Genomic DNA, 282,733 nt, shown 5'->3' on the forward strand with positions numbered 1-282,733 from the left:
CTAGGAGCTGTGGGAAACTCTAGGTAACGAAAATAGCCCTGGAGCCTTGCCCCTTCCCATGCTAGAGGATGCTTGGCAAAACCTTCCTTTGATCGTGGCAGGCCTCTTTTCTGGTCCTTCTCTCCCCACCCCACCCCAACCTGGCCCTTCAGTCCTGGGGCCTGCTGGCCACCACCCTTCCTGATTATAGTTAAGTCTATGCTGGAAATTTTAGCCCTTAGGCACACTTCAGCACTGGGGAAGGGAAGGGGAGTGGAGGGGAAGGGCAGTGGACCATATAACTATTAATGTCTGACCAGGGACTGAGCACACGGCTCCTGACTCCAGCCCAGGGATCTCAAAGGAGACAGATGAGTGATGGGTTAGAGACTCATTCTTTAAGACAGCTGCAGGCTACAGATACGCATAACAAAGGGTCTGGATGATAGCAACAATGGGGAGGAGAGACTGGATATTCTTAGTTTTCTTTTCAAAATCTGTGCTTTCTGACTTTTGTGTAATTGGCAGGTACTGGTTTTGTGATTAGAAACAGTAAAAACAGAGGAGAAACTTCGTAGGAAAAAAAGCCGAAAAGCAAATCTTATCCACGGTAAAATCCTCGCGTTTTAATAAAATATGCAGAGAAGAAAGACAGAAAAGAAATATGTTAAAACGTTAATAGTAGCGGGCTCTGAGGGCGGGGGGCCTTTCTGTATTCCTTTACTTTTTTTTTGTATGTGCACAGCCAGATTTGAATGTGTTACGTGAACCTATTCACCCACTAGCCCCCCTAATCGGTCTCCCCGCTTCCGTGGCACGGCACTGTGCTGGAAGAAACCCCCATTCTCTGTGCCTGGTGAATTCCTACTCATCCATCAGTACCTAAGGGTCACCCCCACTTCTCAGGGAGGACTTCTGGGGTGGGTACTGTGGTGTGTCACCCAGAAGTCCTCTTCAGGGTCGGTGCCCTCATTCTCCCAGCTGCTGGGAGGGCTGGAGGCTGACTCTCAAAGAGGGGTCTCTCCATGAGCTCTGTGGGTGCAGCCTTCATCCACTGCCTAGTGCATTGGAGGAGAGGAGGGATGCGTGAGGAAGACCCAGACCCCTTGTCTTCATTCAGAGAGCCCCTGAAGTGTCGTCTCTACCCCCAGAGCTCTCTGGGATCCTCTGAGACTTTGTTGTGGCTGCAACATGGTTTTCTCCCTCTGTCCAGTCCTGCTGCCTTCACTCTCCCATGGGTGCTGATCCTGAGAGTGTCCCGTCCGAGAAGCTTCTCTAGCCAGAGATACCTTCCTTGACCTCCCAGGCTAGGGCAGCCCCCTTCATCACATGCTCTCCTAGAGCGCATGTCTCCTTTGTAAGTTTTATATCCATTGTGCTATCAGGCTACTGTCTGTTTCCTCCGCTGACGGGAAGAGTCACGCGCATTCCTCCACATGGGCGCATGGTTAGAAACATTTGTTGAATGAATAACCTTATTAAGCATCTAATCTAAACACTTAGGAGGCCATCAACTTTACTCAGGTCTGCAGAATGTCTGTCCCATTGATTCATTCATTCGATAAATATTTACGAAGAGAAACTAGGTCTCTGTCTCTCAGCACCCAAATAATTCCAGATGGTTCAAAGATGTTTACATGTAAGAAAATAAAACCTATGAAATTCTAGAAAAAAGGCAGGTTGTAGAAAATAGCTTCAGAACATTGAGGGCTTCCAAAGCACGACACACAAAATCTGAGAAAAAAAGTTACCACACACCATCACATAAAATTCTAAACCTGTATAAAGCAAAAATAAAGAAAAACAAAACAAAAAAATCAATACAGATTATTTGTAACACCTACATATGACAGGAGGCTGTTTCTTTGAGTACACCAAGAAGGCTTACAAATCAAAAAGAAAAAAGAACCCACAGAAAAATGGGCAAAGAACAGGAAAAACTATGAGAAACTTTTTTTATATCCTAAGAAATGCACATTAACAGTAATACAATATAATCTTTCTATCAGAATTGAAGAAGTTAAAATGAACACTAATACCCAGTCTTGGCAAGAATGTGGAATTCCTATTTATTAACAAAAATTGCTGTGAGGTCTTTGGAGAGCAGTTTGGTAGTATCTATTGAATTAACAGCATTCACCTCTTTTGACCTCACAATCCTACCTCCAGGAATTTAATTGTCCAAGGGCATGAGTTTGCACAGAATGTACAGATTAGAGCCATTCCATGTTGTAAATGTAAAAAAGATAGGACGGGAGGCTTCATCAATGGGGAATGGTTAATTGTGATCAATCCATTCAATGAAGTCCGAACATCTGTTTTGAAGAATGAAGCACCTACCTACTGACATGGGAAGAGTCCACGATGTATTAAGAAGAAAAAGCAAGTTTCAGGGGCACCTGAGTGACTCAGTGAGTTAGGTGTCTGACTCTTGATTTTGGCACAGGTCATGATCTCGTAATCTCAGGGTCATAAGATGGAGCACTGCATCAGGCTCCCTGCTCAGCGGGGAGTCTGCTTGAGGATTCCCCCCACGCTTAAAATAAATAAATAAATAAATAGATCTTTTTTTTTTTTTTTTTTAAATAAGAAGAAAAAGCAAGTTTTAAAGCAGGCATTTCCCAGTTTTGGTGGCAGGGGAGAATTTGGGGGCATGTGTGTGTGAGAGAGAGGGCACTAATGCGTGCACAGAAAACACATCTGGAAGGACGTAGCCCAGAAGTGTATTGATGCAGGATGGACTCCAGACAGCTTTTACTTTCTGTGTCATGTGTCGCCCTTGTATTTGAGATATTGGTAATGAGTCTACATCACTTTTGAAGTCCTGGAGAAGACATAGTATGTGCAGTGAGACACATCTGGGGGAATATGCTGGTCCAAAGGAGGATGGTGGGATGAGATGAGGCCACAGAGGAAGGCGGTGGCGGGTGGCCCAGAGCCCCAGTGACCTGCCGAAGAGTACGGGGTTCCCTTTGGTATGGAAGATTCCCTGCAGTCTCCGTGGACTCCCATCCTCCACCCACCTCTGACTGGGAGTCTCTGAGGCTCAGTCCTGCTTTCCAGTCTCTTCCTCTCTCCCCTTGATTTCATCCATGCTCCTGGCTATGAAAGCTATGGTCACAGGAGCCCTTCCCACATCTTCTCTCTTGTTTGATCCCTTCTGACCCCAGGCTTAGCTGTAAGTGCCTCCTAGACACCAACATCTAACAGGCGTCTCAAACTCATCAAAACCTGACTTCTGACTTGTAGACAGCCTCACTCTCCTGCTCCCCCTTCAACCTTCAGCTCAGTAAACGATGCCCCATCCACTCAGTAAGTATCCTTGAGTCCCCTCTTTCCTTCCCAGGAGCCCTCACCCCCTTCTAATCCCTCAGCAAGGTCAGCTTGCTTCATCTCCAAAGTCAACCTCAGATTGTCGCTTTCTCTCCATGACTCCTGCTGCCCCTTGTCCAAAATTCAGGAATGAGTGAAGAACAGACAAACATATTCAAAGCTTTCCATAGGGAGTCAGCCCACATGTTTGGCAGAGCCCCAGGGGTGGCCGGAGATGGCAATGCTTTACAGGGGGAAAAGGGAGGCATCAGGGTGTGCCCCGACGGGAGGCTCTTGGCGGGGAAGCCGGAGGGAGCTGATAGATGCAGGGCATCCCGCCTGATTGGTTAGGGATGCCTATTTGGTTTTTGCTGGTCGGTCCTAAATGGGGACCAACAGGGGTGAAAATTAGGGAAGCTGGCAGGTTGGTTTTTTTTTTTTTTTTTAAGATTTAATTTATTTATTTTTGCAAGAGAGATAGAGAGTGTAAGTACAAGCAGGGGAAGGGGCAGAGGGAGAAGCAGACTCCCTTCTGAGCAAGTAGCCCGATGTGGGGCTTGAGCCTGGGACTCTGGCATCATGACCTGAGCCGAAGGCAGATGCTTAACCGACGGAGCCACCCAGGCGGCCATACTGACCGTTACTGATGGAGTCCTGGCTGTTTGGGCCTGATGGCTGCAGGGGCTGTGGCTCGGCTTCCTGGGCTGGTGGCTGCAGGTTGTGGGGCAGCGTTCTGTTCTCATGGTGGCCTGGCCAGGGTCCGTTAGAATATCCAGTCTCTCAAAGTGACCATTTCCTTTCTCACCGTAAGCTTCCCACTGCTCCCTGCCTTCTGTTCTCGTCCTGAGAACTCTGCTTTCCTGTTTCAAGAACCCTGGCCTCTGTGGGGAGCAAGTTATGGGAGAGCTTCTCATACTTGCCCACAGCCCTCTTGCAATCCTGCCCCCCTCACTCGAGGAAAATCCAGTCTCCTGCAACCCCCTAGCTTCTGGACTCAGAGAAATCCCCGGGTACCCAGCCGGTTCCTGTTCCGGGGGCTTTGCGTGAGCTGCCCTCTGCCCCACGGTCTGCACATGGTGGCCCCCGTGACTTGCACTGCTCAGATAAAACATCACCTACTATATGACACTGTTTGAATTTACTCCCATGTAAATCTACCAAATCATCGTGCATTCTTTTGTCCAAAGCCCTTCTCACTAGCTGTCTGAAGGTGTCCTGGTTGCTCTGTTGCATACTGGCTAATTGCCTGTCTTCCCCCACAGGAACGTTATCTCCATGAGGGAAGGGGCCACATCTGTTCCTTTCTGGACAGCAGCCCATGCTGAGAGTGGAGGCTGCTAAATCCTTAAGATAGACCTGGTGAGGGAATGAATGAATTGAACGAACGAATGGAGAAAAGGCAGACAGTCCTGGAGATGTAGTCCGTGTTCTCTCATTCTACTCCGAGGGACACACAGGGCATCAGGCTATGGCTTTGGCTGCATCTCTCCTAAGAATGCAGAAATCTCGAGGGGGAAGTCAACTCCAGGGCTAGGAGGGGGCCCTATTTTGCAAGAGAGGACTTAAAGTCAAGGAAGATTGGAGACTGTCTCAACGAGGTTGCGCTGGCGCCTGGCACCCGGGGCTGGCTGAGGCCCATCACAGATGTGGGAGCTTTGTGTGGACAGGTTTAGCTCCCAAAGGGGAGGCCTAGACACCCTCAGGGACAGGGCCTGGGTGAAGACTGTGATTAAGAAGGATGAGTGTTCGGCATCAGGGAAATACAAATCAAAACCACCATGAGATATCACCTCACACCAGTCAGAATGGCTAAAATTAACAAGTCAGGAAATGACAGATGCTGGCGAGGATGCGGAGAAAGGGGAACCCTCCTACACTGTTGGTGGGAATGCAAGCTGGTGCAACCACTCTGGAAAACAGCATGGAGGTTCCTCAAAATGTTGAAAATAGAACTACCCTATGACCCTGCAATTGCACTGCTGGGTATTTACCCTAAAGATACAAACGTAGTGATCCGAAGGGGCACGTGCACCCGAATGTTTATAGCAGCAATGTCTACAATAGCCAAACTATGGAAAGAACCTAGATGTCCATCTACAGACGAATGGATAAAGAAGATGTGGTATATATACACAATGGAATACTATGCAGCCATCAAAAGAAATGAAATCTTGCCATTTGCGACGACGTGGATGGAACTAGAGGGTATCATGCTTAGCGAAATAAGTCAATCGGAGAAAGACAACTATCATATGATCTCCCTGATATCAGGGAGAGGAGATGCGGCATGGGGGGTTGAGTGGGTAGGAGAAGAGTAAATGAAACAAGATGGGATTGGGAGGGAGACAAACCATAAGTGACTCTTAATCTCAGAAAACAAACTGAGGGTTGATGGGGGAAGGGGTTGGGAGAGGGGGTGGGGTTATGGATATTGGGGAGGGTATGTGCTATGGTGAGTGCTGTGAAGTGTGTAAACCTGGCGATTCGCAGACCTGTACCCCTGGGGATAAAAATATATGTTTATAAAGCTGTAAAAAAAAAAAAAAAAAGAAGAAGAAGAAAAAAAGAAAAAAGAAAGGATGAATACCCAAGTTTTGTAGCAACATGGACGGGACTGGAAGAGATTATGCTGAGTGAAATATGTCAAGCAGAGAGAGTCAATTATCATATGGTTTCACTTATTTGTGTTGCATAACAAATAGCATGGAGGACAAGGGGAGATGGAGAGGAGAAGGGAGTTGAGGGAAATTGGAAGGGGAGGTGAACCATGAGAGACTATGGACTCTGAAAAACGATCTGAGAATTTTGAAGGGGTGGGGGGTGGGAGGTTGGGGGCACCAGGTGGTGGGTATTGTAGAGGGCACGGATTGCATGGAGCACTGGGTGTGGTGCAAAAATAATGAATATTGTTATGCTGAAAAAATAAAAAAATTAAAAAAAAAAAAAAAGAAGGATGAGTGTTTCAAGTCCTTATAAGTGTGCTATTAACCAGAAACGTGACCTCGTTTTATGCCCCTGAACCTGAGAGTCACCTTGGATCCCCAGGCCACAGGGAATGGACGAAGGTCTGATGCATTTCAGCCTGCATAGAATGGGGGTGATTGGCAGGTATGTAAATAATTGTAGGAACTAGTATCTTTCAGCAGCCCCCTTCCCTTCAGGCACTTATCCACCCACCCAGCTCTCTATAGTCCCATCAGGGGAATAAGAATATCAGTCCAAGACAACAGACTCTTCTCCAGTGATGGTATTTCAGGGACACAGTTGTGTTTATGGGGAGCTGGAGGTGGCAGGAGGGAACCTTTCCAAGTCTGTCTTCTGCCTAGGACTAGGTTAGTGCCGCCTTAATTTCTTGTAAAACAAGTCTTCCCAGCAGATGAGATCCAGCTTGGGAAACATCTTTATACATTAAATAGGTTCATTTGGTTCAGTGACGAGCCACAGACTTTTTGGAGCACTCTTGCAACGAGCAAAGATCCCTTCCCTCAGATTACTCATGGTCCAGGGCAGGAGGCAGGAGAGGACACAAAGTGTTTTGAGGTGGGGTGTCCTGTGATGCTGGGACCCAGCACGGTATGTTGGAAGTTTGGAAGAGGGAGCCTGGCCAGCTGGGAGGGGAGGGAGGCCTTCTAGGAAGAGGCAGAACCTAGGTCTGGAGTCTTGTGTTGTGAGTTTGCTTGTAATATCAAGCAAAGTAAAACATGAGTAAAAGATGAGTGGGTGATCGCTAGGTGAAGAGTAATTCGAATCATTTGGCTTGCGATCTGGTAGGTCCAGGGGCCTAGGCTACATTTTGGTTATCCTGTGAATGTGGGGCCAACCCCCCTAACAATCAATTTCTCTGGGTTTAAACCCAAGCAGTACCAACCACTTCCCGAAGATGTGGAATTCAAGCAAAGTAATCTAGGTGAAAAGACTCTGATGAATTTCAAAAACAATGGGACTGGAGCACCTGGGTGGCTCAGTGGGTTAAGCCTCTGCCTTTGGCTCAGGTCATGATCTCAGGGTCCTGGGATGGAGCCCCACACATCGTGCTCTCTGCTTAGCAGGAAGCCTGCTTCCCCCTCTCTCTCTGCCTGCCTCTCTGCCTACTTGTCATCTCTGTCTGTCAAATAAATAAATAAAATCTTAGGAGAAAAAAAAAACAGTGGGACAATAAAAAAGGCAACACACTATCATCATTAGTTACATTACAGCTGTTACATTACAGGTGTAGAAGCATCTCTGGGCAGCCAGACCCTAGGAAATGTTGAACCTGGTGTCGGATATGTGCTGGATTACCTGGGGGCAGGCAACACAGCAAGGGCACTGGAAAATGAAGAGCTCGGCTTCCATAAATTTGTCTAGAATTTTGCAATTAGAAAATCTAGGGAGAAAAAAAAAGTCATTTGCACTTTAGCATACATGCAGATTTTGTGTTTTGTGGTCTTATTTTGATTTTTTTTTTATTTTTGTGGTCTTATTTTTTATTCCTATTCATGGGAAGGGGGACACCATAACCTTTCAGTTCTTTGACCCTGGTGGGGATATTACATTATGTTTCATTTCTAGCCATTTCCTGCCACCTTTCAAACAATGTGCCAGAAACAGGTGCCAGCCCTCACCTCCCCGATTCCCGTTCGTCGCTCCCTTTTGCAGGCTGTGATAAGTGGGAGGCTTCTGAAATTGGAAAATTGTATCAGAGCTGTGGAAATGATTGGAACTAATACAGTATGCTTCCACTGCCAGGCTCAGGGGCTGAGGACTTTTCAAGCGCTGTTCACTTAATCCTTGTGACAGCCCTAGCCAGGCAGTTATACAGGAGAACCTAGAGGCTCAGAGAGGTAAAGTGACTTGGTTAAGTTTATGAATGAAGGTTAACATGGAATTTTTAAAAAGATTTAATTTATTGAGAGAAAGAGAGAGAGCAGAATGAGAGAGAGAGAGAACACAGGGGTGGGGAGGGCCAGAGGGAGAGGGAGAAGCCAGCTCTCCTGCTGAGCAGGGAACCTGACGACATGAGACTCGATCCCAGGACCCTGGGATCATGACCTGAGTTGAAGGCAGATGCTTGACCAACTGAGCCATGCAGGCACCCTACGGATGGAATTTAAATCCAGGTCTGGCCTCATTCCACAGTGCTGGCCCTTGACCTGGGCCTTGACCATTAACCAGATGGGGCCAAGAGATGATATCTTTCTGAGTCTTTACTTTATGGAGCTATGTGACACTAACACAGAGCCCCATCTACTTCCTAATCTGTATTGCCAGATTCTCTGCTCAGGTTATTTCCACATATACGTATAATAGATGTGAGTATAAACTGAACAGGAAAGGGAATTGCTTTCAAAGGATCCAATAGGATATTTAAGTGCCTCTCAGGAAATTCAGCCTTGCAAAAGCAAAACAGCATTCTTAAATGATCGGCTTTATCTTGTTGTGTGACATTGGCAAAGTTCCTGATCATTCAGGCAACAACTGTTATTTTAGCACCTGCTCTGTACTTTGCACTGGTGTCAAGTACTAGGGGTGTGGGAATGGGCGCCACTGCCAGCTAACAAGTCCCTACATAAAGAAGGAAACAAATCTATAAGCCAAGCAGGTTGGCAAATAGCTACGAGGCCGAGGAAGGAAACAAACAGGGCAGCATGACCCAGCTCCAAGGGCGGGAGTGGCTGCTCTGGGGAGTGTGGCCACGGGGAACCTCTGCGGAGAGGTGGCATGTGAGCTGAGAGCTGAAGGGTAAGAAGCCGCCATGCACCTGCTCAACCGGAGAAGGGGCATGAAGGTGACAGTCCTCACAGGTCCTGGATGGAGCTCCAGAGCAAGCTGATGAAGAGGAGGCAGGGCTGGCAAGGAAGACCAAGCACCAGCTCTCAGAGAGGCAGGGAGGAAAGCAGAGGTCTGAGGGGCACAGAAGCCAAGAGAACTGTCTCAGGATGGTGATGTGACCACCGCTCGAGCGGCTGTCTCTCATCTGGGATCATGGCCACCACTGGCAACCATGAAACGAGGAACTTCGGTGGAAAGGTTGGCAGGCTGTATTATGAGACCAAACTAGACCAGTAGGTTGGAGAAAGCATGAGAAGTAAAGAAATTGAGTGTAGACAGCTCTTCTAAGAAGTTCTGCTACGAAAGTTAGCAGAGAAACGGCAGAAGCTGGAAGGGCATTTGGGGTAAAAGCAAGGGGTGCTGGCTGGTCTCCCATCCAAGATCTGCTCTCTGCCCATCCGTGTCCTGCTCTGGGCTCTGGGAGGGGGCCCCTTTTGTACTATATCACCTAGATAGTCCTGCTAGAATGTTCCCAAGAGGGTTCAGCCAAGAGGAGGCAAAGGCAGAAGAGCTGAAAAGTCTGGAAGGAAGGTGTTCCTCTCTTTTCCCTTACTGTCTGGGGGCCTTGTCTCCAGCAGGATCCCTGTCTCCTGTGGTTGCAAGTCCTTCCTAGCTGTCCCTCCCGCATGGTGTAGAGAGCACTATTTCTTCCCCCGGCCTTTCTATGCTAGGTGTTGCCAGCCCTATCCAGCATCCTTGTTTGGTCCATTCCCATTGTAAGTGGCCCCTTCTTTGAGGTTAATTGAACTATCTGAGTGAAATTTTGCTTCTTACCAGGACTCTAACTACAGCAGAGTTCTGCTTGCCTCTCATCCTTCCTTCCTCCCTCCCTCCCTCTCTCCTTCCTTCCTTCTCTTTCTTTCTTCTTCTCTTCTCTTTTCCTTCTTTCAAAGATTTTTTAAAATTTATTTTATTTATTTGATAGAGATCACAAGGAGGCAGAGAGGCAGGCAGAGAGAGAGAGAGGAGGAGGAAACAGGCTTCCTCGGGGCTCCATCCCAGGACCCTGGGATCACGACCTGAGGCAGAGGCTTTAACCCACTGAGCCGCCCAGAGGCCCATCTGTCTGTCTGTCTTCCTTCCTTCCCTCCGTCTCTCTTTCTCCCTCCCTTCCTTCCTTCCTTCCTCCCTCCCTCTCTTTCTCTCCTTCCTCCCTTCCCTTCCACCCACCCACTCCCTCCCTCCCTCCCTTCCTTCCTCTTTTTTTCTTTCATTCTTTCTTTCCTGAAGGGGGATAACAGAACATGTTTGTTTGCAAATGAGAATAACAGGACAGAAATGGAGAAAATGATGATGCAGGGAAAAGCAGGATACTTGCTGGAGTGGAAGGCTCGAGCCTGCTGGAGGGGATGGATCCCAGGGCACCTCTTCTGTGGTCACAGGAGAATGGGTGGGGAGCACACACAAGCACAGGGCAGGAGGGCTGTAGATTTGGTCTGATGGCCTCTAGTTTCTCACTGAAGGATGAGCCAAGAACACTAACTGACGAGTACAAGGTAATTGGTAGAAGAAAGCATGAAATATCCATCTCCTGGGTGGCTCAGTGGGTTAAGCATCTGCCTTCGACTCAGGTCATGATCTCAGGGTATGGGATTGAGCCCCGCATTGGGCTCCTTGCTCAGCAGGGAGCCTGCTTCTCCCTCTGCCTGCCCCTCCCCCGATTGTGCTCTTTCTCTCTCTCTGACAAATAAATAAATAAATAAAATCTTTAAGAAAAAAAAAAAAAGATACAGCCATCTCTGAGAATGGGAAAATGAACTTTCTAGGAAAGGTTGGTAAGCTTGCCAGGCCTGAGAAGTGCCAATTTGAGGTTTGTGGTCACGAATTTAAAGAGCAGCCCGTCAGCAGAGCTGTGTTTTTCTCCAACATCGTTCTGCTGCTCTGGCACAGGCCTGGAGGCCTGTGGAGGGCTGGGTTTTATGAGGGCTGGGACTTCGCTAGCCAGGTTCCTCTGGAGGGAAGAGGGGGCAGAGTTCACTAATGGGGGCTTGCCGGGGACTGACCGTCATGATAGAGCAAGGACTCTCTATGGGTTAAGGAAGGCAGGAAGGCCAAGTGCAGGGGATAGTGGATGACGGTGACAATGGGAGCCGGTGGGAAGGTGGATGAAGCATGGCGGTGGGGAGAAGCTGGAGACCGGTGATGTAGCTGGAGCCTGTGGAAGACTGGTACGAGAAACCCCAGGATTTGGAGCAAGCTCGGTGGCTCCAAAGGGCAAGGATTGGAAAGTGGAGGGGCTCCTGTGTGGCTTATGCTCCTGGGGTCCTGGGATTGAACCCTGGGTAGGGTTCCAGGCTCAATAGGGAGCCTGCTTCTCCCTCCCTCTCTCCCTCTGCTCCTGCTTGTGCTCATTCTCTCTCTCAAATAAATAAATAAAACCTTTAAAGAAAATAAAATGCAATCCATCATTTGTTTATTCAATCACGTGTAAGCACTGTGGCATGGCGGGCCTATCTCTCTCCTTTATCTCTCTGCGCCACCCTGAAGGGAGAGATTTTTTTTTTTTTTTTTTAATTTAAATTCAGTTACTTAACATATAGTGTATTACTAGTTTCAGAGGTAGAGTTCAGTGATTTGTGGGTTGTCTAAAACACCCAGTACTTGCTGCATCCTGTGCTGGAGGGAGAGATTATTAGACTCATTTTTACAGATGAGGGAGCACAAGCTCAGGGAGGTTGCTCAGGGAGCACAACTTCTTTCAAGGTCATTGAGAATCTGTCTGAGTCCAAAAAGGCTCATTATCCAGTCCAGGGAAACGGGCAGGGGAAGAACCAAAAATACATGGTGTGTGCAAAGTTCTATGGGCATTTGGAAGTTAGAAAGATCTATTCTGTTGTGGGAGAGGGGGTAGGGGGCATGTGAGCTCCCTCTCCAGGATCAGTGGAAATGCACATGGGGAGGTGGAGAGGAAGGACTGCAGGCAGAAGCGAGAGCTGAGCAAGGTCACAGTGACATGACATTCCCTCATGTGACCCGCAATTGTTGAGTAAAGGCAGTCAGGAGCAACCGCGAAGCAGGGCTTCTAAGCTTATCTACAGCCCTCAAGTTCACGGATACCCTTAAGGGGGCCCCACAAACCCGAGGACGTTGTTTCACAATTGTGAGTGTGCATGTATTTCTTTTCCTAGAGAGACACTTTTTATTGTCATCAGATTCTTAAAATTGGGACATTGATGCAAAAAAAGCTTTGAGGGGCCCATGCACTTGGACAGGGCAGTGGGCCCTGGGAATGAAGGACCTTGTGGGCCTTGTTTCAGGAATTCATACTTCACCTTGAGGTCAACGGGGCTCCCGTGGGGTTTTATAGATGGGGAGCAAGATGGCACGGGCCTTAGAAAGCACAGCACAGGTGACTGTGAGCTTTCCTTTCAAAAGAGAGTCTATTTATAAACTATAAAGTGATGTATCACTTACTGTTCTGCACCCAGAGGCTAGCACAAGGCGTAGCACATTGCATATTGGCTCAGTGAACCTTTGGTGAATGCATGAAAGAATGAATGAATGAGCGCTGAGAACAGATAACAGAGTCCATCTCTCCAGGGTTACTCCGTGCATTTCCTGGATAGTTTGATTGAGGGTAAAAATCCATGAAAACAAAGCTTCTCCTGTACTACTTCTACTTCTCCTGTACTTTTTCTTTTTTTTTTTATATTTAAACTTTTATTTTTTCAGTGTTCTAAGATTTATTATTTATGCATCACACCCAGTGCTCCATGCAATACGTGCCCTCCTTAATACCCACCACCAGGCTCACCCAACCCCTAGGTTCTAAGAGAAATCTGACACCTACCTGTCAGTCCTGAGACCACTGGGCTTGGAGGTGGGAATGGGGCGAGTGGGTGTGGCCACCCCCGAAGGCAGGGTAAGGCTCCTCTGACAGTGTTCCCCCCAGTGTCTTGGGGGGGGGGTCAGTGGCCAAGATGGCCCAAACCGTTTCTTTCCTCCTTCCACATCCAACCCTTGGGCTTGTCGGGCATCCCGTCTATTTCTTCCATATCCTCCTCGCACTCCTAGGCTTCATTCTGCTCCTGGGACCTCACCTGGACCACTGCAACAGTCTCAAAACCAGTGCCGGGGCTGTGGACCCCTGCCTCTCTCACATCCACCCTTCATGGGGTCGGAGAGATGTTTTAAAACCCTTAAAATTGCTAGGAATGTGGCTTTCTTTACACATACTTAGAGAGCTATGCTTCTAAAACTTGAACATACACTCACTCAAGTCAAAGGGGGTCTTGCTAAAATCCAGGATGTGATTCAGCTGCTCTGGGATGAGGCTGGAGACCTTGCATTTCTAACAAGTTCCCAGGCAATGCAGGAATCTTGGACCACATTAGGAGTAACAAAGAGAAGAATCCAAACTTCCTGCCCAAGTCCTACTTTATCGGCCTCTTCCCAGCAGTCCCTCTCCCCCATCCTCTCCATCCCCTGGTCTTCTCTGATTGTGCTGTAGTCACACTGGCCTTCATTCTGTTCCCAGAGTGTGCCAAGTTGTTCCTGCCTCAGGCCATTTGCATATGATGTTCCCATTGCCTAGAATGCCCCCTTCCCGGAGCTCCGCATGGCTTGCTCCTTCTCCTTATTTAGATCTTAGCTCCCCCCACTTCACACCACTTATCCTTCTTCGAATTTATTCTGGTAATATATTTTTTGACTTGTGAACTTCCAGTCTCCACTCTCAGGTTTGTTGCACAGGAATAAGGACTTGGTTTCCTTTGCTTGGCCTATCCCAGAGCCTGGAACATGGCAGGTGCCCCTCTCATGCCTGCTGGGTCTAAGCGTGAACTTGCCCACATGACTGCCATGGTGTTAGGACACACACAGGGTTTTGCAAGCTTCAAAGACCTAGTGTGCAGGTAAAGTAGGTGCCTGAGGCAGAGGGGAGGGGGAAAGGAAGGCGAGAACTCTCTGTACTTAGGATGCCACAGAAAAAATCTCAAGAGCCTGGAGATGAAGTTGAACCTAAGAATCCCCGCAAAATGAATGAATTCATTGAACCAGGAGAGTCTCACTCGGGAGGATGGGAAAGGAAAGTAACTAACATTAGTTAAGTGAGTTAACTAAGGTGCTTGGAACCATGCTGCCCATAGTAATCATTTAACCAATAAATAAAAATAAATATGTCAGACCCTTATTGGTGACCATGGCTTTGCAGAATTCTCTCTGTTCACCCTCACAACACGTGACCTCCATCTTGCAAATGAGGAGAAAGACTCTGAGATTAGAGAGGGCTTGCCCAGGGTCAGAGAGCCATTTGGAGCCAGGACTGAGAACCGCACTCCCTGAAACAGCTCCAGGGAAGGTGGTGAAGGCCACATTCCCCGTCCCTCTCCCTGCTTTCTGCTGTGTTCCAGAACCTGTTACCATCTGCCACCCTGGGCATTCATTACACTTCTTTCTTTCTTGTCTGTCTTCTCTGGCCAGAATACAAATTCCCAGAGCATAAGGATTTTTGTTTTGTTCGCTACGGTTTCCCTGAGCCTAGAAGAGGGCCAGCCACATAAGTAAACACTTGAGGAGTACTTACTGAATGTTAAAGGGATGAATGGAAGGATTATTTTTACAGCCGTGCTTTCTGCATCTCTAAGAGGCTATTCTGTAAGCGTGTGGCTGGGGGGATCCCGAAACCCGCTTGAGAAGGGCCTCCATGCCTCCAAGATGGAGGGAGTAGGAAGCCAGTGGCTGACTGACTGGTTTCAGCAGAACAGAAGGAAGGCCGTGTCCACAGAAGGGGGCCCAGGAGCTTGGAGCCTGGTGGGATAGCAACCAGAGAGCTGGGGCTTGTCCAGTCTCCAGCCCCAACACCACTGCCTGGCAGACAGTTACTCTCCTCAGGATATGGCTTCCTACCTGAAGTGGCCCTGGCGGAGAATGTGCCAACCAGGCCCCAGTGGCCATTATAGCATAAATAGGCACTTACCAGGAAACTGTTTGTGAATTGAGTTAGAGCGAGCCTGTCACTCAAGCCCGGCCTCTCTCACTGCTGAACAAACAGATTCTTCATCAGCTGGGACACATTATGGACGGTCCCTGGAGATAGTTCTTTGGGCCCACTGACCTTCCTCCGCACCAACGCTTCTCAAAGTTCAGGCTCCCAGACCTGTGGAGGCAGCAGCAGCAGCAGCACCTGAGGACTTGCTGGAAGTGCAAATTCTTGGGGTGCCTGGCGGCTCAATCGATTAAGCATCTGCCTTTGGCTCAGGTCATGATTCCAGGGTCCTGGGATCAAGTCTGGCATCAGGTTCTCTGCTCAGCGGGCAGTCTGCTTCTCTCTCTCCCTCTGCCTGTTACTCCCCCTGCTTGTGCTCCCTTGTTCTCTCTCTCTGGCAAATAAATAAATAAATAAAATCTTGAAAAAACAAAACAAAATACGCACATTCTCCAGCTCCATCCTCACAGCACTGAATGAGAAACCATAAGGGTGGGGTCCATCACTGCCTGTTACCAAGCCTTCCAGGAGATTCTGATTCACACTCAGGTAGAGAACAACAGGGACACAGTTCCCTTTCAGGGAAGTTATGACTCTTCTGCAACAACCGTGGACAGGGCTAAGGTGACAGTCAGGGTGGGGGGCTTCATAGATACAGAACAGGGAATCCTGTTTTAAATTAAGTGAGGAGTGGAAAGGGTCAAGAGTTAGGAAGGAAGCCTCTTGTGTTTCAGAAAATTCTCAGCGGACGGGTGAGTTTGCAAAAGCACATTTTAAAGTTATCATAGTTTTGTATTTTAGTTTTGAAATTTCAAATGACATTAAAGGAAGGTTTAATATAAAATGCCCCCTGGTCCTATGTGTAGAGTTCAAGCAGGAATACAATGCTGTGCCCCTACCTCCTGTTCAATTCTCATTCTTCAAAAAAGAGGGGGAGACAGACAAGACAGGCACAGAGAGAAAGTGCCCAGGCCAGGGATGGCCTGAAAGATAGGAGAAACTCAGTATAGGATCTGCCTGAAGAATTCGTGAAATGGGTTGCACAACTTCATGGAGCTCCTGCTGTGGGCCAGGCGCTGTATTTGGCTCTGGGAAGAGGATACGAAGATAAATTAGCCAGCCACTTCTGCAGCCAAGTCACTTACAAGAGAAAATTTAGAGATATTCCTTCTGGATAGCAGATGTTGGAAGTATGGAATTGTGTGCTTTTGATCAGAGTCTTGGCTTTTCAGTTTAGCCAAGGGCACATGTGAACCTGGCAGGAGGTCGGGGGTGGGGGTTGGAGGGAGAGTGGGGAGATGGGTTGCAGCTTGAATGCTGAGTTAGAAGGCATAGACAGGCCGGTGCACTTAGGCCAGTAGCGGTACTGTGCCTGTGTCCACAGACCAGGTCTGGGACTGTGTTTTTAAAGAGTTTTTAAGTTCAGTTTAGGAGATCTTAGGTTCACTTGTAGCAAATACCATCATTTATCCAGTGATATATGTGTCAGTAATCAGTTCAGGTCCATACATTAACTCATTCTTTATAGGAACCCTATGAAGTAGGTACTAGAATCAACCCATTTTTACTGATGGGGAAAGTCAGACACTCAAAGGTGAGCTCACTTTGCCCAAGTCACACAGCTAGGTAGAGTGTGAATTTGAGCCCAGGGTGTCTGCTCTAGAGCGCACCAAGCCCATGACAAATCAATGTGCCATCCCAGGCTTCTGGACTCGCCTGCTGAGTTGGGGTGGAGGAGGGATGGGATACTTATTTTGGTGGGAAAATAGGCTCCTGAAGAAAGCCCTTGCTGTCCTTCTCCAGGTCTGAGCATTCTGGTTGGTGTAGACAATTGAGAGTCCAATGCTCTGTGAACCAGCCGGAGGACGAGTACTTTAGGCCCCTTCCCACTAGATGGCGGCCCCTAAGCCCACATAGAAATCCTGGAACCTCCACTGTCCCCATCTTCCAAGGGTTCAGCTGCGGCTGCAGAATTGCAGGAAGCTGACCCTCCTGCCGCTGCCCCGCCCCATCCGGGGGTCGTGGGAAGCCCCCAGGCTGGAGGCGGGAGTGCGGTGGGGAGAGGCGGGGAGGGCGGGGAGACTAGGCTTCCCTCGGCTCTGGGAGCCCGGGGGAGGAGCTGGCTGCTGCAGCCACTCCCGGGGCGCAGAGGCGGGGCGGTCTCGCACAGCCAGAGCCCGCAGCGGAGGGGGAAAGTCTGGACCACAGGGTGCGGGGCTCAGGGCTCGGGAAGCGGATCCCGGCCCCGAGGGCGCGGGCCGGGCGGCAGGTGCGCGGCGCGGACTACAAGTCCCAGCATGCCCAGCTCCCCTGACCCGGCCCCCGCGGCCACTTAAAAGCTTCGGGAACCGCAGCCGTCGGGTCGCCGCGGCTTTCGCTTTGCCGCCGCGGCTCGGGCGGCGTGAGCAGCGGGTTCTGCGGCGGGTCGTCCCAGCGTCCGGGCTCCGGCTGCGCCGAGGGGCGCTCCTGGTCCAGCCCTCCCCGCTCGCGGATTCCCTCCCGAGGCGCCCGCGCTCCCCCGGGCTCTCCGCCTCGGCCACCCCGCGGCCCCGATGCCGAGGCATGGATAGAGCAGCGCTGCGCGCGGCGGCGATGGGGGAGAAGAAGGAGGGCCGCGGCGGGGGGGACGCGGCGGCGGCGGACGGGGGCCCCGGGGCCGCAGCCAGCCGGGCGCTGCAGCAGTGCGGGCAGCTCCAGAAGCTCATCGACATCTCCATCGGCAGCCTGCGCGGGCTGCGTACCAAGTGCGCGGTGTCCAACGACCTCACCCAGCAGGAGATCCGGACTCTGGAGGTAAGGGGGCCGCGCGCCCGGGAAGCGGCCCCCAGCACCTCCCTCGCTGCCCATGTGCACTCGTTCCCAGATGCATCCTGGAGCTCGGGTCGCCCCTTTGAGGCTTCCTCTCCTTCCTCCACTCGCTGATGAGGCGGCTTGGGGACCCAGGACCGCTCCTCACCTTGGGCGGGATTTGGAGGGGGAGGGGCGGAGTGGGAACTGGGGTGGAGGCTGGAGGCGCCCGTGGGCGGGGTGGGCTGCCCGCGGGCATCCCGTGCTTCCCCATCTCTGCCCCCACCCCATTTCCATTTTGCGGGGCTGCAGGACTCATTCTCCCACTGAGTCACACCCTGGACTTTTCTCTCTGTGACTGTGACGAGCAGCCGTGGGCCGGGGTGACGAGGCGTGGGGGGTCCCCCTAAAGTGTGACCACACACCCGCCATTTCTCTCTCTCTCTCTTTCTCTCTCTCTGTGTGTGTGTGTGTGTGTGTGTGTCTTCCCCTCACGCCCCAGACTCCGGCTTGCTCCTTCCTTTCCTTTCCTCCCAGGATTTTTGTCTGCCGCTTTTCAGAAACGTGTTTGCTGAAACTGCATTTTTACCGTTCAGGCATTTGGTGCTTTCCTTTCGCACAGCCACAGCATTTCACTGCTCGAAATATAATTACCCAGCGACTCCCCCACTCCTCCTCACACACTGGATTTTGCTTTAGGGAGGACTGTGCTGGGGCACGACGCCTTTGGTGGGAAGATGACACTATTTAAGGGGTTTAGGAGGAGCCGGTCTCCAGTGTAAAGAAGAAATCAGATCTGCAGGCCCTCCTCCCTCAAATTATAGCCGGGAAGTGCAGTATTTAAAGGGTTTGGAAGAACCAGTCAGAAGGGTGGTTGGGTTCTCAGAAGGGGTGGGGTGGGGGAGACTCACCCTCCCCCATACACAATAGAGGGAAACTAGTGCATTCCCAACTAGCTTTTGTCCAGAGACTGGAAAGGCTGTGAAATGCCAGGCACCACTTAATTGCTACCCCATCTTCTTTCCACCTTGCACTGGCACATCTGGCCTTCTGCAGATCTGGGGATGTTTTGTTTTATTAGAACCTTAGTTTCTCAACCCCCCCCCCCCAATTGCTGATTGCCTTCGCCAGCTGTCAGAGGGCCAGCCCGTGATTTGAGCACACCAGAAACTGGAATCCCTGTTTGATCCAAAATGACTTCTCTCCTGCAGTTCTGTTTTCTTAAGAACTACAAAACCAGGAACATTGGAAGCATCTATCTAATCAGTGCTGGCTAGTCTCCTTTCTGTTCTAGTTGCTATAGCAGTGATGACCAGGGCTTTGCTTAAAAAACAAACCAACCAACAACACCCCCCACCCCCCCAGCTGTCCCTTCTTGCATGCATGCTGCTGTTTCCCAAGTGGCGAATGAAACTGGTTTCTTGAACACAGCCGAATGTGTTTGCCCAGCAAAGTTCAGTTTTTAAACTGACACAATAGGGGGCCTGTGTGGCTTCGATGTGGGAGGAGGGATCGTTGTCCGGCAGCATGTGTCTGGTTGGACTGCTGTGTTACTGAGTAGAGAGAAAGTTCTCTGTGTGGGCCTCTCTCAGATTGTCCCCATGTCACTCAGAGAAGCTCCTGGTTCACAGAGTGGATACAGGAGAACCAGTTCCTGTTCATTCTCTGGAAACAGCGCCTTGCCCTCTGGGTACCCTGACTTCCAGAGTCATTTGTTTTGGCAAAGGTATGGCATCAGGACACCCCAAAGCATCCCACTCTTTAGGTCTCTGGGCTATGTTTATTCAGTGGTTTCCCTCCCGAGGGTTTATTGGAGGATGGGCTCTGGTAGCCAGAAACCCATCCAAAGTCCCAAAGAGGAATACCCAGGTCCCTGTTCTTTCCATTGTGATGTGGGTTTGAGTCCATCCCATTCCCTCAAAAGGGAGGATCTGCTTTGTTTTTTGGGATGGGAATTTAGATCTCAAAAACTTTTTCCCTGGGGCTGCCTCCAGCTAGTTCACCCTGGAGGCCTTAGCCTCCTAACCTGAACAGGGAGGCTGGAGTGGATCTTTTCAGGCTCTTGTGGCTCTAAATTTGGTGGTTTCATGAAGGGGCCTCAGTTGGGTTGAATCAAACGTTTGTTAACATGTCCCCATTTAAAAATAGTTCTAATAGATCTACCAAAGTGATAAAATAGGGGGAGAAGTGTATTAGTCATAGAGTTCTGCTGATAGGGACAGTGTGGTGGACAGCTTTGGATTCAGGTTTGGGGACTCACTGTGTGACCTTGGGCAAGTCCCATGACTTCTGAACCTCAAGCTTTCCCATCTGTAAAATGGGGATGAGACGGCAGAAACCTGCAGTGTTGCGAGCCTGTAAGTCCGTGTCTTACTACCAAAAGATTCTGCCTATCAGCTTTCCCTGGGGAGAGTCCAGTGGCATTCATAACCCACGCCACCTTCAGGGGAAGGTACTTCGACAGAGCTGGCTCTTGTTTCCTGGAGATGGCTGACCCAGGCCAGGAGACAATCCCACCAGTGTGTGGTGAGGTAGACAGGGCAGTGGCAATGTCTGCTCTGGCTTTCTTTTCTGTTCTGTGGGCTCCTCTCTCATCATATGCCAGGCCAGGGCCCCCAGAGACCATGCTTGCAACGTTGGATTCCTGGCTTTTAAAGAAAGGGGCTGACCAGAGGGCTTGGCTTTTCCGACTTTTCCCAGAATGGAGAAATGAACCCCAACCCACTCTGGCCTTCGTTGAGGAAGCATTCCCTGGCAGAAACAGCATGTGGGAGGCCGCTGGAAGTCTTGGACTTGGGCGCACCTGCTGGTGTCCGAGATTCGGCGTAGTGGTATTGTTTGGGATTCAAAAGAGTGAAAGGAGCTGGGGCTTAATGTTTGCCTCCTATCTGCCAGCCGGTGCTGCTGGGTCCTTCTCAGCCTCCTGGTATTTCCTAGAAATCCACCAACCTTCACCACACAGTTGTTTCTCTCTAGGTCGGGAGGAAGGGGAGACAAAATCTGCACTCAGAGTCAGAACCTGTAAACAGTGCCATGAGACCGCTTCATCGTAGCAGAAGTTGGGGCCCTGTCTCCATCAGACCCTCCCAGGGGGTCTGAAAACTCCATGGAAGAGGGATAGAATGTTCTCATTCCCAGATGTACTCACAGAGGAACGCCTGGCTGGCCTCACATCTGGGCCTGGAACCCCCTGCCAGTTCATTCCCTCATGTATTCATCCTTTGTGGGCTAAGTCTCTGCTGGGCTCTGTGGAGATAACAGTGCCTCATGAAGATTCACATTTAGGGGCATGATAACTTTTCCCTTTTCTGCCTCCCTGCTAGCACTTTCCAGAAGAGGCTATGGCATACCAAGTCTCCCTACCTTATGCTCTTTTAGAGAGAAACCCCTCCAATGCAAGTGACTTGGAGAAAGGAGTTCCTGAAGGATCTTGCCCATGGGCCTGCTGGGAAGGCACCAGTGGGGAGGAATGGTGGGTATAGTCTGCATTGGGGCCCCTTCCCTGAGGAATTGCCCAGGAGCCAGGAGGCCCCCCGGGGAAGACCCTGCTGCTTGCCTTTCAGAAGGTCAGGGGGGCTTGCCTTTCACCCAGCTTGATTATGGGTGACCCAGGTCAGAAGCCTGCTGTGTGGAGTACCCGAGCTCTCCCCATGGTCCCCCCACCCCACCCCGAACTTCTGGAAAGGAGAGGGGATGCCGTTCGTCCTCACAGATCAGGCCCTTGGGCCTTGCGTAAACTTGACACACCTTTAGTTATTACTGGTTTGCCTGGGGAGCTAGGGGCAGCCACCCTGGGAAGGATTCAGTGGTAGGGAGGTTGCTCTCCTGGTCTTTGGGGGACACTTGGAATCCAGTGGGGAGCCAGGCAGGTGAACCATAGTGCCTCCAAGTAACATGGCTTGCTGACTGCTTAGGAATTGGGAATATGACCAAATGGTTGGCCAGGCTAGCCTTCTGTTGTCATGGGACGTATTCGCAGAGTCCTGGTGTCCCAGGTCACGTCCTCTGCGGAAATTCGAGCAAAATCAGGTTTCCCTTTCCCCTAACAGCTGTTGCTCTGGAGTGGACCATTTCTCTCCTGCTCCATTGCCAGAGTAGCAGCCTCCTGCTAGAGGGATGCAGAGATGGGGTGCTGTCCCCTTTGGTGTCTCCTTTCGTCTTGGTAGCTTTTCCCCTGGTGGAACTCATCCCCCGCGTTCGCAGCAGTGGCCTGGAGAGGGTGCTACTGTTTGCCAAGGCTGGGGAGGGCTGGGTGGTGCTGGAGGAAGGCCTTACCACGTCTGTAGCCTAAGTTCAAGTTCGGGAGGCCAGGAGTGAGCGCCAGGAGGCCGCTGGTTTGGCCGCTGGTTTGCTGCCTGGGGACAATAATGGGAAGGCCTCCTTCCCCTCTGGGCCGGCCCCACATTCTGGGGAGCTGCATTCCCCACCACAAAGATTCTAGCCCTGCCTGCTGGCTGTCGTCTGAAGAGGGACTGCAGAGGGCCTGGTCCTTGGTGGCAGTGCCTGCAGTCATGGGGAGATGTAGCAACACCTGCGACCATGTCTCTCTAAGCTGTGCTTTTTAGAAAGTCTGTGTCTTTTCAGAAGAGATGGATCAGAATCTTCCCTCATATTCAGGGGAAAAAAAGCCGTGCAGGTACCTTTGGGGATATGGAAATGGGCCTGCCTGCTCAGTGAGGGTGGACATGGAACAGAAACAGTCTTGATCACCTGTTCTGGGTCGAGCACTCTGCCAGGCCCTCCGCATATTTTGCCGTAGAAGGGTTTCGTCTCATTTGCAAATGAAGACATCAGGGGCTCAGAGGCCTGAGTGAGTAGATGGACCAGACCTGGACCAGACCTGGGTTGCCTTGTCTTCAGAACCTACATTCTGAACCTTGCAACTGCCTCTAGCGGCCACGCTGGCCATTCTGTTCAGAATCGTGGCTGCTGAGCCCCAGGAAGTGGCCAGTAACACGGGCAGTCCAGGGGCGTTTGCTGGGTTGCTCCGTTCCCAGTGACTGGGTCTACTGGTGGCCGCTGCAGGCTGTGCAACCTCTGAGCTGGGCTTGGGGCTGCTTCCCTCTAGTTCAAAGACAGGTCTGTGATGCAATGAGCCCTGTGCTGCTGGTGTCGCTGAGAAACGAGAAGCTGCCTGGAGATCAGCTTGCTCATAATTTTTTTAATGGACACCTGCCTTATACTTTCTGAGTAATCCCTCGGATGCACGGCATATTCTTTAGCTTTCTACTTTTTACAGAAATATTTTAGAAATACACATAATGGTCTGTGTTCGGTGTAAAAAAAAAAATACGGATGAATAAAAGAAAAATAAAAACACCCAGAATGCCACCTCTCAGATCTGGTTAATTTTTTTTTTTTTTTAAGATTTTATTTATTCGACAGAGAGAGAGATCACAAGTAGACAAAGCAGCAGGCAGAGAGAGAGGGGGAAGCAGGCTCCCTGCTGAGCAGAGAGCCCGATGCGGGGCTTGATCCCAGGACCCTGAGATCATGACCTGAGCCGAAGGCAGAGGCTTAACCCACTGAGCCACCCAGGCGCCCCAAATCTGTTTAATTCTTTTTTAAAAGATTTTATTTATTTACTTGACAGAGATCACAAGTAGGCAGAGAGGTAGGCAGAGAGAGGGAGAAGCAGGCTCCCCACAGAGCAGAGAGCCCCTTGTGGGACTTGATCCCAGGACCCTGGGACCATGACCTGAGCCGAAGGCAGAGGCTTTAACCCACTGAGCCACCCAGGTGCCCCGATCTGGTTAATTCTTATTAACATTTTGCTGTATATTCTTCCAGTGTTTCTGTCCTCATTTACATACAGACATACACGTATATATTTATGGAGTATACCATGTGCATTGCTTTATTTGTTTTTGTTTTTAAGATTTTATTTATTTATATGACAGAGAGAGACACAGCAAGAGAGGGAACACAAGCAGCGGGGAGTAGGTGAAGGAGAAGCAGTCCTCCTGCCTAGCAGGGAGCCTGACTCTGGGTTCAATCCTAGGACTCTGGGATCATGACCTGAGCCGAGGGCAGACGCTTAACCAGCTGAGCCATCCAGGTGTCCCATGTGCATTGCTTTATAATGCAGTATCTTATCTCTGCATCAGTACATGCAGATACATATCATCTCTTTCGTGGCTGCATGGTGTGGTTATACCATCAATTCATCCAACCAGTCCTCCTGGTGTTGGCCATTCAGGCTGTTTTGAAGTCTTGGTAGTGTAAATTGTGCTGCAGAGAGTCTCTTCCCAGAAGTGGAATTTGCTGCTCAAAGTACAACACATGCAATCCTGATCCTATTCTTTAAAATCTTTAGGGCAGGGGCGCCTGGGTGGCTCAGTGGGTTAAGCCGCTGCCTTCGGCTCAGGTCACGATCCCAGGTCCTGGGTTCGAGCCCCGCATCGGGCTTTCTGCTCAGCAGGGAGCCTGCTTCCTCCTCTCTCTCTGCCTGCCTCTCTGCCTACTTGTGATTTCTCTCTGTCAAATAAATAAATAAAATCTTAAAAAAAAAATAAAAAATAAAATCTTTAGGGCATAGGGGACGCCTGGGTGGCCCTGTTGGTTAAGCATCTGCCTTCGGCTCAGGTCATGATCCCCAGGGTCCTGTGATCGAGGCATGCATGGAGCTCCCTGCCCAGCAGAGAGTCTGTGTCTCCCTCTGCTCTTGCCCCCTGCTTGTGCATACATGCATTCTCTCCCTCTCTCTCTCTCTCATGCTCTCCCTCCCTCAAATAAAAATAAATAAAATAAAATCTCTGGGGCACAATATTTCGCCCCTTCCCCCAGCATGAATACCAGGATTTATAAAATATCGGCCTTTATGCATTTACCTCTTTTCTCCTTGCATCAGCATCCACTGTGAGGGCAAGGACTGTAACCGGGAGACAGGAAGGACTCGGTCCCTGACACTGAGGTACTGGGTTCTGTGGCAGGAATTATGGCTTCTAGTTTTGCAGCTGCCGTGGGTGAGGCTCTGGGGTACTTGTCATGGACTGTGGATTCTAGTTTTGTGGTTGCCTGCAGCAAAGTTGGGAGGGGACTCGGGCTGGCCAGTTAGAAGAGGGAATGTTCTTTGACCCAAGACAGCAAGAGTGGGTGCTGGGTGTCAAGTCTTTCTGTGTCCAGGGACTGGGTGCTTCCGTGCGGTGAGGTCTTTATCCCCGGGAGCTCACGAAAGGCACCTCATTGAACTGGAGCTTCATTCTCCTCACCGACCACAGATATTGATCAGCTAGCTCTTTGGGGTGTCTTGGCAAGAGGGTTTCAAAGGATCTTGGGCTTTCTGTCTAGTCTGGCCCCTGTCGTCATGCAGGCGAGGCAGGTGACTGAAGGCCTGATGGGGGGGAAGTGACTCTGCAGGAATCCCTGTGAGAGAATTAACCTTGTTAAAGGGTGGAGGAGGGAGTGAGCACTGGGATGGGATTCAGACCACAGGGGCCATCTAGACAGAGGGCAGCAGCTGCTGTCTCATCCTTCTAGGCTGCCGGGGTCCTCCGCCTCCAGGAGTTTCCTGCAAAACCAAGTAATTGGGTTTGTCTTCCCAGCCCCGATCTCAATATCTTGGGGACCCTGGGCAGTGGAGAGATCCTTGGGGAGCAGCTTTGGGTATCCTGTGGGTGCCCTCTTTTGAAAACCAGTCTAGCCAATGGGCTGGCCCCTGTCTCTACTTTCAAGGGCTTCTCATCCTTCCATTGAAAGGTCCCCTGGGACTTGGGTGCATGAACTTTTACTCCTGTAGGGCCTGTACCGTATTAAATGGGTGCAGATGTTACATTATCTGCCATGATACATTGTTGTTGGTTTTAATGTCAAGGTAACATTGTAAGTTACTTGCTAACACTTCTGGAAGATACAACCTTTTGATCCAATGCCTTTGTGTCCATCTTGGCCTTCTGCCCTATCCCAGACCCCAGGTAGAGCTACAGAGAGGTACACTGGGAACAGATGCTGGGATCAGAAACGCTATGTCATTTGTTCCTCGGCATGACTGTTTCTCATCTGCATTGAAAAAGACTCAATTCGAGCTGCGGCTGCTTATAAAACCTATATAATTATACTTCTCTCATTCTCTGCCATTCTGGCCTTGGTGGGCAGCCGTGTGTTTTAACTGGGCAGATTGCCTTTCAAAATAATGGAGCTAAAGTATCCTGTTTGCTTCCCATTTTTCTCCCCCCTTTCATTTTTCCACCCACAGAATAATTGCAAGAATGAATTAAGACTTGTGTTTAAAATTAAAAAGAAAAAAAAAAGAAAAGAAAAAAGATTGGGAAAGAAAGCACACTGCCATCCATGGAAAGACCAGCTATTGTTAGGAAGAGAACTTTTTGCACAGAATGCACTACAGACTCCACTCTGTAACATTGGTGAGGATTCTGCTTTCCTGGTGGGATGAACTGCATATAGAGTGGCAGGGCTTTCTTCAGCATGACACCTGGAGGTTTTGAGTCCCTGGTTAGCCAGTTAGTTTGGGTTTGGTTTGGGCATGGATGAACAGGACCAGCTTATTCATGGGGCATTCAGAATTTTTGTTGGCTGGGGAAAAAAGTTACAGGCATGTTTAAAAAGTTACTTGAATGTTCTCCGTCATTGGGCATTATCTTGAGAGCCCCCCCCCCCCACCCATTCGGGGCCCCTGAAAGGGCTTAGTGCAGTTTTTCCCATACTGTATCTGTGAAAGAGGCCTTCTTGTGGTTGAGAATGCGCCACATCAGCCCCCTCCCTCCTGGAGATTCCTGAAGATGATTTGTATTTTAAAGGCTCTGAGAAGTTCTGCAGCAAGTATTCCCAAACTTATTATTTATCCAGGGCTCTTTATTCCACTGAACGTCGTTGGGGAAATACTTCCTTAAGCCATGAACAGGGAAAGAGGCAAGAAAGTGTTGGCTTAGCTTTATGTTTTTATGTTGCTGGGGTCCCCTTTGAGATTCCAGTTTATATCAGGTGAGTTAAGGAGAGGTTGGTGACTCCCTAGACATACCAAGCTGTGTGGGGTTGCCTTTGTCAAGGGAGGTGCTTTCCAAAGGGAGACAGAGTGTGTTGTGGGCACCATACTAGCACTTAAAGACCTATTTCTCTTAATCCTCTCAACTAGGTGAGGAAAGCAGGTCCAGAGAGATCTGGGTGTCTGGAGTCCTTGCTCCTGTTCTTGCCCCCACATGCCAGTTAGCCTGGTGTCAAGGGCACTGCTCACTCAGGGTCTACCAGGAACCTCATGACCTTGCTGGTGGGCAGAAAACTATCCAAGAGAAATGCAGATAACTGTGGGTGTGTTTGAGCCTGGGGCTGCTGAGGGCAGGGGAAGGGCTGGGCTGCAGACAAGGAATGCTTTTTAAAACAAAAAAGGAAATGCTGGCTCAGAATGGAAAGGAAAGGAAGCAGCTTCCTGTTTCTTGTGCTGGCTTTTTGAAAGGAGGAGCTCTTTCTAGCCCCTTGGCTGATGGAGGCTTGGGTCCACTGGGGCCCACTCTGGGGCAGCTGGCCATGCTGCTCTCATGCAACTGCCTGAGGTCAGGAACTAGAGGGCTAGTTTCACCCTTGTTCCTTTTCTCCAGATTACTGATCACATGGATGCATGGTTTCTGAAATGACTATCCGTGTTACAGAATGGGGATATCACAACAGCTGACTTTTATTTCGAGCTTACTCCATGCCTGGCCCCACTCTTAGGAGTTTGAGGTGCCATTTACGCCCCCCAGCAACCTTGTGAGGAAGAGCATATTGTTATCCCCATTTTGCAGAGGAAGAAACTGAGGTGCAGTGAGGTTAAGTGTTTTGCCTGGAGGCACACAGCTAAGGAGCGACTAAGCTGTGACTTAAAGCCTGACAGTCTTACTGACCTGCTTATCCTGTCTGCCTTGCATTTGCAAACTCCTTTCTCCTCCCCCTGAAAAATCTGTTGGGATAGAATAAATTTTTAAGACTTTGGTGGCCTTTGTCTGGGATCCAGAGGGCAGCCCCAAAGCCTGGGCTGGGTCCTGGTGAATTTTAGATAAAATGCCTGGGTTTGAGTTCACGTGTTTTGAAAACTCTATTATGGAAATGTTCAACATGTACAAAAGTAGAGAGAATGATAGGATGAACCCCCACATAGCAATCCCCCCTTTTTCGGTAATAACCAGCTCTAGCCAGTCTTGGGTCATCTGTGGTGTTTGCCCTCTGAGTAAGCCTGGTTTTGGGGAGTGGTGGTGCTGGGTGGTTAGCCTTAAGGAAGCAGAGTGACCTGGTGAAGTCTTCTAGCCCAGCCCTCTGCCTCTGAGCAGAGCAGTACGTATCCCAGCAGGCGGGCGGAGTCTATATAAATTTTTTCCTATGACATGACCATCTCCATTTCCTCCGGAAGCTTTCCCTGGCTTCTGGCAGCCCACACGGTGCTGGGAGGCCATGCCACCAGCTAAGCCAAATCTCCTGCCTGCACTTGACACCTGTTCGCAGATAGTGATGTCCAGAACTGGTATATTGGCTTCCTTAGTCCTACCGCCCTGCTGTGGGCCACCAGAGCCCACAGTCTCACTGGGGCAGTCCCCATTTCCAGTCCACCCATCTTCCTGGCTCTTCTCCTCTTCTGTCTTTTCTCTTGCTTTATTCACATACCATGAGATGTGTATATTTCAGCCCACATTTATTGAGCACCACTGAGTGCAGGCCGGGGAAGGGGAGTGGGTGAGGATGGGCAGACCCCGTTTCCAGGAGCTCCCAGCTTGCTTGTCCTTTGGGCTCCATGTCTCATGGTTCTGCTCAGTCCTTCCTGACGTCTGGTCTTCCTGACTACCCTCTGACTTCTTTCCTCTGTGTTTCCTTGCCCCCAACAAAGGTAGTTTCCTTTGACATTTTGTTTTCTTTGCCTCTTGCTATATACTCACAAGCCTTTCTCAGGTGCCCTGACACTTTTTGCTAGCTGCTTCTGATCTGGATTGGCCTCCCAAACACAATCATGATCAGAAAAAGAATGGTCTTGAGCACTAAGGAGGATATTGAGTGGTACAGTGAGGACCTCAGGGTAGGCATGGGCTCTGGCGGCAGAAAGTCACATACGTGTCAGGACTCTACTCCTTGCTTCCTCTATGATTGGGGCAAAGTTCTTTAGCTTTCTGAACCTCCGTTTCCTTGTTAGTTAAAGGGAAATAGGAATAGCTTTCTTTCGGACTTGTGTGAAGTGTTGCTGGGATATGTATGGAAGGTGTGTTGGACAGTGCCTGGTACTTAGAAGGGATTCAGTACTTTCCTTTTAATTTATTTGACAGAGGGAGTGAGGGGCAGAGGGAGAGGGAGAAGCAGACTCCCCACAGAGCAGGGATCCTGATGTGGGACTCGAGCCCAGGACCTCTGGATCATGACCTGAGCCAAAGGCAGACACTTAACTGACTGAGCCACCCAGGCGCCCCTGGACTCAATACTTTTTTAAACTCCTCTCAGCACTGTTCTAATACACTTTTCCATGATTCTCTCTCCTCCTTTCTGTCGTTTTAATTGCTGCATGATATTCCATCCAGCGGACATGCCGTAATTTGCCAAAGCATTTCCCCTATTATTGGACATTTCGGTTGTTTCCAGATTTCTGCTATTATAAACAATGTGACTGTAATCATCTTTGTACAGGCGTCTCTTTATTTTTGTTCTAGTTCTGAATTCATTTCCTTGGGATAATTCCCAGGAATGGAATTATTGGGTCAAAGAGCATGGATCTTTTTCATGATGGGAGTTGCTGAACTCTTCTCCATTTTATGCTTTTTGAATGATAGCTCTCTTAAAAATCGTGCTCCTGGGTAAATATATTGTTTTTTTTTTCTTTTTCTTTTTTTCAATCTTCTTGGCTTCTGTTCTTCTCCCTCACTTTTTCCTTATTTTTATTGTTTGGCCTTGTTAAATCATCCCCCCCCCTTTCTGTCTTTTATTTAAAACAAAACAAAACAAAACAAAACAACCCAGGTATAATTGACAAGTAAAATTGTAAGGTATTTAAGTTGTGGAACTCTTTCCCCATCCTGAATTTGCTGTTTATTGCTCTCTTCTGCTGATTCATTCAGTGACTGTTGAGCATCTCCTATGTGCCAGGCACTGTTTTAGGCCCTAAAAAGAAGCAGCGAGAAGACGGAGCGGTTTCCTTCAGGGCAAAGAAAAAGATCAAAGCCAGCAGACAGGGAAGGGGGTCTGGAAGAAAGCAACCTGGAAGTGGGTGAGAGTGATAGGGGTGAGAGAAGGTTACTGCTTTAACTTGGGTGGCCAGAAAAGGCCACCTTCCCAGAGGTGACGTTTTGAGCCGAGTCTTGGCAGATGAGAAAGCAGCAGCCTTGTGAAAACCTGGGTGAAGTATTCCATGGGGAGGGACCAACTTGTGCAAGAGCCCTGAGGCAGAAATGAGCCTGGTGTTTTCAAAGATGGGAAAGGGGGCCAGTGTGCCTAGAGAGGTCCATGGGATGTGGTGGCCCATGAGGACCCTGATTGGCTATGAGTGATGCGTCATGCAGTCAGGGATGTAAGCGAGAGTTTGGGACCATTTCCCTAGAGTTGGGCCATGGTAAAGAAGTCCTGTACTAACTGAGCGGGTGGGTGTCGCCCCCCAGTTATGTGCCAGGGCTGGTTCTGGGATATCAGAGTAAGTAAGAAAGTCGGCTTCGCAGATGAGTTTGTAGATGAGTAAACCGCTAGAAGGTGCTGGTGAGGGTGTGAATGAAAGCCGGTTGGGCTGCACAGTGACTCATCTGTACATCCTGAGGTGTGCAGGGACTTGGGAAGTGTTTCTTGATTTGAACCAAGCTGTGCTCTGTGCCATCAGCCTTCGCCGTGCTCACTGAAACTCCGTGATCTCCTGTAAGGCCTGGCAGCCACAGCCTGCCAAGTTGGGGAGGGGGTTGGGCCTCTTGCAGGGGAGGGGCCCTGAGAACTGAGGTTGCCAACTCAGTTGTGGAAGAAGTGGGGCTGCTGATACCAGGTATGAATATCTAGGTGCCACTTATGGGAAACGAGGCTGAGAAATAGACATGGGAAACCCCCTTCTTGCTGAACGGCTCTGCTCGGCCCAGTCCTGCCCAGACCAGGGACTCTGACTTGTGAGCCTTTTTGGGAATATAGACTAGAGGACACTGCTTTTTAAGGTTTTCTTCCTTTAGGGTAGAGCAAAGAGATCCGGGTGGAGGGGGCAGTGAGGTCTGAGCAGATGGTCGGAGACACTCAGCCACAGGGCAGCCCAAGGCTTTGACCCCGTGGCAGTTCTAGGACCTGGGCCTGTGGAAGCTGTTGGCTGCCATTTTGTTTTAGATGACTCGGAAGCTGTAGGGTGTTCTGATAGCATTGAGTTGGGGGTCAGCGTTAACCAGCCCCTTGGGTTTCTAGTCTATAAGTTTATTGTCAAATGGGAAGGGAAGGCCAGATCTTAGGAATATGGTATCTTGGGCTCCCTGTGGCCTCCTCCCTCCATGATAGCTAACCAGAGGTAGACTTGCCTGACTTTAACAAATCAGGCTTTTTACAGACGTTCTCTTGGTTAACTCTGCAGTAATGATAACTTTACTAGCCCACTTTGTGGACGAGGAAATAAGGCCCAAAGTCACACAGTACTTGGTGGAGCTGGGGTTGAAATCTAGAATTGTCTGAGTTCACATTCCTTTTCATTTCTCTGCACCCCTCAGAAATCTGCTTGGCTTTGGGTAGTGTCTGAGCAGAGAGGACAGAAGGCTTTGGTAACGCTAGGTGTTTTGGAAGAACTAATGCTAGGTGGAAAAAGGTTTGAAAAATCTCTCCTTTCCCACACCTGTTTGAAAAGAAGAGGAGATGACCCAGGTGTTGGGAGTCCAGATTAGCAGGTGACCATTTGCCACAGAAAGAAGGCCCAGTGGGAGGTGGATGGCTCCTGGTGGGAGGGATGGAGAGGGAAGCATCCTTGTGTGGGGGAGGGTGGGGAGAGAGCTGGTTCAGAGCTAAGGCTCTTATCTGACTCCATCTCAAAAGAACTTGACTTTTGTTTCAAAGCATTCGTGTTAGAAAGGCGACATAGTGGTTTCACTTGGGACTGGAGCAGGCACAGTTGTATCTCATGCTGGTGGTGAATTTTAGGAGAAAGAAGGTAAGTACCTAGGGAGATTCCCTTTGGCGGCCCTGACGCAACCTGGCCCAGGGGACAGAACAGCGAGGAAGAATCCATCAGCGAATGGAAACTTGTCTCTTCAGGGGACAGGAAACTTTTTGTGTGTGGTTGGTCTGGTGGTTTACAAAGAGAGGTGAGCAGTAGCTACAAAGCCCTGGGCCAGTCTTGCAACGGCATCTTTGACAATTTTGAGAGGTTTAGGAAGTAGTTAAAAAAAAAAAAAAGTAAAAAGAAACCAAAGACCAAAGATGTTGTCTCGTCCCCATACCTGTGAGCGGCCAGCCACGTGGGCTGCGATTTGCCACGTGACTAGTGGAACCGCGTTCGTTCGTATCCTTCCCCACCTTTGGTCCCTAAACCAGAGGGGGCTTCTGACCATTCTGAGAAAGAGACTTAGGTGGCCTCAGATGACAGACCTTGTCTTGGGCATCTTACAGCTTAAACTAAACTTCCTCTCAGGCCCTGTTTGGGTTTAAGCAGTTTCCTGGTCTGGAAGGATCTGTTTTCTTAGCACCCTGCTCGTCAAAAGCCCCACTCCCACTTGTCACAGCTAACTGGCCTCCATCACCCTGTGGCTGCCAGACTAGGCTGGGCTTGTGTTCTGAAAGTCACACTTGCTGTTCTCCTGAGGAAGTGGAGTGGGAGTGGGCTCCTGGGGTCCACTGTCTGGGCTGGGCACTCCTGCCTCCTCTTCCCCGTTTTGATAATGGGGTGGATTCTCTCTCTCTCCTTTTTTTTTTTTTTTTAAAGTAAATTCTGCCCCTGACATGGTGTTCGAGCTCATGACCCCAAGATCAAGACTCTCATGCTCTACTGACTGAGCCAGCCAGGTGCCCCCAGAGGGGGATTCTTCGTCTTGTTCTGGAAAGCTCTGCTGGCCCATATGGCGCTGCTCCTGTATTTAGATAAAAAGCCAAGAGTGTGAGCAGCTTCTTGTAGGTCCAAGTCCAGATTCTGGGCACTCGATGGCCCGGGTTCAAGCCCCACTCCCTGCCTGGCTAGCTGTGCATCTTTGGGCAAGTTGCGTAACCTGTTGGAGCAAGGGTTTCCTCATCTGTAAAATGGGGATTGTAATAGGATTGTTCCTCCTAGTAAGTGAGATGAGTGGTAGAAGGTAGGATGCCAGAGGCAGAGTAAGAATCTTTTTATATTTGTTTTTTCAACAAGCATTTAATTAGTGGGTGGTTCCCCCACTGTGGCACTGTTCTAAACTTGGAATAACAGTTAACAAAATGGACCAAACATCAGCTTTGTAGAACTCTGGTTTTGGTGTTGGAAGATGGTAAGGTAGTAAGTAAAATAGATTGGTAAATTGTGATTGTGCTGTGGAAACAGGGCAGGGAAGAACGCCAGAGGCAAGGGGTGGTATAATTTTTTTTTCCTTTTTGAGATTTTATCTACTTAGAGTGAGCATGGAGGGGAGGAGCTGAGGGAGAGGGATAAGCCAACTCCGTGCAGAGTCGATCAAGCCAGCCAGAGTCCGATCAAGCCTGACTCAGGGCTTGATCCCACGACCCCAAGATCATGACCTGAGCTGAAATCATGAGTCTGACGCTTAACCAGCGGGACCATCCAGGTGCCCCAGGGGATGGTATAATTTCAGCAACAGGTCAGGATGGCTTTGTAGAGAAGGTAATATTTGAATAAAGACCTCAGAAGGGTAGAGAGAGATACTACAGCTGGGAAAGAGCTTTGGAAGCTGAGTGCCAGAGCAGAGGCCCAGGAGAGTGAGCTGGGCGACTCTCAGTGAGGTGCTGCGCTCGGTGGGAGCCCAGGGCCCCGGCAGCAAGGAGGAAGGAGGGATAACGGAAGGCCGTGAGGGGTGCCAGAACCACAGATGGCCCTTTAGCGGCCTTGCGTCTGTCCTGTAAATCCTCTAGGGATTTTGAAACTAGCTCTCATTTTTTACTACAAAATGGAATTTGGGTATAGTATATGCACTAAGCCTGTTCCCCAGAGCTCAGTTGCTGACCTTCTGGAAGGGTACTGGGAAGCGGGTCCAGTTTCTGACCATGAGGGTGGTCAAGTGGCGGCCGCCTGTGTTCATCCCACGAGCCTCCACAGAGCCCCCAGGAGAGTGGATCGTGCTGCTTTTCGGTAATACCAGGACAATAGACATCCCTCCAAGGGAGTTTATTCTAAGGCAGTTACTCTGTGGAAAAGAAATGCAACATTTATGAGGTTATGTGCATTATGTGTAACACACACACACACACAAAAACCCCAGCAAAACCGATGTGTTGCGCCAAGGCGATAGTTAGACATACCCCAGTAGAGCACGCGATGGGTTATTACATGTGCAGCTGTTCTTAGGAAGACGGGGTGGCGGCACGACTGTATTTATGATAACACATTAAGTGGAAATATACAGAATGCAGAATTGCATGTGCGCAGCATTTGTAGTTATATAAATACATAAAAATATATCTGCCCATGGAAGAATCTAGAAGAGAAATGCATTGTGTGTGGGGGGAACTGCTCTTGGAAGAATTCCTTTATTATCGTTGCTATTTTTGTTCACTCATTTATTAGGGTAGTGAATGTTCTGGGTCCTGCCGCCCTTGAGGAGTGAGCTTGGGCTCAGACACGGTGGCGGACCTGACCTGAGCCCCCTGGTCCCAGTTGGCTCATACACCTTCCCTTCTCAGTGCCCCAGGATGCGAGGCTAGCAATGTGAGCAAAGCAGAGCAGAGCTCAAACCTGCGGGAATAAAATGAGTCTTGGTCCTCAAGGATTTCCCCAGGCTGTTCAAGCCTTTGTTGAGCCGGTCCTGGATTCAGCTGAGAAGCAGAGAAGTTTCCAGAGCCGCCACCCATCCTGTGGGAGCAGAGCCTGCCTGGCACCGAGAAGGCTTCCTGGGTTTTGGCTGCCCGGCCTGAGCCATGCTGGGGGTCCCCAAGGCAGTGCCCCTGTTCTTGTGACTGTGAGGCCGTCTGTGTGAGGGGCTGTTCCAGAAAGGAGAACTGCTGCTGTGGGCTCTGTCTCTAGGAGCCAGACACTTACGCGGTGGACCTTGCCTGTGAGACATGGTGCTGGGAAGCTGGTGCTTGGCTCAGAGAGACTCTTGTATTTGGAAAGGTTGGACAACCACTTAATAGTGCTTACTGCCCACAGTCTGAGTAAAGTGCTCTGTGTTTGGATGGTGGATGGAGGTGATGAGGATGATGTTTATGACAAAAGCAAACACTGATTGAATGCTCTCGATTCTGGGTTCTTGCCTGGGACCCAGAATGCCACACCCCACCAGTCTTTCCAGCCGCCCTGGGAGCCTGGTGAGTTCTCACCACCATTGCATGGGAGGGAACAGAGAGGCCCAGAGAGGTGGGTCAGCCTCCTGATGCCACACGGATGGGGAAAAAGGGGAGAACTGCGTTAGGATCTGGCTGACCAGCAGAGCCCACACCTTTGCATTTTCTGTGTCACTGCACACTTTGGCTCCACAGAGACAGGTGTCACCAGTGGACCCCACTCTGCTTCCCGCTTCCAGTCTCTGTCCGTGCCTCCCAGAATGCCATTGCCTTTCCCCTTGGCAGCCCCTCCACTCGGCACACCGCATGCTTCCAGGACAGCCTTCTGTAAGAAGTGTGATTAGAGCCCTTCTGCGATACAGGAAGGATTTCCTTTGTCTTAAAGACAAAGACTGTGTGTGACCTCTTCATCCAGGAGTTTGAGGGCCTAGTACAGCACTTGGCACATCGTTTAAGTGCTGAGTAATTAAATGAGGATGTATTATAATCCGTGCTAGATTAACTTTCACCACATTCCCAAAGAAATAATGTGCCTCAAAATCATCATCATCATCATCATCATCATCATCATCATCATCATCATGTGCATCAACGCAGAATGCCCTCCAGTGCAGAAGTTGGGAAAACGGCCTCTGGAATCAGACCCAGACAGCCTGGGTTTGAATCGTGCCTGTGCCGCTGCCTGCTTCTAATCTTGGTGAAGCTGTTATTTCTTTGGGTGTCAGTTTCCCCATCTGTACAACGGGGGCAATCATGGTACGGTTTGGGCTGCTGTGAGGCTCAAATGCGTAAATGTGGGAAGCATGTAGAGCAGAGCTTTGCCACAGTAAGCACTTGATGAACACGAATTATCGTTCTTTGCCCTTCCTGTTATTATTGTCCCACACAAGGTTAAGGAGAGCTGGACTTCTGGGGAGACTCCCCACATCCCAGGTATGGATTCTTACCCCACCTGTGGCTGCAGAGAGAATGCCTCAGACCTCCCCCGCCGTGGTTTTCCGCCCCAGTCCCAGGGCTCTGCTGGTGGAGTGGGTGTGAAGCTTATTCACCGCACGTGGGGGTGAGGGGTGGGGAAGTCTGGGCCCGAGCCAGGACTTAGTCCTAGCTGTGTCACCCTGAGCCTGGTTAGGCCCGCTCGGCTTCAGGGATCCCCGTTCCTAACCTGGGAGGTGAGGACAGTCATTGCTACTTTAGGGTCATCATTGGGATGTTGAGAATAGGATCTGTGCCATAAGACTCGGGGCGTTGCAGGCATTCAGCCTGTGTCCTTCTCTCACCCTGGAGGGCCACCCTCAAACCTGTGTGAGTCCCCCGAGGCCTGTACCAATGAGGAGACCATGCGTGCGTCCCCCAGACTCTGTGCCAGCAAATGAAGAGAGAATGGACAGGCATGTGGGTTGTAGGTACAGCACTGAATCTGAGCCCACCTTTCCCCCTCACCCTGCTACCTTGTCTCTGCTCTTCTTTTTGTTCCTTATGAGGCAGGTGCAGCAAGGTAAGGAAGGTGTCCCCCCAGTGAGGTGACAGATGGGGCACTGGGAGCCTCCCTGGCCCTCTCCCTGCTCTCCCTGCTCAGACCCCAGGCCCCTCCTTCCCCATCAAGCACCATTGGCTGCTTGGGGGTGGCAGACACTTTGATCGTGGTCCAGGGAAGCAGGCTTCCCTTCAGAGGTGGTCCCCCCCGCCCCGCCCCCCTGGCCAGCAGAGGCTGTTTCTCCTGCTGGGTTTCCTGGGTGGGGGATGGTGGGTTCTGGCCGTAAAGAGGAAGGGCTCCAGAGGGCCGTGAGCTGCAGGCCGGCACAGGAGAGAGTGCAAACGTGGATGCAGACTATTGTTGAAAGGAGCCTTGTTCCCCAGGCACCCAGGTCGGTTGAGAGCCCTACTCATTTGGGGTGTGAGGATCACCGACTCCTAGTGGGGCTGATGGTTGGGGCGACTGCTGGCCTGGTTAGGGGCTACCGGTGCTGCCATGGGCATTGGGGCCCAAGGCCTTTCTCTCCAGGACAGCTGCCCCTGCCAGCGAGGGTGGTGGGCGTCGTGGAGAGGAATCCAGAGAATTCTTTGGTGTGTGTGTGCGCATGCGTGCCTGTGTGTGGGTAAGTCTGAATGTAAAGAGGATCTCAGGGGCACCTGGGTGGCCCAGTCGTTAAGTGTCTGCCTTTGTCTGAGGTCATGATCCCTGGGTCCTAGGATCAAGTCCCACATCAGGCTCTCTGCTTGCCAGGAGGCCTGCTTCTCCTTCTCCCACCCTCCACGTTCGTGTTCCCTCTCACCATGTCTCCCTCTGTGAAATAATTAAATAAAATCTTCAAAAAAGAAAAGAAAAAAAAAAAAAGAAGGATCTTGGTGAAGCTGAGAGAGAGAGCTAATGTGGAAGAGTTCCTTTAAAAATGTAAGCCAGCAAAAAAAAAAAAAAAAATGTAAGCCAGCTCACGTCAGCCTGCGGCTGAGATCTGTTCAGTGACTCCCAGTCCACTTGGCGTAAAAGCCAAAGTTAAGGAGAGGGTTTCTCCTCCTTTCCATTCTGCCCCAACCCCACTGGCCTCCTTCCTGTTTCTTGAATACATCAGGCATCCCACCTTGGAGCCTTAGCCCCTCTTGGAATTTTCTTTCCCCAGGTACCCACAAGGCCTGCTGCCCCTCCTGAATGAGTGAGGTCTTCTCTGACTTTGTCTGGATGAAAGCCCACCCTCCCTGTTGTCTCACCCCCTTGGGCTTCGGACCCCCGCCCCCCAAGCGTTCTGCCACCCATACGCACCTGTGGTGTTACTTGTGTGTACTGTCTCTTTCCTCACTAGAATGAGAGCTCTAGAAGGGGAGGGATTTATATCTGTTTTAGTCATTCATTGATCCTTGGTACCTCAACAGAGCGGACTCTTCAGTAAAATTCAAATGAATAGAAGAAAGAAGAAAGTCAGTGGTCAAATGGCCAATGCCTGGTGCGGTTTGGCTGTCGGAACCCCATGGGACCCACTGAGTAATCTTCTGGTTTTGGAAAATTGGAGTCATTATGACCCCAGTCAAACCTCCAGTGGGTCTGGGTGAGAACCTTCTCTTAGATGTGTGTGTGTATGTATGTGTGTGCGTGTTGCTCTTCTGTGTCTCCCGGGATGGTTCTGGGCGTGTCCCAGGCTTTGGAGACTAAGGCTGTGACTCTATGCTACAGATATAAGGAGCCCCTTTACTTAGGTTCTCAGCATGTAAGTTCAATATAGTTCTGTGTGTGTAGGCACTGGGAATTTGGGTTGACCAATGAGGATTTAAAAAGAAATTGGCCCCAAAGATGTTAATTGCAGTGTTATTTATACTGACAAAGATTGCAAGTAACCTAAATATCCAGTATCCTAAACATACAACCTTGGGATGTTACATAGCTTACACCGTACTGCATATAGATCTGTTGGCCTTTAAAAATGCCAGAAACTGGGGTGCCTAGGTGGCTCAGTCATGGGCGTCTGCCTTGGCTCGAGTCATGATCCCGGGATCCTGGGATCGAGCCTGGCTTCGGGCTCCCACTCCCCCTGCTTGTGTTCCCTCTTTCACTATGTCTCTCTGTCAAATAAATCTTAAAAGAAAAAAATGCCAGAAACTTGCCCAAAACGTTACTACTTATTAAAGTGTTCTTAATATAATGTTAATAGAAAAAAGTGGGTTACTAAATGGGATGACATCAGTTAATTATTAAAAATGAAATACATGGAGGAAAAAGAGAAGGTCATGCATAATGCTTGTTAGTAGTGGGTGGCTTGTCCCTAAGTTGAGAATAATAGTTAACTTACTTTCTTCTTGGTGCTTTTCTTTCCCAATTTTTCTTCCATAAATATGCATTTCTCATGAATTAGGAAAAAAGGTCATGTTATAAATGTAAAAATATTTTGGCTGGGTTTTCATGTATTTTAAAACGTGACAAGCATTTCTCGTGTTTTATTTTTATGCCTATTGTAATTTTTTTTTTAATTTTTTTTAAAGATTTTTTTTTTTATTTGACGGAGTGCAATCACAAGTAGGCAGAGAGGCGGGGGGGGGGGGGGGGGGAAGGGAAGCAACCTCCCTGCTGAGCAGAGAGCCCAATGCAGGGCTTGATTCGAGGACCCCGAGACCATGACCTGAGCTGAAGGCAGAGGTTTAACCCACTGAGCCACCCAGGCACCCCTGCCTATTGTAATGTTTTAACCATATGATTACCCAGACCTTGTCCCCACCTTACTGTGAATATCTGCTCGCTCATATGATGTGGCTTGAGTCTACAGATCAAAAAATAGATTTTTTTTTTTCTATTTTCTGAACTAGGAGCTTGAGAATGAGGAGGGATAAAATGGAAAATTCACAGAGCAACCCGTTACGGGTTCTTTGAAGTGAAATTATGTGTTCTTAAAAATTATCTAAGCCCAGGAAAGAGAACGTTAGATCCTATCAGCTCACTTACGAGTGACATAGAAATAACAGGCAAGTGCTTTTCCTCTGTGACTCTCTGTGCCGTTTCATTCTGAGATTATTCGACTGAGCTTCTAGATGAAACTGTTGTTGAGAACCATTTAAAAGCCTGAGGCACTTTGGAAAGGCTGTGGTGTGCTGCCCAAACCCCTTTCAGAGTTTACACCCCCATTCCAGCTGCTAGGAGTGATGGCTGCTGACAGCTGACAGCTGCGTCCCTCCTGGGATTGGCCCTCAGCTAAAGGAAGGTTCCTCTCTTTCAATGGGGGTACCGAGGCTGACCCCTTGCCTCCGTTTGGGACACCTCAAGGGGCTGTCCCAGCTCGGAGTTCCATGTGAGTTCTAGCCCAGCTGCCCCTCTGCCCAGGCCTGCTTACCTCACTGGTGTGGACTGCTTCTTCAGGCCAACCTCCACATCAGAGTCTGCTTCTAGGGAAACCCTCCCTCAGACCCTGATTTTCCAGGGAGGAGGTTGTGGAGAAGAAAGTGGGACCGCCTTCCCAAGTCTGGCTCTCCTGACTGACATGAGAAAGAAGGGAGCTTGGCTGTCAGAGTTGCAGTCTGGTATCTCCTTGTCCTCTTACTCCATTCAGAAAGAGTGGCTTTGATTCCCTTTTTTTTTTTTTTAAGATTTTATTTTAGAGATGGAGAGAGAGAGAGACAGGCAGAGAGCCAGCACAAGAAGGAGGAGGAGCAGAGGGAGAGGGACAAGCAGACTCCACGCTGAGCACAGAGCCCAGTGCAGGGCCTGAGTCGTGGGACAGAGCCGCCCAGGTGCCCCTAAGTGGCTCTGATTCTTGGGGTCCTCAGTAAAACCCAAAGGCTGCAGATGCTGGCCTGCCTGCCTTCCTCCAGCTGTGTCTGCCCCCATCTCCCCACGACTTGCGCTGGCTATGGCTGCTCCCAGAGACTGGCCCTGACCGTTGGGGACAGGCTACCTGCCACAAGGGTTTGTGGGGCTGGACCTGAAAGGTCTTTCACCTGTGCCCAGGCAGATCTATATTCTCTTGAGGCCAGAAACTTCGGTGGCCCTTTGCTTGCTGCTGTCTGAGCTCCAGGTTTTACCGCAACTCTAACAAACTCTCGAAATAGTACCAAACCGGGTGACCTTTTGTTGATAAGTGGTTGGACAAACGGGGGGCGGTCGTAGCTCCTTAGCGTTTGCTTGGGAGTCACTCCTCATGCCTGTAGGACAGACAGAGCTGCATTTCTCTAGTGTCACACCTTGCCTGCCTGTCCAGTGAGTCTAGTGGAGCCAAGCTCTTCCCTGGCGGCTCCTCCCCATCCTTTGAATGTCAGCGAGTAGCCACATGGAACTGTGATCTCCCCTGGGCCTCGCTGCTGTGTCAGGCCTTCAAGCTTCCTCTCCCTGGAATGCCTGGAATTCCCCCTTGTCTCACTGGATGGCCTCTCATCTGTTTCCTTTCTCTTTCCTGGCCTATCTCCCCAGCGGGGAATGTGCTGGGCCCTGGGCCCTGAGCATCTTGGTTGTTTTTTTTTTTTTTTACTTCCCTTGTCTTTGTTCCTTTGTGGCCCCCTGCCCTGTAAATGCTGGAAACTTCTCTCCTGCCCTTTCCTCAATGTATTGGCATGGCACATTTCCTAGCTGCTCCTCTGACCTCCACACTTGCTCTTGCAAACCTATCAGGAAAGACATTTTGAGCATGTGTTCCCAGCGTGGGTATTTTCACCTATAAATTATGCACACCTACTGTTGTGCCTGCTGTATCATGTACATAAAATAATACCTACGTCCCTACAAATAGGCTTTTGAGAGGAGGAGATAAGGGAAGTTCTCTTTTCCTTTTGCCGGGGCGGGGGGTGGGGTGCCCTCTGAACTAGAATTCCTGAATTGAGAACTAGCTGGGGGAGTGTCAGGGATCCTATTTCCCTTTGCCCTCACAGTGCCTGGTACAGATCAGGTGGACTTAGCTTCTTGGAGGGAAGTTCGTGTTCGGGTATGAGAAACATTTGCCAGGAAGCAGATGGCTCAGGGAGGTGTGGGTGTTCTGATGGTCTGGGTCAGTCTCAGTGTGGGGGGGCCCGTGGGGAGCCACCCTCCCCAGGAGGTTTATATCCTGTTCACAACTTTCAGAGGGTGGTAATAATGCCACTAACACTTTCATTTATTTGGCAAACATTTACTCAGTACCTAATGTATGCCAGACGGCTGTAGCATGAATTAGTGGTGTAGAGAAAGATATCACCTTGACCAGGAGGTTCCCAGTTCCTGTCCAGCAAAATGGGGAGGCACCCGAAGGGTACATGGGGTAGCTGTGAGTGTGAGGGCGTTGGAGGTCAAAGGTGACTTCTCTGAGGAGGTGGTTCTTGACTGAGCCTTGAACCTTCCTAGTCAGAAGGGCACTGAGAATATTCCAGGCCCAGGCAGAGGGTGAGTATCAAGGGAGCTGTGTGGTGGATGGCTGTGGTAGGGCACCAGGAACATACCTCACATCTGTAAAAAAAAAAAAAAAAAAAAAAGTCTCTCATTCTCAAGATCTTTGGAGGAGTTTATGTGACCGAGGCCCCATACCAGCACTCCCCTCCCTGTAGGACTTAAGGATTTATCCCCACTCTTACAGATGTGGAGACATCCCAGAGAGGTTCAGGAGGGCGAGTGGCTGGGCCTCCATCAGAACCCCTCCCTCTGCCCACCTCCCTAGCCCTGCGGCCTCGTCCCTGTCTGCCAGAGGGACTGGCTTGGCTTTCACAGGAAGGGAAGTGAGAAAGGGTCCGCTGCTCCCTTGGGCCATTGCAGAGATGGCTCTCTATCAGGGGGGTGAGGGTGCCAGGTCCCCTGGGACACAAGGCCTTTCCACCCAGGCTGTCATCCTGGCTTGGCGTCAGCCTGGAGGTCACCAGGGCCCTTGGTCTGGAGCCGCAGCGGAGAGGACAAGATCCTGGGTGAATCCTGGGCTCTTGATTTGAGAATCCTTTGGAAATGCTCCGCCCTTCAGGGTGTGGGAAGGAGTGGGAAGTCACAGGCCTGATTGGCCCCTTGTGGGCAGAGTAGATTTAGAGGAAGTCTAGACCCTTGCTAGAGGGCAAGTTCCTGTGGATGGGGCTGTGTCTTGCTCAATGGGCCAGAACACTCTCTTTGCCACTTGCTAGCCCTGTAACTTTGGACAGGTTGCCCCCAAAGCCTTGACTTCCTCCTCTATAAAATGGGATACCAGCCGACTTTCTCTGTAGGACGGCCGAGAGGCTTCAAGGTGCCTCGTGGGTTAAATTCAGCCATCTGGTAAACGTTCTCCGCGTTCTCCACGTACTAGCTGTCGTCTTTACCTTCCATGCTCCCAGTGTGCCCGGCTCACGCTGGGATGCTGTGTGTTGAAAAGAGTACACGAACTCGGGTTCGTTAGCATCTATTAAATAAGGAAGTATTAAAATCTGGATTGAGTTGTTTCTGGCTTCCAAGAAATGAAACTGGCGCAGTTTAAGAAAGCGTCCAGTTTTCTTAGACTCCCTGTGGCTCTGAGGTTTTATGATGCTCCTGCACAGCCCTTGAGGATTTTCTTGCACGTAAACACACCGACGAGGGTGGTGGTTTCCAACCCGAGTCTGGTTTGGCTCCTGGTGCCTAGCCGCTGGCCTGGGTCTGGGATCTAAGGCTGTCGAGCAGATAGGTGTGGAGCCTGGCCGCTGGCATGGAGACACTAGGGTAAGTGCTTTCTTCCCCCAGATGTGGTTATGACTGCAGAGCGGCCAGAATGTGGAACTCGTCCCGTGGGTTTGCTGGGTGGTGGTTAGCCGGGAGGATGCCTACCGAGGACGCAGGAGTGGCCGGCCACACAGCGGACGGTGCCTGGAGGGTCAGAATGGGAGCCCTGGAACCCCCCTGCCTGTCTTATCTGTCCTTCTGTGAGGTACGCTCCTGGTTCCCACAGGCTGGAGGCAGCAGCCCAGGGGATGTGGGGGCAGGGAGGCTCCAGACATGGGGGCTCCAGCCTTGACTATGTGTTTGACTCCCACCACGGGGACTTAAGGAGACCCCCACTCCATTCTCCCTTTCCCAGCTGTGTGACCAGGGTGGGGGAAGGGCTGCAGGAGGGTTTGACCAGGCCGGGCAGGTGGTCCTTGGCTTTGAGCAGCCCGGGCTCCCCTGGTTGAGAGAGTTAAAGGTGGAGAACGCTGGCCTGCACCTGGAGGCTTGGCTTCTCTTCCTGTCTGCTACTCACTTGCTGTGTGACCACAGATGGGCCACTCAGATCCTCTGGGCTGCAGCTTCTTCAGCTGCAAAATGGGGAAACTGGCCCCCTGGGTACTTTCCCGATCTATGATGCCAAAACACCCTGGAGGATTGCCAGGGACTGTTCTTTTTTTTCTTTTTTCTTTTTTTTTTAAGATCGGCAGTTCGTGCATGTGGTAAAAGATACTGAAAGTTATAAAAGGATATAGGGTCAAAGCAAACCTCCCTCATACTGCACCCCCCTGCCCCCCCACCCCGGTTTCCTTTATCGGAGGCATTTACTTTGAAGTTTTAGAGATTTTCTGTGCATATGCACCCATCCTTAAAATTTTTATTTGTGGAATATCATGTACTCAAAAGCATGTATAAAATGTATGTGCAGTTTGATAAATTGAACACCTGTGCACTTACAAGCCAGGTTGAGAAGTAAGAGGATTCCTAGCACCTTAGGCAGGAAATTATCCCCTTCACTTCGTTCCTCATGCTCTTTATTTGCGAGGCCGTTTGTGCTCTTCTGTACTTCTTCTGCTCCCGTTCGACCTGGGAGATCCGCTTACATCAGGACATGTGGAGCTAGTGGTCTTGTTCTTCTTAATAGCCGCGTAACATTTCCTCTCTACGGATGTGCCATTACTATTATTATTTATACGTATATGTTAACAATCCCATCTTGCTGCATAATCAGGGTGTTTCCACTCCTTTGTCATTGCCAACAATTCTGCAGTCATTTTTCTGGCTTCCAGGAACCGCCATTAGTTAAAATATGCTGTAAGAGGCCTTATTGCATCAGCCTCCCTGACCTGCCAGTCATTTCTAGAACAAACATGGAATCACTCTAGCAGGAAGCCCTGCATGGCTCTGGGGTCCTCGTGCATGGATGTCCTGGGCCACTCACCTGGAACCAGCGCTGCCTGTCCTATGCCTTTTCCCCCAGCGCCCCTCAGGGCCAGGTCTTGGGGAGTGGAATCTCCAGTTGGGTGTGTGCTGCAGTTGCTGGGGAGAAGCATGGATGGGAACACAGCTGCAGGCTTCCCTCCAGGCAGAAAAGTTCCTTTTCTTTTGATTATGCAATGTTCCAGCGAGGGGCCTGGGTCTGCTCTTCTGCTTTTCTTCATCGTTCTGCAGACAGGAATGAGGCAGGGGGGCTGGATCGGGTGCTTCAGCCCAGGCCAGTGTGTTTTTGAACTGCTCCTCCTCATGTTTCCTTTCCTGCTTTATCTGCCCCTTCCTCATGTCCTCTTTTCCTTTTTGTCCTTCCTTTTGTCTTTCTTCATCCCCATACTGACCCGCTTTGAAGTCAAATCCACAGGAAGCTGGCTGATTCTTGCATTCCTGTGTGCAAAAGTTCTGGCTGTTCTCTCCTTTCTCTCCTGGTTCTTAATGTGGACAGTCCTGGGGCACCTGGGTGACTCAGTCGGTTGAGCGTCCGACTCTTGATCTCTGCTCAGGGCATGATCTCAGGGTCATGAGATGGAGCCCGGCGTCAGGCTCTGTGCTGGGCGTGGAACCTGCTTAAGGTTCTCTCTCTCTCTCCCTCTTCTCACCCCTCCCTCTCTTTAAAAAAAAGAAGAGAGAGAGAGAGAGAGATGAATTAGAACAGCCCTTGGCATAGAAATTGTGGGGTGATGTACGCTGAGGACCGAGGCCAGTGAATGGGCGGCATCTGGGTCTTGGTGGTTCTTCTTGCTTCTTCTTTCTCCTTTTGAGCGGATCTTCTGCCGCTGGTCTCTTTACTTCCTCCTTCAGGGTCTGTGGCTGTGACATTGGGAGGACAGACCTGCCCAGGAGGTCACAAGGAGGCAACAATGGAGATGACCACGTCCGGATCTGGAAGGGCAAGGGGCTGGGAAGTGGTGGAGTTCTCAAGGGGAAGGGGAGGCACAGGCACCTTTTCAAAGTGACCTTGGTCCTTGGGCTCACCAGTCTGGGCAGAAAGGTGATGACCTAGAAGCTTGTCAGGGTTATTTTGGAGTGGCCAGCATTTTTGGATTTGGGAGTCTGCCTGAACCTGTGTGCTCAGAAGGCCAGAACGCGCTCAGCGAGTGTGTGGGCTCCTAAATCGGGCCACCTGGATCTATCCAGGTTTTACCCTTTGTCAGCGCACTGGAGGGACCTTATAAAAACTACTGCATCTCAGTTTCCGGCTCCGTGAAATGGGGCTGTTGAAGCACGAAATGAGGTCATCCTTATAGTGTTAAGCACGTAGTTTATGCTATAATGCTATATAAATGTTAGCAGTTACTACTGTCTTTTAGGTGGTTTCCGAACATTTCAGGCAGAGCAGTCCTTTTTTCTTTTTTAAAGATTTTATTTATTTATTTGACAGAGAGAAATCACAAGTAAGCAGAGAGGCAGGCAGAGAGAGAGGAGGAAGCAGGCTCCCTGCTGAGCAGAAAGCCCGATGTGGGGCTCGAACCCAGGACCTGGGATCATGACCTGAGCCGAAGGCAGTGGCTTAACCCACTGAGCCACCCAGGCGCCCCCAGAGCAGTCCTTTTTTTTCCCCTGCTAGTGAATCATGTGGAAGTGCTCTAGAATGCACTTCGCAACTCTTAGGCGAAATCGAGTTGTGCCAGTTGGTACCACCTTTGTGCCGGGTACTTGGACAGTTCTTATTAAAACTGAAACTGTATATTGTTAGGGTTCAGCAAGCCACTGCCTGGGAATCTGACATGTGACACAAACCATGCCCTCATACACACGGGCATATGTTCATTGTAGCTTTGTCCCTAGAAGCAAAAGGTTAGAGACCCCTAAGTGTCCAGCAGGAAGAGAAAGATTGGGTCACTTATGAAGTACTCTGTGACTGTGAAACAGACAAGAGAGATCTATGGACTGTCTTGGAATTATTTTCATGATCTGTTAAGTGTAAAAAAAAATCAGAGGCAGAATGATATATATATGGTTCATTCGTGTTTTTCTAAAAGCTTATGTGTGTGTGTGTCCGTACCTCTGCATACAGATGGGCACAGACCCAGAGAGCACTCCATCTCTCACCAGTGCCTCCCACACTGCTCTCAGGGCTCAACTTTTGGGGGATGGAGGGGAAGTGGGGATTTCTTACACGAAGGAGTTCTTCCCTGCCCACGAAAGATGAGTCCTTTGGGTCATTTTGCTTTCTAATTGGCGTTTTCCTGCAAATTAAGAAGAAAGAGGCCATCCTAGAGCTAAGGATGGATTTGCCCAGGGTTGCACAGGTCTTTTTGCAGGAAAGCTGGGCTCTGGGTGCAGGCTCTGATGCTCTTTAAGCTAGCCTGCGAGAACAGAGGTTCCCAGCTCCTGCCTCGTTTGGCCCCTGGGCAGGCTGGCTCTGTGGGCTGTGTTCCTGATACGCTTTGCTCACCATCTGTTGAGTAAGCAGGTGTGAGGCTGTTAGCCATGCCTCCCTCTCAGTAGGCCTCCCCGAGGTGATGGGATCACCCTTTAATTATTTACAGGGGTCAGCTACCTGATGGCAGGCAGACTGTACCGACAGGCAGATGAGTTGCCCGTTGGGAGAGGTGGGAGCAGGAGGGTGCAAGCCACAGCTAGGAGCAGATGACCTCACAACAGAAATTCTTGAAGCATCTAGGAAGGTAGTTTTACATACTGATGATCTCGAGGCTGTGGGTTAGGGGTGAACCAAGCTCAAGACAGCCAGCCTAGTGCACATGGACCTGGTTTGCTTTCCTGGCAGTCTGGGGAGAGAGGGGTCTCCTTGGGCCCCCTTTGCATGGCTTTGAGATCTGTTCAGAGGTACACCTGCTTCTTCCCAGTGCTGACCCCTCTTCTCTGGGAGCTGCAGGGGCCTCCAAGGGCAAGATCCTTCTCCAGAGTCCATAGACCTGTGGCCAAATACCAGCACACCCTCTGGACCATCCTGTGACCTTGGACAGGCCACTTCTCCCATCTTGGGCTGAATTTCTAACACTCATAAATCAAGGGATTGAAGAGGCAAGCTGCACGGTGTCTCAACTCTGGAACATTCTGTGAGTAATACACTCACACGACATGCTGTTGCAGGGTGAGGGTAGGAGCTAGACAGAGGCCCAGAGGTTGAGGCACTGTACTTCAGTGCTTGCCCCCTTCAAGCACTGGACCCCGATCCTGACCTGCCACATGGTCATGGAGACTCGAGGGGGTGGGCTGTGTTTCCAGACTGAGCTCCCCACCTGTGAAATGGAACTAACACGACTGGCCTTGCAGGATGATGAAGATTTGTGAATATATGATTCAATTCCTGGCCCATGCTGGGTGCTCATCAAATCAACTTGGTAGCTGGCATTCCCAGCCCTGCTTTTTGTCTTAGCTGGAAAACGTACACCTTGTAGGGAGGGAACCTTGTAGGGAGGGAAGTGGGATTACCTTGCTTTGGAGATTTTGCTTCATAGAAAGCATTGACTGGGGGGCCTCACTGACCTTTCCCAAAGCAACGTGTGTTCCTTCATCATCATTCTGATTAAGCTTGGCATTTGCTAAACGTTTACTGTGTGGTGCGTGTGACAGCTCTGATCTCCTTTCCTCCTCAGGAAACCCTATGAAGGAATAGCGATATCATCCCTGTTTTATAAAGCAGGAACGAGGCTCTGGGGAATTAAGCGCTGTGCCCAAGATCACACAGCCAGTAATGGTTGGCGAGGGCAGGACTGGAGCAGTCTTTCTTTAGAGTCCTCGTCCGTGACTATCAATGTGCGCTTTTCAGAACCGGGGGGTGGGGTGCATTTGGGGACCCAAGAAAAGTGGTAAGACACCTGAGTCAGACAGGAAGTCATGCACTTGAATTTCTTAGTGTGGTAGATTTTCTAAGAGACATTAACAGTCAGCTTTGTTCTGTGCCTAGGGTTTGTTAGACCCTGCAAGGTGGTGGAGCCTCGTGGTACTTTTGATTCAGATGATTCAGTTTTCTGTCTTGTTTATTGCAAATGACCTTGAATTACCTAAGACCCAGGGAAATGTGTTCTTCATTTTGCCCCTTTAACAATGCTGATCTCCCCCCTCCAGCTCAGATTTAAATAACCCTTCTGGGTTGTCACACGCTGAAAAAGCAGCATCATAAAAAATCCCAACCCCAGACTCACTGTAATTACGGGGTAGAGTGGAGAGGGAGGGCCGCTGAATGGGGAATAATGCGATCTGCCGAGCATTCTAAGTTGTGCTGGTTATATTTGGTGGCAGGGTCGAAGGCTTGTGCCTGCTGCTGAAAAGATCACAAAGCAAAACAGCCCCTGCTTCCGCCAGGAGGTTTGGCTGTTTACTGCCTTTAGTTTGGGGTCCCCGAGGTTCCCATTATATGGTGTGAGTGGCTGGCTGGATGCTCGCCGCCTCTACCTCCGCCTGGCCGGAGAGAGACAGAGCAGAGGCCTGGAGATGCTCACTGGTCGCTGTGAACTAGAAACCGGGCTCCTCTTCCACTTCCCCTGTTGGACAGCTGAGGAAAGAAGTAAAACAAGCTTCCAGCAACAAGTAGAGGTTGTTGTTTTTTTTTAAGGCTCTTTAAACAAAGACTGGAAATCCAAGAGTGAAATTGCCGTGGGGTTTTGGGCAGGGAACGTACAGGATTCTTCCCGGAGAGGTGGGTATGTGCCGGGGTGTGTTGTGGAGGTTCATTGAGCACGTGGGTCTGTCGGAAGTGAGGAAGGGAAGGCGGGAAGGCGTTCGTCCGCAGGTGGCCGTAATTCGGAAGCCCCACCTCTGAGTGAGAATGCAGCCATCCCAGGTGTGGAAAGCAAGTGAAAAGGTTGGATTTCACCTGCCTGGGGTCCTGGGCCTGGTCAGGGCCTTAATCAGACGCCAGCCTGCCGTGACTCCACAGGGTTGATGTTTCCGTGGAGACCAGTCGAGGGACTGATATTTTGGATTCCAGAGACGTGAAGGAACAGGTCTTTTAATTTACATTGAAAAGCAATAAAGAGTAGGAAGGAGACTTCTGGCATTTGCATTTTTTAAAAACAAACGACGTAAAATGGCTCTTAAGGAGCTGTTTCCCCGATGGAGATCCATCTCGGTGGGCAGCCCCCTCCGTGTAGATGTCCTGGTAAAGGGAGCTCCTCCGAGAGCGCTCTTGGGCGCGTCCCTTCCGAGTCCTCCAGGAAGCCGATTTTGGACCCTGGCCTCTGACTCAGTGTGGCCTGCTGGGTGGCTCCCTGAGCCTGGGAGGCGGCCCTGGCAGTGTCCCTTGGCCCAGCCCAGGAGCAGGTGCCCCAGGTGATCCTGCTCTGACTCTGAGTCTGCGGCCGGAGAGACACAGGGAAGGGGCTCCCGGGCAGCACAGGTTCAAGGTGGGTGCAGTCCGTAAGGGCGGTTGGGGGGTGGTGTGGAACACGAGTGAAGGGAGGGCGGGCTTCCTCTGGCTGGAGGCCTCAGGTGTGCGGAGCAGCTGTGAGGTCTGCCCAAAGCGGGAGGCCCGGGTTGTTTTCTGGCTGTCTCCTGTATCCGTTGGGTGGAGAAAGCAGTTGGAAAAGCTGAGCCTGGTTTTGGAGAAGCTGGTCTTCGCAGGGAAGGAGCTTATAGGTTTTCAAGAAGGAGTGCCTTTGGGGCAGAGGAGATCAGGGGTGTTTCAGGAGCAGCTCCCCCTTCCTTACGTCCCCCTCTCACCCCGCGCTCCCCACCACTCCACCCCCACCCCGCTCAGGTCTCTATTCCTGATCTCTCACTCCCTTGGCCCGGTCTGGTGTCTTGGCAGAAAAGCAGTTTATCTGTGCATTTGCCCTGGTGTGGCTGTGTGTTAATTCAAGAGGAGACCACAGCGGCCCCCTCAACACAGACGAGGTGGGGTGCAGCCGACAGCCTGGACCCTGGGTTCCAGGACATGGGTCCTCGCGTCTGCCTGGATGATGACTTCGACCTATTTCCTGCGTCTCCCTGGGACATGGCCCCCTTCCTCCGGCCACAGGGGTGGAGGTGGGTAATGAGACAGACTCAGTGATCATTTCTTTCTTTCTTTCTTTTTTTTTTCTTTAAAGATTTTATTTATTTATTTGACAGAGATCACAAGTAGGCAGAGAGGCAGGCAGAGAGAGAAAGGAGGAAGCAGGCTGCCTGCTGAGCAGAGAGCCTGATGCGGGGCTTGATCCCAGGACCCTGGGATCATGACCTGAGCCGAAGGCAGAGGCTTTAACCCACTGAGTCACCCAGGCGCCCCTCGGTGATCATTTCTAATGCCCCCTCCAGCCCTGACATTCTCTGAACGGTGACCGGTAAGACTGTGTCTACCAGGTGAGACATGACTACCAAGTGTGGGTGTTTTAATCAGTGCAATTTCAGAATACTGGAGCCAGTTTTCACCAAGGGTTCCTTGGTTCATCAGTCCTGCAGTACCTCGGATGGAACCTGAGTCGATGGCAGGTCTGTAGTGGGTTCAGTTTTCTTGGAGCTATCTGTCTCCGATCAGGCACAGACATTCTCTTCAAAGCTTAAAATCATGGTTTGGGGTTTTTTTGGGTTATGTTTTGTGAGATTCTATTTTCCCGTTATGGTTATAAACTTTGCTGCCCAGTGTTGCCCCTGGGAGCTTGGAGGAAACAGTTTGGAAAATGCATCATTTTGGGGATGGGATGCCATTGCCTGGAAGCCTAATTTAATGGCTGGGTCCTGTGTGAACAGATAGTAAATGTTTCTGGAACCTTCTAGGCCCTGCCGCTGCCCCATGAGGACCCCCAGGCTTTGGCTTGTTGGGACCTCTCAGACCAGTGGTCATTCTTGGCAGTTTGAATCCACTTTGGCCAAGCTCCCAGGATAGGCCTGTCTCTCCTTCAGTAACTGCGGCCTTATTCTGGTAAGAGATTGAGGCCCTCGGGTGGTGGTTAATGTTTGCCGGAGGGACTGTCTTATCTCCAACCACCCAAATGTGACCAGAAAGAGACAGCCATGACGCATCTTTTGTTTGTCTCTAATTATGTTTAATAAGATAGGGGGGAGGAGGGCGTACACAAAAGAAGAGCTAGTATAACGAAACCCCAGTTTCCCTTAGAAACTTTAAAACCCATGAGTTGAGTAGAAAAACCCAAATAATTTGCTGCACTCTTTTCTGCTTTTGTCCAGCCTTGCAGCTGATTCTAAGTTTTTGAAATTTGTCCCAGCCAGACTTCCTGGTCCCCTCTCCTCACACCCCTGGGCCCAAGGGAGGCCCTGGCACTGCAAGGGCCTATCCACCAGGGCCTGTCCTGCTGGGCCTGTGCTGGGGCTGAGGTGGACCCAGCCTGAAAACAGGAATGCAGATTGGGACTTCCTGGGTGCCATGGTAACCAGCAAGCGAGGCCTGGGGACCTCAGGTTAATGATTAAGTCCTTCATGCCTTTTGCCATGAGGTCACGGCCCTCGGTATTCCCAGCCCCCAGCCAAATGTAGGGGCGTTTTCCTCTTAGTCTTTCCAGCTGAGGGTGGATGAAAAATGTGTTGGAGGAGCTAGCGGTGTAGAGGTGGGGGAAGCAGCTCTCTGGGGGGGGGGGTGCTGGTGAATCTGCCAGAAGGCACAGCCCTGCCCTGTCCTCTTGGGATGAGGATGCTTGAGCACCCCAGACCTACCCTGTAAGTTCTGCTTCTGTCCTGATAGTTGTAAAAGCCCATATTTGTTTTCATTGTTATGTAAACAGGAAGTGTCAGATCCTCGTTGTTCTGGTATTTTCTCTGGGGCCAGCAGTAAGAGGTTTTTCCTCCCTCTGGTGCGGGAGAAGGGGATGCTGGGAGAGGGGGACGAGGAGCTGCTCACCGTGGTGGTCTGGTGGGCTCATGGTACTCTCAGTTGCCCCTTCATTTCGACGTGGGGGACAGCGGCCATACCTCTGAGTTCGCCGTGGGCCTTCTTCACAATCCTTCTCCACCCCTACCCATCTGCATGAAAGTGAGGGAATGGCGAGCCCCTGGGCAGACTCTGAAGCTAGGGTCAGTTGAGTAGTCTGTGGGGGGGGGGGGTTGGGCCATGGGCTGCTGTGGCCTTGGGTGGGATTTGACCTCTTTGCAACATGGGGCGAGCAATCCTGGTATCTTTCACTTCTCTGTATTGCCATCCTTTCTGGAAGACTCAGCTAGGGACAAAAGGCAGGGTGGGCACCCCAGACGAATTTAAGGGTCTGCCCAGATGTGGCATTAGTTACCTTAAGTCCCATGAGAAGCCCTTCGGTGGCTTTGAGGAGAGGGTCTGAAGCCATCTCCCTTTTGAAGAAGCAAGGAACACGACCAGGAAGAAATGAGCCTCAGGGTCCCCGAGTTCTGCTGAGAACAGGGTCCGCCAGGTTTAATAACATTGTTTTGTTTTAGTTATTCTTGTTTTTCTGGAAATCTCTGTGTGGCACGGATGAGTGTCCCCTTTGTAGCGGTTATGTTAATTTTTTTAGAAGTGAGTAGATTTAAGAAACAACAATAAATCCTAGCAGCGGTGGCATCTTCCCACGAGAAAACCGCTGTTAGCGAAACTGCTCGGCTGTGGGAGGCTCAGCAGGTGCCCGAGAGGGAAAGACTTCCTTCTGGGAAGCGTCCACCCGCTCGTGCCGGCATGCACCACACTTTCTTTCTGGGATGGGCAGGCAGGTTTGAACAGGTGTTGTCACAAAGCTGGGGAGAGTGTGTACATGTGGGTACACGTACGTGTGGGTACATGTATGTACAGGTGTCCTAGGAACGTGTGCGTGCATGTGTGTTTGCATGCAAGCGTTTGCATGTTTTTTTCTCCGCAGCTGTGGTACTTGGCCCTTACAGGTGCCTCTTGACCGACTCTACTTACGCCCAGCCTTGTGGGACAATCCTGTTCGGGTGATTTTAATCTGAGGAACCAGCCTAGGAAAGGACAAAGCCCCACTGTCCATATCCCTTTTTTTTTTTTTTTTTTAAACTGTCTGAGGTCCTGTTTTCCAGGGCTCCCAAACTTGAGTCATTCCCAGAATTGCCTGGGGACCTTTGATGGGGACAGAGGCCTGGGACCTGCCCTGCTTGGCCCTGCCCCGCCGGGCCTCTGTGTGCCCCAGGGTGATCTCCATCCACACCAGCGAGCGGGTCCTGGGCTAGGTTGCGGGTCCCCTCTCTGGCTGACCATTAGAATCAGCTGTGGAGGATTTTGAGGCCTGAAGCCCATCCAGAATCTGTGGTGTGGGGCCTGGCACAGGGACTTAAAATCCGCTGTTGGGTCCTGGGGAAGCTGTGAACACTGGGAGTGTTCACAACGGAGCAGAGGGACCCATAAGGCGTTTAAAAAAAAAATTAGTGTGGCTGCAGAAGAAATGTCTGGTCCGAGTTCATTCAGTTTCTGGAGGACTTCTGGGAGCAGCCTGGGGGAGAGGGATAGTGGTACCAAGGTCAGGAGGGTTAAGTTTCCAGGAATGCTAAGGGGAGGGAGGTGGGACCCAGGCCTCTCAGCAAAGTATTTGGCAAAGCACCTGTGAAGCCTTCTTTCAGGAACCCCCGGAGTGAAGACTGGTCTGGCTCAGGTAGGCGCTTAGTAATACATCTGAAAATCCTTGGGCCAAGATTCAGAAGTAGGGACTGGATGGGATACTGCTGTGTGGCTTTGGGGTAAATTCATCAGCCCCCCAAAGCAGAGGAGCCCTCTGAAACGTGATGTTGAAGGCATCTGGCGAGGCTTTCTGCTTGTAAGGGGGGCAAAGGGGATTTGAGGGTTTGACAGAAGTCCACACAGCCTGGGGAGCCCTGAAGGGGAGAGGGGAGCTCAGAGGGGCTGAAGTCCTTTGCTCTGTGTGTGCCGCCTCAACCCTCTGACCCCGCCAGGCCTGGCACCAGCCCCTTCATGAGTGTCCCCTCTGCATCCTGGACACAGCCTTACCAGGAGATCATGCTTGGGTGAGACTCCAGGATGCAGAATTTATTTATTTTATTTTTTAATTTATATATTTGACAGAGAAAGACTGAGAGGGAACACAAGCAGGGGGAGTGGGAGAGGGAGAAGCAGGCTTCCCGCTGAGCAGGGAGCACAATGTGGGGCTCGATCCCAGGACCCTGGGATCATGACCTGAGCTGATGGCAGATGCCTAACAACTGAGCCACCCAGGGATGCAGAATTTAGGGATCCCACGCCCCTGGGATGCAGAATTTAGACCAAAGGCTGTGCAAGTCTGTAATAATAACTGTTGGGACTTAGTAACCCCTTCCTGTTCTATGCTGCTCTCCTACATTATCTCCTTCAGTCCTCATGGCAGCCCCACAAGGCAGCATTCAGTTTGTTCTAGTTGTTTTGGCAGCAGGACATTGGCCAAGGCTATAAATTAAGTCGTCATCATCATTGGGATTTATCATAATTATCATCGCAGCGATCACCGAGCCCATCCTGCGTGCCAGCCACCACTGAACACGTGCATGCATTGCCGTCAGTCCTCATAATGACCTTACGGAGATCTGGGATGATTCTCCTTATTTGGAGGTGGAGGCACTGAGGATTGGCTGGGCTGCTGTAGCCTGGGCCTGCAGATCTCTCTCTCTCTCTTTTTTTAAGTTTTTATTTTAATTTCCGTTAGTTAACATACAGTGTCATACTAGTTTCAGGCATACAGTATAGTGATTTGATGCTTTCATACATCACCCCGTGCTCATCACAACAGGTGTGCTCCTTAATCCCCATTACCTGTCCCCATTGCCTATTTTCCCCATTCCCCCACTCTCCTCTAGTAACTGTTTCTTGGTTTGCCCCCCCTCTTTTTTCCCCCCTTTGCTCATTTGTTTCTTTAATTTCACAAATGAATGAAATCGTATGGCGTGTGTCTTTGACTGACTTATTTCACATGGCATTCTACTCTAGCTCCAGCCATGTCAGTGCAAATGGCAAGATTTCATCCTTTTTAATGGCCGAGTAATATTCCAGTGTCTATATCTACCATGCATTCTTTATCCGTTCATCAGTCGGTGGACACTTGGTCTTCTTCCCTATCTTGACTGTTGTAGATAATGCTGCTATAAACATAGGGGAGCATGTGTCCCTTCAAATTCGTGTTCTTGTATTTGTTGGGTAAATACCCAGTAGTGCAGTTGCTAGGTCATAGGGTAGCTCTATTTTTAACTTTTTGAGGAACCTCCATGCTGTTTTCCAGAGTGGCTGCAGCAGCTTGCATTCCCACCAACAGTGCCCCAGGACTCTCTTCTCTCCACATCCTCGTCAACACCTGTTGTTTCTTGCGTTGGAGCTATTCTGACAGGTGTATGTGATTATGGATGCAAATTTCATGCAGATTCCTAAAGGGTATCCGTGGGGTTGGAGTAGTCCAGGGGTCCGGGTTGTGGGCTGGATTCCCACCGCCATGCCTGCCTCCTGGCCTGGCTGGCACCTTAGTGCAGGGTGCAGACCCCACCATGGTAGGTGAGGGCCCTGAAGATGAGCAAGGCTCAGGAGCTTGTCAAAGCTGACAGCAAGTAAATGGCAGAGTTGGAATTCCAAGCCTGGTCTGCTGATTTGGGGCTGTTGCTCCTAACCAGCTCCAACGTGGGAGAACCGTGGGCCCATCAGAGCCTTCTAGTGTGGCCTGGACTGTCCCAGGCCTTGGAAGAGGTCCTGTGAGACAAGGTGGCAGTCGTTGAAAGGCCTCTTTGCTGATTTTGAGAGCCTGTGACCCAAGTAAGGCATCAGTGGAAACTTAATGTCTTAGGCTCTGACATTTTGCCTCCACGTTCCTTCACTTTTCCTTTTGCTGATTTAAAGTCAGCTGCACCCTCTGCTCCCCCTCCCCTGCCCTCCAGCCCTGGGGAAAAGGGCTGCTTGACTCATGGGGGCTGGGGTATAGTTGCTAGGAGGGGCTGGCTGGCCCCCAGCCTTGGGAGGAGGACCATCTCACAGATGATCATAGTAGCTGGCAGCGTGACAATGTCACAGGTCAGGGCTTTCTTCTGGGCAGACGCTCGTTTATCATCCATTGCTTGCCCTCACTGGAGCGCCTGCACATTCTACCCGACTGTCCATCGGCATGATGATGACAGAGATGTCTGGCTCTAGGCCTTGGGGGCTGGAGAGCCAATGGCAAGAATGCCCTGCCACCCAGCCTTGAACTTGGAGGCGGGGGCAGCGGTGACCTTGGGCTGAGGGAGGGGCTGTGCTGCTGTCTCAGGGAGAGATCTGTGCCTGGCCCTTTCCGTGTCTTCTCTGGGCCTGCACTGCCAGCACAGCTCTGGTGGGAACCTTAACAATGACTCCATATTACATGGAGGCGGCGTCACCCTCCCGGGGTGCCAGGCCGTGCTGATTGCTTCACAAGCATTCACTGGTTTCGTCCTCACACCGACCCTTTGAGGTGGGTATCGATGGTTATTCCTGTACCGCACATGAGAGAAACTGTCTCTTGAGGTAGTTCTGAGTAGGATATCTGGAGGGAGGAGGATGCTGTTACTTTGTTTAGGAGAAATTATGCTTTCTTCTAAATCTAAAGCAGAGGTCCTCACCTGGGGTCCATCTCATCCTCCGGGGACGTTCGTTGGTTGCCACAGTTCGGGTTTGCCATTGTCCTTTTGTGGGGAGAGGCCAGGAATGCCGCTGAGCACCGGCAGTGCACGGGCCAGCCCCGTAAACCCAGAAGGGTCCAAACCAAGTGTCAGCAGTGGGAGGTTGGGAAACGATCTCGAGAGAGTGAGAAACAGCGGTATTTAGCCTTTCACCCAGTTTGATATCATTAACTTCTTTTTTTAGAAGTAACCAATGGATTTGTGAGAGAGAAGGAGAGAGCACAAGCAGGGGGAGCAGCAGGCAGGGGGAGGGGGAGAAGCAGGCTCCCGCTGAGCAGGGAGCCCAATGCAGGGCTCTATCCCAGGACCCTAGGATCATGACCTGAGCCAAAGGCAGCTGCTCAGCAGACTGAGCCACTCCAGGCGTCCCTGACAGCATTAATTTCTGCTTGAACCCTGCTTGCGGTCATTGCTATAGTTCACCATCTACTTCTGGTTCTCCCACTGACCACAAGGTAGGATTGCACCTGCTGCCTTCACAGAGCTAGGTGGAGATGTGACTTGTGTTGGCCAGTAACACGTGAGCAGGAAATAACCTGACGTTGCAAAGTGGAAACTTTTAAGAGCTCAGGTACAATTTACCGCATAGTTTCCTCCTTACTGTGGCAACTGTCAGAGCTCCTGGATGGTGGAGGCACCAGCAGCCTGTGTCCTGGAGTAGGGAGGACCACGGCAGAGCTCTGGGTCAGCTCTTGTACCCATACAGTGTGAATGAGGGCCAACCTTTGTCATTTACACCGCTGAGATTTCGGGGTCTCTCCAATGCTGACTGGTGTATTCTCGATAGAACAAGAAGAAGCTAGGATTTGGATTAGACTGGTGGCGTGTGTTTTCTGTCTATCTGGATACTGTGGACAAAGGTTCAAGTACCCAGTATTGGAAGATTGCACAGTCCGAAAATGTGTGCAGCCTGTGGGAGGGTTAAGGATGCTGGTGAGTTGCTTCGCAGAAGAAATGGGAGCTTAGAAGATCTGTCAGGCTCATCCAGACCTCTCTCAGATCTAAAGAAGTCAGGTGTCATTTGCCAACCATCTGTGAGTCCCTGGCTGGGATGTTCCCCCAACCTAGGGAAGGATCTCTCTGTTCCTGGCCTGAGAATGACCCAAGGGCAAAGTCCATCTTTACCTGCCTAGGGCTTCTTGCAGCGTCTGGAAGGGTATTGTTTGTCTAGTGAGCTGGGTGGGGGGACAGGGTAGAATGTGCCAGATGGTGTGCAGCTGGAGGGCCTGGAGGGCCTGGAGGGCTCTGGGGGAGGAGGTGTTCTGAGGCCCCGAAGGGCCTGCTTTCAGGGGTGGGGCATGGGCTGGGTGTTTCTCACTTTCTCTGGGGTTCAGAAATGCACAAAGCACCTCAACCCCAGGGTCTCCATGAAATAGGGATACTGCAGGGTGGGGTGTCCTGCAGCAGCGGGCCCTGGAGAGAGCCTCTGGCCCCCTGGTGTTGCCCAAGCTGGTGCTGCCTTACCTGAATGGCACCTGTGGCCTTGGAGAGGGTGTCAATGCATGGGAACTGCTCCAGAGGCTCACTGGGGGTGCTTCTCTCACTCGGAGGCTTGGGCAATGATCATGTCGTGTCAGGAGCAGGCTTTTCCTGGCGCAGAGCCAGCGCCCTTCCCAGCCTCGCAGAACAAAGTCAGCTTGACTCATGCTCCCAGGTGCCTCAGTGTTTCCACCAAGAGAAGGGGCCTAATCAGGAGAGCCTTGCCACATCTGCCTTCCACTGGAGTAGTTCTGTAAAGCTAGGGACGGATGCCCGCACAAGTCAGAAAGGGAGGAACGATGTATGGGCTCTCTTGCCGCTCTGTTCATGGCTTCAGAGGAACTCTTACCAAACGGGCAGGGTGGGAGCCTTGGAACGGCTTTGACTGTGCTACCGAACGGGCACCTGCTGGCTGGGGACAGGTCTGAACTGGGAATACTGGTCAGTGGGTCTGTCTGGGGCTGTTTAAATCCTCAGAGTGCGTGGGGTGCTTCCTGTAAGTCTGCTCCTTTCCCCTTGAGCTGCCTTCACTAATGAAGGAGGGATTGGTTCTTCATTCCAGAAGGTGCCAGTGGTGTCCACCTCTGCTGGGTGATTCATTCAGATTCAGACCACAGGGGTTTGGTATTGTTATGACAGGTAACATGGCATAGAGGCCAGGAGCCGTGCTGTAAAGCCAGACAGCCTGGGCATGAATCCCAGCCTTGCCATGCCCTAGCTGTGTGATCTTGAGTGAGTGACTAATCTGCCCGTGACTCAGTTGCCTGATCAGCAGAATGGGAGTGATCCCAGTACCTGCCTCCGTAGCGATACAGTGTGGTTCGAATGAGCCGGTGTGTTTGGTGTGGGCAGAGGGCTTTCAGCCGTGCCAGTAGACCATAAACATGGCAGCTGTTCATATTTTTTTATTGCTTTTTTCCTCGTTTTGGGCCAGGTCATGGCGTGACCAACAGGTTGCCGTCAGCCGGGCTTTTCCCCAGTTCTCGCTGTAACCGTAGTGTCCTCGCTGTCCCTGGAAGCACCAAGCAAAACATAGTTCAGGTCTTAGCCCCGAAGCTGCAGGGGGTGTGGGACTCCAGACCTTGGGGACAGCTTTTTGTATGCTTGGTTTTCTTGGTATTTCTCTCATTTTTTTTCTCTTCCCGGAAGATAGCCACCTTTAAAAAATGATGCATTGCTTAAACAGTCTGATGATGTTAAAAAAAATTGTCTGCCCCGTACCTAACTTAAGCTTCGATTATCTCCATGCCTCCTCTCTGTCCTCATCTGCAAGCAGATATGCATCCAGTAAGGAAGGAGCAGACACATGTTCGGATGCTATCCCCCTTTCCCCGCCACCCCAAATATATCACACTGGAAGTTGGTAGAGGAGTAGTAAATTTGAAGTCTGGGGTCTGGTGGGTTTTGGCTCAGGTTGGCCCTGACCCTTGCTGGCCGGGCCATCTTGGGGAAGTTCATTGGTCTCAGGGGAGCCTTGCTCTCTCCCTTATGAAGCATGGGAAGAAGACTATCATGACTTCTGACTTTATAATAATAAAAAAAGTAGTATAAGTAAATGTTCTAGCATAGTGTGGTTGTTGAACAAAGCATACTCTTTTTTTTTTTTTTTTTTTTTTTTTTTTTTTTTAAGTAGGCTCCATTACCAGTGTGGAGCCCAGCCTGGGATTTAAACTCACATTCCTGCGATCAAGACCTGAGCTGAGATCAGGAGTTGGACACTTAATTGTTAAAGCCACCCAGGTGCCCTCAAAGTATACTCTTTACTAGAAAAGCTGTGCATGTTTACTGTAGAGCTTTTACTGGCTGCCTGATACTTGGTTGTACGCATCTAGCCAGATTTTTCCAACCCGTGTGTGGGGTTGGACATTATTTCTCTTTTGATTGTATTTTTCTGGAAGCAGCTGCTAGCTCCCGAAGTCGAACTTTACCCTTTACATTGGTAACTTGGTGTTCTTCAGGGTTTTGCTTAGCTGAGAGGCTGCCCAGAGCCTTGCTGTGGGGGGTAGGCTTTTATCTCTTGGTGGGGGTAAGGAGGGCAAGAGGGAGGGAAAGGTAAGGGGTTCCCCGAAGCTGGATTTTTCTCTGATGTGGTCTGGGTGTAGGTTCAGCTCCCTGGGGGATGGTGGTGCTGCAGGCTTTGGGTTCTGCAGGTGTCATGGAAACCCCCCAGCTGGGCCCAAGCCTGAGGAGGAAGGAGGGGAAAACTTTGTCACGGCTCACAAACAGGTATTTCCTGTCAGCCTGAGCTGTCAGAGAAATCAGCCCCCTTGGTAATTCAGAAAGGGGAGCCCCACCCATGCCGCTCCCCACCCGCCAGGGTCAGAAACTCCCAGGATTCAGTGAACGGGGGACAGCTGCACTGCCCAATGAGACTTTATGTAATAGTGGAAATGTTCATTCTGCTCTTTTCCTGAATGGCTGCCATTCACCACACGTGGCTCTTGAGCCCCTAAAATGTGGCTGTCCATCCTGGGTAGAAATGCATGCAGATTTAGAAGACACTGGGAACCAAAGAATGTAAAAGATCTCCTTCCTTTTTAATATTTTGTATGTCTTTTGATTACACTTTGAAGTGACTTGGGGGGATATGATTGGTGAAACAGATATCATTGCAATTGATATCTTCTGTTTCTTCTTATAACGTGGCCACTAGAAAATAATAAAGATCTCTGGGCGCTAACATTATACTTTTGCTGGGCAGCTCTGTCCTAAGAGTGTAGGCTGCAGCTGCTGTCCGCCCCACGAGGGGCTGACTTGGCTGGGAGGGGAGAAGTGAAACCCACCTGGGCATCCCCCCAATCATTGGATAAATATTGGGTGAAGAGGCCAGAGCCCTTTATTAGGTATGTGTTGGGAAGGCCTTGGGCTCCACGCCCTTGTCCAGGGACCAGGGTCAGGGCGGGGGGGTTTAGTTTACAGGTAGTTGTGTGGGGGGGTGTCACTGTATAATCCTAGCTTCGGAGCTTGAGGTACAGCACCCCGCCCCCCTCCCCACCCCCACCCCAAGTGTCCAGGGCACTGGCTGGTTCCTATCTGCACCCAGATCCACCTGGGCCACTTCCTCACTGCTTGCTCCCCCCTGACCTGAGATAACACCGTGGTTTTCTTTTTTTCCATGGAAGGACTTCCATGCGTTCCTTCTGAGGGCAGTGAGTCCTGGCAGAGCCAAGCCGGGAACTGACCCGGGAGCTGCCGACCATGACTAGACAATGGAGGTGACAGGGGTTGTCCTCTACCTGTGCTCACCTGGGTCTCAGTGACCTCATTCAACTTTGCCTCCCTGAGCCTCCATTTTCTCATCCGTAGAAGGGGAATGTTGTCATGAGAAAACACACCCTGAAGAGAGGTAAGGGTTGAGAACCTGTAGGAGTGCTTGATGAAGCGTATGGTACCACTATGAGGGGTCATTCGTATCGTTCGATGGCTGTTTTGCAGACACAAAGGAATTAGAACACCAAAGCTAGAGGGGTGCCCAGGTGGCTCAAGTTGGTTAAGCATCTGCCTTTGGCTCAGGTCACGATCCCAGGGTCCTGGGATTGAGTCTTGCGTCGGGCTCCCTGCTCAGAGGGGAGCCTGCTTCTCCCTCTCCCTCTGCCTACTGCTCCCCCTGCTTGTGCTCACTCACTTTCTCTGACAAATAAATTAATAAAATCTTAAAAAAAAAAAAAAAAAAAAAAAAAGAACACCAGAGCTGGAGAATTCGGAGCCCTAACACTGAAGAGCTGAGTGGACTGAGATTGGGGTAACCCAGGTAAAAACGTGCCCCCCAAGCCTTGGTGGCCTGGTCTGCGAAGTAGCTTGCTCAGAAGGGTTTAAAGGAGACTGTGTATGCCTGGCTTGTGCTTAGCAGTGCTTAGTCGCCTCTCTTTTCCCGAACATTGGGTCTGGGCTATGGTCTGAGCTGAAGGCTGTCAGGGGACTGCTTGTCTAGCTCCTTTTTAAAGTGTACAAATACCACTTCCTGGCTTGGTTCTCAGCAGTGGAGGAGTTTTCATCCTTTGAGCATCCATCAGCCTCCCAGGCCTGCTTTGGGGCCCTGGCATTATCTCTGTACTGGCTGCTGCTCCTCTCCAGAAACCCCGTGGCATCTTAGCAGATCCTGGAGTGCCTTCCTGTCCCCCGTCCTAACAGCTCTCCTGGCAGTGGGTTGGACGGCCATCATCCCATTGTAGAAGACAGGTTCTCAGAAGGTAGGGTGAGCATACCTGTGCACACAGTCCTTGGAAGAACAATCTGGAAATTCCCAAAGAAACCCTTGCTATCAGATTCTTTGGTGTTCACGTTCTTGGGGAAGAAGTTAGGAGGGTGGGATAGAGATTTTACAGGATGCGTGGCTCTTGCAGAATGGTTGTCTGGGAAGAGGTGGATGAAAAGTGTGTTGTGGGGGCAGCTGGCGGGCTGGACACTTGCCATTGCTAAATCATCAGCCACCTGTAGGGAGCTGACTGTTGGGTGTAGACACCATCATGATGGCTTAGAGCCAGGAAGTGTCTCTGCTTTTACTTCCCTCCCGGTCTGGGGATTCCAAGCTGGTGAAGTGAGCCCCTGGGAGTAATTTTGCTCGCCTGGGGGTGAGAGCGTGTGCGTGTGTGCGGGCTGCCTTTAGTCTGCAGGGAAGAGGTTTTTTAACACCCATGAATGGGTGGGGGCATTGGTGGGCACTTGGGGACTGGAGCTCAGAATGGAAGGACAACAGCCTGCCGTCCCAATCTGTCAGGTTCTACTCATGTGGGATCTGTGGACGGTTGGGCGGTTTCCTGCAGGACCCTGGTGGAGTGCTGGTCTGGGAAGAATTGGCTGTGGCTTGGTTGAGGCATCTCTATAGAAAGATTGTGTGCTTTAAGGGCAGCTTTGGTCAACCACGAAAGCTTAGGAAAGGGGACGGGTCCCAAGTGAGCTTTGGCAGTAGTCGAGCAAGGTTGCCCAGGGGACAGGGCACCCCAGCCATTAACCCGTGCCTTCCATCACTGTGGCTAGCTGCAAGCTTCCAGGTTTTTTTTGTGTGTGCGTGCGTGTGTTTTTCCCCCTTCAGTGCCCCCAAATGTGGCAGTTTTCAAGCTAGGTGTCAGGTAAGGACAGGCTCACCAAGAAGACATCCGCTTAAGTGTAAACCCACTCACCAGGGGGAATATACAGAGTCATACAGCCTTTGTAGGAGAGCAGAACCTGAGACATCAATTTTTCGGCATAAAACAATAAAGTGGTTCTGTGCAGCCTCTTGTCGTCTTGTGTGTGTTTGGTTAGCTTGGGCCCATCCTCAGGGCTGGGAGCGAGCTAGACTCCAGACCCACTGTCTCCCCACTGAAGTCCTGGCCATGGACAGGGCCCCTAGCTTTTGCTCAGATGGCTCAGCAAAACATCCACCTCTTTTCGGCGTCCTTTCTAGTACTTTCTGAGCTTCTCCTATTTCAGGTCTTCATCACTAATCTGTGGAGTAAATGTGTATGTCCCAAACTATTTCCTTCCTCCCAGGAGCTTAGAGTTGCTCTGGTTGTGGGAGATAGAGACAAATGTACTAGAAGCACCTAAGGAAGAATGTAATGCGTTACCTCAGCCAGTTTCTGGCTGAAGACAAATGTGAACACAAATGTGTTGTGGGGGCAGCTGGCGGGCTGGACACTTGCCATTGCTAAATCACCAGCCACCTGTAGGGAGCTGACTGAAGAGAAGGGTGGGGGGCACCCTGGCTGGGGTGGGGGAGGTAATAAGGTAGCAGGAGATTCAAGTTCAGTTCAGATGTGTTGAGTACCCACAGTGGGCTGGGTTTGTTATCCGGACATCATTCTTCGTTTTTTATTTGTAACTGTTTCTATTATAAAATAGAGTCAAAGAAGTCCCCAGAACGTAACAGTGCAGCTCAGTGAATGACCACAGAGTGAGCACCCTTAGAACTGCTTTCAGATTGAGAACTGGAACTTTCCCAGCACCCCAGAGGTCTCCCCGATCACAATCCCTTCCCCCTACCCCCCAAAGTAACATTGGCCTGACTTAAAAAAAAAAAAAAAGATTTTATTTATTTATTTGACAGAGAGAGAAAGACATAGAGAGAAGGAACACAATTAGGGGGAGTGGGAGAGGGAGAAGCAGGCTTCCTGCTGAGCAGGGAGCCGGATGTGGGGCTCGATCCCAGGACCCTGGAATCATGACCTGAGCTGGGGGTAGATGCCTAACGACTGAGCCACCCAGGACAGGGGCACCTTTTACAGTTGTCACTGCCCTACTTCTGAAAAACGATTATTTCACTATACTAAGCACCGTCCTTTAGGTTGTCCCGTTTTTTTGATTTTCTTTTTTTTTTTTAATAATTTTTTTTTTAAAGATTCTGTTTATTTATTTGACAGACAGAGGTCACAAGTAGGCAGAGAAGCAGGCAGAGAGAGAGAGGGAATCAGGCTCCCTGCTGAGCAGAGAACCCGATCCCAGGACCCTGGGATCATGACCTGAGCTGAAGGCAGAGGCTTTAACCCACAGAGCCACCCAGGCGCCTCTCTTTTTCTTTTTTAAAGATTTTATTTATTTGACAGGCAGAGATCACAAGCAGGCAGAGAGGCAGGCAGAGAGAGAGAGGGAAGCAGGCTCCCTGCTGAGTAGAGAGCCCGATTCGGGGCTTGATCCCAGGACCCTGAGACCATGACCTGAGCCGAAGGCAGAGGCTTTAACCCACTGAGCCACCCAGGCGCCCCTGTTTTTTGGATTTTCTATAGGGAGAATCAGACTGTAGGTGTTCTATAGTATTTTGCTTTTTACGCTTGGTGTTGTGTTTGTGAAATATAGGTATTTTTGGCGCATGTGGCTGTTACTCATTTTCACTTCAGTGTACTGTTCCAGCAAGCGATCGGCACAGTTTCTGTTCTCCTGTTGATGGACATTTGGTTTGTTTACAGTTTGGGAATGTTACCCAGACTCCTGCTGTGATCACTGTAGGACAGACCTTTGGGACACACCTGTGTGTGTGCACACACACACGCACATGCCCGTCCTCTTACTTTCTGTGGGATGTACCTGGTGGTGTAACCGTGTCCTCTTATTCCTTCTTTACGTCAGCCCCGGTCAGCAGATTGGGGAGGGTTGGCTTGGCTCAGCAGGTGGGAATCTTGGCTACTGGCCTGCCTCTGTACTCCTTGGGTTGCCTCTGAGCACCCAGCAGGGCCACATCACCTTTCCAGGCCTTGTGGGAGTTCCCACAAGGTAAGTCCTGTGTTTGGTGCCTGGGTAACTCTGCAGGTGGACCGCGTATCATGTGGCAGATTGCTCAGGAGGGCAGATGAACAGTGTCGGGTGCAGCCTGTCCGTCACAGTCCTCCAGGTGGGCCTGAATGCCCAGCCCCTCGAAGCTTTGGTGTCTGCCCACAGCGTTTCCTCCTGAGTGGTGTTGGCTCTCCTCCAGCATCCCCAGTGCAGAATGGTCAGGAAGGCCCAGGCCTCAACCGAGTCTCCCAGCCACTGCTTGCGGTGCAGCTAAGCTCTTAATGTGTTTTCATAATCAAAGCAGAAAGGTCCCATTGTGGCACTAACGCCTTTGCCATAAAGCGCTTTTTGTTTCCTAGCAAAATTCCAAGTTGCAAAAGCGAGTCAGCTTAGCATAGACACAATGCTAATGAATGGCCACTTGCCACTTGCAGCAGCTAGGCAAATCTCCTGGTAAATCACGGGGGGCCAGCCTCTGGTTTATTGAGATACCCCAAAGATGCCAAGATACTTTGCAGGCCACCTGGAGGAAAACAGTAAGATAGTTAGGAGTCGTTTTGATCATCCTGGAATTACAGTCTGTATGAATGTGTCAGGGTTCTCTTGGACCCGTGTTTGGAAAATCCAGATGACATTGGGTTAAATAAGTAGAGGGGTTGGTTTTCTCATGAAACAAGAAGTTCAAAGGCAGGCAGTCCTAGGGCTTCTTGTTGACTCCTTGTGTCTCTTTGCTGTACCATCCTTGGTGCATAAACTTTTCCCTCAGGCTCAAGATGCCTGCTGCAGCTCTGGACTTCACATCTGCATTCCCGGCAGGAAGAAGGCGAGAGAGAGGCTGGAAGCTGGTTTTTGCCAACTGACTCTTACCCATTTGAATGAGGAAAATGAGCTTCTCAGAAGTACCAAGCAGTAGGCTTCCCTTAACGTTTCAGTGGCTAGAACTGGGTCACGGGGCAACCACCGGCAGCAAGGGAGCCTGGGAGCTATGCGCACTCTACAAAATCAAGGGTCCCCGAGGTTCCAGAAGAGGGGAGAATGGATGGGGGAAGGCCGCTAACAGCAGGGGCCACTACATGCTGGATAGCATAGGGAACGTATGCACGTTACAGAAAGTCCATTTCCTTGGTAACACACTTATTCTTGTGAGCACCTAAAATGTATGTCAGTCATTTTACATGGCGCCAGTAGGCGCAGACATGGTTTTTTGAAACAATCTAATGGCATCGGATTTTGCACCGTGGCTGGGGAGCCTCAGTCCCTATGGGGTATGGTCTGTGGGGCTGCTTGGCCTGAGACAAGACTGCTTTTTTGACTATTGGGGCTGCTTTGTGGCTTCTCCTGCTCGTTCCGTCATTGCTGTCACATCTTGTGGTCTCGCCTCTAGATGCCATAGTTCTCACGTCAGACTGTCTGCTTTCTACATTCTGTGGATGGGAGACCCCGGGTGTCAAGTTTGACAGTAAGCACATGGGCATGGAGGCTTTGGCTCTGGGGAGAGCCGGGAGGGCAGTTTAGTTTGAATCTTCCTTTGGAGACTGTTTTGTCCTCTCCGAGGCCTTTGCTTTCTTCTGGCCTCCCAGATAAGAGAATTAATGATTATACTTTAAAACAAAAACAAAAACAAACCAAGGGCAGTTTGCAGTCCTGGCTTCCCAGCAGGGTGAGACTAGACAATCATTTTTTTGTGGCTCACTTCAGGCGGATTTTCCCATCACCACTCAGATAACTTCCTCCTTGCCTCAGCTGTCGCTCAGAATGTAAAACCCCATTTTATAAGCGCAACAACTGGAAAACCTATTTTCTCCCCCGCTGATTGAGAGACCTATCACATTCAGGCAATAAACAAAGGAAAAAATCAAGATGTGGCTGTGTGACTTTGGACAAGTGACCCAGTCCCTCTGGGTCTATTTCCTTATCTGTAAAAGGAGGATAAATATTAATGGCTTGGGTGTCATTTAAAGAAGTAAATTAGAACGAGTTAAAAAATGGGATGGTAGCCTAGCACATAGTAAGTGCACAATATAAACTATTACTGATATTGTCGTGGTTATTAAAGAAGGAGCATGTGCAGTGTGGGATCAGGCCACCTGGGAAAGTATTTGGACAGACAGCAGTCTGAGCTCTATTTACCTGATGAGAGTGATAAATCCATTGTTTGGACAACACTAGGGAACCAAGAAGAGATATATTAGTGTGTCTTTGCCCTTGCTCCCTTCCCGTGACAGTGCAGAATGGAGTTTCTTTTTCTTCCTTCCCTCCAGTAATTTTATATCTGATTATAAAACCAGGTATGTGTTTCTCGTGGAGAATTGGAGAAGTGTAAAAACATAGAGAATTTTAAAATCACTCTTAAAACACATGTACCTTACAAAACAAACAAAAAAACATACATGTACCTGTGTGTGTGGAGAGAGAAAAAGAATTTTATTTATTTTTATTTTTTAAAAGATTTTATTTGTTTATTTGACAGAGGGAGCACAAGCAGTGGGAGGGGCAGAGGGAAAGGAGAAGCAGACTTCTCGCTGAACAGGGAGCCTGATGCTGAGCTAGATCCTGGGACTCCAGGGTCGTGACCTGAGCCGAAGGCAGTTGCTTAACCAACTGAGCTATTCAGGTGCCTGGGACAGAACTTTAAAAAAGCGGGGCCACCCTGTGCTTTCTGCTCTGTGCCCTCCGTTTTCATGGCACGGTGAACAGTGCCTGTTGTGTTAAGTACAGCTTTCTGTGTGCTGTTCCGCGCAGCGTTCTCTTGGGTGGGTTTTTACCCAGAGCAGGGAGCGAACACGGAGGATTCAGACTGACTTGCATTCCTGGGTGGTTGTCGGGAACCTTTCCCTGGGCCTCCGTCCATATTGTAGAAGCTGCTTTTGTCCAGCTATGGCACTGAGTGGATTGCGGTTGTCCCCGGGTTCTATTACTAGGGATGTTGTAAGCCGGGGTTGTGAACAGAAGATTGGGGGTCTGGAATGATTTCAGATGCAGCCAGGTGCAGGCAGGCATGTAATTACGGCTACAGCAGAGGGACTGTTGGAGGCTACAGGAGTCAGAGGATTCAAGCGGAGGGACCCTTGTAGGCTAAAGGAGTCAGATGATTCAAGCTGTGTATCATTCAGTTCTGACTGAGGACCTGCTGTGTGCCACAACAAAGGCTTTGCATAGGGAAGGGCCTTGCAGGGAGGGGCCTGCCCAGCAAGGTTCTCCAGGTGTGGACAGCTTGAATGGATTAGCTTAGAAGCAAGGTGAGGCAATGGCCCTCACCTTTTTGTTTCTAAAGCATTTCATGCTGAGCGGGGAGGCTGTCCTTGTGAAATTTGGCATGGACTTTAATATTCTTAAAGTGAGAAGAAAAGGCTAAAGGTGTTTTGCTTTGAAAGTACTTTCTCTGGAAGTGTAGATGTTACCTGGAATAGTATAGAAGTAGTTTCTAGGCATCCTGGTGTTTGCAGTCCATCCACCTGTTCCATCTGCCTTCCGAGAGTCCCCTGTCTACCAGGCCCTGTGCTGGGAGCTGTACTCGGGGCCCTCACGGTATGTCGAGGGAGGCGGACATCTGGGTCAATCACTGATGTTCTGTGCCGACAAGTTCTGTGGAAAGCGAAGTGGGCGGGGCATGGGCGGGGCATCCGTTGGCAAGAGTGGGGAGGGCTTAAGGCTGTGATGTTCAAACAGGAGAGAAGGTATATCAGGCCCCCGGCCCCGGACCAAGGACACGGTCTCATTATTGCCGGGAAGGTTCCACACCCCTCAGTTGTGGCTTCAGTGGCCAGAGACCATAGAGAGCCATTAAGGGAGCAGACATTTGCTGGTGCCTGCCCTGGCCGGCCGCTGTGCTAGGACACATGTATTGGTAACCCTGCATCCTGTTTCAGAGCTTTAGATATTATGGCTCAGACGTTGGGTGAGCCCATCGAGGTCATGCTGCCCCGATGTGGCAAGGCTGGCCTTAGCCCCCGGCTGGCTTGACCCTGAAGCCTCAGGCTGCAGAACTCCCTGCGGGGCCTTTCAGGCTGCTGCTGCTGCTGCTGGGCAGGGTAACAGCCGACCAGAGGCCTACACAAACAGTGGCTTGTGGTCAGGAGATGGAAAGCTTGGCTGTGGTTCCCATGCAGGGGGCGGTCCTGCTGATGGGAAATGAGGCTTTGGACTAAGCAAAATAGTAAATTACCTGGACGGCCCCCACCCCTTAACAAGCCCCCAGGGACTCCACAGCACCCAGATGCAGGAGATCTGGGAGCCTATACCTGTCTCTGGGCTTTGGTTGCCCACTCTCCAGACACAGGTCCCGGCCAGTCCGTGGCTCAAATGTGGGGCCCTGTTGGGGTTGGCTTCCAGAGGCAGGAGGCCGGGAAATCCCCTCAAGTTTGTTTAGTTCAGCAATGCTCTTCACTGTACCCATTTTACAGCTGCTTCACCCTCAGCCTTTGGTGCTTCTGGGGCGTCAGCACGGTTCTCGCTCTGACTTTACTAGCCAAGGAAGGTTTGATGCCAGGAACGAGGAGCCAGATGGTGCTGGCTATATTCTGTGCCACGCTGAAAGCCACGGGATTCCGGCTGTCCCGGAGTGAGATGTCCCCTCAGTGTACAGCCTTCCCTCGGGCACCCGACTTTGGCCAGAACGGAGGACCCTGCTCTGCGGGATCGGCAGTGTGAGCACCTTGTGCGGCCAGGTTGTTGTGTGGGGGTTTGGGGGACGGTTAGACCAAATGAAAGAGCAGAAGGGCTCCTGAGCTTTACGTGAAAACCCTGGACATGGGTGGGGGGGCGGGTGCCGCAGAGTGGGGGACCTGAGCCAGCACTGCAGGGAAGCCCATGGCATGGGAACCTGGGCCCCAGAGATGGTGCAATCTCTTGGGGCTGCCGCCAGATACTACATAGACGGAGGTCTTAGGAGTGGGGCGATGGGGAAGGGGATGAACCCACAGGCGATGTCAGGTGCTCTGCGGAGCTCCCTGTACCTAATTATTCCATGTCACTCCAGTGCTACTCTGAGGTGGGCAGCACTGTCCCCGTGTTGCATACGTGGAGACAAGGTTCTGGGAAGTTCCGGACCTTGCCCAATTTCATGTAGCATGTGGAGTTTGACTCCCAGGTTCTTCCTACCTTACCAAGACAAGATGCCCGTCCTATTTGGGTTGCAGTCCTAGATCCGGGTGGTTTCTGGAGCTTTCCACCAGCTGGGCAGAGGTTCGGGTGCCTCCACAGGAGGGAGGGTTATGTTTCTCTCCTCCCAGAGCAGGAACTTTGGCAAGTTTGCTGCCAGGAAACGGAACGAGTTAATATTTGGAAGGGCTTTGTTCAGACTGAGCCTGGCACATGCTGAGGGCTGTGCCCACCAAGTGTTTGTTAAATAAAATGAAGGTAAATAAATAAGTAAATAAAATGCTAATAACACCCCCGTTGGCCCCGAAGTCTTCTTGTCTCAGCCTTGTCTCGGCCAGCAGGCTTCTCCATGCAGAGCGGGCACAATGGAGCTTTGTTCTTCTGCCCCTTTTGTCTACAGGAGGCCTCTGCGTGGCTGACTCACAGGCAGGAGGCCAGGCTGTGCTTGCCCGAGTTTCCCAGGCCCCCGGCCCAGCCGCCTCCAGCTCTTGCTGTTTTCCTCCAGGGGCTCCCGGGCAGGGAGGTGACCCTCCGAGCCGTGGACGGCAGGGGATGCCGCCTTCAGCCTGTGGTTGCCTGTTTTCCCAGCAGACAGAAGGAGAGGGTGAGACCCACCCCCACGAGGGGACGTCCAGCTGGCTGAGAGCAGGTAGAGAGAAGGTGAGCTTTGGAGACAGTGGGATGTTTTCCGTTTGCCTGTCTGCCTAAATGGGCTCTTGGAGAACTGGGCCTTAAATCATTACATCCCCGTGAGAAGGGAGCTGGTGTGGAGGTGCTGTTGGCCTGTCGGCTGTGTGACTTGGGAAGTTCCACGGACAAGTCAGTCTTGTGAAATGGGATTCCCAGTGTTCTGGGCCCAGTGGCTGCCACCGCCCGGAACAGTGGTTCTTAACCGTGTCTGCACATCACCTGGGCAGCTTTTATTTTATTTTATTTTTTTTTTTTTAAAGATTTCCATTTATTTTAGGCAGGGAGGAGGGCAGAGGAAAAGAGAGAGGGAAACCCAGGCAGACTGTGCTCAGTGTGGAGTCTGACATGGGGACTTGATCTCACAACCCAGAGATCATGACCAGAACTAAAATCAAGAGTCAGATGCTTAACCCGCAGAGCCACCCAGGTGTCCCACCTGGGATGTTTTAAAACATACTGATATTTGCCTAGTTGACTTCATACCACTGGGGTGGGTCCCGGGCACCCCTATCCCTATCCTCTCTCCTCGTGAGCCTATATACAGGGAGGGGCCGGAACATCTGTTAGTGTGCTAGAGCTGAAAAGACCGTTCCAGCCCCTTGTCCCTCCCCCGGGTTTACCCACAAGAAGGACGATGAGCTGGCGAAGGCTACATTGGTAGGGGCAGACTGGGGTAGAACCGGGTCTCCACTATGGGACTTGGGCTTCCCCCCAAGCTCTGACTGCTACCTCATTACTCCTCGTGCTCCTGGTTATGGGAACGGAGAGCAGTTGTTTGGCATCATGTTGACAATAAATTGTCCGCTTGTCACCTATGCTGGTAGAGAGACCGGGCTCAGCGTCACGTTGTCCGGGAAAGCTCGCCAGCAGCTCCCAGCTTGTGTTTAGTCTTCCTGTCCTCCCTCTCCCTTTATCTCGTATATTGTTGACATTGTATCCTTCCACGTAGCATTGCTCTTACTTTGTGGGCTGTGAGCCTTCCGGGGGTCTAGCAGTCATTATAAACCCCTGCCTGGACAGGGCAGGCATCCAGGAAGCTTTGGTGGGGTGGGAGGGTGGGTACCTATCCAGGAGTGTTCCATCGTTCTTCTGAACCTCCGGGTTAAGTGGGTCAAGGTATTTACCCTTCTGTATCTGAATCAAGTCCAGATGAAAAACGCACGGCCAGGCAGAGTCGGGAAAAACAAGACTGGGAAGGGGCTATGTACTCAATCTTGGGAAGACTGGCTTACCTAAAATAACAACTGTGGCTCCTCTCCGGCCCTCCCTCCCTGGGCCCTCCTGCCCAGTGCCCTTTTACAGCGGGCAGATCCAGTGTAAGTGTCGCAGCTGGAATCCCTGGCTGGTTATTTGGAAATAAACAAGTTGGCCCCTCTCTCTGTCTGGGACTTTATCAGGAGATACTCACAAGTCACCACCTGAGATGCGAGGTTTCTTTCCAGCAGCTGGGAGGGAGGACTCTGGGGAAAACGAGGGCTCGTGATGGGTCCAGTACCCCACAAACTGAGCTCTTCTGTGTTCATGTTGGTTTCTGGGGAGGCTTGAGGGGATATGGATGCAGAGGACTCCCCCTGCCTGCCTCCCTTTTGCAGGGTGGCCCATCCCCAGCATGGCAGCTAGGCAGCCTTCTGGGGAGAGGAACTCAGGCTGAGGCTATTCCTCTGTGTCTGCTCTAGCTAATTCAGAGTATTCGGGGGCATGTACATGCTGGCGGGGGGGGATGGACATGGAGGCCAGTGACATCAGCAAAGTAAAATAATCAGTGGTTCAAACAAGTTAATTTTTCTTACACATAAAAGGGGTCTGGAGGTAGGGAGCCCTGGGTTGCTATAGTGGATCTGCAAAGACATAGGGAAGTACATTCCTTCCGGTTCACCTGCTCTGTCATTCCTCATCCTCATGTTCCAAGGTAGCTTCTAGAGCTCCGGCTATCACTCGTCCTCATGTTCCAAGATAGCTGCTAGAGCTCCAGCTATTACATCATCTTTCCAGGCAGTGGAATGAATGAGGGACTGGGGCAAGGATGTTCTTTAAATATTCTTTTTCAGATTGCCACAGGACTCTTACATTGACATGTCATTAACCTGACATTAGTCACACAACTATACTATCTAGTTCTGGCCCTGACCTTGGGTTACCTAACCTCTCCATGCATGTTTCTTCTTCTGTGGCAAGGATAACTGAGTTACCACAGGGTAAGTGCCCAGAACTGTGCCTGGCACTTGTTAGGCACCATGTAAGGATTGGCTGCTGTGATTATATTTAATTGGGGAGTGATTTGAGCTTCCTCGGTCTCCTTTTCTGAAGGCTTATCTTGTTGGGGTTGTGAAAACCTGGCATTTGGAAAAGGTTTGGGGCTCTCGATGGCTTACAGTTTGGTCACCGAGCTTGCATTTCCCTCCAAGGATTCTTGCCAAACCTTAAACTTTCCCAGAGTGCATCTGCTTACTCTTAAGGCAGCTGACCAGCATTGCTGGCACCTTCTCCATCTGAAAGGTGATAGTGCAGTTGTGGCCAAGGACACACCCTAGGGAGGCTGGTGGAACTTGCTGTCCTGAATTTTGCCTAAATTCTTTTTTTTTTTTAAGGTTTTATTTATTCATTTGACAGAGATCACAAGTAGGCAGAGAGGTAGGCAAAGAGAGAGGGGGAAGCAGGCTCCCTGCTGAGCAGAGAGCCCTATGCGGGGCTCGATCCCAGGATCCTGGGATCATGACCTGAGCCGAAGGCAGAGGCTTTAACCCACAGGTGGACCTAAAAGTTGCCTAAAATTCTCTTCAGAAAGGTAAGACTGGAGAGCCAGAGGCAGGTTCCAGGGAGAATAAAAGCAGCACTGTCCGATGCAAAACTGTTCTGCGGAGGGCGGGTCCTCACCCCTACCCCATCTAGGACTGCTTTGGAACTGGAAGCTCATTTCTGGTCCATTTCCCCATTTTGGACACAAGTCAGATCACACAAGATGCATGAGAACAACATTAATGTCTTGGGCTGTGACCAACAGCCTAATCCTGGTCATCATCATCTTCAGAAGAGATTTTCATCTTTTCTAGATTTTTAGGCCAGATACCTTTTCAGAGTGTCATCTTTCTGGAATTGAGATGCATTATACACTGGTCTAATGGGAAACTTTTTGTTCTCTGCAAATTCTCTTATTATATCAGCGGTGTGTTTTGTAAATTCCTGCCTCACCCGTGTGCATCCAGAATGAATTTTGTTTGGTCCCTAAAGAGGGATCTGACTTTGTTGACTTGTGAGAGGGAGCTGATGGGGGCCACCCCCCGCCCCCCGCCAGTGTGTCAAGTAGGTCCTCAGTGTAAGTGAACACAGTTAGTCTTTGAAGGGACCTGAAGCTCCAGAGTGTTTCAGTTATTTGTTAAATAAAGGTCACACAGCTTAGATAAGAATGGGTCCAGGATTTGAGTCCCCCTCTGTTGGATCCTAATGTGTGGCCCTGTCTCCTCTCTGGACACAACCTGTTCTTTACTTCTGCCTTCTACTGCTTTCAGCAGTGTCCCCTTCTCCCCTTCTCCCACTGAAATCCCACCTTATCACTATTTCATTTTGAATCACATGATGTGTTTATAAGGAGAACACATGTTCTTAGAGAAATCACAAAAAGCCTCAAAATAAGATTCTTTACTTCCAGCGTTTACATGTTGATGTGCTTATTGTGCTATAAACCATACCTTGACCTCAATGAAGCTGAAAAAAGAAAAATCATGCTTCAAAAATTGCTTAAGGATCAATTGGGATTATATTGTAAATGTAGTTTCTTGAGTCGTTACCTTGCTGTCATATTCTGGGCGTCGGCTGTGTCATTAAATATTCTTTGAAAATGGAATTTGTATTTTAGCTGCTGCCGCTTTCTGCTATCTAAACACACCGAAGTGTAGTTACCCACTTCCCCATGGTTGACTATTTTAAGTTACACTTCTGTGAATAGCCCTAGGCGCGTGCTTAATTGTTTCTGTGGGATATATTCCTAGAAGTGGAAATGGTGGCACAAAGCGGATGTGTCTCTGAGTAATGTGTCTCTGTGTCTCTGCTGCCTGGTTCTCAGAGACCCCCCAGGAAGGCTGGCGGGGCTGCTCAGCGCTCCCACCCCTGGACCCTTTGGAGTGGCTCTGCGGTGTTTGCTTTCCTTTTGCATTTGCTGGCTTATGATTAAGGTGGAAGGGTTTGTTACAGTGGTGCGGTCCTGAATTTCCTTTGAGATGCGCGTGTATGTTTGCTTAGCCTGTTTTACTGACCCTGTCCCGGGCTGCTCCTCATTCTTCGAGACCTAGTTCAAAGCCCACCTTTTTCACGACCCCTTTCTTGCTCCCTGCTATTGCTCTGAAACTGGAACTTATTTTTCTTTTTTTTAAGATTATTTATTTATTTATGAGAGAGAGAGAGAACGAGCACAACCTGGAGGGGCAGAGGGAGAGAGTATCTCAAGCTGAGTGCAGAGCCTGATGCAGGACTCCCATCCCCCGACCCTGAGATCACGACCTGAGTGGAAACCAAGAGTCAGACGCTCAGCCGGCTGTGCCACCCAGGCACCCTTGGAAGTTATTTTTAATTTCAACTCGGAATTCTCATAGCAGCTTGTATCTTAAAACAACTTGTCAAATGCCCCTTTGTATTGTAACTTCATATCTTTGGCCCCAACTAGATTCCTTTGGTCCCTACTCAAGGATGGGGAAATGGGTCTTACTCATTTCTGTACTACTTGGGGGGCCTGGCACAGTGCTAGGTAACTAGCACGTGCTCGGTATTCTTAAATGGATGGGTGGATGGATACACACAGTTCTTAAAAACTAAAAAAAGGGGGTGCTGGCTCTGTCAGTAGAGCATGTGACTCTTCTTCTTTTTTTTTTTTAGGTATTTATTTATTTATTTATTTGAGAGTGAGATTGAGAGAGAGCACAAGAGTAGAGTGAGGGCAGAGGGAGAATAGACTTCCCACTGAGCAGGGAGCCTGATGCAGGACTTGATCCCAGGATTGTGGAAACATGACCTGAGCCAAAGGCAGACGCTCAACCGACTGAACCACCCAGGCGCCCCAGAGCATGTGACTCTTGATCTCGGGGTTTTGAGTTTAAGCCCCATGTTGGGTGTAGAGAGGACTTAAAAATATCTTTTTTTAAAAAGTCAGCAAAATCAATCCAATGCCATCTTGTCACATTGGTTTCTTCCTTTCTTCCTCTTTGCTTTCTGAAACTGATAACCTGTCATCTGATAACCTGTCAGGGCTTTCGAGGGGAGGCCGGGCATGGCGGCCCCCAGAGGGCCCTGCGTCAAGTGGAACGCCGACGGTCGGCTGCCCACCCAGACTTTTCTCCCCATCAGCTTCCGTTTTCCTCTTTTGACAATTTGCAAGGTAATATTCTCACAAATCATCTTACACCATCCGTGCGTAGTACTTCTAGAACATTTGGAGGACGGAAGAGTAGAAGTAAGGAAGTGATTACCTGTGGCCTTCCCGCCCAGACTCGGCAGGCCCGTGGTTGACATCTCCGCCATGTTTTCTGGGAGCTGCAGTTTCCAGACGCACGGGTTGTTAACCGCCTGTCAGGCAGGAGAATCACCCAAGGAAACTTCCCCGTGTTTCTGTAAAATTGTTCAGCAGTTTTGTACTATTGTAAGTGGTTTTCCCATCGCCTCCTCAGGCCCTGCTTCTGTTGGTGGGTCTGTGAGTTGTTCCCACTGTGTCCCCTCGTGAACAGGGTGCCTCGTTGCTGCTTTAGCCACCTGGCGGGGGGGACAGACCTGTACCAGCCCTTCCCCTCACTCTCCTCCCTTTGTGGCCAGTGCCCCATGTGCCTCTCGGTTTGTGTTTCTCAGTATCCGTGTGTAGCAACGTATTGAGAAATGGCTTCCTTTTCAGGAGGAAAACTCTAGTGCTTGAGCCTCAAGGAGGCCACACAGGAAAGCAGAATCATGGCCTGTGGGTGTCAGGGCTTGGTGTCGCCTAGCCAGCCAGCCCCCTCCTGCCCACCGAGGCCTGGGGGTGCACAGGGATGCAGGGAAGGGAAGGCCTAGCTTTTGGAGGGGCCGTAGGCCTCAGGCCTCGCATAGCTGCTCTCCCCCGTAGTAAGCTCTGGTCACTCCCAGGTCCCCATAGGAGTTTATAGTGAACACCTGGGTCCATTTTCCGGCTGGTCCCAGACTTGGATCCTGTGTGGCATATCTGTCCTGGGTGAGTCCTAGGGAGCTGCTGGGATGAGAGTAGTTCTGGAATGATCTTGAGCCCTGCTCCTCTGAAGAGCTGCTCAGGGCATGCCTTGGGGCCCCTGACACAGTTACAAAGGTGATGTGTCTCCGAAGTCCAGGGCTGGGGCTGTGGAGGACCACGGACTGGGTTCACACCACCTGACAGTTAACTGTATCTCTGTGGCGTACTTTCATCCCCACATGGGAATAATAACACCTCCTCCAATGAAATCAGTTAGCACTTAGAAACTTCTTTAAATAGTCCGTCATTTGCCAAGTAAAAATAGGGCACCACAGGCCCAGCTAAGCTTCTTGCTCCAGCAACAGGTAGAACCCGTGCCCTCTGCCTTCCAGCAGCGAGGGAAGAGCACTGGGCAGGAGCCAGGAGACCAGGGGAGGAGTCTGCCTTGGCACCTGACTTTTGACTTTCTACGTGACTAAGTTACTGCCTTGTCCTGGGCCTTCGTTTCCTCGCTGGTTGTGCATTACACGTAGGAGATGACCTTTAAGGCCTTTCTCATCTGAGAACACTCGAGGATTTTGTGCTTCAGAGGTATTTCAGCTATCTCAAGAAGGGGCCAGTCCTGCCAACAGCCCCTCCTGGTTGGCGTGGTATCCTCAAGTCAGGCCCAACTGCAAAGACCAGCGGCCAGGAGGAGATCCAGAACCCTTTGGGGTTTGCCTGGAGTTTTCTCTGCATAGGCCAGCTCGCCTCCCTCTGGAGGGTGAATTCAAGTATTTGGGGCAGGCGTCGTGGGAGAGCTGACCTCCTTTGGGATGTGGGGCAGGTGCTGTCCCACATGGGGAGTGGGGCCGAGGTGTGGACTGCCCGAGCCTCTGCTCTGTGGGGCTGCACTGTGCCTGTGCCTGCAGAGCTCACCGCTTGCCCTCAGGTCTGCATGTGAGCAAAATCGGGTTCTTGTGCAAGAGCTGGTGTGTATCTCTGTGCTTCGAGCTGTGCTGTCACATGGCTCATCTGCAGAGCTCTTAGCGGAGCTCTCCCAGTCGGGGAGCCAGCAGGAGGTTCTTGATCTGTCTCCTTCTCCGGACAGGTAGGAAGGAGGAGGATGTGGATTGCACACCTCCGAAGAGGGAAGGACTGTGTGCTCTTCTGGGCTCTGCTTGTCCTCCAGGACTTCTAGAAGTTTCTGGCCTCCTACTGGCCAGGTGGCAGAGCCTCGCCTGGGTTGGTGCTCTATGTAATATGTCTGCCTGATGCTGGTGGGGCACAGTGGGTAGGGTTTGGTGTGGGGTGGCCTAAAATAAGATGAAATAGTCCATGGAGTCAGAAGGGGCGGCCTGGGGCTTTAGGTCCACCTGGGTTTAAGTGGTTGGTTCTTGAACCTCTGAGTCCTTACTGATAAATGAGGATCTTCCCACCAAGATGCCCAGCCCTGGCCTGGCTCACAGTAGGTGCCCCAAACACCTGTCGATCAAGGAGGTGATCTAGTCTGTGCTTAGAGCACGGACTCAGCAAGTAAACTGCCTGGGCTCAGATTTTCATTCTGCCGCTCAATAGCCTTGTGACTAGGGACTGCTCCTTGGCCTCAGTTTACCCCTATGTGAAATGGGGAAAGCATTAGGGCCTCTCTCACAGGTTTGTTATGAGGCATCAGTGACTTAATATATATGAAGTCCTTAAGGTGGTGCCCGGGTCCCAGTAAACACCTTGTCAGTGTTACCATCTGATTTCTTCACTACGTCGTGGTCAGTTGATTTTAAGGAGTTCGGCAGCAAGCCCGCTCTGTTTGTTTGGAAGTAGGTCCTCTCTCTGTTCAGCTGGAGCTTGTCCAGGGTGGTGGGTACGCGTGTGTGTATTCTTACTTGTCGTTGTCTCCGAGTGGTGTCAGAGGACATCTCCTGATAACAGCCTGTGTGCCAGGCCTGGTGGCTGCTCTGCCCAGCCCCCCCGCCATGCTCTCCTCAGCTTGCTTCCTCAGCTTGTATGCATCTCTCTCTCTCTCTCTCTTTTTTTTTTAAGAGACTTAATTATTGAATTTTTAAAAGTAATCTCTGCACCCAGTGTGGGGCTTGAACCCATGACCCCACAATCAGAAGTTGCATGCTCCACCAACTAAGCCAGCCAGGTGCCCCTCGTTATGTGCTTTTTTTTTTTTTTTAAGATTTTATTTTATTGATTTATCTGACACAGAGAGAGAGCATGCAGGAGAGGGAGAAGCAGACTCCATTCTGGGCAGGGAGCCCATTGTGGGACTCGATCCCAGGACCTCAGGGTCATGGCAGACGAGAATTTTACCACTGAACCACCAATGCGACCTCAGGGTCATGATTTGAGCCAAAAGCAGACGCTTAACCCACTGAGCCACCCAGGCACCCCTGGGTTATGTGTGTCTTAATAGCGTTCTGGTTTACCTTGCTTTTCTGCTCAATCCACTTGCAGGGGTTTACGTAGCACATTCTGGCCTGTGTGTTGACCTGCTCTTGACCTCCTGAAAATCAAGTGAGGGTCAGGAAGGCCGTCCTCTGTCCTGAGTGGATTCTAGCCTCACCTGGCCTTGTCTTCATCTGCCCCTTTCAGGGCACACATGGGAGTAGCTTGGGATTTGCCATGTAAATGGACTCATTCAGGAACACGTTTAAGATTCTTAAAGCAATAAACATGTCAGAATTTAACAGCCTTCAAAGATAGTAAGATACTGGAATTTTTAAAAAAGACTATTTGGGAGAGAGAGAGTGAGCATGCGCATGAGCAGGGGGAGAGGCAGAAGGAAAGGGAGAAGCCGGCGTCCCGCTGAGCAGAGAGCCTGACACCCGGCTCGATTCCAGGACCCCAGGAGGCAGACGCTTAACCGACTGAGCCACTCAGGTGTCCCCAAGTACTGGAATTTTTATGATAAAGATGATAGGAGGTGAGTGTTACTGTCCACCAGGCCTAGGGCTAACTGCTTTACATTTCCCTCCCAGGAAGGTAGTACTGTTACTCCCCACATTTTACAGATGAGAGAACTGAGGCAGAGCAAGTTTCATTTAAATTGTCCGTGTTGAGGCAACTGGACAGCAGGTAAAGGTGGAATTTGATCTCAGGTCTGCCAGGCTCTAAGCCCAAGCCCTTGACCATCCCTCATACTGTCTCTGGCTCGCATTCCTGAGATGACTCCATGGTGACTTTCTGTTATCTGAGCCCTTTCTCACTCTCTGCTAGTGAGCTTGTGGATGACATGAGCCCAGTCAGCTGAGGTGTGCAGGGCTCAGGGGAGAAATCTGGTAGTCTTTGGCTGTTGTTTGTTGGAGAGGCTCGTCTTCAGCTGCTCCCATGTCCCAGAGCTGACGTCACCTCAGCCCCATGGCAGTTCCATCCCAAACTTTGTTTTAACTTCCTCTGCCCAGATAAAATGAGAGCGATGAAGATGTTATAAGGAGGAATGTCGTAGGTAATTGAATGACCATCACAGATCCCTTATGAAAAAAGGTATGGCTGTCGTGGTCCAGCTGCCCTCCCCACCACCCCAGACTCCCCTCCTTCTGAGGCATCTGAGGAGTGACTTTGACAAAACTGACTGTTTCAGGAGTGCTCGGTTTTAATCTATGGACTTAACATCACCCTCCGGGGGTGGGGGTAGGAGGAGACTACCTCACGGTTGGAACGATTTGGTTCTGTAGCTGCTCATTCTCCTTGCTCCATGGGGAGACCGCAGATGTGCAGTAGTTCAGGAATCGACACCTGCAATGGGACATTTGCCTTTCCAGGTTCCCCCCACGCCCTGTCCCGGTCTGTCAGCTGTCAGAGCCCAGCCTTTCCCACAATCGAGGTTGTGGAGAAGGGAGATGGGGACAAATATTTGCTGGTTGCTTACAGCACGTCAGCTGCTGGCAGGTACTATATCGTTTTTGTCTTTACAGCCATGTTTTGAGCCTCCCCCCTGCGCGCCCCCCCACCCCCGGCACCTCCAATCCCACCGCCTCATTTACAACAGGAAATAAAGGCTCTGAGACATTGTGTCAGTTGCTCATGGTCCCTGAACTGGTAGGTCCCTTAGCTTAGCGTGGGGGTGAGATTTGAACTTGGATCTGTCTGGCGCTAATCCCCATGATCTGCTGGGCCCTCTCTCCTTAATAGGGTGGCATGTTTCCTGCACAGACAGGTTGGAGGGGGCCAGATGGCGCCAGCAGCCCTAAGCTGGCTGGTGAAGGTTCCTCCTGGGTCTGGCCGACCTGGCAAGTGCCGCCCCTCCCTAGCCCCTGTCTGACCCACCCCAGGGGGCTTCAGGGAAGCTGGAGATGAACTGTCAGAGGGGTGGGCCCTTGTTCTCAGCAGGTCCGGGGTTTCCCTCTGCCTGGGAGAAGGCGAAGGGACAGAGCTCAGGAGTGGGGAGATAGCTGGGATGGGAGCTGCGTGCGGCCTGAGGTGGCATTGCCGAGCCGGTCATCTCTTCAGTTTCCTGCGTTCCATGGGATTGGCATGCCAAGCGTTCCCTGGACAAGAAGTCAGGGAAGTCTTGTCTTTATAGTCACACTGCTAATAAAACAGCTCTAGAATTTGCTCCTTCCTCTACACCCACATTGTCACTAATGAAATTACCTTTTGTTCTCATCATTTGCGGAATGGCGGTGGCTTTTTAATTGATTTTCCTGCCTCTCTGGTTTCTCCACACGCATTTCAATCTATCCTCCACATGGTTTCCAGAATGATGATGGTTCAAAAATGCAAATCTGATCAGGTGTTTTCCTTTGCTTTCCTCTCCATGCTGTGAGACCGAGTGTAGATGCTTCAGCATGACCTTCCGGGACCTTCCAGAGCCTTCCTGGATCTGCATGTGTGGGCCCTGACCCCTGGGTGACTTTGCTCTCCTGCCCTTTCCCATCCTCTCTACTCTTCGGCTATTGGCCATATATATATATTTAAGTTTCTGCCAGGGGCACCTGGGTGGTTCATTTGGTTAAGCATCCGACTCTTGATTTGGGTTCAGGTCATGGTCTCAGGGTCATGAGATTGAGCCCTGCCATCAGGCTTGGCACTGGGCGTGGAGCCTGCTTAGAATCCCCCCCCCCCCAAACAAAGCAAAACAAAACAAAAAAAACTTTGTCATTACTGTTTTGTTCATAACGTGCCCCACCCGAAGTGCCTTCTCTGTCCCTTACCCTATGTGCCATACCTCACAGCTCACCCCAGCCGGTTGCTGCCTTCCCAGGACTGTAGCAGCACACCCCACAATTAGACCCAGTCTCCTTGGGATCCCACAGCAAGTACTTAAACCTCTGTTGTGGCAGAGGTGACATGCTCCACGTGACATCAGCTGTCCCTGACTGGTGGGTCCAAGAAGCCCCTATCATAGTCCCAGTCAGAGGTTTCATGTGACTGTGGATGAGACAATACACTTAAAATGCAGAGCACTGTGCCTGGCATGTAGGAATATCCAGTTTAAAAATCAGTCCAGGCTTATGGTAAAAACAGTCTTGGAATACAAAAATGACTTCCAATTTTATGGATCATAGACCGACCTAAACAAAGATTAAACTGTAAAACTTAACAGAACATGGGGGGGGGCATCTTTGTGAATGTGGGCTTGGCAAAAATTGCTTAGGAAATGAAAAGCACAAACCGAAAAAGAAAAAAAAAAAAACAGGAAAATTGGACTTCATGAAAACATAGCTGCTCTTTGAAATTTGGAAGGACTTTTGGAGGGGTACCTCTGGATAGCATGTGGTCTCAAGAAGACTGAAGGGATACTTTTTCCTTTTGCAGGTTTTCTGAAAGCCAACGGGAAGCCTTCGGCTTAGAAACATTAAATTAAAAAAGCTTTAAAAGAGGTTTGAGATAGCGTGGGCATAATTAGTGTTAGCAGAAAGGACTGCTCTCCTTTGCAAGTAACAGAAAATGTGACTTCAACAAATAGGCCATTAGGTTTCTTCTGTAGTGAGAAGTTGGGGGTTAAATGGCTTACATGTTGACAGCAGCTGAACAGTGCTGCTGTCTCATTCTCTGGATCATTCTGGGCAATCAGATCTTTAAAGCAGGAAGGAGATGGTGGACAGCCCCAGAGCTTTCCCCCCCTTGTGAGGAAAGCAGACCCTTCCCAGCAGTCCAGTGGATGGGTCCTTGCGTCTCACTGACCGGAATGTCACACATAGAGCTACACCACAGCCATGCTGGGGAACCCCCCAGCCATCCCATGGGAGTCTAGGCTGGGCCTCGTATTAGTGTGGTGTGAAGTCTGCATAGATAAACACTGACTCAGACCGGTTTATCACTGGGCACGGTGACAAAACAAAATCAGCCTGGGAGTGAGGAGCAAGTCAGGAATGGACATTAGGTAGGTCATGAGCAACGCAGAGGCCAAGGCCGTCATCATTTGGGGGTGTTTGCAATCACATCAGTTGACCTCTGTCAACTGATTGACAGTTGTGGCATTCACTTGCTCTTGACCCCTGCTCCCTCCATAGCCCTTTCTCCTTGTCTGTGGTTGCTAGGCAAACAGTCCTGCTCCTGGAAAAGAAAACCTTTTGTATCCCTGGCATACAGCACAGTATCCTACACACCGTGCTCTCAGATCAGAATTTGAAGTGCCTCCTCCTCTCCCATCCCATCCTTCTAGAAGCTTCCAGGTGACAGGTTTTTAGAATAGTTAAGGGGGTGGTCCCGTCGGCTGGATTCCACCTTTGCATTAGGTTGTACCCTCTGCTTTTTTTTTCTAGGCCTCCATTTAGTAATTCGCACCTATGTCCTCTCCACCATTACTAATGTCAGGACATCTCTGGGATTACCTTTTGCACTTGATGGGTTACAGACCAAGCCATGCTCTGGGCCTGGTGAGCTTCAGGCAGGCAGATGGAGTGAGTGAGTGAACGGAGACAAAGGTGGTGTCATTTTGGAATCTGGTTTGTGGATAGCACCAGCGTCTGCCCTCCCCTGGATTTCCCACCAAGCATTGAGACTGTGTTGGGGATGGCCTGCTTTGCCTCCCACAACTCTCCCGTGAGGCCTGTTCACGGATAAGTCTGTCGCCTTGCCCTTGGTGGCTTAGGACTGTGTTGTGGTGCTGGCCTTGGGAACACATTTCCTGACCGCTTGTCGCATGATTATAGATAGAGGTTTATATTATATTATAGGTAGGATTATAGGATTATAGATAGAGAAGTTCTTCCCTTCCCTCGTGCAATCACGTGAGGCCCAGGGCAGTTAAGGGAAGAAGCAGGTGTCTTGCTTTCTCATGATTTAGTCCAGTTTGTCCCACAGTCCCCGCCTAGGACTGCTGGTTCAAAAACACAGAGTCCTGGGAGCTTCTAGGATTAAACTGGGGCACGAAACAAAACGGGAAAGGTAACCCCGAGACACTTGCTCCAGCAGCTTGCCAAGTTAAAAGTTGCTTTCCGAAGAGCACATGCTTTTAACTCACCCATGGCTTCTCAGGTGGAGACTGTCTGAGGATATTGAGGTCAGGGAACTGCCTTCCTCTTCCAGATCTTCCCTGTCAAGTGTCATGACCGCTGTGGAGCCTGCGATGGAAGAGGGGGTGTTGCCTAGCAAAGCCCCGTCTGGAGCCATCCATGGTCCGGCTCCAGCTCTGTCTTTCCCAGGAAGCTTTGTGCATGCCTCCTGGTCACAGCCGGCTCTCCCTTCCCTGCATACTCATACCTAGTGCAGGGGCAGTAACAGCCGGTGCTGTTATCTAAGGGGAGGTGCTGATCGCACATGCTTCTGGATGGGGTTACCAGCCCCCAGGCAGGCACTCACATCCGTCACCGATGCCGGAGATGGAGCCCATTTGGTCTCAGCCTGGGCCTGAGGCTCCCATCTGCAGCCTGTTGTCAGGCTTTGGGAGTCCACGGCTCCAGGGGAGTCAAGGGAGGGCAGGGAGCCCTAAGTTCCCAGCTGTGGCCACGTCCTCTCTGGCCTCCTTGGGAACGGCTCCACTTGTGGTCTGGGGCAGACTTGTTTGTTTGTATTTGAAGTTCCCCGACTCTGAGTTTGACGTCAGGGCAGGGTTGCTAGTGGGAGTCTTGGCAGGGAGATTGTCTCCGCACGAATGCACATGGCTGTCAGTGTCCCCGGGAGGGCATGGACGCAGGACAGAGCCGGGTAGAGGACGACTGGTTGCAGAACACCCAGCCTGGGGATTGAGGTCACTTGCTCTTCTCCTGGCCCGCTGGCTTGGCAGTCTTGTTTCCTCGGCCCTTTGCTTGCCAAAAACAGCCCTTCTGGGTCCCCTTGAGGGCTCTGCTGAGTGTGGGGAACCCAGGGCTGCCTCTGGTGCTCTTGGAACTGTGGGCTGTGGTCGGCCTGTGCCCATGTGTGGAGCTGGCAGCTGCGTCACAACCTCCAGAGGCTTCCTTACGTTCTCAGAAATCATTTTGCAACACGTTGGCCGTGGCAGCCAGAGCAGACGGCTTCGCTGGCTGGGCTGGCAGGAAGTCCCCAGAAGTGCACTCCCGCTTTGGGGAGGGGGTGGGAAAAGTGAGAGGAACAGCCCAAAGGCCTGGGCAGGGCCAGAGATGCCTGGGAAGGAGCAGCTGTTTTCAGGAACTATCTAGGGAAGATTGGAGTAAGTCTCAAGAGCTTTAGCAACTCCTTGGAGTTTGGGACAGGGTGGACGGGGGCTGGGCAGTAGCAAAACCTCCTGTCAGCATCTTCTTAAAGAGTATGGTGTTGCCCACCTGGAGGAGGGAGTCAGGGTCCCGTAGGTGTTGGTGAGCTAGAGGCTGGTCCAAAGTGGCCATCCAGGTGCCTCTTACCTCACTCTGCAAAGATGCTGGGATAGCCTTGAAAGGGGTGGCTCTAGGTACTGGGTAGGATGGTGGCTAGTTTTGATGAATTCAGAGCTGGTTTGGAGCCGGGGATCGGGTGTAGCTCAGAAGATAGGTTTTGCAAATTAGGATTGGCGGTGGTGGCTCACTTGGGTGAGTGGACACATTTGGAGAGTGGGGAAGTCTGGGCCTTTTATTCAGAAGATTTGGTGCCTACAGCGGGCTGGGCAATGCTGGATTTGGGGCTTCTGACCACAGGAGAGGTAGACCCTGCCCACTGGCATCTCACTTCTGCTGGCCAGGGCTGTGGGGTGGGCGATGGGAGTCATTATTTGGGGAGATGATAGGGTACAGCGCTGGGTCGAGGTCTGAATACCTTCCCTTAACCACGGGGTTCAGGAAAGTTACAAAGCTCTCGGTACCCCAGTTCCTCATCTGTAAGATGGGAATAATGAAATACACCTGCAAGGCTTCTGGGTTTAGCATTTGTGGTTTGACTCTTTGTGAGTGACCCTAAGCGATGGGCCGTACTTGCCAGTGAGCTGAGGCTCGGCTTAGAACCACACATTGCTGCTTGTGGGGAGGGCGGGCGTCCCTTAGTGAGTGAGCCAAGCAGGCTGCCCAGCATCCTCATCGCGACACGGCCCTGTTGTTTTAGACTTGATGTCGAGCACACGGTGCTTCCACCAACGGTCCAGAAAGGTCTGTGGTGTCTTCATTTATGCCGGACTGTGTTTTGTGGGGAGAATGATAGAGGCTGAGAGGGACCTTGCCAGCTTTGGGGTTACGCAAAGGTTGGGACATGAGTCCCGTGTGTTCACGGGTCTACTGCAGTTCCCACCTCCGGGATTTTCGTTGAGGATCCAGGGAGAGAAAGTGATAAGTTACTACATAAATAGAAGAGGTCATTCTAACTCAAAGGCTGATAATGAATAGTGACAGGACATTCATAATTGAGAGAGCCCGTTGCCGTACATCGGAATCTGGCGACCATCCCTGTCTGTGCCAGGATTCATGTGTCCATTTACCTTTCAGCCTTTCACATCTGTCCCCATAGACTGAACCGTCTGCGCTGCTTGACCCCTGAAAACCTGTGACACTGAGAAGGGCAGACGTCTGCTCCAGTGGTCAATGCCTGAGGTCGAGTTAGGGTTACAGATGTCTTACATCTGGCTGCTTCCATAGCCTGGATCACAGGTTGGGGTGAACCAAACGGGGACCTCCCCATCCCGGGTGCTGTAGGGTTGGGGGTGGCTGACTTTTATTTCACAAAACCAGTTGTCTGCAAAGCCACGGATGCTAAGAGCACCCTAGGTAGTGACCCCTTCGTGTGTTGTAGCCGTCGGCCTGAGCACCTTGCACAGGTGAATCCCACCGTTAGTTTTCAGTGGAGCTGTGGAGCATGCGCCGTTCCCTCTAGTCTATAGGTGAGGAGACTAAGATGGGGTAACTAGTCATGTCCACTCCGCTGGTGAGTGAGAATACCAGGGCTGGACCTTCCATCTGCCTGGCTGCTCCGTCTGTGCCTCTCTCTCTGGTGATGGAGCTGTTAGCAACGGGAGGCGTGGCCCCCGATCAGCTGGAGCAGGTGCCGGTGGTACACAGGAGGCATGGGCGTGTGTGTGAGCCTGGGTAGGGTATCTGCCCGGTCATGACCACTGCACTGCCCAGCCAGCTGGGCCCAATAGCCAGCCCTCATCCCACTGCCCAGTGGGAGCCTGCGAGAGTTTTCTGCTGGGACCCCCATTTCGCCAGTGTTGAAGGCACATTAGCCCACCCCACTGTGGCTGCTTCCAAAGGATGTCAGGACTCTGGCTGTAGCAGAGTGCATGTCTCAGGGTTGCCTGCAACAGCTGGGATGCTCTCTCTCTGGAGGGTGGACTTGGGAGCTGTGGATGCCTACACAGAGGCACGTTGGACGAACTTTGAGCAGAGCCCATGTGGAAGGCCTCTCAGGTTCCCCTTGAGTTCTGGGAGCGTCTTCCTGTTCTGTGGAAGTTTCTCTCTCCTGTGCTTTGGGAGCTCTGACAGGTGTCTGCTCTCCGGGGATACCTGACAGCCTCCCTCCACCCCAACCCCACCACGAAGCCATGCTTACGGCAACCTCCGTTTAGGAGATCTGTGTGAGAGTCACGCTAGAGCAGCTACAGGGGGCAGATTCTGTTATATTTGCCTTTGATCGGTATGCCAGGTGAGGCAAGGGGCGCCCGAGTTGATGCTGCTGCGCTCCGGCCATGCTCTCTGGTGTGAACCTGTGAGCCCTCCGAGGAGAGGCAGGGTCCGTGTGAGCTGGAGTCAACATGGGAGCCAGGTCCTGGCCCTCATGCCTTTAAATGAATGTGCCCGATCTCTGGGTTCCACCAGCATTGTCCTGAGGACCAGTGCCAGCCATCAGGGTCTTTTTTAACCCCCCAGTCTCTGAAATGGGTACAGTCCCACCCACACTGCCCTGTTGCCCAGAGAGGTTTTAGGAGAACCGGAAGGCGTGGCTTGGTGAGGGCGCCCCACTGAGTGCAGGCTTTCCTTCTTCTAGGCACTTTGCTGAACGTTTACCTCCCTGTTTTCTCCTATAAACCTCCACAACAGCCTCCTGAGGTAGATCAGTCCCATTTTACAGGTGGTGAAACTAAGGCTGACCGGCTAGATTTGTGTCCACTCGCAGAGGGAGTGTGGTGACAAGGGGCTGAGAGGCCAGGACCGTCTGTCCTGAGGCGGAGTGCCGCCTCTTAGATATGGTTGGAGTAACCAACAGTAATGTTGTAGGACCTGTCTTTTTCTTTTTCTTACTCCAAGTAGTATTATATATGGCGACTCTCTTGACCCCCATTTGTATAAAATGATACCCTTTTCATAGGTGGTGAGGTTGAAGCTGAACGAAGGGGGATTTCCCAAGGTCTTTGATTGGGGTGGGGGAACACTTAGTGAGTACCTCCTGTGTACATTTGCAGCTCGTACTACCTACCAGCTGTTAAGCCAGGCTGAATGTCGGGACAGAAGTGTGATACACATTCAGTGAAGCAAAAAAATACTGGGGGCAGGGTGTGAGACGTGACCTCCAGCCCACTGTCCTCCGTGGTGGCCAGAGAGCCAATGACTCTTTCCTCTTGCTGCTGGTCCCTTCGCTGAAACCCCAGGTGCTTTTCTATTCCGGAAAGTCTATATCTTGTGGTTTTGTGGTTAAGAAAAAATGACACTGTCCCTGAACGGTCCCCTTGTTGGCCCCTGGGCTGACAGGCCCCCTACTGTGGTTTGTCTGGCAAAGAAGCCCCTGGGTGCTTCTGCGACTGTGACCAGCTTTCCAAAAAAGTGAGGCAGGCTTGTCTCGCTCAGCTGGAAGCTGCTGCACCCGGGGTGAATCCTTTGTGAATGAGAATAGCTTGGCAACGTGGCAGAAACCAAACGTGTAGGTGTGGTTTTCTTTAGGAGCTCCGGGGGGGAAAGCAGCTGCCGTGACATCAGACCTGCTGGCAAGTGGGTCACCATGCGCCCCTGGGTGTCTTCTTGCCTTGTGTCAGCACGGCCAGGTGAATGGATGGCTAACTGGGTGTAGGGAGGAGTCCCTTCAAGTTCAGCATCGTCCTTCCTGGGTGGCTGCTGTGTGCCATCTTGTGGGGATCTCTAGCAGCCTTCAAGAAAAGAAGCCACTCGTCCCTCTTCTGGGGAACTTGCCTTGCTTTTTGAGACTCTCAGACTCCTGAGTGGCTGTTTGTGCTTTTGGCCTTGGTTTCTGCGATCGTTCGGGTCGATTTGCGTGCCCGTCAGATCTGCGAGATGTATCCATTGTGTTCGTGTGTCCATTCATCCAGGGAGAGGTTTTACGGGGCAAACCTTGTGCCCCAGGAGCTCTGCTGGTTCCTAGTGGGGCCCAGAACACAGACCAGGCACCTGACCTCGTGGAGAGGACATTCTAAGGAGGGAAACAGACAAGTTAAATATTAGAACTTGGATGTGTGCTCTGGTGGGGGAGGAGTGTGGGGGGCTGAGGAGCAGGGCTCCCTGCAGGAGTGGAGTTCTAAGCCGAGCTGTGGCCGAGAGGTTTTGGGAAAGAGCCTTCTAGGCAGAGGGCTTTGAGGCCAAAAGGGGCCGGATATGTGGGAGGGGACTGAATTCGAGAAAGCCCAACCCTGGCTCATTGCTGAGGCTGGGCTGGCCAGTCTATTTATTTATTTATTTGTTTGTTTGTTTGACAGGCAGAGATCACAAGTAGGCAGAGAGACAGGCAGATACAGAGGGAGAAGCAGGCTCCCCACCGAGCAGAGAGCCCAACGCGGGGCTTGATCCCAGGACCCTGAGATCATGACCTAAGCTGAAAGCAGAGGCTTTAACCCACTGGGCCACCCAGGCGCCCCTGGGCTGGCGAGTCTTGATGTTGACGTGTGACGGTCAAAGTCGTCTGTAGAGAGGACGCGTTCTTAATTGGCTCCCAGGGGTCTGGTCCATCGTTCTCACGCCAGTGGTGGGCGGCCTTCCCTGCCGCTGCCTGCATCCCGACCTCTGTGACTCCATCCGGTTATTTGATGCTTGGCCGTGTCTCTTTGAAGCTGAGGTTGGAAAGGGAAAGAGCGGGCTATGAAAAGCTCTTCAACTCGGGGATGAGGCCCACGTGTGTCCTTGCCTCCTTCCTTCCTCGGGCTGTTGAGAGCACGTTATGTGCCGTAATAGGTGTGTGGGGACAGTCCTGAATGAGGTGGGCACAGTCCCTGCCCCGATGGGTACTCATCTGGGGACTTAAGTAGCCGTGGGGTTTTCTGTACCATAGTTCAATCCCCCCAACAGACCACGGGCTCCATGTCACCACGCCTGTTGTACAGAGGAAAGAACCAGGACTCAGGAAAATGAGCCGACTTCCCCAAGGTCACATAACTGTTAAGTGGCAGAACCTACACTTGAACCCCAGTGTGGTTCAACTCCGAAGCCTGGTACTATGTCTGCTGCCCTGGGAACTTGAATCTGTCGGGGGCGACTGGGTCAGAAGAGCGAATAATGAGGCCACTGTGCTACGGGCTGCCGGCTTGGTGTAGACCCCGCGTACGCAATGAGAAGCAGGGGTTGTGAGTAGGTCTGGGGTGGGGGTCTTGCCCAGCCCGAGTACACTGTGGCCAGAGGAGGAGGGGACTCGAAGCTACTGCAGGCAGTTGGAGCAGAGGCCCTGGGGGTAGGAAAGTACTAGAAGTCTTTGAGAAGTCACTTGCAGGTGAGTGTACCACCTACAGGGCAGGGTGGGTCAGGGGTAGAGTGGAGTGGTGAAGAGCCTGGGAAGGAAGGTTGGGGCCATTGATTTTGGAACTGGCCTGTGGTCACCCTGGGAGGGATGGGTCATTGGACGGGGGAGTCTGGACAAGGGACACAAGTGCCTTTGCTTTACCCTACAGCATAAACACGGCACTCACATCTTCTTGTTTTGTTTTGTTTTTTTTTTTTTTTAAAGATTTTATTTATTTGTCAGAGAGAGAGGAGAGTGAGCGAGCACAGGCAGACAGAATGGCAGGCAGAGGCAGAGGGAGAAGCAGGCTCCCCGCCAAGCAAGGAGCCCGATGCGGGACTCGATCCCAGGACGCTGGGATCATGACCTGAGCCGAAGGCAGCTGCTTAACCAACTGAGCCACCCAGGCGTCCCTCTTCTTGTTTTTTTACCCGCGCTCTAAAGATGTTCCCGGGGACTTAATTCCACGATGGCACAGCGGATGCCCTTCTGTGGCAACCCAGGGTTGCCAGCCTCTGCCAAGACTGTTCCATTAGCAGCGACACTGAGAGGTGCAAAGAATGTTTGATTAGCAGCGTCATCTTGGGATATCTGCGAGGCACGTGATGTAGGAAGGCTGGGCTTTGCCTCCGTGGAGGTTTCTCTAATTATCAAAACTGGGAATTGGGTGGAACTATCTTTGTTCCGACTCGGTGTTCCCTCTTTGGCAAATTGTGCCCCCTTTCCACTAAGCCCTTAGAAGGTGGCAGGACTTAACGGGGCTCAGGACCACACGAGGGCCCGGTGCCCTTCAGGCTAGCAGCCTGTGAGCCCAGGACCAAAGTTTCTAGGGAAATTTCAGAAAGGCTGGTGGAGAAGCAATGATTTTGTTGTCAGTGTGGGTCTCCTTTCACTCCTCACAAAGTTTTTTTTTTAGATTTTATTTAAGAGAGAAAAAGAACACTGGGGTAGGGGGGAGCAGAGGGAGAAGCAGATTCCCAGCTAACAAGGGAGCCCCACACGGGCCTGGGTTCCAGGACCCTAGGATCATGACCTGAGCCAAAGGCAGACACTTAACTGACTGAGCCATCCAGGTGCCCCACAGGGATTCTTTGCCTGGGGTCTGTGGATGGAAATCAGGTGGTCCATGAATTTGGAGTGGAACAAAAGGAATCTTTCGTGTCACTTGCCTTAACTGGAATTTAATGTTACTCAGTTTGGATGTAGGCAACAAGGACATGTGTGTCACTTGGTCTCCAGCAAAAAGCACAGCTGTTTGCATATTACCTTACAGTTGTGACGATATCTAAAAAAGTAGTTTGCGCTTGTCACAGCTTCAAAGCTGTCATAGTTATGAAATCCATGATCAGCTGTTGTTTCATGGGGTAATAAAGAAGGGCTATGAGGAGCATCTGGGTGGCTCAGTTGGTTAGGCATCCAGCTCTTGATTTTGGCTCAGGTCGTGATCTCAGGGTCCTGGGTTCGAGCCCCACATCAGGCTCTGCGCTCTGTGAGGAGTTTACCCGGGGCCCTCTCCCTCTGCCCCTCCCCCACTCGTGCATGCGCGCATGTGTGCTCGCATGTGTGCTCTGTGCTCTCTCTCTCTCCCTCCCTCAAATAAATAAGTAAATCTTCAAAGCAAGAAATAAAGATGGGCTCTTAGTACTCTGTCACCATTCTAAATACTATTTTGAGAACTGTATTTAAATAAAATTGATTTCCTTTGTAATGCTAAGTGTTTCATTTGAGGCATTATTCTTAGAAAGGGACTGAGGACCTTTCTAGACTGCTGGAGGGGTCTGTGGTCCCCACATGGTCAAGTGCTCCTGCTAGGAATTTGGGAGCCTTTCTAGATATTTGAAATATTACATCCCTAATTATTACTACTTTTTAGTATTGGGAGTAATAAAAAGAATCCTTTAGAGAAATATACTAAGATATTTGCAGATGAGGGGCGCCTGGGTGGCTCAGTGGTTAAAGCCTCTGCCTTTGGCTCAGGTCATGATCCCAGGGTCCTGGGATCGAGCCTCACATCGGGCTCTCTGCTCAGCGAGGAGCCTGCTTCCCCCTCTCTCTGCCTGCCTCTCTGCCTACTTGTGATCTGTCTGTCAAATAAATAAAAATATATTAAAAAAAAAAAGATATTTGCAGATGAGGAAGAAAGGAATGAATTAAAAATGAAAACCCTTTAGGAGACCGGGAAGTGGCTCCTCTCGGCAGGGTCCAACAGGACTTTGGAAGGTTGTGCACACCTTCTGGGGAAGCTTGAAAGTCACCAGGAGGAGGTCACTAGAGTCTTGTCAATGTGACAAGAGCCCTCATAGGGTCCCTGGGTCCCTGGTCTCAGCCGAGCCTGGCAGCTCCCTGGTTCTCCTCTTGGGGCCGTGAGCTCATTGCTATCTGTTCTGCTCATCCTCCTTTTAATCAGTCCTGGACCATGACCGAGGTTGGAGGGGGGCTCCCCCCCACATCCCACCCACCTCTGCATTCATCAGTACTATGCAGGGGCACCTGGTTGGAGCCCAGGGTTTGTCAGAGAGAGGACCAGGCTAACCCAAACCAGGCTGTCCTTACTTAAACTTAACCTCTTGGGACACCTGGGTGGCTCAGTTGGTTAAGCGTCTGCCTTTGGCTCAGGTCATGATCCCAGGGTCCTGGGAGTCCCTGCTTAGCGGGGAGCCTGCTTCTCCCTCTCCTTCTGCCTGCTGCTCCCTCTGCTTGTGCTCTCTCTCTCTGTCAAATGAATAAAATCTTAAAAAAAAAAAAAAACTTATCTTCTTGAGGTTTTAGCCTTTTGAGAGGCCTTTGAAAACTGTGGACGTGTTTCCCTTGGAAAATACACAGACTCGTACATCTGAAATTTGCGTACATATCTGGGTGTGCTTCCTGAGAGCCTACTGGTGAGCCCAAGTGGAGGACTGTGGCCAGTCATTCCGCATGCCAGCAGGCATGGCCGGTACTTGGTGTGTGCTCCGAGTGCTTCATTTCTTCCCCACCTCCCTGAGAAGGAGATTCTGTTGTTATCCCATTTTCTGGACAAGGAAACAGGCTTTTCTGGGCATGGGGGTTTAGTAACTCACCCAGGGTCGCAGGGCTAGGGGGTGCCTGAGCCCCTGGATCCCAGCCCAGGCAGTCTGATTCTAGGCTGGAAGCCTTCTAAGTGGGAGGTGACTCATTCTCCCCAAACCCCCACATCTTCCATAGCCTCACGTTCTTACCCACCCTCCAACCCTCCCAGGGCAGGAAGCCCTTCTTTTTTTCAGTAGAGATTTTTATTTATTGGACTGAGAGAGATAAGATAGCGAGAGAGAGAGAGAGAGAGAGAGAGAGAGCGAGCAAGCAGGGGAGCACCAGGCGGAAGGAGAGGGAGAAGGAGAGAGAGAAGCTTAGTGCTCTCCACTGAGCAGGAAGTTCGATGTGGGGCTTGATCCCAGGACCCTGGGATCATGACCTGAGTTGAAGGCAGACACTTAATCTACTGAGCCACCCAGGCGCCCTCAGGAAGCCTTTCTTAGGTCTCTACCCCATTCTCTCTCCTGACCAGTGTTGCCCATTGTCCTTAAGGATCATAGTCCTGGGCCTGAGACAGTTGTCAGCCAGCCTTGGAGTGAGGAGAGGGTCTTGGGGAGCTCTCCAGGTTTTCTGCTGGCTTTCTTGGACCCTTCTTTCCTCCTCCCTCCATTTCCTACCTCACTGGTGTTTGAGTGATGGTGGTGGGGGGCACCCTGCAGGCTCTTGTGCATAGTGCTTGGGGTGTAGAGCGCATGTATGAACCCCATACAAAATGGCCTGCTCTTTCCTGGGCTCCCACAGGCGAAGCTGGTCCGCTACATTTGCAAGCAGCAACAGTGCAAGCTCAGCGTGGCTCCCAGTGAGAGGACCTCGGAGCTCAACAGCTACCCTCGCTTCAGTGACTGGCTGTGCACCTTCAATGTGAGGCCAGAGGTAGTGCAGGTAAGCGGGTTGTGGGGCTGGGGACTGGAGAGGGGGAAATGGTTGGGTGGGGGGTTGTCAGGCATGGGGGACCACACACAAACCCACGGACTGGCTCCTGTGTGAGTGTGACTGGGAGGACAGTGGCCGTGGGAGGGACCCAAGGCAAGTGTGGCTCTAGCCTGTGTCCCGGGGCCACTGCCAAACGAGCTGTGGACAGCCTGACCACACTGATGGTTCATTGATATCCCCCTAAGAACACCCTGTGGAAACGTTGGCTGTGTGACAGGCACCTTGCTATCAACACTTTGTCTAGATAATCTCACTTAATTCTCACAAAACCCCATGAAGGAATTACTCTCTATTGCTGCTTCATACTTGAGGAAATTAAAGCACAGAATGGGTACGTGACTTGTTTGAAGTCACACAGATAGCAAGTGAGCCACTTTGGGATTTGGAAACAAGAGCCTGAGTTTAGTTTTCTCTTGTATCTGCTGTAATGTAGTATTTTCGCCGCACAGTTCCCTCTTCCCATCCAGCCGGCCTACCCACCCCTCCCCACCTCAACCAAGTAACTGATCGGCCAGTGAGCCTGGAGAGTATATCCTATGCCGAGTGTCAGGGGCACAGGGCCCTCCCCCCACACCCCCCCGTGAGGCATCAGTAAATTAGTGCCTAGCAGGTGCAGTTCACCCAGCCAGGTCTTTCAACCCCTTTGATTATAAAATTAAAAAGTTGTTGGCTCTTGCTATTATTTTAAAAGCAATAGGGATTTATTATTTAGACACACCTTGGAAAACGGAGGAGGGGAATAAAAGTCACACATATATTCCCACGACTCAGCAAAAGTCCACAATCATTAAGATTTTGGTATTTCCTTCTGGTTTTCTTCCCCCTGCTAATAGTTAAGTCTTCTAAAAATTTCTAATGGGTCAGACCCGTGCTGTAAGGTAGTTACGAGCTAACGTGGCTACTTCGTCCTTGGAACGTGGCAAATCCACGTTGAGATGTGCCGTCATTTCAAGGCTAGAAGTTCAAAGAGGTGCTGAATTCTGAAGACTTCATATAGAAAAAAAGTAACACGAATAACTTTTCATGTTTTGTATACGTTCAGTATATATAATTGGGGTCTACTAAGCAAAATAAAATGTTAAAATTAATTTTGTGAAATACACTCACTTTTTAAAATGTGGCGACTCAAAAACGGAAGTGTGTGGCTTGCATTGTATTTCTCTTGGGCAACACTGGTTCAAACGATCCTGAATAAACAGTTTTGTTTTGCTCTTACCATATGCTATTGCTAGCCAGCATGTTTTCTTTGTAGCTTCACACTTAATAACGCCCCCCCTTTTAAAGTAGCTGTGTGATGTTTGATTGCGTGTAGGGGTGTGGTGTGTCAGGCGGGAGGTTCATCCCATCCTTGGCTATTATCTATAACACAGGGTTAATATGATTTCTGCAGCTCTTTGTATATTTAGGAATTTTCCCTGGGAGAGATTTCCTGGACAGGAAGTGGCGTGATCGTAAAAGGTCCTGTCATGGGGAGGAGGAGTGGGAGTGCATGGGGGTGAATGAGGGGACCCCGGAGGGCTCTTAACATGTCACACGTGTCTGACCTGACCTGGTGCACACCACAGTTACAAAGCTGGCAGGAAGGGACGCCTGGGTGGTTCAGGGGTTAAGCGTCTGCTTTGGGCTCAGGTCATGATCCCAGGGTCCTGGGATCGAGCCCTGTGTCGGGCTCCCTGCTCAGTGGGAGGCCTGCTTCTCCCTCTCCCACTCCCCCTACTTGTGTTCCCTCTTTCTCTCTCTTTCAAATAAATAAAATCTTAAAAAAAAAAAAAAAAAAAAACTACAAAAAAAACAAAGTTGGCAGGAAGGAGCTGGTCTTTGTGAAGGTTGAGGGCAGCTCCTCTGTGACATGGAGTGCCCTAGGACTTTATTTAACATTCAAACGCACACATCAGGCCCTCTGGTCTCACAGCTTCCTGCTGCCCAGGAAGGATATCTCAACAACATGGAATGGTTGTCCGTGGTGACGTGTTGAAAGTCATGGACTTGGGAGCTGGGGAGCGTTGAATGGTCGCCCCTGCCCCCCAGCCAAGCCCAGCCTTTACCCCTCCCCGCCCCCAGTTGCAGAGATGGGAAGCAGCTTTTCACACGGCGTCTAGAACACCGTGGAGGGTGCCAGGGCCCCACAGAGGTAGTGACTAGCCCGGCATCTCACCGGCGGCGTCCCTAACTTGACAGGCAGAGACCGCAGGTTTGGAGAAGCTGAAGGGCTCTGGGATGGTCTGGAGCTGGGATGCTCTCGAGGTTCAGACAGGGGACTGGTGGACTCCACACTGCATTCTCACTTCTTTTCTAGAGGCCGAGCCACCTCTGACAGATGGCTTAGCTGTTCATGACATTTTTCTTGGGGCTACTGAGATCTGGAGTGTGCCAGACACCCCGTTGCAGCCGTGTCCGTCTGTGAGAGAGGAGCCAGGTGTGCCCAGTGCAGAGGCTGGTCCCAGGGAAGCCGGCTGCAGGGCCGTTTAAGCCCCTGGAGAGCCCTGTGGGGGGCGGCTGGCACAGGGGTCTTCCAGGCAGGCCCAGAGGCATAGCAGACACTGAGTGAGGTGGTGTTTGAGTCATGAGGTCATGAGTGCGTCAGAGCCAGCACTGAATGAGGGGCAGGCTTGTCTGTAGGGAGGCGTCAGGCGGGCGGGAGAGCCCAGGTGCCTCATGTAGTTTGGGAACCAGGCTGCTACCCAGCCTCGGGGACTGAGGTAGCGTCTGAGCAGACAGTTCGGTGGGAATGACAGGGTCAGGGCAAGAGAGCAGGAGTGTCTCCAGCTGCCTGGTAATCTCCCTGGTGACCTGGAGACCATGAGGCGGCTCAGAAACAACCATGTTTTAGGCGGAGCTCTTGTTCTCCCCTTTCTATTCAGAGACACATTTTCTTCCCACCTCTGCCCACCTCGGAGAATGGTAGCGTCAGCCACGGAGTTGCTCAAGCCACAGCCCAAGAGGCCATCCCTGAGTCTTCCCTTGCCCTCCCTCACATGTGCGAGACTTTAGCGAGCCTTGTGGGCTCTACCCCCCAGATCTGCAGACCTGCCCCCCCTCTCCATCCCCAGTGCCAGCACCTCTCTTGCCCGGACTCCTGCAGCAGCCTCTTAACTGTCTCCCTACTTTCATCCACTCCATTCCACTTCCACACAGAGCCAGAGTGCCCACTAAGAAACATAATACAGATCATGTAATTTTCCAGTGCTTCCCATTTCTTTCTGAATAAATGCCAGATTCCTCACCCACTTGGGCCTCTGCTGGCCTATCTGACCTTATCTTTCTCACCCTCCTCTTTGATCCCTTTGGTCTGACCTTTGCACTCCCTCTTCCTCTCCTTGGAGTGCTTTCTCCTTGGCTTGTCCTGTGGCTGTCCCTGTAGCAGGAGGTCCATTGTCCCCTCCTCTTCAGTCTTCCCTTATAACCTGGTCTAAAGGTCACTCCTACCCTTTGTTTTCTACCAGTGCATCTTGGCTGATTTTTCTTAATGACACCAACCACTTTTTGGAGTATATCTGATTTATTTGTTGTTTGTGGTCTGTCTGCTGTCTCCCACTGGAATACAAGCTCCGTAACAACCCAGCGAGTGTTGGGCTCACTGTGACTGTCAAGAGGCAGAAAGGGTGAATCTCATGGTTACATGGTAGGTGTCCCAGGAGTTGAGGGTTTGGTCCTGAGTGGGTGGTGACACAGGTTACTCCTAGGTCTGGCTTTTCATACCCTGCAAGAGAAGGCACTCTAGAATCATAGCCCCAAAGATCCACCTTCCCAGTTCTGCGCAGCTACCCACAACTCAGGCTCCGGGAAGAACCCTGGGGAAGTTGGTGCCATTGGGAAGGCTGAGATAGGCCAACACCCCAAAGAGTCCTTGGGTCTCTTTGGCACTCCTCTTCTGACCATATCAACATGCTTCACTCATTAAGGGGTTGTGGTTCTGGAAGCCCGACTGGCCTTCCTCTGCGAGGCCTCTGTAGTCTGGTTACAGGCTGCACTGGGACCTACATGCCTCTTGCACTCTGAAGTGATTGTGGGGTCAAGTGCTTAGAGGCACAGTGGTGTTCAGTGGGTTGAAGGAGAGAAAATTCTGGCACTTTCCTCACCTTTCATCCTCAGCTGCTGTTAATTCCTGAGTGAGAACCAGCCCCACAGAGACTGCTGGAGGTTTGTGCACAGGTAGCTCAAGACAGCCATCTGGGGAGCGAAAAGCGGGGGGGAGTCAAGGAAGGCCAGGAGAGCAGGGGCTGGCTGGAGGCAGTGTTCTGAGTCAAGAGGCAGTGGGAGTCAGTTCAAGGCCTAAGAAGGGCAGCAGGAGGACAAATGCTGGGCCCCGGGCTACCTCCCGCACCCTTGCCGGCTCCAGAGCTCACTCATGGGCATCCTTACCCAGAGGTTGGAGGAACTGAGGCTGAGGGGGTGGGAGCAGGAAGAGGGTGGGCCAGGCTGCCTGAGAGTACCTGGGGCGTGGGCCAGAGGCTTTCTGCTTGGGTTTTAAGAATCACAAGGAACCATTGGCCCAGTATCTGTTTATCTTCCCTGAGCCCTCCAGATCCCTTTTCTCAATCTTACTCTATTTCTTCCTCTCAGATCTCAGGTTGGTTCTTAGGCCCAGGCCAGAGTATGCTGAAGGTTGGAAAGGAAGGTTGGAAAGGAAGTTCTCATTAGTAATCCTAGCCTCTGCTCATCGGGGCGGGGGGCTGCCTTGCCTTGGCTCTGCTGCTGGAGTCTATCCTTGTACCTATGGGGGGGTGCACAGTGATGGGGGCCCAGAGTTAGAGCAGCATCCGGCACAGGCCTCATGGTGGACCCAAGGGGTGTGGGTCTTACTTTTCACTCAGACAGTTTGGACTCTGACGCCCACCCTCCCCTGCTCACCCTAGACGCTGATGGGTCTTGTGGGCTTGTAGCTGGAATTGGTTCTAAAACTGCCACTCACCAGGGGCGCCTGGGTGGCTCAGTGGGTTAAGCCGCTGCCTTCGGCTCAGGTCATGATCTCAGGGTCCTGGGATCGAGTCCCACATCGGGCTCTCTGCTCAGCAAGAAGCCTGCTTCCTCCTCTCTCTCTCTCTCTGCCTGCCTCTCCATCTACTTGTGATCTCTCTCTGTCAAATAAATAAATAAAATCTTTAAAAAAATAAAAAAATAAAAATAAATAAAACTGCCACTCACCAAAGATAGGTGCAGATCTCAAGAAACTTGAAGCTCCAAACACCATAAAATCCCATGCTTTGCCCCCCCCTCCCAAAAAAAGTGACCTCGGAGATAGAACCCTTTAACTTTTTTTTTTTTTTTAAGATTTTATTTATTTGATAGAAACACAGCAAGTGAGGGAACACAAGCAGGGGGAGTGGAAGAGGGAGAAGCAGGCTTCCTGCTGAGCAGGGAGCCTGATATGGGGATCAAACCCAGGACCCTGGAATCATGACCTGAGCTGAAGGCAGACATTTAATGACTGAGCCACCCAGGTGCCCCAGAACACTTTTAACTTCTGAATGTCATCTGAACATTGTTTATTTTCTCAAATAAATGTTTTATTTTGGAATAGTTTGAGATTTACGGAAAAATTGCCGTGATTGTACAGAATTCCCATATATGGCCTTCACCCAGTTTTCTGCCATCATTATCATTATACGTTCCTGCAGCGCACGTTTGTCAAAACTAAGAACACAATGTTGGTACATCACCATTGACTAAATTCCAGACTCTCTTTGGATTTCATCAGTTTTTCCGTTAGAAGCTTCCTTCAGTTCTAGGAGCCAATCCAGGATAGCACATTGTTCTTATTTACATACAAATTTGTTTCCTTTTTATTTTTGATAGTTGCTAAAATGGGCTCGTACAGTATTTTTTCAGTCTGAATCTCATCTCTGCGTGAGTCATACAAATCCATCTCATTCCTCTTTAATAGTAGAATTGTTAAGAGGGAAGATTTCCTCGAGCCAGCCTAGCAGTGACTGGGTGAAGGGTGCCCATGGGTGCACATAGAGGCGCACACAGAAAGCTTCAGCCTGTGTCCACAGGCGTCCACCTCCAGCTGGAGGTGGAGATGGAGACTTTAAAACAGGGTCCTGGGGGCGCCTGGGTGGCTCAGTGGGTTAAGCCGCTGCCTTTGGCTCAGGTCATGATCCCAGGTCCTGGGTTCGGGCCCCACATCGGGCTTTCTGCTCAGCAGGGAGCCTGCTTCCTCCTCTCTCTCTGCCTGCCTCTCTGCCTACTTGTGATTTCTCTCTGTCAAATAAATAAATAAAATCTTTAAAAAAAAAAACACAAAACAAAACAGGGTCCTGTTATGTGGCCTTTCTTTCCTTTTTTTTTTTTTTTTGGTTGGTTGGTTGGTTTTTAGGAGAAGAGGTCTGAATCATGAAGTCTGGCAGTTTCCTTTGCTGAGCCATCCATGCTAAAGGGCCCCAGATGGTGGGAGCTGTCCCTTCAGCCTCTGTGTTCTTTGCGTATCTTGCCCTCCCCCCAGGAAAATAGTGCCTTTCTGCTGCATGAAGAGGGGGCTGGATGCAGACGTGGCCCCAGGCTGGTAGTGGCCCTTCCTAGTTTCTGGTGTGGAGGCAGGGCCTCTCCTCCCCTCCTTTCCTTTCTGAGTTAGATCTCACCTCCTGCTGCTCCAGAGCCCACAGTGGGTGCTTCTGACATATGTGATCTTTGATTCTAACTCCTTTGGCGACCAGCAGCTCAGGAGACACCTTCATACGTTGACCCCACGTACACTAGATCTTCCTCTAGAGTGACACTGTCCAGTAGAACTTTTGGGACGATAGCAGGATTCTTTACCGCCCTACCCAACATTGTAGCCACCAACCGCGTGTGACCAGGGAGCACTTGAATATGATGAGTGCAACGGGGAAGCCAAAATTTAGATTTTGTTTTATTGTAATTAATTTTCACTTAAAGAGACATTTAGCCCTCGCTGTGTCAGACAGTGCTGATCTGGAGCCTGCCCTGGAGGGACCCCATGCTCGCAGCCAAGGTGCTAGAGACACTCCCCCCACCCCAGGAGCTCACAGGCTACTGTGAGACTTGCCGAGAGCTGATATCAAGTGCCCTGATGGAAGGCAGTCTGGGGTCCAGGGGAGGAAGCTGTCAAACCCACCCTGGGAGGCTGGAGAAAGACCAACACCAGGGGAGGGTTTCCCTCAGAGCTGGGAGCTAGGCTGAGCTAGGAAGGGCAAGAGGGCAGGAACAGTACCAGCAGAGCCCCTGAGGACTGAGTGTGCTCTTTGGGCCTCCTAAGAAGTGTTTGCAAAGGGCTTGCCCTGGGAAGAGACCGGTGAGCAGACGGTCACTTCGTGGAAACCTTTGTGTAGGGGCATTTATCTGGAGACTAGCACCATGCCTGTGTGTGTGTGTGTGTGTGTGTTAGAGAGAGAGAGAGAGAGAACACTAGAATTGTTTTAGGGACACTAAAATCCCTGCTGGTGAGAAGGCTGGATTCATCATGAGGACAGTGAAAGGTGAGCCCGTGCTGGTGTGGGAACCTGGAGCACTGCATGGAGGAGGGGCTCTCAGGCCTAGCACTGAGCACGAGACTGATTCAGAGCAAGGTGCCTCCACCCTCCCCAGACACCTAGAGTCACACACTGTGACTCTTTCCACCCTCCCCTGCCAGACCTTCCACAGGCTAAACATCACAGCTTCATGTTCTGACTGCAGCTCAGGGGGGAAATGATTTCAGAGCCTGCTGGCATGAAGCCATTTTTGTTGTTGTTGTTGATCAGCAATTTCCCTGTTGGAAGTTGCTAGAGGAAGTGGTGAGCACTGGCTGGGATCCATCCTAGCCGTGAGAGGTGGGCGCTGCAGAGGCCAGGACCCCAGGGCCCAAGCCAGAGGCCATGGACTCCCCTGAAGAAGCTCTTACTGGTGGCATTTTCTGAACTGAAGATGCAGGCGAGTCCAGTAAGGGGCTTTTGTTAAAGCCCTGACAGGGCAAGTTTCTCTATCCCTTCTCCTCTACTACTCTCATGTTCCCATGTTTGAAATCAGGCCTTCTCTTGGGGATGGGAAGCGAGCTCCCTGGGGTCTGCCGCCATCTTGGTTTCCCATTGGCTGGGAGTGAGCGTGGCCCTGTGTGGGCCCCGGTGGGTGGGCTGTGTGAAGCCAGAGGCTGTGGAAGAATAAACCAGGAAAGTGAGCTGGTGTTTGGCTCCTAGGTTCAGCTTTAATGCACATTAATCCTGCTGTCAGTCTTCCGGTCATCCCCACCCTCTCCCCGGGGAGCCAGAGGCCACACTGTTCAATGGCCTTGCTCTTGGCAGCTGGGAACAGCCTCTGAATGCAGCATACACTCTCTCCGGGCTGTGTGGGGAGACCCAGGCCAGCTTGTCAGCCTCAGCGGCCTGGGGCTGCTTGCCACTAGGGATTTAAGGCATCAGGACCAGCCCAGCGGGATGGGGAGATGGAGGCCTGGGGCGAGGGCTGCTGTGCCCGTGTCACCCAACCAGTCAGAACAAGAGATGGAGATGGGATATGGAAGGAAGGTGGCATTTTGTGCGCTTACCATCCTATTTAATCCTTATACCCGGGGGAGGGGGTGGGAGAGACCCCTGGTCCCCATTCTATGGCTGAGCAAACTGAGGTTCAGAGAAGTCAAGGGACCTCTCAGGGTCATACAGTGAGATGATAGCTGGGTCAGGATTCTAAAGCCAGTCTCCCTTCCTTGACTCAGCTTCTTACTTAGATTAGCCCAGCCTGGGGTTACTGTATGCCATTGTATGATTGAATTGAACTCTTTCAGGATGCCTGGGTGGCTCAGTTGGTTAAGCGTCTGCCTTCAGCTCAGGTCGTGATCCTAGGGTCTGGGATCGAGCCCCACATCAGGCTCCCTGCTCAGCGGGGAGCCTGCTTCTCCCTCTGCCTCTGTCTGCCACTCCCCCTGGTTGTGCTTTTTCTCTTTCTCTCTTTTTCTGTCTGGCAAAAAAAATAAATAAATAAAATCTTCAACAAGAAAATAACTTGATCTCTTTCTGTCTCCCTCCTTCTCTCCCTCCGCCTTCCTTCCTCCCTCCCTCTGACCTTCTTTTCTTCCTCTCCTCCTCCACCTTTTCCGTAATACCCACTCATTCTGTATCCATTGATCACTTACTCTGATTAATTACCACTGGAGATTAATTGATGCACAAAATACAGTCTTCCTTGGGGGCGTATCAGGTGGTGGGATGTACACAGCTACAAATAGCCCCCTTGGAAGCAAGCTGACAGGCCCCAAGGGAGGAGGGGCTGAGATGGGGCCTGGTACAGAGCTGAGGGCCTTCCTGCGTTGTCTCCTGTCCACCCAGCCTTGCACTCATTCGGTTTATACTTAGCTTCCGTTAGATGCCAGGCCCTGTTCTAGGTGTTGGGCCTGAGTTCCCGTCCTTACTGAGCTGGCATACATCCATCTGTCTCTCCAGTCGATGAAGTGGTTTATTTTCTGAATCTGAGCCAGAATGCTCTGTTTTAATCTTTGAGTGTGAGGCGCCCCTGGTTTTTAGAAACCTGAAAAAACCAGAGCGTGACTGTTCTGGTTAGCCCCCCATACTGGTTGGCATTTATGAATGGTGAGCCCATCTCCTCAATCCTCTGGATTTCTGGGCTTCCGAGCCCAGTGAAAATGGCTTAGACTGGGGATCCTGTGCCATTCGGGCAGGAATCTGGCTTTTTCCTTTGCTGCTCTGTCTCTGCCGCCTGGCACATTGAAGGTGTCTTGTTGAATGAATGACTTCAGATCAGATCATCCAAAGAATTTTGGTCCCTTGGGCTGAGGGGTCTCAGGAGTGTTCTCCTCTGGGCTCGTGAAGGTTGAGTTTTGGGAGCCTCTGGGGGCTGGTGTCTGGGGGCTGCCAAAGGCGGCTGAGTCGGGGTTCCTGAGCTGGCTCCGCTGGACTCGGTCTAGCTGTGTGCCTGTAGCCCTACTGTGGGATGAGTTAGCGTGTGCCTGAGCCACCTCTGGGGCCACCCAGCATCTGGGCTGTCAGTTTCTATTGGGTGTCCCTTCTTCCGGGACTGGCCTTAAAGGCAAGATTGCTCTAGAACACATCGAACCAGCCTAGATAAATCACTGGGAAATTCTTATATCAACACCACCCTGTTTTAATTATTGTAAACAAAAGCCCCCTCTCTTACTACCCTTCTTTTAAAAGAAAATCAACATAGGCATTTTGGTGGCTTGGTTCTCATCCATATGCTTTTGGGGAGGTAGCAAGATTAGAAATAGGCAGCCCAGAACCTGGTGTTGGGAGGCAGACAGAAACTTGATTTTGCTACTTGTTCATGGACAAGTCTCTTACCTCTCAGCTTGTTTACTCGTCTGTCGGTTGTCTAGCTAGAAACTAAGCAGTCACTTCTCATTCCTTCTGCTTCCTTACTTCCACGTTGGATTAACTAGCAAAGCCTGCTGGCTCTATTTCCAAACATATATCCCAAACCCACTTATGTCTCTTTTTTACTATGCCCCCTGCCACCCTAGGCCTAGCTACTACATGGACTTGTGCAGTAGCACCTACATCACTCTCTATCTACTCTTGCCCTCTTCTTCATTTCATCTCATTTTTATAAGCCAGGAGTGATTTTTCTTAAAACCCAAATCTGATCATCTCACTTTTCTGAGTACAGTCCTTCATTCAGTGTCTTGCCCTCAGCATGAAATCCAAACCCCTTCACTATTACCTGGTAAGGCCCTGAAGTATTTGGCATCTGCCTCCTTCTTCCACACCATCTCCTGTCCTCCTTACTCTTTGTCTTGCGTTAGAACACGTCAGGTTTCCTGTCATAGTTCAGGGCCTTTGTATGTTCTGTTTCCTTTGCCTGGAAATTTCTATACTCTCATGGCTAGGATCTTTAGAAATGTGATCTTCAGAGAGGCCACCCTGTCTAAAATTAGATGCCCCCCCCCCATGTCTCAACATGCTCTCTCCTTTTTAGCATTTATTCATAAATTTCAGTTACATATTTTAGTTTATGTTTTCTATTCTGTGTTTCCTATTAGGATGTAAGCTCCCTAAAGAAAAGAACTACTTATTTCATTTGCTGTTGTATTCCTAGCCTGGAATAAAGTGCCTGGCACAGAGTTAGTATTCATAGTGGCTGTCTGTCGATGAGATGGATTGGGGGGGAGTTAAATAGATGGTCCGAGGGTACGTAGTAATTACTTACTTAGTACAAGCTATTATATTCTCCTCCTAGTTAGAACATTTCCGTAGCGAGTTCCAGTGCTGACTGGCTTACACCAAAGACTTTGGTCAGCTTAAGTAATAGAGGTTCAGCGAGGTCTGGATGCGGAAGCTCACATGATGCTGTTAGAGTGTACTTCTTGGCCAGACCCACACCATGTGGCAGGCACCAAGGCCACCAGCAGCAAAGCCTCACTTTCTTCCTGCATCATGGTGGTGCTTGTTGGTGGAGAGCTTCTGCCCCAGGACTGGAGCTGGAAAATCCCGTGGAAAGCTCTGCATGGCCTACCTTTGGTCCCATGTTCTACCAGAGTCAAGCTCCAGGCTAGGAAGATGGAACATACCTGTTGGCCCACACTGGGTCACGGCTCAGCCCTTGAGCAGCACGGTGGGGACCTGAAGGGTAAGTTTCACCTGCGCTCTGGAAATGGATTCCTGGAGGAAGGACAGCTCTGTGGATGGCAAAAGACGTGTATTAACACTCACACCCCCAGATGACAAGAGTGGTTGGTTCTACCACAGCTGCTGGGGTCCCCGCCATCACCAGGGGCTCTCTGTGGGGCTGGGTCACCTGGCTTTCCCCTGAGAGTCACAGGGGTAGCCGCTGTGCCCTCTTTCCTTCAGTGAGCAGGACGCCTGTGTCTGCAGGAGACCCAGGGCCTCAGGCTCGAGATGGTGCGTGAGGCCTACACCTTGGGGTGGGAGGGGAGCAGCAGAGATCTCATTTCTAGAATGTAATCAGTGAGCCTAACCCCTCATTTTTTGTTTTTAATGACATTTCTCATTTTCTTCACTGTGAAAGAAGGATTTATTTTAGATTAGAAAATGTAGAGAAGCAAAAGAAATGAGTTACCTGTAATCCTTCACAGAGCCAATCATTGCTTCTTGGCTTTTTACTTTTCTTTTTTTCTTAATATCCAGTAATTTACCTGGATGTTCACTTTCAAAATGTGTAAAGTATAGAAATTAAAATGATAATTCTACCATTTGTTGATGGTTTACATCATCATCTTACTACTCTGAGGAAATGCTATAAACATTTTAGTGCATTTCCTTCCGGTCAGCATTTGTTGTTGGCTTTTCTTTTTCTTTCTTCCTTTTTTAAAATGAAGTTTATTCATGAATTTATGCTCTAAATTTTTTTTTTTAAGATTGTTTTATTTTTAAGTAATCCCTATACCCAGCATGGGGCTTGAACCCACAACCCTGAGACACAGGGTTGCACGCTCCACTGACTGAGCCAGCCAGGCGCCCCTGTGCTGTTAATTCTTTAGTGAGTGTTCCCATCCTGCCCGGGGCTGAGTTATGAGCTTTACACGGAGTGTCTCATCTTAATCCACCTGGGCCACTCTTAACAAAATACCATAGACTGGGGGCTTGCTGGGGGCTTATAAGCAACAGAAGTTTATTTCTCATAGTTCTGGAGGCTGGGAAGTCCAAGACCAGGGTGCCAGCAGGTTCAGTGTCTGGTGAGAACCCACTTCCTGATTCAGAGACTCTGGTCTTTCTGCTTTGTCTTCACATGGTGGGAGAGGCCAGACAACTCTCTGGGGTCTCCTTTATAGAAGGGCACTGATCCTGTCCTGAGGGCTCCAGCCTTATAACCTGATCACTTCCCAAAGGCCCTGCCCCCCTTGTACCATCACCCTGGGGATTAGGTTTTGAGGTGGGCGCACGAATATTTAGTCCTACAGCAGGAGGCAATGCTTTTATGCCCAATATGTGACTGAACTAGAGAAACTGATGATGTCACTTACCTAAGGTCACCTAGATAGTATGTGTCGTGGCCAGGATTCATACCCGGCTCCAAAGCAGGGGTCACAAAATACACACACACATTTTAAATTCTCGCAGATAGAACCACGTGATACATTCCTTCTGTGATCCCTGAACATTTCTCCTTTTTCAAGATTTTATTTTGAAGCAACATTTTCTAAATCTAGAAATTACTAGAAATTCTAGAAATTAGAAATTCTAATTTAGAAATTACTAAATCTAGTAATTACAAGTGTTCATTGCAAGAAAATTTGAAAATTAAAAAGCTCAGGAAAGACAACAAAATCCCCCCCATACACGACTCCACCAGCCACTGATAGGCAGCCCCTTAACTTCTTTTACATTTTTCTTTTTCATGTGCATCGAGTAAAGTTCACTGTTCCCAGCATATCGTTCTAAGAGCTTTGACAGCCGAGCCTCATTTTCCATGGTTGTCTTGGGTGCCATCTAGGGCATCCAAACCAGCCAGCCCCAAATGTCTGAGAGCTCCAGGAGGGTTGAGGGTAATTGGAGTTCATGTGGGGGGTGGGGTTTCCCCAGATGATGATTCACTGGGAGGGGGGAGATGGTCATGTTCCTTGTTGACTCAGGTCAAACTTTCTGGAGGTGAGCAGCGAAAGCGAGGCAGAGAACACTTCTCTGTCCATGGCCTGGTATCCCGGGTATCCTGGGTGTCTGGGTCCCCGGGTCTCGGACCCTGCAGTGAGGCCCACCAGAGCCTGAGTGTCTCACAACCAGCATCTGCTCCGGGAGGTATGTGCTGACTCCCCAGCTCCCAGGCACAAACTATTTTTGGCTACAGTGACTGTTCACTACAGTCATGAAAACAGAAACTCCTCTCCCTGCCTTGTCCTTCTCTGAGACACCGCACCCGGGGCTCCGGCTGCCGGGGACCCTGGGCTTGGGCCCCTCACCATGCATTGCCTGTGGAGCTGGGTGATGGCCAAGGCTGCAAGGGGCACGGGGACCCCACCACCTGTGGTCCTGCGAGAAACAGGAAGCCTGGACCAGCGCAGGCTGGAGGGTTGCAAGGTAGGCGCTGGGGTCCGGGATCTGGTGGCCCTTCTGCGAGTCCCCAGAACCAGTACATTCAGGCTGGGCCCTGAGTTCTTGCATTGCTCATTGTCTGTAGAACAGTGTCTGGAAAGATCTAGATTATGATTTCCATTTCATTGTTTCATTCCCTGAGTCTCTTGTGGTACAGGCTGGAGAACCATCAGGATCTTACTAGAACAGATCTTCCCCATTCTTCCAGTGAATGAATGACTTTTGGCTTGTTCATGCTTTGGGTTTGAACAGGATACATCCTTGTTCTGAGCCTGCTCCTTCTGTAGGGAGCTTAAGAAATGAGACTTATGCAGGTAGCCCCAGCCCTGCCTGTCAGGGCTTCTGGTCACCCAGGCCAAAGAGGCCAAAGCGTGTAGAGGCTGTGAGTGCTAGCGTGGAGTTACGAGGGTCAGGGTCCCCTCCGGGCTCTGGCACTCCCTGGCCGTGTCTTCAGTGAGTCACTTAATCTCTCTGAGCCTCCCTTTCCTTAGCTACCGAGCAGCTGTGCGCAGGCCCACTACACGAGCAGCGACAGGAGCAGTAGTGGTTATTTTTATGACTAGACTGTTTGTGGAAAGAGGAAGCACGTAGAGAAGCTGAGTAAGAATCAGCGTGCCTCGGCCCAGGGCAGGTCTTAGGCTGTGTTGCAGGACCTGGGTGTTTGGGTGTAGCTGGTGACATGGGGTTTGCTGCTACTTATCAAAAAGAAGGAAAGGCTGCACTATCATCGGTGGGCATGGGTTGGGGTGGACAAGAACACGGAATTGAGAGTTTCTGCCCACTTGCTATCTTTTAAGCCACCAAGATGTAAGAGACTTGCCGGGCTCTGGGTGAAGCCATGAGCCCGGAAGCGTGTTCTGGGTTCCTTAGGGCTCTGGGCCCACAAGGCAGGCACCTGGCTTGGCGTCCCTCAGGCTAGCACCTTTGGAGGTGATTCTCAGGGAAGATTTCAGGGTAGTCCATACCCTTGGCTTACCTCTTAGAGCAGCTTAGAGACTCTGGCAGGAATGAAACCTTTACATCTGGGTGAGGAACGCCCATAATGAACAACAGTGAGCTCTCTCAGAGGCCCGGGATAGCCTGGTGCCAGACACCGGCAGGGGTGTTGGGAAATCTGGGCCCTGGTCTTGGTGCTGTTGTTCAAGGTGACTCCGCAAGGTTTCCTCACCTCTGTGGTCCTCTGTTTTCTCCTCTATAAAGTGAGTGTTAGACTAACCTGTTTCTAAGGTCCCTTTTAAACCCTGCCCTTTGACCGTGGCAGAGGAAGGATTTATCCTTCCATTTCATCTATCTGAGTATCCAACCTCATGAGTATCCATTAGCCCCTTTCATGCCCTCACACCTTGACGGCACCAGGGAGGCCCTCCTTGGCTCGAGTCTTGGCCATCCTCTCAGGCTCCACTGGGTTCCCCTACTTTGAGGCCTGTTCTTGCTGTGGAGCAGGAGTTGTTTACAGAGTTTCTGGAAAACTACAGAGATCTCCTGAAAGATCTCGGTCTCCTGGGTGGATGCCCTTGGGGGTGGCGTGAAAACAATGCGGCCCCTGTTTTCAGGTGGAATGGCCTGGTTCTCAGGTCTCTGGCCTGGGTGCCCTTTGTGTGGCTCTGCATATCCCCTACCCAGATAGACAGACAACCAACCCCAAAGGACAGACTGCATAACTGGACACTAGCACGTGCCATTCTGGTGGAGGGGTCTGTGATTGGGCTCTTGGCCCCAAGGTGGGGCCAGGCACATACCAGGCCTGGGCACTCTCTGGTGCGGGGAGCCTCGGTGGCTGAACTCAGCTCCCACCCACGGGTATGGAGGAGGAAGTAAGAGACTGTAGACCTGTCTGGGAACCCTCTTTTTAATGGCGTGTTTGGATCAGGAGAGCTGCAGGGGGCTCCTACCAGCCAAGAGTAAAGATGGCCACGGATATGGTGGTGCCCAAGAGCCCCTGTCTGTGCCTTTGCCCTCAGGAGAGCTGGGGTTTCCCATGGGGAGATCCATCTCAAACCAGACCCTGCTCCCTTGCACCCTCTGTGTGGGATTAGCAGGCATCCCAGTTTGCCAGGTACAGTCTCAGTTTAGGGCTGTTGTCCCTGGGCAGTTAGAGCTCCCGCTCCCGCTCTGAGGTGTCCCTGTGGGGAGGGTCCCTCATACACCCCCCCTTACTCAGCAGCCTCTCGTCACACAGCTGCTGGCCTGGCTCGCATCCTCATTGCCCCCTGCTTGTCCAGCTCTCACCAGCTGTGTCAACTGGGGATGGCAGGGAGGGCCTGCTGCTCTGGGGAAGTTGTACCCCCCACCCCGCCTCCTGCCCTACTTGTGCAGGAAGGGACTTTCCTGTTTGCCAGTTCCCCAGAAGTCAAGCATCACCCCAGTGTTCGTGGAGCCCTCTGGCTGCTGGCAAGCTGTCCCCCTGCCCCACCCTGACCCCAATCTTATCTTTGAATGTGCTCATTTTTGTTTATTTGTTTTAGAGTATTCCTTTTCTGACTTGAGGTTTACTCTGGAGTCTAGTGGACAATAGGGCTTTTTTTCCCCCATAATCAGCAAATATCCTGGGTGTAGAGAACTGGCCTTGGAGAAGCCCACGTGTCTCCTGTCTCTGTTTTGGGAGTAGCGCGTGCGGAGGGGTAAGCATGCAGCCCCGAAGCGGGTGTCTGTGCGTGTGCGTGTGCGTGTGTGTGTGTGTGTGTGTGTGTGTTGGGGAAGGGATGGCTTTTTTTTAATGTGGGACGCGTCTGGCTGTTTTCAAACCACAACCAGGAGGAGCAGTTTTGGGAATGTGTGTCAGTGACACAGAGGAAGGTGACAAAATGCAGGTGGGCCTGAATGGCAGGTGGGGACCTCCCTGGGGGCCTCTCCTCTGTGTCCCCTTCTGCACACTGTGTGTTGGGGGGCTGGACGGGAAGAAGCCCTGTTGGCACAGAGGGCAGCAGGAAGGAAGGAGCGTTGAGGCACAGGGCCACGAGTTGATGGGACCCTGCAGAGTTGATGTGTGTTTGTTGAGTGGCTGGATGACCCCCTGGGATCTGGGATTGCCACACTGTGTCCCATAGGCCAAGTCCGGCCCACCACTGGTTTTTGTACAGTTTTCATATTTTAAAGTGCTAGGAAAAAAGCAAAGAGGACTGTTGGGTGACACCTGAGAATGATAGGACACTCAGGCTTTAGCGTCCAGAGTTTTACTGGAATGTGGCCTCACCCATTTGTTGACATCTTGTCCCTGGCTGTTTTGGGATCTAACGGCAAGGTTGGATGGTTCTGACAGAGACCATATGGCCTGCAAGGCTGAAGATCATTCCCTCTCTGTTCAGGAAAAGCTTGCCAATCCCTGTTCTAGTTACGTTGGGGCTCACGGGAGACATAAGACAGGCTCTCCGGGAAGGTGGGGCCGGCCCCTGGGGTGACAGCCCACGCCACCAGAAACTGGAAATCCTGTCCCAGGTGGTGTTAGGAAGCACAGGTGTCCTCCAGAGGGCACGAGGAGAACGTAGGGCCTTGGAAGGGAATGTGGGGGAGAAGACCATGGGAGGCCACCAGCAGGTCCTTTTAACCCCACAGCCAGAGGTCGACTAAGCTCGGCACAGGGGTAGGGGTGGGTATGGAGCTGGGCAAACCGGCTGTGACCTATGATGCCGAGTGTACTCTGCCCTGGGCAAAAGAGCTCACTTGATAGAGCGGATCAGAGGGCACCAGCTCGGACAGGGCCAGTTGGCTGGGAATAGGAAGAGGTGGCCATGCCTCAGTCTTCCCCGTCAGGCTATGTGGTCTCGGGCAAGTTACCTGCCGTCTCTGAACCTTATCACCCATCTCAGGATATTAGGAGGACTGTGAGTGTTGCCTTCTGTAACTCATCTAGCAGAGCACCTGGCCTCTAGGAGATGCATAATAAATGCTCATCACTTGCCCTTTTCCACCTCCTCCTTGGCTCCTCTCCTTTTGACTTGCATCCCTCCTCTTCCACACCTTACCCCACTGCTGCCCCAGCTTTCTGAGGCTTTTAAGCCCAGACGTACAAATGCACAGGGCAAAGACAGCCACTCCCTGAGGATTCCAGCCTGGCTCCCCAGTCTCCAAGCCCCCACCCAGTCTTATAGTGGGGAGGCAGGCAGGCACAGACCTCTCCTGGGACATCTGGGAGCTTGGGCTAGGCTGGGGTTGAGTTGAAGGAGTGTGGGCCTCATGAGAAGACAGGCAGCTGTCAACCCCAGGGCCCAGCCCCCTGGCCAGACCTGCCTTCTGGGCATTCTCAGACAACTTCTGCCATGGGCTACTTTAGCCAGACTTAAGGCCCTGCAGCCTATCTCTTCTCATGGTCCCCACCTGAGCAATTCTGATTTGATTGGTCTGAGGTGAAATGTGAGCATGAGGATCCTTATTAAAAGCATCCCCCCCCCCCGAACCCCTCTCCCCCAACCCTGCCAGTAATACCAGGGTGTAGCCAGGTTGACAGCCACCAATCTAATTCAGCCAAACCCACTCATTTTACAAATGATGAGACCAGACCCCAAGAGAGGGGTAGGGACTGGCCCAAGGTCATGGGGGTTCCAGTGAGCGGATCTGGCCCTTCCTTTACTGTTGTCCAGCTGGAGGTAGTGGAGAGAAGCCTTCCACAATGTGGCTGACTTCTCTGGGGAGTGGGTATTTCTCATTTCCCAGCACTGAGATAGGAGGAGACTGGGCCCAGGACTGGTTATAGACCAAGCCAGTACCCTGTGGACAAAGTTGTCTGTTGATTGCCATGGAAACCCTGGAAGGCTGCCCAATCCAGGCCCTCACTGCCTCAGCCCCACCTGTGCCTCCCAGAATTTCCAACTGTTGTCTCCCAAGTCTCAACTGTCCCTCCCCGTCAGCCCCCGCCATGGACAGAGGGCAGGGAGGAACATCTGGCAGGTGTTGCCCTCCCAGCTGTAGGCATGTAGGCTCCCCACCTGGGCTGCTAGAACAGCAACCTTGCTCTTCCCTTCTCTTTCCCCAGCTGCCCCCCGGGCCTCAGAGGAGTATAGCGGTCTGTGTCCCCATCCACGGGGCTCTGGGGGTCCACCTCTGGCCTCTCTGGTGTGACCAGTCCCAGGGGAGCATCTGTGGTGAATGATTCCGGCCCTCTCATTAACCCGCAGCCACGGAACTGGGGGGTCGGGGGACAGCCTGCACCCAAGAAATCTGGGTTTTGCAAATGGACCTGGAGAGCTGGAAGCACAGACCCATCCCTCGCTCTGGGACCAGAAGGCTAACTAGAAACACAAGGTGTGGGTTTGCCCCTTGGCCTTCCTTTAACCCCAGCCTTCACTGGAATTCTGCCTGGAGCTGCCCAGGTTTTTGTACATGGCCCACGCACAGGTGTTGGAGCCCCTGGCATCCCCTTCCTGACTGATCATGGTGAGTGTGGATGGCTCTCTGTGTCCACCGGCACAGGTTTCTAAGTATAGATGCCAGGCAGCCCCGTGGCTGCTGATAAGTCCCAGGATGCCATCTGATCCTTTGCCTGGCCCCTGACGTGACCTGCAGCCAGTTGCTGAGGGGAGGGTATAGCTGTGTTTGGCACGGCCCATCCCAGACTCCTGCTTTAGAGAATAGAACCGGCAGGTGAATCACCATAGACTGGCTGAGTGACCTCAGCCCTCCACCAACCCTCCTGTCTGATGGTCATCAGGAAGACGAGCCGCCTGTCACCTACTGGAGGACATAAACTAGGACCTGAAGGAACTGGTCGGGAGCAAGTGTTCTCCAGAGTTCTTGGCTCTGTCCCCGGTTCTCACCACCCCACTGCTGTGTTCAGGTGTGAGCCAGAACCTTGCTGGAACCGGGACTTGGGGTCCCCTGCACTGGCCGGGCAGCCCTGTCTTCCCTTCCTGGTTTCTAGTTCACGGTTTCTTTTTTGATAGAAGCTGGGATGGGTGGGGTAGGAATTCTCCTCGAAGCGGTATGGACTCTCAGTCTTCACCCCCTCTCAGGAGGCCCTCCTGGGGCCATGGGGGCCTCTTGGGCTTGAGGGGGGCTTCAGAGCAGCTTCGACTGCCTGCTCGTTGGCGGGTGTGTGAGGTTACCCGCAGCAGCCGGTGGGGCTCATTCCCTAATGTGCTTTCCAGGTGGAGATGCTCGGGAGAAGTTGCAGGTGGTCCGAAAGAACTTTCTAACTTGACCTCAGCCGGGCCTGTCACTGTGGGTGGCAGATGACATCCATGTGTGATGTCGGGGGTACTGAGCTGCGTAAGGCCTCGGCTGGAGGAGATGGCAGGCCTGCCCAGCCACACACACAGACGGACTGTCATCTAGCTGGAGGTCCTTCTGAGAAGTGGGGGAGGGGGGCTGCCTTTTCTTTGTATATGGGTTCCTCTGGTTCCAGCATGCTTGGAAACCCTACCCCGCAGGCACTTCCCCACCTTGACTGAACTAGCTTCAGGTCCGAGATCACTTGTAGGCATTGAAAAGCCCAGGCACTTTGTTTTCACGGTGGGGTCCCAGGGCCGGCATGCGACACCTCACTGAGAAGGCCAGGCCACCCCAGCCGTGGTGCCCAGGGCATCTGCCGCAGGGCTGCTTTCCTTCCCCATTTGCCTACAGAAATGAAGCTTTAGAAGTTGCTAATCAGACAGACCTGGGAATGTGTCCCATTCTTCTCATAGGGTCTCCTGGCTCAGGGTTCCGTGGGACTCGGGTGTGGTTGTTGGTGTGCACAGCTTTGCATTGGTTGCTACCATTTGAAAATCAGTTATTTTGTTTATTTATTTTAAGATTTGATTTACTTATTTATTTGAGAGAGAGAGAGATTGAACACGAGCAAGGGGAGAGGGAGAGGGAGAATCACCGCTGAGCAGAGAGCCCAATGTGGGGCTCGATCCTAGGATCCCAAGATCATGATCTGAGCTAAAAAGTCAGACGTTTAACTGACTGAGCCACCCGGGTGCCCCAAATTAGCTATTTTAAGATAAAGATCCAAATTTTTTTTTTCCATTATTTTCTATTTCTTTTCTCTAAAGAGGGGGAGAGAGCAGTGAGGGGGAGGGGCAGAGGGAGGGAGAGAGTCTTAAGCCAGCTCCACACCCAGCACTGAGCCCAACGCAGGGCTTGGACTCACAACCCCTGAGATCAAGACCTGAGCCAAAATCAAGAGCCAGGTACCAAATCCACTGAGCCACCCAGGCACTCCCAGATTTCCTTATAGTGAGATCTGGCAACCTTCCCATTGCCTCCCCTCAGACCTCAACACTGAGCGAAGGCAGAGGGTGGGTTTCTGATTAGCATTGACCTGGATACTGTTGGCTTTCTGTCCAATAAAGAAGTGTCTTTACTACTTTTGTCTCTAATAAAAGACAGATGGGAGGGCCACATCCTCACTGGTCTCATGTCTTCCCATGGCCCTGCCCTGAGGCTTGTGTATTTGAAACCCTAGTCCTCCAGGTAACGGGCTGACCTGTAGATAGCTTTTTTGGCTGCAGCTTTTAGGTAGAGTGGAGTCGTCCCTCTCCCCACTGCAGTGATCCAACCCTGTAGCAGTGGGGAGGGGTTAGGGGATGGAAGGAGCAGTCAGAAATGATGACCATGACCGTGTGCTAGCACTCTCATGTCATAGATGGACGTGCGCTGTTCACACCTCGAGAAGCTAGGCCTGTCCTGGGAGAGGGAGGAGCAGCTTCAACTGTAAGTGGGACCCTGGATTGGCTCTTCTGTCCCAGTCCCCTCCACCTGCCCCCGTTTTGTCTTTGCTGACCCCTGTTTTGAAAATGGAGCATAAGGAGAGCAGAGGAGAAGGAAGGTGGCCTCTACTGCCTCCTTCCTGTGCCGTGGGCTGATCCGTGAAGCCTCCTGGCAATGGGAGAAACTTTCCACTAATTCGAAGCTTGAAGGAAGTATCTTTTTTCTTCCCTTTTTTTTTTTTTTTTTTTAAAGGGAATGGATTTGAATGTATTCTTTCTCTTTCCTAGGGGGTTACTTTACTTCAATAAAGAACAAAGAATTTCCATTTCATAGTGTAGTTGGGGTTTTACTTTTTTTCCAGAAGGCAGATAGAAATTAATTCCTTTAATTTAATTTGAAAAAAATTGTTTCCCCTCAGGGTAGCTGTTGCCTCCCAAGCCTTTGACAGGTTGAGGAATGGCAGTGGGGGGAGGGAGGAATAATTGAAGGAGCTTGGGATCCCACACAGGTGGGATTGGAGTTCCTTAGATTGCCCTGCCTGAGGTCCCTGGGACTCCGGCAGGTGCACCTCACCCGTCCTTGGCTGAATTGTGTTGAGCTGCGAGAGTATGAAGGGCACTGAGCACGTTGTCCTGGCAGGTGGTTTGTCATAATAAACAAACTTACTATGTTTGAGAAGTGGAAACTTGGTGTGGGTGGGGAGGAGAGGAATAGAAAGACCGAATGGAAGGAAGAAAATCCCTATTTGCATGATAATTTGGGGATTTGGGTTTCTAGGCTTGTTTCTGAATCTCTGTTCTGGAGAACTGCTGAGTCATCACGGTGGGGGGGGGGTTGGCGGGTGGGGGGGGTACACATTTGGTGAGCATGGAGGACACTCCAGGGCAGGGTGGTGGGTCGTTCTGTGCAGGTGTGTAAAGGTCAACGTCACCGCCATTGGTTCGGGACAATATTGCCAAATTGATTTTCACAGTAGAGGGAAGGGGAAAGATGTCAAAACTGCATTTTGATGAAGAGTGCCTCAGAGGCCAATAAAGGGAACCACATGGATTAAACAAAGCTGCTTGCTGGGGACGTTTATCTGACCAGTCTCCTGTCTGTGCTGTTACCAGCGGTTCCCTGTGATGTTCTTGTTTTATCATCTGGAAGAATTTCTGACAACCAAGGGCTTGTCCAGTCAGTGATGAGCTGTTTGGTGCATATTTCGTATCTGTTTTTCCAAATTTCAGTGAGAATGCTCTAAACAGCTAGGAGATTCTTGTCCACTGTCCTGGAGGTCGAAGAATATACAGACAAGACACGGGGCAGGGGTGTGAAATATGGCAAGACCCCAGGCCCCAGCGGGGGGCCCCCACCACCAGCATCGCAAAACCCCCCAGACTATTGCTCTAAGGACTCACAGCCAGTATCTCCTATCAGCTTCAGTGTCGATGCCTGAGTCTACGATTTACAGCAGCATGAATGGACAATACCTCTTGTAGAAGAAAATCACACCGCTTGCGGACATCAATGAGAATGAGCTTAGATTCTGAAGAACTACAAGTTTATGTGAATCATTTGAGGTGGGATGTGTGGCCTTCCCTGACATAGAATATCTAGAAAATCTAGAAAGGGGCTGAAAAACAGAAGAAAAATCCTGATCCCCAATCCCACCCTCCCTTCCCTGCCACCCATCTTGGAGCTTTCTTTTTGGCACTAAGCCATATTATATTGCTTTGCAATGACTTGGTTTTTTTTTTTTTTTTTTTTTTTTAAGTTTACTTTTTTTTTTTTTAAAGATTTTATTTATTTATTTGACAGAGGAAGAGAGATCACAAGTAGGCAGAGAGGCAGGCAGAGAGAGAGAGGGGAGGAAGCAGGCTCCCCGCTGAGCAGAGAGCCCGATGCGGGGCTCGATCCCAGGACCCTGGGACCATGACCTGAGCCGAAGGCAGAGGCTTTAACCCACTGAGCCACTCAGGCGCCCCTGTTTTTTTTTTTTTAATGTCAGTCACTGGAGGACAGAGACGCATGCCATCTTTCCGTGTGTTTGCTCCAGCCTGGGTATCCCACATGCCTCAGAGTGGTCAGAGCTGGAAGGGTTTCCTTCCTCCTTGATGAGAGAAGAAAGAGCACAAGCTTTGAAGTCAGGCCTTGATTCAAATATTCCCTCTCTGTATTAGTTTTCTGTTGCTGTATAACAAATAACCACAAACACAGCATCTTAAAACATCTCCATTTCTTAGCTCACAGTTCTGTAGGAGGAGAAGGAGATAGAGGGGCTCAGGCTAGCTCAGCTAGCTTCCCAGTGTAGGATCTCATCGGGCCCAAGATTTTAAGGTGTCAGCAAGGCTGGCCTTTTATCTGGAAGCTTTGGGAAGAAGCCGCGTCTAGGTGCGTACAGGTTGTTGGCAGAAGCCAGTCCCTTCTGCCTGTAGGTCTGAGGCTCCCTTTCCCTTGAAGGTCAGCCAGGGGCCATTCTGTCCTGGAGGCCCCCTGCGTCCTTTCTCATGTGGGGCCTCCATCCTTGGAGTCACATAGAGTCCTGTCACACCTCTGTCTCTCCCTTCCTCTCTGCTGCTTTGAACCCTGGAAAGGTTTTGACTGGGTATTAAATAAGGCGAGGTTGCAAGGTCCTGGACGGTGCTTGGTGAGGGTTCATTCTTTTTAATCCTTCTCTCCTTAAGCCAGTTTTATTTGGAATCTATCTTGTCTAATTCAGATACAGCAGAATTTCAAAGGGCCGTCTCTATTTGAAGTTTGTCATTCTCAAAAGTTGTCGTGATTCGTCATTTTTCTGTGCAGAGGCATAAAAAGAAACAGGCGACGTGCCCTCATCGTAACTTGGCTGTTTTTTCTGTCCTTCCCCCACCCCAGCCCTGGAGTTCCAGTGTCCAAGCTCAGCTGCTGTCTCTGGGAGCGCTGGGGGTGGGGGCGAGAGCTGGCTGCCTATGTCCTCTCGCAAGTGGTGGCTTCTGGTCTGCAGGCCGGCCTGCCAGCACCTGGTCCCTGCCACTCAGCGGAGGAGCCCAGCCCAGGCCACAGAGAGGCTGAGGAGGGTGCCAGGGCCGGCCTGAGTGCTCACCAGCTCTCCGTCTGTCCCTTCTGTGCTCCCTCAGGAGATCCTCAGCGAGCTCACGCTGGATGCCCTGCTGGACATGAATGAGGTCAAGGTGAAGGAGACGCTTCGGCGCTACGGGGCCAGTGCCGAGGAGTGTGGCCGTCTGCAGTACGCCCTTGCCTGCCTGCGGAAAGTGACAGGTCTGGGTAGGTAGGACCGGCCTCCCCAGGGTGGAGGCCAGCCCCGTCAGTTCCCTCTCCCTCCACCCAGTTTGGAACACCAGCCTGCCGTCTCCAGGCCTGTCCTGATTCCCTGGGGCCACTGACGGGGGTGGGGCGAGTGTGACCCCGGGTTTCTGGGGCAGCTTGGAAAGGCCAGAGTGTGTGTGATTGGTCTGATCTGAGATAGAGGCTTTGCCTCTGGACTGCTCTGGCTAGGAAGGACCCAGGGAAGCGTTTACTATCATCAGAGACCTTAGTCTGGTCCACTGGGTGGGTCCTGTGTGATTTCCCCTCTTTTGAGCACATGTATGGGGCTCTGAACCCTCCCTCGGCTCCCTGCATTCTAGCCCCCTCCCCACCCGGGCTCACCTCACCCCCAGCCTGCTCCCTGCCTTCTCCTGTCTCCACCGGCTGCTGGTTGTGTGCTCAGAAGGCAGAAGTACGATGAGAGAAATTGTGTGATGTTTCAGCTGTGAGTGTGTGCATGGCTGCTCCAGGCAAAGTGTGTCATCCTGGATTTACAAGGAGTTCCTTGGGAATTATTTCCAGGCTTTTTAAATCTTGCCTTGGAAGCTTTAAATGTCATGATTTCAGGTTGCCACCACACCGAGAAGACTTTACAGTGAGCCTGATGAAAGGAATTAGTCCTATTTTTTTTTTTTTTAAGATTTTATTTATTTATTCGACAGAGAGAGATCACAAGTAGGCAGAGAGGCAGGCAGGGAGAGAGAGAGGGGGAAGCAGGCTTCCTGCTGAGCAGAGAGCCCGATTCGGGGCTTGATCCCAGGACCCTGGGATCATGACCTGAGCCAAAGGCAGAGGCTTAACCCACTGAGCCACCCAGGCGCCCCAGTCCCATTTTTTAATGATCTGAGCCACCTGTCTTATTTCTGGCTGCCTGAGGCTTAAGGAAGCCACTAAACTTTATATTCTGCTTGATTTTTTCCCCCCACAGAGGATTGGGCTTGATTTTTTTTTCCCCCCTGGACCCCATTGTCCCAAGTTCTCCTCTGAACGCAGAGCCCCGTGTGGAGTGCTCCACTCAGTTCCGAAGACCTCGATAGGCCAGGCCTCCCAGCAGGGGTCCAAAAATAAACATTTGAGGGACCTAGTCCGCATTCTCATGCCCACATTTTACAGAGGGGACTGAGCCCGGATTCAGGAAAGGGCTTCGCCGAGGACACACAGCACTGGGTGGCAGAGCTGGGGTTCCAGCCCCAGTCTCTGTGAGTGACTAGCTTGTTTTCACATTGGGGAAATTCAGAAGTACTTGCCACCCAAGCTGGACCGGGGTGGGTAACTTGTCGGCCTTCCCTCCTTAAGCCTGAGTGGTAAAAGAACGGCGAAGGAGCCGGCACTCGGAAGGGTGGTGACCTGTTTGTGTTGGGAGGGTGACGGCCCGTCCTGGGTGCCAAGCCAGGGGGATCACCAACTCATTCAGTGCTAATTTATGAAGCCAGGCACTTGCCCTGTGTATGGTAACACCTTTCTCAGTGGTGGTGGGGAGCGCCTCTTGTGGCTAAAGCATCAGAGGCGCGGGGTCCCACAGTGGGCGTGCCCCAGAGCTGGGTTTCTTCCTCAGAGGGAACTTTTCTGCTCTGCCCTGGAAGAGGCCTCTGGGGGAAGATAAGGTCTTTTCCACATCCTTCTCATCAGGTCTTAGCTTATGGACCCTGTGTCCACAAGAGGGTCCTGGCCACACTCTACCCAAATGAGTCTGCCCAGCGGGGGCCTTCTCGGGACCAGCTGGGTACTGCCATTGCCTTGCCTCTTAGGTCACGTGGTCAAAGTCTTTATTGCAACTAACAGGCCTTGGTGAGGGCAGTCTAGTGGTGGTTAAAGATGGACCACGGAATCCATGTGCCTGGGCCAACACTCTCACGGGACCTTGGTCTGTGACTTAACCCCCACTGTGCCTCAGTTTCCTCATCTGTACAGTGGAGGTCATAATAGCATTCTCTCATCGTGTTGTTGTGAGGATGAAAGGAGCGAAGGTCAAGCGCTTTGACCAGAGCCTGACATATATTAGAGCTCTTTTCAGAATTAGGCTTGCGGGGTCATGGAAAATGTTGAACACATTTGCCTTTTGTGGCCCCTGGTCTTCGGGAAGGCAAGTGAGGAATGGTTCGCCAATGGCTGGTGAACAAAGACGATGATCTCTGCTGATGTTTCATGTCCCTCGTCCATAGCACACATCTCTCATCACTACCCAGCCCTTCCTACTAAGGGACTCCTGTCTTTCTCGAGAGCCACTGCCGTTTAACTGGTGTTGGCATGTGCATCAAGACCCATGTGCCGTCCCTGGGCGGCTCAGAGGAGCAGATTTCCAGTGGGCAATGGGAAGAGCCTGGGACTCGTTTCGTTGGGGGGCACACTTGCACAGGGAAGGTGGAACTCGCTCTTCCGTGCCCTCAGTGAGAGCCAGGCCAGAGCCTATGGGAGGCCAGTCTCTAAGTCACAGTTGTGGCTGCAGGTTCTACAAGAGCAAACACAAGGAACACATGGACTGAGTCACTCCCTCCGTGGAGCTGATTCCTGAGGAGAAAGTCCGAGGCAGTGAGATAGGGAGAGGGGTCCTCGAGGAGGGAGGACATGTGCAGAGCCCCTGAGCATTGTGAAGGCCATTGTCTCTCCACCGTCCCTGATAAATGGCTGTCCGGGCTGGGCCGGAGCTGGCTGTCCGGGCTGGGCCGGAGCACCTCTGATGATGAGAGCTCTGTAGCTCAGTAGGCCGGGCCATATTTGTGGGATGTTTAGGATAGACAGCCTTGAGGAAGGAGGCCTAGCGCAGTGGTCAGGATCAAGGGCGCTGTTCCCGTCCCACTCATGCTTAGCTGCCTGACCTCGTCAGCATTCCTGGCCTCCCTGACATGCTGGGAAGACTGAGTGAGACAGGGGAGAAAGCACGACATGGAATAACTCCACTGCAGAAGTCTGTTTTGTCTTGAGTCAACACCTACCTTCGCGTACTTTCCCCTCACTGGTGAAATAAGGAAGGTGTCTTTTCCTTTCGCACCAAGGGGTCCCCGTAGATGAGCTGCTTTCTCCCTGCCCCCTGACCTTTGGTATCTCCCCATTCTTTATAAGCTTCAACCTAAAGTCCTTTGTGAGGCCTCCGAGACCTTCTGAGGAGGCCTCTTGCATCTCTATGGCTCATCCTGACCTCTCCAGGCATGAGGAACTCACCATAGTCACCAGAAGCCACCGTGTGCTCCGTGCCTTTGCATGTGCTATTCCCTCTGCCTCGTGTCCCTGCTTCACCTTCTCCATGCAGTGCAGGCCAGGTGCTGCCTCCTCTAGGAAGCCCCCGACCTCCAGGCTAGTTAGGGTCCCCCTCCTCCGTGCTCCCTCAGGACCTGGGCATCTCTGTCTCAGCACACTGCTGTCCCCTTCTTTGGACTTTTGAGCACAGTGGATGCCTTTTTTTCATGGCCTGACACCCAGCCTCCAGCACAAGCTCGAATGAATGGACAGACTGAGCCGTTGAGTTGGAACTGCCCAGAGCCTCAAGGGGTCCACTGTGTGGGCAGCCGTAAGTCCCGGGCTCCTCTCTGAAGGAATTGGCCTTTGATCGTCTTCGAACTGGATCTCTTTCCTAGCAAATTCCTGGGGCTACAGGAAAGGTTACTATACCCCCTTTCCCGGTGTTTGAATTTTCTTGATACGGAGTTATCCCCTTTGAGCACCCCAGCTTCCCCTTCCTGCCTCTTCAAGATCAGTTACTACTTCCCTCTCTAAGGTCACCCATTTTGGGGGTGGGTTCCCCGGCTTGCTCCCCACAGACCTGCCAGCAAGAACTCTGGATGAGCCATTCTGTTTCCTATAAAATGGGGACAGTAGTATCTGAGCCCATGGCCTCAGAGTCACAGATGACATGGGAGGTGATATGTGTGCACAAGAGGCCCGTATAAAGGCTGGGAGTGGAAGCCTGCCCTGAAGGGGCTGTGGCAGCCCTGGGCAAGGTGTTACCGTCTTGGGGCCCTGGCCACCTCACCGCTAGCTAGTAAGTCCCTCTAGCTCTGACCCTCCGTGACTCGACTTCTTGGCCCACAGGAGGGGAGCACAAAGAGGACTCAGGCTGGAGTTCATTGGATGCCCGGCGGGAAAGCGGCTCAGGGCCTTCTGCGGACACCGTCTTGACAGCCGGCCTGCCCTGGCCACCAGGGGGCGCTCCGCCGGGCAGAATGGGTGGCAGCACCCAGGGCCCACGCTCCGTGTCTGTGTCCGCTTTGCCCACCTCGGACTCCCCAGTCCCGGGCTCCTGCGAGGGCCTCTCGGACACCTGTGTCCTCCTGCACACCAGCGGCCGGCTGACCCCCCGGGCCCTGCACAGCTTCATCACGCCCCCGACCACACCCCAGCTGCGAAGGCACACCAAACTGAAGCCGCCGCGGACGCCGCCGCCGCCCAGCCGCAAGGTCTTTCAGCTGCTGCCCAGCTTCCCCACGCTCACCCGGAGCAAGTCCCACGAGTCTCAGCTGGGGAACCGCATCGACGAGGTCTCCCCGATGAGGTGAGTGTTCCCGCCAGGCTGGTGCTCAGTGTGCTGCCCCACGGAAGTTCTGTCCACGGTTTTCTCATCATAAAGGGAGTGCGGGCTTTATTTTCAAAGGACAAAAAAAAAAAAAAAAAATCAGTCAACCTAGAAGGGTGCGAAGTGAATAGTTCCTCGGTGTCTCAGACCACACTCCAGGCTTCTTTAGCAGTTTGGGCTGAATCCTGCCTGCTAGGTTCTTTCTGTGCGCGCGTGCACACACACGCGGACTGGTACCATGCATGTCAGAATAGACTGGGTTACGCTGCAGTAACAACCCCTAGCTCTCTGGGTCTTAAAACAACAAAGATTGATTTCTTGCTCATGCAACTTGTCCACTGTGGGTGGGCCTCACTCCAGGTCCCAGGCTGACAGAACAGCCACTTTGTGGAACATTGTCTGAAACATTCCGCAGAGGAAAAAAGAATTTCAGATGTTACACGCTGGTAATCACGTGCTTTTTCCTGCAAGTTCCACTCATCATACACCGCTCCACCCAAAGAAAGGAACCAAGAAATGTCATTCTCCCGTGTACCCAGATGGGGAGAACTAGAATATCTGGCTGGAACGTCTCATGATTATAAGATATCATGTACTCTGTTCTAGAACCTGTCTCTTTTCCTCTGAAGATTTATTCATTTATTTGAGAGAGAGAGATGGCACACAAACACAAGCTAGAGTACGGCCAAAGGGAGAGGGAGAGAGAATCCCCAGCAGAGCACAGTCTGACGCGGGACTTGATCTCACGACCCTGAAATCACGACCTGAGCTGAAACCAAGACTTGGACGCCCAACCAACTGAGCCACCCAGGTGCCCCAACCTGGGTGGCTTTTTTTCCACTTACCTTGATATCTAAGAACTTCATGACTTTACATCTTAAAATATCTTACTCTTTTACATTAAAAAAAAATTCTTTTTTTTTTTTAAAGATTTTATTTATTTGACAGACAGAGATCACAAGTAGGCAGAGAGGCAGGCAGAGAGAGGTGGGTGGAAAGCAGGCTCCCCACTAAGCAGAGAGCCCAATGCGGAGCTCGATCCCAGGACCCTGGAATCATGACCCGAGCTGAAGGCAGAGGCTTTAACCCACTGAGCCACCGAGGCGCCCCCATAAAAAACATTCTTAACCTAGGTATTTAAACAGGTACTAATGGTGACATGGTCCAAGACGCAGAAGCTTCATAGCTCTTGTAGCTTGGAGGGGATGAGAGTGTGCAGTTTCCCCACCATTTTTCCCTCAGTGACCCCATTCCCCTTGCAGAGCCAGCCGGATTATCAATTTTGTATATACCTATAATTATTCAAACTACCTCATTTTTTTAACTTCTTCATCTCATTGCATCTGTAGTTTAACTATCTCCTCCCCTCCTGACAGACCTTTAGGTCACTGTTGGTTTTGCTTTTATAAGAATTGCCCTCACCAGTGGGCAGGGCAGAGGGGAAGCAGGGAGTCCTCTCTGGGTGCCTCCTACCTTCTTGTACCTCTGAGGGTCGGGGACTTGGCTTTTCTTCTGACATGGGCTCTCCTTTTCTGGTCTTGAGTAGGCTTGCTCCCCATGTCCCAGGACAGGCTGTCCTGGGTCCCCTATGGGACGGGCGCTGGACATCTCTGATGGTTTTAAGTATATGTCACCCAAGGAGAGAAATCTGTGCTGTGACGTGCCGTGCCCCTCCTCATCAGCCTGTCCTGCTGGGGCCTGGTCGTCTCCCCCAACCCTCCAGAAGGGGCTGCAGCCTTCCTCCCCTTCTGGGTCCTCCTGTCCCAGAGAGCACAGTGTAACTACTGTGAGGACACAGGACATGGGTCATCAGAGGGCATCTCAGTGAGTAAAGCCGGTGTGTCTGTTTCTCGTTTTCCCCTGAGAAGAGCGTTAGAAGGGCTGTGGTCTCATTCTGGGCTCTGGGCGGAGAACAGACCCTCAGGCAAGTGACCCCACAGCTGGTGAGCTGGGCCTCACCCTGGGATTCTGAGTCGGGTCCATACAGAGTTACTTGGGCTAACACTGACATGGACACTCAGGCTATCTTGCTGCTCTCAGTGAGCCCAGAGGGCAGACCAGGTGGTCTGGGGCTCCCCTTGTTTTCTTTGTCGCTGGGATAGCAGCACCCCCTGGGGAGGCTTGCTTGGGGCATGTCCCCACCTGGCCCTTCTTGAGGACCCCCTCGCTGTTCTCAGAACTGTTCTCCTCATCTTCCTGCTCCAGCCACATCCCCTTCTCCTGCCTGGACCCTGAGCACCCCTCCCCCTTCCCGCAGGTCTCTGGGCAGTGTGTCCCCGCTTGTAGACGTGTGACCTCGGGAGACTGTGAGGCTGTTTGCTCAGTGGTGAAGCAGAGTGAACCCTACCAGTCGGCATGGCTGGTGAGGCTTAGACAAGCTGACATAGGCAGCACGCAGCGCAGGGGTAGTTCCAGTGCCCCTGGCGGGAACTTCTAGCCCTTTCCATTGAGGAACCGTCCTTATAGTCACACAGCCGGCCTGGCCCCATGCACCAGGGGCTTGAAGCCTTACCTGAGCATATTGCCTGCTCCCTCCCAAGGGGTAAGGTTCTGGGGAACATGCTGAGACAGCATAGTGATGTCATGCCACTTTCTCTCTTTTTTGTCTCCTGCAGGTTTGGTAAGAGTGATTCATTTTCATCCCTTCTGCCACCCGGGAATCATGTTTATGTCACCGTCCCCGTCAGGGGTGGATTTCCTTGACCCTCAGCCCACTCCAGCCTTTCCACCGTCTAGAAGCGGAGGTGCTGGGATCGCCTCAGGAAGTAGCTCTAGGACAGGTGGCCTCCGCCCAGCCAGGAGCCTCTGTCTGTGAACCAGGGGCCTGGAGAGCATCATGGACTGTGGACAGTTCCCACTCAGGCCCTCTCTGTCCCTGGCCGTCCCCACAGGTGACCTCTGGCAGGGAGCCTTGTATGCTGGGCTTTTGCGGTCACACGGAGGCACGCGGCCATCGGTCTGGTGTAGGTGGATATTAGCTGATGTCTGGGCACCCCTCTTCTCAGGAGAGAGGCAACCCAGAGACAGGAATGTGGCTTGACTCTACACGAGGCCCCAAGAGACGGGGGGGTGCCTTTCTCCACCCGTCCACCTCGAGGCTGGACGCAGGTTTGCACTGGGCTGCACTGTGGGCCTTTTCTTTCTTGAGTCAGAGCAGAGGGCAAAGACCATGGCTCTGGGGTCTGCTTTGGATCGTCTCTGTGCAAATACAGAGACGTCTGGTTTGGGCCTGAGTGAAAGAGCCATTTATTTTTGTCCTATCCTGAGCTGGCTGAGCGCAGTGATGGAGCTGTCGGTGAGGGGTGGGGGGCAGTGGGGACAGGATAGGAGTCCGGAGCTCTGCCGAAATGAAGTTGGCTGCCGGCCCCCAACGGGGGCATAGGGTAAGCAAGGAGGGAGGCTGTACAGCCCCTTCCCTTCCCTGGGGCACAGGCACAAACCTCAGGGCCCTCCTCAGAGCCTCGGGGGAGAATCCAGCGCCCATATCCCTAGGACAACCCGTCCCATCCACCTCCGTAACAGCAGGGACCGCAGCAGTGGTACTACTTGCTTAGTGGCAAGATGAGGTCTTCAGGGTGAGGATTTCCTCTAGATCCAGGGTACTTGGTGTCTGGCCCATGTATTATTTCCCTTCCCCGATTGTACGGCCACTGCAGACATTACAGGTCAACCGTAGGTGGTATATATGGTTGAAATCTCATTCTTCCATAGTCCGATTCTTAGACCGGCAGCCTGAGCCCTTCTGGACCCATGTGCTTTGGTGGCCTTGGCTGCTCACAGTGATGTGAGTCCCAGTCAGCTGCAGGTCAGATGTGCCAGAGAGAGCTAGGGTGGTGTGCTGGTGGATTTCTGAATCATCACCGGGTAGCGGGGGGCACTTTGGTCCTGATCAGACTCCCCTTGGTGGGGGAGGAGTCAGCACCTCCAGCTGGCCCTTCTCTATGTGCTCAGGTATAGGGTCCTTGGCATTAAGTGACCCAGCACTTAATGAGCTCTGAGTGTATGCCTGGCCAGCATATGGGGACAGGTGCAGAGTGGGGGGCGGGGTTGTTGCTGACTCCGAGGACCTGAGACAGCCACAGATCCCTCAGGCACCAAGTTCCTGATTTTTCTGGGTTATGGTTCCTTTCGATAACTGGATAAAAGTTTAACCCTCCTTCCAGGGAAAAGCCCACAAAACTTAGCAATCCAGAGGATTTCTCAGAACCCCTGAAACCCATCAGAACTCAGTTGAGAACCCCTCCTCCTCCAGGGGGAGCTAGGCAGTGCTGAATCAGGGCAGAAGCAGGACGGAGGAGGGTGGGGAGGCCAGGGCAGGAGGCAGTGGGACATGGGGGCTGCTGGTAGATGGAGGGGTTGCCCCTAACCACTCTTCTGCTTCCTGACCTGTAAGGCCTGAACACTGAGGGTGCTGTTTTGTCTTTTTTTTAAAGATTTTATTTATTTATTCAGGAGAGAGATCACAAGTAGGCAGAGCAGCAGGCAGAGAGACGGGGGGAAGCAGGCTCCCTGCCGAGCAGAGAGCCCGATGCGGGGCTCGATCCCAGGACCCCGAGATCACAACCCAAGCTGAAGGCAGAGGCTTAACCCACTGAGCCACCCAGACACCCCAGAGGGTGCTGTTTTTATGGGGAACCCAGGATTAGGGCAGGGAGGCCTAGGGTGTCCTCCAGGAAGACAGACAGGATGTTTACCCCAAAGCTCGTGGCGTGAGAGCGACCCCTCCAGAAGCCAGTGGGACGGGCCCAGGTAGGGGTGTGGGAAAGCTTTACCTTGACCTTGCTCTCTGCCTGGCGAGACCTGGCACTGGAGGTGCTCAGAGCAAAGTTCTCAAGGTGCTTGCGGCTGTAAAGGTATGGGATGGGCTAACCAGCCTCAAACCCTTTGCTGCTAAGGGCCAGAGACCTCTGACCCGCTAAACAAAAGACCCACATTAACCCCTCGAAAACCTGTGATCTGTGGATGCATCTGTGCGGGAGTACAGGAGGTGGACATTGGTGGGGACTCCTGTCCTCACCATTGCTTTGCCTCCTGCCTCTCAAGGCTGCTTCCCCTGGCAGCTAGGAGCCACACGGGGATGGTTTCCATACCATGTGCGGAGACCAGACAGTGACATTACCAGGAGAAGCAGGGCGAGGCATGAGGGTAACTAGGCCGCCCCGTTGGTCTACCTGGCCTGTCCCTGTTCAGGGACACCTTTATCTACTGATCAGTAGGTCCTGTCCCCCACACAGCCTGTGATCTGGGACCTAGAAGGCCACAGACACAGGCCTCCTCAGCCTGCCTGACCTGGCCTCTTTCCCTGCAGATCTCCCACACGGATCCCCACAGATGGTACGAAGGGATATCGGGCTGTCGGTGACTCACAGGTAGGTCCAGCGAGGCTAGGATGGGAAGGGGGCCTGCATGGGCCGGGGCCCGCACTGAGGGGTCGCTCTTCATTGCGGGGGGAGCATCTGTCCTGATCCCTGTTCTCAGAGCTCTTTGTCTCCGGTCTGTCCATCACCTCTGTGAACACAGCCCTGCAGCCACCTGGAGCCCCTGCCCATCACCAGTGGCTGTGTGGGCTTCCGGACCCTCCCTGCCCCTCCGTCTGCTGAGGGAAAACACCGGTCTCAGGAGAAACACCATCAAAGTCTTGGGGAAAAGGAGCTAGGAGCTTCCTGCAGGTCCCGCGGGAGACCACCTGGGCCCATGACTCCCGTGGCCCGTCCCTAAAGTTCTCGGCTTGGCAGTCTGTATTTCCAGCAGCTTCTGGGGATTCTGGTGGCTGGTGCGTGTTGGCATGGGCTGACATGGGCCCATGACCTGGACCAGCCCCAGGGCTGGGCCTCAGCACCTGTGAGACTGGTGTGAACCACCAACAGTAGGTCTGTCACGCTGGACAGCCCGCAGAATGGCACCTTGGGATGCCTGTGTCCTGGCCGTCCCTGCTAGAGGCCATTGGGAACACAACAGGGCACTATTGTCTGGAGCTTTTCGACTTGCTGGGGCCTTTGGTCTCCCCCTGAGCCGTGAGGTGCAGCTGCAGGGAGCCTGGGAGGCTGGCCTGGGATTCTCACCCAGAGGTGGAGACCCAGCTGGGGCTCTGAGGACTTGAGGAATTTGCCTGAGGTCATGCTGCTGGGAAGATAGTGGTTGAGTCCTGTGGCCGGCAGCCTGGTCAGGGCTGATCCCCGTCCCCCGGAATCTCGTGAAAGAGAGACTGTGACACCACTGTGGGGACCGGCCCTTCACAGGAAGGTCCAAGGGCCTCCCTCCGTATGCAGCACCCCCAGTGGGATCGTCCTAGGGCACAAGAGGGAAGCCTGGGTTTGCCACAGGACGGGAAGCCTGGGTTTGCCCGGCTGCAGACAGGAATCCTAGTCTTGGAGACTCCATTTTCCCCTCTGCAAATGAGACTTCCAGTCCAGTGCTGAGGATGAAAAGGGGTGTCGCGCAGCCGAGCTTCACCTGCCAGGCCCTGGGGCGTGTTGGTGTGTGAGCACAGACTCCAGCCCCAGATCCAGTGTGTGAGGGACACCAGGATGGGCTGGCCACTCTTTGTTCTGTCTCGGGTGCATCTGGTTTCACAGAGGCTGGGGGGCCGTGGCAGCTCGCCCCCGTGCGCTCCCCAGATCACTGCTCCCTTCCCCCTGCAGCAGCGAGGTCCAAAGGCTGCCCCCAAGCAGGGAAGCAGCACCCCTCTTGTCCAGTGTTGCCAGGCTGCCCTGCCTTGCCCCACCCAGGTCCTGGGCTCACAGTCACACCTGCTGGGTTTTTTAAACCCAGGTTCTAGGCCTCTCTCTCTCTCTCTCTCTCTCTCTCTTTCAACAGGAAGGCCTAGCGTTTTAGTCTAATCATGGTCCTTCCCTGATCTGGGAATGCTTTTACCCCACACCCCACACCCCTGGCTGGCCCTTCTCAGGCCCAGACCTGACTTCTTTTTTGCCCCGTTTTCAAGATTTCCAAGGGGGGTGTCAGACACCTCAGCACTGCTCCCCTTATCCCCACCATTTGCACGAGGAGATGAAAGCCCAGAGAGTGCTGTGTATCCCAGATAGACAGGATTAGGGCTCCTTACAAGGCACGCTGGCGACATGGGTGCCTGTGTCCTAGTCCCTGGACACCTGTGTTGGGCGGGTAGAGACAGCGCTCGTGTGCACTACACATTCGCACACATGAGCTCCCCAGGTCTTTGCGAGGGGAGCATGTGGGCCTTGTTTGTAGAGGCTCTGAGGCATCCCACAGCCAGGAGGAGCCGGTAGGGTTCACAGTGGAGCGGTCTGACCCCAAAGCCCATGCTCTTTCTCTGTGCTTTGCCCCAGTGGTCTCCCCAAGAAGCTGTGCAGCTCTGAGTTCAGGGACCTGGGGTACGGACCCCCTATGCAGCATCCCAGCTGTGTGACCTCGGGAAAGTCACCTAACCTCTCTGGTTCCCTTGCCTGTGTACTAAGAATCTCAGACCTGCCTAACTCTCTGGGGCTTGTAAGCATCAAGTAAGCTCATGCTCATGGATGCATTACAAACCCTTCCCCAAATACTGTTGCTATTTGTTCTGTTGTTACTATGATAGATTCTGCTTTCAAAGATCTGTTCCTCCCAAAAAATGTGAGTCCTTTCTGCCCTTTGGCCTCCCCACCCTGTGGACTGCCTTAGACTATCTCTGCCAGGCACCCCCCACTCAACCCCTGTCCTTCCTTCCAATCTATCTTTTGTGGGGTTTTTTTGTTTTAAATTTTTAAAAAATTTTGATTTAGTTTGGATTGAAAGATGTTCAGAATTCAGGAGGTATAGAGGGTGTCTGTGTGGTCCCTTCCTGCTGCTGCCCCAGCCCTCTGGGTCCCCCTGTAGGCAGGTCTTGGCAGTTTCTTGAGTTATTTCTGTCCAAGCAAATACGGGTATGTATTATACACACTGTCCTGTCCTTTGCTTCTTTTCTTATAAAGATGGAGGCATCATTACTTAGAGCTGAGGGCACAAGTGCATTTTCACATGTGGATACACCCATGTGTTCCACCCAGATGAAGCTCCAGAACATTCCAGCCCTCCAAAAAATTGACCTTCAGGCCCTCTGGGAGCATAGCACTACCACCCAGGGGATCCTCTTCACTTCTGTCCTCATTGGTTACTTTTTCCTGTATTTGAACTTCATATAAAAGGAGTCTTCTTGTACTTTTCCCCCTGATAATGTAACTTGGAGATTGTCCCATATTTGCACAGAATGAGCCTTCTTATTTTATTCCCTGGCCTCACGGTGTCCAGTGGTGTAGTTGAACGGTACTTTGCATCGTCAGCCGCCGGCACATCTCAGTACCATGGGCTGTTCGCAGTCTTTTGCTGCTGCAGACACGCGGCAGGGGGTAACCTTGTCTGTACCTCATTTGCCACCCGTGGGAGTATCAGTTGGATCGATTCCTATGACGGGAATCGCTCAGTATGTGCACTTGTAATCTCGATGGCAACTGCCAGAGGGCTGGCATCCGTGACCACACTGAGTTGGGTATTTGGGCAAAGATGACATTGTGGCTGGGAACTCGGAATGCCCAGGGGCAGGCAGTGGGCCTGGGTGTCCCTCCCCTGCTCTGGGAGAGGGCACCAGTGGCTCTGGGATGGGACCTAGTTCCCCGGTTTCCCAGGGGCCATCCCCTGTCCAGGCTCTGGTCTCCCAGCCACACGAGCATTTTCCTGTGTCCACCTCCCACAGGTTCTCCACCAAATCTTGGCTGTCCCAGGTCTGCCACGTGTGCCAGAAGAGCATGATGTTTGGAGTGAAATGCAAGCACTGCAGGTGACACATGGAGGGGTGGAAGGGACGGGAGAGGCGAGTGAATACCAAATGTGTAGTTTAGCAAGAGTCCTACTACGTAATTCACCTTGGCCTTAGGTTAAGTCAGAGTTCATGGGAACCCCTTTGAGAGTTCTTGAAGCTACTATTTATAATCCCATTTGGCATGCCATGGTATGTACAGCCCTCTCTAGGGAGATGAAGGAAGCATCATCGAGCCAGGCACTCCCTGAAGAAGAGGAAATTGGAAATTAGAGGTGGGCTTTGAGGGATGAGTAGAAGTTTACCAGAGAGACCAAGGAAGAAAGAGCGTTCTAGGTGTTGTGCCTTGTACAGAGTCTGAGAGGAATGAGAGGACCATTCTGGAAACTATACAGAGTTCTGAAGTTTAGCCTCATATGTTAGCACAGAGATGGGGAGAAGGGTCAGGCGGAGGTGAAAACAGAGATGGTTCTTAATGTTCACAGAAGAGGAGAGTTGAGGGAGAATGTTGCTTCTCTACAAACGTAGCTTTCCTGTTTTGTGCCATGGTGCTTTCTGGTGGGGCAGAAGGACGAGGAAGGGGACAGCATGGGGGCAGAGCATCCTCTGTTGCTCATAGAGGGTGAACCTGGAGTTTCTGCTCCCAGATCGCTGCCCCTCCATTGCTTTGTGACCTTGGGCAAGCTTCTTGCTCTTTCCCGGGCCTCATTTTCACAATTGGGCAGGTGATTCCAGGTCCTCTCTCTACAAGGCTGCCAAACTCTGAGCTAGTGTGTGTAGGAAAAGCATTTAGGCTCCCACCAGACCAGAAGTGACAGTCTTGTGCATGTTTTTGGATAAATTGTGTTTTCCTAACAGTTCCCCTGACCACCAGGGAGATGCCAGAGCTTTCCACCAGTCTAGATCTGTTGTGGCTCCTGGTTTTAAATTGGGGACCTCCCGCTCCCTTTCAAGCAATGCATTTCACATGGAGACCATAGAATGACCCCTGAGCCCCATGCTCTCTGACGATCGTGGTATGAGAGTTGTAGGGCCCCAGTGTCAACCCATTTGATTGTCAAGGACCCCAAGACAGGGTGCAGCAGACAGGACCAAATGGAGGGCCCAGGTCTTACCGTTTGGGCTTGTGCTGACCCTCAGACCATGTGTCCCGTGTTGGAACACAGTGGGAAGGGCCACTCCTTGTACCCCTGGGATCCCTTGGTCATTGACACTCTCCTTCTGATTCATCTTTCTTGTAAGTTCAGGGTTTTGTCTCCAGTTTTCTGAATGTGAATGGAGGGTGTCCTTTTCTTTAGAGAATAGACATGTGACCCCCAGCAAGATAAAACGGGTACAATTAAAACTGCTTTGCCATGAAGTTAGGCAGACACCACGGGACCATGTCCCGCTCTACAGACGGCAGCTGCTAGGACGATCGGTGTGGAATATTCCAGACTTTGGGGCTAATGTTTGTTGAGGAATGCGCGGAGATCGAGGCAGTTGCGAGTAATTGCTGCCCGGAGCTGCGGGTGGTGCCTGGAGCCGCCCACGCGTGCCTCGGGAGACCCCAGTGGCCCTCCGTGCACTGACCCTGCCGCCTTCTTTCCCAGATTGAAATGTCATAACAAGTGTACAAAGGAAGCCCCTGCCTGTAGAATATCCTTCCTCCCACGTGAGTATTCGCTCTTTGCTCTCTGGGGCCGGGTGGACCTCTCTGTAGCTTGATCTGCTCCCTGCTGATGGTTCCCCCTTTTCCTTTTGAAACAGAACCTAGGCTTCGGAGGACAGAATCTGTCCCCTCAGACATCAACAACCCGGTGGACAGAGCAGCTGAGCCCCACTTCGGAACCCTCCCCAAAGCACTGACAAAGAAGGTACACAGGCGGCCGCCTGCCCGTCTGCTGCTTGTGCCAGGAGAAGCCCCCACCCCCTTGCCCTGGGGCTCCTCCTGCAACGCGGCAGTCAGCGGGGAGGTGGGACTTGCAGCCCAAGGCCAGAGAGGGTGGCCCTTGGGGGTCCTGTCATTTTTGTAGACTTTACATTTTGTCCAAATCGTAGTTAATGTGCCTGTGGCCTCCTTCCCCAGCGCAGCTGGATGTTTCCTAAGCACTTACTCTGAGTCGGGAACTTTTCCCATTGATCCTTTTGATCCTCACAATAGTTCTAAAAATCACATATTGCTGTTAGCTCCGTTTTAGGTGAGGACCTAAGCAAGAACCCACAGGGTCCCCCGTGAGTGAAAGGCAGGCCCAGAGCAGGGGTCCTCTGCCAACGCACAGATTTTTGAAAGGAGAGTCTAAGAGGCCTGTTGCAGCCCCCAGGCACAGGTGTGCATGGTGAGGTCTGCAAGGTGCCTGTGCTCGTGGTGGCCTCGGATGGCAGCCTCTGGTGACTGCGCAGCCAGTGGCCTCCCCCCAGCCCCAGACCGGGGCTTAGCACACCTTTGCCTCACTACGGAGGGGCATGCTGTTGGCTTCTCTGTGGCGTGGGCCAGGCTGGGTAGAGGTTGGGGCAGGGAGAAGAGAGAGGCAAGTGGCCCAGCTCATTAACACCAGGGACCCAGAAAGTGCAGCCTGGAGGGCTGCTGCATGTCTTACTGCCCGACAGAGGAGGCCTTCAGAGCTGTCCGCGTTTATGGGCCTGCCCGTGTCCTCTCTCAGCCTCTCTCCACCTGTCATTGCATTGCCCCTGATGGTGGCATTCCGTCCATCCAGGAAGAAAGGTGGGGTGGAGAGGTGTAGGACCACAGCTGAGCTCCCATCCCAACTAGTCCCCTTTCTTGCCTCTGTGACCTTGAGTGAGTTCCTTTACCCCTCTGAGCCTCAGCTCCCTGGTGTGTAAAGTGGGGATAATTAGGCTTTGTTGACAGGGTGTCAGAGGGCTAACGAAGGGACGTTCTTGAACTTGCTTCTCAGGACCAGCGTTGTCCAGCCTGTCACAGATAGAGACACACTTCCTCGGCAGGGATGCTAGGCGCACCCCCGTCTGCCACTCCCACCCAGCCAGCATTATGTTCTTATCAGGCAACAACAGATGTGCCCCCATTTTCACCGTCCCCCCCAAGCACCCAGTTGCTCAGCCCTGGTCAGTTCAGAACCCACTCGGGGCCCCTCCTCCTCCAGGAGGCCCGTCCTACACACACCTGGCCGGCCCTGATCAGACATAGTTCTGGATGGTGCTTTCTCTTACCTCCCCAAGGGCACTGACTAGCTGTCGTCCTTCCCTCACCCTGATTTACGATCATGCTCACAGCACGAGCTAATGGTCATGGAGTTCTCACCAGGTTCCAGGTGCCGTGCCGAGGGCTATGCATTGGGCCCAATCATCTCAAGGGCTGGCATGTCTCTCCAGCCTCTTCTCCAGCTGCCCTTGCTCATAGCACCTCTGCCCACTCCTACCTCAGGGCCTTGGTGCCTACCATTCCCTCTGCCTGAAACACCCTTCTCAGCATTCACATGCTCACTCCTCCGGGGGGGCCTTGCCAGGAGGCGGGCTGAGGACCAGGGTCTCTGGCTGCACCACACGTGGTTCCCAGTGTTTCTGGAGGCCCGGCTGCATGATGCTGAGGGCCTGTCTCCCCAGTGGGGGGCTGCTCTGGAGGGTGCAGCCTCACTCTCTTGCTCCCGCCTGGTCCTGCCTGGTCCCTGGTGTCTGTGTTGGAGTCCAGCACACAGTGGGCAGCGAGGATGTGTTGGTATTAGACATGGTATTGAGCATAGAGTGTGAGGCAGTTGCCAATACTCCCATTTTATCCAGAACCACTGTGGCTCAGAAAGGTGGGCTGATTTGAACCAATTCACATGGATGCTGAGTGGAGGAGGGAGGATCCAACCTGCCTCGTAGCTACTCCCCCTGCCCGGGCTAGCCTGAGCCCCAGGAGCAGGGATGGGATGCGGGGTCACTGCAGGGTGAGCAGGGAGAGGAAGGGCTCAGGGGACCCAGCTCTCTCCCCACTGGCCTGTGGCCCCAAGTGGCAGGGGCTGTCCCTGGACCCTGAGGCCCACTGTGTAGCTTTGGTGGGTTCCAGGGTCCCCTCCTAAAGGCTCAGAGCCTTTAGAGCCTGCAGAAAAGAAGCCTATAGAACTCAGCATTTAACCTAATTTGGGCCCAACTTTTTGTTAAAGATTTTATTTTTAAGTAATCTCTATACCCAGTGTGGGGCTTGAACTCACAACCCTGAGGTCAGGAGTCACATGCTCTGCTGAGCCAGCCAGGTGCCCCTGGCTCCAACTTTCTTGACCAAGGAAGTCCAGCCCTGCCCTGAGGGATGGGAGTTTGGGTCTGGGGAATGGGTCAGGGCCGGAGTTCCACCTAACACAGAGTCCCCCCCCATAGCCCTCTCTCAGGGCTCTAACCCCTGGGCAGTCCTAGCCAGTAGGTCTGCAAAAGAGTGGAGGGAGCATTTATTAGACACCACTGTATACCACACACTAAACACTTGTCGGAGCCTGAATTCGTTAAAAAACCCTGCTGTGTGCTCAGCTGAGAGCCAGGCATGGGGTGTGTGATAAGCACGTGTGGTCCCTGCCCTTGCAGGACACACAGTTGGAGGTGGGGGACGTTCTTCAGAAAACTGCCCAAGCTAGCTGCACTTGACCAGCCGAGGTTCAAGTGCCCTGAGGAAAAAAGTGCTAGCTATAGGGGGAAAAGGAGGAAGAGCATGGTCGCTGCTGGGCTTGAGAAGGGCTTCTGGGAGGAAAGTATGTTTGAGTTAAAGAAAGCTGAGCAGGAGTCCTTAGGGGATGGGCACTGAGGGGAGGGTCTTTCTGCCCATCCTCCCCTTGAATATTAGACGATAAAATGGTCAACATGCCCCGGGGCGGACTTCCCCGTTTTTAAGCAGGGAGGGGAGGGGTCTAAGCACTGGGGTATGGAAGGGGCAGGCTGGGCCGTGACAGTCCCTGCCCACTTCTGGCGTCTCTGATCCCACAGGAGCACCCCCCGACCATGAACCACCTGGACTCCAGCAGCAACCCGTCCTCCACCACATCCTCCACGCCCTCCTCGCCGGCACCCTTCCCAACATCATCCAATCCATCCAGTGCCACCACGCCCCCCAACCCCTCTCCAGGCCAACGGGACAGCAGGTTCAATTTCCCAGGTACCACCCTTGGGGCTTCTGTGTGCCTTCGGGATAGGGTGGGATGCCCCTTCTCAGCATGCTCCGGCAGGCTCAAGGTGAAACCCTGCGGCCAGTAAGAGCCTTTGCTGGTGGCCAAGTGCTGTGCCAAGCCCAAATACAGTACCGTGTTTATACCTGATGTGAGCTCTGCGGTAGACGACATTATCACACCCATTTTACAGATGGGGACACTGAGGTTCAAGGGGAGTGCCTTGTCCTGAGCTGTATAACATGGAAGGGACAGAGCCAGGATCAAAGCCAACTCTGTCTGACATAAAGCCTTGATTCTTGACACAATCCCCAAACTGCCGTCCTGTGTGTGGGGCAGCTTGTCACAGGCATCACTCACTCAGGGCTTCTGAGCACTTGGGAAGCATGGCCAGTAGCACAGGGAGCTGGGGCAGGCCCAGAAGACCTGGGAGAGGGACTCTGGGGCTCGGCTGCTTACCTGCTCCATTGCTTACCTGCTCAGGTGATCCAAATAAGCTGCTTAAGGGGGAGCTTTTGTTCCCATAAAACAGGAGACCCCGTGAAGTTGAGATTAGGTTAATCCCACTGTGCAGATGAGGACACAGAGTCTCAGCATGCTCTGTAGGACCAGGGTCCCCCATCTCTCGGCCAGGCCGGGGGTGTCCCACCTCTCCAAGGTGCAGAACAAGGCCCCTTGCCTATTTTGGGATGAGCCCAGGCCTTGGCTTCCCTGGCAGCTCCTTGTAGCTGGTCTCAGCCCTCCAGGTATTTCGGTTGGTGGCCAGGAGACAGGCACAGCCACTGGGACCGTCCGGTTTACTCTGGGCCCGGACAAGTCAGGACCCACCTGTCACCAGCCCTTGGGGCTCCAGGCCTCAGAGGACAGAGCCACAGCTTTTCCTGTGCCGGGCAACCCTCAGCTCGGGCCACATGTGGCCAGCAGGAGGCCAGGCAGCCTCTCCGGACCCATTTTACCAGGGTTCCAGGGATTTCTTTCAGGGATGCTCGGAGACTGAGATTTTGTAGGAATCTTTTCTTTCACCTGTCCCTTCGCCTTAACGTGCACCTGGCTGGGGCTCTCCTGCACCGCCCGAGCACACCCATCCCCTCCCCACAGCAGAGCTGGAGCCCATTGGAGTAACCTCCCTCTTCACATTCTGCTCTGTCATTAATTTCTGAAACTGGATCTTTTGCTGAACTTCTAGTTTGGGTTTTTCTAAAAGGAAGGCCTTGTTTGAAAAACAACGGCCACAGTAAAGGTCCATTTTGTGATGTCAGCCAGAGCCTCTCAGCTTTCTCTGACATCCGTGGGCTGGGCCCTCATTGTCCTGTGCCCAGAGCCCTCACTCTGGCCAGGATCTGGGATCTCGCTGGTCATGGCTGTGCCTGGGGCCCAGCCTGGTGAACCTGGAGAAGGAATGATGCCTACTGTGCACCTACTCTGTACCATGGGGGAGCATTTCTGTTTATCACGAAGAATAAACCTGGGGAAAGGCTGTCTCTACCCCTGGTTTTACCCTATGACAACTGTGTCCGAATCCAGACCCCCAGCACGTCCCCTTCTGTCCCTCTGAAGAGAGGTCGTTTTTTGTTCTGTTTTGGATGGTGAGGTCGGGTCACTGAGGCCTCAGCACCTCTGGAGGTGAATGATGTGGGGCCGGAGTGGGGGCCGCTTCTCTGCACATGGCCCGGCCGGCTTTCACAAACGCTATTTCCTCACCCTTGTGTCTCGCCCTCCTGGGCTCACGCACACTTCTCAGAGAAGCGAGCCTGGGAGGCGAATGGAATGGGCAAGTCCTCCAGGCCCAGCCCTTTCCCTCCTGGGGGCTCCGCCAGCACCTGCTTCCTTCCAGCTCCCTTTCTCCTTCCTGCATGGATCACCCTGCTCAGCCCCACCCTATAACCAGCCCCCCCCTCGCCAAGCCCCTGCATTTGCTGTTCTGTGTGTGTGACTCACCTCCTCTTCTGTTTAAAGCTGCCTACTTCATTCATCATAGACAGCAGTTTATCTTTCCAGGTGAGTCCTCTGCATGGTCCCACTAACTGCCCCATGCCTCGAGCCCTCTGTCCCGCCCACCTGGGTACCCTCTCCCAGGGCACCTCTGAATGCCTGAGTCTCACGTACACCTATTTGAGAGCTGACTGTGTATGACAGCTGGGAAAGGGAGCAGGGTGGGTCACCTTGAGAGTGGGCCCTTCACAGGGCTAGTGATCTACTGGGAGGGACCATGACATCGGTCCTGTTCAGCCTCTTGCCCAGAGACTACAGGCAGCTTACCCAGGGTCACACAGCTGGGGGGTGGGGGTGGCAGAAATCCAGGTTGCAGAGTGAAGGGAGAGACCTTTCTGCCGATCCCTTATAAGCATGTTAGGATGTCTTCCCTTACATCCTGACAAGGAAGCTGCTTCCAGAAGCTGTCTTAGAAGGGGAAGCCAGTTTAGAATAGTCTGTGGTCTCACCCTCCTGAGCGTTGCTGCCTGGCGCCATCTGCTGGCGAAGAGATGAAATGCACCTTTAACTTCCAATCTCCTTGATTGTCTTCCACAAAAACTGTTTTGCACACCCACTACGTGCACTGCCTTTGCATTTGGCTGTATTCCTGCCCCCAAGGAGTTTATGTGGTTAGTACTTATTTCTCCAGCCGAGGATGACAGGCGTTCGTGTACTTAATCAGCAACCTTAATTCTTAATTTAGCCAAATGAAGTCTTGGTGTGTTTAGACAAAGACTGTAGCTAATTGTTTTTCTCCTGGGTTAAACAGACCTGTCTTGAAGTCACAGTATTTAGGTCAGTCCAGGATTTTCTGTCTCAGGCCTTGCATTGGCTTTTTGTTTCCTCCAGACATTTCGGCGTTTCCACAGGCAGTCCCATCCCCTGATGCGGCGGACAGCACCCGGTAGGCCTCCCAATGCTGTGTCCTCTTTCTCTTCTGTGGGGATTCGTTAAAGCTAGACCCGCACCCCTGGCCACCTCCCAGCCCGCCTTTGCGTGTCTGCCTGCCTGCTCTGGATGCTGAGCCGGCCGGCCGGGGTTCTCCGTGGGCTCATTCACTCCCTGCATCAGTGAACTCGGCCAGAGGGTTTTATTAGCCTCCAGCATATGCAGTCCTTGTGGGGAGGGCTGTTTTCAAATCTGGGGCAGCCTCATGACCCAGGAGAGGTGGGCAAAGGCCACTCAGAGATGCCTACCACAAATAGCTCCTGTTTAGGGAGCCCCATTCCCAATGTCCAGCTCTGCTGAGCCCTTGACTCCCATCTCCTCACACAGTCCCGTCTGGTGAAGGCAGGTATCGAAGTAGGTGGCGTCCTTAAAGGCGAAAGCCCCCACAGAGAAGTTAAGAAATTATATGAAGTCACACAGCTAGGAGGTGACAGCCGGTTCTCAAGGCGAAGTTCAGGTCCCGTGTGTGTGTGTTCAGAACCCCATGTACCGGGCATCAGATTTGAAAGGGCCTTGGTGGTTCCTGCCCTCCCCTCATCCCCCACCACCCTCAGGTTAGTCTGAAGAAGGCGGAGGCCAAAGAAGGGAAACGGGGTTTGGTCTTTGGCCTCCTGTCTGTTTCTGCAGCATCCAGACTGCCTTTCCCACAGGCAGGTGGGTCACAGTAAGGACGCGGGCCCAGGAGCCCTCTGTCAGACCTCCCACGGGAGTCCCCTGCCTGGCCGAGAGCAGAGTGGCCTGCCCTCAGGGTCTCCCTGATGAACTGTTTGACTCTTAGGCTTGATAACCAGCCCAAAGCAGACGTGTTGGAGGATCACGAAGCGGAGGTGAGTGAGGGTGACACGCAGCCCGGAGACCCTGCCTTCTCTCTCCTCTCCACCTCGTCTCAGCACTCCCAGGGGTATAGGGAGTCCATGGGTGCCACCACCTCAGGAACCCACCGAGGCATGTACATAGTGGGGAAGAATGATGAGGACAACGAAGCAGGCTTCTTTTTTTTTTTTAATCTTTGAAGCTAAAGTAAGCTCTCAGGGTTCCCAACCCTAGCCTGAGGCCCGGGGCCTAGCGTGGGAAGCTCTGGTTCCATCTGTCTGGGGTGCGGCCAGGCATCTGTATGATGTCAGAGCCCCCAAATGCTTAGCCGGGCCCAAGAACCGCTGTCTTAACCCAGCCACGCAGCGTGGCTTAGACTGACTGACTTACTCCTGCCTGGAGGACAGTCAGACACTCGGTTTAAACAAAGGAATGCCCAGAAAGGATAAATGGGTTAAATTTGTCTATGCTGGGGGTTGTTAACGTTCCTTCCTAGCGATTAGATGGTGTCCTCCCTAGGCCTTGGAGCCCTCTCAGAAAGAAGGGCCTCAGGGCCCACCTGAGCCAGACACCATATTTTGTGAGTGATGACATCAACACCCTGTGGTGCCAAGTGACCCGGCCACTGTCCACAGCAGGCCAGTGCAGAACTGCGACGAGACCCCGGGCCTCCAGCCCCCATGAGTCTCTCCCGGGCCTGTGGGTATGGCGAGTCGTTCGAGCCCAGGTCCGCCACCCATCTCTATGCCTTCCCCCTCCTTCCAGGCTGAGGAGCCAGAGGCCGGCAAGTCAGAGGCAGAGGATGACGAGGATGAGGTGGACGACTTGCCCAGCTCTCGCCGGCCCTGGCGGGGCCCGATCTCTCGCAAGGCCAGCCAGACCAGCGTGTACCTGCAGGAGTGGGACATCCCCTTTGAGCAGGTGGAGCTGGGTGAGCCCATCGGGCAGGGCCGCTGGGGCCGGGTACACCGCGGCCGCTGGCACGGCGAGGTGGCCATCCGCCTGCTGGAGATGGACGGCCACAACCAGGACCACCTGAAGCTGTTCAAGAAGGAGGTGATGAACTACCGGCAGACGCGGCACGAGAACGTTGTGCTCTTCATGGGAGCCTGCATGAACCCACCCCACCTGGCCATCATCACCAGGTAACCGAGCCCCCCCCCGTGCCCCCCCCACCGGCCGCATTGTCAGCACCATTATCATGCCTGTTGTTAAACTAAAAGGGTTTGTGTATACTCACATTTTTAAAACTATTCCTTTGTAAGAACGGCACCGGTCTTCTGGGCTCGTACTGGCTTTCCCCAGGCTGAGCGCTGGTCTGAGGCCAGTTTCGGTCTTTACCGCTCACCCAGCGTTCCTGGCACGTCGGCGACCCCAGCGGCGTGCTCCTAACTGTGGAGCCAGCATGGTTTCAGCCCTAGTTGTGGTATCTCTCCATTCCTGTGGTGTAAATACCCTCCCCATGGCTGATTTCAGGCTACCAGCACGAATCACTGAGAGTGGCCTGGGTCTGGGTTCTCTCTCTGGCTGATCACTGGTCACCCCCAGTTTATTTAGCTGGTCCTCTCGGGCTGGGCACTTTGCCGTAATGAATGTATTTAGTTCCCCGTGTCCGAGACCTTCTGGGAGGGCACATGCTAGCAAAGAGTATACGTATGTGATGTTCTGACCTAAGCTGTCTGTTTTACTGCAGAAAGTGCCCACCCGTCCTCCCTCCCCCACCCTGCAACTTGGGTGTGTGACTGTTCATCCCCCCCGCACCCACAGCACCCAGAGTGTGAGGTTGAAACATTTTGGCCTGTGGCCTTCAAAAAGTTGTTGCTGGGTGTTTACTTTAATAGTCAGGAACAGAAGTAAGAGGTTAGTGAAGGTATTTTGGAATATACATGGAGGTTTCAAGAAGACAGTAGAAATCACTTGAATCCATCTGCCGAGAACCCCCTCATTAATATTCTGACAACATTCCCAGTGGCTGGACCCTATGGTTTGTAAGAACCTTTTTTCTCCTCTCAAACAGACTATATTTACTAAGTAAAAATTAATTTCCCATTTGCCTGTTTATCAGAGACATAAAGCAGACCCACTAGAATTCCTGAGCAGGGTGGTACCGCCCACGTAACCCAGGGGACAGAATGCCAGCCCAAAGCACAACGACGTGATGCTTTAGCTTACACCATCTCAGCAGCACCCAGGGCACCAGCCCCCAGCTCTGTCTGTCCACGCATCCGTCCGTTCTCTCTTCACCCACCCGGGGCTATGAGAACCTGAGTCTGCTTAAAGGGAATAAATAGCAAAACGTTCATTACCCCCAAAATTCACATTTTAGGATATGCTGAGGGGATTCGAATGCAGACAAGGGACCATCAGCCAATATCCCATACCCCTTCAGCCAGTTCTCAAAGTTGCTGAGGCTCCAAGGATCCTGTCTCTTTGGAGAGGTTGCCTAAAACTAGCCCCTTCATGAGATGCCTTCGTGAACTTCTTTTGGGAACAGGGGAGTGAGCCATGCGTTCTCTCTGGGTCCTTGCCCACCCTGGGCTTTAGGAGTCCATGCAAGGAGTGGCCCAAAAACTTGAACCCATTGTCCAGGAATCTCTCTGACCCCCGTGATGCCACCCCCCTTCTACACAGGGCTTTACTGTAATGAAATCTCTGTGATCAGAGAACAGTAAAAATGATCATGAGAATCATTCCGGAGAGCCCCAAATGTTGCCTGCTTATAGTCCTAAAAGACCAGGTTCTTCCCCGAGTTTGAGGGACATGTTTCTGCCTCAAATCCTCCAAAGCTGGGTTGCTCTGGGTTGCCAGGAGCCTTGCTGAGCTGGGTTTCCTGTTCTGGGGTGCACAGGCTCAGAGCCACAGGGAACGGGGTACGTGTGTGTGTGTGTGTGTGTGTGTGTGTGTGATTTTGCACTCAGGCCAGGCCCAAGAAGGAATGGGTGTCAGGAGCTTGGTGGAGAACGAGGATTCCAGTGCCCACGGGCGAGGGGACAGAGAGAGACCTCCGGCAGTTGGGGTCACAGCTCTTTCCACGGCTACTTTCAGGCTCCCCAGAGGCTGGGGTTCGGCTGCACTGGCCCCACCTCTCAGCCTGACCCCACCACTCTCAACAGCTTCTGCAAGGGGCGGACGTTGCACTCATTTGTGAGGGACCCCAAGACGTCTCTGGACATCAACAAGACCAGACAGATTGCTCAGGAGATCATCAAGGTAAAGGACTATCCAGCTGGCTCCAGGGTTCCTGGCCACCCCCTGCTCTGTCTCTTCTCTGAGCTGGGCTGCCTCAAGGGTGGGACCTCAGCGCCTTCCCTCGGTCCGTGTCTCACCCGCTTAAAGCCAGGAGCTGGACACCCAGTCTGTGACGATGGATGGATTGGTCAGGGAGGAACACAGTAGGGTGTAAAGACACGTAGCCTAAGTTTGAATCCTGGTCCCTCCAGTTATGTGACTTTGGACAGGTCATTGAGCCTCCCTGAGCCTTAGCTTCCTCCCCCCGTAAGATGGGAATTCCAGTGTAACCTCCCCCATTGGATTGGCGCAAGACGAGAATGGGGTCATCTGCTCAGAGCACATTGGGCCCAGGCCCTGGCACAGAGGGAGAATCTGCCAGAACTGGATTAAGGGTGGGCCCAGGCTTTCTGCCTTCAAGTGTCCAGATCCAAGCTGCATGAGGACTGGCCCTCAGGCAGCCTTTTTTCTTCCTTTCATCTTTTTTTAAAAGTAATAAAACACAAATGAAAGAAAAGCTTCTCTGTAAGTTGCTGGCTTTAGCACCAAGCAGACCTAGATAAAAGCCAGACTACTGCTGGGTCAGAGTTCCTCCTTGCTTGCTTTCTGTTGAAACACTTGCTCTGACCAACTCCCCCCAACTCCCTGTCCCCTGCCTCCTCTCCTGCCTCCACCCCTGCCTTTCCTTTTTCTCTCTCTCTCTTCCTGGTGTGTGTGTGTGTGTGTGTGTGTGTGTGTGTCCTTTCCTTTTTCTCCCTCCCTCCTCCCTCTTTCTGGTGCATGCATGCGCCTATGTGTGTCTTTACCAAAGAAATCCCAAAGTCATAGTGACCTTCATGAGCAAGCCAAGATTTCCACGTGACACGTAACCATGTGGCTGAATTAACAAATTAAACTTTTAAAGCCTCAAAATTAAAATAGCACATTTACGCCTTCATGCGCAGTAAGTCACATTTCAGAGGAGTTGGAGGGAGCTGCTGGGTGTCACACCTGTTCCCTCAAACTTGCTGGGCCCTGCTCCCCTCCGGCTCCCCTGCTCTGTCCTCCTCCTCTAAACTGTCTTCTGTCCTTATGGTCAGAACACTGGGGAGTCTGTGTCTGTTGCTGAGGTCGGATGGATGAGCTCTCTGGAAGATTCTAGGGACAGACAAGAAAAGCTACTCAGAGACTTCAGAGATGAGATCCTGAAACTGGCTTGTTGGCTTGTTTGGTTTTCCTCTTGCTGAGAAGTGGTCACCTGTCCCCTTCCGCTGGAACCTTCTAAGCCACTTCCTTTTATACTCCTCTGTGGTTTTGAGGTTCAAAATACAATAGCAGGGTCCTGAACTTGAGCTGGCTTTGTGATGTAGGGGCCACTCTGGGAACACTGGGAAATTGTGGGAAGGGCAGGGAGTCCATGCTCCAGACCTGGGCATTTGACATCTTGTCTGTTGAAGCTGGCTTTTTGAGGCAGCTCTCTTGCAAACAAAGCTCAGAGGGGGACAGCAGCTTGTCCTCCATCATACAGCTGTTCAGCCCATGTTTGGGGGGCGGGGGTGGTCTTAGGCCACTGAGGAAGGCTTGTGCCTTGGTTTGGTTTGGGAAGTGGTAGATATTCTAGGAATGACCTTCTTACGTTCAGGATGGAATATTGGCAAGGAGTAAGTCACTCTCTCCTAGAAATCTCTGCTTCCACTGCATGGGGACAGCGGACCCCACACCGTCGCCATCGCGTGCCTTGTGTTAATTCATCTCCGACACTCTTCAGACCCCCTCGAACTGAGCTCTGGCCTCAGCTGATTTCTGTCTGATTCTGCCTCATGGTTCATTCTTTCTATTTCTTAAATGTGGTTTCTTGTTTACTGTTTTACTTCTCACCCCGAGAGAGTTTGAAAGCCGCCAAAGGACTCTTCATAGTGTGGGAAGTGACCTCAGTGTGGGAGGTCAGGAGGCTGGGAGGTGGCCTTACATGGGCCTCTTTCTGAGCGGGTGGGGATGGCCGTTCCAGCAGTAGCCTCTCACCCCCAATCCCAAGGGCATCAGGGTACATGAGAGTCTTGGGTTTCATGTCAGACGACAGCTTGACCTTGGATGAGATGGTGCCTGTGTTAGGTCACCTGTATCCCATACACCTGGCCGGTGTTCACCTCCAGATCAAGCGGTGGTTACAAGTCCCCCAGCCCTGTCCTTTCCCTGGGTAGACGAGGAAACAGGCTCAGAAGTACAGCGTCCAAGGCTACACGGTGACCTAGAACCTGAGCCGAGACGGAACATAGGGACATGGGTGGTAGTCAAGGTCTCCCTCTACCCCAGCACGGTTACTGGGACCACCTGTTTTCAGGGGCTTCCTTTGTGGGAGTTCCTCTCTGCTCCCCACCCTGAGCCCTTGCCTAGCCTGAAGGGGAGGCACATTGTACAAAGCCTGATAGAGACCCTATAGATCACTCGATTCCCATATGACCTAACACGGGGCGAGGCGGGTGGTTATCGTTATTCTTTATACACTTCCTGGCCATCCCCCCCAGCTCCCCACCCACACCCTCTCTACACTTCATACCTGAGCCAAGTGTATGGTGTCTGTTTGACACCATGGTGACGTGGACCAGCCTGGGACCAAACCTCAGCCATGCTCCTTAACTGCTGTGTGGCCTGGGGCCAGTGACTTCCTCTCTCTGAGGCTTGGTTTCCTCATCGGTACCATGGAGACCATTCTGCCGTCTAGGGTTCTGAAGATGGCTTGAGCTAACTTGGGAAGGGCCTCCAGCTGCCAGCCCAGCCTGGGTCCTGCCCCGCTGACATGAAGCTCTCTGTCTCCCAGGGTATGGGCTATCTCCACGCCAAGGGCATCGTGCACAAAGATCTCAAATCCAAGAACGTCTTCTATGACAACGGCAAAGTGGTCATCACTGACTTTGGGCTGTTTGGGATCTCGGGTGTGGTCCGAGAGGGCCGGTGAGTTGACTTCGGGTGTCCGTACAGGACAGGGAGGACCTGGGCTGTACCAGCCAGGGGCAGCCCTCCCTGTAGGAAAGGCTGAGTTCTACTGCGGTCCTATCCTCTAGTTCTGGTCCAGAATCAGGCTTGGGTGACGTTTGGGTCCCTTGTACATAGTACTTCATTCTCAGGCTGACGCCCATAGGAGGCTGCGTCCCCAGGGTTCACGACCCCAGGGAGGGAGACACGATGAGGAAGAGCATCAGGTTTTATTTCCCCCAAATCTTGAAGGGTGGTAATTGGGGAGTAAGGCTCTCTCCAAGAATCTGGGGGACCTCCGGGAAGGAGGATGGCAGTCTGGCTGGAGACTGAGACCTGGGCCAGGTTGTAAGATACACAGGCAGACTGATTGTCTCCTGGGGTGGAGAATCTGCTCCCTGCCGATACTGGTTACCGGCTGGCTTTCCTGGAAGAAGCTGGTTATCACCCTTCTCCAGGTACCTCGGCAGGTGCAGATCTGTGAACTGTTTTCTGGGATGTGCACGGGGGTGTGCTCGTCCTGGGGCATAGGTGTGCTAGGCAGCCTCTTCGCTGCTGGCTGAAAGGCCCCATGCCCTTGCCCTGGCTTCTTGGCCTCCAGGCGTGAGAACCAGCTGAAGCTGTCCCATGACTGGCTATGCTACCTGGCCCCGGAGATTGTGCGCGAGATGACCCCCGGGAAGGACGAGGACCAACTGCCGTTCTCCAAAGCTGCTGACGTCTATGCCTTTGGGTGAGGAGGCCCCTGATTTCCCCATCCTGGGGCTCTGAGGCCAAGTGTGGCCAAAAGAAGGGGCCCTGCTGGCTGGCAAGGGGGTGGCAAGGAGGCAGGGGCGGTGGTGTGCTGAGTCCTGGTTCTGCCACTTGTTGGCTAAGGGACCACATCCTGGATCTCTTCCCCTGCTGTAAAATGCAGAGAATTACGGTGCCTCCTATGAGGTTGCTCCAGGAGGACTAAGGTGATTTCTGGGCGTCAATCTCACACAGTGCCCCGTGAGGATGCTGACCAGAGCTCAACACTGTCCCTCTGGGAGAACCAGGGGGTTCTGCCAGCCCATCTCTAGTGCCCCACAAAGGTGACCAAAAGAAAAACAGAATAGGAATACAATGTGAGCCAGATACAGAATTTAAAGTTGCTCCCAGCTACACTAAAAAAAGAAAAACGGATGAAATCCGTTGTAATCATGCATCTAACTCTAGATCCAAAATGTCATTGCAACATGTCATCAAAACAAAAGATTGAGGAGTTATTTTACTCCCACAAAGTTTTCTAGGATTTTGATGAGTATGTTACCCCCCTACGGCACCCCTCAGGTTCACTCTCCACGTGTCCATTGTTCAGTAGTCCCACATGGCTATAGTGGCCCCTGCCTTGGATCGTGGGTGGCTGAGGGAGAAGGCCAAGATGAGTCAAGAAAGGCAAGGCAGCTTGGAGAGGCTGGGTGAGAGCCTCACTCTGGAATCTCAGGGTACCTTCTTGTGGGAGGTAGTCTCTTCCTGTCCTGACCTGGGATGTAGGCATGAGCCCCGCTGAAGATCCCTGTATCAGGAACTCTGTTCGAAGCCTGTCCAGCCTCGCACTTCCCACCGCAGGGCCTTTGGGCCACGGGAAGGCCACCAGGATGCCGTCATAGTATTTCTGGAAGCGTGGTGGGTGGGGAAAGCGGGAGGAGGATCCTGGGTGCGCTGGCTGGGTTCCTGGCACTATGGCAGCAGGAGGTCCTGGGCGTGTGAGCTGGGCTGGGCGGTTCAGCCGCTCACGCTGCCCGGGCGGTCCCCACAGGACTGTTTGGTATGAACTGCAAGCAAGAGACTGGCCCTTTAAGAACCAAGCGGCAGAGGCCTTGATCTGGCAGATTGGAAGTGGAGACGGTATGAAGCGTGTCCTGGCCTCCGTCAGCCTGGGGAAGGAAGTCACTGTGAGTAGCCACCTGTTCTCAGAAAGGGAGGAAGGGCTGGGGCGGGGGGCGGGGCACACGACAGGTGCGCCGTCCTTCTGCATTCACTCACCTGAGAAATGGGGCATGGAGGCAGAAGTGTCCTAAGCGAGCCTCTTTGCTTGCCCACCAAAACACCTGTGTCCTTTATTACCCAACTGTGTTTCTTTAGAAAAACCATTGTCTTAAAAAAAGGAAAAAAAGGACCAGAAAGAAAGGTCCTGGTTTTAATTGACTCATGAGTTGGAAAAGATAGTAGAGCCCTGTATGTTCCTTACATGGAGGAAGATGATCAAATCCTCCCCGCACCGAACACAGACAGGGTTTTCCTGTGGCATCACATGAATCTCACCCCGAATGTTCTTCTCAAACACCCAAGAACCAGTCGAAGTTTCCGCAGCGTATTTGTCAAAAAGCCAGATCATAACACAGGTGCGGACCTCCTGCTGCTGGACACCACCAGTGGTTTCTCTGTATGGCCGTTTCTAAGTGTCCCGGCCCCAGCACAGTGGTGTAAGGAAGGCAGGGCTGGATGTTACCATCCCCATGGTAATCAGGCGGAAGCAGGTGCTAGCCCGGATGTGAACACGCTCCAGGAGGTATCTGGGGGGCCTAGCCCTGGGGGTGCCTGCCTGGAGGGATCCCCAGTGCGGGTCCAGTTGAGCTTTAACTGGGCTGTGAGCTGCTTGCTGACGCCAGGGACGGTGCTAGCAGAGTCACCGTCTGCAAGTGGAACAGGCCCAGGGAGAAAGGCTCCTGATTTTCCTTTGGGACCTGACCAGATCAGAATGCTCGTTTAGGACATGGTGCCTGGGGTGCTTTATTCCAAGGGGGACCTGCCATCTGGTTGAAGAGCAGACTCTCTCTGTACACGTGTGCTCCTCCAAGAGGGACACCAAAAGGCTAATCTGTAGCCCCAACACCAGGCTCTTTGGCCACTTGATAGCACCTCTTCTGGGCTGTTGAGCAGGGCAGGTGGGTCATGAGGGCCTCCCCATGCTCTTGGACTCCTTCCCGGGTAGACCCACCTTTCCCTGGCATAGCCCCGGGCCCCTGGGGCCTAGAGGTAGGAGAGGTTCAGGCTCCAGGCTACTGAGTCATTCAGACTGCAACTTAAGCAGCTGGTACCTTCTAATCTTCTTCTTCTTTTTTTTTTTTTTCCCAAAGATTTTGTTTATGTATTTGACAGAGAGAGATTACAAGTAGGCAGAGAGGAGGGGGGGACGCAGGTTTCCTGCTGAGCAGAGGGCCGAATGCGGGGCTCGATCCCCGAAGGCAGAGGCTTAACTCACAGAGCCACCCAGGTGCACCCCGTCTTTTTTTTTTTTTTTTTTTTTAAGATTTTTATTTGAGAGAAGAGAGTGTGAATGGGGCAAGGGGTTGCGGGGGGGTGGGGATTCAGAGGGAGAGAGAATCCCAAACAGATTCCCCGCTCAGTGCAGAGCCCCAACAGGGGGCTCAATCCCAGGACCCCTAGATCATGAGCAGCGCCGAAATCAAGAGCCGGATGCTTAACTGACTGAGCTGCCCAGGTGCCCCTTAATTTTTTAAAATACATATCTGACAAAATCAAGATCATAACATGTAGCTCAGTTTTTAAAATCATGACATTTTTTTCCTTGTGGCGTTTTGATGTGCTTATTAACTCAAATCATGAACAGAGCCTTGTTTTTACACCTGTCTGCCCCTGTAGGCCCTGGCGTACACCCTAATATGGCTACTTCTCTGTTGTTGGACATTTAGGTTATTTCCAGTTTTTACCTGTTAACAATAAAGTCACGAAGGACACCTTTGTATAAACCAGAGGGTGCCTGTATGTTTGTTTTATGTGAAAGAAAAAATAGCGAGTTGCTTTCCTGGTAGCAATCTCCGTTCTCTCCCTGCGCACTCGCAGTCTTGGCGCACAGAGTGATGGGTGCGGTCTTCAGGAGGGGGAAGGCCCGGAGCAGAGCGTAGAGCCCTCCAGAGGCAAGTGAGTCAGAGTGCAACCCTGACTACAAGTCAGCATCACCTGGGAGCTTTTGAAAATATCAGGACCCCAGGGCCTCGACCAGAGAGAAGGATTTAATTGGCCTGGGTTGGGGCTAAGATCATAATTAATTTTATCTTTCATGTTCCGTTCTGGAAGGATTTCTTACAGTGTGGGGTTGCGGGTCCTTTGAAGCCCCTTAAGAATAGATTAGGGAGCAGGGAAGTGGGGAAAAGAGAAAATGTTCCAGTAGTCAGCTCCTGGTTCGTGAAAGTTGACTTTCCTGTTTGGTTTTTTGGGGTTTTTTGTTTGTTTGTTTGTTTGTTTTGTTCTGTTTTTTTTTTTTTTTTTTTTAAACACATTACCATTGGTGGGTAGAGGGGGGCATAAGTCAGGGGCAATAAAAAGTGATTTTTGAATCATAGTCAGAAGCAGGGAGTGCCCCCTCTGCAGAGCACCTTTCTCTGCCCTTCCAGCCAGTGCTGTAAGTTCACCACCAAGTTTCTAGCCACAGCAGCCACAGTGAGTAGTGCGCCTAGGCTGACGTCAAAAGGCCAGAACGCTTCTTAATGAAAACCAGCAGTCCCCCACCTCAGGTCACGCTCCAAAAGACCAGTTCTTGTTCTAGCAGCTTTCCACTCCCTGTCCCTCTGCCCCTTCTCTGCTCAGCCTCCCGTCAGCTTTCCCTCTATCCTTTTATTAAGACTGATTCTGTGTCAGTATAATTGAATTGTCCATGCTATGTCTGCAGATGGAGGCCAAAAGTAAAAAGAAAATAAATATGGGTGCGCCATTGTAATAGATTCTAGTTGCCATGAGCTGCTGATTAAGCAGCTCACGACATTTTCCTCTTCGTGCGTCTCTCTCTTTTCTTCCATTCTGTCACTCACTCAAAGGCTCACCACAATTTTGTTGGCTTCACACGTGGACCATGGTTTTCTTGTGCAGTTTTAGGTTTTTCCTGTAGTTTCTGATTGTCTTCTTTTTTTCTTGCTAAGAATGGTCACAAGCACCACCTTTGCTGTATTCCTGAGGTTTTGCAGCTCCTACGTACTGCTTATGGAATGGAATTTGTCCTATTCTTCTTAGGGCCCATTGGTTTCTCATGATCTGGATAATGGAATTTTAGGCCTGCTGTAGTGCTGTCATCCTTGCATTTCTTTTTGTTCATCCCTGGCTCAGTACTAGAATTTCATGTATCGCAGGTCTCCCTATATCTTTATTTGCTTTCCAGTAAAATGCGAGAGAACCCTAAAAGAACTCCCTCCCAGTGGTTGCATAGGAGATAATCTTTGAATCCTTATATGTGCCTGAGCAAGTCCTGATTTTGTTCTCACACCAAGAGGTTCACAATAATCTTCCCTAAGAACATGAAATTTTAGGGACGCCTGGGTGGCTCAGTTGGTTAAGCAGCTGCCTTCGGCTCAGGTCCTGATCCCAGCGTCCTGGGATCGAGTCCCACATCGGGCTCCTTGCTCGTCAGGGAACCTGCTTCTCCCTCTGCCTCTGCCTGCCATTCTGTCTGCCTGTGCTTGCTCTCTCTCCCTCTCTCTCTCTGACAAATAAATAAATAAAATCTTTAAAAAAAAAAAAAAAAAAAACATGAAATTTTAGCTGTGCTGTCAGCATACAGCACGTGTCCAGGGCATTGCTGAAAAATCAGATAATCTTAAAATTCTCAATCTTTTGTACATGCCCTATTTTATTCTCTCTGGGAACATCTAGGATCTTCTCTTTATCCTTGTTGCATTGAAATGTCATTAAAATATGCCTTAGAGGGGCGCCTGGGTGGCTCAGTGGGTTAAGCCGCTGCCTTCGGCTCAGGTCATGATCCCAGGTCCTGGGTTCAAGCCCCACATCGGGCTTTCTGCTCAGCAGGGAGCCTGCTTCCTCCTCTCTCTCTGCCTGCCTCTCTGCCTACTTGTGATTTCTCTCTGTCAAATAAATAAATAAAATCTTAAAAAAATATATGCCTTAGAATAAGTTTATTTTTCTTGGTTTGATACTCTTTTTTTCAGTGAGGTCCCTTCACTGGGCCTTTTCAGGTAAAGATTCCAGTTTCCCTTAAAAGTTTCTGGGAAATTTTCTTTCATTATGTCTGCATTACATAGTTTCCTGCCCTATTTTGTTTTCTCTTGTGGAAACTCCCATTGGACAGAATTTGGTCCTTAGTGAGCTTCTGTGTCTTTTACCTTCTTTGATATTTTTTCTTCCTACCTAAAATCAGGGGCACAATCTGGGGAGCTTCCTGGATTTTATCTGCCAGTATTCCTATCTAATGTATTGTTTCAGAGGTTCTGTGATTAGGGGGTATAGCTCAGGGGTAGAACATCGGATTGCAGAAGTTCTGTAATTAATCTCAAGCTCTTCCTTGTTTGTTGGTATGTTTTTATTGATCTTGTTTTATGCTTCTACACACACACACACACACACACACACACACACACTTACTTTACTCCAGAGTTGGTGTTTTGGTCAGTGTATCTTTGGTCTTTCTTGTTTTCCTAACCTGGTGGGCAATCCCACGAAGTGTAGTTGTCCTCAAGAACAAAAACCTGAGCATACATGGGTGAGCACTTTCTGCCTGGCTGGGTGGGCAGGCCTGTCTTCTTGCCGGGGCTCTCCTGAACCGAAAGGCTGAAAAGTGTGCGGTAAACACTCAGATCCGGAAAGCAGGCAGCAAACTGCCAAAGTGAGAGGAGCTTTACTCTCTCTCTCTTTTCTTTTTTCCCTAAGTAGGCTCCACACCTAGCGTAGGGCTTGAACTCATGACCCTGAGATCAAGACCTGAGCTGAGATCAAGAATTGGACACTTAACCACCTGAGCTACCCTGGTGCCCCTTGGGGGGCAGTCAGGACAGGTGTTCTGCTGGCTCTCAAGCACTCCCCTCTGTTTCATCTTCTGGCCACTCCCAGCCTCCATTGCTGTATCGCTGAGGCTCCCACCCCTGTCACAGCTCTACCCCACATATATTCTGAGCATCTTGCATTTCTTCTGCTTTCTGTTTGAAAATTCTACAACCCCATTTCTTTCTTTCTTTTTTTTTGTTAAGATTTTATTTATTAGAGAGGGAGAGAGGCAGAGGGAGAAGGAGAAACAGGCTCCTGCTGAGCAGAGAGCCCAATACAGGGCTCAATTCCAGGACCCTGGGATCATGACCTAAGCTGAAGTCAGACGCTTGACCAACTGAGCCACCCAGGCGCCCCTATAGCCCCATTTTTTTTTTTAAGATTTTATTTATTTATTTATTTGACAGACAGAGATCACAGGTAGACAGAGAGGCAGGCAGAGAGAGGAAGGGAAGCAGGCTCCCTGCTGAGCAGAGAGCCCGATGCGGGGCTCGATCCCAGGACCCTGGGATCATGACCTGAGCCGAAGGCAGAGGCTTTAACCCACTGAGCCACCCAGGCGCCCCTATAGCCCCATTTCTGATCTCTTTCCTATAGCTGTTTGTTCAGCTTTGTTCCTGTTATTCTAGGGCGGTGTAAGAAGGAAAGAGGGGAGACAAGCTCGTGCACTTTGTTTTCCCCTGGAAAGCTTGAGAGCTCTTCTGAGATTCATGGCCAATCTTCTTAACATGGGCAGGATGTTGGGGGACCACCACATGGAGGCGGGGTCTCAAGAGCATCAAAGGGACCCTATGCAGAGTACCCGAGCTGCGCCCTCCTCTCCCTCCCCACCAGCTGTCACCCCCACCCCTGCCGGCTCTGTTCACAGGAGATCCTGTCTGCCTGCTGGGCTTTCGACCTGCAGGAGAGGCCCAGCTTCCCCCTGCTCATGGACATGCTGGAGAAGCTGCCCAAGTTGAACCGGCGGCTCTCCCACCCCGGCCACTTCTGGAAGTCTGCTGAGTAAGTAGCCCCTCGGTGGGCCTTCGCAGCCTCTCCTGGTATCTTAAAGGGTCCACGCTGTCTAAGACTTAGATCTGGGGAATACACAAACCAGATCACCCCCTTGCCCAAGTGATACTAGGATCTTGTTTATTTCAGAGACTCCTTTTGAGACACGAGCGTCTCTAGTCCTTTTCTGTGAAAACCTGCATATCCCTGTTACCAGAGCAGTGCTGATGCTGGGCCCAGACAGGCCCGGACGAGAGGAATCTGCCTCAGAAGGGGCCAGACAGGGCCCGTTGGAGGCCAGAGCAGTGTGGGTATTAGAGCAACACCAACATCAGCAGAGCTGCTCTGACTTAAAAGGATGTAGACTCGAGATGGCTTTGGAGCCCCCCAGACCAGCCACCTGGGTTGGGGACCACATGGCCCGAGTTTCTGTGCCACTTTGAGGCGGGAAGGCCACCCCCCTTCTGTTTAATCACACAGTCCTTCGTGCCCCCTTGGCACCAGGTGGCCTTTGCTCCTCCTATCCATTCTGCCTCATTCCCCTTTCGCTCTGTCCCTCTGGCTCTGGCTCTGCCTGACCCTCAGAAGTGGGCCTCTGCCCTGCTGCAAACCCTTTGTGGGAATCCGAGGAAGTCCGTCATTCTAGGCCTCAGTTTCCACAGCTTTAAAAAGTAGGCTGGGGCCGGATCGGGGCGTGGCCTCGTAGCGTGGGGAGTGTGTTAGACTTTGCAGGCACGAAGGGAAATTGGAGCCACAGCTCCCATCCCTAGGATTTGTAGTGTGGCCAGCAGCCGCGCGAGGCTGTCACAGTCCTGAGCACGGTCTCTATGGCAAGGACTCAGCTCTGCCATTTGATGCAGGAGTAACCAGGGACAGCACATAAACCAGGGGGCTGGCTGGGCGCTAAGAAAGCTTTATTTATGGATGCGGCAACTGGAATTTCATGCAACTTTCTTTTTTTAAGATTTTTATTTCATTTGACCGAGAGGGGGGGCACACAAGTAGGGGGAGCAGCAGAGGGAGAGGGAGAAGCAGACACCCCACTGAGCAGACTCCCCATTGGCACTCGATCCCGGAACCCTGTGGTCGTGACCTGAGCTGAAGGCAGGCGCTTAACCGACTGAGCCACCCAGGAGTCTCTCATGCAACTTACACATATTATGAAATCTTCTTTTGATTCCCCCCAACCCATTTAGAAAGGCAAAAACCATTCTTAGTTTGTGTATTGTGCAGAAATGTGTTGAGCAGTCCATATGTGAAAAGACCCCTGAACGATAGGAATGGTTTTAAGCTTTTTTAAGGCAAAGGGCACTTTCTAAAAGTGCGATCTCCCCCAGACTCCCCATATATAAACCAGAAAAAGTGGAGCTGCTCTTCCTAGTTGCAAGGGCAGGAACCTGTCCACACCCCCAAGGTGGCTGCTGGGGCACCTGCCATCCCATCACTGACCCCTGAGAAGCTGCTCCTGGATTTCCTACCTGCTGCCCAGGTGTGTGGTGGCAACAGCATCCATCCTAGTCTAGAAAGGGCCAGTTAGTAAATATTTTAGGCTTGTGACTCATATGATCTCTATCATATGTTCTTGGTTTTTTCTGTTTTGTTTTGTTTTTCACCTTTAAGACGATCCATCTTTTTGTGGCTGGATTTGGCTTAGGTACGGTTGGCTGGCCCATCTTGAAAACAAACCAAACTGGGTTTGAAGCTATAGGCAAGGGGGGAGCCCAGCATGAGTCACCCGACCAGGGGATGCCGGTAAGAGAACTCACTGAAGAAACGTGGTAAACCGCTGACTTAGGCCATGTGCAGGGACGGCCTAGAGGAATGACAGTTTGAGGTTGGGAACCCTTTCTCTTAGAATGCCACGTTAGTGTCCATATTTTGCTCTGAAGATGGGTCAGAGTCTAGTGCAAATGGGGGACAACAGAATGTTGCCACTGGAGGTGTGGGTACTTCCCAGCCATTGCTGAGTACCTGCCACACCCCTGAGGAGACAGAAGGCCAAGGCCAAGCCTCGGCCAGCCGGGAGCTTGCAGTATAATCAGTGAATGGATGAGGGAATGATGCCAACATGCTAAGTGTTGTGCCAAAGAACAGCCTTCGTGGGGTGCTCAGCCACACTCATTGCCCACTCTGCCCACCTAGGGAGCTTGAGGAAGGGTTCTCCAGAAGAGGGGCCGTTGGAACTGGCTTTCCAGCAGGAGCTATCTTGGTAGAGATGAGGAGAGTGGGGTTCCCCTGGACTCAGGGCAGCTTGTTTAACATCCTGGGCCCAAGTTTGGTCATCGACAGAAGAGAAGGCTGCACTGGGCGGGTCTAGCATTCAGGAGATGATTCCAGATTCCCTAAAGACTGTAGAGCCCCAGCTTCTCATTTCACAGGTGGAAGACAAAGCCACAGTTGGGTGGTGTCCCCTGCCCAAAGCCATCTGTGTTAGCTGCTAAGGGGGAAAATGCCAGCCTACCTGAATGAGCCTCTCACCGCTTCCTTCCTGTTCATGATTTCTACTTCAACACGTTCCGCCTCTAATTCTCATTTTCTCTTTTCTTTCCCATCTGTCTTGTTGCTTTTTTATTTTTGGGGGGGTGGTGGACATGCTGGCCTGTGCTGTCCTCTTCCCACTCCATCATCTCCCTCCACCTGTCTGCTTCCGGCGCCCGACTCCGTCACCCGCGGGACGGCGCTCTTCCCGCACTTGGCCACACGGTCGCCGGGCACCCCCAGTCGCTGGCGGAGCCGCTACTACGGGAAAGGGCGTGACGGTCGCCTGGACTTTCAGAACTCCTGTCCGGCTCTGGAGGAATAGTGTGTCTTCTGTTATTCTGCTCATTCTCTGCCTGTTTGCACCCTGCTTCCTGTTCTCTGTCTGCATCCGCTTCCCCAGTTTCCTCTGTTCTGTTCCCCTAAGCCAAAGTGATGTTCCCGTAGGCAAAATGGCCCCCCACAAGGGTCCTACAGGCTTGTGTGTGTCTCGCAGGGCTGAGAGGAGGCCCACAGCACGTGGCAGGATCTCCGTCCACCCACTGTGGCGGATGTCGGCTTGTCCCAGGGTGGAAGCGAACTCGGGAGCCTTGGTCCAAGGCCAGGGCACCCTTCAACCAGAGCTTAAAGAAGGGAACACAGTAAGCAGGAGTGAACTTTCAGGAAGTCTGGTTTGATAGTCAAGGGCTGAGGGGCCACGGGTCCATCGGCCAACCTCTGTCTAAACATCCTGTGACTGTCCCGGGGAGCATGGGACAGGTGCTCTGTGCCGGGTCCCTTCTGAGCCCTCTGTGCTGCCAAGCCTGGGATGGAGCGGGGACGCCTTTCTCCCTCTCTGCGGGGAAAGTGAGTCCCCTGCCCTCTGCCCCGGCCAGGCCTCTGCCGCTCCATGGGCTCGGCTTCTGACTCTGTACTCCTCTCTTCTCTCTCTCCCCGTAGGTTGTAGGCCTGGCTGCCTTGCATGCACCTGGGGCTTTCCTCCTCCTAATCGACACTCGGCACCGTGACTTCCGCTCAAGCGCCAACTGACGTGCGCGCACTAACCCAGGGGATGCGATCTCTGCCGCTCCAGGCCTCTCTCCCGAGACTTCTTCTTTTGCTTTGTTTGTTTTTTAAAACCAGCGTCCTCCCCCTCTCCATGGCCCGTGTGTCCCAGAATAACTGCCATCCACGAGGACCCCCTAACAGCCCCCCCCACCCCGCCCAGCAGAGCTGCCTCCCCTGTCCAGGATTTTATCCTCTAACTCTGCCTCTGTGGGGTGGCGCCGGTGTGTTTGGGCGGTCCTGTCTCCCCACTAACACCTCCGTGAGGTCGACTGCCCCTGACCCCGGGACCTGGCTGGGTCCACAGTGCAGGGGAGGGCTTTTGCTTGGCTGTTAACCTGCAAGGTCTTGTCCGGCAAGGAGTGGGATGATTTCAGAGCTGCCCAAGGCCAGTCCCATCTGGGGGCATTGGGTCCCATTGCTGTGAAAGACACTGGCTGGGAAGGGCTTTGTCCCCAGCGGTGCCCTCTGGAAAGTGGTCTTAAAAACAAAGGGGGCCTGCCTGTTGCCAAACAGTTGCACTGATGAGAGCAAAGTTTCTGCTGCCGATCCCCACAGACAGAAAGTACCAGACCTCAGTGAGCGTTCATCAAGAGGGTGGCTGAGAGGCTACACGCAGTCACTGGGCTGCTTCCCAGATGCAGGTTCCTGGGGTTCCCCCAAACTGAGTCCAGGTCTCTGGAGGCGGACTCTAAGAGTCTGCATTTCTACATTGCCCCCCAATGTTTGGGGACCATTTCTGAAAGGATTGTGTGAGGCCGCTCTCTCGGTACCTGGGGTCCGGTTTCTTTCTTCCCCCAGTTGCTCTCGGAGCAGAGCTCTCCTGGGCCACAAGTGAGACAGTAGCTCAGTCGAGGCCATGGCAGTGAGAGCAGGCCAGGTGCCAGGCACTCCGAGACTGAGAAGCCCCTGCCCCCCGGGAGGGTATGTGACCAAGTCTTAGCCCCGAGACCAAGTCTGACCAGGAGCAGCTCTGCTAAGGCTTGCTTCTCGCTGGGGGCAGGTCCTCTGTGGAGCTTGTGAAACAGGCCCGCTCCTTGGCTAACATCCTACTTCCGATCAAGGCCAGTGGGGCCGTAACCCATGTTTTTGTTCCTCTTTGCAGCATTAACAGCAGCAAAGTTGTACCCCGGTTTGAAAGGTTTGGCTTGGGTGTCCTGGAGTCCAGTAATCCAAAGATGTAGCCAGCCGTGTGGTTTTTCTGCCGATTTCTTTTCTTCTTAAATGTGTTTCTAAAGCATCCAAACAACCACCATGCCACAAACGAAAACACTCTTCGAAACGTCAGTCCACCCTCCTAAGTGGTGCAGACCAGGAGTGTGAGTCCTTGACTCCGACCCGTCCATCCAAGGAAACATCCGGCCGGCGTTAGAGCCACACCTGCTGTTTCTTCTTCAAGTGATATCACCACCAACCAGACCTGCCCCGACAGGCAGCGAAAGTTTACATGGATGTTTCTGGGCCGTGAACTCAATGCTTCACAATAGGTAATAATAAACGGTGGCCGCAGAGGCACACTGGCACCACTGGCCTGGATGGTGGGAGAGGCCTTCCCCTCTGGAGGACCATGGCGGCGGTGAGGAAAAGGAAGAAAAGCACCATCCTTGTGGCTGTTCCTGGGGTCGGATGGGGACCACAAGGTTTGACCTGGACTCTGCTTTGGCCCCCTTTGGTTCTCCCCCTATCCTAACAAAGGGACACTGTCCCTTTTTCTTCTGGCAGAGGAAACCAGAGGCCAAGTGGGATTTTGAGGGTCAGGAGTTCCCAGAGGGCTTGGGTTCCCTTTTGACCCCAATTATCCAGCCTGTCCCTGCTGGAAAAGTCAAGACAGATTAAACCCAGATAATGTCTGGATTGATCCAGGGGCTGTTGGCCAGGATTTCCAGCACCTGTAGAAAACTCTCTCACACAGCTTCCAGGAAGACCCCAAGGAGATGGTACTCAGGGCTTCAGCTTTTTAGACACATCCCAGTCCTGGCTGAGATTTGACCCCAGAGCTAAGGCCCAGCCCTGCAGCTGCGTGTACCATGAGGGCTTGTACCCAGGAGAACAAAAAGGGGAGCAGGAAGGAGAAGTGGCAGGCAGCGGGTTCCTGAGCTCACCCTCCCAGCCACAGGGTGACCTGGCTCTTCAGAAACCCCATTAGTCATGCCAGGGTTCTGGAATTGCCCACCTCTTCTCCTCCAGTCCTGTTGAAGGCCCGGAGCCACTCCTGACTCTTCCACTGTCCTTATTCTGAGCCCTTAGCTAAGACGGGAGGCCTGTGCCCCTCCACACTGTTCATGCAGACCCACTCAGTCCACCAGTCCTCAGAGCCTCCCCTGAACCAAGTCAGGACATCTACGTGTGTATATTTGCACCAGAAGGAGGGGCTTGACTGGGGAAAGTCCGTGAAATGAACATATTCTGCCTATCTTCATTAGAAGCTGTCACCTCAAGAGAACAGTTCCAGATGACAAAGAAGCCTTCAGTGGGTGTTAGGCCATGGTAGGCCTCAAACCAGAACCGACCAAGGGTGATGAGGCTGGAGATGTAGTTGGATTCAGACCCAGACCATGTGTCCATGCTCTGAGCCAAGATTGGGGGGGTGCGGGGAGACATGTGGCCCTCCCATCCCTTTCATTTAGACCTACCTAGCAGAGCTCCCAATCTTCAGAGCCTTCTCTGAGTCTGGCCAAAAGGTCATATGAAGCAGGCCACTGACCAGAAGTGGTGGGGCTGCCTTCCTGACTCCAGGTCCGACGCCCCTTGGCTGACCCACGCCTGGAGAGCACAGCTGTGCAGCAGGGCGAGGTATCCAGGCTCCCGCTGCCCATCGGCACCCCAGACCTGAGCTCCTTAACCTCTCCCAGTGAGGGTGTGGGCAAGACGAGAGCTGTAAGCCCGGTGGCTTCAGCTCCTGGTGGGTCTTCCATCTTCTTTGGGGCTCTTTGCTTCATCCCTCACCCCTTGGCCTCCCCGATGAGTGTCACGCCTGCAGGTCAGTTCAAGAAGCTTTCATCGAACACCCACGGTGTCTTGCCCAAGTGCAGGGGACGCTGCGATGGGAGCAGTGACAGTCCCTGCCCTTAAGGAACTAACACTGCCAAGAACCCTGAGGGGGAGCTGAAGGTGTGGAGGACAGCCCCTGCATCTTCAGGACCCTGGACAGCCGGCCAGCTCTTGGCTTAGCCTCTGCGCTGCCTGACATTTAAGAGAAACTTGGTCCCCTACTCCCTCTCAAAGTGACTGTGAATTGAGGTTGGGAAGACACGCTTGCCCTTCTGTGTGCTCTCCCATCTGCCGTGGAGACACATGAAGGACGGCCAGATACTGTGAATTCAGTGCTCACAGCCGACTGTGAAGGGGATGGCAGAAGCTGGGACAGCCTCCCCAGTGAGAGCTCTGGGGGCTGTAGAGGTCCCCGCTGGGGCCTGAGAATGGAGCCCAAGCTTTGGTCCTTCGCAGCACACCTCCAGTCCCAGGCATCCCCTCCAAAACCCTAGGGCCCATGTCCCTGCTGCCTTTAACCCCCAGAGCCGCAGCCGCTGGCTCTCCATTCAACTCGAGGTCTTCAATCCTACCAAGTTCCCCATTGGTTGTGGGCAGTGTAGCAACGTTGACCTCTCTGTGTCACCAGATCAGTGCAGAGTGCTGGAATCCTGTCCTCTCATGGCATTCTCCTTGTCATCACAGGGAGCAGCCATGTGCCCTGTAAGCCTGCATTGCTATTGTTCCGTGTTGATTAGGGGGCTGGGTGGAGACATAAATGTGAAGCCGTTTTGGGAGCTCGTGTGATGCTACAGTGTTAGCCCGGATTTCATTCATGTGTGTGTGTAAAACCAGCGTCTTCCGTGGCCACAGGCACACACTTGCTTTTTTGAATGTGATGTAAAATTTGTACAGTAAAAGTTTTTATATTTTCTATCAACTGCATTTGTCTTCCAGAAATGCTATTAATTTAAATTAAAATGGTTAGTATTAATGAACGCACTGTATCAGTTTTTTTGCCACTGGCAGGAACACATCCTTTGTGCCAGGCCTAGCCTGGGTGTCTGGAGTTGGTGAATAAAATTGTACCAAGGTGTCTGGGGCTTGTGTCTCCTTGGGTCAGTTCCAGATGTGCATGGGGAGCTGCTCGGATGGATGGCATGAGGGAACAGGAACGGGGCTGGGGAATCGGATCCCCTCTAGGAGCTCCTTCCAGAGAAGGCGTCCGTGGACCTGGAAGTCAGACGGAGGAGTGGACACAGAACAGCATCAGATGGACAAGAGAATGGTCATCCAGCCTCCAGCACTAACAGCTCATGAGCAGACCCAGACCCGGGCTAGAGTTGTCTTCGCCTCATGGAAGCTGTCGGGGTGGGGAGTGGAGTGCTCATTTATCTGATTCTTACTTCTCGGAGTTTCTCCTTGCCAGTCCTGTAGAGAGGCTTTGAAGGTTGAAGTAGGCAGTACAGATGGAGGAGAAGGGGAGCTGACACTCGCAAGCCCCTCCTCAGCCAGGGAGGGCTTTCTATCCACCGTCCCCCACCTCAGTGTATCCGTCACAAGCACACCATGAGGCAGGAATTATGATGTTTCCGCCAAGGAAACTGGGGCATGCGAGGTTAAAATACCCAAGAGGACACAGCTGGAAGGTGGTTAGTCCAGGACGCGGCCCAAGTCTTTGACTCCAGAACTTCCTCTCCGCAAAAGTTGAGGAACTGACCAGTTGGACATTCACTGAACATCTGTGCTCTGAAGGAGGCACTAAGCACTGGAACATGTAAAAAGGTGGTGGTGCCCTTGCCTTCGGCTATGAGCCCCTGAGTGGCCCAACGAAGGGGTCCCGCAGTCTGCCTGGCAGGCTTCGTGGAGGAAGTGGCCTTGGAGCTGACTTGGACGGTGAGTAATACGCCTGGTGCAAAGAAACAAGAGCAAGGCATTGTCCCCTGGAGGAACAGCTTATGCAAAGGCTCAGAGGTCTGGGAACACATGGTGTGCTTGGGGAAATCATGAGTATTCAAGCTGTTGTACAATGGAACTGGTGGGGGAGGGGGCGGTTAGGTTGGGGCCGGAGAGGATCCTGCAGGTGCTAAGCCAAGGAGTTAAGGCTTAAACACAGCAGCCCTGGGGAGCCATGGAAGATTCTTGAGCAGGAGAGGGTCCTAATTATATTTGTCTTAGATACCTAGGAGGGACTGGAGCGGGGCGGAACTAGAAGCAAAGAGTTGGTGACCTGAGCTTTGATTGGATGTGGGGGGAGAGGTGAGCATCCCGGTTAACTCCCTAAATGTCTGCTTTCCTGCTGGTAGAGTCAGTCACGGAAAAGGTGAGTCTGTGGCTGAGGATCAGGGGAGGGTCAAGCTCAGGAGCGTCCGGGTAAGGTCCGCATAGGCAGAGGGATGTTGCCCAGCAACACACCTTGCTGAGGAAATGAATGTAAGGATGCAGACTAGGAAAACTAAAAATGTGACCTCATTCTTGAGGACTTAGTGGTAAAACTGAGGGAGGGTCCCCAGTTACGGAGACTTGGGGAGGGTGCTTTTTTATAACTGCCATACCCAGCATGCTTTCCCTAGTGATTTTTGAGAAGACACCCAGCTGCTAGGTTTCTTTTTCTTTCTTGATAGGCCATTTTTATTTTTTGAGGAAGTGCAAAATAAAAGCAATGGAAATCTGTTTCCCTAGGGCCTCGGAGGGGTGAGGGTAGAGGTTAGCCAGGGCAGTGAGGCTCTGGTGAGAGTCCCTTTAAGAGCCCTGGTTGACTGGGAAAGGGGGAGGGAGCATTTGCACACAGTGGCTCTTTGGCACATCGTTCAGTATCTAACAGTATTTACCTTTGTACCCTGAAAGCGGATTTTTGTATGCTATTCCAGTCAAGCAGGCCTCGAAGGGTTCTGGGTTTGGGCACAAGAGAGAGAGGACTTCCCTGGGACATAGTGGGGGTTAGGGGCAGCGCTGGCTGGCACTAGAGGCTCGTGTATGGAGGAGGGCAGAGGGGTACCGCCAGCTGCCAGAATGACAGAAGGTGGCAGTGCCTCTGGGTCCTTGGGAATTAAGTTTTAAGTTGTATCCTTGGAGGAGACTTTGTAATTGGAAGAATGAGCTCTCTTTCCCACCCCCTACTGCTACCTGGAAAAGAATGCAAGTATAATCCAGTCTTCCGGAGTGCCTATCTCAAAATTTGGACAGGAGCTTTGTGTCTTCAGCGAGACCCTCAGAAAGCGTGCGTGACCCCAAAAGGGAACCCCGTCCTGTGCCAGAAGCCCCAAGGGGCCAGTTGAAAGCAGTGGTTGAGGAGAGTAGCTAAAACATGCTCTAAGGGCCAAGTACCAAGGGGTTTGCAGGAGAAAAGAGGGCGCGGCAGGCAGCCTATGACAGGGGAGGCTCGAGAGCAGCCTGCCTGGGGAGGAGAATGTGACCTGGGGCCGAGGCCCACCGGGAATTCATGCTTGTTCATGCTTGCTCTCGGGAGGGTGGTGAGGGTTGTGGGGAACCAGAGAGTGTGCTTTCTGCGACAGTGGCTTCCCAGCTCTGCGGACTTGTTGCCTCCTGGGAGCGAGAGAGCCCGGTGTTGTCAGACCTTCCTTTCTGTTTGTCATTCTTCTCATGGGTTTATCTTTAAGAGGAGCTAGAAGTCAGGCTTTTTATGTGAACTTCCCCAATTTCCAAAAGTTGGCTTGCTTTTTTTTTTTTTTTTTTAAATTCTGTGCATAGGACAGACAAAACCAGTTTGCAGACACAACATTTACACATTCTGGCCCAGCTCTGGCTGCTGGCAGGAGGCAGGTGGGGCAGAGGACCGGCGAGCGCCACGATGTCCAGCGTGGGGGGATGCCACACACTCAGCCTTCTCCCTGCTGCTACACACAGTGGGCTCTGGGGACGTGCTCTGACTCACTGTAAACCACAGCCCCCCTCCCCAAGACCCCAGGGTCGTTGGTGGGAGCCTGACATTATCATTTTAGCCATTTAACTGTGTGGTATCTTAAGGCCCAACCCTAGAAGTTGCCCAATGTCATTTCTGCATTCTGCTAGCTACAGCAAGGAGCAGGAAGGGAGACTCCATCGCGCCTTTTTTTTTTTTTTTTTTTTAAGATTTTACGTACTTATTTTGAGAGAGAGAGCGAGAGCACAGCAAGGGGTAGGGGCAGAGGGAGAAGCAGACTCCCCGCTGAGCAGGGTGCCCGGTGCGGGACTCGATCCCAGGACTCTGGGACCATGACCTGGGTTGAAGGCAGACACCCCACTGATGGAGCCACCCAGGCACCCCGTGACTCCATCTCTTGATGGAAGGAAGAGCAGAGTCACATTGGGAGCCACATGGACACCAGGAAGCATGAGTTTTGGGGGGCCATTATTATCACAAGCCATCAGAAGAGGAGTAATCTTGAAAGATCTTTTGTGCTCTAGCCCTTAGAATGGAAGCTTTCAGTGGGAACAAGGTCTCCTGTGTGGATTAATTCTGGGAAGGAAAAGTCAGGCCCTCTCTGTTTCTCCCCAGACCTGCCTGGAATGGGAGGGGATTGGTGAGGGTAGTCCCGTGACCACACACAAAGCCTCTATTGTCCCTCTGGTCCAAAAGTCCATGGCGCCTGTCCACAACTGTCCCTGAGCAGGTGTTCGGCACCAGGCCCTGTTCTGAGCACTGCACATGACTAACTCCTTTAATCTTTCTCCTGCTCTACCTGGAAGGTAACTAGTACCATCCCAGGCTTACAAATGAGGCCAGAGACAGACACTGAAGGGTAATTTGTGGGGCAAAGGGCATTTAGGTGGCAGGTGCAGTCTTTCATTGGGGCCCCGTTCCCAGCTTCTAGAACTCGGGCTTCTAGCGCTCTGGGAAAGGGCGACTGGACATCTGGGGACGCTGAGCAGGACTCCACTCCCCCCACCCCACTGCTGGCTGTGGGACCCAGCACAAGTATCCGCACCTCCCAAAACATCGGTACCCTTGGGGGCAGAGAACATAGGATCTTGCCACCTGTCGTACTTACTGGGAAGACCCAGTAAATGAAGCCTTGAGGTTCTTAGCTCCCAGTGAATGCTCAGTGCAGTGGCTGCCCTTCATCTGTCGGTTCTGCACCCCCACTTCCCAGAACACCAGGCCTGTCCCTCGGCAGGGGAGCCTCCCGCATCCACCCCAGCCAGGACTCCTCTCCAGTCCAAGTGGACGCCCGCAGGAGGTCAGATGGCTTCGATGTTTGTGTATGGGGCTGGCCCAGGGCGCTCTTGGCTTTCCTTCTCCCACCCCCATCCCACCTTTAAATAAAAAATAAAAAGATTGTCAGTCATTTCACTAAATTTCGAGTCTGGGAGGCAGAGCAGCACTGGAGGAGTACCCACACAAGCTCGTTCCCCTTCTCACAAAGTAGGAACTGAGAAGGAACTATCCTTCCCCCTGGGCACAGGGAGGAGGATGGTCAGTGTAGGGGGCCTGGCTTATGAATCTTACCCCGTCCCACCTTTGTTGGGTGGATTGGACGAGCCTTCCATGACTGTAGAAGGAAAGCCTGAGTCATGGAGGAAGGAGCCTGGAGTTTGCCCTTTTCTGGAGCACAACCACCATCACTGTCTGCACCGGGTGCATTACGATGGTTGCTGCAGGAGGCTGAGTGGCAGCTGTTACATCTGGAAAGAGCTGTAGGATTTTAGTTGGTGAGAACCCTTGAGTGACAGGGCTGCCAAAAATAATAAAATTGTGTGAGGCCATATTACTAGAAATAGAGTGTCTAGGAACAAGAGAGGTGAAGATTTGGGGTCAGAGATTTGCGGTGTGGGGTGCAGGTCTGGACACACATTGGGAGGCTGGGGCAAAGCCAGAGAACATCACTGGGTTCCTGTCATGTGGCATGTGTCCTCTCCTTCCATAGCAGGCAAAGATTACGAATCAAGCGTTACCCCCATCCACAGGAGTAACTGAGGGCCACCAAGGAGACACAGTCCTGCTCAGGGTCACAACCAGCAAAGGAGGAAGCTTGGATTTGAAGGCAAGTCTGGCTGATTCTCAAAAGTGTCTGGCTCTTGCTTCGACAGCTGGGGTCCCCCTATAAATGATGTTCCACTGTGTGGGAAATACCACTTCATTCCACATCACGTTCTGTGTCCCCAGATACAAAAGAGAATGGATCCATTGTTCCTTCCTGTTCAGCAGAGCAGTCTCCACACTCCCATTCCCTGCCGCCCCTCTGGAATAAGCCCGGGGCAAGAGGGTGCCAATAAGACCCAAAGCGGCGGCTCATGCTCTGGGCTTCCTACTGCCCAGGCGCAAAAAATCCTGATCAAAAATGAAACCAGGAGAGGCACCCGGGTGGCTCAGTCGGTTGGGTGGGACAACTTGATTTTGGCTGGGGTCATGATCTCGGGGTCCTGGGTTTAGCCCCGTGTTGGGCTCCATGCTCAGCAAGAAGTCTGTTTGAGATTCTCTCCCTCTCCCCGCTCCCACACTTGCTTGCTCTCTCTCTCTCTCAAACAAGTCTTAAAAAATGAAACCAGTAGATAGGTTCTAGAGCTCTCCTCTCCCCTGGGAGCACAAAATGAGAGGCCCGTGGGCCCGTGTCCCCACAACAGATTCTGGGTCCCATGAAGGAAAGCCCATCCTAGGAAAAGGCATCTGAAAAGTGAAGCAGGGTGGAACAGCGGTTAGTGGCCCAGGCTTCATTGCTGCACTGCCCAGGCTGAATCCCAGCTGTGATACTTTCTAGCTGTGTGACCTTGGGCAAGTTGCTTCACCTCTCTGTGCCTTCATTCCTTCCCACATAGAACAGACCTCACTAATTGCGCCTACTTCATAAAGCTGATGGAGGATTAAATGTGAGGTACCCAGCATAATGCTTAGCATATAATCAACACTATACAAGTGTTTCCTTAAAAATCATCTGAGTGCTCCCTTCTCTGTGCCTCTCTAGTCCTCCCTGTACCCCAGTGCCCAGGAGGGGCCCAGCCCTCGTTTATGGACTGTGGTCATTATTATATCTTCTGAACATTTCTGGCCCCCAAGCTCTTCCAGAATCTTGCTGCTTGCCATCTCCCCACTCCCTGAACCTGGGTGGGACTCAGGGGTTGTTGCCTCGACCCGTAGAATGTGGTGGAAATGGCGCTCTGCGGCTAGGTTATTGACAGACACAACTTCATTCCCACTCTCGGGCAGAGCTGAGCTCTCCCGACCCAGCCCTGCTGGAGTTCAGCTTTGTGGGCCAGATAAATGTTGTCATTGTCTGTAGCTACTAAGTTTCTGTGTCATGTCCTGCAGCCGTAGGTCACCCACTAGGTGAAGCAGCCCGGGGGTGGGGTGGGGAGGGACATCAAGGCTCAGTGGGTCAGCAGATGGGGGTTGGCTGCTCAAGCCATCTCCTCACCTGGGCCCAAAATGAAGGGAGGGGTTGCTGGGGCGGCTGGGGGCGGCACCCAGACCTACGAGCCAGGCTGACCTGGTTTCTATCTGGGTTTGGCTGCTTGTGACATGTGTGGAGTGAGGCACTTCTTCGATTCGTAGATTCCTCGATGATTCAGCAGGTCCGGGCCTGCCAGCTGGAGCAGAGGTGACCATGTAAACTCCTCGGCTCCCTGCCAGGCAGACAGCATGCTGGTGTCCATAGACACTGCTTCCTTTCCTGGGGAGTGTTCCTGGTCTTTTAGGGGCTTAGCTCCTAAAAGCAGAGTAGGGAAGGAAGGAGGCAGAGGGAGCAGGGAAGGGAAAGGGCTGGGCTGGGGCCAGGAGCTATAGCCAAAGCTGGTTTCATCTCCCTGTGGCAAGGCTACCAGCCTGGCTATCATCTGTCTTCCCCGCAGGTTTAGGAACAGAACCCAGAGGTCGCCAAGAAGCTTGAACTTCAGGATGCTTCACTGCATAGGCAATGGGTTTTCATGGCCACAAGGTGTTCATAATATCTGGAAGAGCTAAGATGTATTAAATGAACTGTTTTTGGTATTTTTTTAGGATCTTATTTATTTGAGAGAGTGAAAGAATACAAGCAAGGGGAGGGGGAGGAGAAGAGGGGCAGAGGGAAAGGCAAAGGGAGAAGCAGGCTTCCCACCGAGCAGAGAACCCGACAGGGGGTTCGATCCCAGGACCCCCGAGATCATGACCTCGGCTGAAGGCAGACACCTTCGGCCCAACCAACTGGGCCAGCCAAGTGCCCCATGAATGAACTGATGAACACTACTGCCTCCTTCCCCCAGACGTCCTCTCTGTCATATGGCTTCTTGAGTTAGGTAGTATTGAGGCCGTATGTGTTTTGGGGAGCGGACTAAGAGAGTTGTTGAGCTGGGCATGTTTCTTCTAGGTTTAGTGGGATATATTCATGTGGTTCACAGCCATTTCCATGGATAATTCAGTTATTCCCAACCGTCCCAGTTTAGGAATGGTTTCTGGAACCCTCTTCCCACCCATTGTGCCAACTCACCTGGGTCCAGATACAAAGATTCAGGACCAGAAGTGCATCCCAAAGGAATGTGTCCCATGTTGCCTGGTCCCCAGGGTGCATACACAGTTGAGTTCAAGAAGCAGGTCATTGGAAAGACAGAATGACCTTTCTACTTCTTTTATGGAAAATGCATCAAATCTTCACACAAAGAAGCAAAGAGTGTGTAGCCAAAAAAAAGTAGGAAAGTATTATAGTGCCAGGAATTAATAAAAAAAAAAAAAGTTATTTTTATAGAACTTATGATGTTTGGGGTGTTTGTTAACTGCAGTGGTTTGAACGTGCTCCCCCCCAAATTTGCATGACCACCTTCACCCATTTTGCCCACCAGGAGTTTTTATTTATGGAGATGGTGGTGGTTTTCATTTATGGTGATGACATGAAGTTTGCTTTTATTTATTTTTTAAATTAATTTTTTAAAATATTTTATTTGGGAGAGAGAGAGAGAACATGGGGGGGGCAAGGGGCAGAGAGAGAGGGGGAAGCAGACTCCCCGCTGAGCAGGGAGCCCAATGTGGGGCTCAATCCCAGGACCCCGGGATCATGACCTGAGCCGAAGGCAGACGCTTAACTGTCTAAGCCACCCAGGCGCCCCTGAAGTTTGCTTTTTTTTTTTTTTTTTAATTTTATTTAATTATTTGACAGAGGGAGAGAGAGATCACAAGTAGGCAGAGAGGCAGACAGAGAGGCGGGGGAAGCAGGGTCCCTGCTGAGCAGAGAGTGGGACGCAGGGTTCGATCCCTGGACCCGGGGATCACAACCTGAGCCGAAAGCAGAGGCTTAACCCACTGAGCCACCCAGGTGCCCCGAAGCTTGCTTGTAAAATAAATGCATAGAAGTTCATTTAGAGGAAATTGGGAAGACTAGTCCCAGGCTAGTCATGCAAGGACTAAAGGCAGAGGTGTGTCTGGCTAATTAACGGATAGGACACTAGCTTTTGTACATCTGGGGCTACATGGCTGCTCACATGGGTTCCCCACTGAGTGACTTTGAATGTGCTTGACTCCAAGGTTGTGGCAGGCTTTTTTTCACTCCTTATCCCTGCCGTCCAGGGAAGGGACATCACCACTCCTTCAAGACTCAGCCCAGGGGCCATGTGCCCTCCCCACCCACAGGTAGGAATTGCAAACAAATAGATCTAATCCGGGGCGTGGCTGCTCTGTGCCAGGCGTGGACCTCAGTGCCTTCCAAGCACTATCTCCCTTAGCCCTCACAACAACCTACTGAAATAAGGCCCGTGATGGGCTCCATCTTACAGACGAGGAAACCGAGGCTCATGGAGTTCCAGTAACCTGCCCAGCCTCGCTCAGCTGCTGCATCCCCACTGAACGCTGAACTCACTTCCTTTATAGCCCATTAGTGCATTTCATAACTTCCATCCCCACCAACCCTGATGACTTGCGAGCCACTGGAGGGAAGGCACGATGTCCTCTTGGTCTATGGCCGCCAGAGCCAAGCGTACTGCTGGGCGTGCCACAGGAGCTCAGTAAATGCTTGTAAAGGAAGTGCTCGTCTGTACTTCTTCAACGGAGTTCCACCTTCCCCTGACATCCTCTGGGCTCAGCGGTGGACCCACCGTTATTAGCATAAGAGGCTCTGACCACAGGGCCCATCGCTCGTGCAGGCTTGTGGGCTGGGCCCTACAGTGTGTTTATTTGGTCATCTGTTTTAGTTAAGTATTCTTTTTTTTTTTTTTTAGATTTTTTAATTTATTTATTTGAGAGAGGGAGAGAGAGAGAGCAACGAGTGGGGCAGAGGGAGAGGGAGAAGAAGCAGGCTTTCCACCCAGACACAGGGGAGCCAGACACGGGACTCAATCCTGGAACTCTGGGATCAAGACTGGAGCCAAAGGCAGATGCTTAACTGACTGAGCCACCCAGGCGCCCCGGTATTCTTTTCCTTTAACATGCCCCCCAGGTTTGTAATGTGGGTCCCGCAAAACCCAGATCTGCATGAGGTGCCTATTGGAAATGCAGATATACAGACTCACCTCCAAACTACCCAATCCCAGGCCCTGGGAGACATTCCCGGCTCACCAAAATTTGAGTATGGCTATGCTCCAGGTTCCCACCTTACCCCAGTGCTGGGGGGATTGGATTCAGATCTCCCAGGAGAGTCCCTGTTGTGGTGTAGTTCTCCCCTCCTTTTCCTGGAAAGCAGTGGATTCCAGTAGGAGGAGTTTCCTGAGTTCTGAGAAGTTTCAATTCCATTTTATCAGCCTGAGACCTGGGATCTGTCCCTGAGTGTTAAGCTGGGGGCAGAGGTGGGAAGGGAGCCAAGCCAGGGGAAGCTTGCAACCCTGTCCTGCCACCATCGTGACCCTGCCTCACGAACGGGTCCCTGTCCCCTTCCCCTTCCGCTTCCAAGATAAGCCTTCCCCCGTCTCCCCCATTCCTTCTAAATTAGTGCTCAGTTTTGATTCCTGCTCTGGGGAGGAGTGACTCAGCACCCCCTGTGGAGAAAGGTCAGACCCAGGGTCCGGGTGGAGATCACCACCAGGATGTCCCAGAGTCACTCCAAGGAAGCCTGGTGGCCTTTCATTTGCCCCCTGTGGAACCCTGCCAGGAGAGCCCATTTGAGCCATTGAGACTTCACTGAGAAGAGCCTAAGGGGAAAAGCCCGAGCTGGAGAAGGCACTTCCCTGTGGCTGTAGGAGGCCTGCTGGCGAGGCTGTTCTCCACACACCATGTCTATGCTTCCCCCTTGAAATGCCTGGGCAGGGAGCACCTGGGTCAGTCAGTTAAGTGTCTGCCTTCGGCTCCGGTCGTGATCCCGGGGTCCTGGGATCGAGCCCTGCATCGGAGCTTTTTACCTCTGTAAACTATCCATCCCAAGTTCCAGAAGGCTTCCAGCACCCGGAAGATTCCTCCATGTTCCTCCCAGTCAGTGCTATCCCCGGGTCATTGCTTTTCTGACCTGTCTCTGAACTTGATGGAAATGGAATGGTCCCAGTGCACCTGGTTTCTTCCACTCAGCCCCGGGGTTCAGTGAGATTGTTTCCTGGATCTGTGGCTCCCTTTTGTTGCTGAGAGCTGGTCCACAATGTGTTTTTTCTCTTCCGAGTCAGTGTACATTTGTGTTGTTTCCGGTTTGGGGCGAGGGTGAGGAAAGCCGTTGTGTGTTTTCACTTCTTTGCCATAAATATCAGGAGGAGACTAACCGGGACAGAGGAGAGGTAGATATTTGACTTTATGATCGTCCAGCAAACACTTGTCCAAAGTTATCTTAGTTTACATTCCAGTCTGCACGGACGAGAGTTACAGTTGTTCCCTGTGCGATGATCCCTAGTGAAATTGTCCCAGGGTCCACGGCGTCCCTGAGAGGACTCCAAACACCTTCCCTTCCTTTCTTTTCCCTCCTTTCTGCTCCGACTACTGTCTGCCCCTTAAATTCGGTCGAATTCTGATTGATCCAGATATAGTGGGGGTGGAGGGTGGGCTGAGGGGACCCGTGGTCTCAGTCTAGGGGGGCCTCTCAGAGACATCAGTCTTTGCAAATTCGGGGGCATCTAGGCAAGGCGCAAGGTGGAAGGCAGGTGCAGAGCTGTGAATGGCTCCGGGACAACTCCTCCCCACTCGGTGCCTGGAAGACCTTTCCCTTCTCCTCTTGCTTGGCCTGGCCATAGGCTCTCTCCCCAGCACACTGCAGGGACCCCCCCCCCCCACCTTGATTTCAGGTAGGTTGCTTGTCGCCGCTCCCTTGACACAGCCCATCCTGTCACCTCCCTTAACTAGATGCTGAAGCCACTTCGATGCTGTTTATTTCATATGTCCCCCCTGACCCCAGGTCACTTGACATGTTCTATCATGTCTGAGACTTCCCCTCTCCTCATTCTAAAGCCCAGGGAAAAAAGGGACAGGGGAGAAGAGAAGAAGGAGATCCATCCTTAGGGGATCTGAAAGTCTCAGGGCAGCACTCTCCTCTTGGAGAACAATTCCCATTACCGTGTTTTCTAGTTGGAAAACATTTGTTTCCACACAATTGGGTCTTCATACGAGGAACAGAATTTTGAAAGGGAGAAATGCTTTTTTTGAGAACCCAAGTGTCCTACGGTGTAGGTTGCTACCAGTGACCTGGGTGACCGTGGGCATGTCCTTTAGACACTGAGCCTCAGTTTCTCTGTGTGTAAACAGGTAAGAGCGGGCCTTCCCACCACCACCCCACACACAGGTGATGCCCATCACACCGCCCCACTGTTTTCTGGGCCCTGGGAGCAAGCCCACTCCAGGGACACAGCTACACACTTACAGACGGTGTCATCCAGAAACCTGATGTTGAGCCTGTGGGGTCAGGCTCTTTGAATCTATATGAACCAAACATAATTCTATCTCAGGGGTGGAGCCCAGAAGGAGAAAAGAGGGGAAAAGGTCACTGGGTTGGGAAGTGTCTACTTCCTTATCCCTGGGTCATACCCCCAGCCCTCCCTCAACACCCTACTCTCTCTTTTTCTCTAGAACTACTTCCTCTTGCTCCTGGCTCCTCCCCAGCCCCATCTCCATCGAGTAATTGCCAGTTCACTTTGGTTTCTATTTCCTGGCTAGCTCCTCCCCGTGCAGAGGACTGCCTGGCTGCGGTGACAAGCCACGGTGGCCCCAGAGGCAGTGGAGAGATGGCCTTCTGCAGCTCCCAGCCTCCCTACCTGAACCCAGTGAGTTCCGGGGCAGCGGGCAGTGGTGGTGCTAGTCCGGGGCTGTGCTGGCGGCCTCTGCCAGGAGGAGGCAGCTCTGGGTCTCTGGGGAGATGACCCCTGGGTGGCAGCAGGGGAAGAGGGCAAGTGTCCAAAAGAGGACACAGGAGGGAGGACCGAAAGCCAAGTGGGGGACTCCTGACTCAACTCTCTCCCCTGCTTCTCAGGGCTGGCGGGGTGATCGTCACTATCATTGTGCCTTTGCCTGCTGTTCACTGAGCCCCCCCCCCCCCCCCCCGCCAGCCTGTTCTAGGTGTGGGAAGTGGGGAGGGGGGAGGGCAGCGGAGGGGGAAGGGGAGATGGGCATTAGGAATAACTAGGTGAGTGATGGCTTATTTGTATGCATGGAGAAGTAAACGGGTTTCCGGGGGAGGCTAGCATGGCACTTGAGGGGACTTACTTTGGAGACAGCCTCCCTGGGTCCAGCCATTTTCGAGCCGGGTGGCCTCAGGCAAGTTACTTTTATCTCTCTGGGCCTCAGTTTCCACATCTGTAACATGGGGATCATCCTCGAGCGCACCTCCCAGGGGTGGTAAGGATGTGCAAGGCGGCATATCTCGAGTGTCCCAACAGTGCCTGGCAGGCTGCGGGGTGGGGGGTGCTTTTGAAGTGTTTTGGATTATTAGGAGTCTGGAGGCAGCAAGGAAGCCCTCCTGAGGCGGTGTCTGCTCCCTGAGGGGTGAGTAGACAGGCAGAGGCAGGCCAAGAGTGTCTCCAGAGGGGCCATCTCCGGAAGGAGAAGGAAGTGGGCTGTCCCTGCAGCGTGGAGCTCAAAGACTGCCTGTTGTAACTTTGGCCACATCCGTGTAGGCTCCGTCCACTGATGGCCTTGACTAAACCCTGTCTAAACCCTTACTATCCCCACTTCATCCATGGGAAACTCATGTTTCATGATTTCATGTTTCATGTTTCATGAGTCTCAGTGAGGCTGAAGTTACTTACCAGATGTGCCCAGATGGTAGGTGGCAGATAAGAGAGGTGCCTTGCCTTACCCCTAGGAGAGTGAGGTGCCCACAGAGAGAGCTATGATAACAGCAGCTAGGCAAGCAGCAGCCCCAGGCCCAGAAGGCTTGTGTCCTGGGCCCTGCCCTCTAGCAGGAGCCCCTCTGGGCCTTGGCAAAGAGCTTCCCAAGGGGCCTAGGCCGAAGGGCTGACAGAGCCCTTCGGTGGGTGGGGTGTGGGGACATTCCATACTCAGCAGAGGGCCTGGCTTGGCCTGTTTCCTCCCCAGTGCCAGCGAGGTTGGGGATGGGGGTGGGGACAGGTCGCTGGAGGAAGTTGGACCAGACCCTGTTTGTTGGGCCTCCATGGGACTCTCGGGGTCAAAATATGTCACCTTACGCTTGTTCTCCATCAGATGGGGGATCCCAGAGATTCTTCTAGGCTCTGACACTTCATTATTCTGCTCCCTAGTTTTTACTTTCCAGTCCTTGCCTTCAGAATGTTCAAATCACAAGAAAAATCCTCCTCTGGGCTACAATGAGTTAAAACAGGGCCTTGGAGTCCAGACAAGAGAGCGGAAGGGTGCAGCCCCTGCCCCAGGCTTCGGGAACACCGTGGGTGCCCTTCCCTGGCGGCCCACTGACATCCAGCCATGGGAACCTTGCTTCCTCCAAGTGCGATGAGAAGGTCACACGGCCGGGCTGCCTTGGGAGTCTGGCCCCTCTTCCTTGCCCACGCGCCTCCCGTCTCACCCGGGCAGCCCTTTCAGAGGTCCAGGACGGAATCTGGAACCACAGTCTGAACAAGACTCCATGTTAGGTCTGGGGAAGAGCCAGGAACGAGGATTTCTGTACTTCGATGTGAGAAGCCACCTATGTGTTCGTTAAAAGCATGAGTGCTGGGGTTCAAGCCCCGTTCTATCACGGACCAGCTAATTGGCTTTGGGCAAACTACCATATCTTCTGTGCCTCAGTTTCCTCTGTAAAAATGGCGCTAATGTTGGGTGATGAGGTCACAGACAGGGCAGGTTAGCCACCAGAAGGGCCTCAGAACCTCTGGGGCAGCCGTACCCTTCGGCTGAAAGTCTGCTGCTGCCTCCTGCTAGTGAGCCCCCTCCAGCCAGCTGCCCAGCGCCCACCCCCCCACGCTGGGCCTCCAGGAGGAGGCTGCCCAGCCTCCTGCCTGTAAAGCCTGGCTTTTCCGGACAGGAAGAGGAGGAAAAGGTCCTCAGCCTCCTGAAACAGGCGGGAGCTGAGAGCAAGTTCTCATTAATTCATCCTGATGCAAAGCATTGCCATTGTCAAAGACCTGGGAACACAGGGCTTTCTGGGTAGCTATGGGGCCTCTCATCGAACCCTCTCAGGAACACTGTCAGGCCACTGCTGTGAGAAGGGACCTGGGGTGCTGACAGGTCAAGTGACTTGCCCAGTGGGAGAGCTGTTAGCACAAGGAGCTGGGAGGCGACCCCACTCCGGGAGACCATAAATGCAAAAGTTCTCTCTCTCTCAGACACGCACCTGCGCATGGTGCACGCACGCGCGCGCGCACACACACACACACACACACGAGCGAGTGCACAGAGGTCCAAATTCCACAGCAGCCTTGCCTGCCAGGCTTAAAACAACACAATTTGTTTTCTTACAGTTCCAGAGGTTGGAAATCTAAAAGTATCAATAAGGTTTCAGGGGGGAATCTTTCCTTGCCTGTTCCAGCTTCCAGAGGACACTGGCCTCCCTCAGCCAGAAGTCCCACCCTCCATCATTCTTCCTTCCTTTCTTTTTAAATATTTTATTTATTTGACAGAGAGAGAGAGAGACAGCAAGAGAGGGAACCCAAGCAGAGGAAGTGGAAGAGGGAGAAGCGGGCCTCCCACTAAGCAGGGAGCCAGATGTGGGGCTTGATCCCAGGACCCTGGGATCATGACCTGAGCTGAAGGCAGACGCTTAACGACTGAGCCACCCAGGCTGTCCAGATTATAATAATCCATTTAAAATAATTTAAAAATCCATTTAAAATAATGTTGTTTTTCACAGTTTGAGGACACCCACTGTTTAAGACATACTGAAATCTCAAAACCTTTCTGGGGAAATCGTTGCTTGAAAGTAACCTGTACGGCCAGTGCCCATGATCCACACACTTCCCCCCACCATCCCTGCCTTCCGAGGCGCTTACAGACCCCACCCCCATCCACACTCTTACTGTAGATCGCAACACCTCAGGGCGAATAGGCTTCAGGGAGGGCAGCGTGCTTGCCGGGAGTACCAGCCTTTGAAGCATTCTGTCTTGCGACAGGAGGAAGGGCCCTTAAGAGATTTTTAGGCCTCAGTAGATAAATGAGGGGAGTTATGTTTTCAGAGAAGTAGGCCACGCGGGGCCTTAAGCTACTTCTCCAAACCACTGGCGTGGCGGAGACAACAGAGGGAACTCAGAGAGGCAGAGACACTGTGGTTTGCTCAAGTTCACCAAGGTATTTAATGGCCGAGCACAGGACTTACCTGAGCAGCGACAGAAGATCCTTCTCCCAGAGGCCCTGTCGAGGTCAGTCTGAATGAGGTCCCGGCAGGCAGCACGGGCGCTGTCCCGGTGCCCGTCGCTCCCCTGGGAGAGGATGGGCTTCCTTGGGTTCCAAGTGGCCATGCACACATGACTTCCTCCTCTTAGAAGCTGGCCCTTCCTCTTAGACACTTGATGGTGACCAGTGCCCCATTGCATCCTCTCAGCCCACAAGTGTCCCCGGCGCAGTCACAGAATGTCTGTGGAACTAGCTGGACTCGGGTCTGGAAGATCCGTGAGGCTGAGACACCCCAGCACGGGGCCCCCACCCCCAGGCTGCCGCTGGCTAGTGCTGAGGGGCCCATGCAGAAGGAGGCGGGCCCACTGACCGACCAGCATTTTCTCCCCGCAGGGCATCCCCTTCTCGGGGAAAATCCAGGGGGGTCTCCAGGACGGACTGAAGATCACAATCAATGGGACCGTTCTTTACTGCAATGGAACCAGGTATCTGGAACTGTTTCTTCTCTCCAGACTCAGCCCCCAGCCAACAATGGCACCTGTCCACTCACCCAACGCCCCCTGAGACACCCACTCCTGGCCTAGGGGATCCCGGGTGGTCCGCGCAACCCTACTACCGTCTGCCAGGAGCGTCCGAATGCCATGAACATAGATGCCCCACCCCCCGAATTAGGGATCACAGGAGCTCACTGTCTAAGGGGGGAAGTGGGCCAGCCTTAAGGCAGATAATAATGTTTTGGGATTGAGCTTTCCACTCTCTAACCCACAGCTACAAAAGTCTCAATTGCTTCATTTCTCATCACTGCCCGGAGCCCTCATTTCACTGATCTAGAAATATTCTAAACTTGTCATCGAATGCATTTTGGTCGTTTTCAGTTTTGAGGTCTTTTCTGGGAAACACTGAGAGCCCCGAGTGCCCCCAGGAGACTCTGAGAGAAGCCAGGCACCAGGACCCCCCCACAACCCTGCCAGCAGGGGGCTCTGGAATCTCCCCTCGGAACTTTTCTCCTTTCTCCTTCTCCCTCTGCCTGCCACTCCTCTGGCGTGATTGGCTTTCTACTCCCATCCTGTCCTCCCCACCCCACCCCCACCCCCGCCTTCCTGCAAAGTTTGTGCACTCATCCTTCCCTGGGGCAGGATTTTCTAAGACTCTAGGAATGAAGCTGGACGACCACAAAGGCACAAAGGGAAAAATACACCCAGAGACATTTCAGAAAAATATTCTACGTTTTAAGAGGAATACAGACTTAGATTTGCTGCTTCCAGAGTCCCTGGGAGCCTCCTTTCCCAGGGGGAGGGCTGGCTGGGCTCAGGGCTGTGACAGTTTCCAATGGGCCTTGCTGACTGAGGGTTCTGGAAATGACCTGGGGTTGAGGACAACATCCAGAACTCATGCTCCATCAGTAAGAAGTCAAGCAGGCTCTGCAGGAATTGACTAGAATATCTCTCAAGGGTCGCCTCTGGGCTGGGTGCAGGGCCTGACCCTCTGGGGTCTGTGGATGACCCGAGAGCACTGTGTGTAGCTGGGGAGACCAGAACGACCCCAAGAAGCAGGCGGTGAACCAGGCTCGCGCTGAGTTCAGGGAAGGCTGGGATAGACAGAGGAACCTCGGAGGAGAACCTCAGACCAGAACTTGGTTTTAGAACCTGAGGTTCTCTGTCTGGGAAAAGGCAGAACAAACATTTATTGTGCCCTTTTGTGAGCCAGGCCCTTTGGAAGGTTCTTGGTTTTAATTCCTCACCGTAGAGCCATAGCTGTACCCAAAGGCAGTTTAGGGGGTGTGGGGTTTCCTCCGAGGACAGAGACAGGAACGGACATTTACTCAGGTGGGGGTTTCCTGAGCACCTCCTCACTAAGCATCCGCAGAGGAAGGAAGTCACTCAGCTCTTAGGGGTATGGTGACCCGAGGACAGCGTGTTGTCCAGGATCATCACAAATGACCAGTAGGACAGAGCTGGAGTCCGGGTCCAGGCCTGCTGACTTCAGGGTCACCACTCCGCACGACACGCGGGGGGACACACGCCAACCTCCAGTGAGAGACAGATGTACATATAGAAAGCTCTCATGCCTGGGGAGCTACCTTTATTTATTCAATGCTTTTCTAATAGTAACTAGCTCTTGGCCAGTGCTAGTTAGGTAAGTTTGGTCCATCTATGTCAGACATTCTTTAAATTTGTTTCCTTCTTTCCCAATCGAGCTGATGGGGACTGGCTTTAGCTTCCAGGCACATTTCTTGGCTTCCCTCTCGGACACAAATCCAAATCCGTCTTCAAGCCCTGTGCTTCTCGTTGCTCAAGTCAAAACTTTTCTTTATCCGTTTTCTACATGTTTTTAGAAAACCACATGGTAAGGGCAAAATGCCATCCTTGCGCAAAAACACATGAAGTACAGACGCCATGAACAAAAAGGATAGCCACCAGCTAAGGATGGGTCCAGACCTGCCATGCAAGCTGTGAGCAAGTTCACGGCCGCCAGTCAAAGACACGAGCCTCCCTCTCCCCCTCCGCCGGCAGTCAGCCAGATCGCCCTCTGATTTCCCTCTGCCTAGGTTTGCTGTGAACTTTCACAGTGGCTACAGTGACAGAGACATTGCCTTCCACTTCAACCCTCGGTTCGAGGAGGGTGGCTATGTGGTCTGCAACACAAAGCAGAACGGAACCTGGGGGCCGGAGGAGAGGAAGATGCATATGCCCTTCCAGATGGGACATCCCTTTGAGCTCTGCTTCCTGGTGGACAGCGGGGATTTCAAGGTGAGCAGCAACTCTCTGCGGCCCCCTTCCCGTGGCCTACCTCCCAGCCCCACCAGGTGAGGCGTAAATGGCCTTTACAAATCACATGAGCCATTTGTTTTTTGTTTTTTGTTTTTTGTTTTTTTTTAGATTTTATTTATTTATTTGACAGAGAGAGATCACAAGCAGGCAGAGAGGCAGGCAGAGAGAGAGGAGGAAGCAGGCTCCCCGCTGAGCAGAGAGCCCGATGCGGGGCTCGATCCCAGGACCCTGAGATCATGACCTGAGCCGAAGGCAGCGGCTTAACCCACTGAGCCACCCAGGCGCCCCGAGCCATTTGTTTTTTAAGATTGTATGTATGTGTATGTGTCTGTATTGAGAGAGTAAGCAGGAGGAGGGGCAGAGGGAGAGAAGAACCCCGAGCCCATTCTGTGCTAAGCACGGGACCTGACTCAGGGCTCGATCCCAGGCCCTTGAGACCATGACCTGAGCCGAAATCAAGAGTTGGATGCTTAACCGACTGAGCCACCCAGGTACCCCTGTAAAGCACATGAATGTTTAAATTAACACATGTGCAACGCCATTAGGCAGAGAGCAGGACCTTTCCCTCCTAGGTGTTAGGTCGGTGGGCTCCGGGAGTGCAGGAGGAACAATAGAAATGACGCCCGGTCCCTCGGTCTTCCAGCCTCCTCCCTTCCTTTTCCTTCACCCTTGACTCTCCTGCCAAACAACAGATGTATGCCCAGGTCACCTCTCCATAGGTAACCCGATACCTATGCAGGAAACAGATAAAAGACACACACCTCCCCCCCCAACTCCCTCCCAGTGCTACTTCCCCCACTCTGCTTTCCAGAGTCCGAGGGTGCCCACCTCCTCCTGGCGCAACTTTCCTGGCTCCCCTTCTCCTGAGCCCTGAGACTTCGCTGAAGAGTGCCTTTAATAAATCTTGCCTTGCGCCTACCTGCCTGGTGTCATGTTTATCTCGCCTACAAAACCTTACAGTAGGCACACTATGGTGGCTACAGTGTCCTCGCACAACTTCCCCTGTGTCTGCAGGCTCACCTGGTACATCTTTTACTTGGGAAATAAGAACTAGATACATCACCATGGTGCTTTTTGGCCCTGTGAGTCTTTAAAGTTCTAGTTAATTCCATTCCTTTGCTGTAGCCGTTCCTCCAGCCTAGGTCCCTGATAACATTGATTTTCTGGTAATTCTGTCGCAGCCTTTATCCAGGTTCTACTAATGGCTTAATGTTACATGGTGTTGCAAATTGCATTAGTAAGCAGAGTAGTGTCTGTGGGCCTGGGAGATGGGGTAGGGGTGAGTATCCCCATGTCTGTTCTTCTTTGTGTGAGCCTGAATGTGCCCAGCCCTTCTGTGTACAACCCAGGGTCACCTCTCCTCTCCCCACAACAAACAGTTTATGCATATTTAAAGAACACCTCAGGGGAGCTAAGGTTAGACAGACCAACTGACTATTATAAAGAACAGTGAGGGGCACCTGGGTGGCTCAGTGGGTTGAGCCGCTGCCTTCGGCTCAGGTCATGATCCCAGGTCCTGGGTTCGAGTCCCACGTCGGGCTTTCTGCTCAGCAGGGAGCCTGCTTCCTCCTCTCTCTCTGCCTGCCTCTCTGCCTACTTGTGATTTCTCTCTGTCAAATAAATAAATAAAATCTTTAAAGAACAGTGAGAACCAAAGAGCCAAGTGGAGCCAGGGTTCGGATGTAGTTTGGATCTTACAGCTGGCACAGCTCTGAAGTGTGGTGTGCCTGCTCCCCAGGGGACAGACGTGAAAATCAGACTTGGGACTTGATTCCTGGGAGCAGGGGCTCAGGTCCCCCACCTTGGCCTGAGAGCCCTTTCCCCTCATCTTGGCAGGTGACGGTGAACGGGAGCCATTTTGTGCAGTACTCACACCGCGTGCCTTTCCACCGTGTGGACACCCTGTCCATCACTGGGGCTGTGCAGCTGTCCTTCATCAGCTTCCAGGTCAGACTGGCCCCCGGTATCTGTCTCGGGGGCTGAGTGCGGGGCCCCGCCTAGCTGCACTGGGCCCTGTTGAGTGGCCCCAGTGGTAGTAGCCAGTCTCCTCCCCAGGTGATTCTGGGGACACCCCTCGAGCTCCCCCATCCTGTCCTTCTGTGTTCCTGTCTTTGTCCAGAACGCTTCCTTCAGTCTCCCGGGCCACTCCTCTCTGTCATTCTCTACTTCTGTCATGCTTAGGAGACCATGTGGCTCCAGAAAGAACTTGGGAATCAAACGGAATCTAGCTCAGCTCTAAACATTGTCATCAGCTGTGGGATCTTAGACAAGCCACTTGGCCGCCCCCCGTCCTCAGTATCCCCATCTGTGGAAGGGGCATAGTCACTGCTGCCCCGTGAGTTATGATGTGAATTCAAGGAGGTAACACATGTCAGAGGTCATGACATGGCCTGCATGGGCCCATGCTGGGCTCTGTTGGACCCTCTCTGTGTTTTAACATTTTCGAATGCGTTGCCCACATCGAAAATAAAAGAAGTTTTGCAGCCTGGAGATGGATGGTGGTGCTGGCTGTGTGACAGTGTGAATGTATTCCAGGCCACTGAGCCATGTGCTGAAAATTGGTTGAGATAGTAAATATTATTGTAAATAAATGATATTAATGTTATTATGACTGCAATTAAAAAAAAAGATCAGGCGGTATCATATGGGAATCTGGATTTCTGGCTTTTTTGAGAATTAGGAGGATGGGGTATGCTGGGCCCACCGTCCCCCAGAGCCCCAGGATGCTGGGTTGGAGCTGCTGTTACCACTTCCAGTCTTCATGCTCCCAGAGATGAGACAAGCACACAGTAGGCCCACAACAGATACAAGCTCTTTATCTCTCATATTTTCTTCGGACCCAACTTTCTCCCATGCGGACCTGGGGGAGAGAGCAGGGCAGGGGGGAAGAGAGGGTGGGGAAGGGGAGAGATATTGAGGGGAGTCCGGGGTGGGTGAGGAGAGAGCTCTCTGGCTGCTGTCTCTCACTGGAGCCTGGTCCTCCCCTCTGTCCCTGCACAAGATCCTGAACACCCCTCCCCTTCCCTCCCTGCCTGGCTTCCTCCTCTGGCCCATCCCCTCCCCCTGCACCTTTCTGTGCTTCCTTAACTCCTTTAATGCTTCTCTTCACATCCTGGTTCCTTTTGTTTTAACAGAATACCCGAGTAAGCCTTACCCAGCCTGCCTTCTCCACGATGCAATTCTCCCAGACTGCCCGTGTCCCACCCAAGCCCAAGGGCCGAAACCCAAAAGTGAGTTCAATGTGGAGGCCTTGGAAGCTGAGCACTAGCAGGAAGGACAGAGGGTCCTAGAGGCTGGTTCCAGCAGCCAGGCCCCATCACGCCCACCCAAAGCTTCCCTGGCCCAAGCTGGGGACCTAGGAGTTGGCCTTAGCTCTTCCTTTCCCTCCTTAGTCTCCCTGCAGTGCTCCCACACCTCTCCCTCCCAAAGCCACAGCCTTCCTTGGGCCAGGCCATCTGACACCTGACAACAAGGACCGAGGCCTAGTTCCCAGCTCATCCCACCCACCTTGGCCTTGAGCCCTCCTCTACCCAAATCTGATCGCATCCGCATCCTCTCCCTACTTCAACATCCCAAAGGTTCCAAGTCCTTCTAAATAAAGCCTGGATTCCCCAGCAGGGAGTGCAGAAGCCGGCTTCACCCCCGCAGTCTTGCCCCAGCCCACCTCCTGGCCATACCCCCTCACCCAGGATGCTCAGGTGGCCTCCACTGCTCACTTGAGGCTTTCTTGGGCCACCAGGCTTTTGGCATCTGCCAGCCCCATGCTGACAGCACCCTGCGCCACCCCCCCCCCCTTGAAGCTGATCTTTTACCAGTCCTTCAATGCTCTGCTTAAATGTCACTTTGAGGGGGCATCTTCACTGCTTGGAACATCACAGGATGCCCCCTGTGTCCCCGTGGGCTTCGTACATATCTGTGCTATCCCAGTCACCATGTCCTGTTATAACTGTACTTCCACGTCTGTCCCTGACACTGTGTCCACCCTCTGACTCGCAAGCCCCTTTGGGCGGGGCTTGTGGCTTGTTAATTTGCGGACCCCCAGCACTTTGCACGGCACCTAATTGAGCCCTAGGGACTCCAGGAACGTGGAGTGTGGCTTGCACAGACCACGGAATGGGAGACCGGTCAGGGCAAGAAGAGTTTGCTGCTTGGGAACAGGGTCTAGGACAAGGAAGGCAGGGCCTGGCCCTTCCTTTGGCCACTGGACCAGGGGGTTGGCTAAAGGACCGGGTGCCTCTCTGCCCAGCCTTTCTGTGGCCTCTCGAGGTCCTGACAGGGCCTATGCCTCCTGCTGTGCTGACTTCAGGACAGGGCAAGCCTGGGGAGTCTTTGTAGGGCAGCCCAACTTTGACTCTGTGCTGGGGGAAGACAGGGTGTTGTGTTGTAGATAGAATCAGCCAGAACTGGTAGTGTTTTGGATTTTATCCCTTGGTACCCAGAGGGGCTTGGGCAAGCTGATGAGCCTTTCTGAGCCTCGTTGCCTTGCTAGCAAAACAAGAGCTGAAGATGCATCCCTTGTGAATGTCCTGAAGCCAGAGCCTGGCACACAGTAGGCCTTCAATAAATGCTCCACCTTAGGAATGAAATACGGTACCTGAAGTAATGGTTTTGCCCCTGGGAGCTGAGGGGAGCTCTATGGCCTCTCCCTGTGGAGGAGCCAATAGAAGATGACCCTGCCTCTGTTCCCACCCCCACACCCTCCCCAGCGCAGTGTATACCTGGGATGGGTTTGAGGGGCCGAGGTTCTGGAAGGCTTGCCTGGGAGCAGGAAGGAGGGGAGCATGAGTCTGGGGAGGCCTTTCTTATGACAGTTTCTTCCAGTGTCTCCCCTGCATGTAACACTAATATTAACTACTGTTTTGATCTTCTTATCCCTGTCAGTCTACAGGCGTTTGGCCGGTCAACTCGGCTCCCATTGTAAGTCTCTTGAGTCCTCCCGGGATTGTCTTCATTTTGCTTCTTCCTGTGGGCTGGGAGGAGGAGGCAGGGTTGCGCACCGGGCCTCTCCCAGAGGGGGCTGCTGCTAAGGCCAACCCTGACCATTGCATGGTGGTGGGAGGAAGTGGGGCTGGGGTGGGGGGGACTGTCTGGCCCTCATGGATTGGGAAACAGCTTGAATTGCCGCTTTCTGCCCTTCTGGAAGCAGCCACGGGAGACGGAGGCCCCACACTCTCTCACTCCCTCCTGGAAAGCAAGGCTGTGCTAGAAAAAGTCCCCTGAGAAGAAAGATGGGCCACAGGCCACAAAGGCAGCCTGTTTCTTCTCCAAGCAGAAGAAACTTTTGCCCCTACCTCATCCCCTCCGGAGAAGAAACACCTCTGCCCACAAGCTTTGGGCAGGGTGGGGTGGGGGTGGGGGCTGCTGGGTGGGTGGGAGGTGGTTGGGCTGGTTACACGCTCAGGATGGCCGCACCTCGCAAGGGTGCCATCTGGTGGCGGGAGGTGGTCTTCACGCTGGTGAGCGCCGGTTCAAACCAGGGTTTGTTTCTTCCAGACTCAAACGGTCATCCACACCGTGCACAGCACCCCTGGACAGCCGTTCCCTGTAAGTCTGAAAGCTCTGGTCAGATCACAGCCCGCCCTGCTCCCCCAATATCCCCCTTCACCAAGGACTGAACTCAGTAGTCCCAGAGGCAGGCAGAAAGCAGTGTGGCAAGGAGGATGGGGGTGTATGGGGTTAGGCCCTCTGCTCAAGATACATGTGAGTAAAATTCCCCTTGGGCCAACAGAGATTGTGGATCAGAGTGGATTTGCCCAACGGCCTAAGAAGCGGGTGCACCTAGGGACCAGCAAGAAAATGGGTCCTTCTGTCCCTGAAAGGGGAGTGCATTTGTTCGAGTGTCTAGGTCTGAGGCCATGCATCCTGAGGACAGGCCCTGGGATGTCACTGCTGGTTGCAGGCTTCTGCTGTGAATCAGTCGGAGGCCAAGATCTAGTGGGACTGCCTGTGGAAGGGTTGAGGGGCAGGCATGATGAGCTCAGGGGGCATGGACAGAAGTTCCACAGAGGCTAGCTTGGGAAGGAAGGCAAAGGGGAGAGGCCAAAGGCCTTGCGATGGGGCATCCCCTCAAGGATGTGGGGGGCCTGAGTGCGGGTGCACTCTCCCAAACTGAACTTCCTGGTCTCTTTCAACAGAATCCTGTCATCCCACCTGTGGTGTACCCCACCATGACCTACGTAAGTCATTTCTCTGGGAGGGGCAGAGGCCTGGTCTCTTTTGGGCAGGGTGGGAGGTGGTGGGGGTCTGACATCAGGGCAATCCTTTAGTAAGCTGAAGTTCTAGAAACATCCAAGTGAATCAAAAGGCTGTTGAAGGAAGCTGTCACCTTTAAAACTGTCCCTTCACCGTGAGCCTATTGGAGGGCCCTCCCCTCTCAGCCCAGGTATCCTTTTGTGTCCAGCTCAAGCTCTTTTCATGACAGTGGAAGCCCGTTACTTCGAGGAATGCTGGAAAGTTTCCCTTTGGTGTTTACTGGACCAAGTAATGATATCATGGAGTTCTTTCTTTTCTTTTCTCTTTTTAAAAAGATTTTATTTATTTATTTGATAGAGAACAAATGAGCACACAAGTAGGCAGAGTGGCAGGGAGAGGGAGAGGGAGAAGCAGGCTCCCCGCTGAGCAGAGAGCCTGACATGGGGCTTGACCCAGGACCTGAGGTTGACCTGAGCACTCAACCCACTGGGTCACCCAGATGAAAGAGGGCTTTCTTGAAAATATATTAGTCCAAATTCATGGCAATTGGCACAAAGCTCCCCTCCACAACTGACCTGCCCCTCTTCCCCCGACCCCCGACAGCCAGTGCCTTTCTTCACCTCCATCCCGGGTGGGCTATACCCCTCCAAGAGCATCTTCGTGTCAGGCACCGTCCTGCCCACTGCCCAGAGGTAAGCCAGGACGCTCAAGAAGGAGAGACAATCGGGACGCCTGGGTGGCTCAGTTGGTTGGACGACTGCCTTCGGCTCAGGTCATGATCCTGGAGTCCCAGGATCGAGTCCCGCATCGGGCTCCCAGCTCCACGGGGAGTCTGCTTCTCTCTCTGACCTTCTCCTAGCTCATGCTCTCTCTCACTGTCTCTCTCTCAAATAAATAAATAAAATCTTTAAAAAAAAAAAAAAAAAAAAAAAAAAAAAAAGAAGGAGAGACAACCCAGGTTCCTTCTGGTCATTCCCTCTGGCTCTGGGCAGACTGGGAGGGGTAGGGACTCAGAGCTCAGGGGGCTGGGAGGGTCCACGTGAGCTGCCCACCACCCCCCAGGTTCCACATCAACCTGCGCTCTGGGAGTGACATCGCCTTCCACCTGAACCCCCGTTTTGATGAGAATGTCGTGGTCCGCAACACGCAGATCAACAGCTCTTGGGGATCTGAGGAGCGAAGCCTGTCCCGACAAATGCCTTTTGCCCGAGGCCGGAGCTTCTCGGTAAGAGGCCGTGGCCTGGACCTCAGAGGGAATCAAGGGGCAAACAGAGCAGGTGGGTGGGGGTGGTGGAGGGTGTCAGGGGGCCCCTTGAGCCATAGAGGAGCTGATGCCTCTGGGGCGAGGGCTGGGCTCAGAAGAGAAAGTGCCCTCCAGATTGTGACTGTCCTTGTCCTCATGCTGTCTGACATAACAGAACAGGTGTTCTCAACTCCGACTCCACATGCAAATCACCTGAGGAGCCGTTAAAAGCAAAAGTGATATCTGGCCCCACCCCAAATGTCCATATTTTTCCATACACCTTAATACTCCTCAGCCAGCACTGACAGCTCCTGATGGGGGGCCCTGAGAGCCATGGAATGAAGTTTGGGTTTCAGTGTGCTGTGTTGGTGTGTTTCAAGCCAGAGAGGAGTAGACTTTGATTCAGAGAGAGCTGTGTGACTCTAAGCAAGTGACTTAACTGCTCTGTGTCTCAGTTTTCTCATCTAAAAAATGGGGCTAGTAAGAATCTCCATCTCATCGAGGTATAAGGATGAAATGAAATAATGTCTGTGACAGGCTGAGGACAGGGCCCGGGGCACAGTAAGTGTGCTGCAAGTATCCACTGTCGTGGTGATGTTTTTAACAGACATGGGCCCCCCCACCTCCCGGAGAGTGTGGTGGGCGGGAAGGACAAGTTAAGAGGCTGCACGGCAGGAATGCAGGCATGTGCTGGCCACTGGGGACGTGGCTGGCGCAGGCCTGTGTTCCTGCTCCTAGAGGCTCAGGGTTGGTGGGAGAGTGAGGACCGGGTGTGGGGGTCCCTGACAAGGAGGGCTCGGGAGGGTAGGGGGAGGCAGGGGAGGCTTGCTGGTTGGGGAGAGGCTGAAGGCCAATCAGAATTACCCATGTCGGCAAGGAGTGCAGAATGGGGGCACAGAGGAAGGGGGAACAGAGTCAATAAGGGCACAGGTGTCATGTGGAGGGGAGAGTGACTCTCCCAGAGTGCCTGAGGGGGCCTGAGGCATGAGGCTTGTTCGAATCATGCTTGAGGAAGGCAGGTACACAGAGGGAGACTCGAGCCTGCGTTTGGGTTGGAGGACTTCCTGAGGGGAGTGCAAACGGTGCGGCCTCTGTCCAGGTGTGGATCATATGCGAAGGCTACGGCCTCAAGGTGGCTGTGGACGGTCAGCACCTGCTGGAATACAGCCACCGCCTGAAGAACCTGCCCGCCATCAACAACCTGGAAGTGGGGGGCGACGTCCAGCTGACCCATGTGCAGGCATAGCTAGGCTCCCTGGCCCTGGGGCCGAGGGCGGGGCCGTGCTGCTGACCGCATGGGCTCTTCACCTCCATCTTCCCTTCCCTCTCCCTGTCCCTACCCTCAGGCTCTCCCAGCCTGCTGGGCAGCTGGGGCTTTTCTGGAAAGAAGGTGTGTCATGCCTGGGTGGCTCAGTCATTAGGTATCTGCCTTTAGCTCAGGCCCTGATCCCAGGGTCCTGGGATGGAGCCCCACATTGGGCTCTCTGCTCAGCAGGAGGCCTTCTCCTCCCTGTCCCACTCCCCCTGCTTGTATTCCCTCTCTCGATGTCTCTATCAAATAAATAAACAAAATCTTTAAAAAAAGGAAAAAAGAAAAAAAAAAAAAGAAGGCATGTTGGTCTGGCTCTGCTTCCGGCTGTGGCCAGCCTGGCGTGGAAGAAGCAGCTGGCCAGGGGCTGCCTTCCTCGGTCAGGGCGGCATCCAGGGCTCAGGCTGCCTACATCCTCCCATCTGAGGAGCGGCGGGTGGTCCCTGCAGGCTAAGCCCTATGTTCAGTCCCCTTGGCAGAAAGGGAGGGTCCTGGGCCTTCCCAAGCTCCCAGACCAGGCCTACACCCCATCTGCCTCCCAGCCACACGTCCAGCCCGCCAATCAACTCCATCTCAGCACCACGCCACCAGCTGTTCGTTCCACGTGGGAGGCAATCTCCGGGGCCCTCCCCCTCTGTCCTACTTTCCACCTTTCCTTACACCGGGTCCCACCCTCCCTGCTCCACGGAAGTCAGCCTGATATTCCACGGGTCTCCACCAACTAACCGGACGTATCTCGACAGGGGGCTCTGCTCTTTCCTAGGGTCTTTCAGAGAAAGAAGACAGGTGTTTGTTGGCACATAAGTTCAGGGTCATTGTGGTCACTGAATGTGTTTGGAACATTTTGGAGTCTCTGGAATTGGGGAGGTTCTGGGTGAGGGCAGAGGGGCAGGGAGCATGGTCTCACTTTGATGTTCCCCACAAACCCCACATGGGTGGGAGAAAGCACGCCGGGCTCGGGCCTCCGGGGCGGGCCTCTGTGATGCACGAAGATTGGTAACAGGTGAGCCCAGCAAATAGCCTCACGCTTCTGAGACAGGCCAGGGTCCGGGCCAGAAGGCCAAATGGCAAGGCTGGCTTATCAGAACCCTGTGTCCCAGTGGGAGGAGGTGGCAGGTGTGGTGTCAGGAGAAGTGACTCAAGCTGACCCATTTGTGTTGTTCCACTGGGGGTCCTGGCGTTTGGGGTCCGGGTGTGGTGGGGAGAGTGACTCAGCATGTGGGCTTCTACCAGCCCCTGGGCCAGCGCAGGGGCACCGGTCCTGTGTCCACATGATGCCAACCCATCCTGCTACCTCCACCAAGAATCCAGCACCTCGAGAACCAGGCTGGGGCTCTGAGCCTCGTCCTCGGACCAGTAGCCCCTGGGAGCCTGTCAGGAAGGCAGAATCCCAGGCCTTGCTGCAGGCTTCCTGAATCAATTTGCCTTCTGGCAAGATCCCAGGGGGCTTATGTGCATCTCAGAGGCAAGAGGCGCTGGCCTAGGTGACCATGATCTTGACCACATTGTTTGGATGCAGAGCTGAAGCAATGGTGGCCGAGATACTTCTTTCTCCCCTGTCACCCCATCTACACAGGGAAGAAGTGGGCCAGGGAGCCAGTGAATTAGAGGCCAAACCCAAGCTGGGAGCCCAATTTTCCCAAACCCCTCACTTAGCTTCTGGCTGAGTTCCTTCCTTATTCTAAGAGAAGGAAACATGGCTCAGCCCCTTAAGAAGTCTTCCCCATGGAAGATATATGTCCTTCACTCACTGCCAAGTCTTTGACACAAGGTCCAACCTCACCTGCTTTGAAACCTAGGTGCCAAATTATTATTGGCCCAACTCTCAGGAAACAGGAAGCCCCAGAGCCAAACATGGCAACTTTCTACGAGGGGATTGTTGGTCAAGGCTTTCCTGAGGAGCTGGCATCACAGGCAGTATGAGGTGCACCGCATGGTTGGTGCGCCGCGTGGGAGGTGTGCCCTGTATGTGGTGAGCCCCATGTGAGGTGAGCCCGTGTGACTAGAGCCCCTGTGAGGTGAGCCCCCTGTGAGGTTAGCGCCCTGTGTGAGGTGAGCCCTATGTGAGGTGAGCCCTAAGTGAGGTGAGCCCCGTGTGAGGTGAGACCTTGTAGGTGTGCCCCATGTGTAGTGAGCACATGTGAGGGGTGCCCCCTGTGAGATGAGGCCCCTGTGAGGTTACCGCCCTTTGAGGTGAGCCCCGTGCAATGTGAGCCCCCTGTGATTTGAGCCCTGTGTGAGGTAAACCCATGTGAGGTGAGCCCACAGTGAGGGGTGCCCCATGTGAGGTGAGCCCCATGTGTGGTGAGCCCTGTGTGAGGGGTGCCCCCTGCGAGGTGAGCCCCGTGTGAGGTTAGCGCTGGGTGGGGTGAGCCCCGTGTGAGGTGAGTCCTAGGTTAGGTGAGCCCCCTGTGAGGTGAGCCCCATGTGAGGGGTGCCCTGTTTATAGTGAACCCCCTGTGAGGTGTGCCCCGTGTGTGAGGTGAGCCCTGTGTGAGGGGCACTCCCTGTGACGTTAGCCCCATGTGAGGTTAGCTCCATGTGAGATGAGCCCCGTGTGAGGTGAGCCCCATGTGAGGTGAACCCGTGTGAGGTCTCCTGTGTGAGGTGAGACCTTGTAGGTGCACGCCACGTGTCTAGAGCCCGTGTGAGGTGTGCCTCATGTGTGGTGAGTCCATGTGAGGTGATCCCACATGAGGTGAGCCACATTTGAGGTGAGTCCCCTGTGATTTGAGCCCTGTGTGAGGTGAGCTCCGTGAGAGGTGAGCCCCATGTGTGGTGAGCCCCGTGTGAGGTGTACCCCATGTGAGGTCACCCCCTCCGTGAGGTAACCCCCCTGTGAGGTGAACCCCCTGTGAGGTGCTCCTGTATGAGGTGAGCCCCATGTGTGGTGAGCCCATGTGGGGTGAGCTCCGTGTGAAGTGTACCCCCATGAGGTGCACCCCCTGTGAGATGAGCCCCTTGTGAGGAGTGCCCCATGTATGGTGAGTCCCGTGTGGGGTGAGGCCCGTGTGAGGTGAGCCCCATGTGGGGGCGCCCCGTGTGTGGTGAGCCCATGTGGGGTGAGACCCATGTGAGGGGCACCCCTCAGGGGCGCCTGGTGTGAGGGGTAAGCCCCTGTGTGAGGTGATCCCCCTGTGTGAGGTGCACCCCGTGTGAGGTGAGCCCCGTGTGAGATGAGCCCCATGTCAGGTGAGTCCCGAGTGAGGTGAGCCCCGAGTGAGGTCTCCTATGAGAAGTGAGACCTTGTAGGTGTGCCCCATATGTGGTTCGCCTGTGTGAGATGAGCCCCTTGTGTGGTGACCCCTGTGCGTGGTAAGCCCGTGTGAAGGGTGCACCTGTGAGGGGCTACCATGTGAGGTTAGTTCCTTGTGAGGTTAGTTCCTTGTGAGGTGAGCCATGTGTGAGGTAAGCCCCCTGTTAGGTGAGCCCCGTGTGAGGTGAGCCCCATGTGAGGTGAGCCCTGAGGTCTCCTGTGAGCGGGGAGACCCTGTAGGTGTGCCCCATGTGTTGTGCACCCGTGTGAGGTGAGCCCCGTGTGAGGGGTGCCCCCATGAGGTGAGCCCCATGTTGTGAGGTAAGCCCCATGTGTGGTGAGCCCCGTGTGTGGTGAGCCCTATGTGAGGGGCATCCCCTGTGAGGTTAGTGTCCTGTGAGGTGATCCCCATGTGAGGGGCGCCCCATGTGGTGAGCCCCATGTGAGGTGAGTCCCGTGTGAGAAGCACCCCCTATGAGATGAGCCCCGTGTCAGGTGAGCCCCAAATGAGGTGCACCCCCGTGATGTGCGCCCCAAGTGAGGTGAGCCCCATGTGTGAGGTGAGCCCCATGGGAGGTGCGCCCCATGTGAGGTCTCCCATGTGAGGCGAGACCTAATAGGTGCGCCCCATGTGTCAAGAGCCCATGTGAGTTTCGCCCCATGTGTGGTGAGCCCGTGTGAGGGGAGCTCCATGTGAGGTGAGCCCCAAGTGAGGTCTCCCGTGAGAGGTGAGACCTTGTAGGTGTGCCCCATGTGTGGTGCGCCTGTGTGAGATGAGCGCCTGTGAGGTTAGCCCCTTGTGAGGTGAGCGACATCTGAGGTGAGCCACATGTGAGGGGCGCTCCATGTGTGGTGAGCCCCTTGTGAGGTGCGCCCCATGTGAGATGAGGCCCGTGTGTGGTGAGCCTGTATGAGGGGCGCCCCGTGTGTGGTGAGCCCTGTATGAGGTCTTCCCTGTGAGTTTAGACTTTGTAGGTGCACCCCTTGTGTCCAGAGTCCATGTGTGGTGAGCCCCGTGTGTGGTGAGCCTCATGTGAGGTAAACTCGTTTGAGGCAAACCTGTGCGAGGCACAGCCCAGGCCCCATAGGCAAGCCTGGTTTCCTTAACCTCCACCACAGGTTTGCAGGTCTGCACAAAACTCTGCAGGCTGCCCCACTCCTGGTGGCTATTTTAGAGAAGCAGTGTGGCCAAGCTAGTATGTCCCTCTGTGGGGGATTTGGGTCCAGGTTGTGCCACCCACCAGTCCCCAACTCTGTAGAACGGAGTTGCTTTCCCTACAAAACACTCCCACACACACATACAATGTGGTTAAAATAAAATGCATTTCATATAAATATCTCCATCAAGGAGTCATACGGGGAAGTCCCAAGTGGCCCTTGAGAGAAGACTTGGGGTTCGTTTTCTTTAAATACAGAGTTATAAATAACTGTACACCGGGCGGCTAAATACAGTGTAGCACGACAGCGCCCCCTGCTGGTCACTCCAAGTGGTGTAGTCAGAGGAAGGTTCTCGCCCTTCTTCTCGCCCACCAGCTGAGGGGCCTGGCACTGCGGATTTAGTCTTCAAGGGACCTGGGAAAGCCCAACTCTCCATTACCCAGGAAGGGTGGGCTCAAGGGAGATAAGAGGTTCTACTCAGTCCAGGCTGCTACTCAGTAGCAGGTCAAGTATGAGGCTTGGTGGAGAAAGAGCTGTGAGGCTCAGTGATATAATTTCCTTCCATCTCCCCAGGTCCTGTGACCGCAGATAATCGAGAGTTGGCTCCACCAGTAAGTTCTGTGGCAGCAACTTCAACTTCTCCCGTGGGCTGCTGGAACTCTGGGATCACTGGGCTGCCTTGCTGCCCCATCTTTTTTCACCTCGTAAGTAAACACAGCACCAAAGATATCTTCATGATAGCGCTTCTGGCTCTTTAAGGGAAAGCAGAACCAGGGTGTCAGCTCTGCTGGTCCAGCCACCTCTCATTCATCAGGTCCAGGCAGGACGAGCCCCTGGGCCTCCCCCAGCTTCCCTGTCCCGTGTACACTCATGAGCCAACTGCCTTCACAACTGTCACGCTGAGAGTGTACCTGAATGCCACTAGACTAACTCCCATCAGCACCCAGCCTGCCGTGAACCGCCCGAACAGCTCCCCAAGCCTGCCTCGTATGTGTCCCCCAAAACGCTCTAAGACAGGGGGCTCTGAGAGAAATACGTTTGGCAAATGCCACATACTTTCTCCTTGTCTTGAGGAGTCACGTTGGATGGTAGTGTGTTAGAGGCTCTGAGGAGTCTTGTTATCAAGCAGCGTGTTGCCTTTGTGTTACCGAGCAATCAGACCAGAAGGGACAGGCAGGCCTTCTAAGAGCCCACCGAGCTCAGACCTCCAGTCACTGCCAGGGTTCCTTTGGGTTTCAGGACTCTCCTGGTCCTTGTGCCCCCCTGCCTGTGCCCTTGAGCTGTATCCCTAGCCCACCCACCAGCTGCCCTACCTTCAGCTGGAAGAAATAGTCCTCCACCTGCTCCTCACTCAGGTTCAGCTCAGCAGCCACCAAGCCCTTCAGCGTACGGGCCACATCCCGGGCCATACGCACGTCCCCACAGACATAAAGGTGGCCATGCTCCTCGTGGAGCACACGGAGCACCTCTCTGGCCAGCTGCTGCCGCAAGAGGTCTTGAACATAGACCTGAAACCAGAGGAGATGGGGAGATGGTGGGTCCAGGTCCCTGCTGCCAGGGGTGAAGCCTGAAGTCAGGCCTGCTGGCCAGGAGGAGGCAGTGAGGAGCATGACCGGCTGGAGGGTGAGGACCCTCCCAGCCAGGACCTTGCCCCGGTATCAGGCTCAGGATAAGGAGGGGCACTGGCATCCCACCCAGCTCAGGCCTAGGGTTGGTGCTCCAGAGAGGAACGTTGGCCATGCCCTGCCCTCAAGGAGCTGACCATTCAGTGAGGCTCCTGCATCGACAACGGATTCACCATGCTTCAGAGAGGCATCAGTCAAGCTGCTTCCCCTGCCCGGGGCTCTGAGGCCCCGCCTGTAGACACCCCAGAACCAGAGCCCCTCTGTGTAGACCATCCACGGAACCTCCAAGTGTAATTCAGAGCAGGACACAGAGCACCAGGGTCCCCGGTTACACAGAAGTCTAGGAGCCTCTGCTCTCATTCCCCACGAGATGCCCCACAACCCCAGCACTGACACAAAACACTGGGCCTGGGAGGAGCCCAGATGGAACAAATTCACAAGGCCTGAGGCGAGGGTCTGTCCCAGCTCCCCAGGGCAGCAGGGACCATCAGTGGGGGGGTGGTGGTGGTGGTGGTGGTGGTGTGGTGTTTAAGCATAAAGTCAGCCTGGCCCACTTCCGGGCAGGTGTGTATCCCAGGGGAGGGCTTTTAGCCAGTCGGGCACGGGGACTAACCCACCATGTGATCCTGGTTAGTCCTCAGTGTGTCGGCCTGTCTCTCCTCCCAGCAGTGAGTGCACTGCTCTGACGAGTGTGTAACTGCCTCCGGTTCAGAGCTCAGATGAAGGCTCAGAGAGCAAGCAGCTTGTGGGGAACAAGGCCGCCCCCGAGTCTGCGCTGTAGTGCCCCACCCACAGCCTGGGCAGCTGCCGCATTTACCTTGGGCTGGCCAGGCAGACGAGAATAGGCTGTGTGCACCTCGTGCAGCACCCCATTCTGGGCCATCTCCAACATCTCCTCTCGATACAGGTGGTCCTCATCTGGGCGGCGGCACCCGAACACCAGGATCATGCGGCCAGCCTGGAGCCCTAAGACCCAGCGGGATGCAGTTACCAGAGTGGCCACCAGGGGGCGGGCCATGGCTCAAGGCCCGTTCAGCCAGACCGTCAACTTGAATTATCATTTCATGCCCACAAGTCTCCTGTCCCCACTTTACAGATGAGGAAACTGAGGCCCAGGGCATTCAGATCACTTGTCCACACAGGCTGAGGCAAATGGGAGAGTGGGCCAGGGACGTCCCAGGGAGACGCCAGGACACCTGGTGTCCCCTCCCTGCCTATCGGGAACCCCCTAGCTGTACCTTTGTGCTTGGTGTCATGTAGCCGCTGCTGCCAGAAACCACGGAAGGGGGCGATGCCTGTGCCAGGTCCGATGAGGATGCAAGGATGGGAGGGGTCCTCGGGGAGCTGGAAGTTGCCAGCACTAAAGGGAACAGATGGAGAGGCTCAGTCCTCAGACACCCAGGGATGGATGCACAGGCTGGACAGGGGCTGGGGAGCTGAGGGTGCAGCAGAGCTGGTGGGGGGTGGTAGTGTGGTAGGAGTGGAGAAGACAACGAGTTCAAATTTGATTTTCCAAGCCCTGGAGGCCACTTCATTTCCCCTGTCCAGGCACACCCTCACCTCGTCCTGGCCTTCTGAAAAAAGGCTGAACCTCACTGTACTCTGGGCCCCCCTCCACTGTGTCCTCTCTGTCCCTGTTGGAGACCTGGCCATGCTCTATTGCCACAGGATAGAATGGAGAGGCCCAGTGTGACTCCAATGCCTTCATCAAGTGCCCAGATCCCTCCCTTTCAAACCAGAGCTCCCAGGGGCCAATGGTGCCACAATGGACAGAATGGAAAGGGTACTTGCCTTCTCACGAAGCAGGGTACTGGGTCTTGGGGCTTCAGGCTGCTGAGCCACGTGCTACAGACACCATGGTGCAAGGGACCTTGGCCATCTGCAAGGACAACACAGACTTGACCAACATCGCCCTCCACCACCCACACACACCCCCAGGGGTGAATTGTCCCAGAGGCTCCCCCCGGACCAATGAGCCTCCTGGGAGTGTCCGCTCAGGCACTCTATGGGCTTTAGGGAGGGGGCAATTCTCCCGGTTCTGCAGTCCACCCTCTGTGCAGCCCAAGCTGGGGAAAGCTGAAAGGCACGTCGAGAGCATGCCAGCCTCTCCTTCTACCCCTCCAGGAACAGTCTCAGAGAAGGAACATGTACAAGATCACTCAAGTAGCAGTAAAATCAGATGACAGCTCGATTTTCCCGACCTCTACTCCCATGCTCCTTCCAAGAGTCCCCCCAGGGACCTTCCCAGCCCACCACTCAGCTCAGACGGCAGCAACCCAAAGTGGCCTGTAGGGTGGCCAGGGTCACCGTGCCATCATCTTCACAAGATAAAGCTCTTGCTGGCAAGAACTCTGAGTGACAGACAGCCTCTTAAGCATTCTGGTCTGCTCTGACACCTCTGCCTCCCTAATGGCCCCTCCCGGGCCTGTGGGAACCCCCACTTTCTCTGGGTTACCTCCCTTTCCCAAGGGCCCAGCATTTAAATCTATCCCAACCAACCTGAGAAGAAGTCCCTTTGTCTCTCTGAATGGGATCTGGCTCTCACAAGATGTGCCCACCGCCCCTCTGTCTGAGCACTGAGACTTGACCTGGCAGATGTTCTCCAGCAGAGCAGACAGAGTCTCTGCCCAGTGTTTAGAAACTGCAAGAGTGTGCTGTTCACCCAGCTTTGCCAACACACGCAATGCTCAGTTACAGAGAGCAGGGCAGGGCAAGGACACGGTTCAACCGCTGCAGGAGCCAAGTCCAAGTAGACAAGGTTTTGGATCTCCCAGTCTATGTTAGCCCATCCCCTATCCTCTGCCCTCAGAGCACCCTATGCTTCTTGGCACCCATATCATGACAACCATCTATTTTGAGGAGTCTCTCTTCGCTGCCCCCTCTAGACAGGAAGCTCCATGAGGGCAGAAGCTACATGCACCGTGTTTCCACACCCACCATTGTGGCAATAGAGAGATATGAAACAAACCATTATCGAGTGAGTGAGTGAGCGAGCAATCAAGACATCATCAGCCCCGCACCCAGGACAGACGATCAGGAATACTAAGAATCGCTGGGCTCCCACTAACTACTGGGTGCTTTTTCCATGCAGTAGTGAGACCGCAGAGTGAAGCAGGGTGGACCCAGCAGTCAGAATGTGTGGGTTTGAATCCCAGTTCTCTACTTGCTCACAGTGCAACTCTGGGGCTTAACCTCTTTGTGCCTCAGTTTCCTCACCTATAAAATGCAAACAGTACCCATCTCATGTGCTTACCACTAATATATATAGAGGGTTTGCTTGGTGCCTGGTTTCTAGCAATCTCTGCCATATACCATACCTGCTAAGGCTATTAACACTCTGGGAAGTGGGTATTTAACTGACAAGCAGACCACACAGCTCAGAGCTGCTGAACTGCTGCACAGTCAGGAGCAGAGCTGGACTCTGGTCCAAAGCCTCTGCCCAGCCTTACCTCGGGTGCGGTACGTGAGCACAGCCACGGTGAGGTGGACCTCCATGGGTGTGCAGTCCCTGGAGGAGCTGATGGAGTAGTACCGGGGTTTCAGAATCGGGAGCTGGGAGAGCAGGAAGCCAGCAGACACCCGCAGGGACGGGAACTCCTGCAGCACCTCCAGGAATGTGGGGCTGTTGGTGAACTTCCACTTGTTGTATTCTGAGGGCTGAAAGCCAAGGGCAATGTGAGTGACTCAGGGCCCCTGCTCACACGGAGGCAGGAGGCTGTCACAATCCAGCATTCGTTTATTCACTCCTTCGTTCCCTCAGTGGATACTTCCAAGCACCAGGCGCTGTCCAGGGTGCTGGAGAGAAAATCGTGCCTTTCCTGGAAGCACTCAGGTCAGTGAAAGCATCTCTCTGATTCATGTGCTTAGAACTCCACCGTCAGCCACTGGTGAGCAGGAGTCAAATCTTTATTATAATCTAATTTTGGACAGGGCTTTGGAATCATAAAGACCTGGGTTCCATCTTGACTGGGTGCCCCTGCTTGTTGTGGGATCTTGTCCCAACCACTTAACCTTTGTGACATGAGGATAGCATCACCTCTCTCATGGGAACATTGTGAGAATGAAATAAGAACATGTGTGTTGAGTTAGTACACTACAGCCACAGGATAATGGCTGGAATCAAGATAATTAGTGAGAAAAACGATGGCAATAGTGCCATCTTGTGCCTTTTACAAAGGTATGGGCCTAGAAAGTTGCAAGTGAGTTAATGCAACCTCTCATGTCCACTTCTCCATTCATCCTCACCGTCCATCCTCCAAGACTTCCCGAGTTCCAGGCTCATGCCAGGTTTGGGGAACATACAAAGACAAGATGCAGTGGCTCTCCTTTTCTAGCTAATTTCTAACCAAGTATCCTTTGGTAACTTCTTGAAGATGCTCAGAAAAGTTCAGTTCACTCAACACAACTGTGTCCTAGAGATAGGATGGGAGAAGATGCTGACTTCCCACCAGCTTTTGACAAGTCTCACTTTGGGAAGCTGGGTCGGATTCCCCCTTGGCAGTTAAAGGCCGGCTCTGGGTTCTAGCTCCCCGTGATTCTGGGACCCTGTCCTTCCCTCACCCACTGGCCCAACCTTTACCTGGTACAGGATCTCCAGTCTCTGCCTCTCAGCTTCTTCTGTGGCCAGCTGTGCCAGCTTTCGGAGCAGCAGCTGGGTTGGGGGGGTGGTGATGTCCAGGAAGTAGGTGAGGGCCTGGCTGAGTGAGCATGGGGGCAGCCGCTTGTCTCTGACCCAGTAGCTTCCTGGACAGGGAAAAGGAGGAGTCAGAATGGCAAAAGGGCCCCAGTTAGGTTTCCTGAAGGGTGATGAGACCTCTGGAGACACCCTCCACCCTACAGCTGCAGGGGAGACACTGAATTTCTGGTCCCAGGAACTGCAAAAGTGTTCATGTGCCCAATTCACATGCAGGAAAGTGGAGCCCAGAGTCACGGCTGCCAGGGAAGGCTGACCAACATCCCTTCAAAGGGCACCCAAGATGACATGATCCTGAAAAGTCAAGTCTGCACCAGAGTTCAGTGTCTCTATGGTTCAGACCTGAACTTCAGCAAAATATCCATAGGTGAACTATAGACTCACAATGACTAAATTCTCCAAAGACTGATGTATACCCCAGAGGCCAGTTATGTTCATTTAGAGGAAAGCCCTGGACTACCGTCCCCTGGGGCTATACCAAGAAGTACTGAGTGAGCAGCAAGTCAGCTCAAAGTGTCAAGTCCCAAGGAGTCCCAAGAGGCTGTAGGCAGGGTAGTCACAGTGCTGACCCTGGAGCCAGCAGACGGGTTTGAACTCTGGCTCCTCACCATTAGCTAAGTGATTAAACCCTCTGAGCCTTGGGTTCTAGCTCTGTAATATGGATGTGATAACAAAACTTGTCTCACTGGGTTTGTATGAGCACTGAACAGAATGGTGTATGTATAATAGTACAGCATCTGGCACACACCTGCTCAACAAAAATATCAGTATTACGTTATTTCATTCAGACCCAAGGCCTGAATGTGCCACATCAGTTTTCCTACAATCACAAGGACATCTCTGTCTCCTTGCTCATATTTCTCCTGGACAGTGGGAGACAATATCACCCTTTGCTTCTCTGACCCCCACTTTCCTACTGTGGCCACTCTCTTTAGGGGTACACATTCTTTAGAGGCAAGACTATCATTAAGGCCAGAGAGCTATTCCTATGGGCTGGGAGGCTCGTGATGGTTGATTTCTTTAGCTTATCTCTCCTAGTACCTGTCGCCCCCGTGCTGTGCTCCCCACATAGACGAGGCCTCACCGTAGCATGGGAAGCGGGCACTCCAGGTCCTCCCTAGGACAGTGTCTTCTCCCAGGTGAAAATGGAGAGAGGAGTCTCACTCTCCTGGTCACCCACAGTCTGCCCCTGCCCACGGGCCAAGTGAGGTGGGGACAAATGAGACCTCGGTGGGTGAGCAGTAGGAGATTAGAATACCGTGAGCATGCAAGTGGGTTACACACTTTGGGATCCAAGGAGACTCTCGGGGCATATTAAACCCCCTCTCTGAGCTTCTGGACAAATGTTTCCAAGCCTGTAGGAAATGGACATTCCTCCATTCCTGTGTTTATCTGGTGCCAGGAACTGTGGTCAAGACTGCTCTTTTGGTCTTTACTACAATCTCATGAGGAATGATCTCTTATCTCCATTTATTATCTCCATAGAGACATAGAAATAGATATTTCTTATCTCCATTTATCTCTTTGTCTCCATAGAGACAAAGAAAGCCTAGAGAGGTTGACGTGCAGGCCCAAGGTCATGTAGCTAGTAAGTGATGGCTCAGGGACTTGAACTTCCAAGGCTCAGCCTTTTTGCAATGTTCCCACATTTCTCCATCATGTCATCAGGCAAACTGCACACACATGTTTATTGTGGGGCCTGAAGAGTCAAGGCATAGAAAATGCTGGTAATTACTCAAATAATGCCAGTTGCTACTGCGATGATGATGATGATGAAGAAGAAGAAGAAGAAGAATATTCTCGCCTATCTGCCTCTTGTATGAGGTAGTGAGCTTTCTGAGTGTGGACACTGAGTCGCATTCATTTTAGTAGCCCAGGACCTGCCTAGTATATAGATGCGACCAAATGGTTAAAATTTTGATGCAAAAACAAGTGAATCCATCCATTAACAAAAAAGTGGCTGGGTGAGCAAAAGAATGGAGAGAGACTCCTCAGCCTCTGGGATTGGGCAGAGAGCTCCAAAGAAGCATCCCTTCTGTTCCAAAGCTGCATTAGTGTGGGCTTGGTTGGCCCACCCACTCAGCAGGAAGGGCAGGGTTAGGCGCCCACAGCCCAGGTGCAGGACCAACCCATCAGCAGAGTTGGGGGGCTGCTGGGGGTGGGGGATGCTGGGGCCACTGTGTAAAAGTCTCACCGCTCTCGCTGAGGGTCTCCAGGTGCACAGGCTGGTGGGGCGCAGGGCTGTCTACCACTCGATCCAAGATGCCTTGCACCAGGGCCGGCTGGTTGCCCGGGCAAATCCCGAGGTGCTCTCCAGGCAGGTAGCTCAGCCTGTGGCTGTCCTCACAGGAGAGCTCCACCAGAAGGGTGGTGCGGCTGGAGAAGGGAAAAAGAAGCCTCTGGTGACGCCACCAGGATTTCCTCCAGTGCTCCCTGACGGGTGGGCCAGCTTCCCCAGGAAATGGGCCCTCTTTCATTTTCCTGCTCAGCTCAGTGAGCACGGGCGGGGTTGGGTTGCCGGCATCCCCTGGAGCTGGGTGCTCAAGAGGGCCTGGGGTCTACCAGGTCTGGGGCTTCTCTGTGGGGAGAGGGTGGGCAGCCCCCCCCCCTTTTTTTTTTAAGATTTTATTTATTTATTTGACAGAGATCACAGGTAGGCAGAGAGGCAGGCAGAGAGAGGAAGTGAAGCAGGCTCCCTGCTGAGCAGAGAGCCCGATGCGGGGCTCGATCCCAGGACCCTGGGATCATGACCCGAGCAGAAGGCAGAGGCTTTAACCCACTGAGCCACCCAGGTGCCCCTGGGCAGCCCCTTCTTGACCGGGCTTGACTATACACCCTCTGCCTAAAGAAAGCATCCCCTCACCCAGGAGATCTGTGGGCATTAGGACAAACCCTTCCTTGTCCCCAGCACAAATCTGGCTCTTATTAGAACAAAGTCCAGTTTTCCTAACAAATGGTGGAAGATAGCGCAGATGAACAAAAGCTTCAGGGAATCCATAACACCCATTTTTCCTGACAGGGAAACATCCTTCCCTGCCAAAAATTTTCCTGAAAGTTCTTAAGACAGAGTCAAATGGCTTGAGTTCCTCTTGCCCTCCACCTTTGGTGAAAGGGTTTAGGGACAAAGGACCCGTGGTAAAACAGGTGGAGCTGGAAAACTGGCCCACGGTTAATGGAGGCCAGATCTAAAGGCACCGGAGGTCACAGGGGTTACTGGCCAAGCTTGTCCTTCTGGTCCTACCCATGGCATTGTGGCTAATGCCAGGGCACACTTCTCTCCTTTCAAAGATGGACTCACTCTGGTCTTTCTTCCATTATATTAAACCTGTGTAATGTCACCCGAGCAGCCCTGTAGTCTCCCCTACCTGGACTGGGGACTCTGTAGATTCCACTGTGATTTGAGCCGCAGGGTGAACACGTTCTTGGCGTGCATACTGCTGAGGGCTGTGGGGGACAGAGAGGATGATGTGGCAGAGTGGCTCTTTAGCATTGGCTGGGGGGTGGGGAGGCTCCCAGGTCTAAGTCAGTTACACCTAGACACTACCCCTAGGGCATCCCACTGTGATGGGGGTGGGGTTTTCTTCTCTTTCCCTGCCATGTTTCTGAATCACAAATAAAGATGCTTGGTCAGACAAGGGTGTTTGTGCTGTTGCTAGGTGTCGGGGAGGGGATGCATGAGGTGCCCAAATAGGTGCATTTCTAGGCCATCCCCATGGCCTGGCACCTGCGGGAGAGCATAGTTGACATTGGGGCTATCCTCAACATGCAGAAACCGACAGGACTACTGCATTCGAGGTACAAGAAAAGAGGAATCAAGGGGGCCCAGCATCCAGAAGCTACCATCGAGAGTTCACGGCCGTCAGCCTGCTCAAATCCCAGCCAGGCCACATGCTAGCAACCTGCTTCACCTCCCTGAACTTTAGCTTCTTTATGCTGCCCCCACCCCTGCTTTTTTTTAATGTAATCTCTGCACCCAACATGGGGCTCGAACTCACGACCCAGAGATCAAGAGTTGGATGCACTTATCAACTGAGCCAGCCAGGCACCCTGGTCCTTGGGCCCTTCTTGCAAGATGAATGTCAGGACTCACTCAGCGTGGGCAGGTGAGGAGCCCAGCACAGTGCCTGGCACACAGGAGGCCCTCACTTGATGCTGGCTCCCCTTTCCTTTTCACCACCTGCCTGGGGCTTCCTCCTGAAACAGCCTCCTTCGGAAACGAAGCAAGCTCTCCAGCCTCACCCCCCAGCAGTTTCTCAGGTCCAACAAGAGACCAAGGCTTGGCAGCCCGAAGCCAGCTGCTGTTCAGAGAGTCCTGTGATCTCCTTGATCACCAACTCCGGGTGCAGATCTCCCCACTCCGGCAGGCAGGGCAATGAGCCCCATGCTGGGCGATGCAGCAGGTACCTTTGTTGAGGTCCAGAGGCTGCAAGTCCTGCACGAGCCGGTAGTGCTGTGGGTCCCAGGTCATACTGCAGGTGTAGCGCTTAGGGATCTGAATCCCATGTTTGCCTCGCACATCGAATGCCTCGCAGGCTGCCTGCAAGAAGGTGGAGCAGACCGGTGTTAACCATGGTCGCCGTCATCTTCAATGACATCATCGCCAACAACGGGGCCACCACTTTGTAGGTGCTTACAGATCGGTTAAGTGCTTCCGATCATTACTCAGCACGTGGATTAGATCGGGCCACTGCGAGGACTCAGAGAGGTGACCAGGCTTGGCACTCAGTTGCTACCGCTCTCCAAGTGAATGCTAACACTGCACTAGTTAATATCTCACTTTACCCACGTGCCCACCCCCTGAGAGGGGGTGACTCTCATGTTCCTGGTGTGGAGTCATGTGGAGGCAGTGAGGGCCTGGGAACAAGGTCTGCCCGGACTCAAGCTGGTGCTCTAAGTACCACGGCTGGCTAAAATGCTCTGCTTACACGAGGAGCTGTGTTTTTAAGATTTATTTACTTATTTGAGAGAGAGCAAGTGCAGGGAGGGAGTGAGGGAGGGACAGAGAGAATCCCAAGAAGATTCCCTGATGAGCACATAGGGCACCTGGGTAGCTCAGTGGGTTAAAGCCTCTGCCTTCGGCTCAGGTCATGATCCCAGGTGCTGGGATCGAGCCCTGAATCAGGCTCTCTGCTCAGAGGGGAGCCTGCTTCCTCCTCTCTCTCTCTCTCCCTGCCTCTCTGCCTACTTGTGATCTCTATCTGTCAAATAAATAAATAAAATCTTAAAAAAAAAAAAAAGATTCCCTACTGAGCAGAGTACAACACGGGGCTTGATCTCATGACCCTGAGATCATGACCTTAGCTGACACCAAGAGTCAGACACCTAACCAACAGAGTCACCCAGGCGCCCCAGTGAGGAGTTCTTTAAATCAGGGGTGTCAGGCCACAGGCAGCAAAGCCTTGCTAAGATTCTGACACAGGTCCGAAAGACTCCACTGCTTGGTCTCTGTCCCCAGGCTCTCTGTGGCTGGGAGACTAAAATAAGGCTAATTCATCAAGAGGTGGTCTGGATAATTAGAGGGGGAAAGATCTTAAACCGAAGTTCCCAGAGGACGGGAAGTGTCTCAGCCTTCTTTTCCCACCCAGAGACACATGCTTCAAGTGGAGTTCTTGGGGGGCTGAGGGAAGGCAGCAGGGACCTGAGCCCTCGAGCCACACCTGTAGGACCAGGCAGGGGTCATGCCACCCAGGCAACTTGACACAGATGTCCTGGGCAGGAGGGGGCTGTGGCCTCCCTGTCCCTGCTATGGGGGCAACTCTGGCTAAGAACTGACCTTGAAGGTTTGCACAGCCCAGCTGCGGAAGGCTTCCTCCTGTCCACTGAGTTCATCCCCTTCCCCTGTAAGGACGAGCTGGGAGGCCCCCAGATGGGACAACTTCTGGTCGATGTCATGAGCAAAGGCACAGAACTGCGGGTACATGCTGGAGCCAAGGCCGAACACAGCATACCTGCCCGAGGAGGACACACACACGGAGACTGAAGTGACCCTACCCATGCAAGCAACACATAGCACAACCTGCCCGTAAGCCAGCCTCAGACACTCCTACTCCAGCTGGGCACAGAACCAGCTAGTGCATGCCATCTTTGGGTCTTCTCCAGCTCCCAAGCCTTGTCACCAACTCCCATGACCAACGCATGCTCAGCCTGCAGACCTGTGGGAAGGACTTGGTTTTCCTGGCTTGACCCTTGACACACTCTCTCTGCCTGGACATCTTAGATGAGACCCCCTTATACACAACCAGTACCCACCCCGGAACCCGGGTCCCTGACACTTAGGTCCACAAGGCAGGGCTTAGACAAGTGGGAGTGGGGAAAAGCCTTACCTGAACTTGTTGGTAAGCTCTCTCAGCATGAAGAGAGATTTTTTCAGTTTCTAGAAAGAGAGAGAACCACTAAGTTCTCAGGACAAGATTCATAAAAGCACTGCTTTTTACTTTTCTTCTGGTGGCCCACTTCAAAACTGACCATATCTGGCAGAAGAATGTTCAAGATTCATAAATGGAAGTCAGTTTATGTGCGGGGCTAACTGGCCAGGGCTTGAGGACAAGGTCAGCTTTAGTAACTCATGTGGGCCTGATCCCTGGTGTAGCCCTGAATAGCCCAGCCCCATCCACGTCTGGTAGAGAGAGGGCCTGGCATCTCCAGACGGTCTCCTCATGGGGCATGAGCCTTTTTTCCCGTTTGGAACCTGGTAAGAGTGACGACTAGTCCCATACTCTCTAAGATAACCCTCATTTCCAAGGATCTCAAGATAATTTTAGGTGCAATGTAAAATATTGTCAAATCATCTGGTAAGAATATTCTCTTTTCTGTAATTTTTTTTTGTTATTCCTGTTTCTATTATTATTATCTTTATGGAAACTAGAGAGAGTCAGCTGAAGCTACTGGAGCCCAAAGACCTCTAATACTTGACCATTGCTCATTTTAAAAAACAAAGCAAGCTGTGGTCAGGCAACGGTATCTAGCGAAAATTCAAGAACTTAGGCTCTCATTGGATTAATTTTTTGTCGACTTTCCATCTGTGGGAATGATATAAACTTTCCTTTACACATGAATTTTTTAGTTAAAAAAGGTAAGTCAATTTACTTGAAAATATAAGTATGTCCTAGGAAAGGGGTCGCCTACGTATGGTGATAATTACAAAGAAGGCAGCCAAATGCTGAAGCTAAGGCAGCCCAGAGCGATCTGAGCACTCACTTCCAAATGTCTTCCATAGGACATGCTGAATTGCCCAGATCCTTTCCTTGGCCCCCTCGGGCCCTGGCACCACCATCCCCCAGAACACTGGGACCCAGGCCACACACCTCTCCGTTGCTGGGGGAGTCTCCATTCCCAAACGTGCTAGTCACCACCAGCAGCAGCTTCTCCTCCTCCAGATGGCTCAGTCTGTACTCGTCCATGCACAGAACCTGCAGAGCCCCGAGGGTGGACATTAGCTCTCCACACTGTCCCCAGACACCCTGTGCTCCCCTTCCCCCACCCAGGCCAGGAACCTCCCTCCCAATCATTTTTCCACCAGGCCCCGCCCACACCGAGCCCAAAGGGGCACAGAGGCAGGTGCTTCCTGAATCCCTGTCGAACAGACCCACATGAACACTTTGCTACTCATCCTCCTGCCCCAAGCAAGCCCCACTGCCAATCCTTCCACAAGCCGGGGAGGGATCACCTCCCAAACACTGCAGGCCCCAAATCAAAACACTCCTACAGCCATTTTGAATTCTTAGTGTGCAGATGTATTTTCCACAAAAATGAGGTGAGGTTACAAAAAACTTTCACCCCTCAGGAACTCGAATGCTTTGCCTGAAGCAAATCTCAGGTGACATCTGTCACCGCCTCCCTGTTCAACCCACACCCACGTGAAATGGGACGTCTCCCAACACAGGAGAAAATTCAGCACTGATGGCATGAATGGGTCTCCCTCTGGGGTTTCATTTTCCTATTCAATCCTTTGTCCCCTTCACTTTTAGCATGGCACCCTATAGTGAAGATGTTGAGTAAATAGGAATAAAATGTATCTACAGGAATTCAAAGATATTGAGACTTGGATTAGGAAAGCATTTCTCAAACTGTGTTCTCTGGCACAAACTTACAAACTTACGTTCTGTGTAACTTTGGGAATCCCTGGACACACACCTATCCTTCTGTCACAGATTTACAACATAGAGTCAGCATATCCAAGGCCCTGGGACATTCAGGAGCAGGGCAACCATTTGAACTTTTGCCAATTTGTCTGTACACAGGCAGAGAAAAAGGCCTTTGTCCTGCTGAGCTGGTGGTTACCTTGGGGTTGAAGGCACAGCTGAACAAGGCCCCCAGGTCCTGGGCCAGTGTTTCCGACTTTCCTGTCTCTGTGGCAAAGAGGATGGTGGCTCTGACTCTGGACGCCATGGTCTTGCGAATCAGCATGGAGGCGAAGAGCACAGCCCTGCGTGGATAGACACTGTGTTGACTCAGCCCTCAAGAGGAACATGGGGGGCCCAGGAGAACAGGGGAGGGCTGATGTTTAAAGTGTGGCAGGATGAGGGAAAGGAATGCACGTTTCTTACCAGCTACTGACCCTGACCCATGGCCCTTCTCTTCCCTTTACCCGCTCAACCCACTACTCAGCCCCTGGGGAAAATGGAGGACGGGGAGGGTTAGGCCAATGGTGGCAGGTGATTCCCCCTTGGCGTCTGGACCCCTCCATAAAGATCATCATGTCTCTCTGTTCCCTGCCTGTTGAGGCCAAGAAGGGCAGCCGCCTGGGAGGAACGGCTACGGCTCAGATCTCAGCACTGGCTGCTTGCACTTACTTAACCAAGACTTTGAATGGAATCTTTCTTCTCCGGGGTCTCTTCTTCTCATCTTGCCAGGCGTGGGTTTTCCAGGCCTCCACCTTCAGAAAAGAAAGCACATGCGAGGGTGGGTGGGCCCTGACTCGGCTCTGGCGTCGGGGCGTGAGGGAGACAGAGGATGCGACATGCCCTTTGTGAGGTGGGGGTCCCTGGAGCCCACACTGGGGAGGACGGGGGTTCTGTCTCCCTCAGAGCTGCGGCTCCTCCCCACACTGTGGGGTCCTCTGGCTTATTCTCCATTAGTTTCTCCCCAGAAGGAAGATGCCCCACTTCGCTTTCATCTTTAGTGTCTAATCACTAGGCAGGTCCTACAATGTAGAGTTCAAACCAGGTACCTCTTCTGAGAGTAAAGGAAGGTGTTAGGACAGCAGGTACAAACTACTGTAGTCATCAGTCACCCTGATTTGCTAGTTAGCATCTGAATGTAAGGAAGCTCTTCTAACCAAAGTGCTTTTGGACTTTTTATTTTATATATATATATATATATATTTTTTTTTTTTTAAGATTTTATTTATTTATTTGACAGACAGAGATCACAAGTAGGCAGAGAGGCAGGCAGAGAGAGAGGAAGGGAAGCAGTCTCCCTGCTGAGCAGAGAGTCCGACGTGAGGCTCGATCCCAGGACCCTGGAATCATGACCTGAGCCGAAGGCAGAGGCTTTAACCCACTGAGCCACCCAGGCGCCCCGCTTTTGGACTTTTTAAAATACGAACTGGTTTCAACAGGTAGCGGTGATAGAATGCGTTCTGGGCTGGGCATCCACCAGTTCGTTTGCGGAGCTAACGCCCATCACTTTTAGAGATGAGAACAGCAGGGCTCACGTGGGTGCAAAGATCCACCCAAGATCCTACAGCCAGGAGGCAGCAGAGTTGCCCCCAGGCGCATCTGACCCAGGAGCCAAGCTCTTCGGCATCACGGGCTACAACTGTCTATGGGGGTTAGGGGTAGAAGGGTAATGGTGGTCAGCCTCAGAAGCATAAGCCCCAGTGGAGCAATGGGCCCCTGAATGTAGAATAAAAGTTATTTCCTGAAGTCCCACTCTCTGTGGAAATGGACAAATGCTGCTCAGCCTCCCATGAGTGCAGCCTGAAAAGCATAGGTCTCTGGGTCCCTGACCCTCCCCCATGGGTCCCCCACAGGTGTGCACATGCACACACACACACACACACACTCTACCCCTGAGCTCCCAAGACACAGAGGAAAGGAAAGCCCTCCCTTACCTGGTAGTAGTAGAAAGGGGACAGGACATAGTTTAACATCTCCTGATGGAACACAGGAGTGATGCTCCCAGAAATCGGGGGAACCAGCCAAATCCAGTCAGCCGGGCAGCCCCCTCGGGAGCGGTACTCGCTCTGCATGTACTTCATGAAGGACTCTGCAGCTGAGTGGTGGTCCATGATGGTCACATTCTGCTTCTGAATGAGAAGGAGGCAAAGAGGGGGCATTGAGGAGAGGGATGAGGGAGTCACGAGTGTGGTCGGTCGGCTGCGGGGCTCCCAAGATGGACTGTGGAAAGGCCGGGTAATCAGCAAAATGGGAACCATTGCCCGTGGCTACTTCGTTGCCGCTAAAAATAAACACTCAAGTCGAAGACACTTTTGGAGCATCAAGGAACCCCAGAAATCACCATAGTCATGGTGGGCCTACAGGTTATGTGGTGGCCCCCCACCTCGGCCCTCTAGGGGCAATATCCCATTCTCAGGCCACACCTACAAGTCTCCCCCAACTCCCTCTGGATGCTGATAAATCCAACCATGGAGCCTTCTTGCCACTGGTTAGTAGAGAGTTCCAGGAGTTCCTTCAGCCAAGAAGGAACTGGACATGTCCGGAGAGGACTGAGTGTTGGGGGGAACTGTAGCCTATGGAAGACAAGTCACCAAAATGTCCCACATCCTAAAATTGGAAGCCAAGGGGTCTGAGCCTTCCTGGAATGATCCAACAGAGGCAGCCACACCCCTATCTATCTGGGGCAACTCATTGAGTCAAGACATCTGTTTAATGTCATGATTCAAACCATGGCCTCTTACTGGCCATGTGACCTTGAGCTATTAGCTGCTGAAACTCACTAAGCCTTTGAAGCACAGAACATGCGCGGTAAGCATTTGCTGCCGTCCTTACTCGCGTCTGCTGGACAGCACATCAGGCACAGGCATTACAGAGGTGAACACGAGGCCCTTTTTCTGCATTAGATTATATTCTAAGGCGGGGACACAGAGGAAGTTGGCTGCCCATGTGGTCTGCTATGAGAGAGAACAGAGGAGAGTGCAGGGGCTGCTGGGAGACGTGGCCTGCTGAGCGCAGACACAGACCTGGAGGAGGAAGGAATTCCAGAAGCTGCTTCTAAGAGGAAGCAAGTATATATATTTTTAATTTTATTTATTTATTTGACAGAGAGAAAGCACAAGCAGGTGGGGGCCGGGTCGGGGACATGCAGAGGGAGAGAGAGAAATGGGCTCCTCCCTGAGCTGAGAGCCCAACATGGGGCTCAATCTCAGGACCCCGAGATCATGACCTGAGCTAAAGCAGATGCTTAGCTGAATGAGCCACCCAGGGGTCCCCTAAGCAGAGGCAAGTCCTAAGGGATGGGCACAAGTTAGGCCTTCCTAGAGGAGGACACTGCCCGAGTCAAGGGCAGAAGTACCAGAGCAGCCCGCTGAGGGCGGGCTCAGGGGTCTTCTGCTATCTTACGAGCAGGTCCCAGGCGCCCGGCCAGCTGTAAGCTCAGAAGCTGATGATGGTGATAGTAAGAACCATAAAACTAAGGCCTACTGAGGGTTTGCTAGGGGCCAGATAGCACAGTTGAGTGTTTTGCATACATTTTCATTTAATTCCTAAAATAACCAAGCGAGGGAGGTCCTATGATTTATTCCCGTTTTAGAGATGAGGAAGTTTATCCTGAAGGAGGGTGATGAGGAAGTCCTGGAGACACTCTAGCCATGAGGGGATGCAGTCCTCAGCGATCAGGAGACAGCTGAAGATCAGATTTTCTGGGACATATCTGCATCCTGCAGTGACAGGGCTGGTGCACAGAACCCACGGAAGTCAGGATGTGTGGTCCACAGGCAGTAAGGTCCTTCTGAGCCGGGCCAGCCCCAGGGGGCTCTTCCTGTTCCGCCTCAGACCACCCACCCTGCCCCAACAATCAAGGACAGGCTTTAGCTGTCTATGGGGTGAGCAGCCTTGGGAAACTGTGCGATTGTAAATATTTACTGGATGTTTGTTTCATGTCAACTCCCCATTCCACTCCGCAAGGAAAGGGTTTTTGTCTACTTTGTTCACCACTCACATCCTTGGCCAAGCCTAGTGCTCGGTACATGCAAAACACTCAGTGTATTTTGCTGAATGTATAAAGGACTGTCTTCCTAGCAGTCTGGCCTCCAGGGCCTCTGATGGCTTTGGGGAGATGGTTTCAGCCTCTAAAGTAGTATCTTCACACATCCGCTCCCTCCTTCTTAAAAGGAAGGGGGGCGTTCATATGAGTAAGAGAGGCACACAGAGGAGAAGGCTCAGTCCCACACAAGCACTAAACCGTGTGTGGACCCATGGGGTGGGTACATTCACTCAGCAGAGGGAAGGAATGAGCAGCCCCTGCTCGTGGCAACATGGGCTCTCATTCATTCATTCAGTATGGCCAGACATTCTCCTATTCCCTGGAGTAATGAACAAGAGAGACAAGGTCCAGCCCTAATGGAAAGGCAAGAAGTAGATGTACTGTGTGATGTGGGAGCTAGTAAGAATTAAAAGGAAAAATAAAGACAGAGTTAAAGGAAGAAGAGAGAGGGCTGGGATGGAGTCAGGGTAAGGGTGCCATCTTCCATGGTGTGGTCAGGAAGATGACTGTAAGAAGGTGACAATAGAGATCTGGATGAAGGGAATGAGGGGGTCATGGGATGATTTGTGGGAAGGGTGTTCTAGGCAGAGGGGGAAAACAAGTGCAAAGGCCCTGAGGTGGGACCATCTAGGTGAGCCTAGAAAACAGCAAGAATTCCGGAAGTGACTGGAAGAGTGGTAGAGGACAGAAGTCTGACTGGAGTGGCTGGAGGAGGAGGAGGTGTATGAGATCTTGCAGTGGGTTAGCTGCAAAGGGAAACAGGAAAACAAGGTAGTAGCTGTGGTTCTTATTTGGTTAGCTGGTTGTTTATTTCTTGGAAATAGGAAACGTTACAGCCTATTAGTCACTGCTGAAAGTGATCCAGCAGAAAGGAAGACACTGATGAGACAGAAGTAGGGAGGCATTTTTAGGAATAAAGTCCTTGAGAAATGGAGAGGGAAGAGGATTCTGTGCTCAAGCTCGGGGAAGGACAAGTCTTGAAAGGTAAGGAGTTGCCTGTTGCTAGAAGCATTCAAGTTTACATTAGAAGACCCAGTGTGGGTAGGAGGGCTTATCTGTCTGCATCCCCAGCGCCTAGCACAAACAAGATGCTCAGTACTCAGTGATACATGAAAAAAAGGACAACGTTGTCAGGGGAGAACCAAGCATGATATGAGTGACTAGACCAGAGAACCTTCTGACCAGAAAGTCTCCGGATCCACAGAACACAACGTACCTGGAAACTGTGGAGCACAGCGACATTGATCTCAATGACAGCCCGGTCTTTCCAGAGTGAGGCCAGCTTGTGTGTTTCCAGGCCCATCCTTCTGCCCACTTCCTGCAGAGGCAGTGATGGGGTGAGTTGGTCCCTGAGAGCCCCCCCAGAAGACCCACATGTGCAGCCGTCACCGTCAGATGGGCCCTATTACCTCTAGAATGTTGTAGCGCTGAATGTCACAGAAGTCCCGGACCCCAATCTCCGTGCCCATGTACCAGCCATTGAAGGGGCACCCTGGGAACTCAAGGCCACCCACTTCAAGGAGCATGTTGGCCACTGCAGGCAGGGCGTACCACTTCAGATGCAGCTCACAGAACCACTCATACCTGGCAGGGAGGCAGAGCCAGTGCTCAACGGGACCTGTACTATAGCCCACCCTCATCCCCCATCCCCACCGACAAAAAGACAAAAAAGTCTTCAGAAAAAGAATCAACCAAGAAGACTTCTTTCCAAGTGTTATTCTCTAAATTCATCCAGCCTGGAGAGGTGAACTGGGCACAGTAGGTATCATTCATTAATTATGTATTCATTTACCTGCTCGTTCATGCAAACATACGTTAAGCAACAAGCATGTGACAGGCGCCGTACCAAATGCAGAGAACCCAACACAACATAGCAGTTAAGGACTCTAGTGTCAGAAAGCCCAGGTTCAAGTTCTGCCTTACCACTTACCAGCTGTGTGACCTTGGCATGTGAGTCAGCCTCTCTGAGCCTTAGTAACCCCACCAGTAAAATAGAGATACTAGCATTAAACTCATAGGGTTATTAATAAAGTTGACAGTGTCACTCGTTCGTAAATTCATAATTTATATGCTTATAATTGAGCTTATAATTGAGCACCTACTATGTGCCAGGTACTCTTCAGGTGGTAGCTATATATAGCTGAACAAGAAAGCCAAGATCCCTATATTGAAGGAGCTTATGGACTAGAGTCTAGACTCTAAACAAGTAAACAGATGAATAGAAAAATAAGGTGATGTAGTAATAGATAAGAGTATCTGCTCTAGACTGAGTGATCAGGATAGGCTTCTCAGAGGGGATGACATTCAGGAAATACCTCATTGTAGAGAAGAAATGAATCCTTTAAATTTCTGAGGAAAAGGCATGTCAGGCAGAGGGAACAGCAAGTGCAAAGGCCCTGTAGTGGGAGTGAGTTCAGTGTACGAAAGGGACAAAAAGAAGAGTCCAGCTCAATACCTGCTACAGAGCGAGTCTCTATATATGGAAGTATTTTTGTGAGGATGATTGCTGCCCAGAGCAGGGGCTGAACCAGGTGAGCTCCAGAATTCACTATGGCCTTGTACTTTCACCACAGTCAGAAGGGGGCAGCTGAGAGAGTTGGCAGGAAGACAAGAGGGCTAGGATGCTCAGTGTGAGAATGACAGAGCCATTTGAGGGTTTCTCCCCCAAGGTCACTGTTTTCCAAGTTCCTAGGGCCTCATCTGTCAAAGCCCCTGCCTCCCCCTCATCATCAACATATCCTTCCAAGTCTAAGGCCTACGTCCCAAGTCTGGGGTTGCTGCACAAGTGCTGACAAGGCAAGATCGAGAGCCAGCCCTTGTGCCACTGCCTGCTGCTGGCTGGGCTTTGGGGGCAAGGAGGGGCCCCGAGGCCGGAGATCTCCCCAAGGAAGGGATGGAACAGGCACAACCCAGCAGCCCCGCCTGCTTACCTGGGATGTTCCATGGGCACCTCGAGCACAAGGTCGGGTGGGATTTCAAAGAACTCAGGGTCACGGCCATCCGCCTGCAGCACCAGAGGCACCACGTCGAAGCGGCCGTACTTGGGCTCCCAGCCCAGGTCGATGCACAGCTGGGGGCAAGATGGGCCCAAATGAGTCCACGGGCCCAAATGAGGCCCCTTGACCCCTCTGGTTCCCTCTGTCAGCCACCAAGTCTGGACCCCATACCTGGGTGAACTCCACACTGGCGGGGTCCCCCAGGATGGTGCCGTCAGGCATCTGGTAGCCCGCATACCGGATGAGCTGAGCGTTCCAGACCCGGAAGTCATGCTTCCCGTCGCTCCGCTGCGGGAACACGGTGATGGCCGACCTTCCCCAAGACAAGGACAGTGCCACTGACTCCTCGGCTTCGGTGGGGGCTCCCAGCCAGCCTCCCCAGGTCTCCCTCTGCCTCCTGTCTTCCGGCTCCCCATCCCTCTGCACCTACGCTAAACTCTTGCAACAACACAACATGCCACTCACTGGTCTGACAGCCCCCTTCCTGACATGCCTTCCCTCTCCTTCTTCTGCTTCCGGAGCCTCCCCTTCCTTTAAGACCAATACAGGGGCCACCCCCTCCAGGATATTCGCCATCCCTCAGGTGGCGTCAGCCGTCCCAGACTTTGCCCTCACTGCACCTTTCCCTGGCGCAGTCCAGTGAGTGGGGCGCTTGTCTAGCGCCGGGAACAGGTGCACAGTGGGTTGGGGCAGGGTCCTCGGCCTTAGTCACCTCTGCATTGTCCCCACCCCACTGTCATGGCCTAGTCACGGGTTAGGTCCCCATTATAGGGGCACTGTTTGCTGAACAGAAAAATGAATGAATGGCCAAACAGGCTGTTCAGTCCATCAGCCTGGACCTCTTTGGCTGAGGGTAGGAGAAGGTAAGGTTAGGAGAGGGGGATGCGTACTGATGAAGAGTGACTCCCAGTCCTACGAAAAATGACACGTTGGAGCCTTGAGCTGCAAAACCAACCTCTCATCCCTTCTAAAAAGCGGGGAGCCTGACCTTGAGCAGTGACGATGTTGCTTCTCAAAGATCTCCCGCCCCCTCCAAATGGTTCCAAGTCAGAAGGAAGTCAAGGGCATGGGCTAGGAAGAGTGGTTAAGCTCACGGAGGCTTGCCCAAGAAGCCTGCATCTTGCTCCTTTCTCTTTCTCCCTGGCTTCTCCTGGAGAAGCCTTCCCTAAACCTGTCTGCATCCTTTGGCTCAGACTCCGGGGCAGGGTGGGCCCCAGCTGCAGCCCCGGGAAAGGGGAACTCACCTGATGTTGCCATTGTTGGTTGCATAACGCAGGTGTCTGCAGATGTGCTCGAACATTTCCTTGGCAGTGGAACAGCTCCGGGCATCGAAGACCTGCACATGGCCCATCCAGCCCACACCATCAAGGACAGTGAGGACAGAGGTCCGGGGTTGATCAGAAGCGAAGTTATGAGGGAACAGGGGAAGTGGCCTGCACGCCCCACCACCACCCAAGCACCAAGCAAAGAAGAATGTTTTCTTCTTTCTCTGCATCAACACCTTCCATCTCAGGGCTGCCCATACCTCCTTTCTCCTGCTCTCCTGGGGGAGCCCAGGCAACCCCTCTTGGAAGACCCTATCAAAACCCAAATCCCAAGAAAACCTGTCTTTTGGGCATGTGAATGGGGACTCCCACAGCCCGAGCCTATTCCCTTTAGAACATCAGCACACTGGGCTCCCAGCATTTTCTTTCAACCTGTGTTGGTTTCACTGGCATTTCTCATCCATTTCCCTGTCCAAGCAATTTCCATATTATCCAGCAATGAAGGAGGTCAGGATAAAGACAGCGTCTCCTGGGAGCCGAGGACTCAAACAGCACCAGGGTCTCAATAGCACATTCAGTTTTACGTCTGGGTTTAATGGGAGACCAAAGACCCGCTAGAAATCCTGTCCTGCAATCAGATCCTAGACTTCCAGGGGGAGCCCTATGAGTCCCCATTTCACGTTCACCAACGTGAAGAGAGAACCGGGGAGCCCCGCCCAGCTTCTCAGGGCCCTGTGCACAAGGCCTGCCCACCTCCCAGTTTCGGCCCCTGCCCGGGCCTGGGCAAGCCCACCTGCAGGTTGGACCACTGGATTCTCCCGATGCAGCGGGGAGCGTTGCGCCAGGCCTGCTTGGCTGCGAAGATGAGCTCATCCCCCGTCAGCTGATAGGTTCCTGTTGTTTCTATCTCCTTTGTTACGGCTTCCACCCTGGCCAGATGTTCCTCTATTTTTGCCCTGGGGGACAGGAAGACAGCAGGAAGATCAACAATGAGATGGCCTTAGATGGGGGTGGGGGTTTCATTCACTCCACAGAAGCAGGAACTGAGCTTGGGGACCAGGAGGGCAAGATGTCCCTCAGGGAGACCATCCCCCTCTGGGGCCAGCTTCACAGGTGTGGGACCCCGGAACCTGGGCTCAGAAGGGCCCCAGGCTTGGCTTAACGCTCTGCTGTCCCTGTCTTGAGATTCTTTCTCATTTTGGAACAGGGAGTGTCATTTTCATTTCTCCACTGGCTCCTGCTGGTTACCCAATGCTCTTGATCCCACTGATACCCTTGTTGTCGGGTGCTTTTCCTCCAATCCCATTCATCTCAGCTTGGCAAGCATCAGCAAGGAGTACAATCCTCAGACACTTGCAAGACCAGAGAAGGACCGATCAAGTCAAGTCACAGCCATGTCCTGCCTCCTGGCCACCTCCCGTGGTCCAGAGATGAGCTGTCCCTCCCATGTCGGCTCCCGTGTACCGAGAACTCATTCTGAGCCAGGTACTGGGCGATGCGGCTCACAGTCGGGGTCTCACTGAGTCTGTGAGGGAGGTGGTTTTTTTGTCCACTTTATAGTTGGGGGTAGGAAGGCCCTGCAGGGCAGGTGAAGGACCAGCCCAGGCACGTAAGTGTGATAAAGAGCAGGTAGGGCTCAGGTTCCCATTGCCCTGATGCCAAGCCCTGGCTCTTAACCTTCCACTTTCTGCCCCTGGGGGGATTGCAAGCGTGGAGAAGTTGAGGGCCTGCCCACGCTTCTCTGAACAGGGACAGGCGCTCAGGACCCAGCCTGCAGGGCCCCAGGGCTGACTCAGGCAGGAGCCTTCCACCGCATGGTCCAACCTCGCAGGCACCCCTTGAATGTACTGTTTCTCAACCTCCGGCCTGCTCAGCCAGCACTCCTGGGGGCGATTTCTAAACTGTTCTAAACTGTTCCTGCTCACCCCTCCCAGGTGGCCAAAATATCCCTCAGGGAGGGATTCAGTCAGAAAGGCTTTAAAACACACACACACACACACACACACACACACACACACACAGAGCAACTTTGAAATTTCCAATCAACACCAAAGACAATTTGAAATGGCAACAAACAGAACAATTTAAGGAATGAACTCGTGATTAAGGAGAGAGGACAACTCAGAACAGAATGGCCTTTTCTGTGGATGAAGAGTGTCTTGACAGCTCTTCCTTGATCAAAGAAGAAAGCTCAGAGACAAAACATTCGGGGTTCCTTATCGGCAAGGACACCCCTGGCATCAGGACCTGCTGGGTGAGGTTGAGGCGGTCACACTGGGAGCCCCCCTCCCCACACAAAGCTTCTAGCAAGACTCCCTGCTCGGTGTCCGAGCACGGAGAGCGTAGCAATCACCAAATCACGGATACCTTGAGCCCACCCCCTGGTGTTAGTATGTGACTATGTAAGAAAAGGTTCTTTTTTACATTTTCCCTGCTATTCCTTTAGAGTTTTGCATTTTACTACTGTTTTCACAGAGTTGCACTTCAGATGCTATGATGCTTATGAGTTCTGAAAAAAAAAAAAAAAAAGAGTGTAGCTTTTGACATCAGTGAATGGATCTGAACAGAACATTGAGCAAGTTACAGTTTCTAACTATACAATCCTTCATTCGCTAAAGACCGAACCTGCCAGCAGACTCTGGCTGCTTGTGTGATCGTGGGGATGGACTGCCATTTGTCAGTCACACCCCCAGGACCTCTTGACAGGTTCGAGGTATGGACTTGAAACTGAGAAACAGACCTTCCGTCTGTGAGAAACAAGTGGGTTTCTTTGAAACCTCCAGGAGCAACCCGGTGGCTTCCCAGGGCTAACACCTACCCAGTGCCTTCTAAACGCCAGCAGGACCTCCCAGGTCCAGCATGAAGTTGGAACCTTCAAGGTCAAAGAGCTGGATGCCAGAACCCAGGTTCAAAGCAGGGGCTCTGGTGCCAAATTGCCTGGGTTCACAACCCAGCTGTGGGACTCTGAAACATCTGACTTCAAGCAAATTATTTCCTCTGTGGGCTTTCATTCCTGTAAAATGGGAATTCCTACTGGTGTCTATAAAATGGGGGGGGTTTACTCCTTTCAGAGTTGTGGTGAGCATTGCTTATAAAACACTTACGCAGGGAACAGAACACACTTAGTGCCCAGTGAATGTCAGTGCTGATACGGTGGCCCGGTGAGGCCCATCAGGAGACCTCCTAGACCCTGAGAGGCTCATTGGTCATTGGCAGAGCTGACAGCCCGAGGATCTTGAACCTCCAAGCCACAAAGCACTCCTATAGAGTTTGTGGCTTCTCAGCACACATGGCAGCCAACCCCCAATGGGTTACCCAACCCAGATCTGTAGGGGAGTCGCCGAACGAGCGTTTAGAAAACACAGAGCTCTGCTTTGTCCACGATTCTTGAGATCCTGATGTCCTTGGCCCAGGGTACCCTGCATGAGCATTTTGCAAAGTCCTCAGGTGACTCTAGGCACAGCCAGGGTTGAAATCAGCGACCCTGGCAGATTAGGGCACTTTTCAGAAGCTCAAGGCCCCTTACCCACTCAGACATTGCAGGATCATTGAGGAGGAGACATGGTATTACCAGGAGCCACTCTTTCCACCATGGGGTGGGGGTGGTCCCAGGTGCATTTCTGTGATTCATTTCATGCAGTAAAGAGCTGTGTGGCCTACACTGTAAAAACTATACTCCCCTCCTGGCCCATAAAACAGCAAATGCATTCCCTCAGCCATTCTGTCTTACAATCCCTTTGTGTATTTTTATACTAAAGTTATAAGTGGGCTTTACATTAATAATCATGTATTCTATGGAACCTAGGAATATGGAACCCCACAGAGTTCAGGGCAAAGAGTATGACTTGCCCTCTCCAGGTCAGATGGCATGGCTTCTAGCTGGGACTGGGCTTCCCTGTTCACCCCTGGTGGAGGTCTGACCAAGTGGTCCCAAAAGTCCTTTCTCTCTCCAACATTTCCTATTAAAAGAGCGCATATCAGCTCATCATCAAAGTTACCCTGTTCAAAGCTGGGTTCTGTTCTTACCCCATTTTTACAGAGGAGGAAGTTGATGTGCAGAGAGGGTGAACTGATTTCCTCAAGAATCCAGTGCTGGTTACCGGCACAGCCAAGATTCAAGGTCAAACAGTTACACTCCTGGCCCCCACTTTTAACCATCATTGCTATGCCTCTCTTGCTTATGATTACAAGAACCGACTCTGGGGTCTTTCGCCTTGGAAAACTGTGCTTGAGCCCTGGCTCCCCTGTGACTCTGGAAAGGGAAAGGGCCTGGGGTCAGAGGGAAATGACTGAACACAGGAGAGTTTGGCTAAAGAGGTCTGTAGCAATCCAGCCCAAGTGAGACTTACTCTTTGAAGGAGTCGTAATACTGGTTGACAAATTCAATAGCTTGAGGTAGAAGCTCATCTGGGGGAGTAGGCTTGTCCCTGGGTCCTCTGGTTAAACTTTTGGGGTTCATGATGGCTCCCAGACAAGACTTGGACTTGCATGCAAGCTCCTGGAAAGAAAGAGGTAGGTGGTGAGGGGGCTGCTTGGCCCCTCAGGAAGGTGTTGACAGGGGTCCTCCTTCCAGGCCAAATCTCCTGGCTACCTCCCACTCCAGCCTCTCCAGCTTCCTGCTGCCCTTCTCCACCCCTGTGGCACCTCCTCCTTGGGGTCCACCAAGCTTTCTCGCCACACACATCTCCTTTCCTCTACTGGCTGACCCAAGTAGGTGTAAGCCAGGGTGATTCCTACCACCTTAGGCTCAGTCTCTGGCCCTGCTCCCCGGCCAGACTCAGACCCAGGGCCAAGTCAACAGCTTGATCCCTGGGAATCTCTCAACTATCTTCTCATTTAGAGAGACTGATGTGGCTCCTGGGAACACGGTTGGTATTCAGCCAAAATGAACCAAAAGGAGAGGATACAAATCCTGAAGTCAGAGGAAGGCACAGAAAAAATGCTAGAAGGAAGCACACCCTAATGTTAACTGTGGTAATTTCTGGAAGGTATGGGAAATCTTTCCACTTTCAAGGTCTTAAAATTTTCAATGACTTTCTATTTTACAATCAGAATGCATTCTATAGTTGGAATAAGAAACTTAGGAGAAGGAGCCTTGAACACTTACTCCAAGTACTCACTAACTGCTTGAATTCTTCTCCAATCTCCCTATCAAAAAGCACTTGAATCCTTCTAATGACAGGGAACTCACTATCTCTTAATGTAGCTCAGTCCAGCTTTGGGCAGTTTTTTTTTTAAGATTTTATTTATTTATTTGACAGAGAGAGATCACAAGTAGGCAGAGAGGCAGGCAGAGAAAGAGGGGGAAGCAGGCTCCCAGCCGAGCAGAGAGCCCGATGTGAGGCTCGATCCCAGGACACCGAGATCATGACCTGAGCTGAAGGCAGAGGCTTTAACCCATTGAGACACCCAGGAACCCCTGGGCAGTTCTGTTAGAAAATTCTCCCCGGGGTGGGGGGTGCCCAGGTGACTCAGTCGGTTAGGCATCTGCCTTCAGCGCAGGTCATGATCCCAGGGTCCTGGGATGGAGCCCAGCGTGGGGCACCCTGCTCAATGGGGAGTCTGCTTCTCCCTCTCCCTCTGTTGCACCCCCTGTTTGTGTACTTGCTCTCTCTGTCAAATGAATATATAAAATCTTAAGAAAGAAAGAAAGAAGAGAGAGGAAGGAAGGAAGGAAGGAAGGAAGGAAGGAAAAATCCTCCCTGTTACTATGCGGTATCTCTACAAAAGACTGAATTTTTTCCTGTGATCCTTTATCCCATCTCCTGGACAATCCAGCATCCATCAGGGGACTACCAAGGGGCTGGCATCATCTATGTCCTGTGATTTGTACAGACCACTGGCCTCTGTTCCCAACACCCTATGATCAACCAGATAATTGTCTGGTTTGCCCAGGGGAACATCCATTTGATCTACTAAAGGCCCAAATGGCTTCCCCACCTTGGGACAAGGGTGGTTCTCCCTGAGCCCCGGACTTCTCACCCCTTTGGCCTTGTGGTGGAGTGTGTCTTGGAAAGTCATCCCGCTGCCCCAGTTTTTGATCCTCACATGCCGAGGGCAGGCCGATGGGGGCCCATCCAGCTTGACCAGGGTTTCCGGAGACGTCTAAGAGGGGTAAAACACCAACAATTTACAAATGCCTTCACCCTGGGGCCCCACAGGTCTCCCGTGGGCCCTACTTTGGCTTGGGGTGGGGGCCTAATGGGTGAGGACCCGGGTCAGGATGTGGGTCTGTGTCCCTCCTCCTTCCCGGCAGCCTGGCCATCTGGGCCAGTGCCTGCTAAGAGTTCCAGGTGTCTGGGCTGTGGGCCAGGCTTCTCTCCTCACCCAAGACCCTGCCAAATGCTCCCTCGGTGGAATTGCAACAGGAGGGACTGAGGTTAGATGCGAGGGAGACGACTGTCATAGCCAGTACTGCAGAGAACAGAAACTGGGGCAAGGAAGAATATACCACTGCTTTCCCCGGAGTTATTTAAGAATATGGAAAATATCTTCACCCATTTCTCTGCCCACCTGTCTGTTACATTAAGGTCCAAAGCTCTTTGGAAAGATGGACCCTGTGGCCAGAGGCTGGGACTGGGGCTCCGCCACTGAGTCTGGAATCACACTGGGGTGTCCCACTGCCGGGTCCATGAATGGTTGCCTTTCATCCATGCCTGTTGGCCCACACTGGCAAGTGATCCAGGGGCCAGAGCACCATGGGGGCCACTATTCCTGACCACCAGGGATCATCCCACTCTCCCAAGGCCCTTCCTCACCCCTACCCGTGCCCCTGTGGGTCCCCACTCACTGCCCAGACCCCAGCCTCCACCAGGCTGCTCAACCTGCGTCCGTCTGGGTGAGGGAGGAAGAGGCTTCCCACACCCGTGTGACTCACTGACCTTTACTGTCCCTGTGAGGGACTGGGGGGACTCATTCCGGTGCTTGCCGAGGCTGTGACACTTGGGGTCATCCTGTGTCACTAGACTGTAAAAGGAAACAGCCAGCATGAGATAGGGATATCTAAGGGCAGAGGGGGATCTTGGAGTCCCCCCACTGCTAAGCCCTCATTTGATGGATGGGGGAACTGAGGCTCAGAGGGTGGGAGTGAATTTCTCAGCTGCTGGTCAGGAAGAGGAGAGCATGTGGTGGGGGAGGCACCTGGTCAGACCCAATCTCCCTGTCATCATCAACTTCCCTCCCCCTCCTCTTCTCTTGCCTTCCCGCTACAAAGCAGGGAGCTAAGCCAAAGCTGCCTGTCCGAATGGTGACCCACAGAAGCTCTGAGTACCAATGTGGGATGACACTGAGTGTCCAGGGAATGGCTCCTTTCCACTCTGTCCTCCCAGGCCAGCAGCACTGCCACTACCCAGTTGTCTGGGGGGACTTGGGCTTTTTTTATGTAAAACCCCTGATTGGGGCGTCTGGGTGGTTCAGTGGGTTAAGCCTCTGCCTTCGGCTCAGATTCGTCCTGGGATCGAGCCCCGCATCGGGCTCTCTGCTCAGCAGAAAGCCTGCTTCCCTTCCTCCTTCTCTTTGCCTGCCTCACTGCCTACTTGTGATCTCTCTCTGTCAAATAAATAAATAAAATCTTTTAAAAAAATTTTTTAAAAAATTTAAAAATTAAAAAAAATAAAGCTCCTGATTTATCTGGGTTTATTTATTTATTCTAAGTTGTTATTACGGTAACATAATTTTATTTTATGGTAAATGTTAAGCATTTATGGTAAATGTTAAGCATACACAAGTAGAAAAAAAAGTGCTGTAATAAATCCCCAGGGGCCCTTCACCCAGATTCAACCCCACCCAATTGTCAGTCTTGTTTGAACTCTACTCTCCCTGTGTCTGCTATCATTTCAAAGCAAATCTGAGACGTCATGTCATCCAAAGATGTCTCAGTAAGGGTATCTGGAAGTCAAGGACTCTTTTAAAAAATATGTTTCTTTTCTTTTCTTTTTTAAAGATTTTATTTATTTGACAGAGAAGAGAGAACACAAGCAGGGGGAGCAGCAGAGGGAGAAGCAGGCTTCCCACTGAGGAGCCCAACTTGGCGTTTGATCCCTGGGATCATGACCTGAGCCAAAGGCAGACACTTAACCAACTGAGCCACCCAGGCGCCCCTTAAAATGACAGATACAAAGAACTTTGGCTGTTCTTGGAAGACGAAAAGGCCCTAAGAGTCTGAAATCACTCAGAAACCACTGTCTCTGGTTTGGAATTCCAGGTTTGTTCTCCTGGCAAATGCTGCAGGGAATAGAAGGCATGTGACCTCTCTGGGCCCCTTACACGTGAGCACCCAAGAGTCGCACCACACACACACCTCCTCCAGGGGTGAATCACACTCTGGGGGCACAGGATGAAATCTTATTGTGTTCTGTGTCCTTTTGACTATTTTCCGGGGTGGGCATGTGTGTGTGCACACGTCCAAGGAGAAAGGAAGTCAGAAAGTATTATAAGGATCTCTCATTTTCCACTTTTAAAAATTATGTCAGAAAGTGAGTGAGAGAGAGAGATAGCACAAGCATGGGGGAGAAGCAGGCAGAGGGAGAAGCAGGCTCCTTGTCGAGCAAGGAGCCGGATGCGGGGCTTGATCCGAGGACCCCCGGATCATGACCTGAGCTAAAGACAGCTTAACCCACTGAGCTTAACCCACTGAGCCGCCCAGGCACCCTCTCATTTTTCCACTTTATACCTATTTGTAATGTGCTGGAATATGAAGAATGAGTATGTATTACTTTAATTATTGGGAAAAGTAATGACTGTGTATTTCAATTAACATTATATAATTAACTACATACATTAGATAGTAGCACCACCTGATTTATAGCTATAAGGAGAGAGTGTCTCTTTAAGAGAATGTAAGTATGTATCAGAAAGCAACTTCTACCTGAATGGAGTGATTGGTTCAACAGCCTTATAAAGGGCCTTCCATGCGACCCATTACCATCAAGCCGCTGGTCTGAACTGGGGGCCCCACCAGAAAAAAAATCCAAAATAGGGTAGTCTGTACAGTCAGAACAGGTAAGCCACGGCTGAGCGATCGTCACCAGGCTTCTTAAATCAGAAGACGCTTTGAGCCTGGGGTCCTCAATGAGGCAATGCCTCCCTGCTCTTCTCGATCTTTTGCCATCACCCCTCACCCCCATCTCCCCCCTGCTCGTTCTTGCTACCTTCTACTTACTTGTGGCCACAGGACTGGAGAATTTGAGAAGCATACTGGTCCACAGTAACGTTTAGATGGGGAGATGCTCTCTTTCTATACTTCACCTAACTACTGCTCCCAAATATTGAAAAGCTACCTGAAAATCCACTCTACAGAGGGGTCCATAGTCCACCTGATCACATTGCCTATGGCTGCATAATTTAGGTTGCACCCAGCTTCTCCACTATTATAAATAATGCCTCAAACTGTGTATATGGTCTGATGCTCGGGGTGTGTGTGTGTGTGTCTGTGCCCGCCCAAGCATAGAAAAACACCTGGGGGAGATGCCAGTAAATATTAATTAACAGTGACTAGCATTAAATGATGACAGCATCGATCTGAATTTTCCTTATAATTTTCTGCATTTTCCAACTTTAACTATGACCATGCATTCCTTCATAACTAGGAATCTTTTTTTTTTTTTTAATTTGCAAAACTAATAAACAAAGCTATGCGGAGTCACCATCCTCCCTCCCGCCCCCCCCCCCCAAGGTAGCTAATTTCTATGGGTTTGCTGTTGGGAGACCGGGTAGCTGGAAGCCAGGTGAGCGTACTAAGGATCTGAGTACTTGTAGCCCAATTGCTGCGCAGTCTATCCACGTGCTCCTGCAATTTGGTTAAACCCGCAGCTATGCTTAGCCCCGTTAGATCCTTCGAGGGAGCCACGGACCGTTAAGAATCTGCCATCAGGGGGCACCTGGGTGGCTCAGTGGGTTAAGCCGCTGCCTTCAGCTCAGGTCATGATCTCAGGGTCCTGGGATCGAGTCCCACGTCGGGCTCTCTGCTCAGCAGGGAGCCTGCTTCCCTTCCTCTCTCTCTGCCTGCCTCTCTGCCTACTTGTGATCTCTGTCTGTCAAATAAATAAATAAAATCTTTAAAAAAAAAAAAAGAATCTGCCATCAGCAGGAATGCTGGAGCGTGGTGCTTAGACCCAGCAACTATCCGCAAGCCTCCGAGTGACTGAGGAAGGTTAAGGTCGGCGCTGCCTTCTGTGGGTCGTTTGGGGTAACGGGGGTCCTGACTTCCCTTGCAGTTTCCACTCCTGACCACCGCCACTGCATTCACGGGGTGGGAGGTGGGGCACTCTGGGAAATGGGTCTAATTCGTAAAACAAGAACCTCTTTGCTCTCTTCATCCTATCTGTCCTAAAGCGTGCAGCAGTCCCAGTGTTGAAACATCCAGAAAGTTCCCAAACGCTAAAACATCCCCAATTCCTACTCCTGCCCGCGTAGACGCCTCTCCGGGAGCACGCGGAGCTTCCCTGGGTCGTTTGTGGCTACTGAACTGCAACCTCCAAAAGGTTCTAAACGAGGAAAACACTTGATTTAAATAAATCCGCATCGGAATCTTACGGGGGCGAACATTCCAACCCTCATACTTGGACTGAAACCCGAGGCACGCAGCGGGTCTGGGCCGCGCGCCCGGGTTCGAGACAGGTCCCGGCGCGGAGCCGCCCGCCACCCTCCCTGGGCGGACCCGGCCCGGCGGGAGTACCTGGCTCGGCGGGGTCCGCAGGCGGGCTGCGGCCGCAGGATCCGGCGAAGAAGCCGGCAGAGCCGGGGCCGGGCGGCCTCGCACGCAGCGCCCAGCCCCTCGCGCATGGCCCCCCGCACGAGCGCAGCTCCCAGAGCGCCTCGCCCAGCACCGCCCGGCCTCCTTTATCAAGGCGGGAACCCCGCAGCCCCCGCCCCGGGGCGGAGCGAACCGGGGGCGGGGGGCGGTCACTCCCGGCTTTACCCTGCGCTTGGCCCAGGGCGGGATAGTCGACCCGCGCCTCCGCTTTCCTGGCGGTGTCCCCGGCCCGCTACACCCCTCGGCGTCCTCGAGGAGGTCGGCGTTCAGGACGCCCCTGGCCTCTCTGGGCCAAGATCACCGGCCTGCGCGGCCAGCCTCGGCTTTCTTTATTCCTCGTGAAACAACAGCAGGGTTTATCATAATGATTCCCACTCTACGGCGCTTCAAGTTTGGAAAGCAAACTTTCCTGTTATCTCATCCATCCTTTACGAATTCCAGTCCAAAAGGCAGTTCTGTATTGTTTCCTCCTGATTGAGAAGGCAGCTGGGGGCCCAGAGAGGTTAAGGATCTTGCCTGAGACTACACAGCAGCCCCCCAGGCCACAGCTCAAGCTCTCTTATCTCACAGGGCTGCCCCAAGAGCGTGCTATTTCTCTTCTGAGTGTTCTATGTGATTCCAGGAAGGCAGCCAAAGGAAGCGCGGCTGGGGCTGACGTTTAGTGGGAGGCATTGTGTGCTGCTGCTGGTGGTGGACCCCTCTGGGGTCCTGGTCTTTGCTACCTAAAAGGAGCGGTTCCTCCTGACCTTACTCCACCTGTGAGGAGTTCCCAACACTTCTAGGGTCCAGGATAACTTCTAGGTCTAGGATAACTTCTAGGGTCCAGGCAGGGACAGAGCAGCAGCCCTCAACCTCAAGGTACAGGGGGGTCTCCTGCAAGGACTCCAAAATATTTAATCCCAAACCCAAATTAAAATGGAATGAGAGAGGCAGTTGCAGCCCAGCTAGCAACACTTAGCTCAACTTTGCTGCGAATGCTATGTCTCTCCACCTGGATGTTCTCACAGTTGCCTTTGTCTCTAAAACACACACCCACCCCATGCTCACTTCCTAATCATTTGTTTACATAAAATAGAGAATCATGAGTCCCATATAATAGGTTCTTGGTCTTATTACATCTGAACAGATTTGAAAATTCCTTTTTAAAAAAAATATATTAATTGGTTTCATTGCCTTCAGGATAAAATCCCCTTTGTACTGCTACTTCCTCTTCCAGGAACATCCTTCCCAGCCCACCCCACCCCCTCACTGTGTGATCGCAGTCCAGCTGGGCCTCTCTGGTCCCCAAGGCCTTCTCCCATCTGACTCCTCCCCACACTACTGCCAGGCCAGGCCCCCCACAGTCTCTGCAGAGGAGATTCTGGGGCGCCCACATTGTCCTCTAACCTCATGTCTATCTCTCTGCCTGCCCCTCCCCTGCGCCGATATAGAAAGTTCTTTTAACATCCCATTCTGCCTATACTCCTGCTGGAAGCAGAGGAAGGCAGCCTTTCCCACATCCATCCCCCTCCCTGACTGCAGGAACTCTGTCTCTTTTCTTGGTTCCCTTCCTCAGCCCTTAGTAGGCCCTCAGGGAGAGCCCGCTGAGCACAGAGGTTACGATTTTGGGCTTGGTTCAAACCTCAGCTCTACCACTCCCCAGATGCCCACCTTGAGTAACTAAGTCACTCAAACTTGTAAAGTAAGGATAATAATAGTTCCTGCCTCAGCACCAACACCATAATAAGGACTTTAGAAGCCTGGTTATTTTTAGCTGCTGTGTATGCTGTTAGTAAATGACTCAACTTATTGTTTGTTTAATTGCTAAACAGAAGGGCTCACAGCCATCTCCAAAAGCCCCCGCACCCTGCCAGGTAAGTAGCGCTCAGCGAGTGATTGTTCATGGATTGGGACATGCCCAGGACCACGAAGTGGCAGCTTGGTATAGTGGTTATGAGCCAGAATGCTGGGTTTGGCTCCTGGCTCTGTCATTTGCCAACTATGAAATCCTGAAAATTACTTAAATCTTCTAGACTCCAGTGTCCTCCTGGCTATCATAAGAGGATAACAAAAACTCATTCCTCATGATCTGTTTGGAGGGATAAATGAATTAACGTGCACTATTTTCTCTCCATCGCCTCTAATACCTGTGTGAGTCCTCCCCCCAGCTCCCCCCAGCTTAAGAAGATAAGTCAGCTGTTTGCCTCAAGTCAACCTACAGCTCAGATTTCCTGAAGGGTCCAAAACCACAAGTCAGGAATCAATGTCAGCACTATCAGAAGTGTGGAATTCAGGGCCAAAGGCTGTAAACCACACTGCAGGGGCTAGAAAAGGGGCGGGGGGATTCAGGGTGATCTCAAAAGTTGGGGAGGTGGGTTGAGTGGGTCTGGATGAGTGGAGGTAAGAATGTGCTGTGTGTATGAGCACTGGGGAATTGGGCAGGTGGGATGGGCTCCCTGTCTGGGAGGGGTGATCCTACAGAATGCCACGGTCAAGCCTTAGTGTGGTGACAGGCCATGGGGAGCCACTGTGGACTCTAGAGCAGGAGCATGGCTTGCTAGAAGTCAAGTTGAAGTAAGAGAGGTCAGAGCCAGTGTGAAGGGCTGCAGCCGGGAGGTGAAGAAAAGGAAAGGACGCATGATTTGGTGACCTCCTGAGACCCTGGGAGGAGTGATGAAGCTGCTGTGAGTCGGCAACATTTGTCTGAAGTGCCAGAAGGACACCTAGAGGCTCTCCAACCCTGCCCTCTCGCTTCTTGGTCTCTTGGCCACCAGAGCGCAGAATGCCTGGTTTCCAACACGCTCTCCTTCAGTTCCAGCCACACCCGAAACGGGGACTGCCTTGCTCAAGAATCTGCAGTGGCTCCCTGCCTCGTCTTTCCTATGGAGGGCCCCTAAGCACAGTCACGCTTGCTTCTGTGTCTGAGTCTTTGCCCAGCCCTCTTCCTGGAATGTCTTTGCTACTTGTCTTCACGCCCCCCACCCCCAACATTCTACTCTCTCTTCAAGTCCATGGAGCCCATCTCACTTCTGAGAAGCCCTTAGAGGGGACCCTCTTTCACATTGCTCAGCCTCGCCCTAGCTGTGCTCAGCGAGATCAGCGACAGCTGCGACCAATGCCATTTATCAAGCATTTCCTCTCTGCCAGGCACAGGGCAAAGTTGTTTACATGTGAAAACTCATTTAACTCTTGCTATGACCCCGGGAAAGAGGCATTCCTACCCATTTCTTGCAGATGAGGAAACCGAGGCTCCGTGGCTAGGGGACTTGCCAAAGGTCACAGGGCTAATAAGGGGCAAAGCCACCTACTTATCTCCAAGCCTGAGCTCTTAACCTTGCTGCTTTTCTGGTGGGTGTGCTCAGGGTGGCCCTACTACCCACGGGAGTCCACGGGAAAGCTTCTCTGGGGCTGTGGGGCTGGGGGGCAGCCCTGTGCGGACTGGGGCTTTGTTCTGATTCATAGGATCATGTTATTGCCGGTTGATTGCGGGTGGGGTGGGGTCGTGGGTGGGAAATCAATGATCAATCATGTGACCCGAGGGACGTCACTCCTCTCTTAGAGCTTCTATTTCCGCATGTGTAAAATGAGACAATAACTCGCACTTCACAGAGCCGCTGTGGGCATCAGGTTAGAAGCAATGTAGGTCAAGTGCCCCGTACCACCTTGGCACTGAGTTACTCAGTAACTCAGGGCAGCTGGTCAACGACAAGAGACCGTATTAATTGAGTTATGCTATGTGTGGGCAACTCTGCTAAGGACACTCTACACACACTATCGGTTCATCCTCAACATGCTATGAGGAGGGTCCCATGGCTCTCCTCATGTGTCTGAGCATCAGAGGGGTTAACCAGCCTTAGGTCACACAGCTAGTGAAAGACAGCCCAGGGCCAGCTCCTGCAGCCCTGCACAAGCGTTGCCTAACATCCTGGTACTCTATACCAGATTGATATTCAAATTATCGAATCATTTGTGAGGCATACACACCAGTGAATCAGAACGAACATCAGCCAGGCCACCCTGGTTCTAACCACTGAGCACCACTGCCTCCCATTCTCAAGTCAGATAGTCCGTATTCTCTTCCTATCTCCCCCTCTCCCCCCACAATGAGACTCCAGAATCCTTGAGGGGCAAGACTCTGCCATGTCCCTTCCTTCTCCACATAGTGTCAGGCGCAGTGAGGTGTCCACGAAACAGTGGCTGCACTAAATTCCAAGGGACATCCAAGAAGTCACTCGTGAGAACGGATCTCCAGTGAGAAGCCAGAGGCAGGGAGAGGAATTCTGAGTGGGCGGCGCAGAGCAGGGAATGGGAGCCCGGAGTGGGGAGCGGGTGGACAAGCAGCAGGTGGCGGGAGGCCAAAGCTTACCTGGAGGGGGCCCGGCTGGCTTTCCCCACATTGTTGTTGATGTCTGTTTCCTCAGCCAAGTTGAACCGGTAGGATTTGGCCTTGAACAGAAACTGCCAGGGACAGGCCATCTCTATGGCTTTGCAAAGCTGGCCACTTGTCTGGATTTAAACTCTGAGGTTCTTCACGGTGGGGCTGACCAAGGGAAAGGAGATGGATCAGAAGGTTGGGAAGAGTTTGCAGAAGCCAGCCTCCTCCATATGTGTAGTTTACTACAGAATCAGTACAAAAGCTGACATACACAGTCTTACACACCCACTTCATCCCTGCTTACAACCTCTGCTCCTATCTGGAGGTTGGATTTGGGGGTCCATGGACATAGTTTTTAATTCCACAAAGCCACATAACAATCTAAAGGAAAGTCCCTGAACCCCATAGCTGAATGAGGACAAAGCATGTACACTTTGAGCCTCCTTAATGAGACCTGCTGCCCGCCTCCTCAACCCCGGGCAACTGGAGAGGAGCCCACTTGCGTTGAAATGTGGATGTCTTTGCCTGGTCCTGCAAGGTCATTCCCAGCAGTCTAATTAGCAACTGTCATGTTACACCTGTCATTGGAGAGCACACTCAAGTTGTAGCTGCCTTTCTTTTAAGATTTTACAACTGTTGTCCACCATACGGTCTGCTGCCTTTTTAATTCGGTGGGTGGGTGGGGAGAAAGGTATTTGTTTGTGAGATTGTTTGTGGAATTGTTTGTGAAAAAATGCACTCAACTCTCAACATTTGAGACCATCTTCTTTAAACAAGGCGAAAAAGGGACATCAAAGTAAAGGCCCAGGCTGGTCTGGGCTTGCCTCCAGCATGCCTTCCCCATGGCAAAACCCTCTGCCCTGGGAGGCAGTGTGTGATGTGGCCCATAGAAGAATCTTAGAGGCCCCCCAAACCTGGGTTCAAGTCCTGGCTCTACTAGTTACATGACCTGGATCAACTTATTTATCTGAGACGCATTCCTTCATCTGTAAAATGGACTTAATAATATTCACCTTCACACAATTTGTTTGCCAGAGGAGAGGTGCCCCTTATAAGGATAATCCGGATAAAAATTCTAAGTGGATTCCTCCCCGCTCTCCAATCTGAATTTTCCAAAAAGGTTTTCCTTGCAATGTAGCGAAGTTTGCAGGAAAGATATCTGACCCAGATGCTCTTTTCAAATGGCCCAACCTCCCATGGGCATTTCTTAGATTTTCCGCCCGTTTATCTCTGCAGGCAGAAAATTCCCATGGTTTTCAGGGCCTTCCCAAACAGGAAGAAGCAAAACCCTCTTGAAGCAGAAGATTCCCAGAAATGAAGACAACTTACCCCGCAGCTGACTGCTCTGTCTCTACCAGAGGGTGGACAAGCCCACGGGGGAGACTTGGACCTTGACGCCTTTGGAACCACCTCCAAGCCGGTCCTCTCACCAACGGTGGCTGAGAGGTCTCAGACCAGCGATGCTGAGTCCTCTGAGGCCAGAGAGTCCCAGACTCAAAGTTATGAGCACACCGGCAGCTCAGATGTTTTTATACCCACCCCGTGTCATCCAGGGAGCTGTTTTTGCATAAAGGTCCCTTTTTGTTGTTTCCAAAGGGAGTGTCCCCGGCTGGGTGTACAGTTAGCTAATTTATGACTGGGGCTCCTGGCCTGTGGGTGACCTGACCCCACGGTTACATCACTCCATGCAGGGCATCCTCGGTAAACCCACTGCTTCCTGGTCTCAGGTTCATGGCAGCAGCTTGGGGGGGGTGGGGGGGGGGTCTGATACAGGTGTGAGTCGTCATGGAACCAGGTTTCATTTAGCTAAGCCACATTCGCCTGGCTTTCAGCATCTGGGTCCTCTTATCCCTCAGCAGGGAATTCTCTGGTTAATTCCTGTCCAGCCTCTGAGTTTTCCAGTTGGTGGCAGGAGTCCAGGAAGCTGGGGAGTACTGACAGCATGGAACATGCTGGAAAATGCCCAGGTTACAGAAGTCCGGTGGGGCTGGGTGATGCCAGTGTTCCAGTCAGGTCACTGAAATATTCAGCTTGTGGTTTGGGGAGGGGAGGGAAAGCTGCTGGCAAAGGGACACCGCTCAGATGTGGGTGTCGCTGATGTCTCACCCTTCAGCTACGGGAGGACGGCAGGTAGAATAAATTCTTTTATAATTCATTCTAGGGAAAATTATCCTTTCTCATAATTCCACTTGTTAAAGTACTTCAAATACAGTATTCCTGCATGGTATGAATCGTTCACCATGATCTCACCATCCTAACATGTCACTGTGGCCAGCCAGCCATCTCCTTCCCGCCCATCCCAACTTAAATGCAGCATTATAATGTATCGAATTTGTGTAAGATAAACTGAGTCACAAAAAAGACATGAAGAGAAGCTCAAAGATCTTTGTTGAATGAATGAATGAATGAATGAGTGACTGAGTGAATGGAAAATAGGACTAGACTGCAGTGAGTTTTAGCATATCAAAGCCATCTTTCTTTCACGCTTTAGCTGGTTCTGTTCAGGGAAACCAATCTGCTTGAGGAAAGACCCTAAGTCTTTGGGCTCAAGGAATGCAAAGCTTAGAGAGAATGATGGATAATTCTGGTACAGTGTGATGCCTGCAGTGATAGAGGGATGGCATGGTTGAAGTAGCTGAGTCTACATTGCTGAGAGAAGGTTTGCAGGGGAGAGGACACCAGGACAGGGTTTTGAGGGATGATTAGGAGTTTGCCTCACTCTAAGCCCTATTCCCTCAAACTGAGGCTCTGAGTGGCCTCTGCCTGGTGCAGGGGAGAGCAGGAGCCATTTGTCCCCCGGTTCCTTTACATCCTGCTCCTGTTACCAGCCTGAGCGTCGAGGCTACCATGTCACCTTGGGGCCTGCTCTCATCCAGCAGGTGCCAGCCCATGATGTCCTTGGCCCATGGCAGGGCTTGGGCCAGCAATCACTCACTGTTCGACCCAAGCAGGGGCTTTGAGGAGGTGGCTGTGATGGGTCTGAAAGGTCCTGGGCTCCAGTGACAGCCCCATGACTAAGCAGCTATGTGACCTCAGAAAAGCCACCTCGCCTATCCAGGCCTGACTTCTCACACCACCAACGGCGGCCAAGAGTAATGTGAGGGGATGAGAACCAAGAAAATGCTCTGCGCTAGGGAACAAAAAGGCAGCCAAGCAAAAATCTGTGGGTCAGAGAGTAACAATTTGCCTTTTGACAAAGAGCAAGCAGGTGACCTGACCTCTCCTCCAGAGTGCTCTTCCTCGGAGGGTCAGCACCCGCCCCCAACATAAATTCCCGGTTCTCTTTCTCTCTGTAACGTTGAATTCATTTAATTTTTATTGGGATAAAACTCACCCTGGGGGTTGGGGGAATCACCCTTTCCACTATTTTCATGTCAGCGGTTCGTAGTATATTCATAATGCTTCGTATATGCACCATCACCACTATCCCAATACTCTCTTAGTCCAACAGCAAGGAGGGGAGTCAAAATAGCAGTCAGGTTGGTGATGCACAGAGAGGTTAAGAGATTCAGCAGGGTCACACAGCGAGAACCCTCTGAGGTGGACCACACGGTGGGCCCTGATGCCCACCCCAGAGCTCCCATCTGCATATGGGATCCAGGGCTGGCCTCGGCCTGAAGGTGTCATGGATTTCCCTCTCTGCATATCCGATGGCTTTCAGGGCCTGCCCTTGGCCCTGTTCACCCATCAGGCCACATTCCTGGGCCTCTTCTGATGATGGACGATGCAGGTGAAGGCTGCTGAGGGGAAATCAAAGAGCACCTGAAGGGCAGGTGGGGCCAGGTGGGCCCCAAGGAGGGCGGGGGTGGAGGTCCTGAGGTCCCTGTGGAGAAACACCCCCGTCCCCTCATTACCAGCACATTGTCTCAGGCACCAGGCCTACAGCGACCAGCCCTGGAATTTCTTGGCCTCATCATCCTGGGACTGAGTTCCCATTCATGGAAGTCTGGTCCCAGGCCAGGTTGTGGAGCTGGGTCAGCATCAGCTGGGCCTTGGGAGGCAGCCACCTTGAAGCTCTTTCTACAAAAATAATATTCAGAGAGCACCCTTCCTAAACAAAGTGCTTCCATGCATCAACCATTTAATCCAGACCACAGCCCATAGATGTGACTCTTAAGACTAGCCCCATTTTGTAGATGGGGAAATTGAGGCTCAGCAAAGTTGAGTGATCACACAGGTAGGCGAGTGGTGAGGCTAAAACCCTGGAGTTCCAGCTCGCAGGCCAGGGTCCCCCTCTGCATCTTCTCCAGATGTGAGTCCCTGCAAAGGGCAGAACCAGGAAAAACAGAGCTCCGAGGGAGCAAGGCTCCTGTACCACACCCCACTGCCTCTGTTGGCATCTTCTCCCCCCGACACACACACCCATAAGAGCTCCCAGGATAAGCATCTGGCTACCACAGACTATACAACTATAGCCAGCCCCCAAGCGTTCCACTCATCATCATCTCAGTCAATAGCTCCAACAGCCCTCTGCGAAGAAGTTACTTTCCCCAAGCCTCCCTGACAAGGAAGGAAACAGAAGCACAGAAAGGTTGAGCCACCAGCCCAATGTCACTCAGCTTGTAAAAGGCAGAGCTCAGGCTGGGCCTAGGCCTGAGACCAAGGTCTTGCTGAGTCCAGATGACTCCCCACCTTGTGTGTGCCCCTCTCTACCTGCTCTCGTGGCTGCCTGTGGGCCCACCCCAGGGGCAAGGAGAGCAAGTAGCAGGAAGGGAGTGGGAAACTGAGGCCAAGGTAAGAACTGAGGATTACCTGGCTTTGAGTGCTCTCCCCGCATAGCGGTGTCTGCTTCCAGCTCTGTGCAATACAAGGCAGGTGCCGGGGCCCCTAGGAAGGGGTGGAGGAGTCCCTGCCGCATGTCCCTGCTTCACAGAAGCCCCAGGGAATCCTCCCAACAGATCTTTGAGGGAGCTACTTCTATCCCCGATTTACAAAGGAAGAATCTGCAGTTTAACGAGGGAAAGTGACTGCCCTGAGTTACCCGGGGAGGAAGGGGCAGAGCTGGGATTTGAACCCGGAACTGTCAGAAGGCAGGTTCTTCCTATGCCATATGTTTACAGGGTGCCTTTGGGTAGGACTCAGCATGATGGTGAGCAAAGCTGTGATCCCAAAGACATGGCCCTTGTCCTCCTCTCCCCCAGAATATGTGTAATATAAAGGGATGGAGGGCTCCCCCTCCTTCTCTGTGCCCTAAGCACTACCGGGACAGGAGGACTCAGTCACGCTTGTCTCTGAATATCTGTGGGGTATAGTAGGTGGTCCAACATTGACTTGCATGGAGGATTTGTGGTCTGTGTGCACAGTGTCCGACCCAACCTTGTGGCAACCCGGCAATGAAAATGTCATTGTTCCCATTTTACAGGTGGGGCATTGAGGCTCAAAGAGGTGGCCCACTGTCTCAGGGACCATGGATCAAAATTGGGTAGCCAGGCTCCGCACTGGGCATAGAGCCTGCTTAAGATTCTCTCTCCCTCCCTCTCCTATTGCCCCTCCCCTCCAGACCCCCCACTCCCGCCAAACTGGACAGCCAGAAATGCAGTCCTGCATCCTCCGTGCGCTGAAGCCAGGGAGCCATCCCTTGGGGGACGCTCTGCTAACCCCAGTACTGCACAGAGCGCTGGGCTGTGCTGCTCAGATGCTGAGGGTACGGGGCCTCCAGGGGCAGTGGGGGTTCAACAGGGCTGTCATCCTTCAGATGGGAGGGTGCTGGAAGGACAAAGGCCTGAGATGGGGTGAGGGGCCAGAGGAGGGCGTCCCAGGCCAGAGGAAAAGCCTCAACCTCCATTGCTTCTAAGCAGGAGCGATGATGTCCGTTCCCCCAGTGAAGATGCTGGACCTCTCCAGACCCAGGCAATGCCTACCATGTCCAGGAAGCTCCAGGTCCCTGGGACACCAGTAGGAATAAAGCAAGTAGTGGGTGTCAGCATGTGATTGTCATGGTGAGGAAGAGTGCTTGAAAGGAAGGTCATGTCACCTGCTGTCCTGGTGGCCAGGATGATTTGGAAGCAGCCCCCCCCCCCCCCAGCTTCAGAGGGTCCAGGCTGCCTTGGGCAAGCGCTGGGGATGGTGTTTCTGCAGCCCTGCGACAGTCGGCCTTCTGTCCCTGTGCTGTGCACATGTGGATGTGAGGCCAGACTGGACTCTGTTCCGCTCCTGGCTCAGCAAGGTAAACTTGGCCAAGCCCCCAGCCTCAGGATCTTTGGCTGCAGTGAGAACTTCTTTGTACAGTTTTTCCTGAGGATAAAATGAGATCCTGTCTTCAAAGTGCCAGGCACCCAAGAGACACGTAGTGCCCTTCCTAGCAGATGGGGAAGCTGAGGCCAAGAATATCTCATTCCTGAGTCTCACAGCAGTTCGTCCTGACTCACACCTTCTTCCAGTCCAGAAGCCTCCAGACCTCCCTTGCTCTCCTCTAGGCCCTTCTCCTCGTCCTCCTCCTCACCAGGTTTGCTGGTACCAGCCCCCTTTCAGATGGTGACGTAGCTCCCTTGAGTGTCTTATAACCTCAGCACTCTGTACACAGTAGGTGCTCAGTAGATGTCCTTGTTGATTATGTTAAAGGCAAGGTCCACATCTGGGTAAACTTGAGTCCAATGACAGGTCTCCCCAACTGTGGTCAAGGTACCTAAGGCAATCCAGAGGGTATTCGGGTGGTACCTGGAATAACGCTTTTTTCCGTTAACAGTTTTTATTGATGTGATTACTGTCGCGACCATTTACTGGTTTTCTACTTGTGGAATATGATAAAAAGTTATTTTAGAAATACATTTTTTTAAAGTTAAAAAATTAGTCATTTTAAGAAAAAATATTTAAGCATAGTATAGATGGTATGCAGGTATGACAAGAATGATGAAGGTAGAACACAACTACAAGGAAAATATACAAGAAGGAATGCAAGTTCGACTTCTCAGCAATTGTGTGTGTGTGTGTGTTTGTGTGTGTGTGTGTGTACGCGACGTACGCAACTCACGGCAAGTCATGTGTCCTAGCATAGCTCCCTGCCCCTGGCCTTGATACCCTAAGGCGTCAAGTCTCAAACAGGCCTCCAGCCCCAGAGCCCCATGCTATTTGTCGACTGACCACTGGAGGGCGTGAGTCACACCAATTCCAGCCGCTGACGAGGGCGCCGTGGCTGTGTACCACCTTGAATGACTTGGAGATGACAGAACCAGAGGGAATTTTATTGGAAATGCCCAGGTGGTCGCCTAGGATGGACAGACCTAAGGTGGCCCAGACGGTGGACGACTTTGCTCGCTGAGTCCCTGGAATGTGACTCATGCCGGCTGGCCTGACCGGCACAGTGGGTCAGGACCTGACCAGCTTGCGGACGTGTTCTAGCCAGGAATTTTCTCTAAGGGTCAGATTCCTTGCTGATGCTCCCCAGAACATTCTTTTTTCTCTGCCCTTCCATGCTGCTTCCTGAGTTGAGGATTAATACATACAGTGACATCCAAGAAGCCGTTGAGATATGGTACTTTGAGAGGCAAGGATTTGGTTGTAAGTAGTATATTTGGAACATGCAAGGGACATCAATAGGCAAATGGGGAAGGGCTGGTGGCCATCAAGGGTGCACTATTAAGCCACTTCCCACAATGCGCAACTGGAGTTTAACCCCCCAGGGAAACAGAGGATGCAAGGTAGAGCCCAAGCCCTAGAATGGTGCCATGGGGTGGGGTGGGGGTGTGAGTAGGGGGCAAAGCTGCTAGCTGTTTGCCCAGCAATCCCGGAGCATCACAGCTTGCGCCTGTTCCCAGGGGGGATTTAACTCCCCAAGGCGTGCTGTGGGCGAAGTGGCCTTCCTCAGTTCTGGAAAAGCCCTTAGGCCCAGAGAGGCAGATGCTGGCAGCTAGAATTCACAGGGTGCCCAGGAATGAGAGATGGCGTGCTGCAGGTAGGGAAGGGCTAGGTCAAATGGGGGAGGAAGAGAAATGTCTGGTCACTTTCTCCCCAGCTTCAGCCTCTAAGGATGTGAGATGCTGATCCAAGAAGAAGTTCCAAATGCCTTCCAACCCATGCCTTCTTAGATCATTCCCTGAAAAGTTGTCCATTTTTGGTTGGGCCGTGTGAGCCCCCTTGGCCTGTTTTTTTCAATGGTGATTCTCAGGAGCCTTTACAGGTCTGATAGCCGGGTTTTCGGACGCTTGCCCACTTCATGAACGTCTTGTCTCTGGTGCTCTTGGGAGAGTCCCCTTCCTGAGCAGACCACCCACCAAAAAGCTGGACAATAACCAGCACCTCTCACTCTGGACTCTGGCCACAAAGATGTTCAGAGCATTACTGCATATAAGATGGTCATCACTGAAGAAAAGCATGCTGGTCCAGCTTTAGGGTCCACCTTTAGGGTGGACCATAAATATAGTCAAAGACATGAAGCATATTAAGAATTTTTAAAAGATTTTATTTATTTATTTGCCAGAGAGAGATCACAAGTAGGCAGAGAGGCAGGCAGAGAGAGAGGAGGAAGCAGGCTCCTCGCTGAGCAGAGAGCCTGATGCGGGGCTCGATTCCAGAACCCTGAGATCATGACCTGAGCCGAAGGCAGATGCTCAACCAAATGAGCCACCCAGGTGCCCCCAAGAATTTTTTATGACAAGGTATAACACTTATGGTATCAATAGAACAACATCAGATGAAGGGCCCAATGATCCCCACCATGTCAAATAAAGGCACCGGGAAAAAAACTTTGAGAAAAAAATACTAAAATATTAACAGTGGTGGAAACAAGAGCAATAGTTATTTTTTCCTTCATACTTCTCTGTACTTTCCATGTGGGCAGGGGAGCGGGGCAGGGGAGTGGGGCAGGTTGAGCAGGCAGTGTATTCGCTGTGTATACAGATCGGGATGGAGGAGACTATTAGAAGAGGCTGATAGAGGAATGCTTTGTTTCCTCCTGCTTGAGTTTACAAGGGAGACACCTGCTTTACTGTCAGAGGGAAACGGGGCCTTCAGCATCCAATACCTGAGTCTCTGCTACCTCATTCTGGTACCTCAGGGCCTTTCCAGCCTCTTCAGGAGCTCCCTATCAGTGGCTGTTTTCTCTGCTGGCTCAAATGGCTCCCCATCCTCACCTTTCTCCCCCCTTCCCACCCCCTGCTGGCCTCTGGCTAACTCTATCCCGTTCAGAATCTGTTTTACTTCATTGCACTGTCATCTCTAGAAGGTTCCTTCGACCCTCCATCCCCAAGCTTCCTGGGATTCCTATCTAGCCCAACATGGATCCCACTCTTTTAATTGTGGTTCAATCATTTGTCTCCTTTACTCCACACAAGCTCTCCAAAGCCAAGGCCATATCTCACACATCCCTGTGGCAGGAGTCCTGTGCCTGGCATATAGTAGGTACTCAATAAAATTCTTTTATTAAGATATAATTCGCATGCCATAAAAGTCACCTTCTAAATCTGTGCCATTCAGTGGTTTTTAGTCTATTCACAAGGATGTGCAACTGTCACCACTATCCAATTCCAGAACATTTCCATCACCCCATAAAGAAACCCCATAACCCATTAGCAGTCACTGCTCATTTTCTCCTGCTCCCCGGCCCTAGGCAACCACTCATCTGCCTTTTGTCTTGATGGATTTACTTATTCTGGACATTGCATACAAGTGGAATCATGCAGTATACAGCCTTTTGTGTCTGGCTTATTTCACTTAGCATAACATTGTCAAGGTTCACTCATCATTATGTAGGATATATATTCTGTCGTATGGACATACTAATTTTTTTTAATCCATTCATCATTTGCTGGCCATTTGGATTACTTCTACTGTGTGGACATTATGAATAATGTTGCTACGAACATTTGTGTACAAGTTTTTGTGGGAACAGATGTTTTCAGTTCTCTTGGGCATATACTCAGGAGTGGGATTTCTGGGTCTTAGCATTTTTTTTTTTTATGTTTAACTTTTTGAGGACCTGCCAGACTGTTTTCCAAAGCAGCTGCTTCGTTGTATAACCCCACCGGCAGTGTGTGAGGGTTCTGATTTCTCCACATCTTCGCCAACATTTGTCATTGTCTGTCTTCTTTATCATAGCTTCCAAGTGGGTGTGCAGTTGCCAATGGCTTTTGGATGGATGGATGGACAGATGGATGGATGGATAGACCGATGGATGGATGGATGGATAGACCGATGGATGGATGGACGGACATGTAAAAGTGAATGCCAGTTTCTGAGCTATGAGCTCTGCTTCTCTAGTCACTGAGGCCTGCACCAAGTGGAGACACAGCAAACCACAGCCCGCCCTACACTGTGGCTCCAGACACCCATTCTGCCTCAGTTCTGGGTGGTTCCAAGCATGCAGGGGGCTTGGACTCCCCGAGGCCCATGGAGAGGCTCCAGATGGGGCAATCTCTGGCACCCCTCTAGGCCTCAGTTTGCTCTTCTGTGAAGTGGAAATAATGAGCCCAGCTGGTGGGAATGCTCATAAATGGCCCAAACAGGGAGCAGCCCATGGTGAGTGTTTCCTGTTTCCAGGCTGTTTTCTCAGAGGTCTGTCCAATATGTGTGTCGATATTGCTTCATTCAGTAACTACTGGAAAAGAGCTGGAGAAGAGGGGGCAGTGGAAGTGGGGGAGGAAGAAAGCCTGCAGAGAGGTTCATCTACGGCTGGAAACTGCAGCAGGGGCCAGTGGGTCACTGAGGGGGTAGGAGTCGCAGACATTCCCGGGAGGATTAAGCACTGGCCTCAGGAGGGGATTTCTTCCCAGCCACTTGTAACCTCAAGCACTCCTATTTTCCAGATCCCTGAGCCTCCTGCTTAAGGCCTCCCTGGGAGAGAGTGGGGAGACCGGGGTGGGTGGCAGTGAGAAACGCTGGATCAAACTCAACCAGGGCTCCACGGGCAAACCTCACAGAAGAGTTTTCCAGATTCCAGGACCAACCTTAATAGACAAGTAATGGCTACTCAGAGCCCTGTAGTGTGGAGGATTTTAAGGCTCAGTAGGAAAAAGTAGCTGCATCCGCCCCAGGGCTCAGGAGTGGGGCATTATAAGAGCAATGACCTGTATTTACTGTTGTATCCCACTGTAGGGCCAGCCCTCCGTGGACGGTTTCTGGGTCTCCCAAGTAACTTGTTGGTTGGGGCAGTTAAAAGTTCAGGAGAAAAAGAGGAGAAGGATAAAATAAATTGCTGAAACTACTAGAGGGTGGCAGCCACAGCTGCCTGCCCCCTGGAAGCACGAGAATTATGGAGGGCCCCGAAGAGGCTGCTGTGTAAGCTGCCAGATGACCTCAGGGACCCACCTTGCAAAGGAAAAGGTGTGTGTGTTGGGTGAAAGGAGAATACATGCTTTCTGTTTTATCAGAAGGGAAACCGGAGTGGGCGGTGTATTGAGAGAGGCGGAGAAAATGCAGAGAAACAGGGGCAACTTTGTGATGGCCACTATGCTTCCAGCCCTTGTGTCATTTACAATTCCATAATAATTATTGTGTCATGAGAACTTAACCCCGAGCTAGAGAGACTTCTGGAAGCATCAGGACATCTGCCTTGGCTTGGCCACTTCTGGAAGGTTTTCTGGGCCTGGGTCTCCTTGCTAGGTATCAGGTGACCCATCCCAGTTACTGGATGAGGGTGGGCCCCTCTCCCTGGGACAGCCTTCTGCCTCAGAGAGTTTGAACTGGAGACAGAGGAGCAGTGGTTGATAGCAGGTTAGATGTCTAAAAGACCCCCAGAGAGAAGAGAGATTGGGGGTGGACAGGGCAAGGGCCAAAGCCACAGTGAGCCGTGCTCAGAGGTGAGGGAGTGGGAGACACATGGCCCCAGCCAGACAATGCAGGGAGAGCCCAGGCCCCGGGGCAGATGAGCTTGGGGTGTAGAACACCCCCCCGGCTGCTTGACACCAGGACCTGCGGTCCATCTCCCAGCTTCCTTATTGCCCAGAGAATTCTACAATAAACTCTTATTTCCCTGAAACCTGTGGGAGGGGCTTGCCCTCTTCTGGCTCCCCAATAGAGCCCGGAGGGGATGCTGCTGCTGCTTTGCTGCTGCTTTACTGAGGGAGTCCCCTGTTCCATGGTAAAAAAAAAAAAAAAAGAGAGAGAGAGAGAGAGAGAGAACACAACCCTTTCACCTGCGATTGAGGAAGAAGGGGAGCTAGACTATGCTAAGGCATCACAGCGGAAAGTATCCCGATACAGCATTACTGAAGCAGAACTTGGCCGAAATTCCTGTGGAAGGATGGCGATGAAGGAGGGCACTTGTCGCTGTGAGCACTGGGTGTTGTATGTAAGGGATGAATCACTGAACCCCATTCCAGAAACCAGTATTGCTCTGAACGGGGCGCGTCTGGGGGCTCAGTTGGTTTAGCGTCTGCCTTCAGCTCAGGTCATGATCCCCAGGTCCTGGGATCCAACCCCATGTCTGGACTCCCTGCTCAGCGGGGAGTCTGCTTCTCCCTCTGCGCCATCCCCCACCCCAACTGGCGCTCCTTCTCTCCACTCTCAAATGAATAAATTAAATTATTTTTTAAAAAAAACATTGCATTGTCCGTTAACTACCTAGAATTTAAATAAAAATGTGAAAAGATAAATAAATAAATAAATAAATAAATAAATAAATAAATAAATAAAATGGGTAATATTAGTTCAGTTTTTCTTGGTTTACAGAAATATCTATGTTAATGCGAACACAAGTAATTTAGCATTAGGATTAATGTGAGCATTTGCTTATTTAAAAAAAAAAAAAGAAGAAGGGGCGCCTGGGTGGCTCAGTGGGTTAAGCCTCTGCCTTCAGCCCAGGTCATGATCTCGGGGTCCTGGGATTGAGTCCTGCATTGGGCTCTCTGCTGGGCAGGGAGCCTGCTTCCCCTCCTCTCTCTGCCTGTTGCTCTGTCTACTTGTGATCTCTGTCCCTCTGTCAAACAAATAAATAAAATCTTGAAGAAGAAGAAAGGAGGAGGAGGGGGAGGAGGAGGAGGAGGAGACGGAGAAGAAGAGGAAGAAGGTGGTGAAGAAGAAGAAGAAAAAGAAAAGGCAGTCCACCTTTTGCAGCCTCGAAGGGACTGGAGCAAATGGCCTGTTTTCTGGTGCACCCGTCTGTCCCATGGGGAATTCGGAGACCTGGACTTTCTCACCCCAAAGCTGGAAAGGTCACCCAGTGCTTGAAGTTACCTGGCATTTACCACCTGACCTGTTGGAAGGGTCAGCAAATTTCTCCGCTTCCACTCCATTTTCTGCACTGTAGGCTGTGTGAAAACACCCTCCCTGTGGTCGCTCAGGGTGATGAGTCCAGGGGTCAGGAGGGTGGGATAGGATCCCCAGGGCAGGTAATTTCCCAACATGGTTGGATTTTTTTTACTTTTTAGATTAGCGCGGACTTTTTTTTTTTTTCCTTTGGGGGCACAGGTCTATGAGTTGGGTTTTTTTACTTTTTAAATTTTTAAAAAAATTTTTTAACTTGGGGCACCTGGGTGGCACAGTGGGCTAAGCCTCTGCCTTTGGCTCAGGTCATGATCTCAGGGTCCTGGGATCAAGCCCCGCATCGGGCTCTCTGCTCAGTGGGGAGCCTGCTTCTTCCTCTCTGTCTGCCTGCCTCTCTGCCTACTTGTGATCTCTCTTGTCAAGTAAATAAAATCTTTAAAAAAAATTTTTTTTAAACTTATCCACTCGAGAGAGAGAGAATGCAGGAGAGAGAACATGAGCATTGGGGAGGAGCAGAGGGAGAGGAGGCAGCCTGATGTGGGATTCTATTCCAGGACCCTGAGATCATGACCCGAGCCAAAGGCAGGCGCTTAACTGATGGAGCCACCAGGCGCCCCACAGGTCTATGAGTTTTAAAGTTTGTGTAGATTCCTATAAACATCACTAGCATAAGCCCTGGTAACCAATGATATATTCTCTGTCCCTATAGTTTTGCTTTTTCTAAACTGTCATATAAATGAAATCGTGCCCTGTATAACATTTTGGGACAGATTCCTTTTCCCCAGCATAATGCCTCTGAGAACCATCCACATAGTTAAGTATGGATAGTTTGTTGTTTTGTTGCTAAAGAATATTCCATGTGGATGAATCAGTCTATTCACCCACTGAAAACTCATTTGAGCGATTCCAGTTTTTTACAATTATGAGAAGGGCTGCTTTAAACATTTGTGTGCAGGTTTTGGGTGAATCTAAGTTTCATTTCTCTGCATTGAATACCTAGGAGTGAAATGGCTATGTCATGTGGTAAGTGTCTGAGAAACCTCTGAACTGTTTCTCAGAATAGGTGTAGTATATCACAGTTTCACCAATGATGCATGAGCACTGTGGTCACACCACATACTGGCCAGCACTTGGTATTGTCAGGTTTTTGGGTTTTTTAGCCATTCTGATAGCGGCGTGGGGGTGTCTCATCATGGTTTTGCATATCGCCTACCGATCCATGATGCTGAGTAATTTTCCATACATTGATTTGCCATCTGCACATCTTTGGTGAAGAATCTGTTCAAGACTTTGTCTCATTTTTTTAATTTGCCATTTGGTTTCTTACTGTTGAGTTCGTGGGTTCTTTATATGCCCTGGGTATGAATCCTTTGTCAGATATGTGATTTGCAAGTATGTTCTCCCAGTCTTTTCAAAAAGCTCTTAAAAGTGCCTCTTGTGGGTTGCCGGGAGGGGGGGTTAGGGAGAGGGTGGTGGGGTTATGGACATTGGGGAGCGTGTGTGCTATGGTGAGTGCTGTGAAATGTATAAGCCTGATGATTCACAGACTTGTACCCCTGTGGCTAATAATACATTATATGTTTATAAAAAAATTAAAGAATTTTTTAAAAAGTGCCTCTTGCAAAGCCAAGTGTTAGATTTTAATGTTAGTGTTAACTAACACTGTTGAGCGTTAGATTTTAACGTAATCAAATTTTGGGTTTTTTTTTTAAGGATCATTGACTGGGTTTGGAAAAACATATGCATTGAGCTGACGGAGAGAAAGGGAGTTTAAGGCAAAGGGTTACAGCATGTGCAAAGCCATAGCGGCCTGAAAACTCAGGCTGGGGCTGGAATTCTAAGGAGTTCCGTATTGCTGAAGAGGAGCTTGGTGGGCAGGGGGTGGGGGAGGAGTGACTGGATCTTACAAGGAATCAGATCACCAGGGTCCTGCCATCCCAGCACCCTGCTGGGAATGGGCCACATTCCTCAGCAGTCAGGGCAGGGGGCAGGTAGTGGGAGATGGAGGGATGGGGAGGAAAGGGGGAGGTTTTGACCCTCCTTCTCAGGGGACAAAGGGCTCTTCACGATTTAATTAAAATGCCCATCAAAGGCCTCAGGAGATAGGGATGAGTTGGGATGAAATAAAAATAGTTGGAGTTATCATATTAAAATTTAATTTCATTCTGGGGACATCTATGAGGTTCTAATATTAGAGACACAATCCATCACTAAATTCCCATCTGTCCTGTGGTATTGGGACATTTCTGAAGATGTGCAAGTCCTGTTTTGAGAGGACTAGAGGACTCTCAGCAGCTGAAAACATCTGTCCCTTGTTTCTCAGGGACAGGAGAACTATAGGAGGTGAGAGAGTGTCTAGTGTGTGGTGGGAAGGGGAGAAGAAAGGAAGGGAGGAAGATGGAGGAAAAGAGGGAGGGAGGGAGGAAGCTTTGGATTGCAATTTGCCTGACATAGGAGCAAGCCAAAGTCTTTTTTTTTTTTTTTAAAGATTTTATTTATCTGACAGAGAGAGATCACAAGTAGGCAGACAGGCAAGCAGAGAGAGAGAGAGAGGAGGAAGCAGGCTCCCTGCAGAGCAGAGAGCCCAATGTGGGACTCGATCCCAGGACCCTGAGATCATGACCTGAGCTGAAGGCAGAGGCTTAACCACTGAGCCACCCAGGCGCCCCAAGAGCAAGCCAAAGTCTTGAATGGACAACTTTTCCTCCAGATAATCCCATGACTCATTTCTTCTCCTTGAAGACTTTGTTCATACATCACCTCCTCACTGACGCCAACCCTATTCCCCTTCCTTAAATGACAACCCTTCCTTCCCCTGACCCTCCTGATACCCCTTGTTCTGCCCTAGACCTTAACTTCACATCCTATATTTATTTAGTGTCTGTTCATTGTTTTTCTGCACTGGAAAGAAGGCCCCACAAGAGCAGGAATTGTTGTCTGTTTTGCTCATTGATGTACACCCAGTGCCTAGCATAGTGCTGGCCCCAATAAAAATTTGTTGAGTGAATGCACTGATTATATATGGTAGAGAATAAATTGTTAATTGCAACTGTTACACTTTCCAAGGAGCCTGGGCCTCAAGGGTGGTCCTGGGTGAGTGGAGCCCACTGGTCTGGAGGGGTGCTTTATCCCCAGGCACTCAGAAATAAACCACGGGTCAGGGAATTAGATACTCTTCTAGCATCAATTCAAGAGCCAGGCCCTCACCCCCATGTCCACTCCCCAGCTCTGTGCCTACCAGCCAAGGACGAACCCCATACTCCAGAATGGTGACAAATAATAAGCACTCTTCGGCCCCATCCTCAGGGTATCAAAGCAATGTATATAAAAGTAGCTTTCCTGGGGTGCCTGGGTGGCTCAGTCAGTTAAAAGTCTGCCTCTGGCTCAGGTTATGATCTTGGGGTCCTGGGATCAAGCCCCACGTTGGGATCCCTCCTCAGTGGGGAGTCTGCTCCTTCCTAGCTCTCTGCCCCTCCTCACACCCCACTTAATGCTCTCTCTCTCTCAAATAAATAAAATCTTTTTTTAAATTAAATAAATAAATAAAAGTGACTTTCTTGTCCCTTGCTGATGGCCGGGTAGCTGCCCAGGTTCACATAGCCAGAGAGCAGGGCCTGGGGAGTGGTCAGGAAAGATCTGGACAGTAGTCATCTGCCTGGAACATGTTAGTCCACAGCCTGACGTCTGCAGAAACTGAGCCTGGGACACTTTCTCTTTCACTACAGAAATAAATAGTTTTGGGTCTCAAAATATTCAGGAGTTTCCCAGGTTACTGCCTCTGCCAGTACTAACTTACTTAGTTGTTCATAGTGTGAAGCCCGTTTTCTTCCAGAAGCAATAATTTGGCCCTGGGCAATATGAACAGTAGTGAAAACATTTAAAAACATGCAAAACTGGGTTCTTTTTTTCCAAGGGTAGTTTCTTGGAAATCTCCTTTTTCCAGCAATAGCTGAAAAGTCTTGGCCTGGTGTGGCATCCTTCTAAGCACTATGGAGACAAGGAATTTCACAGATAGAAGCAGCCTCCTTTGCCTTCATGCCTTATGCACCTTACAGTTGCCCAGAGTCTCTAAACCCCTTGATCTTTCACCTCTTCCTCCTGGAGCACAGTCTAGGGACCCTCTCAGCTCTGAACACACTACAGGTGTCCAGAACCCTTTTAAAGACTGGAGTCCAATCTTAAAGCAGGCCTCCTATCATGGATGGAAAGGATGGTCTTTTTACTAACTGGTACTGGAAAAATGGACAGCTTTATGGAATATTATGAACTTTGACCCCTACCTCACATCAAACACAAAAATTAATCCAAAATGGATCACAGACCTCACTGGGAAAGGTAAAACAACAAAATTTCTAGAAGGAAGGTAAGAGAAGACTTACATGACCTTGGTTCAGACAGAGATTGCTTAAACACGACACAAAGAACACTAACCAGAAAAGAAAAGGTTGGGACAACTGGACCGCATTAAAATTAAAATCTTCTAAAAAAAAAATTAAAGCCTTCTGCTCATCAAAAGACATTGTTAAGAACGTAAAAGGGCAAGCCATACACTGAATAAAGGTCCCGGCCATACTTATATCTAACAAAGAATTTATCTTCAAAATATATTACGAACTTCCACAAAGCAACAAGAAAAAGATAAGCAATCCGATTTTTAGAAACAGTAGACAATTTTTACCTCACAAAAGAAAATATCCAAGTGGCCAGCAAGCATTTATTTGAGAAGGTGCTCAACGTCAGGCATCATCAAGGAAACACAAGTTAAAATCCACAGCACACCTATGCGAGCGGCTAGAATGAAAAAATCGGTGATGCCAAAGTGTTATCAAGTGGGGGAAGAAACTTTACTGGTGAGTGCAAATTGGAATTCTGTTGGTGGTATCCACTAGGGCCACATGTAGGCCGACCTTATGATCTAACAACTCCACCCCTTCCGAGCCACAGAATGAGTCCCTATGTTGGCCAAAACACGTGGCAGCACTAATCATTGTATCTAAAAGTGGATCACCCAAGTGCCCATAACAGGAGGCTGGAAAACTAAATACATTGTGACACATTCACATAACGAAATTTTGTACAGCTGGGGTCAACGCACGTTGCCCACTATTTTGCGCATGCGTGTCCCTGCGTTTGAGCTGCAGTGTTTGAGCTGCAGTGGCGGAGCTGAGTAGTTACAGCAGGGCTTACGCTGTCTGCAGAGCTGAGAATCTTTAGCCCCTTACAGAAACAGTACTGACTCCTTGCACACGGCAATGAAAAAGACTGAATCTCTACTACACACAAAAACATGAATATGACTGACAAGATGTTGAGCAAAAGAAGCCAAACACAGAATGCATCCTTTACGATTCAGTTTTAGGCAAGGTTCAAAAACAGGCAAAATTCGTTCATGGCGATGGAGGTCAAAATAGCGGTTACTTCTGGGCAGGGAGGTAAGAGGAAGAAGGCATGAGGGAGCCCATGCTCTATTTCTTGGTGGGGTTGGTGCTCCACGGGTATGTAATCATCCAAAAACCCATCGAGCTGCTCAAATAGATTTCTGTGCACTTTCCTGCGAATACCTCAATTTTTTTCTACCTCAATTTTTATTTTATTTTTTTTTTGAGAGAGAGAGCATGTACGTGGGTGTGAGCAGGGGTGGGGGATGGGTAGAGGGAGAGAAAATTTTTTAAAGATTTTATTTATTTGAGAGAGAGAGAGAGTACACAAGCAGTGGGGAGGGGCAGGAGGTGAGAGAGAAGCAGACTTCCTACTGGCTGGATTCCAGGACCCCAGGATCATGCCCTGAGCTGAAATCAAGAGTCAGAGGCTCTTGAGGCACCTGAGCCACCCAGGCGCCCCTCTACCTCAATTTTTAAAAGGGAAAAAATGCTGGCCTCCAAATAGGATCTGCCACTGGCAAAGCACAGTGGGGGGGGGGGGGGGTATTTCTACCTTCATCCCAGAGATTGCAATTGGCCATAGATTGGCCACACCGTGGCCCCTTTCTGAATGGGGCATGCCAAGAAGAGGGAATTTTTACCCACAGACCGCTTAGTACACCACGGTAGATTTTTAAGTGTGAAAAGCAAGATGTAGTAGTATCCCATGACTTGTGAAAAGCCAATGGGACAGTGATACATCCGGATTTGCTTTTATGCATGAAATATCTCAGGAAGAACTATAGGAAACTAGCACAAGAGTTGCCCCTGGGATGGGCATGTGGGTGTGGAAGACAATCAAGGTTGAGAGGGAGACCATTTGTATTCTAGACTCTTTGGTACAGTTTGATTTTTTTGTTTTAAAGATTTTATTTATTTATTTGACAGACAGAGATCACAAGTAGGCAGAGAGGCAGGCAGAGAGAGGGAAGAGTTTCCCCCCCGATGCAGGACGTGATCCCAGAACCCTGAGATCATGACCTGAGCCGAAGAAGGCAGAGGCTTAACCCACTGAGCCACCCAGGTGCCCAGTTTGATATTTTTTTTAACCCAGCATAAATTTTATTCATTAAAAATTTTTAAATTAAGTAAGGAAAGAAGAAAGAAAGGCAGAGAGAGGGAAGGGAGGATGGAACAGAGTTTTACTAGGTAGACATTGGTTCTCGAAAAGCCAGCTGAGTTCAGAGCTATCCCAGAGCAAGAAGCAAACACAGGCCCTAGACGGTTCCTGCTGGCTACACCATCATGTAGCATCATGACTGCAGGCAACAAGCCAAGTCTGTTAACCATCCCTGGGGCTGCCTTCTCCACTGCTTCACTCACAGGCTGTGGTAAGAAGGTGTTGTCTTGAGATCGTGCCCACACCCTTGGTGGAAACACTGTGCTGTGCCAACATGGAATTTCCAGCAGCTCCTCCAGCATGGTTAGCAGCTCAGAGGACTCAAAGGCAGAAGCAGGAAGTCTGGAGAGCAGAAAGAGCAGAAGCTTGGCAAACACACTAAGCATTGGAAAAGGATCTCTTGGTCACTGTCAAAGAGGAAGAGCTCAGAGGCGGGTTGGGGCAGTGGTTATAGCTGGGGGCCCAGGCTACTTGGGATCAAATCCTGGCTTTTCCACTTAGAGACTATGGGACCTTCTAAGGCATCATTTCTCACATGTACAATGACAGAATCTACCATATAGAGTATAGTGATAATTATTTTTTAATTTTTCAAAAGATTTTATTCATTTATTTGATAGAGAGAGAGAGAAATCACAAGTAGGCAGAGAGGCAGGCAGAGAGAGGGGGGAAGCAGGCTCCCCATTGAGCAGAGAGCCCAATGCGGGGCTCAATCCCAGGACCCTGAGATCACTAACCTGAGCCGAAGGCAGGGTCTTAACCCACTGAGCCACACAGGTGCCCCTATAGTGAGAATAATATGAATTAATGTATATAGTGTTTAAGTGATGCTTGGCACAGAACAAACACCCAGCAGATGTTAGCTACTATGGCTCATGTATCTTATTTGAATTCTAACAGCACTCTGTAAGGTAGAAGAAATTATTGGCCTATTTTACTTTGAAAAACCAAAGTTTAGATAGACTTCGTAAGGGTTGGATAGTGGAGTCACTGATACCAAGCCTATGTGCCCATCACTCAGATCAAGATATAATACTTCCAGCTCCCCACAAGAAGCCATGCCCCTTTCTTGTCAATTTCCTGCTTCAGAAACCACTATTCTGATTAGTTTTGTCTATTCTTGAACTTCATGTAAGTGGAATGATATGGAATGAATTCTTTTATTTCAGGCTTTCTTTTTTTTTTTTTTTAAAGATTTTATTTATTTATTTAATAGAAAGAGAGATCACAAGTAGGCAGAACAGCAGGCAGAGAAAGAAGGGGAAGCAGGCTCCCTGCTGAGCAGAGAGCCCAATGCAGGGCTCAATCCCAGGACCCTGAGAACATTACCTGAGCCAAAGGCAGAGGCTTAACCCACTGAGCCACCCAGGTGCCCCCGATTTCAGGCTTTCTTAGTTCATTGTTATATCTATGAGATTCACTGTATTGTTGAATATAGCAGTAATTCATTCTTTTTCATTGCTGTATGAATTTATTTGAAGGAATTTGGGGTTTTGTTGGTATTTTGTTGATACTCTTTATTAAAATAGAAACAAAATACTTTGGTTAATATCCAATTTAATGGTAAAATATTGAACACTTTTCTTGAGTTTGAGAAAAAGACAAAAATATCCACTATCACCACTTATATTCAACACTTTACCAGAAGTGCTAGCCAATGCAATAAGTCAAGAAAGAGAAAAAAAAAAAAGAAGATTGGAAAAGAAGCTGTAAAGCTGTCATTTTTTTGCAGATTGCATGATTATGGATGTAGACAAGCCAAAAAATTATTACTGGAATTAACAAGTGTATTTAGCAAAGCTTCTAGCTACAAGGTTAATATAAAACATCACTTTTATTTCTATATATTAGCAGCATTGAAAAATAAGATTTTAAAAATGCTGCTTACCAACAATGTGCATGTGTGTGTTATCTATACATATATCTGTGTGTGTATATAAGAGAGGAGGGGGAATGATAAGGCAAATATAATAAAAAATGTTACCATTTAGGGACTCTGGAAGAAGAGTACATAAAATTTTTTATACTAACGTTGCAAAATTTCTTTAGGTCTGAAATGATTTTTTTTTAATTTTTTTAAATTTTTTTTAGATTTTATTTACTTATTTGACAGATAGAGATCACAAGTAGGCAGAGAGGCAGGCAGAGAGAGGAAGGGAAGCAGGCTCCCTGCTGAGCAGAAAGCCTGATGCGGGGCTCGATCCCAGGAGCCTGGGATCACGATCTGAGCCAAAGGCAGAGGCTTTAACCCACTGAGCCACCCAGGTGCCCCCTGAAATGATTTTAAAATAAAAGGTCTTTGGAGAACAGTGTGGAGATTCCTCAAGAAATTAAAAATAGTGCTTCCCTATGACCCTGCAATTGCACTACTGGGTATTTACCCCAAAGATACAGATGTAGTGAAAAGAAGGGCCATCTGTACCCCAATGTTTATAGCAGCAATGGCCACAGTCGCCAAACTGTGGAAAGAACCAAGATGCCCTTCAACAGACGAATGGATAAGGAAGATGTGGTCCATATACACTATGGAGTATTATGCCTCCATCAGAAAGGATGAATACCCAGTGAAATAAGTCAAGCAGAGAGAGTCAATTATCATATGGTTTCACTTATTTGTGGAGCATAACAAATAGCATGGAGGACAAGGGGAGATGGAGAGGAGAAGGGAGTTGAGGGAAATTGGAAGGGGAGGTGAACCATGAGAGACTATGGACTCTGAAAAACAATCTGAGGGTTTTGAAGGGGCGGGGGATGGGAGGTTGGGGGAACCAGGTGGTGGGTATTGGAGAGGGCACGGATTGCATGGAGCACTGGGTGTGGTGCAAAAACAATGAATACTGTTACGCTGAAAATAAATTTTAAAAATTTAAAAAATATCTTAAAAAAAATAAAAGGTCTTATTTACATTGGCATTTACGACAGTATCAAAAAACACCAGATACTAGGAATAAATCTATTAAAAGATGCACAAGAGCTACACTAATCATAAAACACTGCTGAAAGAAATTAAAGAAGACATTAACAACTGGGGAGAAATACCATGTTCATGCATTGGAAAACTCACTACCGCAAGACAGCATTGACCTAAAAATTCAATGCAATCTCAATCAAAATCCCAGATACTTTTCCAGTTCTTCTGAGTCCTGGAAGGCACTGTCAACAAGCCCTGCTGGCAAATCTGATGCAGAAGACCTAGATATACAAAGATATTCAAAGAATCTAGAATAGCTAAGACTAGGGATTGGGAAACTTTATAAGGGGCCAGATAGTCAATATTTCAGATTTATAGACCATTCAATCTTTGTCACAACTACTCATTTTTATAATTGTAACACAAAAGCAACCATAGACAATACACAGACAAATAGGTATGGCTGTGTTCCAATAAAGATTTATTAACAAACACAGGCAGTGGGCCAAATCTGCCCTGTGAGTCATAGTTTGCTGACCTCTGGCCAAGACAATCGTGAAGAAGAAAACAAAAAAGAAAGTTGGAAACTGACTTTACCGGATATCAAAACTTACTAACTATAAAGCTAAATGTGGCATATTACTAAAGGGGGTTTGGTTCCACTCAGACTCAGTTTGTGTGATAGAACCTCTCTTAATGTCAGTTTCTAAAGTGTCAATAATATAATAGTAATAAAATGTAACCTCTCTTCCCCCAAGTGGTCATCATCAACAGAGAGAATTTTTTTCTAATGGGAAACTACACAGCTCTGTGTTTGACCTTGTCCTCTTCAACAGTTTTAGTAAAGACTCCAGTAAAGACATAACACCTGCTTATATTGACCCAAACCTGAGAAGAATGTCTAACATGTTAGGAAAGAAAACTGAAGTTCATAGAGATTTTGATAAGGATGAATTAAAATAAAATAAAACCAACCAAAAACAAATTGAATGTTGGAAAAGGTACAATCTGGTGGATAAATTGTGAAGTCCAACTTAGATTCAGAGAAATTAAAGAAGAGTTATATACCAAAGCGTTCATAATGCTATTTTTTATAACAGATAGTGAAAACAACTGAAATGTTCAACAATAGCAAAGTGGTTCAATAAATTATAAAATGGAATATTGGGGTACAATACACTCTAAATGAAGGAATTTTATATGACCATTATGATCCTATATAGTCTCATTATGAAGTGAGGGTTTGAAGAATATATAATGTCATAAAATATATGATGTAGGGGTATCTGGGTGGCTCAGTCAGTTGAGTGTCTCTCTCTCTTTTTTTTTAAGATTTATTTATTTATTTGGCAGAGAGAGAGAGAGAAAGAGGGAACACAAGCACAGGGAGTGGGAGAGGGAGAAGCAGGCTTCCCGCAGAGCAGGGAGCCAGATGCGGGGCTCGATCTCAGAACCCTGGGATCATGACATGAACCGAAGGCAGACGCTTAACCACTGAGCCACCCAGGTGCCCCAAGTGTCTGACTCTTTATCTCAGCTCAGATTTTGATCTTAGAGTCATGAATTTAAGCCCCACATTGGGCTCTATGCTGAGCATGGAGCTTACTTTAAAAAATATATACACATATATTTTTTTAAATCTAAATTAAAAAAAAATTGTTTTAGGAGCACCTGAGTGGCTCAGTGGGCTAAGCCTCTGCCTTCGGCTCAGGTCATGGTCTCAGGGTCCTGGGATCAAGCTCTGCATTGGGCTCTCTGCTCAGTGGGGAGCCTGCTTCCCCCCTCTCTGCCTTCATCTCTGCCTACTTGTGATCTCTCTCTGTCCATGTCAAACAAATAAAAATCTTTAAAAAATTTTGTTTAAGAATTTTTTTCTTTATTTGACACACACAGAGAGAGAGCACAAGCAGGGAGAGCAGCAGAGGGAGAGGGAGAAGAAGGCTCCCACAGGGATCCCAACATGGGGCTCAATCCCAGGATGCTGGGATCATGACCTGAGCTGAAGGCATCTGCTCAACTGACTGAGTCACCCAGGCTCCCCAAACTGAATTTTGTTTTTAAAAAGTTAAAACATACAAATAGACAAGAAGGTAGACTCAACACTAAACATGTAAATGGTTGCTTTCTTTTTACCTTTGAGATTTCCCAAAATCTCACTCTCTTTTATAATCAAGTTGGGGAAATGGCAATAAACACTCTTTTAACATATCCTTGGGTGTTTTTGCTGCTCATAAGTCCAAGATGAGTCAACAGTGAAACAGACATGTCTGCCAAAAAAAAAAAACCAACACAACTCTCAGCTATGTGAAGAGAGCAGAGTGTCCTGTAAATAGGAGGTGACAACTTTTGGTCTGCAGATGGCTCAACCTCATATGGAGCCTTGGGTCCAGGTCAGGAAACCACCTTTTTTAAGAACATTGGGACACTGGGGTACGTCCAGAGAAAAGTGACCAAGGTCATCAGGAAGATTTATACCATGCATATTTATTCACTTATGAGTTCATCAGTTCAACCTCGTAGGCACTGTGGGTGAAATGGAAGAGTTGTATCAAAAGATGGTTGATGAATCTAAGGATCCTTATGGGGGTCATGCTGGCTGTGTACAGTGTTTAAAGACCTGTTGTGTAGAAAAGGGACCTGGAGATATAAAGGTTCAAGACATCCTAGGAAGGCATAAATAGTCAAATGATTTTCTACAAGGATGCCAAGACCATTCAATGGGGAAAGGGCAATCTCTTCAACACATGGTGTTGGTAAAACTGAATATTCCCATGCAAAAAATTGAAGCTGGGCTCTACTTTACGCCATAATTAAAAATCAACTAAAAATGGACCAAAGAACTAAAACTATAAAATTCTTAGAAGAAAAGATAGGGGGAAGATCTGTGACATTGCCTTTGACAATATTTTTTTTAGCACAGCAAAAGCACAAGCAACAGAAGAACAAAGAGAAAAATTGGAATTCATCAAAATTAAAAAATTTTGTACACCAAAGGAATCTATCAACCAGAATGAAAGGCAATCTGTGGAATGGGAGAAAATATTTGCAAATCCTATGTCTGATCTTTATGGAGATAGATAGATTATAGAGGTACCTGCACCTCCTAATCTTTCCTGAACAATTTTAAAAGATTAATATCCAGAATATATATAATTCTAATAACTCAACAACAAAAAACACACAACCCAATTTTATTTTGCTTTGTTTTATTTTATTATTTTAAAGATTTTATTTATTTATTTGGGAGGGAGTGTGTGAGCACAAGTGGGCAGAGGAACAGAGGGAGAGGGAGAAGCAGGCTCCCTGCTGAGCAGGAAGCTTGCTCTGGGGCTCCTTTCCAGGACCCTGGATCATGACTTGAAATGAAGGCAGATGTTTAACCAACTGAGCCACCCAGGTGCCATCACACAACCCAATTTTAAAGATTTTATTTATTTATTTTATTTTGGAAAGAGAGAAAGAAAAAGAGAGCAGAAGCAGGGAGAGAGGGAGAGAATCCTCAAGTAGACTCCCTGCTGAGCACGGAGCCCAACACGGGGCCCCAGTGGGGCTTGATCTCATGATCCTGAGATCATGACCCTGAGATCATGACCTGAGCCAAAACCGAGAGTCAGAAGCTCACCCAGCGGAGCCACCCAGACACCCTCACACAACCCACTTTTAAAAAGGGCAAAGGACTAATTTTACATTTCTCCAAAGAAGATATACAAAGGCCAATAAGTACATGAAAAGATGTTCAACATCACTAATCATGAGAAACGCAAATCAAAACCACAAAGAAATACCATTACACACCCCTTAAGATGATGAGTATTACAAACAAAGAGAAAATAGTAAGTATTGGTGAGGATGTGGAGAAATGAGGACCCTTGCATATTACTGGTGGGAATGTAGAACAGAGCAGTCACTGTGGAAGAGAGTATGGCAATGTCCCAAAAAGTTAAACAGAGAATTACCTACCAGATGATCCAGCAATTCTATTTCCGGGTATATACACCAAAGCACTGAAAACACAGTTGAACTTATTCACAAGCCCATATGGACAAATGAATAGATAAAATGTGGCATAGACTTATACCAGACTATTATTCAATCTTTAAAAGGAAGGAAATTCTGACTCATGCTTACAACATGGATGAACCTTGAAGACTTTAGACCAAGTGAAATAAGCCAGTTGCAAAAGGACAAATATTTATGATTTCACTTATATGGGGTACTTAGAATAGTCAAATGTAGTTGCTGGGCAAGAGGGAGGAGGAATGGGGTGGTGTCACTGTTTAATGGGCACAGAGTTTCAGTTTGGGAAAATGAAAAGCTCTGAAGATGTATGTTGCTGATGACTGCACAGCAATGTGTTTATACTTAATGCCATTGAAATGTACAACTAGCCATGATTAAAATGGTAAATCTTGTCTTGCATATGTTACCATAATTTCAAAAACAAAATTTAAATTTAAAAAATTCATAGAGACAGAAAGTAGAATAGTGATTACCAGAAGTAAGGAGAAGAGAGGAATGGGGAGTTATTATTTAGTGGGTACAAAGCTTCAGTGTGGAATGAAAAATTTCTAGAGATGGTTAGTGGTGATGTTTATACAACAGTAAAATGTACTTCATGCAACTGAATTGTATACTTTAAAATGGCTAATGGGGCGCCTGGGTGGCTCAGTGGGTTAAGCCTCTGCCTTCAGCTCAGGTCATGATCTCAGGGTCCTGGGATCGAGTTCCGCATCGGGCTTTCTGCTCGGCAGGGAGACTGCTTCCTCCTCTCTCTCTCTCTCTCTCTGCCTGCCTTTCTGCCTACTTGGGATCCCTCTGTCAAAGAAATAAATAAAATCTTAAAAATAAAATAAAATGGCTAAAATGTAAATTCTATGTTGTGTATATTTTATCCCAATAAAATTTTTTTCTATGCAACTGATGAATCACTAAATTCTACCTCTGAAACTAATAATACAGTATATGTTAAGTAAATTGAATTTAAATAAAAAATAAAAAAAACTTTTTTTCAGAGGAGGGGCAATGTGCATGAGTGGAGGTAGGAGGAGCAGAGGGAGAGGGAGAGAGAGAATCCTAAACAGGCTCCGCATCCAGCATAGAGCCCCACACTGGGCTCGACCTCACAACCCTGAGATCATGACCTGAGCCAAAACCAGGAGTCGGACACTTAACTGACTGAGCCACCCAGGCACCCCTCACAGTAAAAATTTTTAATGTGATACTATTTTTAACCTATCACATTGGCAGATATTTATTTAAAATATATTACAGAACCCATTGTAAGTGACAGCAGAAAAACATTCTCACACGCCACTTGTCAGTATGTAAAACCATACAACTTTCCGGGAGAGCAATTCGGTAGTATGCATCAAATCCCTTAAAAATGTCCATACACTGGGTGCCTGGGTGGCTTGGTCAGCTAAGCATCTGCCTCTTGATTTCAGCTCAGGTCATGATCTCAGGGCTGTGGAATCGAGCCCTGTATCAGGCTCTGCACTTAGCAAGGAGTCTGCTTAAGAGTCTTTCTCTCCCTCTCTCTCTGCTCCTCCCCCCACCACCCAGCTCATGTGCGCACGCTCTCTCTCTCTCTAAAAAACAAACAAAAAATGTCCATATACTCAGAGCGAACTTGAAGGTATTCTCATTGGCCAAAGATGGGACAATTTGAGCATCAAAAACAACTATTACAATGAATTGAAACTTTTTCAATATTTTTTATAAATCCTTAAGTGGATAATGATACTTCAAAAAAATTCATTCATTATGTTGGAGGTTGAAAGCAACAACAATAATGAGCAACAACTCACTATGCTGCTAATTGATAAAGATTATCAAGCAGTTATCTTGCTTTTCTGGTGGAAAATGTATACAGGACAACCCAACAATTGATAAGGAAGAAAACAAATAATCAGAGGTAATGAATGCAAAAAGAATGTTAGAATTAGAAAATCATCATTTTGTAACTCCAGGGAAATAATGGGTCTAGGCAATAATGCTCCATTAAAATCATCAAGTGGTGGGGCGCCTGGGTGGCTCAGTGGGTTAAAGCCTCTGCCTTCGGCTCAGGTCATGATCCCAGGGTCCTGGGATCGAGCCCCGCATCAGGCTCTCTGCTCAGCAGGGAGCCTGCTTCTCTTCCTCTCTCTGCCTGCCTCTCTGCCTACCTGTGATCTCTGTCTGTCAAATAAATAAATAAAATCTTTAAAAAATAAAAAATAAGGGATGCCTGGGTGGCTCAGTTGGTTAAGCAGCTGCCTTCGGCTCAGGTCATGATCCCAGCATCCTGGGATCGAGTCCCACATCGGGCTCCTTGCTCATCAGGGAGCCTGCTTCTCCCTCTGCCTCTGCCTGCCATTCTGTCTGCCTGTGCTTGCTCTCTCTCCCTCTCTCTCTCTCTGACAAATAAATAAATAAAATCTTAAAAAAAAAATAAAAAATAAATAAGATCATCAAGTGGAAGGTTGATGAGAAACTTGACAGCAGATGAAACATGCTGGTATCACCTGAATCCAATGATCTCTCTTAACATAAAGAGGGGCCGCAGACATTATGTCCTTTCTGATTTGATGCAACAGATAATAGGAAGAAATGCCTATGAAGTATTCTTGAAAAAAAGAAACTTTAATATAATCAAGTCTCTGGAGAGAGTTATTAGTTGAGGGGAAATATTGGGGATAAAGGAAACATATTAAATGCTACCAAAAAGAACAATTAGCTAAATCCAGACTGTGAGAAGGTTTACAGGAGAACTGACCCAGATTCTTCAACAAATAAGTGGCATGAAAATAAAGGAGTGTTGCACCCACCAGAATAGCTAAAACAAAAAAGGACTGGGAATACCAAGTGTGAAAAGGACATGGAACAACAGGTTCTATTATGTCGAGGGTGGGAATATAAATTGGGACAACTTTGGGAAACTGCCTGGCAGCATCTCTAAGGCTAAAAATATGACCTAGCAATTTCTATATATTTACCTAAAGAAATGAGTTCATGCAGGAATAAAAATACACTTACAAAATTGTTTATAGGAGATTTTATTCATAGTCAAGCCCTGGAAACAAGCCAAATGCCCATCAGTAGGAAAATAAATAAATTCATATAATGAAATACGACACAGCATAAAAAGAATGAACTAACTGCAGGTTTGCAAAACAACATAAATGAATCTTGTAGGGGCAACTGGTTAAGTGTCTGCCTTCAGCTCAGGTCACGATCCCAGTGTCCTGGGATCGAGTCCCACATCAGGCTCCCTGCTCAGTGGGGAGCCTGCTGCTCCCTCTCTCTCTTCCCTTCCTCAGGTTCTAGCTCTCTCTCAAATAAAAAAAAGTCTCACAGATATGTTGAATGGAAGCAATCAGACACAAGAGAGTACATACTAAATGATTCCATTTATAAGAAGTTCAAGAACATGCAAACCCACTGGTGACGTTTGAACTCAGAATAGTGGTTACCTCTGGAGAGGGGAACAGAAAGGGAAAGGGCACAAAGGAATCTATGGGTTTGTCTTCCCATTCCTCGTGGAAATATTCTATGTCTTAATCTGGGTGTTGGCTACATAGCTGTGTCTATGTATGAAAGAATCATCACACTGTACACTTAAAATCAGTGTACTTTATGCCCTCTGTTATTAATATTTTTATTTTTTTTTAAAGATTTTATTTGTTTGACAGAGAGAGATCACAAGTAGACCGAGAGGCAGGCAGAGAGAGAGAGAGAGAGAGAGAGAGGGAAGCAGGCTCCCTGCTGAGCAGAGAGCCCGATGCGGGACTCGATCCCAGGATCCCGAGATCACGACCTGAGCTGAAGGCAGCGGCTTAACCCACTGAGCCACCCAGGCGCCCCTGTTATTAATATTTTTAAAACCGTTTTTTAAAAGGAGGAGGAATTTTAGAAATTTAGGATCCCATGATGCTTTTGGTTGTGATATCTCTCTGAGACTCTTTCAATCCAAGACAGTTTTTCTGTCTTTCATGACCTTGATACTTTGGAAGGGTACAGGTCAGTTCTTCCATTTAGGTCTGATGTTTCCTCAGGATTAGATTGAGGTTATGCATTTTGGACAAGAATAATACAGACATACTGTTGTGTTCTCAGAGTCTCTTACTCTCTCCCATGTATAATCATCTTAAATATGTCCTTTACATTAGTTAAGAACCACATCATACAGGGTAGCCATTTTTTATTCAACCATCAAACATAATTTGGAAAACTCAAAAGGAGAAGGAAACTATTGTATGGATCCATAATTTTACTCCTTCCGTTGCCCTTTCTTCCTTTCTGATGTTCTGAGATTCCTTGTTTTACCATTTCCCTTCTTTTTCTAGAACTTCCTTTAACCAGTTTTTAGGGTAGACAGATTCTTGAGGCAAATCCTCTGAGTTTTCCATCCTCTGCAAATGTCTTGATTTACCGTTCAATCCTGAGAGATATTTTCTATATCACTCGTATAGAATTCTGGGTTGACAGTTCTTTTCTTTTGGCTTCTGCGGCTTCTTCTGAGAAATATACTGTCATTCGGACTGCTTTCTTCCTATAGGTAAGGTGTCATTCTCTCTTGCTACTTTCAAGATTTTTTTCCTCTGGCTTAACTTTTTACAAGTGTGAGTATAATGTATCTTGGCATGGATTTCTTTAGGATTATCTTACCTGATATTTTCTTCAGCTTCTTGAATCTATGTCTTTTGCCAAATTTAGGACATTTTTGTCCACCATTTCTTCAAATTCATTTTAAGCTTCATTCTCTTTCTCCTCTCCTAGGACTCCAATGACACAAATATTGTGTCTTTTGTTATAGTTTCCTAGGTCCCTATGGCTCTATTTTTATTTTTATTTTTTCCTCTTCAGTCTATTTCTCTGTATTGTTCAGATTTGGGAATTTCTATTGTTCTAAATTCCAGTTCACTGATTCTTTCTTCAGTAACCTCTATTCTTCTTTAAGGCCCCTCAACTGAATTTTAAATTTTTGGTTATTGTATTTTCCTGTTCTAAAATGTGTGTGAGGGGCGCCTGGGTGGCTCAGTTGTTTGAATGACTGCCTTTGGCTCAGGTCACAATCTTGGAGTCCCAGGATTGAGTCCCGCATCAGGCTCCCTGCTCAGCAGGGAGCCTGCTTCTCCCTCTAACTTTTCTCCTCTCATGCTCTCCCTCTCTTTCTCTCTCTCTCTCAAATAAATAAAAGTAAAATCTAAAAAAAATAAATATGTTTGATTCTTCTTTGACCTCCTGTTTTTTGCTGAGATTTTATATTTTTTCATTTGTTTTAAGCACGTTTGTCATGTTTGTTCAAGCACTTTCATGATGGCTGCCTTAAAGTCCTTTCATATAATTCTAATATCCATGTCACCTTTTATTGGTGGCTATTAACTGTCTTTTTTTTTTTTTTTATGAGAAAGAGAGAGAGCATGCCATCTGGGGGGAGGGGCAGACAGAGAAAGAGAGAAAAAGAGAATCTCAAACAGACTCCCCGCCAAGTGTGGCACCCCAACATGGGGCTTAATCTCATGACCCTGAGATCATGATCTGAGCGGAAATCAAGAGTCAGACACCTAATCAACTGAGCCATCCAGGCACCTCTCTGTTAACCATTTTTCTCATTCAAGTTGAGATATTCCTGGTTCATGATGTGAAAAGTGAGTTACAATTGAATTTCAGACATTTTGGATATTATATTATGAAATTCTGAATTTTATTTAAATCTGTTTTAGCAGGTCTTCTCTGAGATAGCATCAAGAAGGGAAAAGAGGACACTGCCTCATTGCTTCTAGGTGAGGGTAAAAACCCAACTTCCTCACTTAGCTTCTGCTGACACTCTGAGAGGAAGAGACAAGAGTGCCTTTCACTGCTCACTGTGTAGTTTCCACTGACATGGTGGGGAAGTGTTGTTATCACTGGGTGGTGGTGAAAAACTTGACTTTCCACTAGGCTTCCTCTGACAGTACCACAGTGGGGAGAGAGAAGGGATCCTCACTACAGACACCAAGTGTGGAGCTCTAGACTCCCCATTCAGCCTGTGATGATGGAGGTAGAAGTGGGGCCACAGTTCCTTCTGTGGTATTGAGCAGACTTTCCTTAGGGCTTTTTTTTTCTGTGCTCTGTGGGTGTTTCTAGGCTGCCTCAACCAGGACACAGTCTGGGATATAGGAGACAAAAAGAAAATCCTAGGGTCCCAAGGTCCTTAGCTGGTCTGCCTTCTCTCTACCTCTGTGAGTCCTGTTATATTTGCTTTATAAATCATATCCAGGATATTTAGGTGTACTTAAAGTGGGAGGAATAAGGAAACGTGTGTCTACTTCATCTTGTCTACAAGTAGAAACCCAGGATCATTTTAAAATTGTATAAATCTGTGTATTTACAAAGCAACAGGAAAATGGATTTTGCTCCATAGAGGATATTACCACTGAAGCAAACAAGAAAGGACTTTACAGTTCCCAAGAATACTGTATTTAATAAAATATCCTGCTTTGAGGATACTTTTTTAAAAAGACTTTATTTACTTGAGATGGAGAGAGTGAAAGAGAGAGAACACGAACTGGGGGACAGAGGGAAAGGGAGAAGCAGGCTCCCCACTGAACAGAGAGCCCTATGTGGGGCTTGATCCCAGGACCCTGGGATCATGACCTGAGCTGAAAGCAGATGCTTAGCGACTGAGCCACCCAGGTGCCCATGAAGTTGTAAACAACTTTTAATCTAGCTATTCTGATAGGCATTTAGAGATATTGCACTGCAGATTCAATTTGCATTTTCCTAACGGCTAGTTGACATTGGACATTCTTTCTCATGTGCTCATTTGCCCAGTAAACCTTCAGGAACATGTCCCTTCATGTCTTTTTGTCCATTTTCTAATTAGATTTTTTCTTTTTGACCATTGAGTTTCAGAGTTCTTTCTACATTCCAAATAGTCCTTTACCAGACACGTCATTGGCAAATATTCTCTCCCAGTATGTAGGTTGTCTTTTCCTCATTGTAAAAGTTTCTATCACAGAGTACAAGTTTTTAATTTGATGAAATTCCATTTTTCCTCTTATAGATTGTGCTATTGGTGTCTAGCTCTTCCCCTGCTGCTAGGTCCCAAAGATTTTCTCCTCTGTTTTTTTTTTTGTTGTTGTTGTTGTTGTTTTCCCTAAAGGGTTTAGAGTTTTACATTTTATATTTAAGCCTGTGATTCATTTTGAGTTAAGTTTTGCATAAGATGTGAAGTTTAGAGGGAGGTTTATTTATTTATTTATTTTTCCTAAGGATGTCTAATTGTTCTAGCACCATTTGGTGAAAAGCTATCTTTCCTCTAGAAACTGCTTTTGCTCCTTTGTCAAAAGCCAGTTGAACTCATTTCAGCTTTTTATTTGCATATTCATCTATCTGCCTGGTTTCACCACGGTCTGGGGCGGCAGAGTCTTTTTCTTAAGGGCTTCTTCCTTCTTCTTCTTCTTTTTTTTTAAGATTTTATTTATTTATTTGACAGAGAGATCACAAGTAGGCAGAGAGGCAGGCAGAGAGAGAGGAGGAAGCCGGCTCCCCGCTGAGCAGAGAGACCGATTCAGGGCTCAATTCCAGGACCCTAAGATCAGGACCCGAGCTGAAGGCAGAGGCTTAACCCACTGAGACCCCCAGGTGTCCCTAAGGGTTTCTCTCCTAAGTAACTTCAAGAGCAGTATCTTACAAGAAGCCTAGGATCCTTTCTCAATACATATGGCCTTCAAAATTCCCTCATCATAAAGCAGACTGGGGAAGTCTCAGCAGGGAGCTGACTACTCTATAGATGGAGAGTCAGACTAGAACAAGAGATAGCAGCTCAAGGAAGGGGTCCTGTCAAGGAGCCTGGGTTAAAAAAAAAAAAATTGGGTCCAAATGCAGAAAGAGGCCAGAGCTGTAGGGAGGAAAGCCCAGAAGCTACAAGGCAAGTCCAGAACAAAGCAAGTCGGGAACCTGGGGAACTTTGGGAGCCAGAGAGGGCAGGGGGTGATTGTTGTTAAAAGGCCCTTGTGCCCAGGCAGTAGCTGATCTAGGGAGCTCCTTTGTGTCAATCTGAAAGAGGTCACCCCTTCCTTGTGGCACACTCAGACTGCACCTGGGCTCGGCGGGTGGAACGTAGGTGAGGAAAGGGCCCTGGTGACTAAGAGACTGGCTGTGCCGACCCCAGCCGGCACTGTCCCCTGTGAGAGCCAGCCTTGTAGGTGATGACACTGTCACAGAGGTTCCTGACCTGGGGCCCTGGCCTGGGCATAAGTGAGCCTAGAATTTTATATGGCTATTGCATGGTGGCCCGAGATACTGAGAAGATTTTTTTCTGTTTCCCCAAAACTGAGAGCCATGGGGACTTAGTATACCACATAGCAAGGGCTGTGAGCCACCGGCTAGGAAGGAAGCTTCCTTCCCACCAAGCCTGCCAAGAGATAACCCTTGGAAGCACCAGAGCCGCACCCCCATCTCCCCACCATCCTGGTCTATATTAAGCTGGAGGGTTGTGGGATTCTGGGGGAGGAGAGTGTTTGGAAGAAGAAGTTATTCCATCCTTCCTCTCCCTGGGGGTGAAGGGGGAGAGTGGGACTTTTGACTAGTTTCAACAGGGACAAGGGTCAATAAAAATCTGTGGGCATCTGCATGATGGGGAGACATCCTTGTTTATTTGGATGTCTGTGGGGCTGCCTGGCAGCCTGAGGCTCCTGAATGGTAGGGTCAAGAAAGGGCAAGGATGATTCTCTCCCACCCAGGTTCCCACCCAGTTCTCTCTAAATGCAGAGCTAGGGCTGTGGAGGGTAAGATGAGCTGGGAGGCTCCAGTTCTGTTGGCAGCAAGGAGGCAAGCGGCACTGGGCACAGAGGCATGAGCAACGGGTGCTTCTGATGGAAGTCTCCCTAAAGAGTCCGGATCTCAAGGCCTGCAAAAGTCCCTTGACCTCATGACCCACCAAGGGCATGTGGTCTGCCCAGGCAGGAAAGAGCACTTCATCACTGACATTGCTTAGTGTAATCTGTGCATCATGATGATAAGTGCAAACTTACCAGTCTAACGATTGCTTTTAAATTCTCTGTGGTGTCCTCACCATGCTGCCCGCCCTCCCCATACACCACTTGACATTGATGGTGAGTCCCTACAAAGCAGAGCCTTTAGCAGGCGACTCCTCTGACTTGAACCAATCCAAAGATCAGTGAGGGAGTAACCAAGGGGGATAGAAGGGGGGAGCGAGAGCAGACATCCCTCACGCTGCAAACACGCACACCTCAGAAGGAAACCAGCCTCCTTGTAGCCTGGGAGGAGGAGGGAAGCTCGGAACTGAGTACAAGATTAAAGGCTTTAAATGGGCAGAACTTACATCGCTAATATTAAAATTTAATAAATTACACAAGACTGGTTTCTACCCCCGCTTTCCTGTGGTGTAATTGACAAATACAGTGTACAAAATGAGACATTTCAATGAATACAAATGACTCAGATGTTACGGGGACAGACTGAGACATCCTTCAGGTCACTCGCTGACAGAGCCGCACCTGCAGAAAAGAGGCTTGGGAGCAAACAGAAAAATAATACCATTCCTTTTTAGATTTTTTAAAAATTTATTTGTCAGAGAGAGACAGAGCATGAGCAGGAGGAGCGGCAGAGGGAGAAGCAGGCTCCCACTGAGCAGGGAGCCCGACTTGGGGCTTGATCCCAAGACCCTGGGATCATGACCTGAGCCGAAGGCAAATGCTTAACCAGGCATCCCATACTATGCTTTTTCAAGAGTGAGTTGCATTTCCTCCAGTAAAGCAGGTATATTGGACTTTTTTTCTGCGATAAAGTATATACACATTTTTTCTGGAGACCAGTTATATGCTTTCAATATATTCTCAAAGGGTTCCTGAACCCAAAGAAGATTCAAGAGCATAAGGACCTCACGAGGCTGGCTACGAACCACCCAGACGGTTAACTCAAATCACTCTTTCCCATGACAGTCTCAGTAGCCCATGTTCAGCAGACATCTTCCCACCCCTATGCGACATTGGAAAAGTTACTAAACTTCTCTGTTCCTAAAGTCCCTGACTTGTAAATGAGGATAACAACCCCACCCACCTCACAGGGCTATTGTGAACATGGAATTAGTAAATGTACAGGAAGTGCTTAGAACTGGAGCAGGTTCATACTCACTGCTACATAAGAGATGGCTGTTATTACTAATATTTGTATTAATGTTATTTGCTGGATCTCTGGGGAACCTGGAGAATTTCTGCACGGATATCTGGCTCCCTTATGAGTGGCTCAACTAAGCGATGCCCATTTTGGAGAAGTGGGGTTTTTTGTTTTTTTTTTGTTTTGTTTTGTTTTGTTTTTCCTAGAGCAAAGCCAATACTTAGAGCCAAAAACTGGGAAAAAAAAAAAATTAGCCGAAGACCTGAATCACTTGTCTAACCCAGACAGGGGAAACCCCACTCCGGCCATGCTCAGAACTGATCCAGGTGCCTCAGAATGCACTGGTTTCCTAAACTGGGGAAGTTGGGGAGCTCAGTTCCTGCTCTTTGACTTGACAGTGGCTTACTGTGCCTCTAATAAGGGGACAGCCCAGTCCCATTTTGCAATGCCAACTCATGCCCTCTGCTGGTCATAAGACAGCACACCGTCCTAGAGAAAAGACTACCGCATCATCCCTGCCATTCACTCAGCACCTTGGAAGGAACCTATGCCTCCAAAGGACACACAGTTGACATCTGAGCTGATGTTACTGAGCTGTCCCTCACATGGAAACTTTCTCAAAGGGATAGAAGCAGGAGATGGAATGTCTGCACTTAAATCTGTACCTGCCTCCCGTGAGCTATGTAGGTTATTAATCCAGAGAAGTTGGAAGCCACTGGCCCCCACACACACCATACCCCAAATGGCCTATGGAAGTGATGGGGTCACAGTGGTGCTTGTACTTGCAATGCTGATGTTCGCAGTCCGTTGTGAAAGAACCAGATGAGAGAAGACAAGAAAACTAGCTCAGTGAATCTCTTGCAAATGTGCTTCCGAAAAGCTGCCTTTGTGTCCAAAGTCAAACATTGGAACCAGGCCAGTTCATTGGCTGGTTCAGGAGGGAAAGCTTAGGGCAAGGATATCAGCCCTCAGGCAGGACTCACTCTTCCTACAGAGGCAGATCTGGCTTTCTGCCACCATCCCCGGAAGTCCACACTCTGGGTAGAAATGCCAAAATGGGCACATACTTTGGGAATTTCCAGTCACTGAAGCTCTTGCTCAGTCCATGAAGTCTGTGCTATTCTTTGTGTCTCCTTTGGTCAAGACTCTACTGGTTATTTCACTTTCTCTTTTGATAGATCACAAGGGGGCAAATACAGTATTGCACAACCAGTGCGGGGAGAAAGGTGTGGGAGTTTTCTGGTGGTTTGCTGAAGCTGGCTTGTTTGTACTCCTTGTATCTGCTGTCTCTAAAGTCCTTCTTCCTGGAAGTCAACTCATTATGAGCAACCACCTTGCATCCCTGAACCAAAGTTAAAAATAAATGTGACATGGGATCAGGCTTTGATGCGGGAGCTTAAACATGAGTTAACTGCTCTCCTCAGAAAAGTCATCATTGATCTGTGCTTTCATGATTTAGTGGCAAGATCTAGGCCATTTTCACTCCAGCAAAATCACAGTTGAAGAGGCCTTTGAGCAAGTGATCTCGAGTCCCTTGCATGAGGCTCTACAAAACCTAATTTTCCAACCACATAATGCCAGGTGAATGTTTGCTCCTCCAAACAAAATCATTTGTAGCTGCTACTGCTTTCCTTCTCCTTATTATGATGATGATGATAAATTATTAAGATGATGATATGATGATGATGATGATGATGATAAAATTCACATGGCATACCTACCATTTTTATTTTTGCCTTGGGTGCTAGGAAACTCAGAGTTAAAGTTCACACTCAAACTATTTTATCCACATTTCTGATAGAATATTTCCTACTTTGCTATAATCAGCTTCTAGTCTCTCTTGAAACTCCTCATTTTCACTGTATTTAAAATTATAAAAGCCCCCACGTGTCCTTTTTTTATAAAGATGCTGGATAAAATTAGTTAATTAAATCTGACTTTGGGGGTAAGGACCCAAGTCACTTAAAAATAGAATTGAACACCTACTGTTCAGTGAAGTTTGGTGACTGCTATTGTTCAGAAAGAATTAGCTCTGGGTGGGGTTTGCATTACTGATTTGAATCTGTTTTCTTGGAGCTGATTTGAATTGATTGGTTAGGCTGAGGGACAGTCACTTCCTACACTCTTTTGTTTGGTAAAAGGATTGTGTTTTGCATCACAGCCCAGGGTGGCAAGCAGGTGCAGAGGCTCAAAACAATCTTTTCTGCTCTTGGCAAAGCCCTTCTCAGAGCTACACACATTCATGTTCTTATCTTTCAGCCAAACCTTGCTACAAGTAGCAGCTCTGCGAAAATCTCAATAGAACAAAAGGAGTCCAAGCCCTGGGAATTAAAAGAGGTCTACTTCTTAAAAACAATTGCCAATTAACAAAGTAGCAGAACAGCTGAAGTATTTGGACTGGGCTCAGGTTTGGCTACAGGGAGGTGGGACTGTTTCTGGTTCATGGAATGAGTAAATGCGGAACATGTTCACAGCGTTGTCTTAGGGCCCCATTATTTACAAAACCAAAGAAGTGCAATTCAATCAGTTAGAACCCTCAGTTAATTGGAATCTTATCCACCCCATTCCTAAATGTAGATGCTCTGTTTTTAACCTAAAAGCCACATTGCAACAAGTTACATTTATGTCTGAGAGGTAACAAAAGTACCAATATCCAGGGAATGTCCTCGACTCAACCCGTTCTCACATGGCAAACAGCATGGATATACTGAGCCTGCGGGTGTTACAGCATCCTCAGTCCCTGTAGGAAAAGGCATTTTCTTTCATTATAATTTTAGCAAGGGTTCAAAAGTGTGTCGACCAAAATAGAGTGGGCTTCTATTCAATTAAGCCAAAAAGGGCAAGATGTCATCGCAATCTCTTCCATGAGCACTTTGGCCAAGCAAACTTTGTGAAAATGCTTCCTTTCCAAATGCCGAAGGGTTCAAGTCCTTAAGGAAGTAATTACGTCCTTGTAGTCCACAGAAGTTACCGAGTATCGAGTATCGACTCTCTGTTTGGATGAAGGCAGACGGGTAAGACGTAGCACTGCTCTTTATCCCCACAGAAGACAATCAGGGCTGAACCCACAATGCCCAGAAGACACTAGCAGCTCCAACCTCCTATACTAATGTTCACTGTGTACCTTCTATGTGCCAGGCTGGGAAAACAAACATGAATAAGGTGCTGTCCTGGCAGAGCCCAGAGTCTAAAGGGACAGGCAGACATACAAACAGACTCCTATCTTAGCAGGAAAGTGCTCTGACCAAGGTGGGTCCTGGTGTAGTGTGAGCACCAAGTGGGGCTGTCCTCCTAGTCAGCCTGCAACTGGGGGTCAGGAAGGCCTCTTGAAGGCAGAGACTGCAGATTGAGGCTTACATGCACTCGAGCAAAGTGCTGAGGGGCATGAGCTCTGGAGGTAGGGGAGGTGGGTTCAAACCCTCTGTCTACCACTTTTTAACCATGTGACCTTGGGCATGTTACTTAGCATAACTTCTCCTTTCCTCATCCATAAAATAATACAGCACCCACCTTACAGTGTTGCTAAAGGATGAAATCATAGAATCCACCAAGGCAGCCAGCACAGTGCCCAGCACATAGTAGGAACTCATAAACATCAGCTAGTCATACGTTTGGCAAGGAGTTAGTAAGTGCTATGCCAAATACTGTAATCCATGCCTGGGACAGAATGGCAGGCAAGAAACAGAAAAATCCCTGCCTTCTTGCTTGTACTGGTGTGCAGGACTCGGACCAAAAGGAAACAAATCAGGGAGCACACAGTGTTAGGAGGGGGTAAGTCCGCAAAGGAACACAAACAGGGCAGAGGGTTGGGAGTGTGAAGGGCTGTAGTTCTAAATCGGGGGATCAGGCAGGTTTTCATGGAGCAGATGAAAAATGAACAAGAAAACAGGGCGACGAGGGAGCAAATCATGCTAGCAGGAGGAGGGACCATGCCAGCAGAAGGGACAGCAAGTGCAAAGGGCCTGGCTACATCAGAAAGAGCAAGGAGACCAGTATGGTTGGAGCAGAGGCCAGGGAGAGTGCTCTCCAGGAGAGGTGTGAGAGGTCATGGGGGTCAGATCACATAAGACTCATGGGCCATTTTAAGAACACTGGCTTTTCTCTGAAAAACACAAGGAGTCACTGGAATGCCTTAAGCTGATGATCTGACTTATATTTTAAAAGAATCAACCTGGCCACTGAAGTCAAGAATAAATTATTAGGGAGGGGCATAAAGACCAAAGTGAGGAGAGGACTTAGGAAGCTACTAAAATCACGCAGGTGACAAATGCTGGTGGCTCAGACCAAGGGGCAGCCGCAGAGGTGATAAGAAGTGGTCAGATTCTAGATATATTTTGCATGTAGAGCTAAGAAGAAATGCTCATGAACTGATTAGATGTGGGGTACAAGAGAAAGAGAAGTAAGGAGCCTCCCCAAGGGTTTGGGCCTGAGCAACTAGAGGGTGAAGGTGCTTGTAGCTGAGAAGGAGAACATAGTAGTCAGGTCAGGAGTGGGGAGTTGAGGAAGTTGGATTCGAGAACCTCCGTAGTGGTGAGGAGGAAGTGCCATCCAGGCAAGTACAGTGTGAGGGGTAGACGGAGGGAGGGGTTTGACCAACTGCTGCCATGGGTCAGCTAAGATAGGGACTGAGGACTAAGCATTGGATTTAGCAATACGAGATCATTGATGACCTTCACGAGTCCACTACTAATTATTAAAGGTCACAGGCACTGTACCAGGCAGGGAAGTTCTGGTCCTGGGATGCAAAGATGATGGAAGGAAAAGGAAGCTCTTCACTCTGGCTTCTGCTGCTGTCTGAAGAGTCACAGCAGCGAACCTTATACAGACCCACTAACCATAGATACTGAATGTCCCATTGCTGCTACTAACAAGTCCATTTGTGTGAACACAGACAGGTAGCTGCTAGGAGTTCAGAAGCAGGTTCCCAGATTCCAAGTTCCCAGCCAATGCACTGGCTCCTAGAACACATCCTGAACACCAACCAATCAACCCAAATAGCTCAGAAGCAAAGCAAGATAGTAGCAAAGAGGCAGCAGCAGTGAGTCCCGAAAGTGTTAGAGACCTAATCCCTGTGACGTCCAGAAAGGAGCGATAAGAATCATTACGTAAGTTCCTTTAAGGCAGGGCCACTCTGCTTCATGGCTGTACCCTGTCACCTGTTACCGTCACCTGTCACCTGTACCCTGTCACTGAGCAGATGCACAGTAAATATTTGCTTATGGACTCACTGCCATGTGTCCTGCACGTGATCTCATCTAATACCACACCTTGCAACAGAACAGGGGCCAACGGGAGGCATACCAAAATGACAACTCAAACACACGGGCAGAGTACATTCTGGTGAATATGGCCAACACAGAGGAGGAGAGGAACACACCACCTAACTCATTCTGAAGTTGAGATGGTATGGAAGAGGGGTAAGAGTCTATCAAGTAATGACAACACTTGTTAAGTGTTGTGCACCTAACATCAGCCAGGCGCGACGCCACCTATCTGTAATTCCATTGCAATGCTCCAAGGTCGGTCATATGATTCCCCATTCTACAGATAAGAAAAATGAGGCTGAATGAGACAAAGTTACTGATTCTAGACCAATGCACTGAACTCTGGTGGTACCTCAGAGTACCTGGAAAAATTATAAGACCATTAAAGTAGAAGACAGACTATCATGCAGGAAGAAGTCAAATAAAATTAAACCCTTAAAGGGTGCCTGGGTGGCTCAGTTGGTTAAATGTCTGCCTTGGGCTCAGGTCATGATCCCAGGGTTCTGTTATTGAGCCCCACATCGGGCTCCCTGCTTGGTGGAGGGTCTACTTCTCCCTCTTCCTCTGCAGCTCTCCCACTGCCACTCATGCTCTCTCTCTCTCGCTCACTCTTTCTCTCAAAAAAATAAATCTTTAAAAAAAAATAAAAGAAAAAAATAAATAAATAATTTTATATATGTTTATAGTATATTTAAAAGTTATATGAATATTAAATTTTTAAAATTTACATCATTTAAAATATTCAGGAGGTTTTATTTATTCTAATGTTGCTATTTATTGCTGAAAACAATTTTCACTGTATTATCTTGTTGGCCTAGGGAAGCTTAGATAAAATGAATTAAATATTTTGAAATGAGGTGGTTGGCCATAATTACATGAAGAACGGGACTTTTCTAGGAAGAAGATAATGGTTTTATTTTTTTGCCTTTGGTGCCAGGATAAAATAACATTTTCACCACCAAATTTGTTTTTTTTTTTTTTTTCCCAATCTGAAGTTATCCTAGGATTCTTCCAACCTTAGACAGGAGGATATTGAGCACACTGGTTGTTTTTTTTTTTTTTTAAGATTGATTATTTACTTATTTATTTATTAGAGACAGAGGGAGAGAGAGCACAAGCAGGGGGTTGGAACAGAGGGAGAGGGAGGAGCAGACTCCCTGCTGGGCAAGGAGCCCAACATGGGCTTGATTCCATGACCCTGAGTTCATGACCTGAGCCAAAGGCAGGCAGACACTTAACCAACTGAGCCACCCACGTGCCCCAAGCACACTGTTCTAACATAATATAAATTTTTTTTAAAGATTTTATTTATTTGACAGAGATCACAAGTAGGCAGAGAGGCAGGCAGAGAGAGAGAGAAGAGGAAGCAGGCTCCCCGCTGCCCAGAGAGCCCAATGTGGGGCTCGATCCCAGGACCCTGGGATCATGACCTGAGTTGAAGGCAGAGGCTTTAACCCACTGAGCCACCCAGGCGCCCCCTAACATAATATAAATTCTAATCTTAAAAATATTTACCTGTGTGAGAGGTACCTGGGTGGCACCTCCAACCCTTGGTTTCAGCTCAGGTCATATTCTCAAGGTCCTAAGCATGATCCCTGCATTGGGCTCTGTACATGGCCTGGAGTTGGCTTGAGATTTTCTCTCTCTTTCTCCCTCTGCCCCTCCCACTTGTGTTCTCTCTCACTCTAAAAAAAAAAAGAAGAAATATCTACCTGTGTATTTATAAGATTTATTTTCTTTTTTCTTAAAGATGTTATTTATTTATTTGAGAGAGAGAGAGATATCACGAGCAGGGAGGCAGGCTCCCTGCTGAGCAGGGAGCTCGACATGGGGATAGATCCCAGGACCCTGGAATCATGATCCAAGCTGAAGGCAGACACCTAACTGACTGAGCTACCCAGGTGCCCCTATAAAATTTATTTTCAATTCCTTTCTTGTATAGTACTTTATACTTAAAGCAGTTTGTTATTGGAAAAAATAATAGTACTTAAAAGGGCAAGAATCCCATTTTTTATTTTTTTTTAAAGATTTTATTTATTTTAGAGAGAGAAAGCATGCGAGGGCAGGAGGAGGAGCAGGGGTGGGGCGGCGGGGGGTGAAGAATCTCAAGCAGAGTCTGCACTGAGCAGGGAGCCTGATGCAGGGCCCGATCTCATGACCCTGAGATCAAGACCTAACTCACCCAGGTGCCCTTCATTTCTGAATTTTTATAAAAGCTTAGGAATGTGGAATATTCTTCAATCTGCCTGTTTGTGTCCTGTTTAATACATATTGTCTTAATGAATTGGAAAATATTTCTAAAAATATGAAGAAAATAAAATCGCCTTTTTAAAAAATATCAGTAGCAGGCCTCTACCTACAAATTTCCATTGAAGTGGTCTTGGGTGGGACCCAAGCCTCAGAGTTCTGAAGCCCCTCCCTCTAGGTGATTCTAGTGTGTAGCCAGGAATAAAAACATTTGCAAGTAATACCGGGAAGCAAGGAACTCCTAAGCCTAGAGCCTGTTGCCCTAGTCCCTGCATGAGAACGTATGTTATTACACCATAATTCTAAAGTTGTTTTTGTGGAGGCCAAGAAAAACAAGGCTGTACCCACCTTGAGTCTAGCCCTGACGTAAGTGCAGCCATCTTGATGTTCCAGATTATCACAAAATATTTCTTGGGTTCTGACCTACTCAGGTTAGCACTTTAAACAGTCCCTCTCTCCTTTAATGATTGATTTAAACCCCTGGACTGGAAAAGGGTTTTTTGTTAAATAGCAAAAAAACTTATTTGAGCTTCATTTTCTTTTTGTAACACTAATCATCTTTTGCTATTTTCTCCCATGTCTCCTCACCGGACTTCAACTCCTTTGCTGTCATAACTTCCACAGATAATCCTTTCCACTTGGGAAGATCACCTGAGCAGTCTCCCCTGGACTCAGCTGCCTCCATCTTTCATAACTCCTCTATACATTCCCCAACTGACCAGTGTTGACCCGAGTAGGGAGGGACAATTCTACGCCCCTATTCAGCAGGAAGAAGTTATAGAAGATGAGACCTTCCACCTTCAACAACCCTAAAGATTTAAGGGTCAAAATTGTTCACGGGAGAATGATGTGGGAAACAGAGGTAGAAGAAAATCATTAAAATTCCTTACCTACTGACAAGCCCTTAAAACAGACAGAGTGGCTCTCCCCTGGGGACTCAACTGCCCTCACCTCGAGGTTTTGCTAAGGACAATCCTAGCCTGATCGACCCCCTACTCCAACAGGTCCAACCAGGATCCTGTAAGTCTACTTTAATAATTCCTTTAGGAAACTTTATCTCTAAACCTCCAAGATAGTGTCAGCAATCATTCCCAAGCATATGACCCACTGATACCCATCTAAAGGATCTCACAAGAAGATTTTTATTACTGGTAATAAATAACCTTCTTCCCAACAATAGCTAGCCCCTCAAGCTCCTGGAGACCTTGCTTCCAAAATTCCTTAGAGACTTACATCATCCCTAATCCCTTTTGTCCTCACCGGCCACTGAGTGCACCCCTACTCTGCCTTTAAAAACTCTGACTGTAATCCCGTTTGGGATCCAAGTCCCTACTTCACTGTGTCAGGAATACTTGGGCCCAAGCTTAAGCTTGTAAAATAAACCCTCCTGTGATTGCATCGGTGTTGGCTCCTTGGTGGTCTCTCGGACGTGAAAACTCGGGTACAACAGTTTTGTGTGTGATTACCCCCAATAAGAGGCACTCCCCAGGGATAGGACTGGTGCCTGTTAGAATGTAGCAGGGTTCTGTCTATGCTAAACAGGTGTCCGATAACCAAATTTCTGTTCATGAAGACTTCTCTGGGCTTGTCTTCAAAGGTATCTGGCCACATTAGAAGGATCACAACCATCTGTAAGCATTACATGACAATGATCACAAGGAAGGTGGGGAGAAGTAGGGAGAACATCCTACCAGGCTATGGACACATAGGGCTCCAGTAAGAGTAACAACTCAAAATTCCCTGCCCCTTGTTCTGTATGCGCATATATTTCCAGAAGCTCCCTGGAGGTTTTTCCTGTGTGCCCATGGTTAAATCCTTTCCAGCTGAGCCCTGGCTTCTTCACAGAGCTGTCACAGGGCACCATCAAGGCCACCAGACACCACCACCACCTCCTGTCATAGCCAAGACCCAGGAACCCTGGAAGTACTAAAGTGGCAGGGTTTTCTGGTGCAAAGAGGAAAAGAATGCCTCTTTGCATTAACCCCTCTTTGCCTCACACTCCCCTTTGATAGTGGGTCCTTAAGCAGTTCAAGGGAAACTGGGCAGGTGTGCAAATCTGAGAGGTCATCAGAGTCCCTGCCCTATTTCCCTGCCTCAGTCATCCTTAAGGGCTTCTTCCTACCCATTCGTCACCTGTGGCTGTATCATCTTAGAACAAGTTCTCAGGGAGGTTCCATCCTTTGTGTAAATACGGTTCTGGAAAGTCATCCCGTTTGGTCTTCAAACATATCTGAACCCCAGGCTGTATTTCAGCCGGTATCATGACTCAAGTCACAGTCAGTATACACCAGTAACAGCTGTTGATACCTAGAGGGCAAGCAAGGTGCCTCCAGAATCTTAAGAGGCCCCTCCATGAGGCAAACTAATCAAATTGACACTTAATGGAAGGGATTGGCCATCTGTAAAAGCAATTTATTGACTGTATACTCCTTTTCCCAACCACCATCAGAATGTTAAGCATTGAGAAAGCAGGAATTTTGTCTGTTTTATTCGCTAATAGATTCTCAGAACCTAGGACCATTCCTGCACATAGTTGATACTTAATAGTCATTGATCTTAGTGAGTAAATCCAATAAAGCAATATTCCAAAGGCAGGAGAAAGGAAGGAGGAGAAAATGAACATTTCTTGAAGACAGCAGTTTTCTAAATAGTTCATATAATTTGGCATTGAGCGCTCACAACACCTTCAGAGGTAGGTATAATCACCCCAATTTTACACATGAAGAAACAGAAGCTCAGAGAGATCATGTGGCTCAGATTTTGAGCTCAGAAGTTTAACAAGCACTGATCAATTTTCTGTCCTCATAGTTTCACCATTTCCAAAATGTCAAATGGAATCATTCAGCAAGCATACTTGAGTCCGGCTTCTTTGACTTAGCATAAGGCATCTGACTTTCACCCATGTTGTTGCACGTATCAGGAATCCACTTGTTTTCATTGTGAAGTGGTATTTCATCGTATGGATGTACCACAGTTCGTCTGTCTACTGGTCACTTATGGACTATTCAGGTTGTTTCTATTTGGGGGCAGTTACAAATAACACAGCTGTAATCATTCACATAAAGGTTTTGTGTGATCCTCATGACCATTTCTGTAGGAGTGAGACTTCTGGGTCACATGCTGGAGGCGTGTTAACTTTATAAGGAATTGCTGAAGTGATTTCTAAAGTGGCTGTAGCATTTTTGCATTGCCACCAGCAAGGTATAAGGGTTCCAGTTCTTTGGCATCCTCATCGGCAGTTGCATGGTCAATACTTTTTATTTTCATTTTATTTTTTTGTATTTTTTAAGTAGGCTCCACACCCAGTGCAGAGACCAACACAGGCCCAAACTCATGACCCTGAGATCAAGACCTGAGCTGAGATCGGGAGTCAGCTGCTTAGCTGAGTGGGCCACCCAGACACCGCTGTTATTATCAATACTTTTTATTTTAGGCATTCTAAAAGACGGGTAGTCCTGTAATACTGTGGTTTTGATCTGCATTTCATTAATTACTAATGCAGTTGAGCATCTTTTCATGTACTTATCCACCTATCTTGCCATCCATATTTTTTGCCACTCGCACACATATCTTTGCTGAAGTAGCTGTTCAAGTCTTTTGCCCTTTTTAAATTGTGTTGTTTGCTTTGTTACTGTTGAGTTTTTAAGAGTTCTTTATATACAAGTCATTTATCAGTTATGCAATCTGCAATGATTTTTCCCAAGTTTATGACTTGTCTTCCCATTTTGCTAACAGTGTCTTTTGAAGAAGTCCAATTGACATTTTTTTTCTTTTTACAGATCATACTTTTGGTGTTGTATCTAAGAAATCTTTGCCTGATTCAAAATCACAAAGATGTTCTCTTACGATTTTTTCTAGAAGCTTTATAGTTCTACGTTTTGCATTTTGGTTTCTGATCCATTTTAATTGGTGCAGATAATGAGAGATATAGATAGAGGTCTGACTATTTATATGTAGATGTTCATTTGCCCTGGTATCATTTGTTGAAGACTATTGTCCATTTTGATCTAATACTACAGTTTTCCCCTTGTAAATTTCATCTTTCCTACTACATGCCAATGAATCACCCATTCATCCAACCATCATCATCCACTTCCTATTGCTTACCTGATTCCAACTGTGCTGGTCCTCTTCCTGTTCCTCTAACACACTTAATGGACCTGCCTCAACGTCTTTGCCATTCCCTTAGCCTGTTCTTCCAAATGCTGTTCTTCCAAATAGCCACATAGCTCACTTCCTCATTTCATTCAGGTCTCTGCTCAAATATTACCTTACTTAAAAGAACTTCCGGAAGACTCCCAATCCTACTACTTCTTTACCCTGCTTTATTTCTTTTCATAGCATGTATCACAATCTGACATATTATATATTTATAGTTCATGTATTTTTTGACTGTATACTCCTTTCCCCAACCACCATCAGAATGTTAAGCATTGCGAAAGCAGGAATTTTGTCTGTTTTATTCACTAATAGAGTCCCAGGACCTAGGACAGTTCCTGCACATAGTTGATACTTAACAGTCATTGATCTTATTGAATAAATCCAATTAAGAAATATTTACTGAGTGTCTCTTAGGTACCAGGCACAGTACTAAGCTCTGGAGATACAATAAAGAGCAAAACTGACATGGTCTCCGCCTTCCTGGAGCTCACAGATCAGCAGGAAAGACTGACATTAACTGAATAATCCCAAAAATTAAATGGATACTAGTTTCTGGGCCTGGAAGGAGAACTACATAGTGCTGGGGAGCTTATAACCCAGTTGTAGAGAATTGGTCCTGGACATCGGGGAAGGGTGCCCAAAAGTGAATGGGTGACTGAACTGAGCGCTGAGGATTAAAAGTGGTTAACTAAGTGAGGAGAGGGGAGAACGGGCCTTCTAAGCATCTGGCAACCATGTACAAAGATCATGGGAGAGGAAGAAGCTTGGTATGGATGAAACTACAGAAAGGTGGATGTGCCTGAAGGTAGTGAGTCAGGTGAGGAGAGAGGAAGGCAATGAGTCTCAGGGTCATGCAAGGTGGCTGGTAGGAGGTTGCTCCTTCTTAAGAGCAAAGGGAAGCCATTAGAGGTTGGCTCTACCTTTTTAACCACCCGATGCA

General features: G+C 51.0%; 3 protein-coding genes across 12 annotated transcripts; 2 read left to right on the forward strand and 1 right to left on the reverse strand.

Annotated features, from left to right (window-relative positions):
- Positions 1-17,236: 17,236 nt before the first annotated feature.
- KSR1 (kinase suppressor of ras 1) lies at positions 17,237-164,188 on the forward strand. Of its 8 annotated transcripts, none has more exons than XM_047709058.1 (21): positions 17,237-17,821; positions 95,527-95,667; positions 120,401-120,548; positions 124,617-125,076; positions 127,713-127,717; positions 130,406-130,466; positions 133,784-133,867; positions 135,439-135,500; positions 135,596-135,702; positions 138,761-138,929; positions 140,896-140,937; positions 141,763-141,817; positions 142,640-142,688; positions 143,440-143,819; positions 145,788-145,884; positions 148,700-148,833; positions 149,456-149,587; positions 150,638-150,773; positions 156,479-156,612; positions 159,322-159,402; positions 161,228-164,188. In XM_047709058.1, exons 1-21 carry the CDS (start codon positions 17,591-17,593, stop codon positions 161,304-161,306), a joined length of 2,787 nt encoding a protein of 928 aa, XP_047565014.1. In that variant the 5' UTR covers positions 17,237-17,590; the 3' UTR covers positions 161,307-164,188. The 8 variants fall into 8 exon arrangements, with proteins under 8 accessions (XP_047565014.1, XP_047565022.1, XP_047565019.1 ...); XM_047709062.1 differs by lacking the exon at positions 17,237-17,821 and adding an exon at positions 71,453-71,600; XM_047709063.1 differs by lacking the exon at positions 159,322-159,402 and having other exon boundaries at positions 17,238-17,821; positions 160,018-164,188.
- An 11,824-nt stretch (positions 164,189-176,012) lies between these two features.
- Positions 176,013-191,378, forward strand: LGALS9 (galectin 9). Of its 3 annotated transcripts, XM_047708341.1 has the most exons (11): positions 176,013-176,157; positions 180,044-180,135; positions 182,199-182,400; positions 184,258-184,368; positions 185,556-185,651; positions 187,303-187,338; positions 187,915-187,965; positions 188,556-188,597; positions 189,217-189,305; positions 189,676-189,838; positions 190,956-191,378. In XM_047708341.1, exons 1-11 carry the CDS (start codon positions 176,119-176,121, stop codon positions 191,100-191,102), a joined length of 1,068 nt encoding a protein of 355 aa, XP_047564297.1. In that variant the 5' UTR covers positions 176,013-176,118; the 3' UTR covers positions 191,103-191,378. The 3 variants fall into 3 exon arrangements, with proteins under 3 accessions (XP_047564297.1, XP_047564299.1, XP_047564298.1); XM_047708342.1 differs by lacking the exon at positions 185,556-185,651 and having other exon boundaries at positions 176,014-176,157; XM_047708343.1 differs by lacking the exons at positions 185,556-185,651; positions 189,676-189,838 and having other exon boundaries at positions 190,956-191,034.
- Positions 191,379-195,731: 4,353 nt separating this feature from the next.
- Positions 195,732-229,141, reverse strand: NOS2 (nitric oxide synthase 2). Its single transcript, XM_047708600.1, has 26 exons — positions 228,999-229,141; positions 225,205-225,289; positions 224,306-224,428; positions 222,673-222,821; positions 219,117-219,279; positions 218,303-218,394; positions 217,230-217,371; positions 216,993-217,132; positions 215,472-215,646; positions 215,279-215,380; positions 211,952-212,146; positions 210,690-210,772; positions 210,178-210,322; positions 209,202-209,306; positions 208,221-208,270; positions 207,671-207,845; positions 206,302-206,434; positions 205,263-205,341; positions 204,092-204,273; positions 201,784-201,947; positions 200,654-200,861; positions 198,996-199,083; positions 198,443-198,564; positions 198,022-198,170; positions 196,893-197,087; positions 195,732-196,331 (listed from the first exon to the last, which is right to left on the reverse strand). The coding sequence occupies exons 1-26, from the start codon at positions 229,103-229,105 to the stop codon at positions 196,212-196,214; spliced, it is 3,471 nt and encodes a 1,156-aa protein (XP_047564556.1). The 5' UTR covers positions 229,106-229,141; the 3' UTR covers positions 195,732-196,211.
- Between the last annotated feature and the right edge of the window lie 53,592 nt (positions 229,142-282,733).

The sequence above is a fragment of the Lutra lutra genome, chromosome 16, assembly GCF_902655055.1.
Source record: "Lutra lutra chromosome 16, mLutLut1.2, whole genome shotgun sequence".
In the NCBI taxonomy this organism is placed as follows: Eukaryota; Metazoa; Chordata; class Mammalia; order Carnivora; family Mustelidae; genus Lutra; species Lutra lutra.

Bases quoted from the DNA above. Each gene is read 5' to 3' on its own strand.
- KSR1 (XM_047709058.1), top strand. From the start codon at position 17,591: ATGGATAGAGCAGCGCTGCGCGCGGCGGCGATGGGGGAGAAGAAGGAG. The intron at 130,467-133,783 runs GTAGGTCCAGCG...CACCTCCCACAG, and splicing joins GGGCTGTCGGTGACTCACAG to GTTCTCCACCAAATCTTGGC. The intron at 159,403-161,227 runs GTGTGTCTTCTG...TCCTCTTTGCAG, and splicing joins TGTCCGGCTCTGGAGGAATA to CATTAACAGCAGCAAAGTTG.
- LGALS9 (XM_047708341.1), top strand. From the start codon at position 176,119: ATGGCCTTCTGCAGCTCCCAGCCTCCCTACCTGAACCCA. The intron at 187,966-188,555 runs GTAAGTCTGAAA...CTCTTTCAACAG, and splicing joins CCCCTGGACAGCCGTTCCCT to AATCCTGTCATCCCACCTGT. The intron at 188,598-189,216 runs GTAAGTCATTTC...GACCCCCGACAG, and splicing joins TGTACCCCACCATGACCTAC to CCAGTGCCTTTCTTCACCTC.
- NOS2 (XM_047708600.1), bottom strand. From the start codon at position 229,105: ATGCGCGAGGGGCTGGGCGCTGCGTGCGAGGCCGCCCGGCCCCGGCTC. The intron at 210,323-210,689 runs GTAAGTGCAAGC...CTATCCACGCAG, and splicing joins CCATTCAAAGTCTTGGTTAA to GGCTGTGCTCTTCGCCTCCA. The intron at 198,171-198,442 runs GTACAGCTAGGG...GCTGGGTCTTAG, and splicing joins ACATGACACCAAGCACAAAG to GGCTCCAGGCTGGCCGCATG.